Source organism: Aquarana catesbeiana, linkage group LG09 (assembly GCF_042186555.1).
Source record: "Aquarana catesbeiana isolate 2022-GZ linkage group LG09, ASM4218655v1, whole genome shotgun sequence".
Taxonomy (NCBI): Eukaryota; Metazoa; Chordata; class Amphibia; order Anura; family Ranidae; genus Aquarana; species Aquarana catesbeiana.
In genome coordinates this window covers 89,018,910-89,306,809 of record NC_133332.1, presented here as the reverse complement: position 1 = coordinate 89,306,809, position 287,900 = coordinate 89,018,910, and the positions used below count along the sequence as shown (strand labels likewise).

At 42.5% G+C, this 287,900-nt stretch overlaps 2 protein-coding genes across 6 annotated transcripts; both read right to left on the bottom strand.

Moving 5' to 3' along the window:
* Positions 1-58,352: 58,352 nt before the first annotated feature.
* On the bottom strand, positions 58,353-179,510 carry VWA7 (von Willebrand factor A domain containing 7). 4 transcript variants are annotated; one of them, XM_073598941.1, is made up of 17 exons: positions 179,256-179,510; positions 149,658-149,905; positions 136,540-136,821; positions 135,240-135,336; positions 128,969-129,088; positions 117,350-117,545; positions 112,868-113,037; positions 109,295-109,407; positions 105,836-105,952; positions 99,191-99,382; positions 91,318-91,450; positions 89,342-89,470; positions 89,030-89,122; positions 87,974-88,230; positions 68,952-69,091; positions 66,091-66,259; positions 58,353-65,578 (listed from the first exon to the last, which is right to left on the bottom strand). In XM_073598941.1, exons 2-17 carry the CDS (start codon positions 149,883-149,885, stop codon positions 65,111-65,113), a joined length of 2,904 nt encoding a protein of 967 aa, XP_073455042.1. In that variant the 5' UTR covers positions 149,886-149,905; positions 179,256-179,510; the 3' UTR covers positions 58,353-65,110. The 4 variants fall into 4 exon arrangements, with proteins under 4 accessions (XP_073455042.1, XP_073455041.1, XP_073455040.1 ...); XM_073598940.1 differs by having other exon boundaries at positions 179,294-179,510; XM_073598939.1 differs by having other exon boundaries at positions 179,281-179,509.
* A 24,668-nt stretch (positions 179,511-204,178) lies between these two features.
* On the bottom strand, positions 204,179-261,783 carry VARS1 (valyl-tRNA synthetase 1). Of its 2 annotated transcripts, none has more exons than XM_073598937.1 (31): positions 261,669-261,783; positions 258,533-258,869; positions 256,768-256,911; positions 256,380-256,494; positions 255,359-255,525; positions 255,162-255,246; positions 249,834-249,934; positions 246,873-247,000; positions 241,084-241,248; positions 240,914-240,995; positions 240,709-240,828; positions 238,082-238,190; positions 237,884-237,972; positions 237,680-237,770; positions 236,388-236,512; positions 233,296-233,399; positions 233,019-233,177; positions 230,719-230,809; positions 230,471-230,576; positions 228,419-228,489; positions 223,676-223,801; positions 222,870-222,974; positions 222,718-222,786; positions 221,393-221,471; positions 221,118-221,245; positions 217,646-217,801; positions 213,185-213,391; positions 211,602-211,713; positions 206,464-206,639; positions 206,196-206,345; positions 204,179-204,425 (listed from the first exon to the last, which is right to left on the bottom strand). In XM_073598937.1, exons 2-31 carry the CDS (start codon positions 258,845-258,847, stop codon positions 204,357-204,359), a joined length of 3,744 nt encoding a protein of 1,247 aa, XP_073455038.1. In that variant the 5' UTR covers positions 258,848-258,869; positions 261,669-261,783; the 3' UTR covers positions 204,179-204,356. The 2 variants fall into 2 exon arrangements, with proteins under 2 accessions (XP_073455038.1, XP_073455039.1); XM_073598938.1 differs by having other exon boundaries at positions 261,656-261,674.
* Positions 261,784-287,900: the final 26,117 nt, after the last annotated feature.

Below are 287,900 nucleotides of genomic sequence, written 5' to 3'. Positions count from 1 at the left end.
TCAAATTGGTCTGCATGGCTGTCATCCCAGAAGGAAGCCTCTTCTAAAGGTGATGCACAAGAAAGCCCGCAGTTTGCTGAAGATAAGCAGACTAAAGGACATGGATTACTGGAACCATGTACTGTGGTCTAATGAGACTGAGATAAACGTATTTGGTTCAGATGGTGTCAAGCGTGTGTGGCGGCAACCAGGTGAGGAGTACAAAGACAAGTGTGTCTTGCCTACAGTCAAGCATGGTGGTGGGAGTGTCATGGTCTGGAGCTGCATGAGTGCTGCCGACACTGGGGAGCTACAGTTCATTGAGGGAACCATGAATGCCAACATGTACTGTGACCTACTGAAGCAGAGCATGATCCCCTCCCTTCGGAGACTGGGCTGCAGGGCAGTATTCCAACATGATAACGACCCCAAACACACTTCCAAGACGACCACTGCCTTGCTAAAGAAGCTGAGGGTAAAGGTGATAGACTGGCCAAGCATGTCTCCAGACCTAAACCCTATTGAGTATCTGTGGGGCATCCTCAAATGGAAAGTCTTTAAGGTCTTTAACAGCCACCAGCTCCGTGATGTCATCATGGAGGAGTTGAAGAGATCTCCAGTGGCAACCTGTGAAGCTCTGGTGAACTCCACGTCCAAGAGGGTTAAGGCAGTGCTGGAAAATAATGGTGGCCACACAAAATATTGACACTTTGGACCCAATTTGGACATTTTCATTGGGGGTGCACTCACTTTTTTTGCCAGTGGTTTAGACATTAGTGGCTGTGTTGAGTTATTTCTTCAGTGTTGTCACATGAAAAGATATAATAAAATATTTACAAAAATGTGAAGGGTGTACTCACTTTATATATATATATATATATATATATATATATATATATATATATATTAAGAAAAAAGAAAAAAAAGGGGGGAATTACTAAAAATAAAATATAAATAAAACTACCAGAAATAGCTACTCAAACCAAAATCGCCTCGCTCAACCCAACTCTGAACCAGCTTCACGTCCTACCACCAACCCATATATAGATTCCGCATTTCAAAGGATTCCCTTAGCACCTTTCAAGGGAGACAACTTGGCAACATTGTTCAGAGTGTCCAATTCCTGTGACAGAAGAATCTCCATCCTCTCGATATGGTCCATCTCTGAAACCCACTCAATCAACGATGGAGCATATGCCGACAGTCGCAGTAGATCTGAGGGGGACATCAGACATTCAGATCTACAGCGACTGCAATTCCAAGTGGATCTTCCATTCTATTACTAGGGTAGGACCCACTAATTCGGGATACTTTGTTGCAGTGGAACAATCCCTGCACACGATTTTGGGTTTTTTTTTGGATTGCCGCTGTGACCCTTCTGGTGTGATCAAAAGCTTTTGAGCCTTACATGAGAGTGTGGGCACTTGGAGTCGGTGAGTGGATTTCTATAGGGAGAGGGATCACTGAACACTTGGGTGTGGTGAAAGTTTAAGAAGACATCACTGTTTAAAGGACTTTTTTTAGGATTTCATATATGCATTCACTGTTTGATGCATTATGTGTTGTACATGTGTTCTAATCACCTGTCACTTGGGGGTCACCTACTGTATTTGAACATATTTTTATAGTATCCCCTTAAGGGAAATTTATTCATTTTGTAATATAGCGCCACTGTGTTTTTTTCACTTTTATTATTATTTTTAGTTTGGGTACGCTTTATAAAAACACTATATACACTATTTTAGCATTTAAAGTGGCAGCTTGAAATTAAATTTCATTTGGTGTTTTCCTAGGCGCAGTGGTGGTAAGCGAAGTAGAAGGGGGCGGTATTACTTTCACTACCAACGTTTGGCACTACACTTACCTACCTGATTCCTACACTGACCACTACACTAACTTACTTGATTCCTACACTGACCTACTTGACCAGTACACTGACCCACCTGATTCCTATACTGACCACTACACTACCTAATTTATACACTGTCCACTACACTGACCTACCTGATTCCTACATTGGCCTACCTGACCACTACATTGGCCTACCTGATCCCTACACTGACCTACCTGACCACTACACTGACCTACCTGACTCCTACTTCTTGCACTACTCACACTCCCCCTCCCCACACACATGTACAGTGTAGATCAGTTGATTTTCCTCACCTCTCTATGGCCTCCATGATCATCCATCGGAGCAGGGATCTCCCCAGCACCGGGTAGTCTTCTGGAGTCCAGCCACCCAGCCGCTCCTCAGTATTCCCTGCCAAGAGCTCCTCCAACAGCCGCCGTACCACCCCTCCGCCGTTCTCACACACACATGGGCCGCCCACACCAGAGGTATCATGTGGGACAGGCTGGACCACAGGAGTCCATGGGCGGGGGGGTGCTGCAGAGCAATTCCTGGGGGTCGGGACATGCCTCATCAGAGGTGTAGGGGGCTGAGGGAGGCATGCTTCACATGGCCGCAACACGGCACATTTAGGGGGGCACACTAATAATTTTGCGCCATACCAAATGCTGTGCTCGGGGCGAGAGTAATGGCTGCCCCACACACACACACACACACACACACACACACACACACACACACACTACAATCCAGGGACAAAACCGGGGACAGACTTGGTCCGGGGACAGTGTCCTCAGTCTGGGAACTGTCCCTGGTAACCAGGGACGTCTGGTCACCCTAGTTTATATAGCTCATTGGCTCTAATGAATGAGTTATTCTGATTATGATATTCATTTTGTTGACCTCCAGCCCTGATAATGAGGATACACACCCTTTAAATGCAGTTGCATCTTGGTTCTTACTCCCAATAAATGTTTTATCCCATTTTCAGTCAATTGTTAGTCACAGCAACACTTGGCTGTGTGTACTGTTCAGTTTGTACCCCCCTGAGAGATTGGGATTTTAAATTGGCAAAGACACTATGTATCTCATATAAAAATGTAACACCATTGCACATAACATATGTACAGATAATAATATTTTGTTATGAAAATACATATAAAAAGTAGTTTCACTCCAATGTCCGGTAGCACTCTCCGGTGTCCAACATCCGGGATAAGTCCTATTGGTACCCAATGCATTTCAGGCTCAAAGTCCTTTCATCAGGGGTAATTATAAAGGAGGATTTATATTCTAGATCAGATGAGTGACATCATAGTCAAGAACACAGAGTGGTGATATTGCAGCAAAAGCATGTAGAGTATATCTTTGTGTCAATAAGTGGCAGATATAAAGGTTTTCTGAAACTCAAACCCTTTTGAAAAGATATTGACCCAGTAGGATGTGATCAGATAAACTGGTCCTTCCACTAGAAGTTTTGGTACATCATAGACCTATATAGCTTATGCTTTTTTAGCGACACGTATCACAAGCAACTGAGGGATTTAAATAAAATCCTGCATTAAATAATGCTGTTGCAGGATAATGGCCACTGGCAACTGTTCAAACTGTATTTCAGAGGTCCATAAGGTTAATCCACACTGGCAGGCAAACCCTACCGGTTCAGTATCTGTATGTACAGGGACATAGGTGTGTGCAGCCTATTGCATTAGGGTGTGCACCCCGAAGCTCAAACACATACTACCGATCACTCACAATGAAAGGGAAGGGGCTGGTAAGTTACATATTTACAGGGCCCTTCCCCTACTCATCCTAAAACATCCCCACAGCAACAGCCGGAGGGAGAGGAGAGTTGGGAAGCTGGCAGCACTGCGAGAGGAAGGAGGGGGGAGCCAGGGCAGTAGGGGGATCTGTGCTGCACATTGTGATTAGGGTGTGCCTGGGCACACCTGGCACACCCTGTGCGCACGCCTATGTACAGGGATGTGGCAAACTCACTTTAATATCTGATATGGTGAGAACCTTTATTTATCCTGTGTACTGTTCAGTGTCATTCTTTGTCAATGGCACCCCAACACACTGTACAGTCAAGGCCAGCACACCGCAACACACATACTGTGTTTTATGTTGTGCCACATTGTGGTGCATCAAAAAAAGGGCCATGTTCATTAATTGTTCTGTTGAGGTGAGTTAGCAACCAAATTATGAGTGGGCTACCCTAAATCCTCATACACACGATACGATTGTTGGCAGAGGATTGTCTGTTGACAGACTGTTGTCCTAAAATATTACCGTTAGTCTACTCCTTTTGACAATTGTTACCCAAATTTCTGCCAACAAATGTTGGATGGCAGGCTAGTAAATTTTCGGCGGACAACGGTTTGACGTCTGATTTTCGTATGGTCAGTACACAAATCCGTCACACAAAAGTCGAAAGTACAAACACGCATGATCGGAGTCAATGCTCACCAAACATGAAATTAGCAGAAGAGGCCCAAAGGGTGGTGCTCAAGAGCTGAAATTCCTCGTAGTACGTCACTACATTCGTGTTTGTGGCACGACAATTGTGTACCGTTAGTATGCAAGACAAGATCCTGGCACACACCCTTTTGACAAAAAGCAGACGCTCGGTTGGCCATCAATTGTACCGTGTGTACGAGGCCTAACACAACCCCGCTTGCCTTAATGCACTGCAACAGACTGTATTGATGTAAATGGGTCTTAAGGGATTAACTGCTTGTTCTGCTTATGTTCTACAATAATTAAAAAAAATATGTTTGGGCTGAAATTGGACATTAAATTGAGTACCAATAAAATTGCTGAAATAATATACTATATTTGCAGCAGTTTACTTTTGTACTACAGTAGAATAATGTGACAAGTCTTGTGAAGTCCATGAATAACATTAATTAGGGATTGGGCAGTTTTATCTGCAGTGTTGATAGCTTCCAACTCCACATCCTTCAGCACGATGGTTGGAGAATTTATTTAAAAATGCACCAAAATTGGGGGCATGGCCTGACACTGAATGGAGTAGGACGTGTGGACCCAGAGCTCCGTCCATTACTCCTTTAAAGCAATTAATCCTGGGCATACTGACCGGCTGACTGGCTGGACTGCCTCTCTGGGATACCTGGGGCGGCTGGACCTGACTCCTGGAGGAGGGAGACGCACGGCGGCCCGAACGGAGCGGCGATCTCCCACTCGGCGGGTAAAAAAACTACTCGAGACTGCGGCTTCGGCCTACAACCGGAGGCCGTGGCCATCTTGGTACACCTCAATCTCGGCCCTGCCTGGATCCAGCCCCACAGAACAGGTACCTGGCTACTAAATAGCCCCCTGAAGGAGCTGTACTGTGCTCACTCCTCCTCCCCCTGGCCTGCTCACCCACCTGGGATCCGGAGAGATTGTCACCCACAAACGGCCTGACTGGCGGCCTGGGCCTACCTCTGCTGACCGGCGGCCATTTTGGCACACCTGCCCCCTTTGCCTGTGCTGTACACACAGACTGCGGCCCTACTATCCCCCTGTAGAGGCGGTTTATCCTGGAGAAGTGGCCTGGCAGTAGAATAGGACACATTCCTGAGAAGATCTGTACATTAATCCTGATTTTACTCCATCCTGTACCCGCAGACCCCTCTAAACAAGCTTAGTAGCTCTCCTCTTGTGACCGCTGAAGAATCCAGTCAAGATGTCTCCCACAAAGGCTCAGAAAGCAGCGATGGCGGCAAAACTAGCTCAATACCGTCGACACGAGGGAGAGGAGATGGAGGAAGATGGTGTCGCGGAGAAGCCTGAGGAGGAACGTCCGGCGGGAGATACGGATCGGCTTCTAGAGGCAATCACATTCTGCAGAACTTCACTAACAGCACAGATAGAGGAGATAAAGGTAGATACATCTCTCATCCGCCAAGATTTACATAAACTCCAGGACCGGGTTAAAACTGCAGAAAACTGAATCAGCAATGTGGAAGATGCCATCCCGCCCCTGCAAGAGGGGACAGAACGTATACAGCGCCAAATCCAGCAACTGTTCTCCAAGCAGGACGAAATGGAAAACAGACTGAGGAGATGCAACCTGCGATTAATCGGCCTCCCTGAAGGCGCGGAGGGAAAAGACCCCACCACATTCCTCGAGCAGCTACTCATCACACACTATGGCAGAGAGGCATTCTCCCCAATGCTAGCTGTGGAAAGGGCCCACCGAATGCCTACCAGACCGCCTCCGCAGGGAGCACCCCCACGCACCTTTATAGCCAAGCTCCTCAATTACAAGGATCGGGATGCGGCCCTGAGAATGGCGCGAGAAAAAGGCAACATTCAACTAGGGAACAGTAAAATCACCTTATTCCCTGACTTCTCAACAGAAGTACAACGCCGCAGACAGGGGTTCACAGAGGCCAAACGCAGGCTGAGATCAAAGCAAATTAAATATGCTATGCTATTTCCAGCTCAACTCCGAGTGGAGCAAGATGGCAGAGTTCACTTTTTCGAGGACCCCGAGGAGGTGATAACCTGGCTGGAATGCCGGGGGACACCGGAGAGAGCAGACTGATACCGCTGTAAGTACACCTTTTGCAACCACTCACCACAACCAACATGGCATACAACTCCTGACACTTACTGCAGACCTGATTAGAAATTAACAGATATGCGCTGTACATTCAAGCGGACATATGCAGATCAAACTGTTAGATTTAAATATTCCTCGCATCTGCCCATTTATTCGCTCAGTGAGCCAGTTGGAAAACCCGCCAGGGAACTGTGAGTTATATCCTTACTACGAGAGTCAAGTTTAGCCTAACAGTCAACAAGCTGATTTTTCCCTTACCCACATTTTTACTTTAATTTGTTTTCCCCTGACATATTATGTGGCCCAATATATGTTTTTTGAGAAGACGGAGCCCCAGAGAGGGCACAGTCCTACCCCTTTACTGAAAAGTGCAGCGAGACTTTACCCCACTCAACATCAGAAAATGTGACGGTGGGATTGGGAGCCACTGCAATGAACACTTATATACCGCTCCTCCAACACGGAGTGTAACCCGTCAGCACTATCTAGTGCGGTGGCCCCAATTACCCACGTGTTTATTGCTTTATCATGCAAAGTTATGTACTACATTGTTGGGGATCTTCAGCCGGTTTTGGGATGATGCCTGCAACAGTTGGGGAGGTTGCAAGGCGGGGTGGGGGGTGGGAGTGGGGACAGTTCAACCGTTGAACAGATTTGCATGTGTTATAACCAGATGGTACACCAACCAAAGTTGGACATTGTTGTTGCAGACACTAAATGTTAAGATATACCTAGTAAAATGCACACTAAATACACAGTACAGACATCTGAGAAGGCTAACCAAAAAACTAGATGTATATAAGATGACTGGAATACGTAGCTGTATAGAAGAGAACACATGGGGACTCTGAAGTTTCTTACCTGGAATGTGCGGGGCTTGCGCGAGAAGATAAAACGCTCGGCGGCCCTCACATTCCTTAAAAAACAACACGCTGACATCCTAGTCTTAGTGGAAACTCATGTTGAAGGGAGACTGCAAATGGCTCTTCGCCGACCTTGGGTCGGATGGGCATTTCATTCAACCTACACATCACACGCACGTGGAGTATCAGTTTTGGTGGCCAAATCAGTACAATTCGAACTTATAGAGGTATCCACGGACCCACAGGGAAGGTATGTCTTTTTATCTGTCAAACTGTATGGGGAACCTTTTCTTATTTTGGCTTTCTATATACCTCCCCCATTCTCCATACCCATAATCTTAGAGGGCTTCACATTCATGACCAAACACCCCACAGTCCAGGCGGTCTGGCTGGGGGATTTTAACACCACACTAAACCCATCGGTAGATAGACTTCAACCCTCAAATCCACATCCAATAACCAATAGAGAAACCAAATTTGCCAAGCTAATTTCCTCCTTTCACCTTGTGGATTCTTGGAGATACAAATACCCACACAAACAATTCTTCTCTTGTTTCTCTTCCTCCCACGGCTCTATGTCTAGAATCGACATGATATTGCTATCACAAAGCCTCACACCCCGACTACTAGAGACGACCTTTTCTCCCAGACTGTTGTCTGACCATAGCCCATACTGGATTACACTAAATGTGCCCACTGACAAACCAAAGCGGAATTGGCGATTAAACCCGTTCTGGCTCTCACTACTCCCTGAGGATGATGAACTTATGAATGAGTGGAAGTTGTTCTTCAGGAACAACGATCGCTCAGCTTCCCTGGCAGCAGTCTGGGAGTCTTTTAAATCTCGTGTTCGTATGATACTCTCAACCCGCATTAACAGAATTAAAACAGATTCCTCTGGAGAGCTGGATAGAGCGATAATGGTACTATCCCAATCTGAACAAAATTATATAGATGATCCCTCTCCCACAAATGCAGACCTACTTAAACTTCAGACCAGAGTAGTAGCCCAACTCCAATATGGGAAAGAACGACACAAAATGTTCTTTGCTAGACAGAGGCTGTTTGAGCACGGGGAGAAGGCTGGCAGGCTCCTGGCGTATCTAGTACACAATGAAGATAGACCCCCTGTGGTAATATCTTTACACGGTCCTGGCGGTGAATCCATTACTAATCCCCACATAGTGACATCTATGTTTAGGGGTTTTTTTATTGACCTCTACACCTCCAAAAAGTCCTGAGGATAAGGGCCCAATGAACTCCTTTTTGGAGGAGACGGCATTCCCCCAATTAACAGAAGACCAGGTTAATCTCCTTGAGGCACCACTCACCGAGGAAGAAATAGCGTTGGCTATTGCTGGATTTGCCAGGTCCAAATCCCCGGGCTCGGACGGCCTACCAATAGAATTTTACTCCCAATTTAGCGATTTTCTGATCCCAAAACTCCTAACTTTATATAACCACCTATTTGAGACATTTACACTCCCCGCTTCCATGAGAGAGGCAACAATAGTCCTCATACCCAAACCGGGAAAAGATCCAGGATACCCCGAATCCTACCGCCCAATCTCCCTATTACAAGTAGATATCAAGATACTAGCCAAGGTACTATCCCTCCGACTCAAACAAGTCATTCTCTCTCTGATACATACGGATCAGGCGGGGTTCATGCCTGGTCGTAACACCTCGTTCAACCTACGAAAATTGTTTATAAATTTACAGGCTACACATGAAAATGTAGGATCATGGGTGATTGTGACGCTTGATGCGGCCAAGGCATTCGACTCTGTAGAGTGGGGATACTTATGGCAATGCTTGGGAAAATATGGCTTTGGCCCCAGATTCCTTAAGTGGATCAAACTACTTTACCAAGGTCCCACAGCTAGAGTGGTGGCGAACGGGTGGCCGTCTCAAGAGTTTGACCTCAGTCGAGGCACGAGACAGGGCTGCCCTCTTTCCCCACTTCTCTATGCCTTAGCTGCAGAGCCTTTGGCTGTGTCGATCCATGCAAACCCTGAGATCGTGGGTCTACAAATGGGAACTCTAACTGAAAAAATTAGTTTATATGCGGACGATACTCTATTATATCTCGCTGACTCAGGCCCATCCCTTCAAAAAGCATTACAATTGATAGAACACTTCGGAACGTTTTCCGGTTTAAAGATGAACTGGGAAAAGTCTCAGATACTACCTATAGACAGCTTCCCACCATCTGAATCATGGACAGACACCCCATTAAAAAGAGCAGACACAATCAAATATCTGGGAATCCATATATCCAGAGACCCGGCTGATTATATTCCCCTCAACATTGAACCCCTCTTTTCACTAGTCAAAACCAAAATACGTACCTGGGCCCGTCTACCACTAGGAGTATGGGGTCGCATAAATCTGATAAAAATGGTTCTTCTCCCAAAAATACTTTACATATTGTGGCATACCCCACTCTATCTCCCATTAAAACACTTTAAGTCTCTCGAAGCTTTACTTAAACCCTTTGTGTGGGGGACTAGCAGACATAAAATCGCATGGTCAGCGCTTAAAAACCCGACAGACATGGGGGGAATGGCTCTACCGGACCTGAACCTTTATTACATCGCATCACAATTATCACAACTATTCCATATAGACAAGACAGACAATGTACGCTTCCTGACCCTTCTTTGCTCCAAAAGTGTGCAACTCACAGGCGATTCTCTTTACGCAATTTCGGCGGGATCCAGGAATACTGAAGTGGGGGGAGACAAGAAGTCCTTGTTACACCATTATAGACGCATTTGGGACCTTGCTTCTACCAAATGAGAAATACCAAGACTACACGATCACACACCGATATGGCACAATAGAGACATGTCAGAATTCGTTAACATACCGGACGTGGAGTTGTGGGAGTCTAGGGGAATTTACTATATACATCATCTGCTGTTCAATGGAACTCTCAAAGCTTACGATACACTCAAAGAGGAGTTTTCTCTTCCAAACTTCATGTTCTTCAAATACCTGCAAGTAAGACATGCAACCCAAACACAATTCTTGCAGGTTGAGGCTCCGCCTACTCTTCATCCCGTTATGGCTATTATTAAAAATATAGACCCACGTGGACTAATATCCACATTTTATAAGATGCTTCTAACTCCTACCTCGTCAAAAATTGCGTTTGATTTGAAGCCTCGATGGGAGAGAGAGGTAGGCCTGATGGAAAATGAGGAGTGGGAGGAAGCCCTCGAGACATGCAAAGCAGTATCACCAAAACTATCGGACAGACTCTCTCAGATTTACATAACACATAGATCATACCTCACCCCAATTCGAGTAGCCAGATATAAGCCTAATCAGTCTACTCTATGCCCGATGTGCGGCCAAGAAACAGGTACGTTCTTTCATTTAATATGGACATGCCCCAAGATCCAACAATTATGGAAACAGGTCATAACATTTCTACACGATACCATGGGCTCCCCAATAACGCTAGAACCAAAACAATGTCTCCTAGGGATATTTCCAGACACAGTTGATAAATTTACCAAGGTATTCCTACACGAGACTCTATTCTCCGTCAGGAAAATTATTGCAAGAAAGTGGATGAGACCATCCCCTCCCAGTGTGACAGAGTGGAAAATAGAAGTTAACACTACCTTGCCATACAAAAAAAATATTTACATTAATAGAGGATGCCCGACCAAATATAACAAAATTTGGGATCGATGGTTGCAAGAACCTGAAACTTGTACTTAATCATAAATTCGCTCAGTAATATAACACGTGGATCTCTGTAGCTAAAACTCTATTCCAGATATATACAGAGAAAGTGTAAAACAAAAGACACTATGGTTCATGTTGTCCTCCCAAAATGGTCATGTCTGTACTGAATACAATATATCCCATATAGACTTAAAGGTATATAACACATAAGAGAGCGCCACATTATGCATATACATATCATGTGTACTATAATAAAATACAATTTAAACCAAATATGTTCAACGGGGGGGGGGGAGGGAGAGAGATAAAACTACACATTATGATGATAGTAGTTCATAGTGGTATACATTTATTTCTGCATTAACATATATTACCCCTAATGTTGACTATATTAACAATGTATACTTTCCTTGTTTAATACGCACTTTTATGTATAAATATATACTAGTAATACTATGTATTTATATGCATCATCTTTGCTTAATAAAATCTTGTTTTGATAAAAAATGCACCAAAATTGTTTCCCACTAATAGTAATTCTACAACCTCAGCATGAATTTAGGGAAAACCATTATGCAAGATTTAGATTAACCCCTTCATGCCTAAGCCCCTGGCCACACCGGTGCGACTAGTCATGCAATTTGATAGTTTCAAATCGCATGACAGGTCACACCCTATTGTCTGGAATGGAAGGAGTCAAATCGGTGTGACTCTGATTGAAAGTAGTTCTTATGCTACTTTTTGCAAGTTCAGGTGTGACTTGCATAGACATTTGTGCATGAAGTCACACAGATGTCTTCATGCACGCGAAGTAGTACTACTTTGAAAAACAAATCTTAATGCCCAAGCATAATTTTCAACTTTAATATGTGTTAGTAAAACTATACATATCATCACAATTACTTTTTTTTTTTTTATCGAAGGTAAACTGGCCCAAAATAGTAGAAAAAAATCTTTTTTTTTATTTGTTTATTTAGCTGTATATTTATTGTTACTACCATAATCTACCACCAATAACAACCCAAAATAAAATCTCCTACTCCTGGTAATCACAGTGATACCATATATGGGTATGTTATTTGTTGTTTGTACCCGTAGTACAGCCCAGAATCAATAGTGCAAAAAAAAAATCCTGCCCAAAATATGCTGACCCTGACCTTTGACTCTGACCTTGACTTTTGACCCTTACTTGACCCAAACACTAACCCTGGCACTGACCTAGATCAAACCTTGGTCTAGGTATTTTTTTCCATATTTTTTTATTTTATTTTTTTAATACCTAATTTTATTAAGCTTATTAAATTAAACTTATATTTTATTTTTCACACATGTTTTTTTCCCTCTGCAAATAGAGACAAAGATACAATATATCTTCTCTCTCCATTCACAGAGAGAGAAACACAGGGGCAAGCTTTACAGCGACTGATCACTGTAGTAGCCAGTTAGAGGCTACCACAGCGATCAGGTGACCCGTAATCAGGAGTTTCGGGTCCCGATCGTTAGTACAAAGTTAGCACAAAGAGAGATATGCTAATATGCGGCCCCATGGCAAAAAGCCCTGTGCAGTAGGGCCGCATATTTGTATTATGTCGGCGTCAAGGGGTTAAAGCAATTTTTGACATCACATTGCTATTTTTTATTTTAATTCTATTTATTATTTTGATATTACACAGGCTTGTAAAAGCTCACTAAGCATACAGTCCCTGCTTCCTGCTTTGCAGTACAACTAGATGGTTGGGCTTTACTGCTTCTTATCACAATGAGGTTGATTTACTGAAGGCAAATAGACTTTTCAAGTGCAGTTGTACTATGCAAGGGTATTTATTCCAGAGCTTAGGAAAGAGGGAAAACTCTGCTGACTTCCATCACCCAATCATGTGCACACAAACATGCTGTTTTTTTTTATTTCCATGCATGTGATTGGGTATTCTTTGCAAAGTGAAGCTCTGCTTCATTTACTAAGCTCTGGCGTAAGTGCACTTGCAAAGTGCACAGTCTATTTGCCTTTAGTAAATCAACCCACTGTAGGTCTATAAGCCACCCAACTCCATGCGAACAGTGCCCTCCCTGTGTTTCTGATATTTAACCACTTCAGCTCCAGAAGGTTTACCCCCCTTCATGACCAGGCCATCTTCTGCAATACAGCACTGCATTACTTTAACTGACAATTGCACGGGCGTGTGTTGTAGTTCGAGTTATTACTATATTAATAACTATATTTCAATTATTCATATTGATGAGGAAAGTTCCAAGAAAATCCGTTTAGTTCTCGTGTAAAAACTCCAAAATTGATTTAATAATAAAATAGCAAAATGTTACAAGAACAATATCAATTAGAATATAAAAAATAGATTATTCTTAAAATGAAGATTAAATCAGATGTGTGTGTAGATGTAACAGCAGTTCTCATGCTGTATGTGTGTCTCGTGTCTGCTGGAGTGAATGTCTGCCTTAAAAATTTCCGTGTCTAACTCTTACACCACAACTCAAAACCATGAAAACAGCCCCCACCTTTCTAAAAAGGGTTGGTTTGTCTTATAGTTCCACAGAACTTCGGTGGACTTTCAATGAGCAGTTTTCCCTCCCACCTTTCTAAAAAGGTGGGTGTCGCTCAGTCGAACACATTCCTGAGGTGTAGGCTAAGAGGAGTTTATATGTAAAACCATTTTAACTTATACAATGTACAGTATCCTATCTTCTAAACCAAATACTACATATATTGTAGATATATTATATACATTTAAAATGCAATGTTCTTATTAATATCCTAATCAAGAAATATTGTAGTATAAAGAAGTTATGTTCTTTAACTAAAACTGAAACTGTCTTTGAAATAGGATGTAACCTTCTCCTCCATTTGCAAGGGGGGAAGGTGAGACTAATTGCCACCATATGTCAGCTCTCCAGAGAATAGCTTATTATGCCCTTCACTACATGTGACTGAGGTGTATTTGGGCACACTGTAACTCCTCTCATACCAATGCATTCCGGTAGGTGCAGAATCCTTTTGAACTTTTATTGATACAATAAAACTGTAACAGATACAAACAAAATGCAATTAATAAAAGATCATACAATTAGTGCCTCCCTATCTAGCTGAAGACACAAATAGTAAACATACCGAAGATGGATCCGGATGGCTAGCATAGAGCTTAGCGGCCAATGTGCTTGCTTCCAGGGTGAAAGGGAAAAGGGCAGCTGAGGAAGCTGACGCAAGGCCTGATGGGATTGAAAGTACGGAGGCTTGCATGTACCAAATCTAACCAGCTATTCTAAATGACTACATTGAAATATAGCGCAGTTATACAAAATGGCCACTAAATGGCAGCATAGATTAATCTAATTAAACCAAAAAGTCAATAGGAAGATTACAAGCCTTATTAACGAAGGCATGACACTCCCCGTCTGATTTCCCACGGATACCACGTATCATGGCACTCCGGAGGAGAGTAACAAAATAAGTTCAGAAACCGGTCTGAGGAAAAGTTTAGGCTGGCCTTGCCTAATGACTTTGAGCTTAACTTTCCTAACAATTCCATCTTCACTGGTAAACACTTGGCTTATCAGACCCAAAGGCCACTCGTTTCTCCTCGATTGAGAGTCTTTCATGAGAATGATGTCACCAGGCTCTAAGTTGGGTTTGCTGTCTTGCCACTTGTTCCTGGTCTGTAGATTAGACCAGTATTGTTTCTTCCACTTGTTCCAAAAGGTGTCAGCTAACACTTGTACTCTTTTCCATTGACATCTGTATAAGTCCTTTGGGTCTAGATTGACTGGAGGAGCTGTGATCACCTCAACTTTCTGAGTGAGCAAAGTGGAAGGTGTAAGCAAGAAAGGATCTTCAAGATCATTAGGTATAGATGTCAAGGGTCTGGCATTCATTACAGCTGATACTTCAGCCATGAAGTTTGTCAGTCTCATCTGTGAGTTTTGAAGTTCCCAAATGTAGAAACATTGAATCTAGGATTCTTGGAGCCATACCAATCATACGCTCCCAGGCACCTCCCATGTGAGAAGAGTGTGGGGGGGTTAAATGTCCATGTACAACCCTGTTCTGAAAGGTATCTCGCTACACGTTCTGTGTCAAGGTTTGAAGTGATATTCAATTATTTGCAAGCTCCAACAAAGTTGGTTCCTCTATCAGTGCGTATGTGTTTGACAGGACCTCTAATAGAGATGAAACGTCTCAGGGCATTGAAAAAGCTGGATGTGTCTAAGGACTCGGTTACTTCTATGTGTATGGCTCTGATACACATACAAGTAAACATGACAGCCCAACGTTTGCTGTTGGCACTACCTCCTCTGATTTGTCGTGTAATGACAGCCCAAGGTCCAAACACATCAAGGCCGACGTTTGTGAAAGGGGGTTCTGTACTGAGTCAGTCTGCAGGAAGGCTGGCCGTTTTCTGGGTTTGAAACATACTGTCAGGAAAGTAGTTACCGAGGCCGAAATGCAGAGAGCGGTTCACCCTTGCGACTAAGCGCAGTCCGCCCCCTGGAGATGAGACAGGGAGTGGATGCACGAAGAGGCACAGGCTACCTTAGGGAGCAGAAGGCTGCTAGCATGGAGTCCTTGGTAGAGGGAGGTAGCTGTGCAGAGACTGGCAGGTGGATGATTAGCTGGAGCGGGTACAAGAGAAAGTCCAGAACCAGGCTGAGGGTCAAACACACACAGGATCGATATATTCACAATAGGCTGAGGTAATGTAGCCGAGAGAAACAAGGAAAGTCCAGGATACAGGCAGAGGTTCAAGGGCAAGGAGACAGCAGGCAAATCCGGGTCACAGGCAGAGGGTCAAACACCGGAGAAGAGCGGAAATCCGTATAATAAGCCAAGGGTCGGGTTCAGGAGACAAGCAGAGTAGTCAAGGTCAATCCGGGTCAAAAACAGGTAATCAGGTAACAATAACAGGAAGCAGATATCACAGGAAGCTGAAGACAAACCAACAATTGATCTGTGTGCCAGAGTCCCTTTTATAGGCCAGCCCAAGGATCACGTAGGGCGTGCACTATTGCACATGCGCATGCTCCGGATTGCCGGCTTGCAAAGGCGCATGCGCTGGAGCGCCATTCTGCTGCACATGCGTGCAGAGACACGATTTTGATGTCTGAACGGCATATTATCCTGACACATACCACGAAGCTTACGATTATACCTTTGAAAATGATTTTACTCACAAGTCTCTTGGCTCCCACTATCCAGAATCCAGCTGCACGCAAGGCTCCTTCGGTGAACAAACGTCCTTGGTGTTTTGTCTGTGTGTGGTAGAGTTCCACAAGTAAAGATGCAACATGGTTTTTTGGTATTATGATAGGATTGCTTTCACCACTATCAAGTCCTGCATTTGAAATATGTCTTCCAACTCTTAACAGTCCTTTATTGTCTATAAAGCGGTTGTGTTTCCTTAGAGGACAGTTCTTTGGAATGTTCTTGCGATTTTGAAAACATTCTAGTGTTACTGCATAAGTCTCTTGTTGGACACAGCGGATGATTACATTTTTTGCTTCTGCGAGCTCATTTACTGTATATGGCTTGTGGCAGTAATGCCAACCTTTGCAACAACTTGATCTTGTAGGGGTACCTCTAAAGGATCTGGCTATGTGAACCAAGCAAGCAGTAGCTCTTTGTAAGGACTTCCAAGTGGAGAATTTGTAGAAGCACTTGGATCCCAATAGTTGGTTAGAAATTGTTGTATGTAGTGTGGAAACCTGAGTAGTGTAGTGTGGATATCTGAGTCAGATTCAGGTTCTAACAGTACATATGTCTCCCTTCCCGGAGTGGTAGGCACTGGCTTGTACAGGAAGGGTGGTCCTGTGAGCCATGTAGTGTCTTTGAGACGGGATGTTGGCACAGACCTTGTAGCATGATCTGCTGGGTTATGATCAGTTGAGACATAACGCCACTGGGTGGGCTGTGTCGACTTCCTGATTCTTAGGACTCTGTTGTTAGCAAGACAGGGTCTCTGCGTTTTGAAAGGCAGGGGTGCCACCCAGCTGTTTTCATATGTTTTGTAGAAACCCTGTCTCATTATCTCCAAGAAGATATGATTTTCAATAGATGGGCCAATTTTGTGATCTTCTTTAGTCCTTTGGAAAACTAAGCACCCTAAATGATCTCTGTCTTCATGACAAAGAAGATTAGCGGTGTAAGGGTTGGAATGAATTACACTGGCAGGCTTCTCTCTTACGAAGAATCTGTTGGTGCAAGGCTGAAATAGGGATGGACGCCCGCCTTCTAGTGTCTTTGTAAAGAGAGAGTTCATGCTCGTTGGTTTGTGAACACTGCCTAGGCATACGTTGCCTATGATGACCCATCCTAGATCTAGCTTCTGGGCATAGGGGGAGTTGTGGGGACCATTGATTTGTTTTCTCACCTTGTGAACTCTGATGTCCCTCCCAAGGAGAAGCGCTATCTCAGCCTGAGGATCCAGTTCAGGGATGAGATGTGCTATGCCCTTCAGATGTCCTTGATGAAGTGCCACCTCTGCTGTAGGGATCTCCTCTCTGTCCGTCGGGAACTGATTGCACTCGATTAGAGTTGGCAGAGGCAGGGTTGTCTGACCATCAAAGGATTCGATTTGGTAACCAATGGCTCTTCTCCCAGTTTCTTCACTTACCCCTGTACAAGTCTTGAGTAAGTATGAAGAGCCGGCTTCCTTGATTTTGAAAGTGTCAAAGAAGGCTGAGCTGGAGAGTGATCTGTTGCTTTGATCGTCCAGGATCACATATAGCTTCACTGCTTTTTCTCTGCGACTCGTGGGGTAAACTGTAGCAAGACTAATCTTAGAGCAGGATTTGTTAGACAGACCTTCTCCACAGACTTGGGGTCACTGGGGTGTAACTACAGGAGGTACTGTGTCTTGTTGCTCCCTGCTGTGCCCTTCCACCAGGGGTGAGGGGGTAAGAGTCCATGGCGCTGGCCCTGGATGTAGAGCTGTGTTGTGCTCTGTGCTGTTGCTCACCTTACAGTCTTTCCCAAGGTGAGGAGTTGATGCGCAGCACCTGTAACAAAGTCTGTTTTCCTTGAGGAAGGTTCTGCGATCTTGGAGAGTCTTTTCTCTAAAACCTCTGCACTTTAACAACGAATGAGGCTTCTTGTGAAGAGGACACTCTCTGCTTGGATTCTGAGTTGGAGATACACTTGTTTTGTGTACTGCAACAGGTGCGTCTTTTAAGTTGCGGGTTAGAGCAGGCTTACTTGACCTAGGGAAAGCAGAGCCAGATAATGAGATTGTCAGAGAACCATCGCAACAAATGCTCGTTCCCGTGCACCAGCCAGCAGTCTTCGCTCTTCTAATTCCAATATACGGCAAGAACGAGCAAGCCCCGGACCAGGCACGCACGTTGGCGCACCCATACGAACGAGTGCACGTCAGTGCGGGCACGCCAATGAATCACGGCGCAAGGCGCCCTATTTAAATGATCAGCGTACTAGTGTCAGTGCTGGATTGTCTCAGCTTGTTCCTGTATCCTTGCTGCTGTCTTGTTTGAGTTACCTTGATCCTGAACTTCTGGCTTCCTCGAATATATTCTTTCGGATTACCCCTGTATCTCTGTCTGCCTCTGCTTCCTGTACCGACTCCGGCTTGGACTTTTGACTACGGCTCTGTCTCCTGATCTTGTACATTCCTGCCAGCCTGTTGCCAACCACCGCCAGCCCCCAACTACGAGCCTGCCTGCCGATTGTGTACCTTACTGCAAGCACGTTGCCAACTCCTGCCTGCCCCTGACTCTGCAAGTATTCCTGTTGGGCTTTTCCTAAACCAATCCTGTGATCAGCATCCCACCTCCTCCATGAATGTTTCGGTGTTCCTGATCCTGCCAGCAGGCACCTGCACCCTTCCGCCGCCCTAGCAGCCCTGTCTCAACCTCCAGGGGTGCTAGGACCGGGACCGTGCAAGAGGCCACCCTCGTCATTTCGGACTCCGCTGAAAGGTACGTGACAGCGATGTCAAAACTAGGATCATTTTTAACCTTTGCTTGGTGACAAATAAAGTCCACAAAATAAGAGAATGGTGGGAAGGGGACGTTGTGCCTTTGCTTGTAGTTGGAGCCTCGTGTAACCCAGGTTTCTTGAAGGCTGTAAGGTAGCTTTTGCACTATAGAGTTAACACCACGGGCTGTGTCCAGAAAGGCAAGGCCTAGCAAGTCTCCTTCTGCTTTGGCTATTTGAAGTTCTGTCACTAGGTCACTCAATTCTCTCAGCTTCTGGTAGTCTTTGTTAGGAATCCTGGGAAAGTCCTCTATTCTTTTAAAAAGAGAGTTTACTATAACTTCTGGAGAACCGTAACATTCATCAACCCTCTCCCATATCATGCTCAGTCTTTTGGTTGGGTAATTAATGTTAATGTCTCTGATTCTCCTTGCATGCTCTGATGACTCATTCCCCAGCCAATTGACTAAGAGATCAGCTTCTTCACTTGCCTTTAAATCAAGATCCCTCGTTGCATTTCTGAAGGATGAACGCCATGCTCTATAACTTTCAGGGCGATCGTTAAACTTTGCAAGTCCCTTTGCTAACAGTTCACATCGTGCTAAGAACTTGAAGAAATCTGACATACCTTGATCGTTGTGGGAGTAGCCAGGGGGCGCTCTGTTGTGCCAGGAACTTGGTGGGTATTTGCGGTTATCAGAGATACTGTGGCTGTGTCTTTTAACCCGTCGTTCTTCATTTTCGATTTGGTCAACTGTGACGTAGTGTTTTGATAGCCTGGATGCAGAATGTGCTGAAAACTGACTGAATGCGGGTTTACTTTCTTGTTTGATGTAAGGCGTGTGAATGGCGGAGGTTGATTCCGCTCTCAGCGCTGTAAGCGGGCAGTTGTCTGGTTCGGCGCGTCGCCGCACATGTTCTGAGGTACGCTCTGTACTGTCATCAGGAACGGACATTTCAAGTACATTGCTGACCTGCTCACTGGTGGGCTTTGCAAGTTCTTCTAAGATGTCTGCCTCGGCTGCAGCAGCCGCTGACTCCTTCTCTGCAGCTAGTTCCTCTAGTGCAGTTTTCATGCGTAACTTTTCTAATTTAAGTTGCATTTGCCTCTTTTTTTCGGCGAACGCAGCTTTTATTTTGGCCTCCTTTGCCGCAAAGTCAGCTTTTACTTTTGCAGATTCCGCTTTTGCGCGGGCAATGGCAATTGTTTCGCTTTTCACTGACTTCCTTGTGCTCGTGGAGTAAACTTCCGACCTTATCACGAAGTGCTCTGACTTTGTCTGTAAAATGGTGTCCGGCTATATGGAAGCTGATAACACTGCTGTTTTACTGGCATTCTGTATGCTAGCCGTGCTTAAAAGCCTTCGTTTTACTGTTATGCCGCTCACTACACGTGACTGAGGTGTATTTGGGCACCCTGTTAACTCCTCTCTTACCAATGCATTCTGGTAGGCGCAGAATCCTTTTGAACTTTTATTGATACAAGATAGAGTAAAACTGTAACAGATACAAACAAAATGCAATTAATAAAAGATCATACAATTAGTGCCTTTCTATCTATCTAGCTGAAGACCATAGGCATGCGCAGGGGGTGTGCCTGGGCACACCCTAATCACCTCGTGTGGCGCAGATTTCCCCTGCTGATAGTTCACCAAAGCCCCTAAACAGGGCTCCTAAAAAGAATTGTAAAAATAAAAATAAAAAAATAAAAACCTACTGAAACCATCCACTGCCCTACTGAAATAACCTCTGCCCTACTGACAAGTCCCCTGCTCTACTAACACTGTCCATGTTTTATTACATTTGAGGTGCACACCCTAATGCAATAGGCTGCGCACACCTATGCTGAAGACAAAAATAGTAAACCTACCAAAGATGGATCCGGATGGCTAGCGTGGAGCTTAGCAGCCGATGTGCTTGCTTCCAGGGTGAAAGGGAAAAGGGAAGCTGACGCAAGGCCTGATGGGATTGAAAGTACAGAGGCTTGCATGTACCAAATTTAACCAGCTATTCTAAATGACTACATTGAAATATAGCGCAGTTATACAAAATGGCCACTAGATGGCAGCATAGATTAATCTAATTAAACCAAAAAGTCAATAGGAAGACTACAAGCCTTATTAACCACTTTAGCCCTGGACCATTATGTTGCCTAAGGACCAGAGGTCTTTTTCCAATTTGGCACTGCGTCGCTTAAACTGCTAATTGCGTGGTCATGCAATGCTGTACCCAAACGAAATTTGCGTCCTTTTCTTCCCACAAATAGAGCTTTCTTTTGATGGTATTTGATCACCTCTGCGTTTTTTATTTTTTGCGCTATAAATGGAAAAAGACTGAAAATTTTGAAAAAAAATGATATTTTCTACTTTTTTGTTATAAAAAAAATCCAATAAACTCAATTTTAGTCATACATTTAGGCCAAAATGTATTCGGCCACATGTCTTTGGTAAAAAAAATGTCAATAAGCGTATATTTATTGGTTTGCGCAAAAGTTATAGCGTCTACAAACCTAGGGTACATTTTCTGGAATTTACACAGCTTTTAGTTTATGACTGCCTATGTCATTTCTTGAGGTGCTAAAACGGCAGGGCAGTACAAACCCCCCCCCCCAAATGACCCCATTTTGGAAAGTAGACACCCCAAGGAAATTGCTGAGAGGCATGTTGAACCCATTGAATATTTATTTTTTTTTGTCCCAAGTGATTGAATAATGACAAAAAAAAAATATTTACAAAAAGATGTCACTAAATGATATATTGCTCACACAGGCCATGGGCCTATGTGGAATTGCACCCCAAAATACATTCTGCTGCTTCTCCTGAGTACGGGGATACCACATGTGTGGGACTTTTTGGGAGCCTAGCCACGTACGGGGCCCCGAAAACCAATCACTGCCTTCAGGATTTCTAAGGGCATAAATATTTGATTTCACTCCTCACTACCTATCACAGTTTTGAAGGCCATAAAATGCCAAGATGGCACAAAACCCCCCCAAATGACCCCATTTTGGAAAGTAGACACCCCAAGCTATTTGCTGAGAGGCATGTTGAGTCCATGGAATATTTTATTTTTTGACACAAGTTGCGGGAAAGTGACAATTTTTTTTTTTTTTTTGCACAAAGTTGTCACTAAATGATATATTTCTCACACAGGCCATGGGCATATGTGGAATTGCACCCCAAAATACATTTAGCTGCTTCTCCTGAGTATGGGGATACCACATGTGTGGGACTTTTTGGGAGCCTAGCTTCATACGGGGCCCCGAAATCCAATCACCGCCTTCAGGATTTCTAAGGGCGTAAATTTTTGATTTCACTCCTCACTACCTATCACAGTTTCGAAGGCCATAAAATGCCAAGACAGCACAAAACCCCCCAAAATGACCCCATTTTGGAAAGTAGACACCCCAAGCTATTTTCTGAGAGGCATGGTGAGTATTTTGCAGCTCTCATTTGTTTTTGAAAATGAAGAAAGTCAAGAAAAATGTATTTTTTTTTTTTCTTTTTTCAATTTTCAAAAGTTTGTAACAAAAGTGAGGTCTGCAAAATACTCACTATACCTCTCAGCAAATAGCTTGGGGTGTCTATTTTCCAAAATGGGGTCAGTGGGGGGGGGGGTTGTGCCATCTGGGCATTCCATGGCCTCCGAAACTGTGATAGGCAGTGAAGAGTGAAATCAAAAATTTATGCCCTTAGAAAGCCTGAAGGCGGTGCTTGGTTTTTGGGGTCATGTACGCGGCTAGGCTCCCAAAAAGTCTCACACATGTGGTATCCCCGTACTCGGGATAAGCAACAGAATTTATTTTGGGGTGTAATTTCACATATCCCCATGGCATGTTTGAGCAATATATCATTTAGTGACAACTTTGTGCATAAAAAAAAAAATTGTCTTTTTCCCGCAACTTGTGTCACAATATAAAATATTCCATGGACTCGACATGCCTCTCAGCAAATAGTTTGGGGTGTCTACTTTCCAAAATGGGGTCATTTGGGGGGGTTTTGAACTGTCCTGGCATTTTATGCACAACATCTAGAAGCTTATGTCACACATCACCCACTCTTCTAACCACTTGAAGACAAAGCCCTATCTGACACTTTTTGTTTACATGAAAAAATTATTTTTTTTTGCAAGAAAATTACTTTGAACCCCCAAACATTATATATTTTTTTAAAGCAAATGCCCTACAGATTAAAATGGTGGGTGTTTCATTTTGTTTTTTCACACAGTAATTGCGCAGCGATTTTTCAAACGCTTTTTTTGGGGAAAAAACACACTTTTTTAAATTTTAATGCACTAAAACATACTATATTGCCCAAATGTTTGATGAAATAAAAAGGATGATCTTAGGCTGAGTACATGGATACCAAACATGACATGCTTTAAAATTGCGCACAAACGTGCAGTGGCGACAAACTAAATACGTTTTTAAAAGCCTTTACAGGTTACCACTTTAGATTTACAGAGGAGGTCTACTGCTAAAATTACTGCCCTCGATCTGACCTTTGCGGTGATACCTCACATGCATGGTGCAATTGCTGTTTACATTTGACGCCAGACCGACGCTTGCGCCTTTGCGCGAGAGCAGGGGGGGACAGGGGTGCTTTTTTTTTTTTTTTTTTTTTTTTCTTTCTTTTTTTTTGATTTTTTTTATCTTATTTTTAAACTGTTCCTTTCATTTTTATGTTTTTTAATCATTTTTATGATAGCAATAGGTAGTGACCGGTACTCTTTTTAAAAAAAAAATGGGGTCTATTAGACCCTAGATCTCTCCTCTGCCCTCAAAGCATCTGACCACACCAAGATCGGTGTGATAAAATGCTTTCCCAATTTCCCAATGGCGCTGTTTACATCCGGCGAAATCTAAGTCATGAAATGCTCGTAGCTTCCGGTTTCTTAGGCCATAGAGATGTTTGGAGCCATTCTGGTTTCTGATCAGCTCTATGGTCAGCTGGCTGAATCACCGGCTGCATTTTCAGGTTCCCTGTTGGGACAGGAGAGCCAGAGAAAAACATGGAAGACGGTGTGGGGGGCATTCCCTCCCACTGCTTGCAAAAGCAGTCTAGAGGCTAATTAGCTGCTAGGATTGCTTTTACATGAAAGCCGACTGCTGGCTGAAAAGAATGATACCAAGATGATACCTAAACCCGCAGGCATCATTCTGGTATAACCACTCAAAGTCCAGCAACATACCAGTACGTTGCTGGTCCTTGTTGGGCATATATTGTAAACTTTTTTTTCATGCAGCCTGTGGGCTGAACGAAAAAAAGATATTGATCGGTGGGTATGCCCACCATTAGAATACCTCCCTTTATCCACCCACTTCTAATGATGGGCATACATGCACCATTTATATATGCCGAAGCATGGGGGCATCCTCCTGCAAAAGGCAGGAGCAAATCGCTCCTCCACCCACTGCTGCCCCCACGCTTCGGCATATATGCTGAAGTATGTAACTGTGGTGGTGAAATCACCTCCGACAGCGCTGGAGTCACGGCTTTATGTATCGTGGGAGCAAACGCTGTTTCTGTCAAGATAAATAAATCCGCTCTGCAGCTGAATGGCGTACCTGAAAACAATAAAATGGTTACCAACAAAACACAGTAAACAGTAAAGTATAATAAAATTGCATATCTGAAAAGCAAACATGGTAAAACAATAAAACATTGCAGAATAGAATACAGTAAAAAAGAGCAGAACAATAGAGAGAGAATAGAGAGAGAGAGAACAATAAAACAACTATTTTTTTTTTTTTTGTGTTTTTATTTTTTTTATTTTATTTATTTATTTATTTTTTACACTTTTTTTAGTAACTTTTAACTTTTGTAACTGGTACCAGGTTTGGGTCTCTCAAAATGCAATGGCATCTTGGGAGACCCTGTGAAAGTGTGTCCTAGTCTGTGCAGTGCTGTACCCTACGCTAATACTCAACTAGTGTATGGTAGCGTTCAAAACATTCACCCATGCAAAGACCAGGATTGCAGGACAGGAGGGACAATAACACCGGGTGTCACGCCTAAATCCGCGCTTGCTGGAGACACAACATCTTTTTTGGGGGGCTTTTTGGGTAGGGGTACTCGGGAGGGCATAAGGAAAATGCCTCTCATGCAGTGCTCTGACGATCTCTTCCTGGAATGTAAGGAAGGATCCAGTCCGTCCTGAAGCCCTGTATAGCACATGAGCGTCCAGCAAAGCCAATTGAAATAAATAAACAGACACTTTTTGTACCAGCGTCTGGCCTTACGGGCAACTAGGTACGGCGCCAACAACTGGTCATTGAGGTCCACCCCTCCCATATTAAGGTTATATTCGTGGACACAGAGGGGTTTCTCCACAACACCAGTCGCCGTAGTAATTTGGGTCGTTGTGTCTGCATGAAGGGAGGTGAGAACGAAAACATTCTTCTTATCCCTCCACTTCATAGCGAGCAAGTTATTACACTTCAAGCAGGCTCTCTCCCCCAGCCTAAGACGGGAATCTACAAGCCGCTGGGGAAAGCCCCGGCAATTAGGTCGCACGGTGCAACATGCTCCAATCTGCTGATCAAACAAGTGACTAAAAAGTGGCACGCTCGTGTAATAATTGTCCACGTACAAGTGGTACTCCTTTCCGAATAAGGGTGACACTGAAATAAATGGCTTAATATTGTATAAAAAGCCTTCAATAATGATGATTTCTCGTGAGACGAATTTTGGAATTATATCTGCTTGAGTCAGCTTAAATCAAACCGTGTGTTTTATTGTACACACATAAACTTGGAAAATACTTACAAAAATAGTACATTCATATTCAGAATTAGTGTTGTTTCATATATGCAAAAAATGTTCAAATATAGTTCATTTGTTTCAAAGATCTGAAAAGAGTTCTTAAAGTCATTAGAATATATGCTTTCCCTTTGTCATGGCCTATTAAAGATGGCCGTTTAACTTCTTGTGTCCTGGAAGAAATGCTGTATGCATATAAGAGCTGTGTCTTGAATAGGTGTATGTAGCTTGAAGCAGAAGGTAGCAAGAGAGACAGAAGACTGGTTTCCTTCTGATTATAGGAACTTCAGTCTTTCAAATTCGCGCCCAAACACAAATCCCTCCCATACACTCCCCTTTCTCCTCCTTCCTAAGAGTGGGGGCTAACAGAGAGCAACATCTGGTCTACTTTCTAAACATGAAACAAGATATATGTGTGAGAGAGACGTTCAGACCATTTAAAACATAAACGCATATATCAAACAGAGTATCGGTTACATATGAAGATTTTCAACCCATACATATATTATTTACAAAATCCATCAAATTCTGACAGGGTCTTGACCTGCAGTCTGAGTCAATGAGTTGCCATCTGAATATCATTAGCTCAAAGTCTTATCATTCACACAAATATGGAGAATGCATATTCTTTTTAATAAAGCCAATTAAAATTTAGATATTAAGAATATAACATTCCCCTCTGAAATATGAATAACAATCATATTTTATCCATACATAGCATACATGTCCCATTCATTCTGACTTTGATCCAATAACTCCAAATGTATTTCCATCACCAACCGAGTTTGCAATACCAAAACCCATCTTTCTCTTAAGCTTATTTTGCAATAAATTATCTCCTTTCTCGATTTCATTTCTAATTCGATAATATATTTTTTTCATTCTAAACATCAAACATAACTGGAATATAATGAATAACATAATAATAATAAAAAGAATAACTATAGGATGTGATAAAATATTTCCTGCTGCTGAGATAATTGAAGTTTTTCCCCAAATTGATACACTATTACTGAATTTTTTCCACCAATTACTTCCTGAAAATTCTGACCATTGATGAGATATCTCTTGCAAATTACCTTGTTCATGTTTAAACAATATTTCTGCATTCTGAAGTTCCTTAGCCAAAGCTATCAATAAACCTTTATCCTTATGAATTACATTTGCCCATTCTTCCCAAGGAAATTCATCTATCTGAGATATATTATATTGTGTGGGAAGAGCACTTATATTTTTCATAAGCATATTTGTTAAATTTGTTCTAAACCCATTAATACTTATTGCTATAATGTCTCCTTCTATACAATACAAGCCTTGATTTAGGTTTTCTGTATTTGTACAAGAAGAGAAAAAAGTTTTAACCCTTTCTGTATCTGACATGATCTGGACGCAAACCTTCTTTTTATCTACACGAGTAATTAATTCAGAAATTGTTTCAACTTTTTCTATTCTTGCTGAACATAATGTATGATTATGATAACAAGAATGAAAAATACTTTTATCCTGATTGGGTAAACAGATAACTTTAGACTGAAATTGTAAACATGATGACAGATCTAATTGTTCTAATTCAGAATTTTCATTGTTAAATGCAAAATCTGTATACTGTAATTTATAATACAATAATTGTGTATTGCTGATGAGTAATCCCAAGACAGTGATTGGAACCAAAATTTGTTCTTGTCCTGCTATTGGAATCATAGAAGAACTATAACAAACATCCTGTTTGCATCCTATCCATTTATTTACCCATAAATCTGTATGATTTATAACATATACATATTCTCTGGGTAAATTCTGTAAAATGCCAAGAGGTGTTATTCCACTCTGAAATGCTTGTGCAATTATTTTAAAATTAGTGGAATATTCAGTCTGGATCTCTAAACATGCTCTGACAATATGAGAATGTTGTTCACTTAACATTTAATCAAGAGTAATATTTTGAAGATGTAAAATAGATGGACCCATTATATTAGCTGTTTTAATAACCTTATTTTCTAAAATTTCATTTAAATTCCTCTGTATTTTAATCCCATTATTACCCACTAAACCAGCTGTCTCAAGATCAGACTTTAAAGTATTAATGTCCATACTATTAGTAATACTCCCAATTGTGCCAATCCCTCCTAAAATACCTTCAACAATACCACGCTTATTTCTGTTATGATTTCTACTATTAATTCCAAACCATCTTTCAATACCCAATTCCATATTAACCAAATGTCCTTGACATTGTGGAAACCTTGTAGAAGTTTTCCATTCTGAAACATTAAAGTTCCACAATATAATAACAAACTTTCCCTCTCTCAAAAGAGTTCTGGATGGGAAATGGTTAATCTGAAATGGATTTGCTGAGACACTTTTCTTACCAACACATGGAGTTTTCCTAGGAGACCTTACAACAACACTTCCCTTCGCACATTTCATTGGATAATTTACTATTGATATGCAACATTCATATATACCAGTATCATTCAAAGATACTCTCATTTGTTGATAAACAAATGTATTATTGATCCAATTCACACTACCATAAATTCCTTTATGAATTATCATAGTAGAACTGTGAAGAAAACTTCCCAAAAATTCATCGTTCCTTTTCCAAGTTACCAATGAATCTTGAGGTACATATATTTTTGTTTTACATATCAAATGCAAACTCTCATTATCTTCCAAAATATTTAAAGATTGTTACCTTTTACAAATACTGACCAAAAACTCCTTCCCAATATATTACATTCAAAAGTTCTGGTTCTGTTGTTTAACCTATAAGATCCCAGCATTTTAACAAAATTTGTTTTGGATTCTATTTTAACGTTGACTTCGATATTATTGCTATGAATTAAATATAATTCCATACAGCAATCATATCCCTGTCCTACAAATACATATCCATACAATTCTTCAGCTGTATTGTTATCAACGTATCTAGAATTATATTCTGTCATTTGTATTAAGATCAATATCTTTATCACTCTTGTCCTCTGTATTAATATCAATGTCTTTATCACTTTTATCATCTATATTGATATCAGTGTCTAGATCTCTTTTGTCTCTGAATAATGTAATGTCTTTGTTGTGTAATTCTTTAATCCTGTTAACCTCTGCATAGCTGGAACAGTTTGTGATATATTTTACCACAGATAAAATTGTCACTAGGGAAAAGATGAATCCTGTGATGATGATAAATCTTCTCTCTTTAACACTTTCTTTTATTGAACTGACATCTTTCTTCTTTTTTTGGAATCCATGATTCCTCCAGGTTAATGAAATATAATTAATTCCTAGGAAAAATAAAAGCAGCATCATTTATCTCAGAATATTACATTTGTTATACCCACATTTTTATTTATACATGCTTTTTCACTAAATTAAGAAATCCTTGAACTAGTACCATTGTCCCTTGAACATCCAAGATGTCAAATGGACCTTCCCAATTACTTTGCCATGGTCCACTTCTCCTAAAACTTTAGTTCCGCCTGTGACGTGTATCTCACTTTCTCTGGGTGTGACCTTACACATGGCAACTCTTTGATCACCATATTTCTTTCTGTATAAACTTATGCTAACAACATCTAATTTTTGATTTAAATAAATCTTTCCATTCTTAATTATCAATCTTGATAAACCGTTTATCTTGAATAAAAGATAATTTTGGTTTTAATAATAAAATAACAAAATGTTACAAGAATCAGATATGTGTATGTGGATGTAACAGCAATTCTCATGCTGTGTATGTGTCTTGTGTATGCTGGAGTGAATGTCTATTGCAGCATCTGCTGGAATGCAGGTCTGCTAAAAAACTGTTACAGGCATTCTACTCCTAAAAAAAACAAACCCCCTCCTTTCTTATTCAGAAAGGTTCTTTTTTGTCTTGTTGTCCCACAGATGCAATGAGTATTCCCCCCCTCCTTTTTAAAAAGGTGGGTGTCACTTCACTCTCAAATTCCTAAGGGTGGGGCTATGAGTTATGTGAGTAACCATTTAACTTATACAATACAAGTTTCTTTAAACTTCTAAAACAAATACTACATATCAGTATATATACAAATTGTCTTTTAATAATCTCCTAAACTAGGAATATTGTAAAATAAAGAAATTATGATCTTTTAACCCAAACTTAAAAATATGTGGAGGGACCATTTTTTCATACAAGTAACTGCATGTAACACAATTCTGTTCAAATTGTCCTGTATCATCTATAACCAATACACTCTTATGCAAAAGGAGCACAAAATACCAAAAAGAAATATCATTTTCTGAATGACATTCAATACCTTTAAATAACATCCTAATATCCCTTCTCAAATCACAAGCATTGCAGTACAATACACTTCAGAGGGACACTAACAATCCTTGCTGTGTATTGCCAACCAAACATTCATTGTGAAACACAAGTGACAAAGTAAATTCTTCCTGTCATTAATTCAAATGAAGAAAACTTTGTAACTGAAAAAACTATACCTGCAAACTGTGAATGATATGATACATGAAATCTCTGTCCTATTCCCAAGATTTTACACATTACCTACATGATTTTACCTATAAAATGGAATCCTCTGTCACTACTGAGGTTTGCTGGTATACCCCAAACTAGAAAAACACGATTAATCAACATCCTAGCAATAATTAAAATATCTTTGTATACAGATTAGACAAGATCTAATTACTCTGTTTATTGTCTCTTCCAATTTTGTCCCAATAGAATTTCTCTTTAAGAATTTCATGCAATTTTTGCTTACCAATGTGATCTAAACTGTCATAATTACATTTAGTGAATTCCACCTGTAGGTGTTGTGGTACATTAAAATTAGAAAATCCATCTAAGTCATGATATTAGATCCAGTTATCATTAACCAAAATATAGATCTTATATCACCCGATGAGGACTCAAAAGATTGATTCACCTTTTAATTCTCTGAAAACGAAGGAAAATCTTATATTTGTTTTTCCACAACATTATTTTGACCATATTCAGGTTAAAATCACTAATTCTCCATACAAATCTGCATCCTTTGCTAATTGAGTACAAAGCTGTTAATTACCCCCTTTTCAGGTGAACTAAACCTCTCAATGTTCCATCTGAACAAAAAATAAAAAATTAAAATCATAATAATCATAACTGGGAAAAATTATTAAAAAATTAATAATCCAAAGGATTATCCTTGAAAATACTAAAAATAGATCAAATAAAAACCAAATCTCTGAACCTCAAATCATAACCTTATTATCCATAGCAAAGAATCAATAACCAGAAAATCCTTACCATCCATGCAGTTCATTTAAGGACTGCTAACATTGTTTTTCACAGTGTTATATGATACATAGTGATACCTTTCCTGTCTTAATGGACTATTTGCAGTTTGCAATCTTTGCATTTGGGTCTTAAAAGGAAAATTAGTTTGTTTATTATGGCCTCTATACCTCAAATTACTACACCAGTGCACAGAATACACTTCATAGCGCCTTGGCATCGTTTTCGGATAATACAACCTCTTTTGTATATCGTTATTATTAGCCATCACACAAAACCTAGCTATGTGACCCGCTCTTTTGCAAACTAAACATTTAAGAGTTGTTTTTTTTGCATATACCTTTCTTTGAGTATATTGGGATGAAAATTTACATTTCTGTTGAATATTACTATTATTCAAATCAAGAGACTTCACGCTTTCATTGTCTGAGGAAATATTAACCTCCTCAAATGTCTCCACTGAGTCAACTCCAAAATCAGCATCATTATCCCTCGCCTCTGACTTTGTCATGTGTTCATAAGCTAAACACTGAGCATGTGCAGAAGACTGAGCTTGCAATAATTGCGTTTTAAGCAAACTTATAACATTGTCTTGTTCAATTTCTTTCTGAGTTAAAAAAGCAATACAACTTTCTTTTTCTTTAAACGATTCCAATAATGCATTAATTTTATGTTCTAATGCATCTTTCTCAATCAGTAGCTGTTCAATATGTAAATTCTCCTGTGTTTGTGCAATTTCTGTTACACTTTGCCTTTGTTTTCCTGGTATATCAAAAACCATTGCATTGAAAACTGTAACTAATTTCATCACATTACTTAATTTTCTCTTAGATTTAGCTAATGAAAATCTATTCTTCTCAATTTCTTTATTTGCCTGTAGGCATTGATTATACATTGATTGCCATAACTTAGTGTCTGAAATATAACTGGCTAAACCTTCAAATTCTAAATTACTTTCTTCAGCTATAACATTTATAAATTCCATATTTTGGTACTCACCGAATATAAAACTTTTCCGTTTTCCGCTGGACTCTAATTAAACCGTCTGTCAAGACTTCTGATCCAAAATTTCTCTGGTCTTCACGCAATCAAACATCAAAAACATCAATCGGGCGATTCTAGGTTCTTTCAATAATTGCGAAATTAATTCTGTTCGTCACGTTTCCCCTCTGATCAACGGAAGAAGAACGTGGCAAAAACTTCTGACGATTGAAACTGGCTGCGTTCGCCAATGAAATAAATGGCTTAATATTGTATAAAAAGCCTTCAATAATGATGATTTCTCGTGAGACGAATTTTGGAATTATATCTGCTTGAGTCAGCTTAAATCAAACCGTGTGTTTTATTGTACACACATAAACTTGGAAAATACTTACAAAAATAGTACATTCATATTCAGAATTAGTGTTGTTTCATATATGCAAAAAATGTTCAAATATAGTTCATTTGTTTCAAAGATCTGAAAAGAGTTCTTAAAGTCATTAGAATATATGCTTTCCCTTTGTCATGGCCTATTAAAGATGGCCGTTTAACTTCTTGTGTCCTGGAAGAAATGCTGTATGCATATAAGAGCTGTGTCTTGAATAGGTGTATGTAGCTTGAAGCAGAAGGTAGCAAGAGAGACAGAAGACTGGTTTCCTTCTGATTATATGAACTTCAGTCTTTCAAATTCGCGCCCAAACACAAATCCCTCCCATACACTCCCCTTTCTCCTCCTTCCTAAGAGTGGGGGCTAACAGAGAGCAACATCTGGTCTACTTTCTAAACATGAAACAAGATATATGTGTGAGAGAGACGTTCAGACCATTTAAAACATAAACGCATATATCAAACAGAGTATCGGTTACATAGGAAGATTTTCAACCCATACATATATTATTTACAAAATCCATCAAATTCTGACAGGGTCTTGACCTGCAGTCTGAGTCAATGAGTCGCCATCTGAATATCATTAGCTCAAAGTCTTATCATTCACACAAATATGGAGAATACATATTCTTTTTAATAAAGCCAATTAAAATTTAGATATTAAGAATATAACAGACACCAAGTCCCACACTATCTTGCCAGCGCTTCCTATGTAGTCAGGGCAGTTTGTCGGCTCTACGTGACTATCTTTGCCCTCATAAACCATAAAACTACATGTATAGCCTGTGGCCCTGTCACAGAGCTTATACATCTTGACCCCGTATCTGGCACGCTTGCTGGGAAGGTACTATTTGAATAACAAGCGGCCAGAAAATGTAATCAGGGACTCATCAACGCAGACAACTTGATGGGGAGTAAACAAGTCTGCAAAACGTTGGTTGAAGTGGTTTATGAGGGGCCGAATTTTGTAGAGCCGATCGTATCCAGGGTCTCCACGAGGACGACAGAGTTCATTGTCGTTGAAGTGCATGAACCGCAAAATCTGCTGTTATCGTGCCCTGGCCATGGAGGCAGAGAACACGGGCGCATGGTAATTCAAGCCCATGTTGAGGGAAAGGCCCAGAAAGAGGTTAAATTCGGAGACCGTAATTGGTCTCCAATCTCTGGCAAGGGAGGACTGGGGATTAGCGCGATAAGTTGACCAGCGTATAAATTGCTTTGGTCCACAATAGATCTATAGAGATCTTCGTTGAAAAACAGCGAATAAAAATCCAGTGGCGTAAAATCAACTGTTTCCACCTGAATTCCTGGTTGGCCAGTGAATGGGGGAAGTATGGGTGCTGCAGAAGTGGTGGATTCCCAATTCGGATTGGCGAATGCAGCAGGAAGGGCACTATGGGCACGACGGCCTGTCTTTGTCTTCTTGGTGGCAGCGGGACACTACTTATGCTTGCCACCTCGCTAGCTTGAACTGCACTTATGGGACTCGCCACGTCACCACGTGATACTGCAGTGCTGGATGTACGACCAGGGTGTACTAGGCCGCTGGTGCTTGCCAGTTCACCAGAAGGAATAGCGGCGCTAGTACTTCTCTGCTCCATATGAGAGCCCTGCGGTTCTTGCACTTCAAGGACAGAAGAAGAAGATTGGGGTGTGGTACACCTGACCTTGGCAGGGACCACAACTCCGTCGTCAGAGCTATCTGTCATGGAGCCGCTGTCCTCTACAGGATTGTATTCTGAGCCTGAATCTGACAGATGAGTGACTTCCTCTTCACTATCTGTCATGCTCAGAAACGTGTAGGCCTCTTCACTAGTGTACCTTTGATTTGCCATTTTGGGCTCTAAATTTAGGGGTACACTAGTGAGACTCACAGGCAAAAAAGCTCCTGACTGTCAGCGACTGTATCAAAACGCTACCAAAAAACTGTTAGCGATCGCAGGGATCAGGCCTGACTCTACGAACGCTGCAGTTATGTGTGCTTGGTGTTTTGTAAGTGTCAGTTATCGATCGATACTGCATTGGGTGGGCTGGGCAGGGCTGGTCCGAGGGGCAAAACGCAGGTGCTAGCAGGTATCTGGGCTGATCCCGCTAACACTGTGTTTATGGGAGCCCTAAACTGCTGGGGAGTATAGATCTGATCGGATCAGATATCGATCCGCTCAGATACTATAGCACTAAGGGAGGTGTATGCTGCGTGCGTGGGTTTTTAGCGGTACTGGCGCTAACCTGACGCTGCCTGGGGCGACGCAGACCTTTTCTGACCCTAAAAACATAACTTATATCACCGCCGGGCAATTAGGGGGTTAAACCTTTATAAGGTAATAAACGGCGGGTGCCCTAAAACTATATAATAAACTACAAAAAAAAAACTACTTAACCAGCGTCACCCGTAACACTCGCTGGTGAAAGGGTTAACTAGGGGGCAATCAGGGGGTTAAAACCTTTATTAGGTAGTATATGGGGGTCCCTGTCGCTATAAAACACTGACAGCGAACCTATATACTTACCTCCCTAACTAGTGTCACCTGTGTCACTAATACAGCGATCAGAAAAACGATCGCTTAGCGACACTGGCGATGGGGGGTGATCAAGGGGTTAACCTTTATTAGGGGGGGTTAGGGGGGTACCCTGGACCTAAAGGGGGGTACCCTAGACCTAAAGGGGGCTAACCTAACTGTCCTAACACTTATAACTGTCACAAACTGACACCAATGCAAAAAAAAAAAAACTGCTATTGGTGTCAGTGTGACAGGGGGTACAGGGGGGTGATCGGGGGGTGACAAGTGTGCCTGGTGTGTTCTACTGTTAGTGTAGTGTTGTGCAGACTTACTTGATGTCTTCTCTCCTTGGCGCCAGGTCGAAAAGACCGTCTCGAGGAGGGATGACATCACTTCCTCTCCCTCTGTTTACATTACAGAGGGAAAGGAAGCGTTTTCATTCGCCGGGAGCGATCGGGAGGGGGTGGCCACGAATGGATGGCCTCCCCCTGACATCTCATCGCCCGGGAAGACATGGCGACCACCTCGGGCACCTCAGGCACCCGCGGAAGGCAGATCACGTATATCTACGTGATTTTGCCTGTCCGTGCCACCTTGCCAACGTATATCGGCGTGAGGCGGTCGTCAAGTGGTTAACCAAGGCATGACATAGCTTACGAAACTTCAAACAAATCTTTACATAAATATATGTAAAAATCTATATATATATTTCACTTTATCCATATCTAGAATATTTAATGATTTACATAAGCAAGTCAATTATTCTCAAAGACCCAATCCATTCATAAATTCTGATATGCTAACAGCTTTCGACGCTGTTCCCAAAAAAAAGGTATGTCCTTTTTTTTTCTGACAAATAGAGCTTTCTTTTAGTGGTATTTGATCACCTCTGGGGTTTTTATTTTTTGTGCTATATACAAAAATTCAGACAATTTTGAAAAAAAAAAAAAAAATAGTTTTTTACTTTCTGCTATAAAACTTTCCCAATAAAAAAATGTAAAAAATCAAAGTTCTTCAGCAATTTAGGCCAATATGTATTCTGCTACATACTTTTGGTTAAAAAAAAGTCCCAATATGTGTATTTTGATTGGCTTGTGCAAAAGTTACAGTGTCTACAATCTATGGTGTATTTTTATTTATTACTAGTAATGGCAGCGATCAGCGACTTATAGAGATATTGCGGCAGACAAATCGGACACCTAACTGACACTTTTGAGGACCAGTGACACTAATACAGTGATCAGTGCTAAATAATATGCATTGTTACTGTACTAATGACACTGGTAGGGAAGGGGTTAACATCAGGGACGATTAAAGGGTTAAATGTGTTCCCTAGGAGTGATTGCTAACTGTGGGGGGGGGGGTGCTTTGACTGGGGGAATGTATAGATCCGTGTAACTGCTTATTAGGAACACAGCATCAGCACATTCCCTAGTCACAGAACGACGATCTGCCTTGTTTACATAGGCAGACTGCCATCCTGCCTTTCTCCTGAACGATCGGCGGGTCCTGGCAGACATCGCGTCCGTCGGACCTGCTGATTGTCTCCCGCTGTGTCCAATAACAGTGGGAGTGGAACACCGCCCGCAGCGCACGCGCCCCAGACATGGAACTGTCAGATCACCTACCAGGTACGTGATCTGGCGCAGAGTGCCCCCCCACCCCTGCAGTGGGTGGTTGCTAATCAGTAAACAAGTGGTTGGGAAGAATTTGATATTTTGGTGAAAATTTGGAGATTTGGAAAATTTTCTGGTAAAATGAATTGGAGTCAATGCTGAAGGAGAAATTAAAGTGGCTTGTGCTGTTTTTAAGGGCTTTAAATAGTTGCCCCTATTTTTTTTTCACAGAAAAGAAAATACACAGAAAAGGGATAGCAAACGCATAGTAAAAGAAAAATACTAAGAACATTAATAAAATAAAAAAACATAAATACACATCCCACCAATCTCCCTAAATTTTTTTTAATATGTCCTCACTGAAACAATTCTATTTTAATTAGCTTTTTGAAATCTTGTAAACTGATACATTCATTTTTATTATATCTCTCTTTTCAGAATCAATGGCCAGAATGTGTGCAAAATCTCTTCTGGTATTTGGGTTTCTCCTGGGACTCTCCCATCTGTCCTTGTCTCAGAACTGGGCAAAATTTAAGGAGAAGCACATTACAAGCACATCGAGCATCGATTGTAACACTATCATGGACAAAGCCATATATATCGTAGGAGGAAAATGCAAGGAACGGAACACTTTCATCATTTCTTCTGAAGACAACGTGAAGGCCATCTGTAGCGGGGTGTCACCCGATAGGAAGGAATTAAGTACCACAAGTTTCAAACTCAACACTTGCATTCGTGATTCCATTACACCCCGCCCTTGTCCATATCACCCCAGCCCGGATAATAATAAGATATGTGTAAAATGTGAGAAACAACTTCCCGTACATTTTGTTGGAATAGGAAAATGTTAACCACCTCAGTGCCAGAATGTTACACCCCTTTCCTTTCCTCAGTTTTCAGTGCTGTCTAGTTTGACTGGCAATTACTTGGTCAAGCAACGCTTTACCCAAGTTCATTTTATATCTTTTTTTAACAGATAGAGCTTTCTTTAATCACCTTTGCTTTTTTTTATCATTTACTATATAAAGAAAAATTACTACTAAAATGTTTCTCTTACTTTCTGGTAAAAAAAAAATACCCAATAAAAAATCTTGCATCATGAAATCATGCCCAAATGTATTCTGCTACATTTATTTGGTAAAAATAAATACATAAATAAGTATAGATTGTTTACACTGTAATGCCCCGTACACACGGTCGGACATTGATCGGACATTCCGACAACAAAATCCATGGATTTTTTCCGACGGATGTTGGCTCAAACTTGTCTTGCATACACACGGTCGCACAAAGTTGTCGGAAAATCCGATCGTTCTGAACGCGGTGACGTAAAACACGTACGTCGGGACTATAAATAGGGCAGTAGCCAATAGCTTTCGTCTCTTAATTTATTCTGAGCATGCGTGGCACTTTGTGCGTTGGATTTGTATACACACGATCGGAATTTCCGACAACGGATTTTGTTGTCGACAAATTTTATAGCCTGCTCTCAAACTTTGTGTGTCGGAAATTCCAATGGAAAATGTGTGATGGAGCCCACACACAGTCAGAATTTCCGACAACAAGGTCCTATCACACATTTTCCGTCGGAAAATCTGACCGTGTGTACAGGGCATTAGAGTTTAAAAACTGGTACATACATTTGAGGTAGGTCTATTGTTGCTGGTGGACAGGCAATTGATGCTGGGAGGGATCTACTGTTGAGGGAGAGGTCTATTGTTGCTGGCTGCTGGAGGGTCTATTGATGCTGGATGCTAGGGTGGTATTTTGTTGCTGGGGGAGAAGTCTGTTGTTGCATAGGGGTATCTATTGTTGTTGAGGGAGGTCAATTGTTTCTGGGGGGTCTACTGTTGCAGGGGTGGGGTCTATTGTTTTCCACAGGGGATCTATTTTACTGTCTTTCTTGCTATCATTAACAAATTCCATGCAAATCACTTAGCAGCACAAAATGATACTTGGTTCTGTATTATCTAAAATGAGTTGTACTGTGAGGTAGGTAGGAGGTGGAACCAAGGGACAGTGCTCAGAGGTGGGTAGAGGACAGAAATGAAGGCTGACTCAGAAGGCGGGAGTTCCTTCACCTAATCAACTAAGAAAAAAAAGCCCCACACAGGAGTAAAGAGAGGTCACCTTATATACGTTCCATGTTATGGTCAGATACTGAGAATTATATTTAGCAGAGCAGAGGCGGCTCTCTAATTAGGCGAAATAGGCGGTGGCCTCAGGCCTCGCAGTCATAGGGGCCTCGCACAGCTGGCTAGTTTACCTAATTAGAGAGCCGCCCCTTCCAGCAGCAAAGATCTCCACCATCTCACAGTCCCGAGTCTCCTCGCTCTGCTATAGGGAGAGATAACAGGCTGCGAGTGAGACGTGTGATCGGAGCTCACATACATCTCCGGATCACAGGGAGGGAGGGAGAGCCGCTCAGTGTACAGCCTGCTCTGACAGATCTCTCCCCTCCCCCTGCTGCCCGCACAGCCAGACAGAAGAGGAGAGAGAGCTTCTGCTCCTCCTCCTCCCGCCCTCTCCTCCTGTGTCTGCCTCGGCAGTGTTCTCTGCTCTGCCTCACAGAAGGGGATGTGTGGGCGGGAAGATTCATTCTGAAGCCCAGGAAAGAGAAAAGGAAAAGGGGAGTCTGATCCATCCATCCATCCAGTCCCTCCTGCCTCCCAGTGAGTACACTGATGCTCTTCCTTCCCTTCCGTCTCCACCCCCTTCTCTTTCTTTCTTTCCTTCTATCTATCTATCTATCTATCTATCTATCTATCTATCTATCTATCTATCTATCTATCTATCTATCTCTTTCTTACTTTCCATCTTTCTTTCCTTCTATCTATCTATCTATCTATCTATCTATCTATCTTTCTTTCTTTCTTTCTTTCTTTCTTTCTTTCTTTCTTTCTTTCTTTCTTTCTATCTATCTATCTATCTATCTATCTATCTATCTATCTATCTATCTATCTATCTATCTATCTATCTATCTATCTTTCTTTCTTTCTTTCCATCTTTCTTTCTTTCTTTCTTTCTTTCTTTCCATCTTTCTTTCTTTCTTTCCATCTTTCTTTCTTTCCATCTTTCTTTCTTTCCATCTTTCTTTCTTTCTTTCCATCTTTCTTTCTTTCCATCTTTCTTTCTTTCTTTCTTTCTTTCTTTCCATCTTTCTTTCTTTCTTTCTTTCTTTCTTTCTTTCCTTCTATCTATCTATCTATCTATCTATCTATCTATCTATCTATCTATCTTTCTTTCTTTCTTTCCATCTTTCTTTCCATCTTTCTTTCTTTCTTTCTTTCTTTCTTTCTTTCCATCTTTCTTTCTTTCTTTCCATCTTTCTTTCTTTCCATCTTTCTTTCTTTCCATCTTTCTTTCTTTCTTTCCATCTTTCTTTCTTTCCATCTTTCTTTCTTTCTTTCCATCTTTCTTTCTTTCTTTCTTTCTTTCTTTCCATCTTTCTTTCTTTCTTTCTTTCTTTCTATCTATCTATCTATCTATCTATCTATCTATCTATCTATCTATCTATCTATCTATCTATCTATCTATCTTTCTTTCTTTCTTTCCATCTTTCTTTCCATCTTTCTTTCTTTCTTTCTTTCTTTCTTTCCATCTTTCTTTCTTTCTTTCCATCTTTCTTTCTTTCCATCTTTCTTTCTTTCCATCTTTCTTTCTTTCTTTCCATCTTTCTTTCTTTCCATCTTTCTTTCTTTCTTTCCATCTTTCTTTCTTTCTTTCTTTCTTTCTTTCTTTCCATCTTTCTTTCTTTCTTTCTTTCTTTCTTTCTTTCCTTCTATCTATCTATCTATCTATCTATCTATCTATCTATCTATCTATCTATCTATCTATCTATCTTTCTTTCTTTCTTTCCATCTTTCTTTCCATCTTTCTTTCTTTCTTTCTTTCTTTCTTTCCATCTTTCTTTCTTTCTTTCCATCTTTCTTTCTTTCCATCTTTCTTTCTTTCCATCTTTCTTTCTTTCTTTCCATCTTTCTTTCTTTCCATCTTTCTTTCTTTCTTTCCATCTTTCTTTCTTTCTTTCTTTCTTTCTTTCTTTCCATCTTTCTTTCTTTCTTTCTTTCTTTCTTTCTTTCTTTCTTTCCTTCTATCTATCTATCTATCTATCTATCTATCTATCTATCTATCTATCTATCTATCTATCTTTCTTTCCATCTTTCTTTCTTTCTTTCTTTCTTTCTTTCTTTCTTTCTTTCTTTCTTTCTTTCTTTCTTTCCTTCCATCTATCTATCTATCTATCTATCTATCTATCTATCTATCTATCTATCTATCTATCTATCTATCTATCTATCTTTCTTTCTTTCTTTCTTTCTTTCTTTCTTTCTTTCCATCTTTCTTTCTTTCTTTCTTTCTTTTTCTTTCCTTTCATTTCCTATTTATCTATCTCTTTCCTTCCATCTTTCTTTCCTTCCATCTATCTTTTCTTTTCTTTTCTTTTCTTTTTCTTTCTTTCTTCCTTCCTTCTCCACCCATTCCCCTTTATTTCTCTCTTTGTGACAGCCTACCAGAATAGGTAGGATCTGTGAGAGCACCTTCCCTGTGCAGCTCTGCTTGAGGAAAATATATCTTTATTATGCCCACTTACCTACCCCCTGTACTGTCCACTCCCCTATATTGTACACTCCTAATACAGTTCATTTTCATCCCTTGAATTTTTTTTTTCCCATTATGGGAGTGAGTGGGGCCTCATGTCTAAGTTTTGCCTAAGGCCTCACAAAGTCTAGAGCCGCCTCTGTAGCAGAGTACACTGTGTAGTTTGTAGCATTCATTCATATAGAATAAGAATGGACTGAGAATTACACCCAGCACACAGAACAAGAGAAATACTATTGTACAGAGTTCTTATATACAGAACAAGAACAAATACTGACACTTACACCCAACATACAGAATTAGAGCTCACACACTTGGCAACGAGATTCAGCGTAAAAAGTGCTCTATAGGCATGTAACATTGGAGCAACATTTATACAATATTACAATGTACATTGTCCTGTTGCTAGGACGCTGGCAGGTTTTTATTGAAGTTTTATTGAAGCTGCTTAGTGTCTTTCTGTTGCTATGGTGTAGGCAGATTCTCTATGAAGCCACCTAGTTTCCCTTTTACTGCCAGGACCCAGGTGGCTTCCCAATGAAGCTGCATAGTGTCCTTCTGTAACTAGGATGCAGAAGGCTCCAATAGAGAGCATCTGTACTGCACACACATGTAAATTACTGACCACAGACCCAGATTTTTCCTGATTTTTGTTTTACAAATCGGTAAGCACCGTACGTTCATTGATCTTTACATAGCTGTGTGTTTTCCATCTGTCTATACAAAACTATACAGTTGTTTTCAGTTCTGTAAAAAGATTACTGATAATAAGGCTGCATATTTTGTAGATATGTGCATAGAGAAGTGCTATTGTGCAACTTCCTTACATATAGTATAAGAATAGATGCTGAGAATTACACCCAGTATACAGGACTATGCCCAGCACACAATCTACATATTACTGTGCAGTATTCATACATGCTTAAATTATATGTGAACCCTCACCTTGTAAAACAACAAGGTATTACATGGTCCAGTAGTATGAATGAACAAACAATATTCATGGGATGTTCTCAGATTAACCCGCTGGGCAAAAAAAACCCAGTAGGTAATATCACAACTGCGTTACTTTAACTGACAATTGCGCGGTCATGCAACGCTTTACCCAAATAAAATGTCTTTTTTTCCCACAAATAGATCTGTCTTTTGGTGGTATTTGATCACCTCTGCGTTTTTTTGGGGGATATTTTGTTACTTTCTGCTATAAAACATACCCAATAAGAAAATGTAAAAATCAAATTTCTTCATCAGTTTAGGCCATTATGTATTCTGCTACATGTTTTTGGTATAAAAAAAATCCCAATAAGCGTATATTGATTGGTTTGCGCAAAAGTTATAGCGTCTACAAACTATGGGATATTTTTGTGGAATTTTCCTTTATTTTTTTATTTTTTTTTTTTTTAACTAGTAATGACAGCAATCAGCGACTTATAGCGGGACTGCAACATTGCGGCAGACAAATTGGACACTAAATGACACTTTTTGAGGACCAGTGACACTAATACAGTGACCAGTGCTAAAAAAATGCACTGTCACTGTACTGATGACACTGGCAGGGAAGGGGTTAACATCAGGGACAATTAAAGGGTGTTCCCTGGGAATGCTTGTAAACTGTGCAGGGGATGTGCTTTGACAGGGGGAAGACAGAGATCCATGCTCCTGCTTAGCAGAAACACAGGATCTCCATCTTTCCCTCTCACAGAATGGCGATCTGCCTTGTTTACATAGGCAGACCGCCGTTCTGCCTCTCTCGGAAACGTTTGCCGGGTGCCAGCGATCATTGGGGTCTGCCTGACCCGCTGATTGGCTCCCACTGCGTCCAATCACAGCGGGAGAGGGTTGCCAGCCACGCCGCAAACCTGGAAAAGAAAATGACATACAAGTACGTGATTTCGCGCTGAAGGGCCGCCCTGCCGCAGTACATGTATGTGGGGCAGTCCAGAAGTGGTGAAAATAGAAATGAAAGTTAACATTTGTGTATACATATAAAAAGCATAATAAATACCCTTTTTTTCCCCCTTTTTTTTTTTTCAAAGTGATCACATACCTTCTGTTCTCAGCTGCATAAGAAGCTCAGCGAGGAGAAACATCAGCACACTGATCTTCCCAGTGAATGGCTGGGTGAGGGGGGGTGTCAGTACAAGTCTGATCATTGGATTAGCTTCCAAAAAAGCCAAAAACTGACCACTCTGTGCTTGTATGCCTAGTGTGGTCAGCTTTTAATAGGAAAGCAGAGGGACTGGCAGGAACACCAGGGATTTCACACAAATGAAGCGATACAAAGAGAACAGGATACTTTCTCGACGAGTCCCGTCGGATATCCGGTGACGTCACGAACATCGACGTTGCGTTGGGTTCCACCGTCATCATTTCCTGCCGATGCATTACCACGGAGGTTTGTCCTTCCGTGATTGGCGTCATTTGCTATCTAGCCATTATGAAGTGTTAGGCGATGAGGCGCAGGCGTTGTGCGTGTTGCGCTCCACCGACCTCGCTTCCTGTTGACACACAACCCAGGGGGTTCGGTCTTCCTGGACTGCTGAGACCTGGGGAGTTAAAACAGCGGTGTACCAATAGAGGAGTATTCAGTCATAAAAACTGCATTATTCATCAGGTTCAATGAATTACAAATACTGCAGGAAAATGATTGAAATTTAAAATAAGTTCTCCTTCAGATGGACAATATGAGCAAATACATCCTATTCTCATTCTATGCCATACTGGACAAAACCCATTTTTTACAAAGATTTATCCAGGATCTGTATGTGGGTTACAATTGATCGAAATTAGTCGATTAAAAAAAAAAAAAAAAGATTAATCGAACACGAAAATTTTAATCAGTACCAGCCCTAATAAATATATATATATATATATATATATACATACACACAGTATCTCACAAAAGTGAGTACACCCCTCACATTTTTGTAAATATTTTATATCTTTTCATGTGACAACACTGAAGAAATGACATTTTGCTACAATGTAAAGTAGTGAGTGTACAGCTTGTATAGCAGTGTAAATTTGCTGTCCCCTCAAAATAACTCAACACACAGCCATTAATGTCTAAACCGCTGGCAACACCCCTAAGTGAAAATGTCCAAATTGGGCCCAAAGTGTCAATACTTTTCCAGCACTGCCTTAACCCTCTTGGGCATGGAGTTCACCAGAGTTTCTGCCGCTGGAGTCCTCTTCCACTCCTCAATGATGACATCACAAGGGTGGTGGATGTTGGAGACCTTGCGCTCCTCCACCCTCCGTTTGAGGATGCCCCACAGATGCTCAATAGAGTTTAGGTCTGGAGACATGCTTGGCCAGTCCATCACCTTTACCCTCAGGTTCTTTAGCAAGGCAGTGGTCGTCTTGGAGGTGTGTTTGGGGTCGTTATGTTGGAATACTGCCCTGCGGCCCAGTCTCTGAAGGGAGGGGATCATGCTCTGCTTCAGTATGTCACAGTACATGTTGGCATTCATGGTTTCCTGTACTGTAGCTCCCCAGTGCCGGCAACACTCATGCAGCCCCAGACCATGACACTCCCACCACCATGCTTCACTGTAGGCAAGACACCCTTTTCTTTGTACGCCTCACCTGGTTGTCGCCACACATGCTTGACACCATCCGAACCAAATAAGTTTATCTTAGTCTCATCAGACTACAGGACATGGTTCCAGTAATCCATGTCCTTAGTCTGCTTGTCTTCAGCAAACTGTTTGCAGGCTTTCTTGTGCATCATCTTCCTTCTGGGATGACAGCTATGCAGACTAATTTGATGCAGTGTGCGGCGTATGGTCTGAGCACTGACAGGCTGACTCCCCCACCCCTTCAATGTCTGCAGCAATGCTGGCAGCACTCATACGTCTATTTCCCAAAGGCAACCTCTGAATATGATGCTGAGCACTTGCACTCAACTCAAGCGAGCCCGGTTCTGAGTGGAATCTGTCCTTTTAAACCGCAGTATGGTCTTGGCCACCATGGCCTTGGCTTAGTTTCAGGGTCTTGGCAATCTTCTAATAGCCTAGGCCATCTTTATTTAGAACAACAATCCTTTTTTTCAGATCCTCAGAGAGTTCTTTGCCATGAGGTGCCATGTTGAACTTCCAGTGACCAGTATGAGAGAGTGTTGAGTTGAGTTGAGTTGAGAGGAATCTTAATATAGCGCGGTCTTACCCCGAAGGGTCCTGACGCACATAGCAAAGATCCTGGAAAGAGAGGGCCCAGGCACCAGAAGCAGCACAGAGCGGCAGAAGGGTAGAAGAGAGAGAGACTATGCAGGAAACGCCTGCGTGAAAAGCCAAGTCTTCAGTAACCCACGGAAGACCAGAATAGTGGGGGCCTTCTGGAGCTCGACAGGGAGGCTATTCAATAGTATGGCACCCTGGTGGGAGAAGGCCCGACCACCACGCCGGATCTTCTTGGGCACCGAGATGTAGAGGAGATCTCTGCCGGTAGATATGAGTGATCTGACAAGAGCTTGTTTATGAAAACGAGAGCAGGCCTCTCATAATCTTAAACATAATACATCCTACCTTAAATAAGATGCGATAGTGGACCGGCAGCCAATGCAAGGCACGGAGGACAGGGTTGATATGATCCCTCAATGGGACATCCATGAGCAGCCTAGCTGGAGCATTTTGAATAAGTTGAAGCTTCTGCACTAGCATCTTTGGCAATCCCAAATAAAGAGAGTTGCAGAAGTCTAGGTTTTTTTTGTCCGAGATCTCCAGATATTTAAACAACCCCCTCATGAGTTTTAGCTGCCAGTGACATGCACTGACGACCTTTTTTACCTGAGGAGCCAGAGTTAAACCTGAATCTAGGATGAATCCCAGATCACGGACCTGGGGGGCTGCCTCCAGAGCAGGACCAAATAAGGGAGGCCAAGGTGGAATAACTGGGGGGGGTGGCCAGATCGCTGAAGATGATCACCTCAGTTTTGCCCCCATTAAGTTTCAGGAAGTTGGCAGACATCCATGTATTGATGGCCTCCAAACAACTGGCAAGGGTGGCATCAGCCGTCTGGTTCCTAGGAATCTTCAGGTAAACCTGGGTGTCATCCGCGTAAACATGGCACCGGACGGTATGGGACTTTAGCAGGTCGGCAAGGGGCCTCATATAGATATTAAACAGCAGGGGTGACAAGGCAGAGCCCTGTGGCACTCCGCGATCCAGGGTGGTGAACTTAGAGTAGAAGGGGCCAGTCTTGACTCCCTGAACTCTGCCCTCTAAAAAAGAGGCCACCCATGCCAAAGCCGACCCGCTCATATCCAAAACATATCCAAAACATATCTCATCTGTTCCAGTAGAATTCCATGATTTATAGTATCAAACGCGGCCGACAGATCCAAGAGAACCAGAACTACTGAGTCACCCCTGTCCAAGCCGTGAAGGACATCATCATAAACACGGATGAGGCTTGTCTCTGTTTCATGCCCTGGACGAAATCCAGACTGGAATTCGTCCAAAAGATGGAAAGACTCAAGGTAAGCCTGTAGCTGGATAACCACCAGGTGCTCCATCACCTTTGCTACAAAGGGCAAAATGGAAAAGAAGTGGGCTGTTACCTAATTTCACCAGTACCGGGTCTAGGGTCCCGTTGAGCTTATCATCAAACAATGTAGGCACCAGTCACTTGAGTATTTTTTCCAATGCTTTAATGGGAGATAACTGGAAGAAGTAGCAGGAAAGAGGTAGAAGAAGAGTTGCAGGGAAGTTCAAATACCTTTTCTTGGTATAGCACTGAGTAATCGGAATCTTAAGGATGAATATACTTTCCTTTAAGGAGTAAATCTTTGCCCGCCCGGATAGGTCTCTCTCACTAACCTAGCAGCCGGTACGCAGCACGAACAAAAAGTCTCTGCCACAGACTTGAGTGAAATAAAACCCGTACGATCCTCTGCCACATGATGTAGTGGTTTTCGATGAACAGCAAACACAGTACCAGAACCTTTAAGCTGACCCGGCAGTACTTGTGCGGTAGGGTAGTCTAGGACAGTGTTTCTCAACTCCAGTCCTCAAGGCGCACCAACAGGTCATGTTTTCAGGATTTCCACTATTTTGCACAGGTGATTTGATCAGTTTCACTGCCTTAGTAATTACCACAGCCGTTTCATCTGAGTGAAATCCTGAAAACATGACTTGTTGGTGTGCCTTGAGGACTGGAGTTGAGAAACACTGGTCTAGGATACATCCTCCGATCGAGTCACCAGGCCCTTCTTAAGACCAGCCTTGCATGGTCCCTTCCAAGATGGGTCCTCCCCTGGATCTTCCAGATTGTCCGGCTTCTTCCCGCAGGACAGACAGCACAGGACCATCCCAACGATACCAGATCCCAGACAGGCCTCTGGGTCTACCTGCCCGGCTGCAGCAACACAACCCTCCAGGCCGGAGGGCTACGAGGTAGAACTCACTGATGTATACCTCTAGGCCAGGAGGGCCACGAGGCGGAAAAAAAAAAAACACTAAAACCTGGCGTCTGTCCCATAAATACCCTCTCCCAGAATGCAACTCGTGTCTATGTATATACATATATACATACACGCACACAGTATATATACTGTATAATACGTACTGCAACATTTATTTTAAAGAGCCAGTTTACGAGGACACCTCCAAAATTCACATGCATTAAACAAATAAATATATGTAGCACCCTCTACCAGAAGGTAGGTGCTAGTAAGGGTTGTTTTACTAGGTTTATGCAGCACAGGCAAATTTAGGCAGGCTTATGCTGCAAGCTAGGCCTGTCTGTTTTGATTCTGGGGCTGGGAGTGGTTAGAGCAGCAGTGGGTGTGACCACCTGGGCTCCAGTTCTGAGGCGCCTCCCCTGCTTGCAGGGAGAATGTTCTGGAAGAGGAGGCTGGGCCTAGAGCTGGAGTGGCAGGCAGCACATGTGGGAGCTCTGACCAATCATTAACTGGCATTGGCAGGGGGCGGGCCTCCTATATATGCTGAGGTCACATGCTGCTGGGGAGGAGTACTCGACTGGGAGACGTGAGGAATGGAGTGCTAGACAGCCGCAGGATCACACCCTCATCTGGGGGGGTGTGGGATCGCAGGAGGGGGCCCGGGGAGAACTGTGAGGGAACATTGCCTTTACACGGTCATTGTCAATATCTCTGTCGCCACAGTCTGTGGCAGGGAGCTCCTCGAGCAGAAGGGGCAGGAGAAGCTGCCGGAACGCATGGTCCTGGAAAGTTCCTCGTCAAGGACTCAGGGCTGGAAGGTTGGAAAGTCAGTGAGTGTTACCACAGTGGATGGCTCAAGGATGTGCCAGGGAGTCTGTAAGGGAAATCTGCTTCTACACGGTCACTAGCAGAGTCTTCATCATGCACATGGTGGATGGTGAGGAGTCCTGGACCAGAAAAGAGACTGTGGGGATGTGTGCTTGTCAAATCAGTGTGGCTGGGGAACACATGATTTGCAAGTTGGACTGGCTGGGAGCAGTAGTCCATTTCCTAGAAGATAGACTTTAACCTACTAGGCCTCCAGGGAGAGGTTCTGCAGGCCTCAGGCCTAGTAGCAGCGAGTCACCAGAGCCAGTAAAGGGGCTTATTCAGAATGAGTTCTTCATACCCAATAGAAGAGGATGTGTTATACCCTAATGTAACTACAAGTTGTGCAGGAGGAAACCAAGTGTGCAAGGAGAAGCAAGTGTGGGCAGGTGGTGAAGAGAACTAAGACCACTATTTTTACACGGTCAAAAGTGATGTTTCTGTCCCTCACACGGTGATGGATGGAGAACTCTTAGTAACAGCAGTCTGCATGGAGATGCAGGGAGCAATAGTCTGCATAGGAAATGCAGAGGGAGTAACAATCTGCAATGAGCTGCAGGAGAAGATTTCTACTTAGTCAAGTGTGCACATTCTATCTTCAGACTCTAAACAGATCAAAGTATATTGAAACCTGTAAATATGTTGGCAATGATTAATTCTATGGGCATCCCATATCCCAATCCCTATCCAAGTTGTACCCCCCAATAAAACAAAAACAAAGCTTGCAAATGGCTGTTCATTGTCTCTGGAAGGGATGCATGAAGTCTGGCAGTGGGGTGATTTGGCGGATTGTTTGTCAGTAGTGCTAACACCATGGCTACATATAGATCAGATGTAACAACAAAATTATTTAACCTGTATGCTATACTAACAAAAAACACCACAATGTGTAATAATGGGAATTTCTAAAACAAAATGCAATGCCTGGGGGCCCCTTCTGCACCATGTCTCTATGCACGGTCTTTCTGAAGTCTGGGGGCCCTTCCAGCATTATGTTTCTATGCAGGCTCTGATATGTTGGGCCCCTCCTGCCCCCAGGTGTATGCACATGTGTTGGTCTGTACAGAGGAGTGAGGCCGGGAGTGCTGAGTGTGCCGGCCCGGGGCCCCTATCCTCAGGCTGCCTGTATTGATTGTGCAAAGTGGGGCCCAGGCCCCGGGCCGCTCACTCCTCAGTAGGGATGAGCCCGATGTTCGAGTCGAACAAGTAACTGTTGCGGTCCGTAGGTTTAAAATATACTTTGGTGTTGAGCAGATTCAAATTCTTTTCGATAGTCACATCAAGAAAATTGACCGTTTTCTCACTGATTTGATAGTCCAATCTGATGCTGTTGGTGTTTTTATTTAGATCCTCCAGAAATTCCACCTCAGATTCCCTCAAACCCTCCCAAATGAACAGGAGGTCGTCAATGAACCTGCGGTAAAAGTTTAACTGAGGTCTATGACTATTAAATATACCCCTATCTTCCCATTCAGCCATAAACAAGTTGGCTAGGCATATTTAGCGCCCATAGCCACACCAACCTGTTGAGAAAAGAATTGTCCATTGAACCAAAAGTAATTATGCGGCATGCAGAAATCAAGTACTTGGCCTAAAAAACATTTTTGCGTATGTGGAATATCATTCCTTCTACTTAGCGCCCAACTGAGGGCTAAGGCTGCGTCCTCATGCTGAATGATGATATACAGTGAGGTGACATCAGCCGTCACCAGGTGCGTTTCAGAAGATATACCTAATGCACCTTGTTCTAATAGTTGTAACAACTCAGATGTATCCTTCAAATAAGCTCTTGTTACTTTAACACTGGGTTGCAGAAACTTATCCAAGTATTCACCTAGCCTCGCGGCCACTGGCCCAATCCCATTCACAATTGGTCGTGCTGGCGGAGTCTGTGTATCCTTATGGATTTTAGGTAGTGTGAAGATGACTGGGATTCTGCACGCACTGGGGACCAAGTATCTTTTTCCTTTCAGGCTGAGGGCATTGATTACATAGCCCCATTCGACCAAGGAGTTTAAATAAATAAAATATATAAAAAGATTTATCCATAACCACACCCCTTCCCCCCCCCTTGTCTGCAGGCTGTATAATTATATTTTTCTTATCTTCCAAGGATTTGATGCCCTCTCTAATATATTCAGGATTAACCCTTTTTATTGGGGTCAAATCTTCAATATCCCTTAATACCAAATTTTTGAATACCTCAATGAAGTGGTTGCTTGGATTCTAGGGATTAAAAATTGACTTATTTTTTAAGCCACTATCTACTTTATCCATTGAACTGGCCATTCTCTTTGCAGGGTTTTTGGAAACAAGGGGAGGTAAAGCTCAAATTTATAAATGGCCTATAACCTCGGCTTGGTCTAAAACCAGATACATGTATACACAAGTGATGTGATAATAACTCTAAAGTATTAACAGAGTACAATACTCTATAAAAAAGTGCAAATGTGCAAAAGAAATGTGCAAATGTGCATAAAAATATATGGAGTAGGAGAATAAACAAAAAAACTCAAAAGTCTATATTTTGCTGGAAATAAAATGTAACGAAACTGTCCAACATATTAATAAGGAAGTGTTAATCCCATATAGGTAATGAAGATTCAAATCATACAGTCCATATGTTGCCTGATGTAGTTGACATAAAAGGGCCCAAGGCAAAATATCCTTCTAATAAAGCTACTCCGACTCAGAGGAGATCTAGGCAGGTATCCTTACAACATAAAGACTCAAGGGAATGTGAGGTAGAATACTCTTACCAACTTCGGTGGACTCACAAGCTGTGGGCGGTGAGTCATACGAGCTTGCACTGTCCAGTGATAGGTGACAGTAGGGAAGTGGATGGTACACCTGGAGACGTCCTCCTTGGATGGAAAGCCTGGAGCTTGTCCTGTAGGTCTATACGATCGTTGTTTTCATCAGCATACATCAGCATACATGGACCATAAAGGAAACAACGTCAGAGAACCTCCACATAGTGTAAATCCGGAAAAATTGGTTTCTCAATGGGCATTTATTAGATCAATCACGATCAACAAAACAATCCGTAAAAAATCTTAATTAAAAATTGGAATCGATTCAAATAAAAAGGTAACAAGGTAAGCGTGGTGAAGATGGCTGGGTACAGCAAAAAGACCCGACGCGTTTCGTCTGAAGAGACTTCTGCTGGGGTATGTGCCAACCTGCCAACACCACGCTTTTATACATATAGTTGATTGATTACTCCTAAACAGCTGTTACATACTGACTTCCTGGGTTAATGGCGTGCGTTCCATTCAGGAACACGTGTTCAGTGAGTTAGCCAATGGGGTGCTAGGAGGAAGTCAGTATGCAACAGCTGTTTAGGAGTAATCAATCAACTATATGTATAAAAGCGTGGTGTTGGCAGGTTGGCACATACCCCAGCAGAAGTCTCTTCAGATGAAACGCGTCGGGTCTTTTTGCTGTACCCAGCCATCTTCACCACGCTTACCTTGTTACCTTTTTATTTGAATCGATTCCAATTTTTAATTAAGATTTTTTACGGATTGTTTTGTTGATCGTGATTGATCTAATAAATGCCCATTGAGAAACCAATTTTTCCGGATTTACACTATGTGGAGGTTCTCTGTCGTTGTTTCCTTTATGGTCCATGTATGCTGATGTATGCTGATGAAAACAACGATCGTATAGACCTACAGGACAAGCTCCAGGCTTTCCATCCAAGGAGGACGTCTCCAGGTGTACCATCCACTTCCCTACTGTCACCTATCACTGGACAGTGCAAGCTCGTATGACTCACCGCCCACGGCTTGTGAGTCCACCGAAGTTGGTAAGAGTATTCTACCTCACATTCCCTTGAGTCTTTATGTTGTAAGGATACCTGCCTAGATCTCCTCTGAGTCGGAGTAGCTTTATTAGAAGGATATTTTGCCTTGGGCCCTTTTATGTCAACTACATCAGGCAACATATGGACTGTATGATTTGAATCTTCATTACCTATATGGGATTAACACTTCCTTATTAATATGTTGGACAGTTTCGTTACATTTTATTTCCAGCAAAATATAGACTTTTGAGTTTTTTTGTTTATTCTCCTACTCCATATATTTTTATGCACATTTGCACATTTCTTTTGCACATTTGCACTTTTTTATAGAGTATTGTACTCTGTTAATACTTTAGAGTTATTATCACATCACTTGTGTATACATGTATCTGGTTTTAGACCAAGCCGAGGTTATAGGCCATTTATAAATTTGAGCTTTACCTCCCCTTGTTTCCAAAAACCCTTTATTCATTTAGTCACTTTAGCGCTACACTTTTTTCTTATATTGTTTATATGGCTTCAGTCGTTTGTTAGTGTTGGCAGCTGTTTTTACACACCAGTTAGGCGCGGTATTTTATTTATTTAATTCTCTTTGCAGGGTTCGCCGGATGGCTTAAAAAGTATTTTTTCATATTTAAGGTTCTTATAAACTTGTGTGTGTCAATATAGACCTCAAATTTGTTCATAACCCTCTTTGGTGCACATTCCAAGCCCAAATTGAGTATATTGAGTCCGTTCTGGTTCAATTCAACCTTGCTTAATTTGAATATGCCGGTGTTTATGTGTCCCTCATTCGTTTTTTCGGATTGCTTGCGCTTCCCTTTCTCCACCTCTGTGGCTGACTGGATGAGTGTTCCTCTTTGGTGTCCCTCCTCCCCTCCCCCGTTGCCCTAAAAAAGGTGAATTTTGTTGGGGACCCCCGTAATAATCTTCATCCGCCAACTGCTGGTATTTATTATACACAGGGATTTCATTTCTCGGATCAGGAAAATGATTGGGTGGGGGAGGGTAATTGGTGCCAGGATTGGTAATTTGGTTGAGTATGGTAATTCTGTGAAACATTTCCCCTATAAATGCGGGGGGGATTGGTAACCATAGCCATAATTTTATCTTAGTGTCCCCCTCTCTCTTGTTGCGATGATCTTGGTGAATAGTTATTATCACTATAATGTCCACCTCTAGTCGTTTGGACATTACCATTCCGTGAGTGTCCACCAGAGCTCTGTTCATTCTTACTAATGCCACCCTTGCGTGCCTAGGGGGTTAAATATAGAATTAGACTTGAAAGCAGTTCAAGTCTAATTCTATATTTAATTAGTATTTTTTAGGGCATTGCTTTTATTTTTATTTTCATTTTACATTTATTTTTATTTTTATTATATTTTATTTATTTATTTTTATTATATATTTTTTTTAATATAATTTTTTACATTATTTGAGTATTCATGTATCTAGCACTTAGGTTTTCTCTCTCCCAGTTTCTGAGATTATTGAGGTCGAATTGGGGGGGTATAGAATTTATTTGAGTCATTGATTGCACCCTGTTCTACTATATTAGATATACAGTATGAGTAGCTGCATGGAGTGTTAGCTAATTCCCATTGAGGATCCTCTATGGGTACCTGGTACACCATGTTCTAAAGTGGTGGGGGGAGAGGGGATTTGAAACTTTAATGTTCCGGCACTTACCAGTGGTTGTCTTTGGAATAATGAAATATTCCCCTGACTTAACCACCACTGAGGGACATTATTATTACTACTATATTTGTGCCCACACGCTACGATGGTAGCATATATCTTTTATCTACTCCATGTGGGCTGCCTCAGACTTTGGTTGTTTGGTACAAGTGTCAGCCCCTAAGGTATTAGTTTGACTTAGCTTTGGCTCTTAAATTAAGACATCATTAGAGTGTTCCAGCTTATTCTTGTATATATAATATTCTTTATTTTATATATTTTTTTCATTTTATATTTCTTCATCATATACATTTCTTTCATTTTTATTCCTAACGTGAGATTTGATAATGTTCAGTAGTTTAATTTTAATTAATTGGAACTATGATCTTACTAATTATGCTGCTTGCACATCGCATGACCGTCTAATGTGCTGCTGTACATGCTCACAAGAAAGATGCTAGTGATCATCTCATTATATAGGCTCTGGATAGGTTAATTCATGTCAGGGGTTTAGTTGATCAATTATATATATACTACATAACTATTTGCCTCTCTCCTACTTTCTCCTGATGTAAAGGTCTGAATATTGCTGCTGCTGGGACACGACGTGTGCGCATGCGCAGTAGAGAGAGCGGCGGTCCATTATTGACAAGGGGATATAAGGAATGATTGTCGTGCCGTTCAGTCAATCCCATAATTAACCACCTCAATACAGGGCACTTTCACCCCCTTCCTGCCCAAGCTGTTTTTCAGCTTTCAGCGCTGTAGCAATTTGAATGACAATTGCGCGGTCATGTAGCACTGTACCCAGATGAAATTTTTTTCATTTTTTCCCCACAAATAGAGCTTTCTTTTGGTGGTGTTTGATCACCTCTGCGGTTTTTATTTATTGCGCTATAAACAAAAGAATAGGGACAAGTTTGAAAAAACACAATATTTTTTACTTTTTGCTATAATAAATATCCAATTTTTTTTTTTTTAAACAAATTTTTTCATCAGTTTAGGCCGATGTGTTTGCTTCTACATATTTTTGGTAAAAACAAAAATCGCAATAAGCGTATATTGATTGGTTTGCGCAAAAGTTATAGCGTCTACAAAATAGGGGACAAATTTACAGCATTTTTATTATTTTTTTTTTTCTTACTAGTCATGGCGGCGATCTGCGATTTTTATTGTGACTGCGATATTGAGGCGGACATATCGGACACTTCTGACACATTTTTGGGACCATTCACATTTATACAGCGATCCGTGCTATAAAAATGCACTGATTACTGTGTAAATGTGACTGGCAGGGAAGGGATTAACACTAGGGGGTGATCGAGGGGTTAACTGTGTGTCCTAGGGAGGTGATTCTAACTGTGGGGGGAGGGGACTGAATGGGGGAGGTGACCGATCAGTGTCCCTATGTACAAGGGACACACCATCGGTCTCCTCTCCTCTGATAGGACGTGGATCTGTGTGTTTACATACACAGATCCACGGTCCTGCTCAGTTACTGGGCAATAGGGGGTGACCGGCGGACATCGCGGCCGCCGGGCACACGCATAGGGTCCCCAGTGACGCGGCGGGCGCGCGTGCGCCCCCTAGTGGCTCGGGAAGGTGATCATGTCATATGACATCCGCCCAGAACGAGAGCTGCCTCGTCCCACCGTCATATGACAGTGGACGGGCGGCTAGTGGTTAAGTCCGTGTGAGGAAACATGTCGGGGGCGTGGCTGTACGACAATCATCATCACTGACGTAGGACGCTGCACGTCGGACTAGGAAGTGGAGGAGCGAGTTGAGATCTAGGACCAAGGAAGGGGTGAGAGTTGTTTACACGCCAGTACACCTCGGACCCGCCGTGACCGCAAGATCTACTGCTGTATAGATGCTTTGAATTCTGTTGTGATCACTTTTGCTGGTTTTTAAGTTCTACAATGTGAGTGCAAAGGTTGAAGATTTGAAGTGTATTTTAATAAACTGTTTTGTTTACGTTATTACACTATTAGTGCACCTTTATTATCATTTACATGTGGAGAATTATGTGATACACACGGTTGGATTCTGGATTCTTGTTTAAAACCCTGTCCATGTGGTTTAAAAGCTTCTTAGCCTGACATGAGAGTGCAGGCATTGGAATTCGGTGAGTGCGTTTCTTTAGGGGAGTGGAATCACTGACACACTGGTGTGGTGGATGGAACAGGAAGATTTCACATTGATTTTGGATTCACCTGAACACTTTATGGACTATTTTTTGTGCTAATTATTTTTTGAAAATATTACTAATATTTTTTGAAAATATTTTATATCATTATTATTTGTATTTTATTCTAATCATTTCACTTGTCACGGGGTGGTAACTATTATTTACATATTCATATGTTTATTTAGTGATTTCTAGTTATATGTCACCTTCGAGTGAACAAACACTTTTTTCAGCACGTATTTAGCTCCACTATTTTTGCCTATTGTCACATTCTTTTTGATAAGGGGTTAAAATACAGCTTAAATTTGAAGTGGCAGCTTCTAGTTAGGTCTCCTGTCCTGTGGCGCCGTGGTGGTAATTTGAGTGGTGGCGATGTTATCTTTTATTACCAACAGGAATTGCTATACCTATTTTTGGTTGTCATTATTGGGCATATACCATCATGCATCAATACAATATCTATTTATGTGCTTTTTATGTCAGCTGGTTTTTATTACTTTTTTTGTGATTCATTACCATGTCGTGTTTTTTTTTTTTTGCGATTATATCGATTTATTCTTGGATTGTAATAAACTTTCTATACCATTTACTTCATGTTATTTTGACATAGTGACATGCCTCATTTAAAGTGCCATGACCACTGTTTCCTTTTTACATACAAAGTAATTTAGGGATGGAGGCATGTCACGTGGCGATAATAGGTCATATCTCTTGCTATTTGCCAAAGTTTCATGCAGCTTCTCCAGAAGACCGAGCGCCTTTTTGATTGCCACCCGAGTACAGCAGTTCCAGGAGGAAATTTAAAGTTGTGAGTTTCAGCTAGACTCACTGTTGTTAGAGTCTTTTATACAATAGAGAGTATACTATGCAGCCACATTACCCTGATTGAGCCACAGAAACATTGCTGTGAAGAGCTTTCATTGTGTATATCTGAAAAAAAGGGTTACAGTTACATCCTCCGATAATTCAGCTGATTACCTGATTACGCCATTACTGGTAAAAAAAAATAATAATAAAAATGCCATAAATCTATCCCCTATTTTGTAGACGCTATAACTTTTGCGCAAACCAAGCAATATAAATTTTTTGCGATAATTTTTTCTTTTTTTTTTATATTACCAAAAATATGTAGAAGAATACAGATCGGCCTAAACTCAGGAAAAAATATTGTGGGTTTTTTTTTTCAAAATTTTCCCTTTTTTTTGTTTGTTTATAGCGCAAAAAATAAAAACCGCAGAGATGATCAAATACCATCAAAAGAAAGCTCTATTTGTGGGGAAAAAAAGGATGTCAATTTTGTTTGGGTACAACATCACACGGCCACACAATTGTCAAAGCGATGCAGTGCCGTATCGCAAAACATGGCTTGGTCATAGATCAGCCAAATCTTCCGGGGCTGAAGTGGTTAAATGAGCTAAATACATTCCAGGTGTATCAAAGCAAAGGGTGTTAAACACCCCTACAGTTTCTTTAGAAAGCAGCTACAACCTGAGTAACAAAGCTGTATCCTGCCAGAATGCTGTAAAGAAGAACCCTTGCACTCTGTGTGGAAGCGTTGGTCTCTCTGCAGAGGTCCGACACACCCCCTGCTGAGGTAGACTTGTAACTGCAATCGGCAAAACTCATACCCTCTATTAACTGAGAAGCTTTAGCTCATACTCAGCAGGTGGTAAGTGACTCTGCAGAGAGACTAAAGGGTCCTTCTCTGCACCATGCTGGCACTGGAACAGGCTTTTTTTTTTTTAAGAACTGTATAACTTTGAATGCTGTTTTTAATTTTTTTTATGCACCTGTAATGGATTTAGCTAATTTAAACGGAGTGTTCAGTTGGTCTTTAAACCAATCAATTACAAAGAAGGCATAAAATGAATTCACAAGTGACTCATTATGTATTGTTATCAGCAGTCTCAATCACTTAGTATGGCTATTCTGTAAGGTGTGGGAGGGATGTCGTAATGATCTGCGCTTCTCAAATTTTATGTTGGACAGTTTCATATTTGATCTGCCAGATCAACAAAATATATTAACAAATTTTTCATGTAAGAGGAGGGCCTGGCAAAACACTCTGTTCAACATACAGTATATCCAAGGAGGTAGGTACTCATATTTTCCAGCTCTTTTGTAAATTTGGTTGATCTGGTAGATTAAATCTGATTGCATGCGACCAGTGCATAAGGAAATTCAGATAAACGCAATGGATCATTTTTACAAATAGCTCCAACAGTAGTGACACTCCTCAAAAAGGGACAACAATAAGTCAGAAATTCCTTTTCTGCAGTCTAAGTTAATGATATGCACTGCTCTCTACTGTACTCTACTGAAAATAGTCTAACTGGAACAAAGTACAGATGTGCAACTGGAACAGTAAATCAGTAATGTTCATAGTCAATGAAACAACACACTGTCCAGCATATTACATTTTAATTCTTAGCTGTAATTGATTTAATATTAATAAAAGCCAGAAAACAGTCTTTCAACTGCAATAACCTATCTCAGCAAATCATATTTCACTTTTTATCAGTCAAGCAGAACACAAACAGAGAAAATAACTAAGCTTCCAGTGCCATTATAATGGGGAAGAATACTGACATTCGAGATATGTGCCACACTAATGGGCCATACACACAATCAAAAAATCATGCGAAAAATACTGCTTTCAAAGCAATCGTATGATTATCTGATCATTAGTACACAGCTTTCGGAAGCCGATCACGACAATTTATGCAAAATTATCAGATGGGACAAGCACGAAATTTTTTTTTCTTATACGATACCAGATCATACGATTAGTTGTCAGCTGAAAATACAATACATGACATCACTTTTTTTTATTCTGTCGTACAATAATTTTCGTAACTTTAGTAAACTCTTCGTTTTCTATATGAGACTAGCACGACAAAAAAAAAAAAACAGACGATCATTCATCTGATAATCTTATTGTGTTAAACATGCATAGCTAAGCTGATAGATCTGTCTCAGGTCTACCTGCCCCTAATTAATAAATAGAATGCAGCAGTTTTCAGTATAGAAAACGGTCACAGATCCCTGCCAGGTCAGATGTCTCATACAGAATGTGAGCTGTCAGTATACAGCTCACAAGCCCCTTGGTTACACTGCATGAGTGAGCCAAGGTGCACCGTTAAAAACCCTCCTCCTCCTTCCTGAACACAGCTGAGTAGGGAGGGGGAGAGAAGGGGGGTTGGAGAATGCAAATCAAGCTGAATTGGTCTGTGCTGTGTCTGTCATAGGACATAGAACAGATCGCTCCAAATTGAGAACAGCATCTGCTTGTTCTCTAAGTATAGAAGAGCGGTGCAGGCTTTTTTGCCTTTGCCACTCTTTGATAATTCTCCCCTTAGGGTCCATGTATACTGTGATTCTATCTGAGGTCATATAATGTCTCCCTCATGTAGTCTCCTGCAAGTAGTTGTAAGCATCCCCATTCGCAAGTGCTAATGGAACCCCCTTTTAAAGGAATGCAGACGCTGAAGCTTTTCAACCCTTAGATTGCTCAGCAGGCTATAATAAGAGGTTGAGCCTCTCATTCAGAAATCTGTTTGAGCAATTTCTTAGAACAGAGAAAGAAAAGCCATTGTTACAATGTACATGGTCTACTCATAAGGTATTTTTTTCCCTCAATAAAACTGGCAGAGGAATTTATTAACTGAATTTAGGCAAAACTTTGAGAGTCTTTAGTAACAACACAGTGACATGCTGCAGTGTATAGAAAGGTGTCACCAAGGAATTCTTCCTCTTCGGATTCATTTTTTGGACTTGTATGCTGGGTTAAACGGAAAGAAAACAGTAATCCATTTATGACAGCAATACGTATATATGCAACAGCAGGGCCTTAATGCCAAGCTGACCCATAAGTGCACTGTTGTCTTTCTCTGGGGCATGGGGAGTTGGTAGTAGGATAGATCGGGGGTCTCTGCTACCGGCCTTAGGTGTCATGGCCCATTTAAAGCAATGGCTCCACCTGACATAAAGCAGCTGAAGCAAATTTAAGTCCAAAAACAAAAATGTAATTCATTGCAACTTACCAGTCCTTTTTTTTTTTCAATCAACAATATTTTTCATTTTTTTCCCAGTAAACAAACATTTCTATACATAGAAAATTTTTCATACATACATTAGTAGCATATCTTTCCAATTGGTTGCTCATCCCTCCCCCACCTTCCTCCCATCTCATTTAAAATTGGGTCAAGTTTAAAAAATGTAAGAGAAAGGAGAAACTTTCTTAAGGTTTGCTCTCTCGGCCATCAAACTGGGGGTTTCTATCCATTTATTCCATATCTTTTCGAGTCTACCTCTATCTCCCCTTCTCCTATAAATCAGGCTCTCTCTTATTATTGTGTTAATCCTTCTCTGCCACTCCATTCTAGATGGTAGGTTGGGGTCCATCCACTTCCAGGTAATCGCCTTTCTGGTTTGATACAGACATCTCAAAATCGCTAATCTCACAGCCCTGGGTCCCATACTCTGCTCCAGGTATCCCAATATGCATATCATCGGGTCCAAGCCTAAGCCTGTTCCAAAAACTAGGTTTATTTTATATATCACCTTCTTCAATACCTATGTAGCTTGGGGCACCTCCAGAGCATGTGTATTAGATCTCCCGTCGCACTTCCACATCTAGGACAGGATAACTTACCAGTCTTTAGATGGGTGATTGCATTAATTTTCTGTTCTGGCTTCTTTTTCTTTTATTTGTTCTTTGTGATCCTGCAAATAACAACTTCCGCTCTTAGGGTAACAATTCTCCCATTTACTTCATTGTATCTATGGAGAGAACCATGGCTACTCTCTGGATTTGGACAACAACACCTACTCCTCCCTTCATCTCCATTGCAGGGACTTGTTTACAAAAGATAGCTTAGTAGGAAGATAAGATTATTTGTGCTTTCAGTTCAGATCACAGGAAGTGAGAAGGACGCTACATTTCTGGCTAGATCACTTTTTTGTTTTAGCCTGAAAAATTAAAACTAAAGCAGCCTCCACATCTAAGGAGGACAAACTTAATTTTTGTTCTTTGGTTTATATACACTTAAAAGTAACAGTCTGGAATTTAGATCCTCTTTAAAAGGAACAGAATGGATAAAAATATTTTAAAAATGCCCTAAATTGAAATGTGACAAAGCAGATCTTCTTCAGGTGATATCATTGTCCTTCCATACAAAAAATTAGAAAACAGAAATATGATTTAAAGGTAATCAGTCAACAGAGATAAATCACCCATATTCTGCCTTGTTTCTGGTTACAGAACAATATGGGAAGGGAAAACATAATCTACCAAGATTTGAATATGTTTCCATTTTAGCAGCCAAGAAATGTATCCTGAGTAACTGGACACACGCAACTATCCTATCCTGATCCAATGCAAGTCATGGACTCAAACTAGAGGCAAGAAAATAAAGCAGAAAAAAACTAGAAGACCATTCTTATTCCAAATCAAGTTACTAATACAATTTAGGATATAAACTTTAAAATCGGAGTGTACAATCTCCTTTAGATTTACCAACAATGACATGAAAGGGTTTGCCTGATTGGATACAAATTGAATGGAGTGTTTAGCTATACCAGGGTTGTCCAATTGGCAGCTCTGACTGCTGCTTTTCCTGTCAAATCCCAGCTGTCAAAATTATACAAATTTTCTGAACAGTTCACATTCTTTATTCAGAAATACAACATAACAACATTGTTACATGCTATTTATTCTGTTTCGTTCATCCACAAACAATGGTTGACTTTTGATCCCTATATGATGTCAGTTGATGTAACCCTGGCAGTAAAAATAAAAAGTCCTATTTAAACTATTTTTAATCATTTGTTAACAGGAATAAGTCACAATTAAGCCTTCAAGAAGCAGAATAGTTACAATCACCAGTTCACTGATAATACTTGTTGGTCACGGTTGATCTTTAAATTGTATAAAGGGGAATGAATAAATGTAAAGGTAAAATGAGAAATGCCTTTTAGATTTAAACCTTTCAACCAACATTCGTTTCAGAATCTATTTTATTATCACAAATGAAGAATAAACGTACCACAGTATAGTACATAAATTACCTTGTTAGAACAACAGTAGCCTATCACACATCCTATGACGTCAAGAAAAAACATTCATTGGCCAAACACGTGAAAACGACAATCTTCAACTTTTCACAGCTTACAACAATGTCAGTGCCTCCAAAATTGATATTCCAGGTTTGTGCAAGTGTTGGCAGGAGCTGAAAGGCTCATTGGCTTGGCTTATTATAATCCTCTGGTACTCCGACACTGGGAACTTTGCCCCTCAGTTCCCAGCTCCTCCCACCTGCTTCAGACAATCCAATGACAAGGGCTCTTCAGGGAAGGACGGGAATATGGTAATGATGATGTACCCGCATGTGTCAATATCTGCACCTTCTTTTCCTCTCCTCTAGCCATCCCTTATCCATCTAACTAGTTACAACGTAGGTTAATATATACTGTATGTTGTATTGTTACTCCCTCTATTTAAAACACAAAAAAATCTTTCAATAAATAATACATGAATAATACAGATGCATACTTACATGAATCCTGTGGCTGCCCACATTGTTCACATACATCCCACACAATCACCCACACAATGGGCCCTCTCTGGAGATCAGAGTGTCTTTGGCCTCCAGAGGTGGCCCCATAGAAGGCACAATGACATGTGAAATGAAAAAAAAAAAAAGTACCTGGGTCCTGCTGCTCCAAGAACACCTGCTGCAACACCCTACAGCATATCTATGCAGTTACTGTTGGATGGAGTGATCTCCAGCCCGGTAACAGCTGCATAGTTCTGACAGTGAACTCAGGAGGAGGTAGAGCCATTTTGTGGTGTTGGAAAAAACTATATGTAAGGCAAGTATGCACCCATGTTAGAAGGGATTGTACACTGCCTCTGACCACCAATGATTGGGGGGGGGGGGGGGTTTGTTCACTGCAATGTCCACTAATGATTAGGGAAGTTGGGCGGAGGGTGATAATGACTTTGAATACCAATGGGAAGGGGCTATTGTTTACTGCCACTAACCAGCATGTATTGGGAAAAGGGGAATTGTTTATTACCACTGTGCACCAATGATTGGGAGGTTGTATAAAGTCACTGACCCCCAATAAAAAGGGGGAATTGTTTAATGTCGCTGACCAACAATGGTTGGGGGAGTATTTGCTTACTGGCACTGGTAGCTAATGATATGGGGGGAGAGATTGTTTGCTTTCACTAAACAGCATAGACTAGAGCAGGAGAATTGTTTACTGCAACTGAGCAAGAATTTTATGGGAAGGGATTGTTCGCTTCCATCGAACACCAAGGGGGGGGGGGGGGTTGTATATTTCCACTAGCAAAAAATAACTTAGGGAGAGTAATTGTTTATTGCTACTGTCTACTAATGATTGTGGTGGTGGTGGTGGGAGCAGCAACTTACTAACAATGATTAGGAGGTTGCACCGCAGATCTTCTCCATCAACGTGTCTGTCTTTCTCAGGTTCTAAAGTTGGGAGATATTCAGTGGTTATTTCCCCCTAACAAATGTTAACTAGATGGGGGCTGCAGCTGTTAGATCCAGATAAGTATGAATCTAGGGAGAATGGATTACTTTTTGACGGGGCAGCACAACAGGATGAAAGGATTGAAATTGCACTTATCCTTTAAACAACTCTTAAAATGTGTGGTACATTTGTCCATTACAACTGTCTCCCCAAATTTTCATCAAACTCCAAATCCATTTTAACCTGGACACACCTCACCAATTGCAGTAAATACAATAAAGTTGCCCCTTCACTGCATGGACCAGCAATATATTGCTCGTTCTCTGCCCCCTCACTTATTACTGAGCTTCAGAAACAGAGCAACTTCCACAGGAAGTTGAATTCTGCAAGCCCAGAAACAATCACCTTTGTTCGCAGGACCCATAGCCAAACAAGAATAAAGCAGTATAATACAAATACTCCAAAATAAACATACATTTTGCTCACCATAACATTTTACAAAAGTTAGAAAAAGACTGGCAAGAGAGGCAGGGGGCAAAAGCTTAGAGGGTGTTTGCTTTTATAATTGAGGGTCCAGACTAATGGCCTTCCTTTAGTCAATACAACAATGCAATTTAAATTCTATGTCACTGGCCCCTCTAAACTACAATAACATTCTCTCCTTTCTTCCCAGACATCGGTTGTAACACCTACACCTAGACCAACTCTTATGCCCCGTACACACAAGCGGAAATTTCGCCAGCAAAAGTCCGATGAGAGCTTTTGGTCCGAAAATACGACCATGTGTATGCTCCATTGGACTTTTGCTAGTGGAATTCCAGCCAGCAAAAGATTGAGAACATGTTCTCAATTTTTCGGTCGGAAAAAGTTCCGATCGGAAATTCCGATCATCTGTACCAATTCCGACACACAAAATTCCTACGCATGCTCGGAAACAATTCGACGCATGCTCGGAAGCATTGAACTTCATTTTCTCGGCTCATCGTAGTGTTGTACGTCACCGTGTTCTTGACGGTCGAAAGTTCAATGAACTTTTGTGTGACCGTGTGTATGCAAGACAAGCTTGAGCGGAATTCCGTCTGAAAAATCATCCAAGATTTTCCGATGGAAATTCCGCTCGTGTGTACGTGGCATAACATCAGTTTTTCTACAATAGAAAATATCTTGCATTTATTAGTCATAGCATGTCATAATGACCATTATTTTGTGCTACATGATAAGTGCTATCAGGTCATCCTATAGGAGTCATCAAAAAAGCTGTATTCCTTAGTGAATGTGCTTTTCTTTAGATTATTTGTGCTTTTTTTTTTTTTTTTTTCAACAAGTCCTTCATAATGATTAGAAACCATGGATAAAGACCAGATTGTAAACCCATCTAGCCCAGTTTTATGGTGCTGTCTGTTCACTCTTGGAACCTCGTGGACACAATTCCATGCCTCAGATACAGAAAATGCATGCTACACAAGTAAGAAAATTTAATTTCCTTAGTATCTCTATCCTTGAGAACGTAAATTAGAAAGACAGCAAAAAATGATGAAACATTTAAGATCATCCCGAAAATGACAGTACCTCAGGCCCTGGTCTGTTTTCTTTTCTACACATACAGCCCTGATCAGGTAGCCATTGAAGAAAACAGTTGGCATTCCAAAATAATCATGGTTATGCTAGAGAGATACCCTCTGCTTGGTTTTGGGGTCTTTCTTCTACGTTATGGTTATTTTTAATACATGTAAAATACACACCTAGTACAAGTACAAGTACAAATATAAATGGTAGTAATTTTCGGAATAAATAGTATAGGCGTCCTGAGTCTGTCTGAATGCCAGGAGGGGGCACCCGGAAGAAGCAATGCCAAACCACGTCTCTGTAGTTTGTTAGGAGAAGTTCAGCTTGAGGTGTGCAGCAATTGGATGTGAAATGAACATATTCATATTTGCCATCTGGTCCATGGGAGGTGACACCAGAGCCATTGAGGATCTCAATGAACTTAATTCCATCAGCATCTAACACTAGCAGATTGGCACTCCACTGATGGTCCTTGCACAGGCTGGGTAATAGAGATTCAGGACAAGAGCCAAAGTAAGATTCAGGTTCAGGGCACACAGGTGGGGTATGTACAGGAGACACCTAAGAGAAAATAAATATCTAGTTAAAAGGATAAAAAGGAAACTAAGAAAAATATATTTTGAATTTAAAGGGTCAATCAAACCAGTTTTGTTATTCTGGTTATAAAAAATATGCTGCAAATGGGTTACAGACTGCATGGATTCTCAGATCTCTTCATGGCTCAATTGAGGAGATTTCTTATTTGGAAAATCCTAATCCTACCCTCAACTACATAATCTTGCTCTTCTGATTTCATTCAAAAGAGTTTGGACCTATCAGATACAATTTCCTTTATGTGTATTAAAACCTTAAAAATAAACTTTTCTAATATGCTTTGTTTTAGTTTGTAAGTATTATAAAACAAATGTTAATCTGTTAGAAATTATCACTAGAACAGGAGTGAGGGCAAATTCCCCCATGTGGCATTAGAGAGTAGTAAAAACTGTCAGATTTTTAACCCTTCCTGACTCTATCCAAATGCTGTCAGTCTACCATATAATTATCAACCAAGAATAGTAGCAAACTGCACCTACCTTAACCTTTTCAGCCACCACTAGAGAGAGGTGAGCAAAGCAAGCTGGTATATTGCTATCACACTCTTCAGCCGCCACCATCAATGTCATCACTGCACCAGGTTCCACACTATTAGGCACACTAATATTTATATTCAGCACTTGTGAATCACTGGAGTTCATCTGTACCCTGCAAGCGGAAATCAAAGTGATAAAAATCTTGGGGCAGAAATGACAAAAACTTGCATTGGCAGGCACTGGATTATTCCTTCTTACAAATGGCAAAGCTTTTTAAGTGCATACTTTACATATACACCAATCCATCGGTCATAACTTTATGACCACCCACTATAACCCATCAAGGCATGGACTCTACTAGACCTCTGAAGGTATGCTGTGTTATCTGACACCAAGCCATCAGTAGCAGATCACTTAAATTCTGTAAATTGTGAGGTGGGGCCTCCATGGATTAGAATTGTTTTTGCAGCACATCCCACAGTCAACATCTCAAACTCGTTGTTGTGTTCCTCAAACCATTCTTAAATTCATCAGACCAGGCCATCTTATTCCATTACTCCGTGATCCAGTTCTGATGCTCATGTGCCCACAGTAGGTGTTTTGGCTGTGGATATGGATATGGTGTTTTGGCTGTGGCACGCTGACCAGCTTGCGGCTTTGCAGCCTCATACACTACAAACTGTGATGCACTGCGTTTTCTGACACCTTTCTATCAAAAACAGCATTACCTTTTTCAGCAATCTGAGCTACAGTAGCTCTTCTATTGGATCAGACTACTTGGGCCATCCTTCGCCCCCCACATCAATGAGCCTTGGGTGAACATGATAGTGTCGCCGGTTCACTTGTTTTCTTCCTTGGATCACTTCTGGTAGGTCCTGACCACAGCAGACCGGGAACCGCTGCCGGTCTGTGGCCTGCTGGGAGCTGGACTGCACAGCGGGGGTTGGCAGTGGGCAGAGCGAGCCAGAACATCTTGAAGTGCCACCCTTTGCCCGCTTTTAACAGTTATTCTCAGCAGTGCTACAAGAGGGAAGTCTGTACCGGCTCCGGTGATCTTTAGGCTGGCTCCAGTTTGGGAATCCCACCTGCAGCAGTTCACCATCCCATCCATCCCACACTCCAGACCTTGGATCCTGCACATCTTCTCTACAGTGATATGCCTTTGTTCACAGAGTGCTTGTGAGTGTATTTTACCTGTTTATTTCACAGTAAAACTACTACACTATACTGCTGCCTGGCTCCTATCTTTCTCCTCTCTCTTTTGGAGGCACTGGGTTCCCAGCTTGGACAAGGAGCTAGCCTTTAGCAGTCAGTCATTAATATTTCATATATCTACTACTACTACTACTACAGGCTGTGACCCCCCCCCACACACACACACACACACACACACACACACACACCGCCAAACCATCTCCAACCCCCGAACCATGAGGAGGTTGCCTTTCGCGTGGCTGGTCCCTGGTGACGGGGAGGTTAAGGGCCCATACAATTTGGCCTAAGCCTGGTTTCACACCCTGTGCGGTACGAATTGAAGCTCAGGTTTCACTGGGGAGATAAAAATCTCCTGTTTAAAGGTTCATCTGCGTTTTAGCTCAGGATCAGTGAGCAGGGAGAGGGGGAGGGAGGGGGGGAGGTGTAGTGAGGAGAAGGAGAAAATCCATGTTCAGAATGCAATGCATCTGCGAAGCAGATGCGTTCCCATAGAAGATAAGGGGCTCATAATTTGCACCGCAATGACCAGAAAACGCACACGTTTTTTGTGCAATGCGCAGTGCGAATGCTACGTACATATGTGAACAAGCCTCATTTAAATTAACCTAGTTTAAAATGTCCTGCGAATTGGATGCGTTGTAAGCCGCATCTAATTCGCATAGGTGTGAACGGGGGCTTAGTCAAAGTTGCTCAAGTCCTTATGTCCTGTCTATTTTTTTTGCTTGCAACATATAAACTTCAGGCACAACATGCTCACTTGCTGCCTAATATATCCCACTTTCGGGTACCATTGTAACCAGATAATCACCACTTTCAGGTACCATTGTAACAAGAAAATTAATGTTACCCACTTTACCTGTCAGTGGTCATAACATTATGGGTGATCGATTTGATGTACAGTATATATAAATCTATAAAATGTGAATCCAAGGAGCAGGAAATATGAGTAATGATGAGTAATCTGTGAAATTTGTGCTATTTGAACCTCAGCCATAATTTTTACTATGTAGCAGAATTATCTAAGAGTCAGAACTGTATTTTGGGCAAGGGCTAGGGGCAAGGCCATCTCATCACCTGGTATTTTCGTTTTTTATTTAAGGTTAGACAAGCAATAATTCACCGGTCTTTGGGCACTGTTGTCCAGGACGTGCCAGGCTCAGTATTTTAGATCTGCATTGAGGACAGGTCCTGGTGCCCAATCTGTGATCTTTTGGTGTCTGTTGACTCCAACATTCATTTGTGGAAGCATTGCTTTGTCTAGAAGCTGTGATGATCTCTAGCAGCCTCAAGGAACATGACCCCAGTATCTACAGTAAATATCTCCTGTAGCATGTTTGTAGCCTCTAACCAGACCTGCAACATGTCCACAGTCTCTGATAGATTTCTGTAGTGTTATATATTCTGAATATTATGTGTGGCCCATTGGTAATGTCAGGGGCAGCGGTTGTATACTTCACAAGTTGGCCATCAGTGTCTTTAGGATTGTTACCTGCTGGAACAGAACGTTTTCTTACAGATGGATCATCCAGTAAAATCAGCATTTAAAAACATACACATCATGATTGTTATGAATAATTTTGCTTTACTTTCAGAAGCCATTATGTTTATAACCTGACTATTTCCTAAGGCTAAGCTTCTACCCTGCTCACCTAGTTGTGGTGAAGTGATTAAAGATGTTGTATGGAGATCCATTCGTGGTCACACAGTAGTAATGAGAGGATCCATGGTTAGTGATCTTCACTGACATTATCTGTGAATTCTCCGGTGTCAGAGGAACAGGACAGGACATCTGCAAAACAGATCTTGTTATTTGCCAAGTAAAACATTTTCAACAAACTGTCAGATTTCATTCAAATGTTTAACACAAAATGATTATTCTCAAGTGCTTACAAATTAAATGTTTTCTTAAAAGAATTATTTAGGAGTCTATTTTTCAATGTCTTAACACATTTTTCTAGTGGAATCCTAGGCGGAAACTTTGTGAATCTTAAAGTGGTGTTCCGGCCGAAATTATACTTTTTAAATAAAAATACCCCTATAATACACAAGCTTAATGTATTCTAGTAAAGTTAGTCTGTAAACTAAGGTCTGTTTTGTCAGTTTATAGTAGTAGTTTGTTGTTTTATAAACTTACAGCAGGCTGTGGCCATCTTAAGTCTGGGCATCTGAAGCCAGACTGTATTTCTTCCTGGATCTCATCCTTTCATATCTTGCACATGCTCAGTGCAGCACAAGCAGTGTAATAGGTTTCAGGTCAGGTTTCCATAGCAACGGCAGTGTCAGAGGAAGTTGCCGCCCCTTCCCAGAAGGCATTGCAAACAGGAAATGATGCGATGGGCCGCGGCCAGGGAGGAGGAAGTGAAAAATGAATACAGCCGCTATACAGTAAGCGCTGAGAAAAAAAATAAAAAAACATCCAATTCGTTTACAGTGCACAGTTTAGTGAGGGATGCTGAAGAGTTGTAAAAGTGGGTGGAACTCCACTTTAAAGCGGACGTAAACCCATCGATTTAACAGCTTCAAAAAACATGTGCCGAGAATGTAACTGTCACATTGGTTGTGCCCCCAACCAAATTGTAAAATTATCCAATGGATGGTGTCATAACTGATCACATGTGCAGCATCATGTCAGTTGAAGATTAAAGCAAGGCAAAGATGGCAGCTTCCTTGGCTGAAAAGATAGGATACTTTACTTCCACTTTAATGAGAAGAAAGTGAAGTAGATGTGGCGCTGTTCTATTGTGTTTGTGCACCTAATCCCCGATGAGCATAAATATATCAATCAGATATTATGGATACGTATTAGTGCATTTAGATTGAAAGTGTGAAAAGATAAAATAAAATAAAATTATATTGATCTAAATCTCAGAAAAAAAGGTGACAATTAGGTCCCATGTAACCTGCATATATATAATCCCATATATATGATTATAAAGTGCTTGTGTGCTGGTGAAAAGATTACTATAATGGATAAACACAAACTCAAAAAACTTAAATCTCAAAAAAGGGACTAGTACGGTCCCATAAACATGCATTTAAAATTATATAGTCCCACTTAGTGAATATTCAAAAAGGTGCTTCTGTGCTGGTGAACAATTAGTGTTGATAATTTCCACTTTCCAGGGGTGATCACAGTGTACGTGTCTTATCCGTGCTGTTATTGTGGCTGCACTCACCAAAATCCCCCCCCCCCCTTGGGGTATGGAGCAGTGCCGGGACAATGTCATCTGGTGCCCAGGGCGAAGATGAAAAACTGCGCCCCCCCCCCTGTGAAAAGCTACAGCGCCTACAGACGATGGGATCTATACTAATGCATCAGTGACAGTGCATTAACCCCCTTCCTGCTGCATATTACCAATACCATTGCGAATTAAGCAAACTCCCCTCAGAGACTGCAGACATGACACAAGAGATCAATGCAGTCTCACCAGTGCCCATCAAATGCAGCCTACCACTGTGCCCATCAATGCAGCCTCACTATGCCCATAATTGCAGCCTCACTGTGCCCATAATCGCAGCCTCTGTGACCATAATCGTAGCCTCTCTGTGCCCATAGTTTCAGCCTCTCTCTTTGTGCCCATAATCACAGCCTCTGACCATAATCGCAGCCTCTCTGTGCCCATAGTTTCAGCCTCTCTCTTTATGCCCATAATCGCAGCCTCTGTGCCCATAATCGCAGCCTCTCTGTGCCCATAGTTTCAGCCTCTCTCTCTGTGCCCATAATCGCAGCCTCTGTGCCCATAATTGCAGCCTCTCTGTGACCATAATCAAAGCCTCTGTGCCCATAATCGCAGCCTCTGTGCCCATAATTGCAGCCTCTCTGTGACCATAATCGCAGCCTCTGTGACCATAATTGCAGCCTTCTGTGACCATAATCGCAGCCTCTGTGACCATAATCGCAGCCTGTGTGACCATAATCGCAGCCTCTCTCTCTGTGACCATAATCGCAGCCTCTGTGACCATAATCACAGCCTCTGTGCCCATAATTGCAGCGCCTCTGTGACCATAATCGCAGCCTATGTGACCATAATCGCAGCCTATGTGACCATAATCGCAGCCTCTCTCTCTGTGACCATAATCGCAGCCTCTGTGACCATAATCGCAGCCTGTGTGACCATAATTGCAGCCTCTCTGTGACCATAATCACAGCCTGTGTGACCATAATCGCAGCCTCTGTGACCATAATCGCAGCCTCTCTGTGACCATAATCGCAGCCTCTCTGTGACCACAATCGCAGCCTGTGTGACCATAATCACAGCCTCTCTCTCTGTGACCATAATCGCAGCCTCTGTGCCCATAATCGCAGCCTCTGTGCCCATAATCGCAGCCTGTGTGACCATAAGGCAGCCTCTCTGTGACCATAATCGCAGCCTCTGTGACCATAATCGCAGCCTCTTTGACCATAATCGCAGCCTCTGTGACCATAATTGCAGCCTCTCTGTGCCCATAGTTTCAGCCTCTCTCTCTGTGCCCATAATCGCAGCCTCTGTGCCCATAATTGCAGCCTCTCTGTGACCATAATCAAAGCCTCTGTGCCCATAGTCGCAGCCTCTGTGACCATAATTGCAGCCTCTGTGACCATAATCGCAGCCTCTGTGACCATAATTGCAGTCTTCTGTGACCATAATCGCAGCCTCTGTGACCATAATCGCAGCCTCTGTGACCATAATCGCAGCCTCTCTCTCTGTGACCATAATCGCAGCCTCTGTGACCATAATCGCAGCCTCTGTGCCCATAATTGCAGCCTCTCTGTGCCCATAATTGCAGCCTCTCTGTGACCATAATCGCAGCCTCTGTGACCATAATCGCAGCCTATGTGACCATAATCGCAGCCTGTGTGACCATAATCGCAGCCTCTCTGTGACCATAATCGCAGCCTCTCTGTGACCATAATCGCAGCCTCTGTGACCATAATCGCAGCCTCTGTGACCATAATCGCAGCCTTTGTGACCATAATCGCAGCCTGTGTGACCATAATTGCAGCCTCTCTCTCTGTGCCCATAATCGCAGCCTCTGTGCCCATAATCGCAGCCTCTGTGACCATAATCACAGCCTGTGTGACCATAAGGCAGCCTCTCTCTCTGTGACCATAATCGCAGCCTCTGTGACCATAATCGCAGCCTGTGTGACCATAATCGCAGCCTCTCTGTGACCATAATCGCAGCCTCTGTGACCATAATCGCAGCCTCTCTGTGCCCATAGTTTCAACCTCTCTCTCTGTGCCCATAATCGCAGCCTCTGTGCCCATAATTGCAGCCTCTCTGTGACCATAATCAATGCCTCTGTGCCCATAATCGCAGCCTCTGTGCCCATAATTGCAGCCTCTCTGTGACCATAATCGCAGCCTCTGTGACCATAATCGCAGCCTGTGTGACCATAATCGCAGCCTCTCTCTCTGTGACCATAATCGCAGCCTCTGTGCCCATAATTGCAGCCTCTCTGTGACCATAATCGCAGCCTCTCTGTGACCATAATCGCAGCCTGTGTGACCATAATCGCAGCCTCTCTCTCTCTCTCTGTGACCATAATCGCAGCCTGTGTGACCATAATCGCAGCCTGTATGACCATAATCGCAGCCTCTCTGTGACCATAATCGCAGCCTCTGTGACCATAATCGCAGCCTCTCTCTCTGTGCCCATAATCGCAGCCTCTGTGACCATAATCACAGCCTGTGTGACCATAATGCAGCCTCTCTCTCTGTGACCATAATCGCAGCCTCTGTGACCATAATCGCAGCCTGTGTGACCATAATTGCAGCCTCTCTGTGACCATAATTGCAGCCTCTCTGTGACCATAATTGCAGCCTCTCTGTGACCATAATCGCAGCCTCTCTGTGACCATAATCGCAGCCTATGTGACCATAATCGCAGCCTGTGTGACCATAATTGCAGCCTCTCTGTGACCATAATCGCAGCCTGTGTGACCATAATCGCAGCCTGTGTGACCATAATCGCAGCCTCTCTCTCTGTGACCATAATCGCAGCCTCTGTGACCATAATCACAGCCTCTGTGCCCATAATTGCAGCGCCTCTATGACCATAATCGCAGCCTATGTGACCATAATCGCAGCCTATGTGACCATAATCGCAGCCTCTCTCTCTGTGACCATAATCGCAGCCTCTGTGACCATAATCGCAGCCTGTGTGACCATAATTGCAGCCTCTCTGTGACCATAATCACAGCCTGTGTGACCATAATCGCAGCCTCTGTGACCATAATCGCAGCCTCTCTGTGACCATAATCGCAGCCTCTCTGTGACCACAATCGCAGCCTGTGTGACCATAATCACAGCCTCTCTCTCTGTGACCATAATCGCAGCCTCTGTGCCCATAATCGCAGCCTCTGTGCCCATAATCGCAGCCTGTGTGACCATAAGGCAGCCTCTCTGTGACCATAATCGCAGCCTCTGTGACCATAATCGCAGCCTCTTTGACCATAATCGCAGCCTCTGTGACCATAATCGCAGCCTCTCTGTGCCCATAGTTTCAGCCTCTCTCTCTGTGCCCATAATCGCAGCCTCTGTGCCCATAATTGCAGCCTCTCTGTGACCATAATCAAAGCCTCTGTGCCCATAGTCGCAGCCTCTGTGACCATAATTGCAGCCTCTGTGACCATAATCGCAGCCTCTGTGACCATAATTGCAGTCTTCTGTGACCATAATCGCAGCCTCTGTGACCATAATCGCAGCCTCTGTGACCATAATCGCAGCCTCTCTCTCTGTGACCATAATCGCAGCCTCTGTGACCATAATCGCAGCCTCTGTGCCCATAATTGCAGCCTCTCTGTGCCCATAATTGCAGCCTCTCTGTGACCATAATCGCAGCCTCTGTGACCATAATCGCAGCCTATGTGACCATAATCGCAGCCTGTGTGACCATAATCGCAGCCTCTCTGTGACCATAATCGCAGCCTCTCTGTGACCATAATCGCAGCCTCTGTGACCATAATCGCAGCCTCTGTGACCATAATCGCAGCCTTTGTGACCATAATCGCAGCCTGTGTGACCATAATTGCAGGCTCTCTCTCTGTGCCCATAATCGCAGCCTCTGTGCCCATAATCGCAGCCTCTGTGACCATAATCACAGCCTGTGTGACCATAAGGCAGCCTCTCTCTCTGTGACCATAATCGCAGCCTCTGTGACCATAATCGCAGCCTGTGTGACCATAATCGCAGCCTCTCTGTGACCATAATCGCAGCCTCTGTGACCATAATCGCAGCCTCTCTGTGCCCATAGTTTCAACCTCTCTCTCTGTGCCCATAATCGCAGCCTCTGTGCCCATAATTGCAGCCTCTCTGTGACCATAATCAATGCCTCTGTGCCCATAATCGCAGCCTCTGTGCCCATAATTGCAGCCTCTCTGTGACCATAATCGCAGCCTCTGTGACCATAATCGCAGCCTGTGTGACCATAATCGCAGCCTCTCTCTCTGTGACCATAATCGCAGCCTCTGTGCCCATAATTGCAGCCTCTCTGTGACCATAATCGCAGCCTCTCTGTGACCATAATCGCAGCCTGTGTGACCATAATCGCAGCCTCTCTCTCTCTCTCTGTGACCATAATCGCAGCCTGTGTGACCATAATCGCAGCCTGTATGACCATAATCGCAGCCTCTCTGTGACCATAATCGCAGCCTCTGTGACCATAATCGCAGCCTCTCTCTCTGTGCCCATAATCGCAGCCTCTGTGACCATAATCACAGCCTGTGTGACCATAATGCAGCCTCTCTCTCTGTGACCATAATCGCAGCCTGTGTGACCATAATTGCAGCCTCTCTGTGACCATAATTGCAGCCTCTCTGTGACCATAATCGCAGCCTCTCTGTGACCATAATCGCAGCCTATGTGACCATAATCGCAGCCTGTGTGACCATAATTGCAGCCTCTCTGTGACCATAATCGCAGCCTGTGTGACCATAATCGCAGCCTGTGTGACCATAATCGCAGCCTCTGTGACCATAATCGCAGCCTCTCTGTGACCATAATCGCAGCCTGTGTGACCATAATTGCAGCCTCTCTGTGACCATAATCGCAGCCTGTGTGACCATAATCGCAGCCTGTGTGACCATAATCGCAGCCTCTCTCTCTGTGCCCATAATCGCAGCCTCTGTGCCCATAATCGCAGCCTCTGTGACCATAATCACAGCATGTGTGACCATATGGCAGCCTCTCTCTCTGTGACCATAATCGCAGCCTGTGTGACCATAATCGCAGCCTGTGTGACCATAATTGCAGCCTCTCTGTGACCATAATCGCAGCCTCTGTGACCATAATCGCAGCCTCTGTGACCATAATCGCAGCCTCTGTGACCATAATTGCAGCCTTTCTGTGACCATAATTGCAGCCTCTGTGACCATAATCGCAGCCTCTCTGTGACCATAATCAAAGCCTCTGTGCCCATAATCAAAGCCTCTGTGCCCATAATTGCAGCCTCTCTGTGACCATAATCGCAGCCTCTCTGTGACCATAATCGCAGCCTTCGGTGACCATAATCGCAGCCTCTGTGACCATAATCGCAGCCTGTGTGACCATAATCGCAGCCTGTGTGACCATAATCGCAGCCTCTCTCTCTCTGTGACCATAATCGCAGCCTCTGTGACCATAATCGCAGCCTCTGTGACCATAATCGCAGCCTCTGTGCCCATAATTGCAGCCTCTCTGTGACCATAATCGCAGCCTCTGTGACCATAATCGCAGCCTGTGTGACCATAATCGTAGCCTCTCTCTCTGTGACCATAATCGCAGCCTCTGTGACCATAATCGCAGCCTGTGTGACCATAATTGCAGCCTTCTGTGACCATAATCGCAGCCTCTGTGACCATAATCGCAGCCTGTGTGACCATAATTGCAGCCTCTCTCTCTGTGACCATAATCGCAGCCTCTGTGACCATAATCGCAGCCTCTGTGCCCATAATTGCAGCGCCTCTGTGACCATAATCGCAGCCTATGTGACCATAATCGCAGCCTGTGTGACCATAATCGCAGCCTCTCTCTCTGTGACCATAATCGCAGCCTCTGTGCCCATAATCGCAGCCTCTGTGCCCATAATCGCAGCCTCTGTGACCATAATCACAGCCTGTGTGACCATAAGGCAGCCTCTCTCTCTGTGACCATAATCGCAGCCTCTGTGACCATAATCGCTGCCTGTGTGACCATAATTGCAGCCTCTCTGTGACCATAATCGCAGCCTCTGTGATCATAATCGCAGCCTCTTTGACCATAATTGCAGCCTCTCTGTGACCATAATCGCAGCCTCTCTGTGCCCATAGTTTCAGCCTCTCTCTCTGTGCCCATAATCGCAGCCTCTGTGCCCATAATTGCAGCCTCTCTGTGACCATAATTGCAGCCTCTGTGACCATAATCGCAGCCTCTGTGACCATAATTGCAGTCTTCTGTGACCATAATCGCAGCCTCTGTGACCATAATCGCAGCCTCTGTGACCATAATCGCAGCCTCTCTCTCTGTGACCATAATCGCAGCCTCTGTGACCATAATCGCAGCCTCTGTGACCATAATTGCAGCCTCTCTGTGCCCATAATTGCAGCCTCTCTGTGACCATAATCGCAGCCTCTGTGACCATAATCGCAGCCTATGTGACCATAATCGCAGCCTCTGTGCCCATAATTGCAGCCTCTCTGTGCCCATAATTGCAGCCTCTCTGTGACCATAATCGCAGCCTCTGTGTGACCATAATCGCAGCCTCTGTGACCATAATCGCAGCCTATGTGACCATAATCGCAGCCTCTGTGACCATAATCGCAGTGTCTCTGTGACCATAATCGCAGCCTCTGTGCCCATAATCGCAGCCTCTGTGCCCATACTCGCAGCCTCTGTGACCATAATCACAGCCTGTGTGACCATAAGGCAGCCTCTCTCTCTGTGACCATAATCGCAGCCTCTGTGACCATAATCGCAGCCTCTGTGCCCATAATCGCAGCCTCTGTGACCATAATCACAGCCTGTGTGACCATAAGGCAGCCTCTCTCTCTGTGACCATAATCGCAGCCTCTGTGACCATAATCGCTGCCTGTGTGACCATAATTGCAGCCTCTCTGTGACCATAATCGCAGCCTCTGTGATCATAATCGCAGCCTCTTTGACCATAATTGCAGCCTCTCTGTGACCATAATCGCAGCCTCTCTGTGCCCATAGTTTCAGCCTCTCTCTCTGTGCCCATAATCGCAGCCTCTGTGCCCATAATTGCAGCCTCTCTGTGACCATAATTGCAGCCTCTGTGACCATAATCGCAGCCTCTGTGACCATAATTGCAGTCTTCTGTGACCATAATCGCAGCCTCTGTGACCATAATCGCAGCCTCTGTGACCATAATCGCAGCCTCTCTCTCTGTGACCATAATCGCAGCCTCTGTGACCATAATCGCAGCCTCTGTGACCATAATTGCAGCCTCTCTGTGCCCATAATTGCAGCCTCTCTGTGACCATAATCGCAGCCTCTGTGACCATAATCGCAGCCTATGTGACCATAATCGCAGCCTCTGTGCCCATAATTGCAGCCTCTCTGTGCCCATAATTGCAGCCTCTCTGTGACCATAATCGCAGCCACTGTGTGACCATAATCGCAGCCTCTGTGACCATAATCGCAGCCTCTGTGACCATAATCGCAGCGTCTCTGTGACCATAATCGCAGCCTCTGTGCCCATAATCGCAGCCTCTGTGCCCATACTCGCAGCCTCTGTGACCATAATCACAGCCTGTGTGACCATAAGGCAGCCTCTCTCTCTGTGACCATAATCGCAGCCTCTGTGACCATAATCGCAGCCTGTGTGACCATAATCGCAGCCTCTCTGTGACCATAATCGCAGCCTCTGTGACCATAATCGCAGCCTCTGTGACCATAATCGCAGCCTCTCTGTGCCCATAGTTTCAACCTCTCTCTCTGTGCCCATAATCGCAGCCTCTGTGCCCATAATTGCAGCCTCTCTGTGACCATAATCAAAGCCTCTGTGCCCATAATCGCAGCCTCTGTGCCCATAATTGCAGCCTCTCTGTGACCATAATCGCAGCCTCTGTGACCATAATCGCAGCCTCTGTGACCATAATCGCAGCCTCTGTGACCATAATTGCAGCCTCTCTCTCTGTGACCATAATCGCAGCCTCTGTGACCATAATCGCAGCCTCTGTGCCCATAATTGCAGCCTCTCTGTGCCCATAATCGCAGCCTGTGTGACCATAATCGCAGCCTCTCTCTCTGTGACCATAATCGCAGCCTGTGTGACCATAATCGCAGCCTCTGTGACCATAATCGCAGCCTCTCTCTCTGTGCCCATAATCGCAGCCTCTGTGACCATAATCACAGCCTGTGTGACCATAATGCAGCCTCTCTCTCTGTGACCATAATCGCAGCCTCTGTGACCATAATCGCAGCCTGTGTGACCATAATTGCAGCCTCTCTGTGACCATAATTGCAGCCTCTCTGTGACCATGATTGCAGCCTCTCTGTGACCATAATCGCAGCCTCTGTGACCATAATCGCAGCCTATGTGACCATAATCGCAGCCTATGTGACCATAATCGCAGCCTGTGTGACCATAATTGCAGCCTCTCTGTGACCATAATCGCAGCCTCTGTGACCATAATCGCAGCCTCTCTGTGACCATAATCGCAGCCTGTGTGACCATAATTGCAGCCTCTCTGTGACCATAATCGCAGCCTGTGTGACCATAATCGCAGCCTGTGTGACCATAATCGCAGCCTCTCTCTCTGTGCCCATAATCGCAGCCTCTGTGCCCATAATCGCAGCCTCTGTGACCATAATCACAGCCTGTGTGACCATATGGCAGCCTCTCTCTCTGTGACCATAATCGCAGCCTCTGTGACCATAATCGCAGCCTGTGTGACCATAATTGCAGCCTCTCTGTGACCATAATCGCAGCCTCTTTGACCATAATTGCAGCCTTTCTGTGACCATAATTGCAGCCTCTGTGACCATAATCGCAGCCTCTGTGACCATAATCGCAGCCTCTCTGTGCCCATAGTTTCAGCCTCTCTCTCTGTGCCCATAATCGCAGCCTCTGTGCCCATAATTGCAGCCTCTCTGTGACCATAATCAAAGCCTCTGTGCCCATAATCAAAGCCTCTGTGCCCATAATTGCAGCCTCTCTGAGACCATAATCGCAGCCTCTGTGACCATAATCGCAGCCTCTGTGACCATAATTGCAGCCTTCGGTGACCATAATCGCAGCCTCTGTGACCATAATCGCAGCCTCTGTGACCATAATCGCAGCCTCTCTCTCTGTGACCATAATTGCAGCCTCTGTGACCATAATCACAGCCTCTGTGACCATAATCGCAGCCTCTGTGCCCATAATTGCAGCCTCTCCGTGACCATAATCGCAGCCTCTGTGACCATAATCGCAGCCTGTGTGACCATAATCGCAGCCTGTGTGACCATAATCGCAGCCTCTCTCTCTGACCATAATCGCAGCCTCTGTGATCATAATCGCAGCCTGTGTGACCATAATTGCAGCCTGTGTGACCATAATTGCAGCCTCTCTGTGACCATAATCGCAGCCTGTGTGACCATAATCGCAGCCTGTGTGACCATAATCACAGCCTCTGTGACCATAATTGCAGCCTCTCTGTGACCATAATCGCAGCCTCTGTGACCATAATCGCAGCCTGTGTGACCATAATCGCAGCCTCTCTCTCTGTGCCCATAATCGCAGCCTCTGTGACCATAATCACAGCCTGTGTGACCATAATGCAGCCTCTCTCTCTTTGACCATAATTGCAGCCTCTCTGTGACCATAATCGCAGCCTCTGTGACCATAATCGCAGCCTCTGTGCCCATAATTGCAGCCTCTCTGTGACCATAATCGCAGCCTCTGTGACCATAATCGCAGCCTCTGTGACCATAATCACAGCCTCTGTGACCATAATCGCAGCCTGTGTGACCATAATCGCAGCCTCTCTCTCTCTCTATGACCATAATCGCAGCCTCTGTGACCATAATCGCAGCCTCTGTGACCATAATTGCAGCCTCTCTGTGACCATAATCACAGCCTCTGTGACCATAATCGCAGCCTGTGGGACCATAATCGCAGCCTCTCTCTCTGTGACCATAATCGCAGCCTGTGTGACCATAATCGCAGCCTCTCTGTGACCATAATCGCAGCCTGTGTGACCATAATCGCAGCCTGTGTGACCATAATCGCAGCCTTTGTGACCATAATCGCAGCCTCTGTGACCATAATTGCAGCCTCTCTGTGATCATAATCGCAGCCTCTGTGACCATAATCGCAGCCTGTGTGACCATAATCGCAGCCTCTCTCTCTGTGCCCATAATCGCAGCCTCTGTGACCATAATCACAGCCTGTGTGACCATAATGCAGCCTCTCTCTCTGTGACCATAATCGCAGCCTCTGTGACCATAATCGCAGCCTGTGTGACCATAATTGCAGCCTCTCTGTGACCATAATCGCAGCCTCTGTGACCATAATCGCAGCCTCTTTGACCATAATTGCAGCCTCTCTGTGACCATAATCGCAGCCTCTGTGACCATAATCGCAGCCTCTCTCTCTGTGACCATAATCGCAGCATCTGTGACCATAATCACAGCCTGTGTGACCATAATCGCAGCCTCTCTCTCTGTGACCATAATCGCAGCCTCTGTAACCATAATCGCAGCCTGTGTGACCATAATTGCAGCCTCTCTGTGACCATAATTGCAGCCTCTGTGACCATAATTGCAGCCTCTGTGACCATAATTGCAGCCTCTCTGTGACCATAATTGCAGCCTCTCTGTGACCATAATCGCAGCCTCTGTGACCATAATCGCAGCCTCTGTGAGCATAATCGCAGCCTCTGTGAGCATAATCGCAGCCTCTGTGACCATAATCGCAGCCTCTCTCTCTGTGACCATAATCGCAGCCTCTGTAACCATAATCGCAGCCTGTGTGACCATAATTGCAGCCTCGCTGTGACCATAATCGCAGCCTCTGTGACCATAATTGCAGCCTCTGTGACCATAATTGCAGCCTCTCTGTGACCATAATTGCAGCCTCTGTGACCATAATTGCAGCCTCTCTGTGACCATAATCGCAGCCTCTGTGACCATAATCGCAGCCTCTCTGTGACCATAATCGCAGCCTCTCTGTGACCATAATCGCAGCCTCTCTGTGACCATAATCGCAGCCTCTCTGTGACCATAATCGCAGCCTCTGTGATCATAATCGCAGCCTGTGTGACAATAATCGCAGCCTCTCTCTCTGTGACCATATTTTCAGCCTCACTTTGCGTATGAATGCAGACTCACCATAGCCTGCCCTGGATGGATCACACATCCGACATCTCCTGCAGCGCTGTGTGTCACACAGCTGGGTCTGTGTGTGTGTTGGGCAGCGTAAATGGTTCAATCTGCTACCACATGAGCCAGTCTAGGGGGGCGGGTCCTTTTTACGGCGCCGCCGAACACACACAGACCCAGCTGTGTGACACACAGTGCTCCCGAGGCTGTGTGTCAAACAAGAGGAGGAGGTGGCGCTGCAGCCACAGATCTAAGCGGTCTGTAGCGTGGTCTCTACTGCGCCCCCCTTCCTCCAGTAAATGGTCCCGCCCAGGGCATCCGACTCTTCTGCCCACCCCTTGTACCGGCCCTGGTATGGAGCATTCACAGTATCTGCCATTGTGTAGCACTTTAAAGGCTGAATGATCCCCGCTGTAATGGCAGTCCTCCAATCTTGTACCATATATCATACAGAACATAGGGGAGAAAGGAATCCCAATAGTGTAGTACTGTTTTAACTGTTTATTACTTAAAAAACAATGAAAAGGTACTCACATTCAGTAAAAAACATTAAGGCATTTGTTGCTGACACTAGCGCCGGTGACCGGAAGTGATGCAAGGACATGTGCTGACCCCGCCCCACACGCCCCATGCTCATCAGGGATTAGGTGCACAAACACAATAGAACAGCGCCACATCTACTTCACTTTCTTCTCATTTCTGTACTCCACCTAGTGGTAGTAATTGGTAGAGGCAGCAGTTCTCTTAAAGGGGAGTTCCACCCACTTTTACAACTCTTTAGCATCCCTCACTAAACTGTGCACTGTAAACAAATTGGATATTTTTTAAAAAATTTTCTCAGCACCTACTGTATATCTGCTGTATTCATTTTTCACTTCCTCCTCCCTGGCCGTGGCCCATCGCATCATTTCCTGTTTGCAATGCCTTCTGGGAAGGGGTGGTGACTTCCTCTGACACTGCCATTGCTATGGAAACCTGACCTGAAACCTATTACACTGCTTGTGCTGCACTGAGCATGTGCGAGATCTGCAAGGATGAGATACAGGAAGAAATACAGTCTGGCTTCAGATGCCCACACTTAAGATGGCCACGGCCTGCTGTAAGTTTATAACATAATAAACTACTGCTATAAACTAAGAAAACAGACCTTAGTTTACAGACTAACTTTACTAGAATACATTAAGCTTCTGTATTATAGGGGTATTTTTATTTAAAAAGTATAATTTCGGCTGGAACACCACTTTAAATTAGATATCTTTCTGCTAGTACTTATTCCTTTGCGCGGAAACATTCATCTTTACTTCCACTTTAACCACTTGCCGACCAGCCGACACAGTTTTACTGTGGCAGAATGGCACAGCTGGGCGAAACGACGTTATGTTACATTGCTTCACCCTGTGGCCACTAGGGGTGCCTGCTGCTCGCCCCCCGAAGCCGATGCAAGTGCCTGGTGGGCGCGATGACCGCCAGGCTCCTGCGATCGCTCATGACATAGCGAGAACTGGAAACTGTGTGTGTAATCAAATGATGATCAAATACCACCAAAAGAAAGCTCTATTAGTGGGAAAAAAAGGACATCAATTTTGTTTGGGTGCAGCGTTGCACGACCGCGCAATTGTCAGTTAAAGCGACGCAGTGCCAGATCGCAAAAAATGGCCTGGTCATTCAGCAGCTAAATCTTCCGGTGCTGAATTGGTTAAGTGACAGTTCTGTGAATCTTGGGCGAAAAATCTTGGGCGAAAACATTGATAAATGTTTTCACCCAAGCACAAAAAATTGTTTTTTTAACAGCCTAATACCGTGTACACACGGGCGGACTTTTCGACCGGACTGGTCCGACGGAACAAATCCATCGGGCAATCCGACCATGTGTGGGCTTCATCAGACCTTCAGAGGACTTTTTCTGTCGAAAATCAGATGGACTTTAGATTTGGAACATGTTTCAAATCTTTCCGCCGGAACTCCGCCGGACCCAGTTCCTATCGAGAAATCCGTTCGTCTGTATGCTAGTCCGACGGATGAAAACCAACACTAGGGCAGCTATTGGCTACTGGCTATGAACTTCCTTATTTTAGTCCGGTCGTACGTCATCACGTACGAATCCATCGGACTTTGGTGTGATCGTGTGTAGGCAAGTCCATTCGTTAGAAAGTCCGTCGAAAGTCTGTCATAACTCCGTCGAAAGTCCGTCGGAAAGACCGTCAGACCTTTGATGCCGAAAAGTCCGACCATGTGTACATGGCATAATATGAACTGCTTTGCTGAAAAATGCCTGTTGTTTTTAGAGCTTATGTGCAAGCCTAACACACAGTTGTATTAAGAGAAGTGAATCCCCTTCTTCCTTTCCCGCTTCTACTGAACTCAGGGGAAATTCCAAGCTACCCTTGCAGTGCCCCCAACCGCCAACTCTGTGTGCTGATATGAAATCATCTTACATTCATTGGTTAAACAAACATTTTTTTATTTTATTTAAGATGACTGTTTTTCTCCACTCCTGAAAGTATTAATATCTACTGTGCTGGCTCACTTCAAAATGTTATGCCACATTATTGTTTACAGGTAAATATACTTCCTCTGTCACCTTCCTTCCCCCCTCCCAGTCCCTTCTTAGTGTTCAACTTTTGGTTTTCTTTTATGTTCATAATTGTAAACCAGACCTACTAAACTCTGAGTTATATACTTGCTTCTATGCAGTGGTGTATTTAGGTTTTGTGCTGCCCTAGGCCTGACTAAACGCATGCACCCCCCTAATTTAAATACGACCCACCCCATCCTGTCGAGGCCACACCCCTTCCTGTTTAAGACCCACCCTATCATCTGTAAACCAAGCCCCTTCCTCTTTAGGCTTATTTGGCACCTTTCAGGGGGGAACGGGTACCTGTTTCTGACAGGTACCCTTCCCCACTTCCGGGAGCCTGCGCTGTCCCCTCTGAAGTTTGCCCCCCCTCCTCCTTCCTCCACTGGGCCATTCAGAAAGTGCAACGCGCTTCGCACATGTGCAGTAGGGAACCGGTCGGTTTCCCTTACCATGAATGATAGTGGTAAAACCCGAGAGCCAATCCGAAAATCGGCTGAGGTGTCGACATCGCTGGACCCTGGGACAGGTAAGTGTCCTAATATTAAAAGTCAGCAGCTACAGTATTTGTAGCTGCTGAGTTTTATTGCTATCATGGGGGGGGGGGTCTCACTGTGCCCATCAATTGCAGCCTCGCTGTGCCCCATCAAATGCAGCCACTGTGCCATCAAATGCAGCCACTGTGCCATCAAATGCAGCCACTGTGCCCCATCAAATGCAACCACTGTGCCCATCAAACGCAGCCACTGTGCCCATCAAACGCAGCCACTGTGCCCATCAAACGCAGCCACTGTGCCCTCAAACGCAGCCACTGTACCCATCAAATGCTGCCACTGTGCTATCAAACGCAGCCACTGTGCCAAATGCAGCCACTGTGCCCATCAATTGCAGCCACTGTGCCCATCAATTGCAGCCACTGTGCCCATCAATTGCAGCCACTGTGCCCCATCAAACGCAGCCACTGTGCCCAAACGCATCCACTGTGCCCATCAAACGCATCCACTGTGCCCATCAAACGCATCCACTGTGCCATCAAACGCAGCCATTGTGCCATCAAACGCAGCCACTGTGCCCATCAAACGTAGCCACTGTGCCCATGAAACGTAGCCACTGTGCCCATCAAATGCTAACACTGTGCCCATCAAATGCTAACACTGTGCCCATCAAATGCTAACACTGTTCCCATCAAATGCTAACACTGTGCCCATCAATTGCAGCCACTGTGCCCATCAAACGCAGCCACTGTGCCCATCAAACGCATCCACTGTGCCCATCAAACGCATCCACTGTGCCATCAAATGTAGCCATTGTGTCATCAAACGCAGCCATTGTGCCCATCAAACATAGCCACTGTGCCCATCAAATGCTAACACTGTGCCCATCAAATGCTAACACTGTGCCCATCAAATGCCACTGTGCCCATCAAACGTAGCCACTGTGCCCATCAAACGTAGCCACTGTGCCCATCAAATGCTAACACTGTGCCCATCAAATGCTAACACTGTGCCCATCAAACGTAGCCACTGTGCCCATCAAATGCTAACACTGTGCCCATCAAACGTAGCCACTGTGCCCATCAAATGCTAACACTGTGCCCATCAAATGCTGCCACTGCCAGTGCCCATAACACTGATATAATTTATTTAATCATTATACCTGCTGTCCTGGGGGTTTCCCTCGTGCTCCTCTCTCTCCTCTATCTGACGTCACAGCCAGATCCCGCCCCAGGGCCGAGGAGAAGATTCACTGCAGGGGAGGGTAGGCGGAGCTTAAGGCTCCACCTGTCACCTGCTGATTATAGAGGAGCGAGTGACACACGCCGCCCCCCCCGCATGAGAAACACCCCCCCCCCCCACCTGTCTTGCCGATTCCCGGATGCCGCCTCCCGCACACATGCAGCCCACGGCGGCCGGCTTTCTGTAGCGGCGCCGCGGTGTATGGGCGTGCTTGGCAGAGAGTGGGGGGGCGTGAGGTACACGCCCCCACCCTCTGCCAAGCACGCCCATACACCGCGGCGCCGCTACAGAAAGCCAGCTGCCTTGGGCTGCATGTGTGCGGGAGGCGACAGCGAGAGCCGGGAATCGGCAAGACGGGTGGGGGGGCTTCCTCTCATGCGGGGGGGCGGCCCTTTTCGCCGCCCCCCGCAAAGTGCCGCCCTAGGCCTAGGCCTTGTTGGCCTAGGCCAAAACACAGCCCTGCTTCTATGCATGTAATGTGAAAATTTCAATAAACATTAAAAAAAAAAAAAATACTGTTTTTCCACCTTCTTGTTGAGGGAGGCACTGGTGATGTCACTCAATGCATTCTGGGAAGGATACATCGCAATGGATAGTAATTGCAAACGCTTAAGATTAGGCTATGGGAAAAAAGGAGTTCATGAGCAGTTCATAAGAAGTCCATGATATACAAGAGGGTAAAAGTCTGTGTCCTGGCCAGAAAAGCAGATGGACAAATGCTCAATCGGGGGACAGAACACTTTAGGGCAAAAAGCTCTTCAGAGTAGAGATGCCAACTCTGTATATCAAAACAAAAGAATGAGAGAAGAGCGCCTCTAAGTGCAGTATTTAATGAAACTGTAATCACACAGACAAGGGGTCACTCATATGGGGCAAGAAGGTACAGGCTCATCTGATAAATTCACCAGCTTCCCGGTAAAACAGCTGCAATGGCACTGCCAAAAAAGGTCCGCACTGGAGGAGCTGCGATGTGTCGGTAGAATGTCGGCGTTCTTCCATGTCGCTCTGGGCAGTCCTCTCGATGGAGCCCAGCGTGGACCGTGGTGTTGGCATCGGAGTGTGATGTCAGTGGAAAGGGGGAAAGAACAACGTGTTTCAGAGCATGCACAAAGTGACTAACGGTCATGTGTGCTCCTTTCTCAAGGCTCCTCCAGTGCGGACCTTCTTTGGCAGTGGCATTGCATGCAGCTGTTCTACCAGGAATCTGATGAATTTATCAGAGCCTGTACCTTCTTCCCCCAAGTGAACAACCTCTTGTCTGTGTGATTACTGTTTCATTAAATACTGCACTTAGAGGCACTCTTTTCTCCTCCTTTTGGGAAGGCTACATCATCAGTACCTTCCCATTCAGATGATGTGTACTGTCACATGCTCCAGGAAGGAGACCCAAAGTAGTAAAGGGGGATGGATTTATCTTCCCTTAGTGAAAATGACCACCATGAAAAAATAAGGTATGCCATGAATAAAAGTTTTAAATAGCTACAGTATTGAATATAATTGTATTACATTTTAAATCTTTTTATTTTATTTTTATATTATTAATTATTTTAATTATGTATTCATTTGTTTGTATTTAAAATTTTTATTTCATAAAGTTTTAAACAGCTATTTAAAAGTTATTACATTTTCTTTTTTGCCATCTGTGTCCTATCGGGGAGACATCCTGTTACTTCCTGATGTGTAAACACAACAGAAAATCAATCTCTAAAGTGCAGCAAATCTCTAGGTACACAGTTATCACCGGAACAGGTATTCTGCCTCTATTCCTGTCCTGGTGATACATCATAATTTTGGTGCTCCCATATTTTTAGTGCCAGTGACAGTAGTCGCCGAGACAGCTAGAAAGATACCAGATTGGCCTTCTTCCTGTTGCCCTTCCATAGTATAAACATGCATGCAACCAGGTAAGCCCGTGCTTCAGGCCTTAAGTCACACACAGAAGCTGCTATACTCTTTCTCTGCTGGTTTCATACATTTCCACACTTGTCTGCCAGACTTCCCTGAATCCATTCCATAAGGAAGGATATTGAAAGCTATGATAAAATGAAGTTATACAAACAAGTTGGTGGCCTTTTCTAACAACAACAGGACACTTACCTCCAGCATACATTTTGCTGATCTTAGGCTCTGTGGAGCCTCACGTTTCACTTTATGTCCTTTGCCATCTGTACCACTGACCCCAAGGCTAAATTCCCCAATGGGGATCTCCCCAACCTGTGCCACCAGGAGCCCCTTATTTGTCGATTCCAATTCCAGCATTCTTGTCCTGCCATGGACTGGGGTTAGGGTAACATGGCTCAAGTTGGCAGATTCTGGGAGGCCAATAACATCAACTACCAGGACTGCAGGGACACCTGTGGGTGGCACAGAGAAGATGCAGTATACTTTAATGGTGTTTGCCTATATGAGCAGTTGCAGCAACATTTTAAACAAATTAAAAGCCCAAATACAACCAAATTTTCTTTTTCAGGTCTATCCTCACTTCCTGTCTAGAGAGAAGGTGATGGCATATCGCATAGTAGAGAGACAGACTGCATCAAAACACTTTTCAGTAATATTTGAAGGTTTAGAAGCTTTATCAGGTTATTGTTGCTTTTTGTGTCTTCCTGTCCCAGTGACAACCATAACCCTTGTTTCCTTTTTTACAATGGGGCCACAGACAGCAATAAAAACCTGACATAAGCTCTTGCCAAGTATATCCCTCAAAGAAAAAAAAAATGGGCTGTTGTTGGGTTTTATACCATGATAATTGGTGACTGTTACTCAAATAACTAGAGTGACTGCATATAAGTACCCCCGGTCATTTTACACAGTTTGTCCCACAGCCTTTGTCACTGTCGCTCTTGCTGGAAAGCTTGGTCTGCTTGTAAATGTGGAAATAATTTTAAATCAATGCATGCAAAATAGAAATAGGAATTATTTTACTGATTATTAATATTACAAGTATTCATTTCATATAGTTATCAGAGTTCATTTTGTATGAGAGTTTCCCTTTAACTCTTTCTGAAGTATATTGACATTATTGCTTGCAATATTTTAAGGACTGGACTCTGTTTGTACAAAGAAACGTGATTTCCAGTTTAAAATAGAACATTCGCAGCATCTTTAACTGGCAATGCCATAATTCATATAGGTCCATGTAACATCGCCTACCTGTCAGCGGCTGGTTGTTGAGTTGGTAGAGTCCAGGGTGAGACCCGTTTACAGGGGTGCCAAAATAATAGAGAAAATCTAAGGAGCTGCGACCTTATGGCCGGAGAGGAAAAAGAAATGTTTAACTGTCAGCAAAGTCCAAAGTACAACATTAACAAGTCTCTATACATTTTATAATTATTTTTTTTTTCAATACTGAATATTTTAAAGTTAAACGGAAAAACTAAAATGCAGTGCACTGGCCGCACCTCAGCCCAACACAATGTTTTCATCCACTCTTTTGTTAGTTTTTAATAAATGATGGCTCTTCACCTTGTATACGTATGCTATGAGGCCCGGTAGTTTCCATATAAATGCTCCAGTTGCCCACTTTCAAAGGATCTTGGAGAAACACTCGAGTAAATTTGCCATGAGATGCTTGGCGGCCATTTTGTTTGTGGCCTAGTAGGAACAAGAGAAGCCTGGCTGTAAAATTGATGAAAACATATCTACCAACTGCCCCACATTTTAGAGACTGTCCCTCATTTTAAACCAAATCTATCTGTCCCTCTTTCCTCCTCAGTGCCCCCCCATATTTGGTCTGATGTATAGATCTTTATAAAAGTTGTACTATTTTTTTTTTTTTACAGTATTATTGTTTAACTGCGAAATGTGTTATACTGCATATAAAAGTAGTGAATTAATGTTTCATGGTCCACGTAATTGGCAGTGTGGCATGGATGTGCTCTTTACCTACATACTATGTGCTAGAAAGTGTCCATCTTTCTCATCTTGAAAAGTTGAGAAGTATGTGAAAAGACAACGGCCTAATCCCTCTGGTTGGCTATGTGATGCTGCAGTGGTTTTAATTTTTATTTTCCAGAATTTAATTTTTAACTGGTGATCCTGCCAGTAATACCTTCCCTTTATCTATGGTGGGACAGTCTAAAAATAAAAAAATGGACAGCGCTGACCCTTTTACGTATCTCAATCAGTGTTTTATAAGTGCAATGTGAGCTAAGTCATATTAGCTGCTGTAAAACATTCAGAAATAATCTATATAAAGTGCCCTGTGCAATCTACCCCAATACAAATCATTAATAAAAAAATCACTAACCTATACAAAATTCATCAAATACAATATGTGCAAAAAATATCTTTATAACATATAATTATAATTATATGTTTATAATTTTAACAGCAATAAGTTCTGGTGAGTTCATCTAGTACTTGTTGTGGTGGGTTACACTGGGTGTTTTTTGAGCACACCTGAAGGTCCAGATTGAAGAAATCACTTGAAACTATTTCCTTCCCTTCCGGCGACATTTGGAACTTTTCAAATTTATTGATCAAATTATTATTGTGAAATTTGGCACATATGAATTGCTTTTGCATTGATGTTTACTGATTTTATTTTGTATGTTTTATATATATATATATATTATATATATTGCACAGGGCACTTTAATGTATATTGATTTGAGATCTTTAATACTTTTCATTATTTTTATTAATATTCTTTGCAGATATTGTATTTTTTTATTAATTATTTAGATTAGGGTAGATTGCAAAGGGCACTTTATATAGATTATTTCTGAAAAAGCTAATATGACATTGCACACATTACAGTTGTGAGCACTGATTAAGACGCATAGAAGGGTCAGCGCTGTCTATTCTTTTATTCTTAGACATTTTTTGATTTTATATCAAATTAGAATAGCAGCTTTCCCCCCCCCGACTTACATTTTTCATATAGTTACTAACTCCTTGGCGCAGTTTTATACAAAATTTCCCTGATATGGTGGGACAGTAGTGTTGTTACTCTAGGGCAGAACGTGTGTTAGTCTAGATTTTCTTTTGTCTATTGAAATAACTGGGAACTAGGAATGGGCTCGGGCGTGTTCAGGATCCCACCTGCGTGATCCCGCCAGGAAGCCGACACTGCTCACCGCTAATCACAAGTAGTGAGACATTTCTCGGTCCCCAGCTGCACAGATTAGCAAATGTCTCACTGCCTGTGATTAGTGGTGAGCAGTGTCGGCTTCCTGGCGGGATCAAGCAGGTGAGATCCCGAACACGCCCGAGCCCATCTCTACTGGGAACAATGCCGATAAGTCAGCAGAGACACAGAACATAGAAAGTCATCAGCTCACAAGTCTTCTGGCAGGATCAATGCACTTTGAACATATATGAATGCTTTCAGTGGTATATTTAACAAACTGAAAGGGAGCAAATAAGAAAACTACATTATTAGTGTTTACATACACATTAAGGCTTTCCCAAAACAGATATGCAGCCGTTTTTTTTACCTTTAGGGTCAAAAATCTGAAATCTTTTGACATTTCCATTTATAAATAGGGTGACATTGTACATGAATTCATCCACCAGAAATGTGTTTCTATGTGCACCTTTTTCAGAGCTTTGCTTATATAAGAGTGTGATCTACAGGATTGAAAAGATACCAATATGATTAAACAACAATCAAAAAAAGACAAGAATAAAATATTTTTTGCAAAACATTGCAAAAATTTCCAAAAGAGATTGTAGTTTGTCCCCAAATATCAATGTGTGTGATACATATGTTATCTTAAAGCAGTTGTAAGCCCAATAAAAAAAAAGAATAAACAAAAATAAAAAAAAAAAAAACTGTAAGACAACGGCATAATGAGCCAGTATGCATCGCACACCAGCTCATTATGAAATACCTTAGAATGAAGCTGTTGCAGCGGCGCCCGAACACTGCTGAGACGGCTGACATCTTTCCCGGAGTTTCTTCCGGGTTCGCGGGCTCCGGTGCTGTGATTGGCCGGTGTTCTGACAAGAACTGTCCTCCTATCGCATAGTGTCCGCCCCGTACTGCGCAGGCGCAGCACGGAGCAGAAGGAGATGCCGAAAGTGTCCGAAGTTGATCAGCTGACCATCAGCTGTACACGGCGCTTGGGCACTTCTTAGCGATGGCTTTGTAAGAGGGCCCCTCGCGGGCTCGCTTCGCTCGCCACGCTTCGGGCACAGCCTCGCTGCGCTCGGCAATTATTTATTCTAGCTCTATGTCCAATGGATAGTAGGGAATGAACCTGGACATAGGGTGAGAATAAAAGCGCAGGCGCCGTGTACAGCTGATGATCAGCTGTTAAACTTCGGAGACTTTCGGCATCTCATTTGTCCTCCGTACTGCACCTGCGCAGTACAGGGCGGACACTATATGATAAGGGACTGTATTCGACAAGACACCGGCCCTGTTATGACGTCACTCCCGCGCATGCCGTTGATGGCACGGGGCTCAGAAGGATCAGCACCCGTGACCGTTCCTTCAGAGCGCATGTGCCAGTGATGTCACTGGCTGCATGTAATGTAAATACTTTCTAAACAGTGGCGTCACTAATGTGGGGCTAGAGGTGGCCCTGACCCCTCAACATTATGCTGTGCCCCCTCATGTGCCCCCCCAATTAAAATGCCTTTTATTGCAACGGATGCCCCATGGCCCGCATCTTCCTCGGGCCGCCGTCAGAATAACACAGGCTCTCCTGAGAAGGAGAGCGTCCTGTCACTCCTGCGGGAGATCCCCGCCTTACTTCACTCTCTCCCTCTCCATCCACACTGACACTCTGCAATCTGAGAGAGAGAGCCACCCAGGTGTTCAGAGCGCAGCGTGGGGATTACAGCGATAACAGCTTTCATTTCAATTGCCGTGTTCCCCACGTACGCTGTCAGATACAGCCCCTCCTCCTGGTCTCGGGACTTTGATAGACAGATCACCCGTCCAATCACAGTGACGGGTGATCTGTCAATCAAAGTTCCCTGGACAGGGGGCGGGGCTGTATATGACATTGCGCGGTGGGAACTAGGCAATTGAAATGAAAGCTGTTATCGCTGTGTTCCCCGCGCTGCGCTCTGAACACCTGGGCGGCTCTCCTGTTCCTCTCCTCCCCTGCACAGGTAGGCTGCATAGTGGACACAGGCTGCATGGTGGGCACAAGACTGCATGGTGGGCACAAAGCTGCATGGTGGGCGTAAAGCTGCAATGGTGGGCACTGGACACAAGGCTGCATGGTGGACACAAAGCTGCATTGGTGGGCACAATGCGGCATTGGTGGGCACAAGGCTGCATTAGTGGGCTCAAGGCTGCATTGGTGGGCACTGGGCACAAGGCTGCATTGGTGGGCACTGGGCACAAGGCTGCATGGTGGGCGCTGGGCACAAGGCTGCATTGGTGGGCACAAGGCTGCATGGTGGAAACAAGGCTGCATTGGTGGGCACAAGGTGGGCACTGGGCACAAGGCTGCATTGGTGGACACTAGGCACAAGGCTACATTGGTGGGCACAAGGCTGCATTGGTGGACAAAAGGCTTCAATGGTGGGCACTGGGCACAAGGCTGCATGGTGGACACAAAGCCGCAGAGGAAGACAGACAGGACAAGAGGGGCAGGTGAGCTTACCCTTTAATGGCCACTGGAGCGATACTGAAAAAACATCCATTTATTTAAATAGGCAGAAGGATTTGGGATAGTGCGCAGGTAACTTCCTCCTTCGTTTTTTAATGTATGTATTGGGGCATTGTTGCAGGAGTATAATATAGCTTAATATTGTATATTTGTATGCATTTTATACCCATTGTCAGAATATATAAAGTGATTATATATATATATATATATATATATATATATATATATATATATATATATATATATAATTACGTTTTATAGTTGGCCCCCCTAATTTTGTCCCTGTCCCCCCAAGTGCCCCACCTAAATATGAAAGCTGGAAACGCCACTGTTCCTAAACAGTACACGTTTATGGGATATTTTCACTACCTATAGATCAGCCTTATAATAGGCTTACCTATAGGTAAAGGTCAGCAGAGGAAGTTTACTTCCTCTTTAACCAATTAAGGACCGGACCATTATGCTGCTTAAGGACCAGAGGACTTTTTCCAATTTGGCACTGCGTAGCTTTAACTGCTAATTGCGCGGTCATGCAATGCTGTACCCAAACGAGTAATGCGTCCTTTTCTTCCCACAAATAGAGCTTTCTTTTGATGGTATTTGATCACCTCTGCCATTTTTATTTTTTGCGCTATAAACGGAAAAAGACCGAAAATTTTGAAAAACAATGATATTTTCTACTGTTTGTTATAAAAAAAATCCAATAAGCTCAATTTTAGTCATACATTTAGGCCAAAATGTATTCGGCCACATGTCTTTGGTAAAAAAAATGTCAAGCGTATATTTATTGGTTTGCGCAAAAGTTATAGCGTGTACAAACTAGGGTACATTTTCTGGAATTTACACAGCTTTTTTTGTCATTTCTTGAGGTGCTAAAATGGCAGGGCAGTACAAAACCCCCCCAAATGACCCCATTTTGGAAAGTAGACACCCCAAGGAAATTGCTGAGAGGCATGTTGAACCCATTGAATATTTATTTTTTTTTTGTCCCAAGTGATTGAATAATGACAAAAAAAAAAAAAAATATTTACAAAAAGTTGTCACTAAATGATATTTTGCTCACACAGGCCATGGGCCTATGTGGAATTACAACCCAAAATACATTCAGCTGCTTCTCCTGAGTATGGGGATACCACATGTGTGGGACTTTTTGGGAGCCTAGCCGCGTACGGGGCCCCGAAAACCAATCACCGCCTTCAGGATTTCTAAGGGCGTAAATTTTTGATTTCACTCTTCACTACCTATCACAGTTTTGAAGGCCATAAAATGCCCACATGGCACAAACCCCCCCCCCCCCCCCCAAATGACCCCATTTTGGAAAGTAGACACCCCAAGCTATTTGCTGAGAGGCATGTTGAGTCCATGGAATATTTTATATTTTGACACAAGTTGCGGGAAAGTGACAATTTTTTTTTTTTTTTTGCACAAAGTTGTCACTAAATGATATATTGCTCACACAGGCTATGGGCATATGTGGAATTGCACCCCAAAATACATTTAGCTGCTTCTCCTGAGTGTGGGGAAATACTCACTATACCTCTCAGCAAATAGCTTGGGGTGTCTACTTTCCAAAATGGGGTCATTTGGGGGGGTTTTGTGCCACCTGGGCATTCCATGGCCTCCGAAACTGTGATAGGCAGTGAAGAGTGAAATCAAAAATTTACGCCCTTTGAAAGCCTGAAGGCAGTGATTGGTTTTCGGGGTCCCGTACGTGGCTAGGCTCCCAAAAAGTCTCACACATGTGGTATCCCCATACTCAGGAGAAGCAACAGAATGTATTTGGGGGTGTAATTTCACATATTCCCATGGCATGTTTGAGCAATATATCATTTAGTGACAACTTTGTGCAAAAAAAAAAAATTTTGTCCCGCAACTTGTGTCACAATATAAAATATTCCATGGACTCGACATGACTCTCAGCAAATAGCTTGGGGTGTCTACTTTCCAAAATGGGGTCATTTGGGGGGTTTTGAACTGTCCTGGCATTTTATGCACAACATTTAGAAGCTTATGTCACACATCACCCACTCTTCTAACCACTTGAAGACAAAGCCCTTTCTGACACTTTTTGTTTACATGAAAAAATTATTTGAACCACCAAACATTATATATTTTTTTAAAGCAAATGCCCTACAGCAGATTAAAATGGTGGGTGTTTCATTTTTTTTTTTCACACAGTATTTGCGCAGCGATTTTTCAAACGCATTTTTTGGGGAAAAAACACACTTTTTTAAATTTTAATGCATTAAAACACACTATATTGCCCAAATGTTTGATGAAATAAAAAAGATGATCTTAGGCCGAGTACATGGATACCAAACATGACATGCTTTAAAATTGCGCACAAACGTGCAGTGGCGACAAACTAAATACATTTTTAAAAGCCTTTAAAAGCCTTTACAGGTTACCACTTTAGTTTTACAGAAGAGGTCTACTGCTAAAATTACTGCCCTCGATCTGACGTTCGCGGTGACACCTCACATGCATGGTGCAATTGCTGTTTACATTTGACGCCAGACCGACGCTTGCGTTCGCCTTTGCACGAGAGCAGGGGAGGACATGGGTGCTTTTTTTTTTTTTTTTTTTCTTTATTTTTTTTTGCTTTCTTATCTTATTTTTAAACTGTTCCTTTCATTTTTTTTTTTTTTATCATTTTTATTGTTATCTCAGGGAATGTAAATATCCCCTATGATAGCAATAGGTAGTGACAGATACTCTTTTTTGAAAAAATGAGACCCTAGATCTCTCCTCTGCCCTCAAAGCATCTGACCACACCAAGATCGGTCTGATAAAATGCTTTCCCAATTTCCCAATGGCGCTGTTTACATCCGGCGAAATCTAAGTCATGAAATGCTCATAGCTTCCGGTTTCTTAGACCATAGAGATGTTTGAAACCACTCTGGTCTCTGATCAGCTCTATGGTCAGCTGGCTGAATCACCGGCTGCATTCTCAGGTTCCCTGTTGAGACAGGAGAGCCAGAGAAAAACACGGAAGACGGTGGGGGGGGGGGCATTCCCTCCCTCCCACTGCTTGTAAAAGCAGTCTAGAGGCTAATTAGCCACTAGGATTGCTTTTACATGAAAGCTGACCGCTGGCTGAAAAGAATAATACCAAGATGATACCTAAACCTGCAGGCATCATTCTGGTATAACCACTCAAATCGTGAATGGCGTACCTGAAGACAAAAAATGGTTAACAATAAAACACAGTAAACGGTAAAGTATAAAAAAATTGCATACCTGAAAAGCAAACATGATAAAACATAATAACAATAAAACATTGCAGAATAGAATACAGTAAAAAAGAGCAGAACAATAGAGAGAGAATAGAGAGTGAGCGAGAACAATAAAACGACAACTACTTTTTTTATATATATATTTTTGTGTTTTTTTGGCTTTTTTTTTTACACTTTTTTTGTAACTAACTTTTATAACTGTAACCGTTTCCAGGTTCGAGTCTCTCAAAATGCGATGGCATCTTGGGAGACCCTGTGAAAGTGTGCCTAGTCTATGCAATGCTGTACCCTACGCTAATACTCAACTAGTGAATGGTTGCGTTCAAAACATTCACCAATGCAAAGACCAGGATTGTCAGTACAGGAGGGACAATAATAGCGGGTGTCACGCCTATATCCGCGCTTGCTGCAGACACAACATCCTTTTTGGGGGGGTTCGTTGGGTAGGGGTACTCGGGAGGACATAAAGAAAATGCCTCTCATGCAGCCGACTGCATTTGGTTGGGGATGTGAATGGGGGAAGTACGGGCGCTGCAGAAGTGGTGGGTTCCCAATTAGGATTGGCGAATGCAGCAGGAAGGGCACTATGGGCACGACAGGCCTGTTTGTCTTCTTCTTGGTGGCAGCGGGACACTACTTGTGCTTGCCACCTCCCCAGCTTGAACTGCACTTATGGGACTCGCCACGTCACCAAGTGTTACTGCAGTGCTGGTTTGACTACGACCGGGGTGTACTAGGCCACTGGTGCTTGCCAGTTCACCAAAACGCTACCAAAAATACTGTTAGCGATCGCAGGGATCAGGCCTGACTCTGCGAACGCTGCAGTTATGCGTTTAGTGTTTTGTAAGTGACAGTGATCGATCGATACTGCACTTGGGTGGGCTGGGCTGGGCGGAGGGGCAAAACGCAGGTTCTAGCAGGTATCTGGGCTGATCCCGCTAACACTGCGTTTTTGGGAACCCTAAACTGCTGGGGACGCTAGTATAGATCTGATCGGATCAGATATTGATCCGTTCAGATACTATACCACAAAGGGAGGTGTACGGTGCGTGCGTGGGTGTAAGCGCTACTGGCGCTAACCTGACGCTGCTTGGGGCTGGTGCTTACCAGTTCACCAAAATGCTACCAACAAAACTGTTAGCGATCGCAGGGATCAGGCCTGACTCTGCGAACGGTGCAGTTATGCGTTTAGTGTTTTGTAAGTGACAGTGATCGATCGATACTGCACTTGAGTGGGCTGGGCTGGGCGGAGGGGGCAAAACGCAGGTGCTAGCAGGTATCTGGGCTGATCCCGCTAACACTGCGTTTTTGGGAACCCTAAACTGCTGGGGACGCTAGTATAGATCTGATCGGATCAGATATTGATGCGTTCAGATACTATACCACTAAGGGAGGCGTATGCTGCGTGCGCGGGTGTCAGCGGTACTGGCGCTAATCTGGCGATGCATATCACCGCCGGGCGATCAGGGGGCTAAACCTTTATTAGGTAATAAACGGCGGGTGCCCTGACACTATAAAAAATAAACGAACTAACCAGCGTCACCCGTAACGGTTATACGGTGATCAGTGGTGAAAGGGTTAACTAGGGGCAATCAAGGGGTTAAAACATTTATAAGATACTATATGGGGGTCCCTGTCGCTATAAAACGCTGACGGCGACCCTAAATATTTACGTCCCTAACTAGCGTCACCAGTGACACTAATATAGCGATCAGAAAAATGATCGCTTAGCGACACTGGCGACAGGGGGTGATCAAGGGGTTAGAACTTTATTAGGGGGAGTTAGGGGGGTACCCTAGACCTACAGGGGGCTAATACTAACTGCCCTACCACAGTAACTGTCACAAACTGACACCATGCAGTAATCAGAAAAAAAAAAACTGCTTGGTGTCAGTGTGACGGGGGCGGGGGGGGTGATTAGGGGGTGATCGGGGGGTAAAGGGGGGTGTTATGTGTGCCTGGCATGTTCTACTGTGATGTGTGTGTGTGCACTCACATTTCAGTCTTCTCTCCTCGGCGCCGGAACGGAAACTGCCGAGCCGAGGAGAGATGACATCACATCCCCTGCCTCTGTGTACTACACAGAGGCAGGGGAAGAATCTCACTGGCTGGGAGCGATCGCGAGGGGGGGGGCCACGAATGGATGGCCTCCCCCTCATCTCTGATCACTGCCAGACCAAAGGCGACCGCCTCAGGCACCGGGGGGGTCCGATCGGACCCCTCGCCCGCAGGAAGGCAATCACGTACCAGGTACGTGATTTTGCCTGCCCGTGCCATTCTGCTGACGTACATCAGCGTGAGGCGGTCGTCAAGTGGTTAAGTAATGACAAAGTTATTGCGGAATCAACAGGCCTATAGTGGAAATGTAAAAACTGCCCTGGAGTATAAAGTACGATAGATGAAGTGGTTAATTAGGTTATACGTGACTTCAAACTAAGCTGAAGAATAATGACTTCAAAATGCATAAGCCACCCCCTTACTAACCCACAAAAACCTTCCCTCACCACATCAAAGTGGGATGAATCTGTGATGATCTCAGAAGCCTCTCCGATGTCGTTGTTTGTTGTGAAGACAACCTGGCCCCCAGAAGTGGAAGCAAGGTCAGTATAGAGGTCAAATCTATGTGGGCTCAACACTTCCCTCTTGCTTCTCTTCAGAGTAGTCCGAGCTGGGTCTTCTGTGATCAGGAAAGATACCTACAAAGACATGAAGAATATTCAAGCTTTGTCTACTTACAAATGTTACATAGTTACATAGTTACATAGTAGGTGAGGTTGAAAAAAGACACACGTCCATCAAGTCCAACCTATGTGTGTGATTATGTGTCAGTATTACCTTACATATCCCTGTATGTTGCGGTCATTCAGGTGATTATCTAATAGTTTCTTGAAGCTATCAATGCTCCCCGCTGAGACCACTGCCTGTGGAAGGGAATTCCACATCCTTACCGCTCTTACAGTAAAGAACCCTCTACGTAGTTTAAGGTTAAACCTCTTTTCTTCTAATTGTAATGAGTGGCCCCGAGTCTTATTAAACTCTCTTCTGCTAAAAAGTTTTATCCCTATTGTGGGGTCACCAGTACAGTATTTGTAAACTGAAATCATATCCCCTCTCAATCGTCTCTTCTCCAGAGAGAATAAGTTCAACGCTCGCAACCTTTCCTCATAACTAAGATCCTCCAGACCCTTTATTAGCTTTGTTGCCCTTCTTTGTACTCGCTCCATTTCCAGTACATCCTTCCTGAGGACTGGTGCCCAGAACTGGACAGCATACTCCAGGTGCGGCCGGACCAGAGTCTTGTAGAGCGGGAGAATTATTGTTTTATCTCTGGAGTTGATCCCCCTTTTAATACATGCCAATATTCTGTTTGCCTTATTAGCAGCAGCTTGGCATTGTATGCCATTGCTGAGCCTATCATCTACTAGGACCCCCAGGTCCTTTTCCATCCTAGATTCCCCCAGAGGTTCTCCCCCCAGTGTATAGATTGCATTCATATTTTTGCCACCCAAATGCATTATTTTACATTTTTCTACATTGAACCTCATTTGCCATGTAGTCGCCCACCCCATTAATTTGTTCAGGTCTTTTTGCAAGGTTTCCACATCCTGCGGAGAAGTTATTGCCCTGCTTAGCTTAGTATCGTCTGCAAATACAGAGATTGAACTGTTTATCCCATCCTCCAGATCGTTTATAAACAAATTAAATAGGATTGGTTCCAGCACAGAACCCTGGGGAACCCCACTACCCACCCCTGACCATTCTGAGTACTCCCCATTTATCACCACCCTCTGAACATGCCCTTGTAGCCAGTTTTCAATCCAGGTACTCACCCTATGGTCCATGCCAACGGACCCTATTTTGTACAGTAAACGTTTATGGGGAACTGTGTCAAATGCTTTTGCAAAATCCAGATACACCACGTCTACGGGCCTTCCTTTATCTAGATGGCAACTCACCTCCTCATAGAAGGTTAATAGATTGGTTTGGCAAGAACGATTCTTCATGAATCCATGCTGATTACTGCTAATGATATCGTTCTTATTACTAAAATCTTGTATATAGTCCCTTATCATCCCCTCCAAGATTTTACATACTATTGATGTTAGGCTAACTGGTCTGTAATTCCCAGGGATGTTTTTTGGGCCCTTTTTAAATATTGGTGCTACATTGGCTTTTCTCCAATCAGCTGGTACCATTCCAGTCAATAGACTGTCTGTAAAAATTAGGAACAACGGTCTGGCAATCACCTGACTGAGTTCCCCAAGTACCCTCGGATGCAAGCCATCTGGTCCCGGTGATTTATTAATGTTAAGTTTCTCAAGTCTAATTTTAATTCCGTCCTCTGTTAACCATGGAGGTGCTTCCTGTGTTGTGTCATGAGGATAAACACTGCAGTTTTGGTTACTGAAGCCCCCCGATTCACTCGTGAAGACTGAGGAGAAGAATAAATTCAATACCTTTGCCATCTCCCCATCCTTTGTAACCAGATGTCCTTCCTCATTCTTTATGGGGCCAATATGGTCTGTCCTCCTTTTTTTACTGTTTACATACTTAAAGAATTTCTTGGGATTTTTTTTGCTCTCCTCCGCTATGTGTCTTTCATGTTCTATCTTAGCCGTCCTAATTGCACCCTTACATTTCTTATTGCATTCTTTATAAAGTCTGAATGCTGAGGATGATCCCTCAACCTTGTATTTTTTGAAGGCCTTCTCCTTTGCTTTTATATGCATTTTTACATTGGAGTTAAGCCATCCAGGATTTTTGTTCGCTCTTTTAAATTTATTACCCAATGGGATACATTGGCTAATGCCCTTATTTAATATGCTCTTAAAGCAAACCCATCTCTCCTCTGTATTCTTTGTTCCTAATATTTTATCCCAATTTATGCCTTTTAGCAAGGTTTGTAGTTTAGGGAAGTTGGCTCTTTTGAAATTCAGTGTCTTTGTATTCCCTTCATGTTTCCTATTTGTGTGATTTATACTGAAACTAATTGTCCTGTGATCGCTGTTACCTAAATTGCCCCGTATTTCCACATCTGTGATCAGGTCTGTATTGTTGGTAATCAGTAGATCCAGTAATGTTTTATTTCTAGTTGGTGCATCCACCATCTGACCCATAAAATTGTCCTGCAAGACATTAAGGAACTGGCGAGCCTTAAATGAATGCGCGGTTCCCTCCGCCCAGTCTATGTCTGGATAATTAAAATCCCCCATTATGATAACACTTCCCCTCCTTGCTGCTAATCCAATTTGTGATAGGAGATTCGTCTCCACTTCCTCCTTCAGGTTAGAGGGCCTATAGCATACTCCCAGTATTATTTTCCCCTTAGCTTCATCCCTTTGGAGCTCTACCCATAAGGATTCCACCTCCTCTCTAGCTCCCTCAGTGATGTCATCTCTCACATTCGCTTGTACATTATTCTTGATATATAGGCATACCCCTCCCCCTTTTTTACCCTCTCTATCTTTGCGGTATAGGGTATACCCTTGAATGTTTGCCAGCCAATCATGAGAGCTGTTGAACCAGGTCTCTGAAATTCCCACAAAATCCAAATCCTCCTTGTACAACAGTATCTCTAGTTCACCCATCTTGTCTGCCATGCTCCTGGCATTGGTGAACATGCCACATAGTTTAGACCGGTCGCATATTGTCCTCGTATTGGGTGTTTCAAAATTGCAACTAGGACTTGCTACTATACTCACCTTGTGTTTTTGTGCTTTGGTTAACCTACCACTAATGCCCCCAACACTACCCTCTGGAATATCATCCGCGCTGGCTATCACTGTCTCTGGACCCTCCCCCCCATCGCCTAGTTTAAAAACCCCTCAAACTTTTTGGCCATCTTCATTCCCAGCAGATCTGCACCCTCCTCATTTAGGTGCAGTCCGTCCCTTCTATAGTACCGGTTACCGACTGAGGAGTCGGCCCAGTCCTCCAGAAACCCAAACCCCTCCTTACTACACCAGCTCTTCAGCCACTTGTTTACTTCCCTAATCTCCCTCTGCCTTTCTGGTGTGGCTCGATGTACCGGTAGTATTCCTGAGAATACTACCTTGGAGGTCCTTTTCCTCAATTTAGCACCTAAATCCCTAAAATCGTTCTTTAGGACACTCCATCTGCCTCTGACTTTGTCATTGGTGCCAACGTGCACCATGACAGCCGGGTCTTCCCCAGCCCCTCCCAGTAATCTGTCCACAAGATCCGTGATGTGCCGAACCCGAGCGCCCGGTAGACAACATACTGTTCGGCGCTTCAGGTCTTGGTTACAGATTGCCCTCTCTGTCCTTCTAAGAATTGAGTCCCCTACCACCAGAATCTGTCTTCCCTTTCCCTTTGCTGCCCCCCCACTCTCACTGGAGGAGTTTTTCCCCTGGCAGCTAGGAGAGTCCCTCATCTCCAGCAGTGCTGGTCCCTGACTGGTTTCACCAATGACACTCAATGGAGCGTACTTATTGGGATGCTCCAGTCCTGGATCGGCCTCTCTGGCACTTCCCCCTCTACCCCTCCTGACTGTCACCCATCTACTCTTTGCTAGTGCCTGCGCCTCTTTGTCTCCACCCGCCTCTGTGCTGGCCCCTGCCAGCACCTGCCGTGTACATTCCTGGCTCACCTTTAGTATGGAGGGACTTCTCAGTGCTGACAGTTGCTTCCCTAGATTCAGAACCTGGGCTTCCAGGGAAACAATGTGCTTACATTTTGCACAGCAGTATTCACCCTCGATCGGATGATCAAGGAACGCATACATGCGGCAAGATGTACAAAGAGTCGCCTCTCCACACCCGCCGGGCATCGTACCTATTAAATTTAGTGAGGATTTGGGGATTTTACCCTGTCCAAATTACCTAACAGCTAGCTTCCTGGCACTAATACTCAAGACAATACACAGGTACACAACAAGACAATACACAGGTACTCACAGACCTACGTGCAATCGCAGAACAGTCGCAGACCTATGTGCACTCGCAATACTCAAGTATACAGTACACAATACACAAGTACTAACGATCCACACACACTACTCAGACAACACTCAGATACTCACACTACACAGGTACTATGACCCCTGTTATAACCTCCTGTTTTAAACTCTAGTTTTTAACTCCCACTTACACAAAGTTCCACAGCCAAAGACTGAGCACGCTCAGACTGAGTTCTACACCCAGTTAAATAGGCACCTGTGAGCAATTAACCACCCCCCTTAATTGATAGGCTGAAGGAACCAGAGGAAAAAAAAAGAAAAAAAAGCTATCTAAAAAGTGACAGAAAAAGGCAAATGAAAAACTAAAAGGAAAAGCCCCAAAAATGCACCCCAGCAAACCCAGCAATCAACAAGCAAGACTTATTCACTCTATAACTCTAGTTTTTTAACTCCCACTTATACTAAGTTCCACTTACACAAAGTTCCACAGCCAAAGACTGAGCACGCTCAGACTGAGTTCTACACCCAGTTAAATAGGCACCTGTGAGCAATTAACCACCCCCCTTAATTGATAGGCTGAAGGAACCAGAGGAAAAAAAAAAGAAAAAAAAGCTATTTAAAAAGTGACAGAAAAAGGCAAATGAAAAACTAAAAGGAAAAGCCCCAAAAATGCACCCCAGCAAACCCAGCAATCAACAAGCAAGACTTATTCACTCTATAACTCTAGTTTTTTAACTTCCACTTACACAAAGTTCCACAGCCAAAGACTGAGCACGCTCAGACTGAGTTCTACACCCAGTTAAATAGGCACCTGTGAGCAACTAACCACCCCCCTTAATTGATAGGCTGAAGGAACCAGAGGAAAAAAAAAGAAAAAAAAGCTATTTAAAAAGTGACAGAAAAAGGCAAATGAAAAACTAAAAGGAAAAGCCCCAAAAATGCACCCCAGCAAACCCAGTAATCAACAAGCAAGACTTATTCACTCTATAACTAGTTTTTTAACTCCCACTTATACTAAGTTCCACTTACACAAAGTTCCACAGCCAAAGACTGAGCATGTTCACCTCTGAATTACAAGTTCACAAATTGTATCTTTAAAAAGGTTGACAAAAAGCCAACTGCAAGAGGCTGAAACCAACATCAATCAGAATTCTTCTGTTGTGGTTCTGACTGCTCCAAATGGGTAAAAGTTTAAAAAGGTGATGGATTGCTATGAACTACTGGAATTTGAACACAATCACTGAAGCTTTGCACTGCTTAATTACAATATTCTATGTCTATTGGACTGAGGCTACATTGGAGCTATACCTGACAGATATTTGGCACCAGATACTTTTTCTCCTTAGCAGTATATAGCAGTCTTGTGACTTCTATCAGTGTGTGGTTAAAGCTTGTAGGAGGCGTTTTCATTCTCCCTGATTGTCCTATGAGGCTGCAGGACCCCTAATCCTCTGTCTGGACAGTGCTGATTGGCCCTGTGTTGATCACATGCACTTTCCTAAGAAAAGATAACTCTCTAGCAATACACACCAAACTGAGCATGTGCAGCTTGCCCACAAGGCTCTGTACTATCAGGAGATGGATTGCAGAATGTGGAAGAAGGGGAGGATCAGAGTAGATAGGATCAAACAGCCTTTTTACACAATGCAGAGGATTAACCCCTTAGGTTCCTCAGTGAGTATAACAAGCATGATTTACTGCATATACAGACTGATTATATACAGATTTTGCTGTTGTGGGTTTAGTAACACTTTGTTTACATGGTGACAATTTTGTCACTTTTGTAGATGAAAAAAAAAACTATAAGTATTAGACTGACCTACTATATGTTTTACTCCTGAAGAAGCAGAAGAAGAATCCATAAAACGCATACAATCTATTGGGCACTCATTAATATTTGTAGTTGTATAAGGTCAACCGATCGTCTTACATGTGTTTTATGGTCATAAGCTCTCTTTTATGAGTTTTTTTATTGCATTTTATTAATAAAATAATTGTTTATTTATACTTTGGGTTCATATAGTGTTTCTTATGTTTTCCTGGCAGCACATTTAAAGTCCTTTGTTTTTTACATAGGTCTGGTTGTATACTTTGCATTGATTGTGCTCGCAGGAAAAGACAATTCGTGATTTTTAGACACACTGCTGAAAAAAAATATGTTCTAAGTAAAACTGAAAGCAATTTACAACATTGCATTCAAGTTTAAAACACTTAATCCCCTTCAACTCACCTTGATCTTCTTCTCTTGTATTAAAGCCTCCACTGAACTTCTGAGATGAGCGTCCTTAGAGGAGGCGTCCGTGAAGACAAAGATCTCAGAGTGGGGAGGAGTGTTAATCAGGGCTAGCTTAGAAGAATAAAGGAAATATAGTATATATTAGACATGTGCAATTCGTTTTGCTCTGAATTTGTTTTTTAACAAATTTTGACAAATTCGTTAATTCCGAAATTTTTTTCCGAAATTTCTAATTTTCGGAAATTTGAATATTCGAAATTTCATAAATTTGGAAATTCAAACATTTGGAAATTTGAAAATCCAAGAATAAGAATGAAAATTCAAAAGAATGAAAATCTGAAAATTCGAAAACCTGAAAATCTGAAATATTAACTAACTATTAATAAATATTAAATTATAGGTATTGGAATTTCCTTTCAAATTTGGCTGTTCGTGAACGTAACGAGTACAAATTTATCCAAAGTTACGAATTATCTGAAATAACGAATGCCGTATCTAAACGAATCAGTAGATTTTCTTTCTTTTTTCAGATTTTTGAGTTTTCGAATTTTCGAATTTTTAAAATTCGGAATTCGAACATTCTAAATTGGGAAATTTGAAAATTCGAAAATTTGAACATTCGAAATTCGGAAATTTGAAAATCCGAATTCTCGGATTCCGAATTTTCTAATTTGCGAATTTTCTAATTTCCGAAAAAAGCAAAAAAAACTAATAAAACGAAAACAAAACACATTTTTTTGTCAGTGCACGTCTAGTATATATAAGCAGGTATATATTTTTCATTTATTTTCAAAACCATTTTTAACGTCACAGTACAAATCTCATAGTGTACAGTAAGGGAAGATTTAATCCAGAATATACAGGACATTTAACCACTTGCTTACTGGGCACTTAAACCCCCCTCCTGCCCAGACCAATTTTCAGCTTTCAGCGCTGTCGCACTTTGAATGACAATTGCGTGGTCATACAACACTGTACCCAAATGAAATTTTTATCATTTTTTCCCAAAAATAGAGCTTTCTTTTGGTGGTATTTGATCACAGCTGGGATTTTTATTTTTTGCTAAACAAACTAAAAAAGATGGAAAATTTTGAAAAAAAAAAAAACATGTTTCATAGTTTGTTATAAAATTTTGCAAACAGGTAATTTTTCTCTTTCATTGATATGCGCTGATGAGGCGGCACTGGTGGGCGCTGATAGACTGCACTGATGGGCACAGATAGGCACAGTTAAGGTGGCACTGATAGGCACAGTTAAGGTGGCACTAATAGGCACAGTTAAGGCAGCACTAATAGGCACAGTTAAGGCAGCACTAATAGGCACAGTTAAGGCGGCACTGATGGGGACAGATAAGGCGGTACTGATGGGCACAGATAAGGCGGCACTGATGGCCACTGATGGGCGCTGATGGGTGGCACTGATGGGTGGCATGGATAGGTGGCGCTGATGGGCACTGATAGGTACCACTTATGGGGGGCACTGATGTGGGGCATTGATGGGTGGCACTGATGGGCAGTGATGGGCGGCACTGATGGGCACTGATAGGTGACACTGATGGGCACTGATAGGTGGCACTGATGTGCAGCACTGTTGTGGCACTGATGTGGGCGCTGATGGGTGGCACTGTGGGTAGCACTGTGGGCACTGATGGATGGCACTGTGGGCATTGATGGATGGCACTGTGGGCACTGATGGTTGACGCTGGTGTGCACTGGTAGGCGGCACTGTTCCCTTTTCCTAGGTGTCACTGGCAGGGGGCAGATGATCGCCGTGATCGGGACTGATGTCCCTCTCACGGCCACCAGTGATCGGCTGTTTTTTTCCTCCTCACGCTGTCAGCGTGAGGAGGAAAAATAGCCGATTACCGGCTCTGTTTACATCATATGATCAGCTGTCATTGGCTGACAGCTGATCATGTGGTAAGGGGTCGGGACCGACCCCTTACTCTGATCTGTGATCAGGTGAGTCTCATAGACTCGTTGATCACCGAGCGCGCCGCGCGCCCGGCAGGGGGTGCGCAGGCCGCTCGTGCATGGGACGACGTCAATAGACGTAGTCCCGGCAATGTAAATGCGCGCTGTTGCCGTCATTTGGCAATAGCGCGGATCTGAAGCAGTTAAACAATACAGATGTTGAGGAAAGGCCAAATGTTTGGTTTGTGTGCTTGTACAGTAAGGAGTCATTTGCCAGTGTATGGATCTTATTGCATATGGATAAGGCAGGGTTAGATCTCATTACCAGACAGGAATCTGTGTGTCTGGTGTGAGCGAACAGAAGGAAAGGTTGCTACCTGTGTACTGATTGGGGAACTGTGGGGTTCTTGTAATAATTAGCCACTGTGCTGGCCAATTTCTCCGAGGGCCTGTGCTGCACAGCAATACATTGCGCATTGTCCAGCCTCCCTCAACCCTATTCCCTTGGGACCTCGTCTCTGACATATACTGTATATACAGTATACAGTGTTTTATTGCCGTCAAGACTAATAAACAAAAACTATATAAATATTTTTCTTGCTTTCTTTTTAATCAGGTAAATTGGAAGTATTGAATACTATATAATGTACTATAAACATTGTGCATTTTTATATGCAGAAAACAGGTAAAACTTTAGTCTTCTTTTCAACGTATCCAATTTTTCGGTGACTCCTTTGTGGTAGAAAGCCCATTGTGTACAGAGCTCTTTAGCTCAAGCTGAAATGTACAAGTAAGAGTCAAAGCCGTGACATCTTCTCCTCTGTTCCCACGCCTAGAAAAAATACAACTTTTGCTGCTCTCTATACCCATAGTACTCTGGGCTTCCTTTGTCATGAATAAAATGCTTTTCAAAAGTATAAGTATAGAAAAAATAAAAATTACAGTCAACCATTATAGTTTCCTTTTAAGCCGAATATATTTTAAGTAACATTTTCATGAAGACAATAAAACAATTGGATCTACAGCACAGGAATGTGTAGGTATGTGAACACAAATAAGTATTTAGTAACAACAGTATGACAATACAGTACATCTTGATAGGTAGAGGAATATACTTGTAAGGGTACGCAATGGGGGAGATTTACTAAAACTGGAGCACTCAGAATCTGGTGCAGTTGTGCATGGTAGCCAATTAGCTTCTAACTTCAGCTTGTTCAATTAAGCTTTGGCAACAAAACCTGGAAGCCGGTTCTGTGCAGAACTGCACCAGATTTTGCACTCTCCAGCTTTAGTAAATAACCCCCAGTATCAGGATGTGATCATTTGGCAAAAAGGGGCTGCAATGAGAAACTCAAACATTTAACACATCATAAAGAAGAGCAGAGAACAGGGAGAGAGAGAAAGGAAGGAAAAAAGGGGAAAGAGAGGAGAGGGAAGGGGGAATGGAGTTGGGTATAGCTTCCTTTTAAACAGTGATGGACCCTGCTATGATGCAAGAGCTGAACAAAGTGGAGATGGGTTAAAAAGAAGAATTACATACCTGCAGAGCTGATAAACACATCTCTGGCTCATCTCCCCCTCCCAAAGCCTGTAGACTGTCCAGAATTTTTAAGAACTCATTCGGGTCACTTGTCTTGTGCACTGGGCCAAAGCCTAAACATAGAAGAGCCTGATTTCACCTTTCAACAAGTCTTCAGGAATAATTGCTGAATGATCAAAAATTAGTTATGTCATTAATACCTATCTTATTTTATATTTATCCCCAATGTTTTGCTGATATCAGCCCAGGAAAGGCCATAAGAGAAGGTAGGGAAATTATGTACCAACTACCTTTCATTAGGGGCAGAAAGAAGGTGGTCGCCCTCCCTGGTGGGCTGGTTTAAGGCACCGCTTGTACTCCTAACTAGTTTTTCTATGAGTAAATAAAAAGACTGACACCGGCTTGAACACTGATGGAGTTCCTGCCAATAGCACAGTTTTAAATGCCCATAGAACTTTGGTGAAGGATTTCCCTGTGAAATCACTGACCATACCCAGATAGCAAGCAATTCTGCTGAAAGATTGAAAATGACTTGCTAAGCTATTGCTAGACTTGCCAGGCTTCACAAGTTTGTTGCACAGTTGCAGCAAGTCCGCATTGCATGACTTCAGATCAACTTTCTTTGCAAACGTTCTGCAAGTCTGCTGCAAGTTCTGGTTCAGTTTTGTTGTGCAATAGTCATCCCACCACAGACTTGCAGAGTTCTTGCTGTACTGCTAGACACTTGCAATGCAAATTTGATACAAATTGGAAAAGTATCAACTAGAACTTGTGTTTCAAGTGCTCTGCAAGTGTACAACTTGCCAGTGAAAATGTGCAGCAGGTCAACAGACTTAAAATTCAACACTGCCACAAATTTGTGGAAAGTTATCTTTGTTATCTGGGTATTTGGTATTGGTTAAAATTGGCGACAAGTAGGGTATACATAATCCCCCTCCATAGGCAAGTGCACAGGGTGTGCCGGGTGTGTCTGGGCACACCCTAATGACTCTGTGCGAAGCAGATTCCTCCTGCTGAACGCCCCTACCCCCGTGGCAGCTGAGGCTACAGAGAAAGGAACTGGGGAATCTCTGTCCTCACTCCCTTTCTCTGCTATTTCACCAAAGCCCCTTACTGGGGCTCCTAACAAATTGTAAAAAACAAATAATAAAAAAAAATATTATAAAAAAATAATAAAAAAACTAAAATTGTAAAAAATGTAATCACAATATAAAGTAATAAAAACAAAAAACTATTGACACCAATTTTTACCCCTACTGACACCATCCACTGGTCTACTGACACCCTTCACTGCTCTACCGACCCTGTCCACTGCTCTACCGACACCGTCCACTGCTCTACCGACACCGTCCACTGCTCTACCGACACCGTCCACTGCTCTTCCACCACCGTCCACTGCTCTTCCGCCACCGTCCACTGCTCTTCCGCCACCGTCCACTGCTCTTCCGCCACCGTCCACTGCTCTTCCGCCACCGTCCACTGCTCTTCCGCCACCGTCCACTGCTCTACCGCCACCGTCCACTGCTCTACCGCCACCGTCCACTGCTCTACCGCCACCGTCCACTGCTCTACCGACACCATCCACTGCTCTACTGCCATGTTCACTGCTCTACTGACACCATCCACTGCTCTACTGCACATGTGTGTTTGAGCTTTGGGGTGCACACCCTAATGCAGTTGGCTGCGTACACCTATGTCCCCCTCCTTTGCTGGCACCACCTCTTAGGCACAGAGGGTGCCACTTACAGTGCCTTGCAAAAGTATTCACCCCCTTGGCATTTTTCGTGTTTGGTTGCCTCACAACCTGGAATTAACATGGAATGTTTGAGGATTTGCATCATTTAATTTACAGAACATGCCCACAACTTTGAAGATTTTTTTTTTTATTGTGAAGCAAACAACAAATAGGACAAAATAAAAGAAAAAGTCAATGTGCATAACTATTCACCCCCCTAAAGTCAATACTTTGTAGAGCCACTTTTTTGCAGCTATCACAGCTCCAAGTCTCTTTGGATAGGTCTCTATGAGCTTGCCACATCTTACCACTGGGATTTTTGCCCATTCCTCCTTGCAAAACTGCTCCAGCTCCTTCAAGTTGGATGGTTTGCGCTTGGGAACAGCAATCTTTAAGTCTGACTACAGATTTTCTATTGGATTGAGGTCTAAGCTTTGACTAGGCCATTCCAACACATTTACATGTTTCCCTTTAAACCACTCAAGTGTTGCTTTAGCAGTGTGTTTGGGGTCATTGTTCTGCTGGAAGATGAACCTCTGTCCTAGCCTCAAATCATACACAGTGGTACAAGTTTTGCTCAAGAATATCCCTGTATTTAGCACCATCCATCTTTCCCTCAACACTGACCAGTTTCCCAGTCCTGACTGCTGAAAAACATCCCCACAGCATGATGCTGCCACCACCATGTTTCACAGTGGAGATGGTGTTCTTTGGATGATGTGATGTGTTGGGTTTGCGCCAGACATAGCGTTTTCTTTGATGGCCAAAAAATTCAATTTTAGTCTCATCAGACCAGAGCACCTTCCTCCATACATTGTGGGAGTCTCCCACATGCCTTTTCGCAAACTCAAAACGTGCCATTTTGTTTTTCGCTCAAAGTAATGGCTTTCTTATGGCCATTCTGCCATAAAGCCCAACTCTATGGCGCGTACGGCTTATTGTTGTCCTATGTACAGATACTTCAGTCTCTGCAGTTCCTCCAGGGTTACCTTAGGTCTCTGTGCTGCCTTTCTGATTAATGCCCTCCTTGCCCCGTCCGTGTGTTTTGGTGTGCGGCCGTCTCTTGGCAGGTTTGCTGTTGTGCCATGTTCTTTCCATTTGGTTATGATAGATTTGATGGTGCTCGTAGGGATCATCAAAGATTTGGATAATTTTTTATAACCTAACTCTGACTTGTACTTCTCGACAACATTGTCCCTTACTTGTTTGGAGAGTTCCTTGGTCTTCATGGCAGTGTTTGGTTAGTGGTGCCTCTTTGTTAGGTGTTGCAGCCTCTGGGGCCTTTCAGAAAGGTGTGTATATGTAATGACAGATCATGTGACGCTTAGATTGCACACAGGTGGACATCATTTCACTAATTATGTGACTTCTGAAGGTAATTGGTTGCATCGGAGCTTTTTATGGGCTTCATAACAAAGGGGGTGAATACATACGCACATGCCAATTATCAGTTTTTTATTTCTGAAAAATAGCTTTATGTATATATTTTCTAATTTTACTTCACCAATGTAGACTATTGTGTTCTGATCCATCACATATAATTCAGATTAAAAAAACATTGAACTAAAGGCTGTAATGTAACTAAATAGGTAAAAAGCCAAGGGAGGTGAATATTTTTGCAAGGCACTATAGCCTGCTGCAATTGAGATTCCATAGCTGTTTACCTGCTGCACATTGATCCTATTATAAATAGGATCAATGTGACTGTAAAATACAGGACAAATGTTGACAAATCTCACTTGCATGAATGTCAAGAATTTGCTACGCAAATAATCATTTTGGAAACTTTTTAAAAAATGATTGCTTGGATTGATGGATGGATGGAAGGATGGATGTACCTGGGTCATGGAAGGGTACCAGGATGTAGTAGTCGGGCTGTAGCAGTGTGTCATTTTGGCGCTGGATGATAAGACGGGATTGTAGACGAGCTGACGTGATTTCCTCCCCCATACTGCCAGTGGTGTCCAGGACAAAGCTCAGAGCAGGAAAAGCAGAAACACCCAGCAGTCTGTAAGAACAAAAAGATTGCAATTATATTTAAAGGGTCACACCACCTAAAGCTGTAATTTCAGAGTTTTCTTTTTAGAGATGCTGGGGTGAACACGCTAACAGACTCTTTTTTCTATTGGATACTCTACTGACGATATCTGCAAACATTTAGGTCCCGCACCTTTACACCTACCACAGCCATTGTGATGGACTCCCGTTCCTCCTATTTTTGAATTTATGTTTTATTTTGTAGAATGCAACAGCAGAGGTGGAAAAATTCTTATGTAGATGGGAACATCCAAAACTTCAAGTGGGCAAGAAGAGTTTTAGGGAACTATGACAGAGAGATTTTGCCAATGGAGTCTCAAAGATATATAAGAAATTAACACATCTTAGCCCATATAAGTTCATCTTTAACTAAGACTTGGGTAGGCCAATCCTTAAAATTTATAAAAACATATGAAATACGCACAAACAGCAGTAACCTCACAAATGTTATTGTATTTGGATTCTATTATAGCGCTCACCCAGCAGGGGCCACTAGCTTGTGTCCCAGGTTCTATTCCAGCAGCCAGGCAAACAGCAGCTTCCACTCTTCAGGCTCAAAAACAGACTAGGGTTGCCTTTTTTTAAAAGTTTATTGCAGATTAACTTGGATGGGGTTTAGGGAGGTGTGAAAATGCTCCGCTACCCGAAACGAAACAATAACTTTGCGGTGTGATTTGAACCCATACTAAATGAATGGGCTCAAATCACACTGCAAAGAATCCCATTCAATTTGAACAGAAATGCGGTGCAATTTCTCTTCAAATCGCATGCAGTTTCACAGTTATTTTAGCCTGGGTTCACACAGCAGCAGTGTGGAAAACTGCATGAGATTCGGACACGAATCGCACCACATTCCTGCTCAAATCACATGCGATTCTTTGCAGTGCGATTTGAGCACATTCATTTTGTATGGGCTCAAATCGCACCGCAAAGGTATCTGTACTCATAGTCGCCGGTAAAAATAGGGTATCGGTGTAACCCTTAAAGCAATAATGCAATGCGTGCATGTATGTTTATCTGTGTAAATATACAGGCCAGATTCCAAAAAAAGGACGTTGTGTAAAATCTGCAAAAAAACAAAATGCAATGATTTTCAGATCTTTGAAACCCATATTTTATTCACAAAAAAATATAGAAAACATATCAAATATTTAAATTGAGAATATGTACCATTTTATGAAAAGAAAAAGGTAATTTTTAAATTATTGGCAGCAACACGTCTCAAAAAATGTTGGGACAGGGCAACATAAAGCTAGCAAAGTAAATGGTGTAACAAGGAAGCACATTTTGCAAATAATTATGTTTATTGGCAACAGGTCAGTAACATGATTGTATGTGAAAAGAACATCTTAAGGCCCATACACACGATGGGACTTTTTGACAACAAGCATGCAAATTAGCTGTTTTAAGGCAACATCCTACCGTGTGTACGCTCCATCAGACAAACTTTTTCGGTTTTCAGCGGACAAATGTTGGCTGTGCAAACAAACTAAAGCCCCATACACACTATCAGATTTTCTGCTGAGTTTTTCCTTCAGATTTACCAAAACCATGTAGTACAAGGGCCTGCCTGATTGCATACAAATTGAAACTCCTAAGGTTTGAACTCATATTATATGGTTTTGGTAAATCTGAAGGAAAAACTCAGCAGAAAATCTGATAGTATGTATGGGGCTAAACTTTCCAGCAACAAAAGTCTTATGGTGCAAAATCCTATCGTGTGTACACAAGTCCATAGGACTTTAGTCCAAAGTACAAAGACGCATGCTCAGAACCAATGCAAAAGAGCAGACAACAATACAGAAGTTCACCAAAGGGTGGTGGTAAAGAGCTGAAAAAACACGTGATTTGGTGAAAGTTGGCTGAAAAAGTCCTGCAGTGTGTATGCTTAATTAGTTTACGGCCGACGGCTCTTTGTACAAAAATCCACAGGAAAGTTTGTACAAAGTCCTATAGTGTGTATGGGCCTTTAGAGAGTTATGCCCTGTACACACGATCGCACATTCCGACAAAAAAATCCATGTTTTTTTTCCGACGGATGTTGGCTCAAACTTGTCTTGCATACACACGGTCACACAAAGTTGGTCGGAAATTCTGAACGTCAAGAACACGGTAACGTACAACACGTACAACGAGCCGAGAAAAATGAAATTCAAAACCCAGTGCGGCTCTTCTGCTTGATTCCGAGCATGCGTGGAACTTTGTGTGTCGGAATTGTGTACACACGATCAGAATTTCCGACAACAGATTTTGCTGTCGGAAAATTTGAGATCCAGATCTCAAATTTTGTGTGACGGAAATTCCTATGGAAAATGTGTGATGGAGCCTACACACGGTCGGAAATTCCGACAACAAGCTCCCACCGAACATTTTCCGTAGGAAAATCCGACCGTGTGTACGGGACATTAGGGTGGGTTCACATATGTGCAGCTGCGGTTTCCAGCCTGTGGTCCAGTGCGTTCCTGTTCACCGGTTCAGGTGCAATTCAGGTCCGAATTTTGGCCTGAATTAGCACCTGAACCGGACCCAAAAATGCACAGGACCCTTTTGGAATTTGCACCGCGGCCGCCCTGGACATGTGTGAACCGGCTCCATAGAGAGCCGGTCACACTCGCATGTCATGCAAATTCGCACATACAGTATGTGAACCCGGCCTCAGAGTGTCTCAGAAGCAAACATAGGCAGAGGTTCAACAACCTGTGAAAAGCTGTAGACATGTGCACAGCCAAAAAATTTGTTCATTTGCGTTTTCGTTTCATTAGTTTATTACTTTTTTCGTTTTTCGGGTCATTCGTTATGATCGCGATTCGTAAATGCGTTTATTCGTAAATGCGTTCATTCGTACATTCGTAAATTCAAACATTCGTTCATTCGTACATTCGTTCATTCGTACATTTTTACATTTGTACATTCGTAAATTCGTACATTCGTAAATTCGTAAAATCGTACATTTGTAAATTAGAAAATTCGTAAATTTGTAAATTCAAAGTTTGAAAATCCAAAAACCCGAAAATTCAAAAATCTGAAATAGTAACTAACTATTAAATTATAGGTATTGTAATTTCCTTTCAAATTTGACTGTCAGTGAACGTAACAAATACGAATTTATCCAAAGTTACGAATTATCCAAAACGAATGCTGCATCTAAACAAATGGAACGGAACAAATTAATAATAAATAATAATATTAAAATGTTGTTATTATTATTATTATTGTTATTTATTATTATTAATTCATTACGTTCCATTCCGTTTTTTCGGATCATTCATAACTTCGGATAAATTTGTATGTGTTACGTTCACTAACAGCCAAATTTGAAAGGAAATTACAATACCTATAATTTAAAAGTTACTTGTAATTACTAGTAGTTAAGTTATTATTAGTTAACTATTGTTTCAGATTTCCGAATTTTCGAATTTACAAATTTACGAATTCACTAATTTACTAATGTATGAATGTACGAATGTACAAATGTACATTCGTAAATTGCGAATGTACGAATGCCCGAATTTACGAATGTCCAATTTTATCGAATTTACGAATATTCGGGAAAAATTCGTTAAACGTGTTTTCGTTAATTCGGATATTCCCGAATTAACGCATTTGTCGAAATTCGTTAAAAAACAAATTCGGAACAAAACGAATTGCACATGCCTAAAAAGCTGCATCTAAAAATTGTTGAACATTTTCAGAATAATGTTCCTCAATGTAAAATTGCAACAGTACATAATATCAAAAGATTCCAAGAATCTGGAGAAATCTCTGCGTGTGAATAAAATATGTGTTTATGAGAACATAAAGCTGTAAAGCTATACAGAAAGCTGTAAAGGCAGTCTGTACAATGTTATACATAAAATGTATTCATGTATTTGACTTGGCTATTCACCTATAGATAAACTTAATTCAATCCTCTTGTCTTAATAGTTAAGGCCCTAAATCCGGGGAGGAGATTTTCCCATATTTTCCATCCTTGTGATGCCCATCCAAGAAGTGGGGTGCGGTTGTCACAGGACAGCAAAGCATAAACATGTATAACATTGTCAGCAGGTTTAACTCTTGTTAAGAGTTTGTTCTTGATCATAAACTCCCCCTTTCCTTCTTTGCAATACAAGTGTAAGGACATTTGTGCTTGAGAGGTGTGGCTATCACTCAGCTCTGACAACACAGAGCATTGGAGTGGGAGGGCAGGAAGTTACATTTTCACTAAGAGAAAGTATTGGGTTTTAACCTCTTTGGAAATAAAATGTTTGCTTAGAGGTGTCATAACGGTCACCTCCACTCACCTGAGCATAATGTTGTCAGTCACCTCTCTTCTCAGCTCGCTCAGAAACTTAACAGAGGCTTTCAGGGCAAGCTGGGCTGCCTGTTTGTGCAGGAAGTGGTGGGGGGAGAATAAAGGCATGGCTGTGTCCTTGTTGATCCCTCCTTTTGCACTGAGCTCTTTGCTGTAGTCAAAGGGACCACCGTGACTGCATTTTCCTGTTGCAGATGGAAGAAAGATTAAAATGTGAAGACACACAAAACCTAAAGCTCATCCAAAACTCTATCGCCCAAAAAAAAAAAAAAAACAATGTCCAGTTTAGGGTGGATACTTTTCCAAAGTATAAAGCTCCTCCAAGCTGTAATGAAAGACAACGGCATTCCAGCTAGGGCTTCTGTTAAAGTATATGAAGTTATATATAGTTGTGCAGGGTGGGGGGGGGGTGTCTGGACAAGTCTGATCATATCATTGGAGGAGAGCAGGCCACTGTGCAGAGACAGACCTGTCAAAGCCCTGCTCTCCTCTATGGAGATAGGAAATAGACAGACCGCCTGTCCATCTTCATCTGATCAGATTTTCCAGATGAATGACCATCCATCTGGATTTTACGGACAGGATTGGATAGTGGCGGGTGTCAGCGGACATGTCACCGCTGACATCCGCCGCTCCATAGGGGTGAATGGAGGATCCAATCAGGTCCGCCTGAAAAACTGACAGCCGGACCTGATCGGAACGCCCGTGTGAAAGGGCCTTAGGATGGATATTGGTGGGTAAAATCACCAACAACTTTCTTATTCTTCTCAAGAAAACTGAAAGAAAAATTCCTGCACCTGGTTCCCTGCCACTAAAGGTCTCCTGCTCTTGGATATTCATTTTTTTACAATATAAAGAATGCAGCAGAAAGTGTGAGACTCCTTTTCCAGGCCTTGACTATGAATGGAGAAGTACACAAAGCAGAAAACTTCAACAAGAGGCTCTCATTGTTGGAGCCTCCAAGACAGCACAATAGCCTCCATCCAAAATGGAAATATGTATGGCCTTGGCATATAGGGCAAATTACTCTAAAATTGAGAGTTCCCTTTTACAAAAACCATAGTAAAATGTAAATGGAGTGTACTGTTTAACCAGACTTGTGATTTACCTATCTCTGTCCCACAACATATCCAGATAGGTGACACCTTTCCCGGTTCAGTTTTGCCACTTCCTATGTTTCATATCAATTTCCAAGCTGCAGATTTACTAATAAAGCAAAACCATCGCCTCTCTCCGATGACAAGGGACAAACCCCCCAGTAAAAGCATGTTAGCCCAGTTGGCTAACATAATGCCCATTTATAATATTAGGGCCCCAAAGTACTTCAGTATAACCCTGTGAACGCTTATATGTCCCATTGCTCAGCGTAATTCTACCTTGGATGTGCCTAAGTGCCCTTCCCCAGTGCAAGCCACTTTCATGTCAATAGTCCAAGGAACATTTCCCAAGAGCTCAAAGACACTACTGCAAGAGTAGCTAAAATGGTAATCTATAACAGATTTAAAAAAAAATGTATGGCATTTAAAGCTATGCCTACCAAGGATAGTAGGGAAATTTTTCATGATGGACACTAGGGATAAGTAAAACTGAGAGTTTAAATTTTCCCCAAATTTTGGCTACAATTGTAAAATTCATTGGAGACTATGATAACGGCAAATTTTTTGGGTGGTTTCCAAGGGTGTAATAGGGCTATAAATGTCCCAGAGTATTAGAAAACCTCTTATCTAAGACCTGTAAATATGCCAACAATTGGACCTTCTTTACAAAACGAAAAAACAACAGAAAAAAAATGTAAAATAAAATGTACACAAATCCTGATTACATAACAAAAGCACAAATATAAATAACACTAAATCGAATAAATAAAACTACACTAAATACCCACCCCTTAAAAAAAAAATCACAAACTTTAGGTAACACAAACTTTAAGTAAAAAAAAAAAGTTTGGGTTTTTTGCTCAAGCTAATTTAACCTAAGCAGCACAATGAGTAAAACGAGGAGTTCCCACTGTGGACAAAATTTTGCAGATGGAAACTGCAGCAATATCAAATTTGCCCAAGTCGTTCCCTTTATTCCTCCATTGCCAAGTACTACTCTTTCTATTGGAGCAAGACATCCCAATGTCCAGCATAAGTATTTTGGAAACCCACCAAGTATGAAAAAGTAAATTATATTGCTCTGGGAACTCTAATGCCGTGTACACATGATCGGACTTTCCGCCAACAAAACCGTGGATTTTTGTTCGAAGGATGTTGGCTCAAACTTGTCTTGCATACACAGGGTCACACAAATGTTGGCCCAAAATTCCGAACGTGAGAATGAGAACGTGGTAACGTACAAGACGTACAACAAGCCGATAAAAAGGAAGTTCAATAGCCAGTGCGGCTCCTTCTGCTTGATTCCAATCATGCATGAACTTTTGTGCGACGGACTTGTGTACACATGATCGGACTTTCCGACAACAAAGTTAAGTTGGCTGAAAATTTGAGAACCTGCTCTCAAACATTTTTTGGTGGAAATTCCGACAGCAAATGTTCGATGGGGCATACACACGGTCGGACTTTCCAACAACAAGCTCACATCGAACATTTCCCATCGGAAAATCCGACCGTGTGTACGCGGCATTAGCCAAAAACTACCAGTGCTTATCTCCTGATGCTAAATTCATGGGTGTTTTTTCTGATTATCAGGATTTTGGTTACAATTTTTTGTGATTTGATTAGCATAGTATTGTTATAATTACCCTTGTATCAGTTTTGCAGCCTTGAAAAAGGGGGAGATCGTTGAGCTCCTAAAACGTGTTAGATATTTTATGTCTTTTTTTTTATGAACTAACACCAGCATTAAATATTTTTGGACTCCTAATTCATTGAACCAGTGCTCTCATTAGACTTTTCTATACCTGGATTCCAATCTAGGGGGTACCCTTTTTTGTGCTACAGGCTGCCTCACTGGAGCCACACACCCAGTATAAATGCAAGTGACCTTCTTTAACCATGAATCAAATCCAGAGCCTCAGCCATACATGTCGCCAGTGGTAAAGTGATTGTAGACCCTTATATACAGTGCCTTAAAGTATTTATACCCCTTGAAATTTTCCACATTTTGTCATGTACCAAAAATGTAAATGTATTTTATTGGGATTTTATGTGATAGACCAACACAAAGTGGCACATAATTGTTAAGTGGAAGGAAAATCATAAATGGTTCTCCAAATTTTTTACAAATAAATATGTGAAAAGTGTAGCGTGCATTTGAATTCACCCTCTTTACTCTGATACCCCTAACTAAAATCTAGGGGAACCAATTGCCTTCAGAAGTCACCTAATTAGTAAATAGAGAACACCTGTGTTTAATTTAATCTTAGTATAAATACAGCTTTTTTAAAGAAACTTAGTGAATAAACAGCATCATGAAGGCCAAGGAACACATCAGACAGGTCAGGGATAAAGTTGTGGAGAAATTTAAAGCAAGGTTAGGTTATAAAAAATATCCCAAGCTTTGAATTTGCTTGAATTCATTATCCAAAAATGGAAAGAGTATGGCACAACTGTACATCTTCCAAGACATGGTTGTCCACCTAAACTGACAGGTCGGGCAAGGAGAGCATTAATCAGAGAAGTAGCCAAGAGGCCCATGGTAACACGGGACAACTATCAGTTGTTCACTCTACAAATCTGATTTTTGTGGAAGAGTGGCAAGAAGAAATCCATTGTTGAAAGAAAGCCATAAGAAGTCCTGTTTGCAGTTTGCAAGAAGCCATGTGGGGACACAGCAAACATGTGGAAGAAGGTGCTCTGGTCAGATGAGACTAAAATTTAACTTTTTGGCCTAAAAGCAAAATGCTATGTGTGGCAGAAAACTAACACTGCACATTACCTTGAACACACCATCCCCACCGTGAAACATGGTGGTGGCAGCATCATGTTGTGGGTATGCTTTTCTTCAGCAGGGAGAGGGAAGCTGGTCAGAGTTTTTTTTTTTTGCCACTTCAGCGAAATTTATCTTAAGAGAAGTCGTATCAACTTTGGAAATCAAGATTTCTCCCATCTCTCTTTTTTTTTCACATCATTGTGGCTAATATTCTACTTATCTTTATTAATCCTGAACATTATAATTAAAAGTAAAGGTAAAGCACAGTTTTCCTCCAAGCGAACAGATACAATTTTTGCCCTCCATTTTTTCCCTCATACCCCCCCCCCCATCACCCCATTCACCTCCACCCTCCTCTCACCCCATACACACACCACCCACTCCACCTAATACTCTTATACCTATCCAGCCCATTTATACTCCAGCCATAACTTCCATATGTTCTTATATTCCTTTAAACTGCCTGTCCTTCTATACCAGAATTCCTCTTTCATGATCATATCCTTAACCTCTTTTCTCCATTCTCCTACTGTTGGGGGTTCTTTCGCCTGCCACTTCCGTGCTATGATTTTCCTTCCCTGGAACAGGCATCTCATAATTGCGGTCTGGGTGTCTTTCAGCATATCGTTTTCCTCCAGCAAACTCAAAAGACAAGTTCTGGCCTCCATTTCTAATGAGGACCCAAATATTGCGTTGATTTCCTCCACTAATTTTTCCCAGTACCTAAATAACATGGGACATCGCCAAAACATATGCACTAGGTCACCTCTCCTATCTCCACAACGCTGACATTTCGCATCCTGCCTCTTACCAAACCTAAATAATTTCTCTGGTGTGTAATAAAGTCTATAAATCAAATACAAATAAGAGACCCCCTGTGACGGTGATAGAGATATCCTTGGCCCTAATGCCAGAATAAACTTCCATTGTTCCTCCGTTATTGTACCAACCTCTTCCTCCCATTTAATTCTCTTCCTGGACTCCACCTCCCCTTCTTGCCCCACCTTATTTATACTCCTGTACATTTCTGAAATCAGCCCTTTAGACCCCTTAGTGTTTACCAATTTCCTTAACAAGGGCATTTCGCTCCACTCTATCACCTTACCTCTGAATTGTGCCTCCAGGGCATGCCTCACTTACAAGTAGCTAAAAAACAATCTATTGGGCACTTCAAACTCCTCTCTTATCTCTTGAAACATTTTCAACCTCCCTGCCCTATACAGTTGCACCAAGCAGTGAATACCCCTCCTGTCCCATTCTTCTATTTTCCCCATCATATTAAGTTCGTTCAGCTTTTTGTTATTCCAAATCGGGGAAAACCCGGAGAACCCCCTGTATCCCAATACAGCCTTTACCGTCTTCCAGCATCTAATCATTAGCTGAGTTGTTGGGCAGCTATATCCAAAAAATTCAGCCTCCACTGCTTCCACCTCCGTATCATGACTGATGTTATACATCCATACACTGTTTCTTCCTACCCTTTCTTCCACTAGATTACTGCCTCTCATAAACTGTATTTGGGCTGCCAAAAAGTAACTCCAGGGGTCCGGTAGCGCCAGGCCTCCCTCCTCTCTCGGCCGTCGCAGCGCTTTCAGGCTAATTCTTGCCACTCCGTTTTTCCAGATTAATTCCCTAAACAAACTATCCAGCTTCCTAAACCAATGCTTCAGAATCCAGACAGGAGAATTGTGTAACACAAATAAAATTTGGGGCATCCATATCATTTTAATAAGATTGCACCTGCCGGCGACCGAGAGAGGAAGACCGCCCCACACCCGGCTCTTCTGTTTTAACTTTACCATTAGTGGTACTACATTGCCAGTTATATACTGCCCTGGGTCTTTGGTTATGTTTACCCCCAAGTACCTCATTTGATTTACAATTTTTATGGAATTCACCTGTCTTGGGAGCGGGTTTACCAGGGGGTCTATTGGTAAAAGAGCCGATTTTTCCCAATTAATTCTCAAACCCGAAAAGCGCCCAAATTCTTTATTCAGTTTCATAGCTGCTAGCAAGGAGGCTTGTGTGTCTTCCAGGAACAACAGGATATCATCCGCATACATTGCGACTTTCTCCTCTGCACCCCTTCTTTTAAAACCCTGAAATTCTTGCGACATTCTTAGAGCGACCGCCAGTGGCTCTAATGCAAGGGCGAAGAGCAGGGGTGACAATGGGCACCCCTGTCTCGTCCCCCTCCCCAGCTGGAACCACTCAGAGCACTCACCATTGACCCTGACTCTGGCTCTTGGTTTGTCATATAAAAGACTCAACCACTTCACAAAATTAGGGCCAAATTTGAACTCTGCCAGTACTTTCCACAGATAATGCCACTCAAGGATATCAAATGCCTTGACCGCATCTAGTGATAGGATAGCTCTATTCCCTTCTTTCTCCGTCGGTACTTGTATATTGCTGTACATTCTTCTGATATTCATGCTCACCGATCTATCCGGTATGAAACCGGTTTGGTCTGAGTGGATTACTTTAGGAATTATCTTTTTTAACCTGTTTGCTAGGGCTTTTGCCAGAATCTTAATATCTGTAAATAGAAGTGAGATTGGTCTGTATGAGGCTACATCTAACGGGTTCTTCCCTTCTTTTAACAAAATTATAATGGTGGCTTCTGTCATGGACATGGGCAATCTACCTTCCCAAACAGCTCCATTCAAGACTTCCAGTAGTTTTGGAAGCAAAACATCCCCATATCTTTTATAAGTTTCTATGGGCAGGCCGTCAGGTCCTGGCACTTTTTGATTCGCCATTTCCTTTACCACTCCTTGCAACTCCACCAGTGTCAACAGGGTTTCCAGGGCATCTCTCTCCTCACTGGATAACGGGGCTATTTTCAGTTTTTCAAAGAACTCCCACATTTCCCCTTCTACATCCAACTGTGGGGCCCTGTACAGACCTTCATAGTAGTCTTTAAACACTTCCACTATACCAGGGGTAGTTCTAATAGTGTTCCCGTCCTTTTCCCATATTGCTGATATAGTTGATGAGGGGCCATTTGCCCTAGCTATCAATGCCAAGGTTCTACCCACTAATTCCCCTTCACAAAAAAAATTCTGTTTCTGAAACATTCTACTCTTTTCTTCTTTCTCCAGTACTAGTTTCCTGTATTCTTCCTGGCCTTCTACCCAAGCCTCATATCCAGCTATAGTTGGCTCCTCCAAGTACCTCCCTTCTGCCACCCTCACCTTTTCTCTTATTCTATATTCCCTGATCTGAGTTTTTTTTTTGACATAGGAGATTTTCTGAATGAAGACCCCTCTAAGGAACGCCTTCAGGGCGTCCCAGGTTATACCTAGCGGGGCAGATCCTAAATTCATATTTATGAATTCTTTCAAATTACCAGCGATCCCCTCATCATCCTCGATTACTTCAAGCCAAAAGGGGTTCAGTCTCCACTCCCCCCCTCCAACATTCAGCCCCGTTCTGACTGAAAAAAACCACTGGAGAGTGATCTGAGAGCCCCCTTGGCTCACAGTCTATCCCTCCCACTATCCTCAGGGCTTCCTCATTACAGAGCACTAAATCAATCCTGGATAAAGTAGCATGCGTCCTCGAGTGGCATGAATATTGCTTCTCACTCGGATGCCACTTCCTCCAGATATCCACCCATCCTACTTCCTCACAGAATTGGAGGAGCGGGCCCTTAGATGGCCCTCCAGGAGTCCCCTTTGTCGGAAATCTATCTACGCAGTTGTCCATGGCCGTATTAAAGTCCCCTGTCACCACAACCGGTACCCCAGGTTTGTCCGCTATAAAACCTATCAATTCACTGAGTATGTCTGTTTTGAATGGTGGAGGAATATACACACTTGCAAGAATACAGTCCCGCCCCTCAATATTACAGTAGAGAAAAACATATCGATCATAGTTATCCAGTTTACTCTGTCTGCAGGAGAAAACCAATCCAGTGTTTATCAGCACACTCACACCCCTTGAGTACGAAGTATGGGTTGAGTGATACTGCTCTTGATAGTTCCTATTCCTCAGGGTGTTCACTGTACCCTTATCTAGGTGGGTCTCCTGGAGGCAGAGTATCCTGACATCCCTTGTTCTGGCCATAGAGAAAATTGCTTGTTTCTTACATACATCTTTTACCCCCCTCACATTCCATGAACATATCTTCATACATTTAAATTTTCCTGAGGTTGCCCTCTTATCTATTTTTGTGCCTACCATTCACCTATTCCTATATCTTGACTCAAAATAATTCTCAATTCCCAAAACTTTTGTGGCTAATATTTGAAATTTTAGTGCTTTTACTTTTTGTCTTTCTTCAATACTTCCTACTTCACTCCACTCTGCCCTCTTACCCCCCCCCCCCCATACAACCATTTACACAACCCCTTTCCCAATCTTTCCCAATAATTCTCCATTCCCAAAACTATTGTGATTAATATTTGAAATTTTCGTGCTTTTACTTTATGTGTTTCTTCAATACTTCCTACTTCACTCCACTCTGCCCTCTTACCCCCCCCCCATACAACCATACACACATCCCTCTCCCCAATCCCTCCCAACCCCCCTCTCTCCCCCATCCCATCCCCCCTCCCCCCTCCCCCACCGACCCAACCTTGGGCCCATCTCACCGAGCTTCTAAAGTGACCGTGTTAACCCACAAACCGTGGATACACCTCCTTCCTTTTGCATTGCAACCCGAACCTTTATAAAAGGGGGGATTACCCCCAACATAACCAATGTGTAAAGGATTCATATCTACTACCCCCTTAAACCCACACCTCTACAAATATATCTGGGAACAAAGGGAGGGGAGGAAGGCCGGGGAAAAAGAGAAAACTGAAAAAAAAATTTAAAAAAAGACAAATCATGTCCCAAAATATGCATCTGCTCGTTGGGCAAAAAGCCCCAAATTCTGTCCTCCCCCTCCCCCCCGCTCTTCTTCTAAGGCCTTTCTCCCAGCCGAAACCTTCCCTCATTCTTCTCCAGCCATAAGAACACTTCCGCGGGAGCATTAAAAAAATGTACCTACCCATTTACTGTTACCCGTAGACGAGGTGGGTATAACAGTGCATAGCCTATTTTATGTTGCTGTAGACTCCGTTTGCACTCTGTAAACTTTGCCCTCTGTCTCTGCAGCTCAGGGGAAAAATCTGGATACAGGGATATTCTTGCGCCATTATACAGAATATTTTTCATCTCCCTTGCTTTCTGGAGGATAGTGACTTTGTCTCTGAAAAACAAAAGTTTAACTATAAGGGGCCTTGGCTGACCCCCTAAAGATGGAATCCTGGGGGCCACTCTATGTGCTCCTTCAAAAGCGAACAAGTTAGAGAATGCGTCCTTGCCAAACATATCCCTGAACCATCCCTCCACGAATTCTGCCGGGTTGTTGCCCTCGCTTCTTTCGGGGAGACCCAGGACCCTCACGTTCTTCCTACGTGCCCAGTTTTCGTATTCATCCATTTTCGTTTAGGCATGTGTCCAATTGTTCCTTCATCCTTTTAATCTCCTGTCTTAGTGGATTCACATTGTCTTCCACCTGGCTAAGTCTCTCCTCGAGGGCGGTGGTCCGAGCGCATACCTCCTGCATATCCCTTTTCAGCATAGCTAAATCGTCTAATACCTCTGAGCTGGTCCGATAAATCCGACAGCGCGGTCTTGCAGGCATTAGTTGCTAGGAAAATGTCCTTTAAAGATGGTTCCTGCTCTGGTATCCCCTTATCCTCTATCGTTTCATTGCCCAGACCGCTCTCCCTACCCAAATGTGTCTGCGACACTGGTTCGGTGACTGTGGGTACACAAGCTTGGGCTGGGCCTTGACTTTTCCTCCCCCCAGGGTAATTGGCCTGGGCCCCTTGATGTTGCGCACCCCCCATCTGGCTACCTTTTTTAGGTGTACAGTTTGGTGTATGGGCAAAGCGTTCCAATTTTGCTGCCGCACCTTGAACTGCTTTATCCTTGGGGCCCCGCAGATTGTGCACCCCAGCTCCTTCTTGTGCTACGGTCTCCTCTGACCCTTTTTTTTTTGGTCATCCTGTCCTCCCTCACCCCTTGGGATTTCAAGAACAAAAAATTATACAATCCTGCTATATCTTTCTCCCCAAGTGGTTTGAGATTCTATTGATAGCCCCACAGGAGCGCCGCCTTCAGAAAGCAAAATATAGCATACAGTGAAACGTTAGCCAGTGTATTCACTCCCCTCCTCACAGCCACTTCTCCAGCCTCCAATGTCCTCCTCCCCACTCTTCAAAAGTAGGAACTCACCAGGGGGTACCCCCAAGGGGAAGCTTCCAAAAGTCTCGTCCAGGGAGATTACAATCAGGCTTTCCTAGGGCATGCAGCACATATCATACAGCGTACCTGTGCAGTCTTCCTTACCCCACCAACCAGTCGGCTGTTCTACTCAGCAGCGTCCTCCTGCTTGTATCCAGCCAGCACAAGCGCTCTGAAGAGGGATCCTGTGGGTCATGCACTCCTGTCTCCAGAGAGGCAAATGCAGCGGCGCCGGTCCGGTCCTCGAGTGAGCTGCTCGTTAGGATGTCTCCCCTATCACCCTGGAATCCGGCCGTCACAGGCATGGAGATTACCGCTCCGGCGTTCAGGCTTCCAGCGTGGGCATCAGAGGAAGCAGCTGGGACCGGGTCTGCAACGCCCTCCCCTTCCCCTCAACCTTCGGTCACGCCCACCAGCCACATCATCCCGGATGTTGCTCCTTGCTTCAAGCTGGTCAGAGTTAATGGGAAGATAGATGCAAAGATGCATAGATGCCAAATACAGGGAAATATTAGAAGAAAACATGTTCACCTTCCAGCAGGACAACGACCCTAAACATACAGCCAGAGCTACAATGTAATGGTTTAGATCAAAGCAAATTCATGTGTTAAAATGGCACAATCAAAATCCAGACCTAAATCTAATTGAGAATCTGTGGCAAGACTTGTAAATTGCTGTTCCCAGATGCTCTCCATCCAATCTGACAGAGCTTGAACTATTTTGCAAATAAGAATGAGCAAAAATGTCCCTCTCTAGATGTGCAAAGCTGGTAGAGACATCCCCAAAAAGACTTCCAGCTGTAATTACAGCGAAAGGTGGTTCTACAAAGTATTGACTCAGGGGGGCTGAATATAAATGCACGCCACACTTTTCACATATTTATTTATAAAAAGTTTTGAAAACCATTTTCCTTCCACTTCATAATTATGTGCCACTTTGTGTTGGTCTTTCACATAAAATTGCAATAAAATACATTTACGTTTCTGGTTGTGACATGACAAAATGTGATATATTTCAAGGGGTAAGAATACTTTTTCAAGGCACTGTATACCCAGTAAAGTAACTAGCCTTAGGTGATACACAGAGATTAAACAAATCTTCCCACATAAGTTGTACCTGTTTATCTGCAGGCCTCTGTTCTCCAGAACCATTCAAAGTGTACAGTTTACACAGGATTTCTGAGCTTCCAGAGGCAGGGGGCAGGGATCTGCCATCATACACAGCACAGCTTAAAAAAGAGCAATGAGTATAATCTGAGACCTTTGTGGAGGGAATGTGCACACACAATTCAGAGCTGAGACTGTCAATCACAGTCTGTGTGCTGGAGCTCCCCTCCCCATCCCTATGGACACATGCAGAAATCACATTAGAAGCTTTGGATTATGGCAGATACACACTATAGAAGGACTTGATTTGTTCATTTTTCATTTCAGAGGTTTGTAACCACTTTAGGGCATAGCATGTTTTAAAAATGTAACAACATAAAACCTACCTTGTGGCTTCTCTGGTGTCTCTCCATAGTATCCAGATGTCAGAAGATGTCTCTTTTGGATGGCTGCTACAATGTTATTCTGGCAAGAGTCAGTGCAATCTGTACACGTCTGATCAGAGGCTGAGCATCGAAGAAGAGAAAGAAAGAGGTCGCAGAGGGAAACATGGAGGTTAGTAAGAGTGAGGAGAGACATGGGAGCATAAATGGCATAAATGGCTTAAGGGACACTCAATAAAAGGAGTAGAAGAGAATAGTTTAACTTTAAGAAATGTGTTTTTTATTTGGATGATTGTGATCAATCTATATAGGATTTTTTTTCCACAATTATACTTACTTACAGATGCTGCATCTGTCCCATATCAGCTTTAACACTGAGAACCGAACGATCAAGCCCCGCTGATTGCTCGGTTCTCAGGGCTCCATGAGCAGAGAGCAGGTGACTGTCAGTCACCGCTCTCTGCTCTGCCCCCCCCCCCCTGCTCACTGGAGCGCTGGGCTTTGGAAGAGGTGGAAGCGGCTGGCTCAGCCTCTCAGCGGCTCGCTGAGAGGCTGAGCCAGATGCCGGTCCAGGAATGTGGGCAGATCTAGACTCCATTGTTGCGATCTTGCCCAAGCCTGGACCGGCTCTGTGAAGTCAGCAGACAGCGGACTTCAGCCCGCTGTCTGCTGAACACGGTTTACAGGAGTGCAGAACAAACTGCACTCCTGTGATATATAGGAGTGTACATCCTAACGAGCTTTGGTTGTACTTCTCCTTTAATGTTCTCCTTTAATGTTTTAAAAGCCCCTTTTCTCCTAGATATAGTTTGTAATTATATATGTGCATGGAAGCAGCCATATTAGCTCATTCTATACACAGGTTCTTTTCCTGCGATACAGTACTACACAATGGCTTTAATTTACTGCTTCTTCTAACAATGCAAGTCTATGTATAGGCTGGCTCAATAAAAAAAAAATGCCCTCTCTGCATGGTTTATATCTTATTTAAACAATGGTAAACTGAGACAGAGAATAATTAAATAAGATAATGTGGGCTCCCTCTGATGTCTAATCTACAAATCTCTATATTTATTACAAAAGCAAAAAAATGAACGAGGTACCTTGTAAAAATGTGTAGTTCAGAGCTTTAAAGCTGGACACCGAGTTGTGTGAAAAAATTACTCATGCTCGGTTTGTATAGTTGTAGAGGAACAGGCAACAAAACGTACGTTATTCCTTGCTCCCCCAGTAACTGGCATTCTCCACCATGTAAGATGGATCCTCGCCCACCTTACATACAATGCCGCACTGCTGGTCTGATTTCGGAAGCGGCTTTAGGAAACCGATCATACAGCGTAGGAAAATCCGGTGTGAGAGAGGAATAAGGTGAGCACAGCTACTTATCCCTCCACCCCTAGACAAAACAGGCATTGAACCTTTGCAATATTGGGGAAGAGAGGTGCCCACTGCAAGGGGCCCAAGGTCTGCGTTCAGGAACCAGCAACCGCATGCACCCACATGGCTGTCAAATTGGGAGCAGAAGCTGCGTCCCAATGCACATGCATGAGACTGTCTACACAGGAATGCATAGAACACCTGTGCATCCAAACAATGCCCTTGCACCAGCGTATGCTTAAGCATGCCATTGTGAACAAAGCCTTATAAAGAAAGTGATGCCATCCTCCTGACTTTGTCAATCTCTGGACTGGATGGACAGAAACACAAATACTTTGCCAGGCATGAAATGCTTCTTAATATGTCCAGAGTTCCGTTTTAATAGAATATTTTTTGAAATACAGTAGTAAATTAAGTTTATATGTTTAGATATTAACAGGTCGGAAAGGCTAGAAAGTGCAAGTGCAAAAGGGTGGGGCTACAGAGAAAATACAAAAAATAACTGGCGAAGAGAGATATAGCTAAAATTATAATTACGTTTTATCAAAGCATCAGGAGCATCACTACAGTTATTAAAATAATTACCTTCATGGTGTCTATCCCAACTATAAATTCTCTGTTCTCAATGAAAACAGCAGCAATGTACTGTACAGTAATCTACAATGATCAGTTTCATCAGCTTTGAACAGTCAGGGCATTAAAAGATTATTTCTAATAAAGGAAATGTATTTTGTCATTTAGCTTTGTGCAAGTTCAAGTATCACACTGACTTAAAAATTAATTTAAAGGGTCAGTCCAACCAAATGTTTTGTTTTAGATATGATTCTAGTTTGGTGGGCTGAGTTAGCACCTGGTTTCTTATAAATCTTAGGTTCTCCAGCTGCAGAATCCCCCTGCCATAATTCCTGATTTGGGTGTTTCAGCTCCTCCTGTTATATTCTCCATAATTAAAAAAAAAAACAAAAAAAAAACAACAACAGGCATAACAGGTCCCTCATAATGGCCACAGCAGGTGAAGAGATAACCCAGGAACCCAGACAGAAGATACAGCAGGTAAAATAAGTATTGCACTTACCCCTCACATTTTTGTAAATATTTTATTATATCTTTTCATGTGACAACACTGAAGAATTGACACTTTGATACAATGTAAATTAGTGAGTGTACAGCTTGTATAATAGTGTAAATTTGCTGTCCCCTCAAAATAACTCAACACACAGCCATTAATGTCTAAATCACTGACAACAAAAGTGAGTACACCCTATATTAAAATGTCCAAATTGGGCCCAAAGTGCCCAATATTTTGTGTGGCCACCATTATTTTCCAGCCCTGCCTTAACGCTCTTGGGCATGGAGTTCACCAGAGCTTCACAGGTTTCCACTGGAGTCCTATTCCACTCCTCCATGACGACATCACGGTGCTGGTGGATGTTAGAGACCTTGTGCTCCTCCACCTTCCATTTGAGGATGCCCCACAGATGCTCAATAGGTTTTAGGTCTAGAGACATGCTTGGCCAGTCCATCACCTTTACCTTCAGCTTCTTTAGCAAGGCAGTGGTCGTCTTGGAGGTGTATTTGGGGTTGTTATGTTGGAATACTGCCCTGCGGCCCAGTCTCTGAAGGGAGGGAATCATGCTCTGCTTCATTATGTCACAGTACATGTTGGCAATCATGGTTCCCTCAATGAACTGTAGCTCCCCAGTGCTGGCAGCACTCATGCAGCCCCAGACCATGAGACTCCCACCACCATGCTTAACTGTAGGCCAGACACACTTGTCTTTGTACTCCTCACCTGGTTGCCACCACACACGCTTTACACCATCTGAACCAAATAAGTTTATCTTGGTCTCATCAGACCACAGGACATGGTTCCAGTAATCCATGTCCTTAGTCTGCTTGTCTTCAGCAAACTGTTTGCGGGCATTCTTGTGCATCATCTTTAGAAGAGGCTTCCTTCTGGGATGACAGCCATGCAGGCCAATTTGATGCAGTGTGCGGCATATGGTCTGAGCACTGACCTCCCATCCCTTATAACCTCTGCAGCAATACTGGCAGCACTCATACGTTTATTTCCCAAAGACAACATCTGGATATGACGCTGAGCACGTGCACTCAACTTCTTTGGTCGACCATGGGAGGGCCTGTTCTGAGTGGAACCTGTTCTGTTAAACCACTGTATGGTCTTGGCCACAGTGCTGCAGCTCAGTTTCAGGGTCTTGGCAATCTTCTTATAGCCTAGGCCATCTTTATGTAGAGCAACAATTCTTTTTTTCAGATTCTCAGAGAGTTCTTTGCCATGAGGTGCCATGTTGAACTTCCAGTGACCAGTATGAGAGAGTGAGAGCGATAACACCAAATTTAACACACCTGCTCCCCATTTACACCCGAGACCTTGTAACACTAACGAGTCACATGACACGGGGGGGGGGGAGGCTAATTGGTCCCAATTTGGACATTTTCACTTAGGGGTGTACTCACTTGTTGCTAGCGGTTTAGACATTAATGGCTGTGTGTTGAGTTATTTTGAGGGGACAGCAAATTTACACTGTTATACAAGCTGTACACTCACTACTTTACATTGTAGCAAAGTGTCATTTCTTCAGTGTTGTCACATGAAAAGATATAATAAAATATTTACAAAAATGTGAGGAGTGTACTCACTTTTGTGAGATACTGTATTTATAAAGGTGCTATTGACATTAAATTTTCACCACATGTCGGTAACAACCTATGCAATCCAAACATAAAGAAATCAAAACAAATATGTTTAGAAATTAAGTAATGTGTAATAAAATGGAATGACACAGGGAAAAAGTATTGAACACATGAAGAAAGGGAGGTGCAAAAAGGCATGGAAAGCCAAGACACCAGCTGAAATCTATCAGTAATTAGAAAGCAATCCTGCCCTTTGTCAGCGCAAATTAATATCAGCTGGTTCAGTCTCAACTGATGGCCTCTAAAAAGGTGTTTTACTGATGGCCTATAAAAAGGTGCATTACCAGGGTGTCACACAAGAAACATCTCATGATGGGTAAAAACAAAGAGATCTCTCAAGACCTTCGCAACCTTCTTGTTGCAAAACATACTGATGGCATTGGTTACAGAAGGATTTCTAAACTTCTGAATGTTCCAGTGAGCACTGTTGGGGCCATAATCTGGAAGTGGAAAGAACATCATTTCATCATAAACTGGCCACAACCAGGTGCTCCTCGCAAGATTTTTGACAGAGGAGTGAAAATAATTATCAGAAGAGTTATACAAGAGCCAAGGACCACTTGTGGAGAGCTTCAGAAAGACCTGGAATTAACAGGTACAATTGTTTCAAAGAAAACAACAAGTAATGCACTCAACTGCCATGTCCTGTAAGCACGCTCACCAGGCAAGACTCCACTGCTGAAGAAAAAGCATGTTGAAGTTCGTTACTGCACAACATTTAGACAAACATGTGAAATACTGAGAGAATATAGTCTGGTCAGATGAGACCAATAATGAACTCTTTGGATGCCATAATACATGCACTCCATGTTTGGAGGTCAAATGGCATGGCACATCACCCCAAAAACACTCCCATACCAACAGTGAAGTTTGGAGGTGAGAACATCATGGTTTGGGGCTGTTTTTCAGCATACGGTACTGGCAAACTTCATATCACTGAAGGAAGGATGAATGGAAAACGGACATTCTTGATTAAAATTTGCTGCCATCTACCAGAATGATGAAGATGAAATGAGGGTGGACATTTCAGCAAGACAATGATTCCAAACAGAAATCCAAGGAAACTCTTTATTGTTTTCAAATAAAGAAAATACAGCTGCTAGAATGGCCCAGCCAATCACCTGACTTGAATCCAATAGAGAATCTATGGAAAGAACTAAAGATCAGAGTTCATAGACGAGGTCCATAGAACCTTCAAGATTTGAAGACTGTTTGAGTGGAAGAATGGGCCAAAATCATACCTGAGCAATGCATGTGACTAGTTTCTCCATACAGGAGGCATCTTGAAGCTGTCATTACCAACAAAGGATTTTGTACGAAGTATTAAATAAATTTCAGTTCAATACTTTTTCCTTACGTCATTCCATTTTTATTACACATAACTTAATTTATGAATGTATTTGTTTTGGTTTCTTTGTATGTATGGATTGTTACCAACATGTGGTGAAAATGTCATATCAATAGCACTTTTAGAAGTGAAAAAAAAAAAAAAAATGGTGACGCGTCCAATACTTATTTTACCCGCTGTATATACTGTAAAGCTGCGTACACACGAGTGGACTGTCCGACAAAAAAAGTCCAACGGAAGCTTTTCATCGTATATACCGATCGTGTGTAGGCCTCATCGGACTTTTTTTTCCGAAAAATCTGACGGACCTAGAAATTGAACATGTTCTAAATCTTTCTGATGGACCCAATTCCTATTGGGGAAACCGATCGTCTGTATGCTGTTCCGACGGACCAAAAAAGACGCATGCTCTGAAGCAAGTACGAGACGGAAGCTATTGGCTACTGGCTATTGAACTTCGTTTTTCTAGTCCCGTCGTACGTGTTGTACGTCACCATGTTCTGGACGGCCGGACTTTGGTCAGACTTAGGGTTGACCGTGTGTAGGCAAGAAGGCTTGAATGGAATTCCGTCAGAGAAACCGTTGGAGTTTATTACGAAGGCTAAACCGGACGTGTGTACACGGCATAAGATAGAAGAAACCGTCAGATGGTTTAACAATGCAGCACCTACCAAAAACTCAAATATTATTTGAGGGTAGATTGAAAATTTCAGAGAATGGATTTTGGCATTATAGACGTCCAGAGAGTTGATACTTATTGACACTCTAATCAATTAGATATAGGGATATAGAGTGAAGTCACAGGGTGATGCAATGTAAGATGATGTCTTATACCTCCAGCAAGAGAAGAGATGTCTCTCCCCGGGGTGGCCAGGTCAGGATGGATGTCTGTGTTTCCTAGTTCCACCCAGTTAGTATGACTGTAGAAATCCTGGAAGAACAGTACAGAGAAATGACATGTAAGATAACCTAAAGAATAACTTGAAAGTCAAGTGAAATATTCACTTAAAGTAGAACTAAAAGAAAAAACTTTTTTTTTTCATTATGGATAGAGTAAGGGAGGGTTATAACACCTTTCAGTTTAATTTTTGCCATCTGTGTGCCTTCGGGGAGATTTCCTTTCACTTCCTGTCCCATAGCTAAAACAAGAGTTGTGAGGAAATCTCTCCAAAGTGAGGGAATACCTTGTTGTCACCAGGTCACCATAACTAGTGCCTCCATTGGAAGATTTCCCCTCTATTACTGTTCTGAGGACAACCCAAAATTTGTGTTTTTCTTTTACTTTCACTTTTGGTGATAATGATAAATAAGACAAATAGAGAGGATGAATCTCACTATCGGGAGTACAGACAGCAATAAAAACTTATTTTAAAACAAAAAACTGCGCTTAGTGCAAAATGTGAATATATAAAATTGTGTATAACTGTACAGCAGCATATGAGTATCTGACTACAAGATAACCACAAAAATATATATATACAAAACTGCTGTGCTCCTTCCATAAAAACCTGACAGGTGTTCTAATCCCTCTCCACTCTATCCAAAACTTTAAAAAAAATGTTGTTATTACTGTTGCATCTGTTTTTGTTTTGTTTCTGTTTTTTAGACACTTTTTTTTAGATATTTAACTGGAGCAAAGCTATTTCTGTTCACTGGGGGGGGCAAAGCCTTCAGAGAAGTGGTTGTAAACCCAAGATATAAAATTTGATCAAAGAATATCCCTCTATAGTGTGAACTTGTCTCAATTAAAAGCGCTAAGTATAATTTCTGTCTGCTGAGTTTCCCTCTTATCAGCATGAGTCACTTCTGGCAAGTATTCCTGACAACAAGAGAAAAATGGTGACAGGTGAAAGAGCTCCAGATGATTGACAGCTTTAGCTCTGTTCCTGTGTGCTGTGTGAAGGAGGTGTGTCCTTTCCTTCCAATCAGCTCTCAGAGCTCTCCTCACTGAACTATGCAGTATAATTTCAGCTCTCCGCCTCCTTTTTTCAGCAGATAAAACAGGTACAACGTATGTAGGAGGATTTGTTCTATCTCTCTGTGTATCACCTGAGAATAGTCCCTTCACTGGGTATATATAAGGGTTTACAAACCACTTTAATTATTTTTATTGTCCATAGGTAGAATAAAGTACCTGCAGTGCATGCAGTATCTGTCCCAGTATCTCCCTTGCACCTTCATATTCCTTGGCGCTCAAGTAGCTCAACAGCTCCTCCCTGGCCCGCAGCAAGAGGCTGTTGCCCTGTCTGACCCTCTCAGAGTCAAAGTGACGTAAAGGATCATTGCGTGTCAGATTAAGGAAATCCATGTTGGCGTTGGCACTGATGATCTGACGCATGGAGACACGGTATTGGCGCAAGGATACTTCATCTCCATAATATGCCGTAAGTATCTCATCTGGGGTCAGGATCTTGCCCTGCAAAAGCCGAAAAAAAAAAGATTAACAGGAATTGATAAGAAGCATAGAGAAATAAAATCTAAAAAACAGGCTGGACAAGCTTACCTGATTTTTTAACTTATTAAAGGACAAGTACAGCCAAAGCTTGTTTGGCTGCATTTCTACTGTGGATCATAGGAGTGCAGTAGGTTCTACACTCCTGTGCCCCATTTTCAGCAGATGGCAGGCTGAACCCGCTGTCAGCTGACATCACAGAGCCGGTCCAGGCTCAGGAAGGATCGTGACCATATAGTCAGGATCCTCCCACAAGCCTAGACTGGGACCTGGCTCAGCCTCTCAGTGAGCTGCTGAGAGCCTAAGCCGGACGCTCTCGTCCCTTCCACAGTCCCAGCTCTCCAGTGAGTGGGGGGGGGGGGGCAGAGCAGACAGCGGTGACTGACAGTCACCAGCTCTCCGCTCAGAGAGCTTCGAAAACCAAGTGATCGGCGGTGTTTGATCAATCGGTTATCAGCCTTAGAGCAGACAGGGGACAGATGCTGCATCCTCCTGGGTAAGTATGATTCTAAAATAAAAAACATTTCCATACTTCTCTTTTAATTAGATCTAAACCTAATCACCAAAATCTTATATAAGCTTTAACACATTAATGCAATTCTAAGCCATTTTTAATATTTTTCTCATTCATAAATAACATTACAATACAGCACATTTTGAAAAAAAAAGTTAAATTACAACATACATATGGCAATAGGGTCTGTACACATAGACATGATGGTTACTATACATTGATACAAATACAAGCATCTTATCATATAAGCATGCCAGGAGAAAAGGAGATCACTGGTGTGGAGATTTAACTTGTTGTGTCTCAAGAAGGACCTGAGACTATTGAAAGGACAAGATCTGGGAAGGGAGAGGGAAGACTAGAGTAGACATGATAGAGAAGGGTAAGACCCCATACACATTATTAGATTTTCTGCAGATTTTTGTCTTCAGATTTACCAAAACCATATGCCGTGTACACACAATTGGAATTTCCGACAACAAAACCGTGGATTCTTTTTCGAAGGATGTTGGCTCAAACTTGTCCTGCATACACACGGTCATACAAATATTGTCAGAAATTCCAAACGTAAGAATGCGATGATGTACAAGACATACGACGAGCCAAGAAAAAGGAAGTTCAATGGCCAGTGCAGCACCTTTTGCTTGATTCCGAGCATGCGTGAGCTTTTGTGCGACGGACTTGTGTACACACGATCAGACTTTCCGACAACAAGTGAAGTTGTCGGGAAAATTTGAGAACCTGCTCTCAAACTTTGTGTGCGGAAATTCCGACAGCAAATGTTCGATAGAGCATACACACTGCTGGACTTTCCGACAACAAGCTCACATCGAACATTTCCCGTCAGAAATTCCGATCGTGTGTATGCGGCATAAGAGTTTCAATTTGTATGCAATCAGGCAGGCCCTTGCACTACATGGTTTTGGTAAATCTGAAGACTACAATCAAATAGTGTGTACGGGGCCTAAGGGAGAAAGGGGGAAAACAGAGGTGGGGAATAGGATAGGAGTACCCTGTGGATGCACAGCTACCCTGTTTCCCCAAAAATAAGACCTAGCGTGATTGTCGGTGATGGCTACAATATAAGCCCTACCCCCCTAATAAGCCCTAGCTAAAGTCCCTGTGGGTCTTATTTTCAGGGTAGGGCTTATTTTCGGGGAAACAGAGTAGAGCTTATTTGGGGGGTAGGGCTTATACTACAGCCATCACTGAAAATCACGTTAGGTCTTATTTTCGGGGAAACAGGGTATTTTGAGGCCCAGATCTAACTCGAATCATGCAGAAAGATAGCACAAGGCTCAGGGATACCAGAGTCAAATATTTACCCACTCTATCAATTAGTCTGACCATAAGTCAGACCAATTAATCAATTTTTTTTATGAAGAAATTAAGTTATTTTCAATATTTTTTACAGTACCTGGAAAATAAATTTTCCACATTTTGTCATGTTACAACCAAAAACGTAAATGTATTTTATTTGGATTTTATGTGATAGACCAACACAAAGTGGCACATAATTGTGAAGTGGAAGGAAAATGATAAATGGTTTTCACATTTTTCTACAAATAAGTCTGTGAAAAGTGTTTCGTGCATTTGTATTCAGCCCTCTTTACTGTGATACCACTAACTAAAATCTAGTGGAACCAATTGCCTTTAAAAGTTGCCTAATTAGTAAATAGAGTCCACCTGTGTGTAATTTAATCTCAGTATAAATACAGCTGTTCTATGAAGCCCTCATAGGTTTGTTAGAGAACTTTAGCGAACAAACAGCATCATGAAGGCCAAGGAACATACCAGACAGGTAGGGATAAAGTTAGAGAAGTTTAAAGCAGGGTTTTAAAAAAATATCCCAAGCTTTGAACATTTCACAGAGCACTGTTCAATCCATCAACCGAAAATGGAAAGAATATTGCACAACTGCAAACCTAACAAGACATGGCCGTCCACCTAAACTGACAGGTAAGGGGAGCATTAATCAGAGAAGCAGCCAAGAGGCCCATGGTAAACCTGGAGGAGCTGCAGAGATCCACAGCTCAGGTGGGAGAATCTGTCCACAGGACAACTAATAGTCGTGCACTCCACAAATCTGACCTTTATAGAAGAGTGGCAAGAAAAAAGCCAATGTTGACAGAAAGCCATAAGAAGTCCAATTTGCAGTTTGCGAGAAGCCATGTGGGGAACACAGCAAACATGTGGAAGAAGTTGCTCTGGTCAGATGAGACCAAAATTGAACTTTTTGGCCTAAAAGCAAAACGCTATGTGTGGCAGAAAACTAACACTACACATCACCCTGAACACACCATCCCCACTGTAAAACATGGTGGTGGCAGCTTTTCTTCAGCAGGGACAGGGAAGCTGGTCAGAGTTGATGGGAAGATGGATGGAGCCAAATACAGGGCAATCTTAGAAGAAAACCTGTTACAGTCTGCAAAAGACTTGACTGGGGTGGAGGTTCACCTTGCAGCAGGACAACGACCCTAAACATACAACCAGAGCTACAATGGAATGGTTTATATCAAAGCATATTCATGTGTTAGAATGACCCAGTCAAATTCCAGACCTAAATCCAATTGAGAATCTGTGACTTGAAACTTGAAAATTGCTGAGATCAGCAGAACAGAGATGCAACAAAGGACGAAAAAAAGGGAAAACAACAATTTAATTTAAAAAATGACAATGTTTATCATACATTCAATGCTTTAGAAAGCTAAAGGGCATTCAGCCTGGGTTAAAATCTACTTTAAAGGAGTTTTTTTTGGCCATAGTGTACATCTCTTCTGGGTCAGAGACGTGCACTTTTTTCTGCTCTCCTGTGACCCAGATTCAGCTTCAAATGACGTCGCAGAGTCGGTCCAGACTTTAATGTCGGGCTCCACCCACATGCCTGACTGGCAGCTGGTCCAGGCTCTCAGTGCACCACTGAGAGCCTGAGCCAGCCGCTCCCACCCCCTCCACAGCCGGCACTCCAGTGAGGGCTGCAGGAGCAGAGCAGAGAGCCAGTGACTGAGGACCACCACGCTCTGCTCAGAGCATACTGAGACCTGAGTGATCAGTGATCATGTGATCAATCAGTAATCAGTGTAGAGCCAGCAGGGGACAGCTGCAGCATCAAACTGATGCAGCAGCCCTATACAGTAGGTGAGTATGTTTTTTTATTATCCATATTTTCCTTTAAAGTGAGACTCCGGGCAGAGTGCCATGTGCACAATTACAATGCACACATGTGAACTGATTTATTTGCCACAATATTTGTAATTCAGCAATTATTCAGTAGGGATGTGCAGTCTCAGATGTCACTGATATGCAGATAGTAATCCCAAGCCTCTGCTCTTCATGTCCATCCACACATGGAGCGCGGCTCGGTCTTGCCCTTGCACTCTTCTTACTGACTCACTGGTTGTGATTGACAGTAGTGAGCGCCAATGGCTCCCGCTGTTGTCTCATTAAAGGAGGAAGAGATCCAGGAGAGCCGCTGCACTCATGCACATCGCTGGATCAAGATTGGGCTCAGGTAGGTATTCGGGGGGTTGGGGGAGCTGCTGCACACAGGTTTTTTTACCTTTGAATGCATTTAGAATGCATGAAGGTAAAAATCTTGAGCCTTTATAACCACTTTAAATAACATACATTGCAGTTTATTTTTAAAGGCCTGGCAATTTGTCAAGGACCTCCTAGTTGGGGCAGTTAAAAAAAAGTACAATTAAAGTGACACTACTGGTTTTAAAAAAAAAAAAAACGAATTACAAAAATGTACCTATTGTTCTCAGCCGCCTCCAAATCTCCAAATTCCCTTTTTATTTGCTGCTGTGATCTGATTTCCTGTTAGAGTGGCTACGTTCGTTCTCAATAGTCCCACTGTATGTAGGATTGTAACCACCCTCTCTTGCTTGCTCCCAAGATGGACAATGGACTATGAGACTTGTAGTGTGCATAGAGCAGTGCATATGATCACAACTACCATACACTGACTGCTCATTCCAAACAAACAAAAGTGAGGATGAAAAGGAAAGGTTTTAGGTGCTCACAGAGGACGTTAGAAGGAGGCAGAAAAACACAGTAATGCCGCGTACACACGAAGAAGCATTACAAGGAGCTCACTCCATTCATGTACTAACAAGAAGCATGCTGAGAGGAGGAGACAGTGCTGCTTATCCTTTCACTGTCCAGTCACAAACTGGGGAGGGACCAGGACAACTTAGGCTTAGAGCAGTGGTTCTCAACTCCTGTCCTCAGGACAGGAGTAACAGGCCAGAATTTAAGCATTACCTTGGGGAGATGCAGACTAGAATACTGCAATCACTGAGCAGCAAATGATATCACCTGTGATGTATTTCAGTTATCCTGCAAACCTGGCCTGCTAGTGGGTCCTGAGGACAGGAGTTGAGAACCACTGGCTTAGAGGAAGTGGGTTGCATGTAAATCTCAGGATTAAAGGTAAATATTGCAGCAAAAGTTGGTTTTGTTACCTGCCGATCGCCTAACTGTAAATATACATCATTACTTTTATGTTAAATACTGCTGCCATAACCCATAATCTTTATTTGCAGTAAGCGGCTGGCTTTCCAATAAAAGTGGTCCCAATGGCGGATTCACAGCAGGATCACTTTTATAGGCAGCGGGAGAGGTGCCGATCGTGCGCAATTTTAAAGCATGACATGTTAGGTATCTATTTACTTGGCATAACATAATCTTTCACATTATACAAACAAATTGGGCTAACTTTACGTTTTTGTTTGTTTTTTTATTCATTAAAGTGTATTTTTTCTCAAACAATTGCGTTTGAAAGGCCGCTGCGCAAAAATAGTGTGACACAAAATATTGTAATGTCTGCCATTTTATTCTCTAGGCTAGGGTCTCTGCTAAAATGTATAATGTTTGGGGGTTCTAAGTAATTTTCTAGCAAAAAATACAGATTTTTACTTGTAAACAACAAATGTCATAAAAAGGCCTGGTTTGGTTAATCTTTTATGTTCTAGTCATTTTTATCTTGTAACCTTTGGCTGGAGTTCTGCTTTAAAGGCATTTAGCTGAAATGACTAAATGAAAGCACACAGATAAAAACAATAAAACAATTGTTCAGACTGTACCTATTCCTGATTGTATACTTGTATGATTTGCCAAGTAGATTAGAACACGATGACAGACAATGTCTGTCTGACTATAGAAGGGAAACCCCTTTGTGTGATTGCAGTACCATGGATAGCAGCCTCTGGGCCATTTATACAGCTGTGTCTCTTGGCTGTGGACCAGCTCTATTGATTCATATGGTGAGTCAGCACCAACCAGACTGCTCTGATAATAGATGTCCCCTGAAGGATCCTACATCACCGGCTAGCTCAGCGGGGGGGGGGAATTCACAATACTAGAATATAATTGCCCCCGCCACCTCCCCTCATTATTTTTTAATGCACCTGCTCCCTTCTCCACCTCCCAACCCCCATCTCTTATATCCTTTACAAGTCTATAACTCATGGAACACAGGGGTGGGTAATAAGAGTCAGAGTTTGGGAGGCCCTCCGAGAAGAATATCTACAATTAGAAACCTAGATAAGAAAACATAGACAGCAGTTTAGTTCTATGCTTGATCCCGTGACTGAGCTATATGTTTTAGCTCACACAGAGAAAATACAGAAAAATTCCAAATAAAATAATGTATCACAATCAACCTAAGGGAAAAACACACACACACAAAACAATGAAACCCAACTGAATAGGAAAAAGAGGAAAACAAAAATAAAGAGAGAAAGGCATAAAAGGATATTTATTATATCACACTGACCTCAATATGATAAATACATCTAAAAATTATAGGATAACTTCCTTTTTAAATGCAGTAAGTTCTTTCTCTTTTTAATTTTGATCAATAATATACATGTGAAGTAATCGTAATTAACTTGTGGAACTGATACTCTGTTGCAAAGAGGGAACCTTTCATGTTCTGATTACTGGCTGTGACCCTGTTGGGGACAGGTTCCCTCAATTTGAGTTTAAGTGACATCAGGATAAATCATAAGAGGATTGGGGGTCACTTGGACAGCAAGACACAGAGAGCAATAATAACCTTGAAGGGGTTTTAACTCCCCCCCCACACACACACCACACACACACTATGAAAAAAGTATTTTTGACTTACTAAAATAGTGCAAATTTTTCTTTTTTTTTTGTCAAAGCTTAACTGAACAAGCTGAAGTTAGAAGCTGATTGGCTACCATGCACAGCTGCACCAGATTTGATACCAGTTTTAGTAAATCAACCCCACAGTCACTATTCAAGCGACCTTCTATCACTTCCTTCTCTATTAACTCCTTTCACTAATACAGAGCCAAAGAGTTTCAGGGATCTGTGTCCCCTTCATCAGGACTAATAATAGACATATTAGTATTAGGAGTACAAACACACTATAGTATTATGTATTCAAATAAAAATGATATCATTACAAAGTATATAAAAATAAGAATTCCTAAAAAATACACACACACATAGGTATATACAGTATATATTTAATTTTTTTAATAATGCTTTTTTTTATACATTTTTAATGAAGTCATATATTTACATTTTATTAATTATTATTAAAGGTGTTTATTATTATCCCAGGGGATATGCAGATCCCTGAAACACATTGGCTGTCTTGAAATATTCAATGAACATTCCAACTGTATAAATATTGCCATGGTATAGAGCATTTGTTTGGACCCAGACTCTGCCCTTCTAGAGTGGGCGAAGCACTCCCATTCCTTTTGTTTAATCTTAGTGATAAAAACCCGACAGAGGTTCTAACCCTTTCCACCGCTAACCAGGCATATGATGAATCAGCTGGATTGCCTACAATTGTCTCATGTACATAGCTGCCCTCGGGCTGGGTTCACACTGATGCGGTCTGCCGCATCGCATGCCATTTGTACAGGAATCGCACTGGATTCCAGTACAAATGACATGCAAATTCAGTGTAGTGCGAATTGAGCCATACATTATGTATTTTGATAGTGTGAACCGAGCCTTAATGCGTGCCTAGTGATTAGCAGCATAGCTTTGAAGCATTGTTGTCTGGAGCAGATCTAAACCTAATCACTAAACTGTAATATAAGCTGTAACATGTTAATGTTTTTAAAAGTATTTTTTAATCTTTAAAATGTGCAGCTTTCGAATTAATATCAGGCGATCTTTTCATGAAGGTCCTCGTTCAGGCTCTTCCTGTTATGGGGTGACAACGGTCTCTCAGTTGTGCCTCCCCCCCATACCCCACCAAGGTTACCGTAAACAGTATGAAAGGATCAGTTTACTCAAAATAGCTCTCTTGGGCCGGCCATACACGGAGCTCATTTCTTTCCTGCAACCACGGGTTGCAGGAAAGAAATTTGCTTGATTCCCCCATCAACTCAGTTTTGATGCAGGAATCCCTCCTGCTGGGCCATTGTCTTCTCCCATCAATCCATCAACCCATCAACCATCACCCAAAGTTAGAGGTAATTTATTCTTCCAAAGCAAATACACTTTTGCACATTGGTACTGACTAGTATTCCAATGTTTCTCTTCTCCCTCAATTTCTCTCCATCAGTCACTTAATGTCACCCCAGTGCTGAGGAAGAGGGGCAGAGATGGTAAAACAAGGATGCTGTGGAGGCAACAGACATCCTCCTTATTAACTGATGACGTCATTGGTTGTGATGATGCCAATGTCTAGAAAGTCGTAATAGTGCATGCTGAAAACTCGTAGCTTTATGTAACTAAAAGGCAGGCTTCGTCCACCTACTGGCTTGTATACAATTTTTAAAACATTTTTGCCATTTTGCCAAGGCACACCTAAGGAAACCTCAAGGCACCCCGATTAAAAAAGGCTGCTCTATCGAGATCATCCCTTTACCTTTTCTTTTCAATAATTTTTATTACAATTTTAAGCACAATACAAAAAACATATACCTGAACATTATCAGGTAATCGCCAAACCGAGGATGCATTAACCAAAGTGATCAGAGGCCCTGACCGACTGTACAGAAGAGCTACCTCCAAGAAGTTTCAGGCCTAGCAATCTGGGTCTACTTGTTAGCGTATCTATGCTTCTAAGAGTGCTTTCACGCTGAAAGCGTCTGGGCGTCGCCGGTAAATTTTTAGTGCTGCTTTAACGTCGTTTTAGCAGCGATGTTCGGCCGCTAGCGGGGTGGTTTTAACCCCCGCTGGTGGCCGAAAAAGGGTTAAATCTGTCCACAAAACGCCGCTGCAGCGGCGGCGCTTCGCCGGCGGTATAGCAGCGCTGCCCCATTGTTTTCAATGGGCAGGAGCGGTGGAGGAGCGGTGTATTCACCGCTCCTACGCTGATGTAAAGAAACTTCTGGCAGGACTTTTTGTGATGCCCTGCCAGTGCAGGGCCCCAGTGTAAAAGCACTCGGCTTTCACAATGGGTTTGCAGCTGAGGCTTTTTTCAGGCACTATGCAGGCGCTATTTTTAGCGCTGTAGTGCCTGAAGAACGCCTCCAGTGTGAAAGGGGTCTAAGGCTATATGCCCATAGGTATCAACCACTAGGCACCCAAATATTCAACAAATAGGAGTAGTTATCAAGTGACATTACAGCAAGCTGTCGGTCGTGCATATTTCTAGAACAAGGTGAAATATAACATTAGCATCTACAATGGATCTTGATACCTCAATCCAAGGGGTTCCGATCCCGAGACAATAGATCAATTGGGTAAGCTGTATGGTCCCCCCTCAGCATCCTACCAAAACATTTATCAATATGGTACAACAGAACCAGGCCTCCCCTCACCAGTGTCTAAGGAGCTTGGAGATATGCAATCCAGGGGTTTCACACTTTCTCAAACCTAGCTTGTTTATCTCTGCGAATGCTGGTCAATTTTTCATTGATCATAATCCAGGATATTTTATGTTTCACCAGTGTGACATCAATGACGGATGATTTCCACACTCGCGCTATGGTTATTTTAGCTGCTAGAAAGATAAAAAATATACGTATTCAAAGATGTCTGGGGATCTCTTCCGACAGGTCAGCAAACAGCGCTGTTTTGGCGCCTCTGGGGATGTTCTGCCCCATCACTGAGTAGATCAAACTAAATATCCTGATCCAGAAGCGTCAGGCCTTCGGACAGGACCACCAGACATGAAACATATAACCTTCTTGTCCACAACCCTGAAAACATAGGGGCGAGGTACCAGAATATATTTTTGCCAGCCTTGTTGGGACCAGGTACCAGTGCGACAGCACTTTGTAATTGGCCTCCACCAGGGAAGTGTTAAGTAGGCCCTTGTGCACCATGGTCGCCCATGTCCACACCTCCTCCTCAATTGTCTCCCCTAGATCTGATTCCCATTTAGTTTACCCTTCACCTTTTCACCCTTCCCTTTACCACTAAACATTGTAAAAAATGTAAAAACTGCAGTTCCCTTTTCTGTTTCACACATCACAACAGTGAGACATATACGTGATAGGCAGTCATAAGGTTTCAAAACCTCATGGACCACATAGTCACGAAACTGTGTAGATGACAGGAAGTCTACACAACAAAAGTGGTAGCGTTATGTAACGTGTCGGTTTACTCTATGGGGAGTAAACGGGAAGAGTAGACGGGAAGACAACATAGTAGATATTCACATATTGCTACACTCTACCACAGGGGAGAGCACAAATTCCAGATACCACATGTCTCACTTGGCTTAATAGGGACAAAATGTGCTTAATGAGTTAAAGAGGAATTCCAGCCCAAGCTTTTTTTTTTCTTTGTAAAGGTAAGTGTTTGAGCCTCTGTCAAGTTTCTATTGCTGTGCGGTCACCAGGACGGGTAGTAGTATTAAATATCCTCAACAAGGATACATGTGGCAAGAAAACAAAGGTCGTAACTTTTCACTACACTATATTATAGTAAAAAAAAAAAAAAAAATTGCTAGAATGGTAATGATATAGAGCCTGGCTGATAGGGCCACAAAACGTAGTGTGGGACCAGGCATCCAGCACATCTTGAAGTGTGTTATGCCGCTAACACACGACCGGTTTAGCTGTCGGAATAAACTCCGAAGGTTTCTCCGACGGAACTCCGACAGAATTCCATTCAAGCGGTCATGCCTACACACGGTCAACCCAAAGTCCGACCAAAGTCTGACCGTCCAGAACGCGGTGATGTACAACACTTACGACGGGACTAGAAAATGGAAGTTCAATAGCCAGTAGCCAATAGCTTCCTCGTACTTGCTTCAGAGCATGCGTTGGTTTTGGTCCGTTGGAACAGCATAGGAATTGGGTCCGTCGGAAATATTTAGAACATGTTCCATTTCTAGGTCCGTCAGAATTTTCGAAAAAAGAAGTCCGATGAGGCATACACATGATCGGAATAGATGATGAAAAGCTTCCGTCTGACTTTTTTTGTTGGACATTCCGCTCGTGTGTACGCGGCTTTAGATGTAGAAGATACTTTGATAGCTGTAGCTCCTCAAAACAGCAAGAATGGTGGTGCTGGTGGCACAACAGGTAAGTCTTCTTTTAGGGCTCTTTAGGGCAGTATCTACCACCCTCTGAAAAGTGATCTGCAGTGGATAATTTTTTGGGAGCGGTAGAGCAGCAGCTGCCAGGCTTTCAGGAGGCAACCCTGGCACCTCCTCAATGTCTGCTTTTTTATGTCAAGGGGGATTTTATGTTAAACTACTGCACCACAACCAGGAGACAAGCATTTGGCTCTCAGTGGAGGTGCACACCCTTTGACCTTATTGGGCACATTTGACAGGCGGTGCCACCTGCAAGCTGTCTGGCTGGAATGGTAGGATTTAGCTGGGCGGTCAGGGAGCTCTAAAACCGCAGCTCAACTACCTGTTTTTACTGCTCTATGGCCCCCGGGTGAAAGAGCCCTTACAGCTACACTCTTTATTAGTTGTTTCTGGGTGACAGAAGCATCATTTTTTGTAGATTTATCTACCCAGTTGAGCTGGTCTCTATCCAGCAAAACTTGTACTATTGTGTCTTTCTTTGTCAGAAAATCCATTTTATGGACTTTTTATTAAATTTCGAATCATTTTTTGTTACATTTCTGCTGTGTGGAATAATAACTCTACCCCATAATTCTGTGTTGTGTGATGAACTACAGAAGGCAGAGCTGAGAACCAGGTAACACATTGGCTTTAGTAGATTAATATTAAACAAATGTTTTAAATTGTTATACAAACATATACTGTATTTTAACTCAAATCTTTATTATTTGTGCAAAAACTTGGTGTGGGCTGTCTAGGGGAAGGTTCTACCAATCACAGACTGTCTCATGCCCCTTCTGCCAGTGTCTATTGTTTTGCATGTGCTTAGAATTACAGGAATATTAAGCCTCCAGCAACAAACGTGTAATATCCCACCACTATTGTGTTTAGCTGTTTAGTGGTCATTCAGGAGGAGGGAGGGAGTGCGCTGTCTTTTATCCAGAATGTATGCACCCACATGTGTGACTCTATAGCCATGTGGGCTGCACAGATAAGTTAAAGGAGGAAATTAACAGCTTAGAAAGGAACTGAAACTGGAGCATGCTCTGTAGATTTGGCAACGGCTGGTCTACGCAATCTCAGGCTGCAGCAGGGACACGGGCAATGAGGGCACAACTACAGTTGTGTTGCAATATAAAACCTTTCTGCTGGCTTGAGTTTACCTTTAAGGTTGGGCCCCAGGGAGGAAACATTCGGAGGAGTCCTGACGTGGTATAAGTACCAGGTGTCCATGACTGCTGCTAAAACCACCTCATAGACACACAAATGAACCTGTCTTGTACAAAAGTTTGTGGGCTAACATTATGTCCTAAAAGTAGGAAACACAAGAAGCCTGGAGTTCCTAGACAGTTTTTCTGTGAGGACCAGATGTTCTACAAACCAAACTCCTTACATCAGTCTTTACTATAGCTTGAACTTGTTCCCCCATGCTGCAGCCCCACTGCTTAGCAAATGTCCCTGTACTGGTATCTAGGGGCTTCCTTTTTGGACAGTAGGATGGCAGAAAGGGGTTAGAGCCAGAGAAACTAAGGGCCAAGCAATATGAAATATAAGCAATATGATCGGGTTAGGGAACTTCCAAGGCATATACAAAATGACCGCAGGTACCTCATAGTGCCATCTTTTGACGAAAAATGTAAGGTTAGTAACCTTTCAGTTCAACAAGCATTCCAGCAAAAGGTGTCTTCTAACAGAAAGTAATACACCCCAAAGGAGACATTTTTTAACATTGTGGTCAGTTAATGTATAATTGGAATAAATACAAACTAAAGGACAAATTATTCTAAATTGTGCTTTTCTTTGTGCACTTTACACACATACCTCAAAGTCCTCCCACCGCAGTGGGGGTCGGGTGGGATGCTTGTTGTCCAATAAGATTTGCAAGGTGACGTTCAGTACTGCCTCTTCCGTTAGGTCCTGATGGGTGTAGGAGCCCCAGGTGAAGGATAGAAACTTAGACCAGAAGTTGGGAAAGAAGGTGTGGCCCCCTCGTGGTGCCAGGCACCATAGGAGCAGAAAGGGGAGGAGCATGTGGTGGAACGAACTCATGGACACTACATTGAGATGGCCTGCAAGGTAAAAGAATATATATTTATTTAGGTAGGTACAGACATATATCCAAGGAGCAAAGACTGTACATAAAGGCCAAGAACATGGTTTGTAAAAAAAAAAACAAAAAACAAAAAAACACATATGGTTGCCCATTATGCCAAAAAATGTAAATAGTCTCAAAGTTGATTCTGTTGGCTTTGGTTTTGAATGCTCTACATGAACAAAGCACCAGTGTTCTTTAACTGTGTGCACTGCGCTAGCTAAATTAATATTTTCCTTTCATTTATATCTAATGAAAATTTTAGATATGTTTAAGGGCTGGTGTAAACACCCAACTTCCATGTGTTTCCCATGTTTTTAGTTGCATTTAGCATGTTTTCACTTGAACTTGTATGGAGGAATAACAGCAAAATGCAAACTGATTTCAACATGAACAACAAGCCTCTTACAATACATTTTTGGATAAGTTGGGCTGATTTTGATTCACTTCATGAACTGACGCCCATCACCTCAAAAGGGTATGAGGGTAAATCTTCCCAATGGGGGCACAAAAATAAAGAGTCCAAAACTAAAAGAAAGGTTTTGGCTGGTTTTGTGCCTTAAAGTGTATGTAAATCAAATCTCTAAAACCTCATATAAGCTTTAACGTGTAAATGTAATTTCAAAAGTTTTTCCATTTTTAATATTTATTAATCTGCAACCTCCATTAAATAATACCTGGTGATCCTACAATTTAGGTAAGTATTCAGGCACTTCTTGTTATTGGTGACAATGCTCTGTTCCTGTCTCCCAACATTGTTCCTGCGTTGTCACCTTGTCAAAAAGTCATGGTCCACTGTTGTTACTATAATTAACCCCCCTCCCCTGAGAAATGCCAGGCAACCATCACTGAAATGAGATAGAAAGGAAGTGGCTATGTAAGTATAAATAAAAGGTGAAACTACTACTTTACAGTTAGGGCTTACATCTAATTTAATTGATGTCAAATATTTAACACAATGGAAAAGTATAGATGTACTTATCCAAATATGGTCAAAAGGGTACCAACATCCCTGATAATTGCAACAAAGAGGATTAAATACATAAGGTACTTTACAGGTACCAATAAGATCATTAGAGCATAGTCACTGTTAAAACTTAATTTCAATTTTATTACGATTCCATATAAAAAAACAGACATTCTGATGATGTGCTTTAAAAATTGCATTTAATTGTGCCTCCACGTTTAAAATTATATGCTTAACATGTTACATTGTTGACATAATGTGCAGTGATAATAAATGATGGAAAAACAATATGCTGTCTATTGTACACGTTTCTCAGACCAACAGTCTACTTCATTCAGAGAACAATGGAGGTGAGTATTTACCATAAATATAGATTATAATTATTAATATTATTCAGTATTTATATAGTGCCAACAGTTTGCACAGAACTTTATAATCTAAAGGAAGACTGCACAGTCACGATACAAAAAAAACTGAGGGCCCTGGTCATAAGGGCTTACAATCTAATATGATGTTGTTATAATACACAAATAACTACTATTCATATGTAAATACATATCAGTCTTGCACGCTTACATGTGCAGCACCAAATCAAAAAAGAATCATGAATTAAAATCATGTGTCAGTACTCATACATGCAATACCATCAATATGTGCAAGGGGGGATGTATAGGACAAGAAGAAGCTGGGAAATGGAGGTCTCATGTTATTTTAAAAGGTACCCCAGGGGAAGATATAAATCCCCAAAATTCGACCTAACCTAGGTGTTTTCTGTAGGTTAGTGTGGCATAATAGAAGCCCCAAAGCATCAGAAAGATTGACAGTCCTATAAGGAAACTCTTAATAATCAACTGGCCCACTGTAATCCAACTCCTCAATTGTCTATAGATAAATATCAAAAATCCTCATCAGATTCTGATCAATCGTCATACATATGTCTCATAGGGGTGTAACTACTGTCTTACCATTGTGAAAAGATCATGGTACAATAAAACCCCTGCCCAGGATTCCTTTGTGCATGTCCCATAGGGCCCCCCTTAGCAGACAATGAAGATATTGCGGGCATGAACGCTGGTTCAAGATTTTAATTATTATTCTCTATCAATCTGATGCTTCACATGTAAGTGTTGAAAACAGATGAGTATTTCATTCTGAATAGTAGTAGAATGGTAGTATTGCGTCATGTGTGAGTTAGTGCCCCTCATGGCCGGAGACCATATTTCCACATCAGGCAACACACCGGAAGGACAACGGCCTTTCACTTACCAGGGATACCCCTGTCCCGGGACTGACTACAGAGATATTGTGAGAGATACTGTGTGGAGCTCTTTTACATACTATATATACGTTACTTTCTTCAGCCTGGAGGCATGGAGGTCTCCTGCTGTATACTTTGTGAGGCCTCGCACACTGTGGTTCAGACCAGGTCCCTAGGAGGGTTCTGTTATGCAGCGGGTCCTAATATAGGCAGCCTGCCACTAAGGAGGCCAAAATATACAGCCACCAGTCCACAACTCTTATGGAACCTCCATCTCCTGTCCACCACCACTACTTCCTCTCCCAAGCTGGCTGCTCCCCTTTCCCTTTACTTCTCACTCTTCACTACCCAGAAGGTGGACAAGAATGTTTACACTCTGTTCCCTGTTCATTGTAGGAGCACACGCTCACTCTCTTCATCGGTAAATCAGATAAGTCATTGTTACTACATCAGAACTTTTTTGCTTGATTAAAAGGCATTTGGATCAATAGTTCCATTGACTCATCACTATACAGTCAGGGCCGTTTTTAAGGCAGGGCAAAAGGGGCAGCTGCCCTGGGCCCTGTCATTGTTGTGGGGCCCAAAGCAGCTGCCTCATACTTGCCAACTATCATGGTTTAAAGTCCCTTGTCCCTTGAGGTTTTAGTCCTGTGTTGTGTCCCAATATCTCAGTGTGAAGTGCTGCTACTAATGCTGCCCAGCTCTGCCCTATTGTTGTGTACAGATGACTCACCTGCAGACCCTGTATTTTCATGTAAATTACCCGTATTCATATGTAAATAGCGGTGGCCGACAGCATTGATATGTATACCATGCCCCCCTGAGGTCATATCCACAGTGATCTCTAGCAACCAATCAACAACCAGAAATCATGTGCTGTAACCTCTAGCAACTAATCAGTGAGACGTAATGTATGCTGTAACCTCTAGCAACCAGTCAGTGAGTGGTAATGATACACTGTAACCTCTGACAACCAAACGCAATAGCTGTCTGATCTGATTTGGTAAACTGATTTTGAGTCTAGCTGCTATTTATTGTATGTCTCAAAGCAGGTGGAGTGCAAAACTGCATGGGGGGGCCCCCAAGAAAAGTTTTGCCCAGGGTCCAATCAATATTAAAGATGGCCCTGTATACAGTTCTTTAGTTGTTAGATGAGAGAGGCAATGTATGAGTAATAATGGCAGTACTCACTCTCCTGTACTGTGGTGCTTATACCTTTAGATTGTGTTAGTTCCCAGCAAGTAGTGGAATGCTTTCAACTAAGTCCCGCTATGGGGCAGCCCCATTCTCAGTACAACATCTACATCTCCAAGTGTATGGTCCCTCTCCAACTCCCATGAACAACAACAACCCAGCCTATATATTTCCCCTCTACGGGAAGTGCCACGGACCTATAAGGGCATACACACTACAGCACATTAACCCCTGAACTTACAAACTCCCCCTAATCCTCATATATTGAATTGTATGGTAACTGTTAGCGCTATGTATATCTTGCATTATATTATATTATTATTATTATTATTATTATTAATAATAATAGTTTTGTAATGATCTTTATTGGTACTTGTAAAGTTCCATATCTATGTTTTCCTTCTTTGCTTAATTGATATCAAAAGCCTGTGTACAATAGCCTAATAGGTCAGTTTGAGAACAGTCAGTGCTTTGCTTAGCTTTTCTTTCCATCAATTGCAGCCACTGTGCCATCACATGCGGCAACTGTGCCCATCAAATGCCGCCACTGTGCCCATCAAATATTGGAGAATGATGTCACCTCTATATGGAGCTATAAAGTCAGTGAACCCACATCCCTGGTACAATGGAAAAAAACACTCAAGGAACAGTGTGTGTCCTCTAATGGGACTTTCAATTTGGGTCACTGACAGGTGGGTACTAATATATAAAGTGAGAAAGTAGTAATTAAAACAGTATATTTATTATAGAAAAAAGATAAAACATGATACTTATGACATAACAAAATAAACATCTAAAATAGATGCACATTCATGGATGTAAAGATTGAATATATAACATTGACCAACTCTATTGTGTAATGGTAAACATTAGACAAAACCCAATGTTTCGAGGTATTTGAGGGTCAACCTCTTCTTCAGGGGTAATAGGTTTAGTCACGACAAGATTTACATCTATGGTAAGGAAAGAGAGAGAACAAAATTTGTAAACATATACAATGCATTAAACAATTCACTGTACTTTCAACATCAGCACCTTAAAGATCATGTATGTAATAGTCAAATTATACAAAAAATATATATAAGAAAATTGTATAGGTACTGACCATGTATGTTAATATAGAGGTTTTCAAGAACATCCACAGCATCCAGTGGGAGATCGGTCAGCCGCAGCTCCACAGAGACCAAGGAAGGGGCAGTAAAGAAAGGTTGGACGGGAAGAACAAGGGAAAACGGGGGAGAAAAAAAAAAGAGGACCAGAGTCTCAAGAAGAAGCTCCAAAGGGTGGACAAGTGTCCCTCAAGTGGACAGGAGTCCCCAACTGTCACATCAGTTCCACAAAGGGCACCTCCAATGGTACACGTCCCCACTCCGTAGAGGGGTAAGACAGAACCAATTCAAAATAAATGGTCCACCACCGCTCCCAGTCACTAGAAAAGAATATACAGAGGTAAATGTGATGTGTACAATGGCGGCATTTGATGTGCCCATCAAATACCGCCATTGTACACATCAAATGTCGCCACTGTGCCCATCAAATGCTTCCCTTGTGCCCACAAAATGTCGACATTGTGTCCATCAAATGGCGCCATTGTGCCCATAAAATGCCACCACTGTGCCCATAAAATGCTGCTATTGTGCCCCATCAAATGCAGACACTGTGACCCCCGCCAGCCCGCTGTCCCCCCATCTTGGTGGCGGGTCAGGCAGCGGTGACCTGGGTCCTCCATGTGTCTCTTCTTGCTTCCTGCTAGGTGTCCAATAGCAGCGTCTGTCCTTCCAGCCAATCAGGTGATGGGTATCAGACTGGTTGACAGAGAGGCAGTTCAGTGTTAGAAAAGCAAATATTAATTTGCTTTTCTAGCACACCTGGGTGGGCTCCGAGCGCAATGCTCTGCACTCCGAGTCCACCTTTTTTGAAGCCTATTAGAGCCTATGGCTCTAACGATCGGACTTTCCGCCAACAAGCTCACATCCAACATTTGTTGTCGGAAAATCCGATCGTGTGTACGCGGCATTAGGGTGTTGAGGTCACTAGCTAATGGTTGCAGCTTTTTCATGCATTTTTAGGGTGTTATTATCACTTTTGTTTAGTAGTTTTGGTTGTTTTTAAAGTCTCTAGCAGCGCACAAGTACCTTTTATTCATAGTGTATACACATAACAAATACACATAACAAAAACACAGTACGTAAAGCATCCTCAATTGTCACATTCACGTAGACAAGTGCCAAATCAATATTGCATGTAATATTGCATAATCTAACCACTATGCTTCCTTTGTGAAGCCAACATCAGTCATTTATATAGCCATTAATAGATCCTCTGAGACTCATGACACACTATGTAAATGACATTTTCACCTCTTCTCTCACCACAACCCTACCAATAATATATGACTGTAAATTTCATTAAGGCTATTTTATTCCCTTTTTTAAATAGGGAATTTAAAAAAATAGTATAAAAGCTACAAACAATAAAAAGGATATGTAAATTTAATCAACACAGAAAAAAATTATTTTATAATGCAGTTGGATGAAACTGTAAAAAAGAATGCAGAGAGGAATAAACAGGGCAGTCCTTTTACATATAAAATGATATTATTTTAAAGGACCATAACTGCAAAAAATATCATATTTTGGTAACTGTATGTAGATAACACCTGTAATGATCATATTCTGTAAAATTTTAGTTTCATCGTTTCTGTAAAATGTTATAGTTTCATAGTTGGTAAGGATGAATAATGACACTAGTCCATCCATCCAGTTTATATTTTATTCCATATTTACATGCAGTTGTCCAATGAATGTGACAGTTACAGGGGTTGGGGAAAACTATAACACTGCTTACCACAATGGAAAGGTGGGCTTTAATTTATACTTAAAGTGATTGTAAAGGCAGAAGGTTTTTCGCCTAAGATAAAAGGCCTTTTGTGTGCAGCAGCCCCCCTTAACCCCCCTATTACCTACCTGAGCCCATCTAGATCCAGCGATGTTGTAGGAGTGTCTCAGCTGCCCGGGACTCCCCTCCTCATTGGCTGAGACAGCAGAGCAGCGCCATTGGCTCCTGCTGCTGTCAATCAGTCAGCCAAGGAGGAAGGGGCCAGTAGCACCAAAGAGGAACCTGAGAAGAGGAGGATCCAGGCTGCTCTGTGCAAATCCACTGCACAGGGCAGGTAAGTATAACATGTTTGTTATTTTTAACAAAAAAAAAAAAAACTAACTAAACTTTAGTATCACTTTAAAGGCCAAGTTAACCTTCTGAACATGTCACAAGTTACAGCTGTAATCAGGGTGTAACATGTTCAGCAACCTCTCTGTACACCCCCAGATACCCCCTATGACAGTGGGCAGGGGATTCTCTCCCCACACTGCTGTCACATTTTGAAAACAGCATGGCTGTGTAGGACTCTGCCCACAGAGCCGCATCACTAATTCACAGGAATCTGTGAATGAGAAAGCTGTCACCACAAGAAATTGACTTGTAGTTTGAATGGGAGGCAAGCATACTGATTAACATGCTCATAGTCCATTCACAGTCCCTCCAGCTTGCAAGCTGACAGTCCCTATAGAGGTACAGACTGAAAGCTGGAGGGAGACTGTGCAGTCTGAATTTGCCCCCACGATCTGCTGATCATGGGTGCAATACTTTGCAGGCTCCTGTAAAAAAAAAAAAAAAAAAGAATAAATTCATTTTTTTGACCTGCAAAAATATATCCATTTATTGTTTTTAGTAAAAAGCAAGCTTATCCTTTAAAGTCCATCTAAAACTATAGGATGACAAGACTGTTGTGCAATTTCACTGCAACATTAAGCTAAAAAAAAAATGTACATGATTATCTGTGCACAAGTGTGTGAATAATTATAGCTGCAAGCATGAAGTGAAAAAATGTATGTATATAAATTCAATAATTTATCTGTGAATAATAACCAATGTATGTAATCTGGTGTGTTTTCAACAATCCTCAATTAATCTGAAAAAAATACCATCCAATCATAAACAAAAAAACAGCAAAGTCCATATAAAGTGAATGTAGTAGTCCCATACAACCTGTAATATATATCACTCCCAGGTAAGTGCTGCAAAAACATGCAAGTTAAAAATACCTCCATCACGGAGAATCCCTTATGGGCAAACTCTCACCTCTCTGTAATGGCCCCCACAACAAGGGCCACTATGTGCTCCAAAACCAGATGGACTCCTTTCCTTAATCAGCAAAGACTCTGACTCTTGGAGAACATCAGCAGCTCAGGTGGGTGGATGGATGATTCAGTGAGTAGTTACATGTTAAAAGACAATGAGAACCTATATAGTACTCACTGTTATTTTTTTTTTTTTTAAGTATAAAAATAGAAAGCCACTCACATGTAGTAAGACCAAACAAAAGCATGTATAGCTATTAAAAGTTTCCATCTGCAACCATCAGCGTTTATGGCAATGGATTGAATCCTTCAATGTAATCTCGTATTGTCAGCTTACTCTATCTCCCAGTCCTGTGAAACCACAACTCTTACTACATGTGAGTGGCTTTCTATTTTTATGCTTTTTTAAATAAATAAAGAGTGAGCACTATATAGGTTCTGATCATAGGTGTGTGCAGCCTACTGCATTAGGGTGTGCACCCCAAGGCTCAAACACACATGCATATGTGTGTGTATCAGTAAATGGCCCTGGCATATTTATCTCCCTGCCGCCACAGTGAAAGAGAAGCGTGTAAGCACTTCTCTTATGGCAGAGCCAATAAGAGGGAGATCATTCCCATCTCCCCGCCTGCACACAGAGCGATAATGCTAATGCGCAAGAGGTAATTAGGGTGTGCCCAGGCACACCCTTCACACCCTGTGCGCATGCATATGGTTCTAATTGTCTTTTAACATGTAACTACACACTGAATCATCCATCCACTCACCTGAGCGGCTGAGTTTCTCCAAGAGTCCTTACTGATAAAGGAAAGAAGTACATCTAGTGTACTGATCTGCTGTGGGGGTCATAACAGAGAGGTGAGAGTTCGCCCATAAGGTTTTCACCATGGTAGAGGTGTTTTCTATTTGCACATTCTCACTGCTCACTGTTTAAAGCAAAGGGATAATGAATTGGCATTATCAACAGGTAATACAATTGTGTTATAGGTAATTATGTTACAGAGTGGATTAAGAAAAACAAAAATCACTTTGTTAACCACTTAAGGACCAGAAGGATTTACCCACTTAATGACCACGCCATTTTTTGCAATATGGCACTGCGTCGCTTTAACTGACAATTGCGCAGTCGTGCGACGTTGTACCTAAACAAAATGTATGTCCTTTTTTCCCACAAATAGAGCTTTCTTTTGGTAGTATTTGATCCCCTCTGCAGTTTTTGAATAAATATATATAAATAAAATTTTGAAAAAACCCTATATTTTTTACTTTTTGCTATAATAAATATAAAAAAAATGTAAAAATGTCTTCATCAGTTTAGGCCAATATGTATTCTTCTACATATTTTTGGTAAAAAAAAAAAATCGCAATAAGCGTATATTGATTGGTTTGCACAAAAGTTATAGCGTCTACAAAATAGGGGATAGATTTATGGCATTTTTATTTTATTTTTTATTTTTTTACTAGTAATTGAGGTGATCAGCAATTATTAGCGGGACTGCAACATTGCGGCAGGCAGATCGGACACTTTTGACACTTTTTTGGGACCAGTGACATTCTTACAGTGATCCGAGCTAACAATATACACTGATCATTGTATAAATGACACTGGCAGGGAAGTGGTTAACATCGGGGGGATCAAGGGGTTAAATGTGTCCTAGGGAGGTGTTTCTAACTGTGGGGGGAGTGGACTGACTGAGAGTACAGAGAGGTCACTGTTCCTAATCACTAGGAACAGATGATCTCTCAGTACTCCCCTGACAGAACGGGGATCTGTTTGTTTACATTGGCAGATCCCCGTTCTGCCTGTCTGACCTGTGATCGCGGGTGGCCGGCGGACATCGCGGCTGCCAGACCCACAATTCGGCTTCCCCACTGTGCAGCGGGCACGCGCGCGCCTCCAGCGGCGTGCACGCACCCGCAGTCTCACATGCACGAAACAACGTACAGGTATGTAATTTCACACAGGAGGGCCGACCTGCCACAGTATATATGTGGTGAGCGGTCCTTAAGTGGTTAAAGCTACACTCCTGCCTTCCCTTCTGTCTTGCACAGTTGTACAGGCTCCTCTCCTCTATTGAAATTGCTTACTCTGATTTCACTGCACACAGTGAGCTTCTCAAAATGTGTATTAGAAAGTGCAGTAGTCAGATACAACCTACCTCATTTTCTGGCTGGAGGTTTAAAAATCCTATGGGAAATCCACAATTTTACAGTTTTCAGCACAATTTTAGGTGAGTCTATATCTTTTATCTTCAAATGGGGACACCTGTTCCATTGACAACTGTCAAAGTCTGGATTTCCTCTTGCTATGGAAGATTTCCACTACTTTTCAAATCTCTTGGATATGAAGTGGAGGGAAACCTCCCCGATAGAAACAGAAATAAAAACCTGACAGGAGTTCTAATCTTTCCACAATCTTTGGAAAATTGAAAAAAATATATATCTGGAGTTCTCCATTGAAGTGGCAGCTCAGAAAGTTGGAAGGCATGCATTATAAACGTGGAGCCACTTAAAACATTTAACCTCCCTGGAGGTATGATTATTTCAGATTTTAGGTGCTGAAAGCGGTACCATTATTTTGCATGGAAATTTGGTGTTTTATATTGTAGGCCTGTAATTCTTTGGAATAACTCACTTAAATCTGTCCAAACAAGAGTCTAGTAGACATCTCAGGAATGATATAGTTTGAAACACAAAATCATAAATTATAATATAATAAATAACTATAAATAATAACAAATAATAATATAATAATAATAATTTTATTCAATAAATTTTAGTAAATAATATAATCAAAAACACTGACATTTTTTTTGGCCAAACAAGGGTGCAATTTTAATAGTCATATTGCTTCAGTAAATGTCCCGAGTATGGAAAATTTTAAAACATGGTACAGCACAAAGTCTGACGTCACAGTCAGGACAGTAGAACCTGGTTTCTTTTCTGATTTTCCTTCCAGTTTCGTCACGCTTAGAGCAGCAAACCACACACATCCTTGTGGGTGCTGACTTCTTTTCCGTTGGTGGAATGTGGTCCATAAAATGACGACCAGTCAGGCGTTCCGGGTTCACAATGCCAGCAGCACGACATCCAGATCTATTTACAGTCGTTGGTGTTTTTTGCTTGAGAATTATAGGTTTGGCAACTTTACAAACAAAGTCTGCATGAACCACAGGCTTGTCACTCTTTTTTTTAGAAGAATGAAGGCATTCCACAGGCACTGTTCAAGAAGATGCCTGAAGATTTTTTTGTAATTTTTTTGTTGTTGCTTTCTCATCGCTGGATAAAAAGTCATGGCCTGGTCAGCTGTCAACACCTCCCATAGTGTTGTTGTAGTCCATCACTACTTGTGGTTTCATTACGTCTTTTCCACCTTTTGTGTGTACCATGACAGTAGAGGTGTTGTGAACAGTACTCATTAGGCACACATCTTTTTTGTCGCGCCATCTCAGTGCCATCATATTGCCTTTCTGCCAGGCAACTATTTCTCCTGCCTTGAGCTTTTTATTGCCAAAGGTTGGTAGCATGTCACGCCGGTTAGCTCTAACGGTCCCATATGCATCCGTCTTGTGCTGTAGAAGGAACTCATAGAGTTCTGGAGAAGTGTAAAAATTATCTGTGGTTACACAGTAGCCCTGATTCAGCAATGGCTCAATCAAAGTAAGAACGGAAGCGGTTGCCATTCCATAATTACTGAATCTTTCGTTGAATTTGGTTCTTTTCCCGGTGTAAAGGGCAGGATTCCATATGTAACCAGTGCTGGATTCACAGAGCATGAATGATTTTATGCCAAATCATGCTCTCTTAGATGCGATATACTGTATCCAGCTGAGTCTTCCTTTGTAGGCCATTAGACTTTCGTCGATACTGATGTCTCTATCTTGTACATAGGTCTGCTGGAAATTTTTCAGAATAATTTGATATACCTCCCAAATCTTTTTCAGTTTTAGTGCTAGATGAGAAGTCTCATCAAATTCTTCATTATTTTGAAAGTGCAAATATTTCATTATCAGAGAAAATTTGTACTCAGACATGACCGTGCCAAGAAAAGGAGTGGCTAGTAATTTGTTGGTTGTCCAGTACCACTTCTGCAGGGGTTTCCCCACCACTCCCTGAAGAATGATGAGGCCCAGAAACTTCCAGATGTCCTCTTTGGTCACTGGTTCCAACTTTCTGCTCCTTGCAATCCTCTGATGCGTAGCAGCTTGTTGCTCCTGGTACCGATTTGTCTCCGTTTTTTTCTATAACCTCATCGGTCAAAAAGAGTTGGAGGTATGCCAATGGGTTGTCATCTTCCAAATCCACTTTGATACCAGGTGCTCCAGTAAATGGGAATCTTGGGGGCACTGCGTGCTCCGTACTGCAGTCAATCGAGTACCAAGTCCGCACATCACTGGGCACAGTCGCAGGATCATGGCTGAAATCGCTTTCTGTGCCTGATGGAGAACTTCCCCACTTATCACTATCACTCAATTCTGCAAGCGATTCTGTACCACTGTCGCTGTTTTCCAGCAGGTCATATGCCGCTTTTGAGGTAGAGGCGCGCTTTTTTGATGCCATGGTCACTTTGCAGTTTCCAGACAGAAATTACAGTAAAACTGCAGGCAAGGGCACTGGATAAAGCACTGGAGGGCAAACTAAGGTCAATTTTATCTTATTTAGTAATGTAATCCAATAGGATTACAATGTATCAGTGTGTGTTGTGCTTTATACTATTTGAATTTGCTGCTGGTTCCACCCCCCTGCGTCCCGACGCTCGCAGGGAACGAAAGCCAGGGCACACAGTGCATCGGGTGGAAGATCCGGCTGCTGTACACAGCAGGAGTACATCGCAGGATCCTGGGGACAAGGTAAGTAACCTCTTCCAGGATCCAGCGATGTGATCCCGAGTGTGGCTCGGGGTTACCGCTAATGGTACTGAAGTCTCACCCCGAGCCACACTCAGGAATACCGCCAGGGGGATTAAAAAAGACTCGGCCAAATATGAAGACAAGCCGCAATATATCAATTCTGCACTTACTGTATATCAAAGAAACCAATGGGCCCAACTCTACATGATATAAGGTTAGAATTGATATGTTGCAGCTTGTCTTCATATGTGTCCGAGTCTATTTTAAATGTTTTAAATTGACTGCACATTTATAATACATGCCTTCTGAGCTGGTTTAGATGGGTGACACTAATATAATTTTGGTATTTTTTGAAATACATGATGGAACATCGCTTTGATTTTTTACTTTTTTCTTTTTGTAAATTGTTGATACAATAAGCTTTCTCATTTTTACACCCCTTTATATAGTAGGTTTTGCAGGTATGGTTCAGAAAAATGTGATCTACTTATGCCCCAAACACGATCAGACATTGATCGGACATTCCGACAACAAAATCCATGGATTTTTTCCGACGGATGTTGGCTCAAACTTGTCTTGCATACACATGGTCACACAAAGTTGTCGGAATTTCCAAACGTCAAGAACGCGGTGACGTACAACACGTACGACGGGACTAGAAAAGGGAAGTTCAATATCAAGTGCGCCACCCTTTGGGCTCTTTCTGCTAATCTCGTGTTTATCTCGTGTTAGTAGAAGTTTGCTGAGAGACGATTCGCGCTTTTCAGACTCGTGTTTTTCAGTCCGTTACTGCTCTTCAGTTTGTGCTTGTGGATTCGTATTTCTTTTACGTATTTGATTTTCAGTGCGTTCTTGTCCGCTCCTATCTGATTTTCAGCTCTGGCCTTTCTGTTTTTCAGTGCTTTCTGTTAGTTCGTTCTGACCAGGCGACCATTTTGAAGCCATGAGGACCCTCACCCCGGACCAGAGGGTTTATAACTACCATCTGGCCAGAGCCAGAAGAGTGGTAGAGAACGTTTTCAGGATAATGGCCAGCTGGTTCCGCCTATTCCTTATGCCAATCAACATGGCGGAATATAAACGTAACCATATAATCCTTGCATGCTGCATTCTACACAACTATTTAAGGAGAAATTCAATAAACTATGTGGCCTCAGTTAGGCCTGAGACTGGACTTCAAGAAGAAACCCTGAGGGCGCTTGAACCTGGCCATCCTTGCTTGCCCCCCTCCCAAAGCCCCTGCGAAGTAAGACAGAAGTATGTTGAGTACTTTGAGGGTAGGGGGGCCATTGATATGCCAGAAACGGTTTAAGAAACATTTTATCAACAATTTTTGAACTTAAACTGAAAGAAGTTTTCCTTTGATTTACTGCCTGGGTTTCTTTTAGCTGTCTCCTAGGTTTTCCAATGGCCTTTTCTTTTTGGACATTTTCTTCAATAGTGCAAATGTAATTTATTTGATACATGAGGTGACAATCTCTTCTTCAGCGAACTATTATTATGTTTTGGGTCTGCTACACACACACACCTTGTTTTTGTTGTTAATGTATGTAATGCATTACTGACAAAAATATTCATCATTTTCAGCACCATGAATGAATTTTGCGGAGTCATGAAAATGGCGTGATTGTAGCAAATTCTAAAGCACTGTGGGGAGTTATTTACTAAAGGCAAATCCACTTTGCACTCCAAGTGCACTTAAAACTGCACTGAAACTGCACTTGTAGTGCAAACTGGGCTTCAAAATTTTGAAGATGCACACAAATTGGGCTTCAAAATGTGGATTTCCCTCCTGATCCCATGCCTAATGTCAGCATGTGCTAACTCCCATAATGGGGGATCAATGGACGTGTTTTGGGGGTGCAACCCCTTCCTCTCAGCTACTTTAGTTGGGAGGAAGGGGTTGCACCCACAAAACGCGTACCCTGATATCCCTTGATGGCAGATAGCACATGTTGACACACTGTGTGCATCTTCAAAATTAGGCTTTTAAAATACTTAAATCAAACTTTTTTTTAAAACCTAAAATACACGAAAACAAAGGGTTAAATTTTTGTGTGTTTTAGATTCTCCATAAAACATCAATGATGTTCTTCATTTTTTTTTGAACATCATTGATGTTTTGCTTTAGATTTTCGAAATCGTGATTGCACCCCATTATCTCGCCGATGAGGATCTGGGCACTTTCACTGGTGAAATGAGATTCTTCTTCCACAACATCCACATAACCTAAAAAAAAACAAAATAACACACCATGTATTATAAATATGCAGGAACAGATCTATTACCTGAAGCTGTGGTCTCAGACACTCACCTGTTGTGGTGACTATTTTGCCCACTTCCAAAACCTCTCCCTCCTCATCCTCTGCTTGGGTTTTGGTGACTTCCCCTTCTTTCGGAGGTGGGGGGTCCCTGGTGTCCTCAGATGTCCTGAGTCTTTTCTCCCCTATGTGAATAAAAAAAAAGGTATACTTAGCACACAGATATTTGATGCCGGAAATAGTAATATGAAACATTGCTTGGAAGTGTCGTACAATTGTCTGTTTTGGCAGAGTTCCAAGCTGAAGACATTTTTATTTCCTTTCCAATGCTGGAATACTTCCCTTTTTTGTTCAATTTTCACACATGGTGACACCCCTATAGTACCCACTGGAGCACCTGTGTGGGACACCCTAAAAAGTTTGTCCTAGTGTCCCACAGTAGTGGTCCTGGGTCCAGATGTGTAAACAGCTGGTGAGTGTCCTCTCCTTACACTGAATCAAGTTTCCATTTCATTCCAGTTACAAACCCATCTAGACAACAAACTTATTTTAATACAAATAGGCCTGAACAAATGTAGTTAACCTGCATCTGCTTAAAACATCTTATAAGTGGGCGAACGAACGATGTTTCTTACGACCGATTACTGTGCCCATGAACATGAAAGTTGCCATTTTAAAATGTACAACAGTAAAGAAAAGCACATGGAGCAGCACAAACGTTAAGAAGAAGAATAGGAACACACGACAAACTACTTACTTTTTTGCAGCACTCTCTTGATTCTTCTGTACTGATCGTGTTCCCTCAATTTCAGGTCTGACCAGCGTTTCCTCAATTTCTCCTTGGATCGCCGTACCTCAAAATTCCTGTGCAGACTCTTCACAACTTTAGACATGATCTTGGCCTTTCTCACATTTGGGTTTGGGTAAGGTCCATGCTTCTCATTATAGTCGGCTCTTTTCAAGATGTCCACCATCTCCAACATCTCTATAAAGGCCATATTTGAGGCCTTCAATCTCCTCCGGGATCGTGAAGTTTGGGGCTCCGGCCTTTCGTCATTGCTGCTCTCCTCTACATGCACATGTTGTCTCTCTGCCATGTTCTCTCCCACTGCGTCAAAAGACAAGGTGCGGGGAATAGACTAGAAAGAACGTTAGGGGCAGCCGGAGTTTCACACATGCGCAGTGTATATAAAGCGGAACACTCATGCATCGTACATACGATCTGTGAGTGGGGGATGAAGTAACGGAAGCAATGATCGTTATAACAAAGGTACAATTTTAACTTGGTTCATCAGTGGCCTATATTGCTTATAGATTGAGGCCTATATTGGGTCAAGATTAGGAGAGTTTCGCCTGACATTAGGGTTTGTCTTGTGTTGTGTCTTGCAAAGAAAATGGATCTATTGAATGATCAGGACTTTATCCCCATATTCATTGATATGTACAGGGAGCCACCCTGACTGTGGCAGGTAAACCACGCTTTTATAACAATCAAACAAAGAGGAAGGCAGCGCTGGATTAATTACTGGAATTTGTGAAGCCGGTGATCCCCACGGCAGACATCCCCTATTTGAAGGCCCTAATTGGTGGCATGAGGAGAACTTCTATTAGGGAGCGCAAGAAGGTCCAGGATTCTCTGAGATCAGGAGCTGCAGCAGATGACATTTATGTACCCAGGCTGTGGTACTATGACAGACTGCATTTTCTGGCAGGCTAGACTGAACCCAGGCCAGCACTCTCCAGTCTTCCTTTAAGGCTTCCTTTCCCCCCAGCTGAGGCTTCCGATGACCAACCTGGGCCTTCCAGGCAGCAACATGTGGATGAGCCCAGTTTGAGTCAGGTATAGCATTCTTCTAAATATTACTGTTTGTCAAATTAATGATGTTAAATATATGTTAGTTTTGATAACTAATTTCTGATTTCATAAAGTGTTTTACATATCAATAGACAGTAGTGGCCACAAATGATTGGGACAAGAATGAAAAATTCTGGGGTCAGAATGATAGTCTTTTCTATTTATTAACATTCAATTTGCAACAGTCATGAGCTGAAAATTGTGCGTGATTGATGAACAAAAAACTAAAACTATGTCCCTTTTTCATACACAGGAAAGTTTCAGCCAGAAGGCCGTGGAAAGTGGCAGCCAGGAGGTGGCGGGGGTAAGTGGCAGCCAGGAGGTGGCCGGGCCCAGTAGCCTGCCAGAATCTCAGGTCCCTCCCTTCGGCCTTCCACAAAAAAGTGCCAGGAAGAGGAGTAACCTGCGTCCTTCAGAACCCCCCAGTGTTCAAGAGGACTATGCCTACATGACAGCCTGCAAAATGCTGGAAATGGAGGAGGGCCAACACCTCTTATGTGAGGAAGTGATCTTGCAAGCCCTAAATAAGGGGTTGAGGGGCGAACATACAAGCCAAAGCCACGTTTGTGAGTTCAAACATGGTCCTCCTCCTCCTCCAGGTCCTCCTCCACCTCCTGCCACACCTCCAACACCAGAGCCACAGCCTGGAAGGAAGTGTCTAAGGAAGACCAGAGAGTGATGGCCTGGGTTCAGTCTGGACTGGCAAAAGATGCAGGCTGTGGTCTGACCACAGCCTGGGAAAATGGAAGGGAAAGAGATGAAAACCAACCAGGAATAGGGGAACCCCACACTCTGTGTCACGTCCCAAAAATATAAATAGAGAAGGAATAGGCCCCAAGGATAGTACGGACACAGAGGGAATGCAAATTAGGGTACACCCAAATTGTATATTAGGCATGTGCAATTCGTTTAGTTCCGAATTCGGTTTTTAACGAATTTCGTCAAATTCGTTAATTCGGGAATATCCGAATTAACGAAAACCCGTTTAACAAATTTTTTCCGAATATTCGTAAATTCGATAAAGTTGGACATTCGTAAATTCGGGCATTCGTACATTCGTACATTCGCAATTTACGAATATACTTTCGTACATTCGTACATTAGTAAATTAGTGAATTCCTAATTTGGAAATTCGAAAATTCGGAAATCTGAAATAATAGTTAACTAATAATAACTTAACTATTAGTAATTACTAGTAACTTTTAAATTATAGGTATTGTAATTTCCTTTCAAATTTGGCTGTTAGTGAACGTAACACATACAAATTTATCCAAAGTTATGAATGATCCGAAAAAACGGAATGGAACGTAATGAATTAATAATAAATAACGATAATAATAATAACGTTTCATTATTATTATTTATTATTAATTTGTGCCGTTCCATTTGTTTAGATGCAGCATTTGTTTTGGATAATTTGTAACTTCGGATAAATTCGTATTTGTTACGTTCACTGACAGTCAAATTTGAAAGGAAATTACAATACCTATAATTTAATAGTTAGTTACTATTTCAGATTTTTGAATTTTCGGGTTTTTGGATTTTCAAACTGAGAATTTACAAATTTCCGAATTTTCTAATTTACAAATGTACAATTTTACAAATGTATGAATTTACGAATGTACAAATGTAAAATGTACGAATGAACGAATTTACGAATGCACGAATGAACGCATTTACGAATTTACGAATGAACGAATTTACGAATCGCGATCATAACGAATGACCCGAAAAACGGAAAAAATAATAAACTAATAAAACGAAAACTAAAATGAACGAATTTTTTTGGCTGTGCACATGTCTATTGTATATAAAATTATATTCACTTTATTAATACAAAGTAGAAAAATATGTCAATGAAAGTATACAAAAGATAAAAGTAATAATACATCTCAATTGGAGATAGAAGAAGCTGCTAGACTTAAATTACTGACATGTTTCGGAAGCCAAAAATAAATATTTTTTGACATATGTATATCCTTCTTCAAGGTTAATAGAAAAGCAGACCATTCCATATTCTATCAAGAAAAAAGGGGGGAAAGGGAGGGAGTATTATGTCAATATTGTAATTAAGTAATTTACAAACAATTGTTTGAAGCATGGTAATATTATGGCACATGTGAAGTTTAAACAAAAAAATTTCTTATTCCTACTTACAGATGTATGTTCAAGTCTGAGAAACATGCACACCAGTAGATGGAACGTCAGGCCAAGGGTATTCATTCAGCTGTGCCTCAAAGCTCAATTCATATGATTTGAAATGAACTAAGAGATAGATCCCATGTATAGTGAGTAGATCCCATATGTGAGATACAAGCTTAGATAGACTATGGCTGAGCTCAATGGGGGCAGGTATAATGCTTGTCCTGAAGCAGTCCACCAATGCTCACGAGGATACCCCAAAAAGGAGGGGGAGACGGGTATCTAAAAGTGTAATAGGATGTAGGTATAAGAACAACAAACATAATAGTATATAGAGGGGCAAAGAAATTGCCAAAAAACATGGCAGAAGTTAAACATTTGTACCATGTTTGTATTACTTGGGATGCAGTGATCCAAGCTTGTTTACAGGAGTCTCTGGCGTTTCCTGGCTGTGCAGCAATAGGTGCTGTTCTCAGCCGGAATATATATGCCCAGAGACCAGGTGAATACAATAGAAGCAATTGGTAGTGTGTATTGTTCAGTGGGAAAGGGGAGGAGGGGGCAGAGACAGGTGCTGTGGAGCGTCAGCTGACCGCTCCCTCGAACACCCGTCACATCGTCCCGGTCTCTGCATCCATCTCCCATAGACTTCCCCCGACCGATGCGGCGTCTGGCGTCACCGTGTCTAGCGCGGTGACGTCAGACGTCGACACGGCCGCCAAGGTGGGTGGATATACTGGGCGATAGAGGTGCCCAGTGCGCATGTGCGGGAGAATACTGTCCGCACAGAGGTGTCCGCCAATGCAACCCTGAATAGGGAGCTGCCCCAATGGTGGTGGAAGTTGCCACCAAAGGTGCCCCACGTGTCGGGGAGCCTCGGTGGACCACCAAAGACAGTCAAGCCTGCCTAAATTACCTAAGAAGTAACAAAAGTATGGGCACAGCTTGGATGTTGACCCAGGCTATCGGTTGCCATCCGTACAAATAGGTTTGTTGTTAGTACAGTATCTGTAACAGAAAAGAAATATGATGATATGCAATTAGTAAAATATGACATTTACTCATAGCAATAATAGGTAAAAAAAACCTTTTTTAACAGTAAAGAACAAAAAAAGTTTATGTGCTCATTAATCAACAAACGCATACTGTCAACATTAACAGAGAAGGGGGGAAAAAACAAAAAAGAAAAAAAACAAAGAAAAAAGGAACCAAAAATAGGGTTACATATCTTTATCAAACGAGTCTGAAGTAAAGCTTGGTAAGAAAGACCTAAAGCTAAAGGCCTCGTTGAGGCCGGGGGCGAGGTGGCATTAAGATGGAATATCCATCTGAGCTCCCTTTGGAGGAGGAGTTTGTCAAGGTCTCCTCCACGGGTGCCCGGGTGTACTCGATCCAATACCAATACTCTGATGGTGGGGTAAATGTCATTGTGAATTTGTGACACGTGTCTTCCTAGAGGTACATTAGGGTTGCTGGTTTGCATAGCCCTGATGTGACGATATATTCTTTGCCACAACTTCTGTATAGTCTTGCCCACGTAGACACAATTGCAACTGCACATCAAAAGATACACAACTGCGCTTGTTTGGCAGTTGGAAAGGTGTCTGGGCATATAGCGCATTCCATTAGGTAAGTATATATTCCTTCTAGAGTCCATATATTTACAATATGCACATGAGCCACAAGGAAAAATTCCCCGCGTCTTACAAGGGTCTCCTCTCCCCAAACCCTGAAACTCACTTTTAATTAAATTGTTTATTTATTTAGTGAAAAAGGTCCACACGGACCGCAAATGAACATTGTTACATACAAACAAGAAAAAGAAATCAACACGTATCAACAGGTACATATCTTGTCACATAAGAACATACGATCATTGTAACTAGCATTTGTGTCGAGTGTAGGTGGTAAGTTCTTTGTTTCCTGTTGAAACACGTATAACATCCTTGTGCAAAGTTATTCTTGTGGTTACTGTTTCTGGCTTTATGGAAGCAGGGCTCTTATATCCCTGCTGAGCATAATTGTGATGTCAAGCAGTCCCCCTGGACCAATTCCGCTTCTTTTTGTTATTTTGGATAGTTGGAAGATATAAAGAGTATTAAGGTGTTAGAAGAAACGAAAGAGGAAATAAGACGAAGAGGGGGTAGGAATGGGAGGGGGGGGTGGGGGTTGGGGGTGGGGGGGCAAAAGGTCCCCACTTGTATGGAGTGATATCAGTTACCGTCTAGATTGTGTTTGACTAACATGTGGGCAATTTGTTAAGTCAGATTGTGGTTGTATTTGGTTGAGGTGAGGGAGTAATGCCTCTCAGTAATTGGCCTTCTGCTGAGTAAAAGAACATGTTCCACAGTTGCCATGTGTTAGAAAATGTCTCCTGTCTGTTTTGGGCTGTGAGGATGAGATCCTCCATGTTTCTGATTTCCTCAACCTTTGTGAGCCAAAGTTCAATCGAGGGAGGGTGTGAGGATTTCCAGTTTAGTGGAATGCAGGCTTTAGCTGCATCCAATAAGTGTCTGATCACAGATTTTTTGTATGTTCTTTCTGGTATATTCGACGCGTGTAGAAGGAAAAATGCTGGGTCGTCTGTTATTGTACGTTCAGTGAATCTTTGGACTGTCTCTCTAATTGTTTGCCAGAAATGTGTTAGTTTGGGACATGTCCAAAAAATGTGTAGAAGGGTTCCCTTATTGGATTGACATCTCCAACATTGGTCTGATGTTGTCGGGTATAGCGTGTGTAGAACTACCGGGGTTCTATACCATTGAGATATGATTTTGTAATTAGTTTCTTGGGTTTTTGCGCATATGGAGGACTTATGTGTGAATCTAAGTATTCGGTTTCTTGTGGAATTGTCAAACTGTCGGTCCAGTTCCCTTTCCCATTTGAGAAGTCCCGGGGGGGTTGAGACTACCGGGGGTGTAATCAGGAGTTGGTATGTCAATGAGAGAGTATGTGGTAGTACTCCGTTATCAGTGCACATTTCCTCTAGTGTCGTGAGTGGTTGGTCGTTTGCAGGCGGGGGTTCCATAGTATGGAGAAAGTGTTTCAATTGATGTGATCTCAGGAAGTCCAAGAGGAACGGCCCCGCCGGGTCAATAAGTTCCGCAATCGACTTCCATTTTCCTCCGGAGCTGAAATGCGACGCCTGATATAGGCCCGCCCCGCTTAAACCACGAAAGACCCCATCATTGAGGCCTGGGGTAAATTGAGGGTTGCCCAGTATAGGGCGTAGTGGGGAGTTTTGGGTTGAAAGAGAAGCCTGAGACAGGAGGCGAGTGCTGATTCTGGCAGTGGTGCCAATCAGAGGATGCTGTTTAATCTGTGCTGGTAATGCGGCATAACACCATGGGGCTCTACCTAGGGGCACCTTGCTTTGCGCTTGTTCAATTTGTGTCCACAGTTTAGTCTTGTGATGTCGGCTCCAGTCCACTAAACTACTTAATTGGATTGCGTGGTAATAAGTGCGGATATCTGGCAATGCCAGACCTCCGTGAGGTTTAGGGAGGATAAGTATTTTTTTTGCGAGTCTAGGTCTCTTCCTGGCCCAAATGAATTCTGTAAAGATCGATTGCACTTGCTTAAAATAAAACGCAGGTATCTGGATAGGTAGAGCCTGCAGGAGATACAGAAATTTGGGAAGTATGGTCATTTTTAGGATGTTGCCGCGACCCAACCACGAGTGGAGTCCAGTGTGCCATTGACTTAGTAGTGTTTTGACCTTTTTTAGGAGGGGTGGGAAATTAAGTTCGTATATTTTTAAAAAGTTTTGTGGGATTAATGTACCTAAATATTTCAGTGCTGTATTGGTCCATTTTAGGTTAAAACTTGATTGGAGGTATTTAAGTTGTGGTTGGGGTATCTCGACACTCATCGCTTCCGATTTAGAGAGGTTAATTTTTAGGTTTGAAAGTTCTCCATATTTTGCAAATTCCCGTAGTAGGTTTGGTATGGATATGGTAGGGTTTGTGAGTGAGAACATCATATCGTCAGCGTATGCCGAAATCTTGTGAGGGGTCCCGTCTACCTCAATGCCGGTGATGTCTGGATTCAGTCTAATATGGCATAAGAAGGGTTCAAGGGATATGGCAAAGAGTAATGGTGAAAGTGGGCAGCCTTGTCTTGTCCCGTTTCTAATCTGGAACGAGTCTGATAGTACACCGTTGGCTCTGACCCTCGCAGTAGGGTTTGAGTACACCGCTTTAATCCAGTTTGTCATGTTGTTTCCCAATCCTATATGTCTCAGTGTAGCAAGCATAAGATCCCAGTTAACCCGGTCGAACGCTTTTTCCGCGTCTGTGCCTATGAAGACACTAGGGAGTTTTTTAAGATTGGCCGAGTATAATAGATTTAGAACCTTAGTGGTGTTGTCTCGTGCTTCCCTGGTAGGCACAAAGCCTACCTGGTCTAGGTGTACCAGTTGGGTCAAGTGTTGTTGTTGAAACTCACTTTTAACTAGAAGGTCGCCCAAAGAGGTGGCACGTCTATATGTTAAGTTGGGAGCGGGAAGTACATAAGGTCCCACAGTGGGATGAGGATGGGGTGAGTGGGATGTGAGGAGATGCCAGTATTTGCTGCAAATTTGTCTGATAGATGAGTGGTCATTGGAATAAGTAGTAATGATGTGGCTATGGGTTTCAGGTGTTTTGTTTTTGGCACTTAATAGCTCGTGTCTGTTGATGTTCTCTGCCCGCTTAAATGCCTTCTTAAGGTTTTTATGGCTGTATCCTCTGTCTAAGAGGCGCCTTTTAAGGTTGTTGGCTTCTCGTTTAAAATCTGAGTAATTGGAGCAGTTGCCCTTGATCCTTAAGTATTGTCCATAAGGAATGGATTGGATAAGAGGTTTGGGATGGAAACTGAACGAATGAAGAATGGTGTTGCCTGCGGTGGTTTTCCTGTATAGTTTCCATGATAACATGTTTGTATCACTCTTGAATATTTCTACATCTAAGAAAGTGATCCTTGAGGGATCAGCAATCATGGTGAACTTGAGATTGAATTCATTTTGGTTTAATGCTAGCAGGCAATCATCCAGTAATTTAATTGGTCCATCCCAGACCACGAAGATGTCATCTATGTACCTGTGCCACATAACATTGTGGCACAGGTACATAGAGAGATCCTCGTCGCAGAAGATGGTTCGCTCCCACTCCCCCAGGTACAGATTGGCGTAGCCAGGGGCACAACAGGTGCCCATGGCTACGCCCTACACCTGGAGGAAGAGTCGGCCATCGAAAGAAAAAACATTGTGTTTGAGAATAAAATCTAGAGATAGCAGAATTAAGTCATTAAAGGAACTTTCGTGATGGCTAGTCTGTGAGGGAACCTTTTGCATACAAGCAAGCCCCTTGGAGTGAGGTATCGAGCTATAGAGAGCTTCCACATCGATACTGGCCAAAATACATCCTTCTGATATCTGTACACCCTCAATAATTTGTAGCAAATGAATGGTGTCACGTATGTAGGAAGGTATGGAGAGAACAAAGGGTCTAATGTGCTCATCCACAAGGCATGACAAGTTTTCCATAATGGCACCATTGCCGAGATTATGGGTCTCCCTGGAGTGTCACTAGTGTGTTTGTGGATCTTAGGGAGGGAATAAAAGGTTGGCAAACTAGGCTGTCAATTATTTAGGGGAGAGCCTATTTCCCCCCCCCTCTCCCCTCTTTCTTTTTCGACATGGCAAAATTGTACAGTCAATCATGGGATGACTTTACATCATAGGCCGGGGGATGCCTATGGGAGATGGATGCAGAGACCGGGACGATGTGACGGGTGTTCGAGGGAGCTGAAGCTCCACAGCACCTCATCTGTCTCTGCCCCCTCCTCCCCTTTCCCACTGAACAATACACACTACCAATTGCTTCTATTGTATTCACCTGGTCTCTGGGCGTATATATTCCGGCTGAGAACAGCACCTATTGCTGCACAGCCAGGAAACGCCAGAGACTCCTGTGAACAAGCTTGGATCACTGCATCCCAGGTAATACAAACATGGTACAAATGTTTAACTTCTGCCATGTTTTTTGGCAATTTCTTTGCCCCTCTATATACTATTATGTTTGTTGTTCTTATACCTACATCCTATTACACTTTTAGATACCCGTCTCCCCCTCCTTTTTGGGGTATCCTCGTGAGCATTGGTGGACTGCTTCAGGACAAGCATTATACCTGCCCCCATTGAGCTCAACCATAGTCTATCTAAGCTTGTATCTCACATATGGGATCTACTCACTATACATGGGATCTATCTCTTAGTTCATTTGAAATCATATGAATTGAGCTTTGAGGCACAGCTGAATGACTACCCTTGGCCTGATGTTCCATCTACTGGTGTGCATGTTTCTAAGACTTGAACACACATCTGTAAGTAAGAATAAGACTTTTTTTGTTTAAACTTCACATGTGCCATAATATTACCATGCTTCAAACAATTGTTTGTAAAGTACTTAATTACAATACTGATATAATACTCCCTCCCCTTTCCCCCTTTTTTCTTGATAGAATATGGAATAGTCTGCTTTTCTATTAACCTTGAAGAAGGATATACATATGTCAAAAAATATTTATTTTTGGCTTCCAAAACATGTCGGTGATTTAAGTCTAGCAGCTTCTTCTATCTCCAATTGAGATGTATTATTGCTTTTATCTTTTGTATACTTTCATTGACATATTTTTCTACTTTGTATTAATAAAGTGAATATAATTTTATATACAATTTGGGTGTACCCTAATTTGCATTCCCTCTGTGTCCGTACTATCCTTGGGGCCTATTTCCTTCTCTATGACCGCAGCCTGGGGACATATATGTCATCTGCTGCTGTTCCTGATCTCTTGTAGTCCTGGACCGGATTGTGCTCACTATTATATGGACCCCTCAGGTCACCAATTTTGACTGTAAAATTATTGATGTGTGCCCTGGGGTACAAAGGCTTTGCAAATATCAGCAGTTTCTCCAGCGTTGCCTTCTTCTTCTTTATTTTGTTATGACCCAGAATAAATGGATATTTTTTTTTTCAGAAATACTTGCCTATGTGTTTTACTTCAAAAAGGACAGTTTTTTTGTGAGTAGGCAGGTACATTTCAAAAATACAATGTCAAATTAACAAGGGACACCAACCAACCTCCTTGAGGTAAACAAACATAAGATAATAATGGTGTTGTGGTAACTTGACACACAAAACGAGAAATAATATTATGGAGAGCACTAGAAAAATCAAAAAAGGCACATCTTGATTAAAAATACAAATTAAAAAAAAAAAAATACAAAATTATTATGGAGATCTGACGAAAAAAATTAATATTATTCATGAGATCACGAGAAATTATAAAAAAATTAGTTTGTGAGAACTCTGTGTGAATATGAGCAGCAAAACCATTTCATTATTCTAGCATTCTAAAGAAGAAGAGAATGCACTGCATTAAAAGATTTCACAATTTGCAGTGTGACGAATGTGCTATGTCCATTACAAACGCTAGTTTTACCAGACCGAGCGCTTCCGTCTCGTAATTTATTCTGAGCATGCGTGGCACTTTGTGCGTCGGAATTGTGTACACACAATCGGAATTTACGCAAACGGATTTTGTTGTCTGGAAATTTGAGAGCCAGATCTCAAATTTTGTGCGACGGAAATTCTGATGGAAACTGTTCGATGGAGCCTACACACAGTCGGAATTTCCGACAACAAGCTCCGGTCGCACATTTTACGTCGGAAAGTCTGACCGCGTGTACGGGGCATTAGTCTTTTTTCTTTTGAATAATACAATATTGGGGTCTGGTTTTACAAGGGAATTCAATTTGCTTCCCATTCTAATTAGGTATTATTCCTTTTCTATAGCACAGGAAAATGCAGCCAAGCAGCATGAACGCATTACGCAAGTATACATGTAACAATAATTATTTTGTGTGAAAAAATTCCATGCCTCTAAATGTCACATACATAAGGATCTCCGGCTGACTCATAACAGTGTTATAACATGACCAGCAGAGACCACAAAATATTCTGGCTGTCTGGTTTAAGAGATTAATTGGTTTTCATTTCAATGTAGACACAATTTGGAATATACACTGTAAGTTATATTCTCATTATTACTGGGAGCTGTTAGGGAATAAGCAGTAAAGTTTGTTGTAGAAATACACTTTTTGGCACTGCAGGGAAGCTGCTAACATCGTCCTTCTGGGGAGCATTGTTAGAGGGAACAGTCTATGAAAGAAAATCATCTCAGGGTGCACTGCTAAGACATGGTCACTTCCAGCATTCTTTGTGGTTCCGATTTCCGGGGCTGAAAGGTGACTTTACAGGATGTTAGTAGCTCCCCCCACAAGACCACAAAGCTAAGTTCTACAAATAAAGACAGTTTTTAAAACCTAATTTAACTTTAAGTTTAAATCAGCCAAATGCACTTCAGGCACATCAAAATAAAAGATGTGCAAAGCCTTGCAATTAATTTTCTTTAAAAAGCAGCTACATCCCAAGTAAAAAAGCCTATCCTCTGCCAGCACGCTGTACCCTTGCCATCTGTGTGGAAGTAGTGGTCTCTCCTTAACACTTGCTTTATCTCTTGAAGTCCCACATTATTGCAACCACGTGCATTACACAACATGCACATGCAGAGCAGTTGTAGCATTGCCCCATTCACTTGAATTGGTCATGTTTGACTGTGGTAATGCCCACTGATAGTAACCTGTGATATAATGGTTGTTGCTATAAGGAACCACATTTTCTACTGTAAGTATAACACACTCTGAAAGTTCAGTTTTACTCAAATTCAAATGAAAAATCGGTTCATATGGGATTTTAAGTCCAAATAAATTGCTGCACATACAATATACTTCTGACAGTAGTCTCTCCACTGCACATGATGTATGAAAGAGTAAGATGTTATTATTCCACTCAGTTCTAATGTGAAAAGGAAATTCACTATCCTTGAATGATGCCTGTTCATATGGATGGATTATCTAACGGTCTCAGTTCTTCTAGATGCATCATCCAATTGTCTCATATGACCCACTCCTGGGTACCTGTAAACATCCTCCTAGCTCAATTATCAAACAGTCATAGCTCTCGTGGCTGGATCATCGGATGGTCTCAGCTTTCCTGGTGGGATCATCCGACGGTCTGCGCTCTCCTCCTCTATCATCCAATAGTCTCAGCTGTCCTTCTGGATCACGCAATAGTCTCAGCTCTACTGGAGGGATCATTTGATGGTCTTAGGCCCCACATGACCCAATTACAGAGCACCTGGGCACATCCTCCTGGTTAGACCATTCAACAGATCTCCTGGCTGGATAAACTGCCAGTCTCAGCTCTGCTGGCTGGTTCATCCAACGTTCTTAGATCTCCTGGCCAGATCATCCAATGTTCTCAGCTCTCTTTGCCAGATCAGCTGATGGGCTCCACTCTCCTGGCCAGATCATCTGATGGTCTCAGCTCTCTTCTCTGGATCATCTGATGGTCTCAGCTAATGTAATCAGCAGCTCAGCCTAAATTTTGACCAGCCCGTGCATTGTAGACCACCTGGCCAATGCCTAGGCATCTGGTTACCTGGCTAGATGTTAAAGGAGCCCAGCACAACTTTTTTTTTTGCAAGTGTTTTGGGGCTTCTTTTAGCATCTACAAAATTAGGGAGTATGGTGGGCTGAGAATATGTTATCTTAATATAGGTCCATACTAAGATATCCAAAGATATTTAAGAAATGTTAGATTCTACAGCTATCAATTGTCTTGTGGAATGCTTATGACGTGCAAGCGACTTTAACAGCTCCTAGCACCTATTGCTGCTAGCAGGAAAGTTAATATTTGTAGAGGTTTCATATTTTCATTTGGAAGTGTGACATGTGTCACCTGATTAGGGAATGATCTTCCTGGAAATGGTGTATGCACAGAGAGATAAAAGAAAAACCTTCAGAAAGTTAAAAGTGTTGGGTAGAATTAGGGGGTAGATGCTGGAGGAATAGCGATGATGCCCAGGAACATATATATAGCTTTTTCTTGCAAAGTTGCGAATGGCAACAAAGAATACTGTCCTTTGGGGTAGAATGAGGGGGTAGATGCTGAAGAAATAGTGATGGTGTCCAAGAACATATGTATAGCTGTTTCTTGCAAAGATGCAAATGGCAACAAAGAATACTGCCCTTTGGGGTAGAATGAGGGGGTAGATGCTGAAGAAATAGTGATGGTGTCTAAGAACATATGTATAGCTGTTTCTTGCAAGGCTAAAAATAGCACCTATAAAAATGAATACTTGCCCATGTGACTTTGACCTATAAGTCATAATGATATTCTTAGAAAAATTCCTTTGTTATCAGCCCTTATGTCACAGGTATAGCTCCAGGTTGTGTTCCTAGCTTCTTTGACTAAATCAACATTTGCTGATTGATAGGTACCTGCCGAGGGTATTTAACCCATCAATTAATTGTTTAACAGCTAGTTTTGCCTTGTCCTTGAACTATACTGATTGGCTCCTGCATTTTGCATGGAATTGCCCACCCCTGACCCACTGAAGTCACACATTTATGGCATGCAATTATCAGACTGATCATTTAAAGTCACACTATGATGGTATTCCAAATCTATGTTAGAAGCAGATCTGCCAGAGCCCTCTAAGCAGATATCCCTATCAACCCTAAAATGCATAAAGATAATGAATAAAAAAATTATTACAGCACTGTAAGCTGAGTAGACTCACTTGCCCTTCGCACCTGCACTTCTCTGTCTCTCCCTCTTTCCAGCGTCCTCACTTCTTACTCTAATCTCTCAGTTTACACTTGCCACTTCTACTGTTTATCAGCCCAGTTCAATGACAGGTCCCGCCCTCTCCTTAAAGGAGACGAATGTCAACCTGCCACAAAAGGGTGCATGTGCAGAGGCATTGGCTGAGTGTATTTTTTTTTTCTTTTGCGTGTTCTCTAAGTAACAATGACACAACATCAACAGACCTGAGGGGAAAAAAGGAAGCAATCAGTCGAAAAAAATGCAACCACAAAAAGACTATGAACAGATCTCAAACACTGAGTCAGTCCGTCAAAGGGAAAATTGTGACCATTTTTGTAGACAGTGATTCTGCAGATATGACCTGAGGATAAGAAAATAAGTAGAAACAGTCAGGTTAAACTAATTGGGAATAAAGGGAATGCAGAGTGTAAATGCAGTTTGTGTCCCCTTTAATCCATGGCTTTGTATACCCCGGTCTTTTGTGTGTGTAAGACACAGTTCACCAGTCCTTTGTGCTCCCACAAAAACCATGGTGGGGGCGAGCGTGAGAAAGCAAAAGCTTAGCGGCTCGAACACCCCCCCCCCCCCCCCCCCCCCCCCACGTGTTCAGCTTTACACCAGGAGATCAGAACGATACAATAATACAGCAAGACCAACAGTGTTATTCAGTGTTATTTACTATTATTATTATATTATTAATATTATATATTATGATCATGATTATTATGCAGTTTTTTTCAGTTTTATTTTTTATCAGTATTATTATTATATTTTTGTTTTCTTTCTCTATTATTTTTATTATTATTATTATTAATAATAATAATAATATTCCGTTTTATTTATTATTATTATTCAGTGCTATTTAGGCTAGGCATTATTCTCAAAAAACACACTCTAACCTCCCAAAATGTAAGGACTACCAAAGAACTATAAATGATGAGCATACTGTATGTCTGAAAAAAACTTGGTCCAGCTTGGCTCGATGTACAGTAAGTATTCATATCTGATATCCAGTAGTCCACACTACATACAGTATAATGTGAGCCATGAACTTCTGGGTGCTGCTCCAGCAGCTTGCACTCTGCACGCTGAACACAGGGCGTTGCTTGCTCCCATACCTCCGCTATTCAGAAAACACATTGTGGTTCATTTACTAAAGGCAAATAGACTGTGCATTTTGCAAACTGCAGTTGCTACAGAGCTTAGTAAATGAGTTAAAACTTCTCTTTACAAAAAATACCCAATCGCGTGCAAGGAAAATAAAAAAAAAAACAGCATTTTTCCTTGCACTTGATTAGATGATGCAAATCAGAAGAACTCATTTACTAAGCTCTGGTGCAACTGCACTTTGCAAAGTGCCATTGTCTTTTTTTCAATGAATACAAGGTGTTCTCTGATTGGATGAGGTGTAGATCATGACTTTATCAGCCCCTCCTTTCCACCTTGTGCAATCAGATGGCACCTTGTATTTATTGAAGAAAATAAAAGGCATGCTCTAGATGGCGTCAGTGTGCAGAGGAGAAGCCTCTGGAGCAGGGCCCATAAGATCACGGCTATAACCGCATGTAGCCTGGACTACTACAGTGATTTTCAGCATCCCCAGTCGCCCTCCATGATATCAGATATGGATACTTGCATCAAGCCAAGCTGGACCACAGTAGGTTTGCAAAAAAAGAGAATTCCTAGAGATCAGCTTTAAAAACTTGCACTGTCTTTGCTGAATACGAATCTTGAGCTTAAGCAGAAAGTGGTGATACACTAAAGCTTTGTATGTAGCAGTGCAACCAATTTCCAACCTGCTCATAAATATATTCCAATGTGTCGTAAAATGTGCTCTAGTTTGTGGACTTCCACAATTTTAGCTACTATGCTTTTCTGTGGCTACATATATCAGTATGCTATATTTTGCTCTTTATTGCATTTGTTATACATTTGTACACCTGCAAAATGAATTATGAAAAAAGTACTGATCACACCCAAAAATTCAATAGTCACTTACTAGCTTGTAACCATAATGTAACCCCTGTACGTGATCTAAACATTTAATCCTTAACCTAACCCATAAACTTTATCCTTAAAAGAGAAGTTTAGGCAATTTGAGTGTGCTTGTTTAAATGAAAAGTCTAAAGCCTCGTACACACGATCGGATTGTTGGCCAACAAAAACCGTGGACTTTTGTCCGTAGGGCGTTGGCCCAAACTTGTCTTGCATACACACGGCTACACAATTGTTGGCCAACAATTATGAACGTAGTGATGTACTACATGGTTTTTCAGCTCTTTAGCGCCACCCTTTGGGCTCCTTCTGCTAATTTCATGATAGTAGAAGTTTGGTGAGTGTTGATTCGTGTTTTTCTTTTCGTGCTTTTCATTTTGCGCTTTTCAGTTCACACTTTTCATTTCGGGCTTTTCAGTTCGTTTCTGAATAGCCGTTCTTCAACCAGACATGTTGCGGAATCAAAGGAGATAACGTGTTATTTATTATTGGCATTGGAGTTATTGCTTTGACATTAGTTTTTTGGTTGAATAATGATTTGATTTGATATATTTTCTTTATTTTTTGGATGCATAGAATGCACTTTTTGGTTAAGTTTTATTGGCAGATAGCATGTCTAATTTTATTTGTTTTCTTTTTTTAATGCACAATAAAAAAAATGTGGAGACTAATACTTGGCTATGTGTTTTACTTCAAATGACAGTTTGGGAGTAGGCAGTTACATTTAAAAAAATATAATGTAAAATTGACAAGGGACACCAGCATAGTTGTGTCTTTGATCTTAACAACTATAGGATAATGGTGTTGTGGTAACTTGCCCAAATAATACAAAAAAGTATAATAATATTATTCTTGATATCATTAGAAAAAAAAGCCTTTGAAAATTTCTTTGCAATAACTCCATCAGTATCACCAGCAAAGTAGCTTCATTATTATCCCATTAAAGAAGAAGAGAATTGTGCGCTGCATTTCGCAATTTCATAATTTGCCACGTCTCGAATGTTAATTCTCCATTACGAGCGCTAGTTTACAAGACTGACCGCTTCTGGCTCGTCCTTGCTTCCAAGCATGTGTGTTTGTACTTTGGACTTTTGTCCGACAGACTTGTGTACACACGCTCGGAAAATCCGACAACTCACATTTGTCCGCAGAAAATGTAAAACCTGCTATCCAACATTTGTCCATGGAAAGTTGGCCAACAATTGGACTCCGATGGAGCATACACACGGTCGGATTTACCGCCAGCAGCCTGTCAACACATATTTCCCCTGTGAAAATCCGATCGTGTGTATGCGGCTTAATACACAATGATCCTATATGCATAAACATGTGTGTTCAGGCAATCAATGTGTGCTTTCTTTAAGTTGAAGGCTGTGCAAGTGATTTTTTTTAAATACTGGAAACCTTTTCACACATACAAACTCCAACACAACCGGAACAATTCTGACAATAGTTGTCAGTCGTTTTTTGGACTAAAAACAAACTGGTTCCACACAGGTGTTCTCCGTAATGCGCATCTGCCTGCTCAACAGGGGGTCCCCCGCTGAACAGGTGGATGACAGGTCCCCGTCTGCTCCGCTATGGAACAAACTGCTTGTCCATTTCCATACGACTGTCATCTAATCCACTGTTTTTGGCAGACAGGATCGGATCAGATGCTGGCGGGTATCAGCAGACACTTGTCCACGACATCCGCCACTCCATAGAGAGAAATGGATGGTCTGATCAGGTCCACCTGAAAATATGATTTTTATAACAGCTTACCTGTAAAATCCTTTTCTTGGAGTACATCACGGGACACAGAACCATAGTAATTACTATGTGGGAAGATGGTAACAATGACCTAGCTCATAAACATTCTAGAAATCCGGGCAGCGCGCTTGGCTCTGAGGGCCTGGACGTTCAGGTTACGGAATTGTCCTGTCAGGATCCAATCCGACAATGTCACAGCAGTGGCCTATATCAATCACCAAGGGGGGCATGAGAAGTTGTGCGGCCCAGAGAGAGGTGAATCATATCTTAACTTGGGCAGAAAACAATGTATCTTGCCTATCGGCAGTCTTCATTCCGGGAATAGGCATTTGGCAGGCGGACTACTTGAGTTGCCAGCAGTTGTTCCCAGGAGAATGTTCCCTTCATCCCGATATCTTCCTGGCAATGCGCCGAAGATGGGGGATCCCTGATGTAGATCTGTTTGCGTCCAGGTTCAACAAGAGAATCGACAACTTTGTGTCAAGAACAAGGGCTCCGCTAGCATGCGGAACAGATGCCTTAGTATTCCCGGGGAATAAGTTCTCACTGATTTATGCATTTCCTTCTATTCTGCTGTTTCCACGACTGCTTCACAGGATCAAGCAGGAAGGAAAATCGGTGATTATGATCTCTGCATACCAAGATCTTCTGGCCCACGCCAGGGCCACAAGAATCACCGATTTCCCTTCCTGCTTGATCCTGCGAAGCAGTCGTGGAAGCAGCAGAAAAAGAGGAAATGCATAAATCAATGAGAACTGATTCCCCGGGAATACTAAGGCATCTGTTCCGCATGCCTTGTTCTTAAAACAAAGTTGTCGATTTGTTGAACCTGGACGCAAACAGATCTACGTCTGGGATCCCTGATCTTCGGCACATTGCCAGGAAGATATCGGGGTGAATGGAACATTCGCCCAGGAACAACTGCTGGTGACTCAAGTAGTCCGCCTGCCAATTTTCGGAATGAAGACTGCCGATGGGCAAGGTACATTGTTTTCTGCCTGAGTTAAGATATGATTCACCTCTCTCTGGGCTGCATGACTTCTCGTGCCACCCTTGGTGATTGATATAGGCCACTGCTGTGGCATTGTCGGATTGGATCCTGACAGGACAATTCCATAACCCGATTGTCTAGGCCCTCAGGGCCAAGCGCGCTGCCCGGATCTCTAGAATGTTGATGGGCAAAGTCATTGTTACCATCTTCCCACATAGTAATTACTATGGCTCTGTGTCCCGTGATGTACGATAATGAAAAACTGGCAGGCTTGATTAGGCTTTAATAGCCTTGAGAAAAAAGCTGGTGGCTTCAAAACACGTTGCTACACTTCCTTCACTGCCCATGACGTGTGATGTCATTACTGTTTCCCATCTTTTGCACACCGGTCTCCTGGCGGTAGCTTCTTCCACACACTGACAGCCGGATCTGGGGACTTGGAAGACTACATGCCTGTACAATTTACATGCCCACTTACATCAGATTCATGTGAGTGACCATTTGTCTGCTTGTTTACAATAAAGGAGTTTAAAGCGTAACTCCACTTTTGTTGGGAAAAAAATCATTCCCCTCTGGGTGACCTATGTACATTGAAATATGTGTGAAAAATCTCGCTCTAATTATAAGTGTAGACTGCTGCACTTTTATCACTCCTTGGATACAAGGAGACAATGGAAAAAAATGAAAATGGAAAAGGTTACGATGTCCCATAAACCAAAAAAAAAACCCTTTAAAAAAAAAAAAATATGGCAAACAAATATGCAAAAAAAGTGCACTTACAACAGAGATAGAAATATTAGGCAGTAGTGAGAGGGTTCTCTCTACTGCCTAATATTTCTATCTCTGTTGTAAGTGCATTTTTTAGAATAAATAAACCCCCTGTTTTTACATACTATGCGATGAGCTCTCTTTCTGTCTTCCCTTATCCTGCACACACACCAGAGTGGAGCACAGTGATCATCCTGAGTGAGACAAGCTGTGCTGGGACATATTTCAGTGTGGAGTCCAGAGTGCGAGGTGTTCGGACGATGATCCGAGAGCAGTCAGATCCATCCATCTTGGAGGTCGGGAGACACACAGAGGATGTGGCCAGGCATCGGCATTTTCTTACTTCATGCGTTAGATGATCGCTTATAATTTAGAGATCATCTGAAGTTGGTAAGAGGCCAATTTTAATTTTAATTTGGATTGTTATACTTTATTATCACTGGGAACGGTGGATAGCACATCCAGTTGGTGGAATACTAATGGCATAATTTTTGATACACATGGACACTTGTTTATTGAACTCTTTATTTATCTATGTACATTGCATGGATTTTCACAAACTTTGTTGCAGATTCCTACCTTTTGTTATTCTAAAGAAATCCCTGTGTGTTTCTCTGTGCTAAGTGAGTCTAATGCGAGTGGTTTCATAATTATCAACCAGCTGCTGCAGCTGTAGGGCTCTAATGAGGAAAACTGCTGGGTCTGCATCCATTTATACGTGATTTTCTATTGGGCGTATCTTACCAAAAATTACATTTTTGTTGCAGGGGATGCCTGAAATCTGACTTGTATCTTTGTGCAGACTTCTGGGAAAATCAGTGAGCCAATCATACAAGCAGGAAATGATGTTTCTGTGTGGAATTCTGTACCTACAGAACAACTCAAGCTAGCCATATTGCATTTTACAGAAAATTACAGTGCTGAGGATTGAAAAGGAAAGGTAATTTTTAATAACATTCAATTACAATATGACTTGTGTTGCAATTGTATACGCTATATTATTTTTTTTATTTGCTATTTTTTTTCCCATGAAAGTGGACTTACCCTTTAATGCTGCACTTAGATTGCACCCTCTGGTGTTTTCTTATCAGCTTGTATTAGCTTGTATTTCTGCTTAGGCTTTAGGTCACATGAAGATACTTTTTGGATCAAGATTTTTATCCATGGCAAGCAATAGTTTAGTTTTTATTTTTGGTAACGTTGACATTTGCCTTGTTGATTTTTGTGCACGTAAACTTTTATTGAGGTGACTGCACATTGCCATTTCTTGCTGTGTTAAGCCTTGTACACACAATCGGATTTTTCATCCGGGAATTGTGTGATGACCGACCGCCTAAAATCTGATCATTAGTACGCTCCATCAAACAATTGTTGGCCAATGTTCCGCCAACAAATGTTGGATGGCAGGCTAGTAAATTTTCGGTGGACAATGTCTGTTGTAAGATTTTCCTATCGTCTGTACACAAGTCCGTCACACAAAAGTCCAAAGTACAAACACGCATGCTGAGAATCAATGCTCACCAAACACGACATTAGTAGAGGCTGCCCAAAGGGTGGCACTCAAGAGCTGAAATTCCATGTAGTACATTACTACGTTCGTGTTTGTTGGCCAACAATTGTGTACCATTTGTGTGCAAAAGAAAAAAAGATTACAGTGCGCACATACAAAAATGACATTTAAACTCCTGCAAGGCTATTTAAAAACACCTGAGCATATTCAGAAAATATGGGGATTTAGTTACACCATATGGCCATATAGTGCTAAGCCCACTACTACGTCAAAGTACCCCAATATCAGTGGGTCCTACACTATCCATAGAATGGAAGATCCTGCTTCTCTGAACCATGGGAGACATACACTCCTCTAAATGGGAGAATTAAAAGGACTCCTCCTATAACACAGGTGGACACTAATAAGAGGCAATGATGGGGGAGTGGGGTGCTCCAGCCCAAAGGGATTTGGTCAGAATCCATATACTAGACAAACAAAGATTTGGGGGGCACACCCTAAAAAATGCATAAAAGATGGTGCGGCCATAAGACCATACAGACAGAAAAAAAGATTACAGCGCACACATACAAAAGTGACATTTTAACTCCTGCAAGGCTATTTAACCACTTCAGCCCCGGACCATTTGGCTGGCCAAAGACCAGAGCGTTTTTTGTGATTTGGCACTGCGTCGCTTTAACTGACAATTGCGCGGTTGTGCGACATGGCTTCCAAACAAAATTGACGTCCTTTTTTTCCCCACAAATAGAGCTTTCTTTTGGTGGTATTTGATCACCTCTGCAGTTTTTATTTTTTGCGCTATAAACAAAAAAAGAGGGACAATTTTGAAAAAAACACAATATTTTTTACTTTTTGCTATAATAAATATCCCCAAAAAAATATATAAAAAATTTTTTTTTCCCCTCAGTTTAGGCCGATACGTATTCTTCTACATATTTTTGGTAAAAGAAAATCCGAAGAAAATTTACCGATTGGTTTGCGCAAAAGTTATAGCGTCTACAAAATAGGGGATAGTTTTATGGCATTTTTTATTATTTTTTTTTTTTTACTAGCAATGTCGGCGATCTGCGATTTCTATCATGATTGCGACATTATGGTGGACAGATCGGACACCTTTGGCACTATTTTGGGACCATTCACATTTATACAGCGATCAGTGCGATTAAAAATGCACTGATTGCTGTGTAAATGTGACTAACTGTTCTAACTGTGGGGGGGATGGGCCGCGTGTGTCACGACACTGATCACCGCTCCCAATCACAGGGAGCGGCGATCAGTGTCCTGTAACTCTCCGTGAGACGATCGCGGGTATCCCCGCGGACATCGAGTCCACGGGACCCGCGATCACACTCACGGAGCTTGCGGCAGGTGCGTCCACAATGTCGCATTTTAAAGGGCAATGTACAGGTATGTTAATATGCCTGTACGTGCCCTTCTGCCGACGTATATCGGCGTGAGACGGTCGGCAAGGGGTTAAATAAGAAGTGTATGTTTCCCATGGTTCAGAGAAGCTGGATCTTCCATACTATGGATAGCGTAGGACCCATTGATATTGGGGTACTTTGATGTAGTAGTGGGCTTAGCACTATATGGCCATATGTTGTAACTAAATCCCCATATTTTCTGAATACGCTCAGGTGTTTTTAAATAGCCTTGCAGGAGTTAAATATCATTTTTGTATGTGTGCGCTCTAATCTTTTCTTCTGTTTGGTCTTATGGCTGCACCATCTTTTATGCATTTTTTAGGGTGTGCCCCCCAAATCTTTGTTTGCTGTTTGTATGCAAGACAAGTTCCTGGCACACGCCCTTCGGACAAAAGTCTTGACGCTTTGTCTGCGGAAAAAATCTGATGGTGTGTACGAGGCTTTAGAGGATAAGCTGGCTTGTGTGTGGTTACCTTTACCCTGCACACCACCAACAATCTGCCTTTGTCCTTTGATTGCTCTCCCCCCCCCTCTACACATTCTCAGTGTAACGTGTTGTTTGCAGATATTGCAGTGCTGTGAATAGGATTAGCCTCCCCGCCTGTCTGAAGACATCTTTCCCGTTGAGAATTCTTCCCACTAATTAACTCCTATGTGCTTATTTTACAGGGACGTGAGGAATATCATTAACACACAGCTGTCACCGACACATAGAAGAGACATCCAGAGTGTGAGCAAGGAAAAGCAGCCAATCACCTTTCAACAAATGAAGTCCATGAGGCACTGAGTACCATAACTTCTGGGAAAATAGAGAAGATAAATATTGCTACAGGCCACCTACTGTATATAGCAAGTTAGGCCATGCACATTTAAAGCTTTTTGTTGCCTGTGTGCATTATAGCATGAGTTATGTGCATTTTGTTAAGGCAGTCCTGTCCTTATGACATGTTAGGATGCTTTTTGAACAATGCACCATAAGGCATTATATATATATATTTTTATATATATGTGTTGTGGTCAGGGACAGACTGTGGTACACTGCAGTGTGTTGGGCCTACTTTACAATGCATTGGGGTGCCATATACAGTGAATGAGACCACAACACACCTAAGCCTCCTGTACATTTGCGGTAGAGTTAAACCCCCCTCCCCCCCGCTAAGGTAATCACTTTTGGAGGCAGTGAATAGGCGATTTTGAGGCAGTATGTCACCTCCCAAACACTGGTTTTAACCACTGAAAGCCCTCCACAAACTCATGCATTTAACGAAACTGTAACTGTAGCAATGCATAATAAAATGGCTGCCGGCCAAGTTAACTTATATCTTGGTGACCACGCCTGCGCAGTACAGCTCCATAGACTTGAGAGGCGGACTTACAGAAGTGTATGGAGCTGTACATGCATTCTTCAATCCCCTCTGTGACTAATGAAGCCTGAAACGAGGATGATTTTGTCACTTCTGGTTTCAGAATTGTAATTTCTTTTATAGTCAGGGAAGCAGCTAATCAAAAAGGATCTTTGCTTGTTGCTGCTTTGGAGGGCCCCCGATGCCTCCATAAAGAGTACCTATCACCTGCCCAAAGCTATTACATGGGTGTTTGTTAGAGTTGCCACTTTTTCTTCAAGCCAAACCCAGGTTAGCGGCACATAGCAAAACATTTTTTTTAGTATACACTATAGGATTGTAACAGACTTAGGAGACCTTTGGGTGCTCCAAAAAAGAAAATAGTAATGGGTTTCACATAGTGCCTCCTCACCCTCCTGTCAGGTCCTGTTCTGAGCCACATTCCTGTCTGAATAATGTGTCCGGGTTTCAGTCTGCCTGAAACCCAGACACATTATTCAGACAGGACTGTGGCTCAGAACAGGACCTGACAGGAGGGTGATGGATGGGGGAATATAATAAAGGCAAGGTCCATAAAAGACAAGGATGAGCAAGTTTGAGGTGGAGGAACTTGACTGGCCTGCACAGAGTTCTGACCTCAACCCAATAGTATACCTTTGGGATGAATTTGAGCGGAGAGTGCAAGCCAGGCCTTCTTGTCCACATCAGTGCCTGACCTCACAAATGCGCTTCTGGAAGAATGGTCAAACATTCCCGTAGACACACTCCTGAACCTTGTGGACAGCCTTCCCAGAAGAGTTGAAGCTATTATAGCTGCAAAGGGTGGGCCAACTCAATATTGAACCCTATGGACTAAGACGCCATTAAAGTTCATGTGCGTGTAAAGGCAGGTGTCCCAATACTTTTGGTAATATAGTGTGTATTGAAGGGGTGCTGGGATTCTAACCACTTTCCGTTCCTAGGCTGTTTATAAACAGCCTAAAGTTGAAGTGGTTAAACCAGGATCATGGTTAAGGCTACGACCATAATTCTGGCCCCGTTTTTTTTTTCAGCGGACGATTCCTTACAATGTAAAAGTAATCCTAGCTGCTATAGAGCCGCTGGATCACTTTTTTTACAGTCATCGGAAAGGGGTTTTCTGCCCCCCTTGCCTTTGCCAGGCTCGCCTGTCTAATTGGGGAGACTAGTAAGGATGTGACCAATGGCATCTGATTACTAGGACACAGTGAGAGGAGCTGATGTTGTCCCTCCCACTGTGTGATGTCAGAAAAGCAATTAGGATTTTGTCACTTCTGGTTTTGGTCTCATGTTAAGCCGTTACTGGTTTGTGAGAGCATCTAATCAAACCATTCTTAGTTGGATCAAGTGCTTTGGGGGCCAGGAGAGATATGTTTTGTTTTTTACCTTAATGCAGGGAATACATTAACGTTTTAAAAAAAAAACTTTTGGGTTTATAACCACTTTCAGGATGATACATTTAGATTTTTTAATTGGTTTTCATGTATTTGGCACTGTAAACCAATTTGTATGTGTTGCAGACAGGGCTGCATTTTTATCTTATTTTTATTTTTTCTGTTTTTGTTGGGCAGTTTTTCAGTCAGGTGCAATGTCTTATCAACTGCACAAATGCAGCAGCTTCAGGGACAATAGAGACACATTTGTATTGTAACTCCAGCTTGTTCAAATAAGCGCTGACAAAAAAAACCTGGAAGTGGATTGGCTTCTATGCAGAGCTGCACCAGATTTTGTACTCTCCAGTTTCAGGTAATCAAGCCCATTATGTTGCTCATTATTTATTAAGACAGTCCATTCAAAATGCCAACACACCTTAGCATGCCTAAGATCACATGACCCTATTTTTTTGGTAAGGCAATGAATGCAAATACATTAACATGCATTGTTGGCTAGATCAAAAATGGTGCCGAAATGCACCGTGTATTGCTGTAGTGTGAACCTAAATAAAAATGTTCATCTTGGGATATCCCTCGATTTATATTACCTTGGTGTTAGCTAGTTATTATTTACTGTCCTGGTATTAGTTCCTCCCTCCTTACTCAGCTCCTACAACATTGTGGTGTAAGATTTTCACTTCCTCTGCCCCCCAGACTGCCTCCACACCAACATCATAGTTTATCCATATGCTTATGAGGAAGTAGCTATTTTTAAAGTAAAGTGTCAGCTTTGTTGAAGAAACCAAAAACTTGCTTTGGTCAGCTGTATACATTGCAGTTATTCTACAAAACACTGTAGGACAACTTCTGTAGCTAACCATGTAGGAAAATATGGGTCTGGTTAATTCTGTAAATGCTAGTTGACTGACTGCCACACTCATCCAGTGGCTTCAATAATTCTTGATAGCATGGGGTGTGTAATTAGGGGGAAGAACCCAAATGGGTTTCCAAACGTACACATTTCTAAAAATGGCTGTAAAGTAGGTGCAGCAACCACCAGCTGAAAACCAGGAAACGCACAGGGCAGGCAACAGGTCACCAGCATTCTAGGGATCTCCAAAAAAAAGTGTCCAAAAGTTTTATTAAAAGAGAAGTATGGGAATTGGGGTGTTTTACAGAATCCTATTTATAGAATACTTACCTAGATAGATGCTGCATCGATCCCCTGGTGGTTCGAAGACTGAGAACCGAGAGGTCAAACACCGCCGATCGCTCAGTTCCCTGAGCAGAGAGCTGGTGATTGTCAGTCACTGGCATTCTGCTCTGCCCCCCACCCCCCGGAGAGGCTGGCTCAGGCTCTCAGCAGCTCACTGAGAGGCTGAACCGGATGCCGGTCCAGGCATGTGGGCAGATCCCGACCATATAGTCACGATCTTTCCTGATTCCTGGACCGGCTCTGTGACGTCAGCCAACAGGCGGCTTTAGCCAGATATCTGCTGAAAACAGGTCACAGGAGTGCAGAATGAACTGCACTTCTGTAAACCACACGAGAAGTAAAACCAAAGAGCTTTGGCTGTACTTCTACTTTAAATGATCACATCACAGTGTAAAAACAGCAACGTCTTAGGGGCCCCTTCTTCAGGCATGTGGCCTCTGTAAATCTGTTTCCAGATACAACTTCTCATCAATTATCGGTTTTAACGTGTTTCACAACGTGGCACCCATTCTCTTTCAAGACACTGACAACATATGTTGTTGAGAAGACAAAGCAGAAGAAGCTAGCTCCACCAACCAAGCACTGCAGCTGAACTACACATAGTATACACAAAGAGATACGACGTCTCCAAAGGTGGGCAATATCATATCTTTATGTCCATCTCCTTGCAGTCTACATATTCTACATGTGCCTTCCTATTTTCTACTTACAAATCTTGAAAGCAAATCTTGTCAGTAAGAGCAGCTTTTTATTTTTTCCAAAACATTTTATTAATTTTTCAGAACATTTTACACATAAAAAGGGGGGGGGGGTCCAATATTTAATAATATCAATTACTCAGATCCTTTTCTAATGCCTTCTCTCTGTTACTCATCACCTGACCAACTCTGACCCCCAAGTTCCTATATACTTCATTGACTGTTAATTTCTCACCTCCACCACTCTCTCTTAGTATATAAACATTTTTCACCAATAGATCGAAATATGACATATAAAAATTGTAACAGATAAAAAAAAAAAAAAAAAAGGGCAGCTCTTTACACTACAACTCTTATCCAAGTCTACCCACATGAATTGATATACTTAACAGTAAAACTTGTTCTAGGCTGTTTTTATATGCAGGCGGCCATCTTAGTAGAGGCAGGGTTTTGCTTCATGTCAGAGCTGTCGACCTGATAACATGGGGTAATTTTCAAAAATTAGGAGGATAGGTGCAAGAAGCACAGACGTATAGAGATCCTTGCATTTCAGGGCCTCAGATACAGCTACCTCTTCAGGAAGTAGAACAGTGAACAGCACAGTTGTGACATGTTGTACCAATTGACCTCTCTCCAAATCTGGTGAATCTAGTAGTCATAGGCAGCGGTGCCTTAGAATCTCACACTGCACATATACAGCAACGAGATTGAAGGCATGGGACGTGCATAATATTTCAGGAAGAATTCAAGACAAAAAGTAAATCCTTTAGGGAACTACTTAGGCACAATTAACACTTCTAGTTGTTTCCTATAAGATTGCAAGAACTTCTTTTTTTAATAAAAGTGAACTTCTACATAAACCACATGTGTTAATATGTAGTAGCACTTTTGATGTACATTGTTTTCTAATTAACTGATCACAATTATAAATGGCTCGGGAAAAATTGCTTCTTTTCTAAAGACATTTTTGTTCTTCTTGGTCATCCTCTGCATTGCTGAATCATCACGTCAGCTGGAATAAAGCTTTTGTTGCAGTGAGTGGTCATCTATTGGCATCTCATTAGGTTCACTGCTTAGTATAAAGAGTGTCACAACCTTGGAAGAATCAATAGAGACCGCTACAAAGAAAAAAAAACACTTGGAACGCCAAGTATGCAAGGGATTTTTCTTTTTTCTACGAGGACCAGTTTTTTAAGGGTCAGACCATATTCTGTTAACAGTGAAAACTTTATTTTTGGCAGGCGTTGGGAAGTTAAAGCTGAACTGAATCCATATTGTGCTCCCGGAGAAGTTGCTATAATGTGCAAACATGCACAGCATACATGCACATTTTGGAAACTTTCTGTTCTCTTTTAGGAATGTGAGCTTTGCACTCCCTCTGGTCACTGCCACCTTCCCCTGACCTTTCTTCTGCCACTGTCACACAACTCCCACATGTATTTTCTAGCACCCAGCTTTTACATATGTCAAGTGTGTACACTTCACTGTGTGCACTGTATACTACTTAAAATAAATTGTTAGCAGGAGAGAAAAGGTTTTTTTTTTTTTGGCAGAAGAGACTATACCTACTGTACATGTACACCTGCATTAAAAGAGGAATTTTGATGTACCTGTAACTTCCATATCTTGGAGTACAGTACAGGACAGAGGAATCGATTCATAGAGCATGGGACATTCTCAAGCATAATAATCAAGGGGTGGGTAACAAAGCAGCTAAACAGCTGCAACAGGTCCACAGTAATAAAAAAAAACAACCCCCCCCCCCCCCCAGGGTAAATAGATTCAAGCAAACTCGTTATAATAGAAGCACCTCGCTGCTGGAGAAGGGACAGTGGTGATTCAACAGTTGCCTAACCAACAATTTGAGAGAAACTTGAAATAGAATTCATGTGGTGGCTCCACTCAACATATAGATGCTTGGTTGTGTGTAGGACCAAGAACCCGTCCTCAACAGGGGCTCAGGCAGGGAAGGAGAGATCCAGAGGGTAGAAGCCCAGTCAAAAAATGGGGTCAAAATGACTCAGATGGGTGGAAGCGGAGGGAAGAAAACCCAGGGGGGCCTTCCAGTGAGAAATGTAAGAGAAAAGGTGCAGGTTCTAAGGGAGCCATAGAAGTCACATCATACCCCTTAAAGTGATTGTAAAGTCTAATAAAAAAAAAAAATATATAATATATATATATATATATATATATATGTATATATATATATATAACAAACCTGTCATACTTACCTCCTCTGTGCAGTAGATTTTCACAGAGCAGCCCAGATCCTCCTCTTCTCGGGTCCCTCTTCTGTGCTCCTGGTCCATCCCTCCTGTCGAGTGTCCCCACAGCAAGCAGCATGCTATGGGGGCAACAGAGCCGGGCTGCTACTCCGTGTGTCCATTCAGACATGGAGCTGCCTTTTTCGGCCCCGCCCCCTCTGTCTCCTGATTGGCTGATTTTGATTGATGGCGGGAGCCAATGGCGCTGCTGCTGTGTCTCAGCCAATCAGGAGGGAGGGTCTCGGACAGCCTAGGGACTCGTGGACATCGCTGGACAAGGATGGCGCTCAGGTAAGTATTAACCACTTAAGGACCGCCTCACGCCGATTTACGTCGGCAAGGCGGCACGGGCAGGCAAAATCACGTACATGTACATGATTTGCCTCCCGCGGGTGGGGGGTCCGATCGGACCCCCCCCCCGGTGCCCGAGGCGGTCCCGTTTTGTCCCCCGGCGATCGGAGGTGAGGAGGAGGCCATCCGTTCGTGGCCCCCCCCTCGCGATCGCCGCCGGCCAATCAGATTACTTCCTTTGCTGCTGTATGCTAAACAGCAGCAAAGGAAATGATGTCATCTCTCCTCGGCTCGGTATTCCGTTGCAGCGCCGAGGAGAAAAGACTGGTATGTGAGTGCACCAACACTACACAACACAGTAGAACATGCCAGGCACACAAAACACCCCGATCCCCCCCCCCATCACCCCCCAATCACCCCCCCCTTCCCTGTCACAAACTGACACCAGCAGTTTTTTGTTTTTTTTTTCTGATTACTGCATTGGTGTCAGTTTGTGACAGTTACAGTGTTGGGACAGTGAGTATTACCCCCCTTTAGGTCTAGGATACCCCCCTAACCCCCCCTAATAAAGTTTTAACCCCTTGATCACCCCCCGTCACCAGTGTCGCTAAGCGATCATTTTTCTGATCGCTGTATTAGTCTCGCTGGTGACGCTAGTTAGTGAGGTAAATATTTAGGTTCGCCGTCAGCGTTTTATAGCGACAGGGACCCCCATATACTACCTAATAAATGTTTTAACCCCTTGATTGCCCCCTAGTTAACCCTTTCACCACTGATCACCGTATAACTGTTACGGGTGACGCTGGTTAGTTTGTTTATTTTTTATAGTGTCAGGGCACCCGCCGTTTATTACCGAATAAAGGTTTAGCCCCCCGGTCGCCCGGCGGTGATATGCGTCGCCCCAGGCAGCGTCAGATTAGCGCCAGTACCGCTAACACCCACGCACGCAGCATACGCCTCCCTTAGTGGTATAGTATCTGTACGGATCAATATCTGATCCGATCAGATCTATACTAGCGTCCCCAGCAGTTTAGGGTTCCCAAAAACGCAGTGTTAGCGGGATCAGCCCAGATACCTGCTAGCACCTGCGTTTTGTCCCTCCGCCCGGCCCACCCAAGTGCAGTATCGATTGATCACTGTCACTTACAAAACACTAAACGCATAACTGCAGCGTTCGCAGAGTCAGGCCTGATCCCTGCGATCGCTAATAGTTTTTTTGGTAGCATTTTGGTGAGCTGGCAAGCACCAGCCCCAGGCAGCGTCAGGTTAGCGCCAGTACCACTGACACCCACGCACGTACCATACACCTCCCTTAGTGGTATAGTATCTGAACGGATCAATATCTGGTCCGATCAGATCTATACTAGCGTCCCCAGCAGTTTAGGGTTCCCAAAAACGCAGTGTTAGCGGGATCAGCCCAGATACCTGCTAGCACCTGCGTTTTGCCCCTCCGCCCGGCCCAGCCCAGCCCACCCAAGTGAAGTATCGATCGATCACTGTCACTTACAAAACACTAAACGCATAACTGCAGCGTTTGCAGAGTCAGGCCTGATCCCTGCGATCGCTAACAGTTTTTTTGGAAGCTTTTTATTGAACTGGCAAGCACCAGCGGCCTAGTATACCCCGGTCGTAGTCAAACCAGCGCTGCAGTAACACTTGGTGACGTGGCGAGTCCCATAAGTGCAGTTCAAGCTGGTGAGGTGGCAAGCACAAATAGTGTCCCGCTGCCACCAAGAAGATAAACACAGGCCTGTCGTGCCCATAGTGCCCTTCCTGCTGCATTCGCCTATCCTAATTGGGAACCCACCACTTCTGCAGCAACCGTACTTCCCCCATTCACATCCCCAACCAAATGCAGTCGGCTGCATGAGAGGCATTTTCTTTATGTCCTCCCGAGTACCCCTACCCAACGAACCCCCAAAAAAGATGTCGTGTCTGCAGCAAACGCGGATATAGGCGTGACACCCGCTATTATTGTCCCTCCTGTCCTGACAATGCTGGTCTTTGCATTGGTGAATGTTTTGAACGCTACCATGCACTAGTTGAGTATTAGCGTAGGGTACAGCATTCCACAGACTAGGCACACTTTCACAGGGTCTCCCAAGATGCCATCGCATTTTGAGAGACCCGAACCTGGAACCGGTTACAGTTATAAAAGTTAGTTACAAAGAAAGTGTAAAAAAAAAAATATATATATAAAATAAAAAAAAATAGTTGTCATTTTATTGTTCTCTCTCTCTATTGTTCTGCTCTTTTTTTACTGTATTCTATTCTGCAATGTTTTATTGTTATTATGTTTTATCATGTTTGTTTTTCAGGTATGTAATTATTTATACTTTACTGTTTACTGTGCTTTATTGTTAACCATTGTTAACCATTTTTTTGTCTTCAGGTACGCCATTCACAACTTTGAGTGGTTATACCAGAATGATGCCTGCAGGTTTAGGTATCATCTTGGTATCATTCTTTTCAGCCAGTGGTCGGCTTTCATGTAAAAGCAATCCTAGCGGCTAATTAGCCTCTAGACTGCCTTTACAAGCCGTGGGAGGGAATGCCCCCCCCCCCCACCGTCTTCCGTGTTTTTCTCTGGCTCTCCTGTCTCAACAGGGAACCTGAGAATGCAGCCGGTGATTCAGCCAGCTGACCATAGAGCTGATCAGAGACAAGAGTGGCTCCAAACATCTCTATGGCCTAAGAAACCAGAAGCTACGAGCATTTTATGACTTAGATTTCGCCGGATGTAAATAGCGCCATTGGGAAATTGGGGAAGCATTTTATCACACCGATCTTGGTGTCGTCAGATGCTTTGAGGGCAGAGGAGAGATCTAGGGTCTAATAGACCCCAATTTTTTCAAAAAAGAGTACCTGTCACTACTTATTGCTATCATAGGGGATATTTACATTCCCCGAGATAACAATAAAAATGATTTAAAAAAAAAAAAAATGAAAGGAACAGTTTAAAAATAAGATAAAAAAGCAAAAAAATAATAAAGAAAAAAAAAAAAAAAAAAAAAAAAGCACCCCTGTCGCCCCCTGCTCTTGCGCTAAGGCGAACGCAAGCGGCGGTCTGTCGTCAAACGTAAACAGCAATTGCACCATGCATGTGAGGTATCACCGCGAAGGTCAGATCGAGGGCAGTAATTTTAGCAGTAGACCGCCTCTGCAAATCTAAAGTGGTAACCTGTAAAGGCTTTTAAAGGCTTTTAAAGGCTTTTAAAAATGTATTTATTTTGTTGCCACTGCACGTTTGTGCGCAATTGTAAAGCATGTCATGTTTGGTATCCATGTACTCGGCCTAAGATCATCTTTTTTATTTCATCAAACATTTGGGCAATATAGTGTGTTTTAGTGCATTAAAATTTAAAAAAGTGTGTTTTTTCCCCAAAAAATACGTTTGAAAAATCGCTGCGCAAATACTGTGTGAAAAAAAAAAATGAAACACCCACCATTTTAATCTGTAGGGCATTTGCTTTAAAAAAATATATAATGTTTGGGGGTTCAAAGTAATTTTCTTGCAAAAAAAAAAAAAACTTTTTCATGTAAACAATAAGTGTCAGAAAGGGCTTTGTCTTCAAGTGGTTAGAAGAGTGGGTAATGTGTGACATAAGCTTCTAAATGTTGTGCATAAAATGCCAGGACAGTTCAAAACCCCCCCAAATGACCCCATTTTGGAAAGTAGACACCCCAAGCTATTTGCTGAGAGGCATGTCGAGTCCATGTTCTGCTCTTTTTTTACTGTATTCTATTCTGCAATGTTTTATTGTTATTATGTTTTATCATGTTTGTTTTTCAGGTATGTAATTATTTATACTTTACTGTTTACTGTGCTTTATTGTTAACCATTGTTAACCATTTTTTTGTCTTCAGGTACGCCATTCACAACTTTGAGTGGTTATACCAGAATGATGCCTGCAGGTTTAGGTATCATCTTGGTATCATTCTTTTCAGCCAGTGGTCGGCTTTCATGTAAAAGCAATCCTAGCAGCTAATTAGCCTCTAGACTGCCTTTACAAGCCGTGGGAGGGAATGCCCCCCCCCCCCCCACCGTCTTCCGTGTTTTTCTCTGGCTCTCCTGTCTCAACAGGGAACCTGAGAATGCAGCCGGTGATTCAGCCAGCTGACCATAGAGCTGATCAGAGACAAGAGTGGCTCCAAACATCTCTATGGCCTAAGAAACCGGAAGCTACGAGCATTTTATGACTTAGATTTCGCCGGATGTAAATAGCGCCATTGGGAAATTGGGGAAGCATTTTATCACACCGATCTTGGTGTCGTCAGATGCTTTGAGGGCAGAGGAGAGATCTAGGGTCTAATAGACCCCAATTTTTTCAAAAAAGAGTACCTGTCACTACTTATTGCTATCATAGGGGATATTTACATTCCCCGAGATAACAATAAAAATGATTTAAAAAAAAAAAAAATGAAAGGAACAGTTTAAAAATAAGATAAAAAAGTAAAAAAATAATAAAGAAAAAAAAAAAAAAAAAAAAAAAAAAAGCACCCCTGTCGCCCCCTGCTCTTGCGCTAAGGCGAACGCAAGCGGCGGTCTGTCGTCAAACGTAAACAGCAATTGCACCATGCATGTGAGGTATCACCGCGAAGGTCAGATCGAGGGCAGTAATTTTAGCAGTAGACCGCCTCTGCAAATCTAAAGTGGTAACCTGTAAAGGCTTTTAAAGGCTTTTAAAGGCTTTTAAAAATGTATTTATTTTGTTGCCACTGCACGTTTGTGCGCAATTGTAAAGCATGTCATGTTTGGTATCCATGTACTCGGCCTAAGATCATCTTTTTTATTTCATCAAACATTTGGGCAATATAGTGTGTTTTAGTGCATTAAAATTTAAAAAAGTGTGTTTTTTCCCCAAAAAATACGCTTGAAAAATCGCTGCGCAAATACTGTGTGAAAAAAAAAAATGAAACACCCACCATTTTAATCTGCAGGGCATTTGCTTTAAAAAAATATATAATGTTTGGGGGTTCAAAGTAATTTTCTTGCAAAAAAAAAAAAACTTTTTCATGTAAACAATAAGTGTCAGAAAGGGCTTTGTCTTCAAGTGGTTAGAAGAGTGGGTAATGTGTGACATAAGCTTCTAAATGTTGTGCATAAAATGCCAGGACAGTTCAAAACCCCCCCAAATGACCCCATTTTGGAAAGTAGACACCCCAAGCTATTTGCTGAGAGGCATGTCGAGTCCATGGAATATTTTATATTGCGACACAAGTTGCGGGAAAGAGACAATTTTTTTTTTTTTTTTTGCACAAAGTTGTCACTAAATGATATATTGCTCAAACATGCCATGGGAATATGTGAAATTACACCCCAAAATACATTCTGCTGCTTCTCCTGAGTACGGGGATACCACATGTGTGAGACTTTTTGGGAGCCTAGCCGCGTACGGGACCCCGAAAACCAAGCACCGCCTTCAGGCTTTCTAAGGGCGTGAATTTTTGATTTCACTCTTCACTGCCTATCACAGTTTCGGAGGCCATGGAATGCCCAGGTGGCACAAAACCCCCCCAAATGACCCCATTTTGGAAAGTAGACACCCCAAGCTATTTGCTGAGAGGTATAGTGAGTATTTTGCAGACCTCACTTTTTGTCACAAAGTTTTGAAATTTGATAAAAGAAAAAAAAAAAAAAGTTTTTTCTTGTCTTTCTTCATTTTCAAAAACAAATGAGAGTTGCAAAATACTCACCATGCCTCTCAGCAAATAGCTTGGGGTGTCTACTTTCCAAAATGGGGTCATTTGGGGGGGTTTTGTGCCACCTGGGCATTCCATGGCCTCCGAAACGGTGATAGGCAGTGAAGAGTAAAATCAAAAATTCACGCCCTTAAAAACGCTGAAGGCGGTGATTGGTTTTCGGGGCCCCGTACGCGGCTAGGCTCCCAAAAAGTCCCACACATGTGGTATCCCCATACTCAGGAGAAGCAGCTAAATGTATTTTGGGGTGCAATTCCACATAGGCCCATGGCCTGTGTGAGCAATATATCATTTAGTGACAACTTTGTGCAAAAAAAAAAAAAAAAAAAAAGTGTCACTTTCCCGCAACTTTTGTCAAAATATAAAATATTCCATGGACTCAATATGCCTCTCAGCAAATAGCTTGGGGTGTCTACTTTCCAAAATGGGGTCATTTGGGGGGGGGGTTGTGCCACCTGGGCATTCCATGGCCTCCGAAACTGTGATAGGCAGTGAAGAGTGAAATCAAAAATTTACACCCTTAGAAATCCTGAAGGCGGTGATTGGTTTTCGGGGTCCCGTACGCGGCTAGGCTCCCAAAAAGTCCCACACATGTGGTATCCCCGTACTCAGGAGAAGTAGCTGAATGTATTTTGGGGTGCAATTCCACATAGGCCCATGGCCTGTGTGAGCAATATATCATTTAGTGACAACTTTTTGTAAATATTTTTTTTTTTTTTGTCATTATTCAATCACTTGGGACAAAAAAAATAAATATTCAATGGGTTCAACATGCCTAGCAATTTCCTTGGGGTGTCTACTTTCCAAAATGGGGTCATTTGGGGGGGTTTTGTACTGCCCTGCCATTTTAGCACCTCAAGAAATGACATAGGCAGTCATAAACTAAAAGCTGTGTAAATTCCAGAAAATGTACCCAAGTTTGTAGACGCTATAACTTTTGCGCAAACCAATAAATATACGCTTATTGACATTTTTTTTACCAAAGACATGTGGCCGAATACATTTTGGCCTAAATGTATGACTAAAATTGAGTTTCTTGGATTTTTTTGTAACAAAAAGTAGAAAATATCATTTTTTTTCAAAATTTTCGGTCTTTTTCCGTTTATAGCGCAAAAAATAAAAACTGCAGAGGTGATCAAATACCATCAAAAGAAAGCTCTATTTGTGGGAAGAAAAGGACGCAAATTTCGTTTGGGTACAGCATTGCATAACCGCGCAATTAGCAGTTAAAGCGACGCAGTGCCAAATTGGAAAAAGACCTCTGGTCCTTAGGCAACATAATGGTCCGGGGCTCAAGTGGTTAAAGGGTGCTGGGGAGGCTGCTGCACACAGAAGGCTTTTTATCTTAATGCATAGAATGCATTAAGATAAAAAACCTTCTGCCTTTACAACTCCTTTAATCCCAAAAGGGAGAAAATAAACTAAACAAGACATCATATCATCTGGCAGGACATGGTGGGGAAATGATAGAAGTACTTAAAGAACAATAACAATCATGCTGGATGCAAGCTTCTAGGCTACCCTGTCCCCAAGTGGAACAAAAAGGAAAAATTCTAAATAAATCTGGTAAAAATCGCAAGAAAATTCTTCCAGAGGAAAAGGTGTCCTTCACCTAAGGACACTAGCCTCATGGAGTGGGTGGGGCTATGTGGGGATACCATGGGGAGGACCTAGCAAAGCCTATACAAAGGATATATAACACATGGTCTAGGAATCGATTCTTACTGGATGTACTGTAGGATAAATGTTATTTTTACATGCACTTTTATCTGTTTGGTCTCTGTCCTTTGGGCTACAGGGCACCGTTCTTTTGGGCTATAGAGATGAGAATAGAGTAGGGTGCCCTGCAGTCAAGAGGAGACAAACAAGAAGGGCTCACAACGCTGCTTTGGATTTCAGTGCAGCAAGGGTTAGAATGTCACCCATTTTTTTTTAACTGCTTTTGGTGTCCTTGTTGGGTGACCAGGGACAGGATATCTTTCTGACAGGGATAGAGACAGGAACAGAAGCACATAATTTAGTAGAGTGGAAACGGGATAAAAAATCTGCCGGGAATGTATTACACTCTTGCACTAATCTAATCCTACCTTAATGACACCTGCATTTATAACTGAGCGAACAGAAAAATCTAAATCAAATCAATATCGGGTGTGACTACCCTTTGGCTTCAAAGCAGCATCAATACTTGCACAAAGTCAGGGATTTTATAGGATTAGAGCCAGGTGTATGATTAACCAATTATACCGAGCAAGTGCTAATGATCATCAATGTCATATGTAGGTTAAAACACACTCATTAACTGAAACAGAAACAGCTGTGTAGGAGGCTTAAAACTGGGTGAGAACAGCCAAACTCTGCTAAAGTGAGGTTGTAGAAGACAGCTTCATGCCACAGGTCATACACCATGTCAAGACTGAGCACAACAACAAGACCCAAGGCAATTATACTGCATCATCAAGGTCTCTCCCAGGCAAAGGTTTCAAAGCAGACTGGAATTTCAAGCTGTGCTTTTCAACCTCTTTTGAATAAGCACAAAGAAAGGGGCAACGTTGAGGCTCGTAGATGCACTGGTCAGTCAAGGAAACAATGCAACAGATGAAAGACACATCAAGCTTACTTCCCTTTGGCATCCGAAGATATCCAGCAGTGTCATCAGCACAGAACTGGTGGAAACCAGTGGGACCTGGGTACATGTCCATTCTGGCCAGAAGTGGTCTTCATAGAAGAATTATGGCCAAAAAGCCATACCTCCGACGTGGTAACAAGGGTATGTGAATCAACCATGGACGAAAGCATAGGAACTGGGGTGCAGAAAAATGGCAGCAGATGCTCTGGACTGATGAGTCAAAATTTGGCTGTAGCAGGAGGCAGTTTGCTGAAGGGCAGGAGAGCAGTACAATAATGAGTGTCTGTAGGCAACAGTGAAGCATGGTGCAGGTTCCTTGCAAGTTTGGGGCTGCATTTCTGGAAATGGAGTTTGAGATTTGGTCAGGATCAATGATGTCCTCAATGCTGAGAAATACAGGTAGATAATTATCCATCATGCCATAAAATCAGGGAGGCGTGTAAATGGCCCCAAATTTATTCTGTAACAGGACAATGACCCCAAACATACAGCCAATGTTATAAAGAACTATCTTCAGCATAAAGAACAAGTCCTGCCATTGATGGCTTGGCCCCTCACAGAGCCCTGATCAACATCGAGAGATTCCATGAAGAGACAGAAGGATTTGAGGCAGTCTACATCCACAGATCTCTGGTTAGTTCTCCAAGATATTTGGAACAACCTACCTGCCAAGTTCCTTCAAAAACTGTGTGCAAGTGTACCTAGAAGAATTGATGCTGCTTAGAAGGCAAAGGTCATCAAATATTGATTTGGATTTCTCTTCTGGTAATTTACTTTCCATCTTCTTAATTGGAAAATATAAACTATTAACACTTCTATTTCCGAAAGAATTCTTAATTTACAGTATTTTTGTCACAGCTGCCTAAGACCTTTGCACAGAACACAAAACACCACAATTCCTTTTAAGAGGATTCTAGAGCTTTTATTACATCCTATGTTTTTTGTATGATACAGCATTCACATACATGATGTTTTTCTAGACTTTTTTTTTCTTGTTTTTGTTAAAAAAAAAGGAGGAGTTTGGGAGCAGCATATGGGCTGTTGTCGCAATCCTGAGCAAATGGAAAACAAATAAATACTACATCATCGTCTGAAAACTACTCAGCGCTTCCACCACCTTCTGGTTCTCCGTCTCCAACTGTTTCATCTAGGGGGAGATAGGGGGTTAAATGGTAATAACATATAATCATGGACAGTAAAACACATTTTTGGCTGTGATTTTTTTCATAACTGTGACCAAAACATGTTTTCCACAGCAAACATCCTCATATTGTTACTTTTAAAATATTTCACGGATGTAACATATCTTTACTGAAAATATGGCCATGCAGATGAGACAGCAACCTTGTGAAGATTAAAGTGAACCTGTCATGACAGAAATGTACAGGCTGCCGATCCTGTACTGTTCCTGAAAATTCTGATTGCCTGGCTGTCAGAATGATTTTTTAGCTACAATATTTTCTGAGTTACTGATCTCCAACAAGTAGATCAGGAAAATCAGGTAAAAGTACTTATCGGTATAGGTAGTACTGAAACAAGAGAGGGTCTTCGTGACAGTGGGGCAACTAGCACTCTCAGAAGAAGCTGTCAGATCAATAGGAGGAGCCGATGCAGGGCTAGGTGAAAGTGGAGAGAAGGCAAAGAGGATGGAAAACAGAGAGGGAGCAAAAGGAGAAGAGTAAGAAGAAGAGAGGCAAAGAAAGAGTGAAAAGAGTTGGTGGGTGAATGAAAAGAGGGGAGGCAGTGAAAAAAAAAAAAGAGATGGATAGAAAGGAAGAAGAGTTGAGGTCATTAAAACATCATAATACAATGGTAAGCCCATTATTAGAGTCCATAGAGTTATGTCATGAATAGCAGCACCAGCGGCAGCTCCCTTAGAGTGAAGCAGGCAACTCTATGATATGGAAGAGTAGAACAGAGGGGCGCCAGACTAAGTGCAGCGTTAAAAATACCAGTTTATTAAAGCGAAGACAAGGGTCAACTCACATATGGGTGGATGATGACTGTAGGAAGCGGTAGATTGCTGCTGTTGTTAGGCTAGATAATTATCCTATAGAAACGTATACTGATGTATTGTGCTTATTTTTTATTGTACCATGTTTGTAAGGGACCGCATATGTGTGCCGGAGTCCCGCTTTATTATATCAGACTGTCAAATAACTCTCCAGCCCTGCCCCATCCGTTTCCATATATTAGACTGACATGTCTGTCAGCCATTTAGGTCTGAGGAAGAAGCGGAAGCTTCGAAATGCTGTACTGCCCACTTTACATCAGCATGGCCTCCGTAGTGACGTCACGTCCAGTCTGGTGCCATCTTGCGTTCCATGCTGGTTACGGTGGCAAATCGGCCGCTTCCTACAGTCATCTGTTTACACAGCCACTGCCTGATGCTGCAAATTCACCGGGACGATCCAGGGAGGTCCAGAGACTGACTGCTACCATTACATATGTGCTTGAATCATCCACCCATGTGTGAGTTGCCCCTTGTCTTACCTTTAATTAACTAGTATTTGGTGCCCCTCTGTTCTTCTCTTCCATATCACAGAGGTGAGAAAAGGAAAGTGAGATGGGTGAAGAGGGAAGAGGAAAGACACAAAAATGTGTGGGTGAGAAGAAAAGAAAGACATTGAGGGGGAGTGAGAAGAGGATAGGGACAAAGAGGGAGCATAAGAGGAGAGGAAGGCAGAAAGAGCAGGATAGGGATAAGGAGAGAGAGAGGAAGGAGAAAAGAGGAAGAGCAAAGGAAGTGAGGGAGGAATAGAGGAAAGAGGAAGTGAAGAAGAAAGAAAGGGGAGGCTACATTATTGGTGGAAGGCTGACAAGGACCCAACAGCTTTAGAACTGGAAACCAGCTCTTATCTACAGTATCATATATATCGATTTCTTCTAACAGACCCTACCATGAGCTGTAACTCACCTTGTCAGCGTCTTGTTGCTGTACTGCAGTGGGAACTTTGTTGCGGTAATCTGCTCCAGACACCCGCTCCTGCAGTTTCTCTAGCTGACGGCTCAGCTCGGTTTTCTTCACTTGCAGCTTAGCCACTTCTTTTTCTACATCAATAAGACCCTGCCAGGAGACACAGGAATCAATGTCACCTTCTGTACCTGAGTGCTGCAAATAAGCAGGGCTGCATCACCAGCGGCAGTCATTCCGTTCTGTCACTATATTGTCCTGCAGTGCTCACCTTGAGAATAAGGTAGACGGTGGCTTTATCAGATGCAGTGTTCACAGCACTGCCCACTGGAGCGGGGTCTGCAGGCTGCAGGATCATCAAAGAGCGAGAAGAGGAGAGGACGGTGATGTATGAGGTATAAGCAGCAACCACAGCCCTGGTATCAGCATCCTCACACCTAACGTAACCTAGGAGGACAAAGTGAGAGAGAAAGTTAATGGCTTGTGGCAGTACCAAACTGTTCCCAGTAAGAAACTACTATGCAGCCATAGTGGCTCACTGGATTTCTTTGCACATTAAAATGTATTTCTCTGTATGTGCAGCATTGCTAACCTCATCTCCCCGGAAGATTTTACCCCCTTCCTGACCAGAGCACTTTTCGCGATTCAGCACTGCGTCGCTTTAACTGACAATTGGGCGGTCGTGCGACGTTGCACCCAAACAAAATTGACATACTTTTTTCCCCCACAAATAGAGCTTTCTTTTGGTGGTATTTGATCACCTCTGCGGTTTTTATTTTTTGCGCTATAAACAAAAAAAAGCGACAATTTTGAAAAAACGCATTATTTTTTACTTTATGCTATAATAAATATCCCCCAAAAATATATAAAAAACAATTTTTTTCCTCAGTTTAGGCCGATATGTATTCTTCTACATATTTTTTGTAAAAAAAAAAAAAAAATCGCAATAAGCGTATATTGATTGGTTTGCATAAAAGTTATAGAGTCTACAAAATAGGGAATCGTTTTATGGCATTTTACATTTTTTTTATTAGTAATGCGACTGCGACTTTATGACGGACACTTTTGACACTATTTTGGGACCATTGTTATTTATAAAAATGCACTGATTACTGTGTAAATGACACTGCCAGGGAAGGGGTTAACCACTAGGGGGCGATGAAGGTGTTAAGTGTATCCTAGGGAGTGATTCTAAATGTGGGGGGGGTGGGCTTCAAGTCACATGACAGCGATCACTGCTCCCGATGACAGGGAGCAGTGATCTGTCATGACAAAAGGCAGAACGGGAAAATGCCTTGTTTACATAGGCACTTCCCCATTCTGCGGCTCTGTGACATGATCGCTGGTAGACCGGCGGACATCAAGTCCACCGGTCCCGCGGGTACGATCACGCTGTAGGCAGCGGGCGTGCGTGACTGCTATCCCTGCCTCTTAAAGGTGACGTACAGGTACGCCCATTTGCCCACCGCTGCCATTGTGCCGACGTATATCAGCGTGCAGCGGTTGGCAAATGGTTAAAGAGACAAAACATAAGTGAATCTGATATGTTATGATATGTTTTTTTTTTTTTGTGCAGACATACACTTTAAAGTGGTAGTAAACCGTGGTTTAAAAAAACAAACAACAAACAAACCTGCAAGGCAATTGCATAATGTGCAAGTATGCATCGCATACTTGCACATTATCAAATACGCGCTGTCACCGATGAGAGGGCCTACATCTTCCCCTGGTCTTCCTTCTGGGTTTGCGGGACCCGGCAGCGTGATTGGCCTGGAGCCGCAATGACGTCACTAACGCACATGTGCGCAGGAGCCCTCTGTTTCGGTACGAAGCGCTAAAGGTTTAGCGCGGTATGCCGGACCTTCAGAGTGAATGGGCCTGTGACGTCACTGGCTGCATCCATTGTGAATATTTCCTAAACGGTGCAGCCAGTAGTATATCACCAGGGGCTCACTCAGTTTATAAGATACAGTACAAAAAAACACTGTAGCCTCGTAGCACCGGGGTCCTAGCCTAATGTCCACCAGAGCTATTGTCTGCATCAAATCTAAATACTTTTAAAAAGTTTTTGTCCAGTTTCCTTTTGAGCCCAAACATATCATGATAGGTTAAACTGGACTTTCTGTGTGCCAAGGACTTTGGTTGTGACATTAAAGCATAACCTTCTCTCAGTCGGGGACTAATAGGAATTAGTCTATGCACTCTGAATAGCAATACTGTTAAATATGATCAATAAAAGACCAGTTCACTTCAGGATAACCAAAAGAACAGCAGCTGATGATACCAAATTATCCTTGCATATTATTGTTTATGGCCTGTTTAAATACAATTACAGTGCCAATAACTATTGTACAAATACATTGATTCCAAAGTCTGAGTATCATAAAAACTGTCTTGGCCGCTCCTCAACAGAAAGACTGTCCTATATAATAAAACATGGAACAACCGTGTTCAAAGTCCTGGGAAAAAGAGGAAGGAGAGCCCTAACTACTAAAGGAAATGCAATAAACATTTTAAACAAATAACATTGCTTTTATCAAGCGATAGTAACCTGCCCTGGTATGGTTCAGACAGGGATAGTAGTGGCATGGAAGATACAAGGGAGTCATAAATTACAACTTTTAGCTAGTCAGCAAAAAAAAAAAAAAATAATAATAAAAAAAAAAAATGGTATTTTAGTTTTTCTAGAATTAAAGACACTCATAAAGATACTTATTTTTGGCTTTATTTATAATCCACGTATGACATCTCTGTACTTATGTCCCCCAAATCTTCACACCCTCTCTAGAAATTACAGAGAATTTTATTGTATAGTATGGAAAATGCAACAGAATGCATAGGGATACTTAAAGAATATGTAAACCCAACATTTCATTTTCCTGATATGACGCTGTACCATGTACTTGTATGAAAACTATCATGTTCTCTTTGTATTACTTTGTGTGAAATCCCTGGTGTTCCTGCCAGTCCCTCTGCTTTCCTATAAAACAAAAAACTGACCACACAAAGCAGGAGAGAACATAGTTACACAGTTAGTAAGGTTGAATAAAGACACCAGTCCATCCAGTTCAACCTGAGTGACTGTGGGTGCATGCAGGAGACTCCACCCACCACGGTCCAACTTAAATATCTTAGATATCACTTTTGATAGGAATGACTGTTTAAAGCTGTCAGCTAGCAAATCCAGGCAGATATACAAAATACAAATTAAGGCAGTTCTGCAGTCCTTAATAAATCATTATATGTACCGTATTTATCGGCGTATAACACGCACTTTTTTCCCCTTAAAATCAGGGGAAAATTGTGGGTGCGTGTTATATGCCGATCCCCGCTGATTGTGAGTGGAGCGAGCGCCGCCGACAAAAACAAAGCCGAGCGTACTCGGCTAGACTCGGCTCCGCTCACAGTCAAGCCCAGTCCCGTCATTGGACCTGTGTTATGTCCATCATAGGGGCGGGACTGCGAGAGGAGCCGGGACTAGCCAAGTACACTCGGCTTTGTGTATGCCGGCGCCAGCTCACGATCAGCTGTTGATGTTCGGAGATTTTCAGAGTCTCCTCAGCGCCTGCGCACTACAGGGCGGACACAGCCAATGGTCTCCTCAGCGCCTGCGCACTACAGGGGGGACACTATCCGATAGGGGACTATTTTCGATAGGACACCAGCGGCACTTGCTCCTCTCGCAATCAGCGGAGATCGGCGCTAATTTTAAATACCTGTAGCTGCAATGACATAAGGCTGCAATGACACAGGGCTGCAATGACACAGGGCTGCAAAGGCTGCAATGACACAGGGCTGCAAAGACACTGGGCAAGGCTGCATTGATGGGCATTTAAATGTAAGTTTTTTCCTTAAAATTCCCTCCTAAACTTGGGGTGCGTGTTAAACGCCGGCGCGTGTTATATGCCGATAAATAGTATTTCCTGTTAATACAACTGAAATCCCCAATATACCGGCAGTCAAACTGAGATTTGGAAGACAGGACTGGAAGGAAATAAGGTGTGCTGCACACAAAATGTGATGGCAGGGAACAAGCATAGAAATTGCTTAATCAGTCCTATAGCTTGTTTACTGTTCAATTAACAGGATCAGGGTAGATAGAGGACACTATTGTGTTCTTTCTACTATCCTAAAAAAGGCTGGTTAATGCCAGCCCTGTGCATTCCTGCCCTTGTGTTGAACCTGCTTTGCTCAATGCAGATCAACACAGCTCAATGTACCTGGTGTGAACAAACCCTTAACCACATGCCGACCGTAACAGGTTTATACACGTTGCGATTTGCCGAGGTTTATGGCTGAGGATATCAGCCATAACCCCAGTATCGTTTTTGTCAGTCTGCGACTGGCTTTCTTATGAAACCGTTACGTGATGCTCAGGAGCCGATGGAGCACTTTCTGAAGCAGTGGCGTTTCTCAGGCTTACCACTTCTGCCGGTTCACCCGAGAAACGATTTTACTGTGCGGCCGGCTGTTCCCATAGGCGATTTTTTTTTATAATCTTTTGCGTTTGAAGGTAAAGGAGAGATATGGGGTCTTTTTGACCCCAGATCTCTCCATAAACAGGACCTGTCATCCTTATTTCTATTACAAGGGATGTTTACATTCCTTGTTATAGGAATAAAAGTAATAAAAAAAAAGAAAAAATGTACGTATGCGCGCAGAAGCAAACGCTTACACAAGCTGCGCACCCCATATGTAAATGGTATTCGCACCACACATGTGAGGTATCGCCACAAACATTAGAACGAGAGCAATAATTCTAGCACTAGACCTCCTCTGCAACTCTAAACAGATAACCTGTAAAAGCATTTAAAGTGTCGCCTATGGAGATTTTTTGGAACCGTAGTTTGTCATCATTCCATGAGTGTGCGCAATTTTAAAGCATGACATGTTAGGTGTCCATTTACTTGGCGTAACATCATCTTTCACATTATACAAAAAATTGGGGTAAAAAATTGTGTTTTTTTAAAATTCATTAAAGTGTATTTTTTCCACAAAAATTGCGCTTGCAAAACCATTGTGAAAATACCGTGCGACTTAAAAAATTGCAAAAAATCGCCATTTTATTCCCTAGGGTTTCTGCTAAAAAATGTATAATGTTTGAGGGTTGTAAGTAATTTTCTAGCAAAAATATTGATTTAAACTTTGAAACAAAAAGTGCCAACAAAATCCTGGTCCTAAAGTGGTTAAAAGTAAATCTAGCATCGCAATCACTTGCAGAGCAAGTCCACAATGCATGGCAGCGCATATGTGTTATCTGTGTACCAGACAATAACATATCAATAATCACACCATCTAGTGGTCTCCTCCTCAAAGAATGCAACTTTTGGACCCGAAATCTATTCCAGGTGACATTTCTGTATTTATTTACCTTGTACAGTTCTCTTTATTATGTCACTGAGTACTTACAGTCTGCTTTTGTCTTGGTGAGATTATAGTCAGCCCGCAGAGACCGGATGGATTTCACTATAAGCAGCGCAAGATCCATCTTCCTCTCAGTCTCTTCGTGTCGCCAGCGGAACTGCAAGCAGAAAATACACAAAACAAAAAGGAATGATTACAGGTAAAGGTGATTCCGGACATCATGTGTTGCTGTATAATAACTGTCTTTGTGGGACCTCAAACAACCAATCGCTTTTTTTTTCCTGACCTGCTCCAGACAAATGACAGCTAGGTGTTTGTTACCCACGTTTGTCATGGGTAACAGATACATGCCTGTCCCACAAACCCCACTCTTTACCCTGATATTTTAGAGACATAACTTATTATATGTATGTACTTATAATGCTTCCTCACTCAACAGGCCTTGTGAAAGTGGAACTAAACTGTATCTGAGCAACACAATTTTATTCATTTTTAACATTTAAAAGAAACTCACTTTTGCATTAATTGCTCTATGCTTTATTTTGTGAGAAAACACCCCCTAGCAGTTCTAGCCATCTTGAGTAAGGGCAGACGATTCATGTAGCATATACTTCCTGGAATCCATCTGCTCTTACCACAGGCATAAGGATGTGGTTAGCTAAGAATGCCTCTCCTCCCATACTCCAGATGAAAGAAAAAAAAATGCCCTTGAAGACTCCTGGGATATACAACATAATTCTGGTCTAGGCCAAAAAAAAAAAAAAAAAATTAAAAGAAGAAATTATAATAAACCTTCCTACCTACTTAATAATGCTAGCAGCAGAAGAATTAAAAAGAGTTAATGTTGATTGAGAGAGCTCAGTTCCACTTTAACTTGCGTGCAGACTTTGCAGAGAAGATTACATGAAATTTTATTTACAAAGCCTTAGGCCATTTGTTTTCTTTTTACCTGTGCGGATATTCAGCAGTTCTGTGGATTCCTCTCTATCGGATGTTGTATAGGTAGGATAGAAATAAGGGGACACTTTCAATAGAACCCATCCAGCAAGCGTATAGAAAAAAAAAAATGCGTGCCTACACTTAATGGATAGTTTTATTGTGACCACCCAGCTGCCACTCAAACAGCTCCCCCTATTGTACTAACACTATCATACTGTATATGTGAAAGAGCGCCGCTATTCGGATTGTACCAAATATCTATAGCCAATATTCAATAATGTATAAGACTAGTGCTCTTGTGAATGTGCAAGTATGACCACTCCTTAGAACCATTGTTGACTCAGAGATCAAGCCAGCAACACACAGTGACTTGGTGCTCTAAGTAAAAACAGTGCATGTAATCCATTCAAGTGCTGAACACATTTCTGTGCCAAAGTGCAATTCCCATATATTACCCATTGCCCCTAGGGTTGCTGGGTGTGCTTCAGATCTGCCCAACTGCAGCTCACCAGAAAACTCAGAATGCCCGTTATGTTAGTACTGTATGTGGGCAGCTTACAGAGAACCTATGAAGAATGGGCAGAGTGAGCTCTGTCCGTGTCAGCTCTGTCATCTGCCCGCTCTACTCTGATCAGCAGGAGATCAGCGGACAGATCCCCTGACTAATGATGGTACTTAGTAGTGCCTACCTCAGTGGTCTCAGGATAAGGAGCTACAGAGATACTTGGGAACTGCTCAGAGGATCTTCGAGGGAGGCGCTGGTAAAGCTCTTCTGTAAGGAAAGGCATGATGGGGGAAAGGAGACGGAGACCGGCATCCAAACAAGTGTACAGCGTATTCTGTGCTACAGCGATGGCGATTTCATCTGAGCCAGCAAACACAGGCTTCAAACACTCCTAAAAAGAAAAAAAAAAAAAAAAAGAAAGTAGAAGTCAATGCAAAGCAAGAAAAATAAATTGAGAACTTGGTTGATGAATGAAAGTCACAAAACATACTAAACCAGACACACAGAAAGAGAGATCTTTTTAAATCACTAGGAGCCACGCTGCCTGTATGCCAACCCCAAACATTACCAGCTTTGCCATGCCATAGCAAGCCGTTTTATACAGATCTTAATATTTTAAATTGTTTCACATTCCCTTATAACTGATGCCTCTGGACTCCATAATTGTGTTCTGTTGCACTAAACAGGTTTTAATGTAGAAGAAGAACGAAAGAAAATTGTCATGGATGAGACAGATGAATAAAGGGAATGAATAGTATTTTCAAATTGTTTTTGGATGCGTGAGTTTACACTTGATTACTGTTTTGTTTTTTTTATATGTTGCCTCCATATATAGTTCACAATTTTATATACAAATGGGTGCATCCATAATTGTTCAATACATACTCAGGCTCTTCTTCCTGCTGTGCAGTGCACACAATGGCTGTGTTTTACTGCTCCTTTTCACAATGCAAGTCCAAAGCCGTCCACAAATAGATCGAATTGGACCACTTCAATAGGGACCGTCTGAATTTCGATCCATTGATGGGCACTGTGGTTGACCAGAAGTCGAACTATTGATCAATGTCTGTTCAACCACCCTGTTAGAAATCAATCTGCTTCATCAGAACTGCAGGCTATAGACATTTCCCCTTGTATGCGTGCAGCTGCAGGATGGAGAATGTGTCCGCCGCTAATGATTGGCTTTGATAAGTTCCTGGCGGCACAGGTAAGTTTTGGACATAGGACCACAAAAGTATCAGTGTGACATCTAATATTACTTTAAGGGAAACACTGCAACAACAACTCATATGTTAAAACTAGGGTTGTCCCGATACCGATACTAGTATCGGTATCGGCACCGATACTGAGCATTTGCCAAAGTACTTGTACTCGGGCAAATGCTCCCGATGCTTCCCCCGATACCTGGAAGTCAGCAGTGATCGGCGCGTGGGGGAGTTACAAGCTTCTCCCCCAGCGGCTTTCAGCTGCTTTAGTGACATACAGCGGTGATCGCTCACCGCTGACTGTCACTGCATCCTCCTCCATGCCCCCTCCGTTCCTCTGTCCCCCTCCGCTGTCCCTCTCTCCTTCCCTGTGTCTCTCCGCTGTCCCCCTCCGTTCCTCTCTCCTTTTCTGTACCCCTCCGCTGTCCCCCTCCATTCTGCTGTGTGTCTCCGCTGTCCCCTCCGTTCCTCTTTCCTTCCCTGTGTCTCTCCGCTGTCCCCCTCCGTTCTGCTGTGTCTCTCCGCTGTCCCCCTCCATTCTGCTGTGTCTCTCCGCTGTCCCCCTCCATTCTGCTGTGTCTCTCCGCTGTCCCCCTCCGTTCTGCTGTGTCTCCCTGCTGTCCCCCTCCGTTCCTCTTTCCTTCCCTGTGTCTCTCCGCTGTCCCCCTCCGCTGTCCCCCTCCGTTCTGCTGTGTCTCTCCGCTGTCCCCCTCCGTTCTGCTGTGTCTCTCCGCTGTCCCCCTCCGTTCCTCTTTCCTTCCCTGTGTCTCTCCGCTGTCCCCCTCCGCTGTCCCCCTCCGTTCTGCTGTGTCTCTCCGCTGTCCCCCTCCGTTCTGCTGTGTCTCTCCGCTGTCCCCCTCCGTTCCTCTCTCCTTCCCTGTGTCTCTCCGCTGTCCCCCTCCGTTCCTCTCTCCTTCCCTGTGTCTCTCCGCTGTCCCCCTCCGTTCCCCTCTCCTTCTCTGTCCCCTCCGTTCTGCTGTCTCTCTCCGCTGTGTGAATGGACAGAGTCAGCTGACTCTGTCCATTCACATAACTGATACATTGTAATCTCCTGTGATTACGATGTGTCAGTTTATGAATGGAGAGGAGCCGCTGTCTTCTCTCCATTCATTCTCAGTGCAGCTGAGGCTGCAGAGAAAGGGACTGGGGAATCTCTATCCTCCGTCTCTTTCTCTGTCTCAAGGGGGAGATATCAGAGGTCTGTTAAGACCCCTGATATCTCACCAAAGCCCCCCAACAGGGCTGATTAAAAAAAATATATATATATATAAAGAATAAAAAAAAAATAAAAATTGTAAAAAAAAAAAACAAAAAAAAAAAACACACACACACACACACACACACACACACACACACACATACACCGTTCACCCCCCCCCCCCCCAAAAAAAAAAAAGAAAACACTGTCACGTGACATTAAAAAAAAAAGTATCGGTAATCGGTATCGGCGAGTACTTGAAAAAAAAGTATCGGTACTTGTACTCGGTCCTAAAAAAGTGGTAACAGGACAACCCTAGTTAAAACAATATAAACTAAAAAAAAACTGTGCTTAGTGCACTTGGTGAATATTCCAAAAAATCATGCACAGCTGCACTCAAAACACCAAAAATGCACAAAGTATGTCTCCATATTGTTGCGCTGTACTTTAAACAACTCCTATGTGCTATACTTTTCCTTTAGCCCTTTCGTTGCCAGGTCCATCTGTCATACAGAACTAAAAGCGCGGGGGGGGGGGTTTACACACACTACCAGTGGCCGCAGCCACCAAAAGTGTAGTGTGTGTAAATCTGACATGCCAGCTAATAGGTGAAAGTGATCCAGTGGCTGAGTAGCCTTCCAAACCCTCCCCATTAATGGCCGTAACCCCACATGTGTTCGCTCTCCTTCCCTTCTTCTTGCTCACCTGGAAGCAACATCACTTCTGGGTCCCCATATTAGTTTCCCTTGCCTTTATGGCTGGGGAAGAAGCTAATGCAGTGCAATCTGCACTGTATTATATTCACTGGAGGACAGGTGAGACATCTGAGGTCTTTTAGATCCTGGATGTCTCATTAAAGAGAACCTGTCACCAAAAAATCACCACATGGGGGTTGTCATGCTCCTGCACACACTGCTGGCACCTCTCTACCCATACCTCTGTACGGGCAGACAGTTGCTGAGCTGGAGGTAGTGTGAATGAAGTAACAGCATGCTGATCAGCACGTTCACAATCCATTGAAACAAGTCTGTGATCCACTGAAACAGATCTCTGTGAATGAATGATGCAGCTGCGCGGGCGGAGCCCCGCACAGCCGTGCTGACTTTAAAATGTGACAGTGGGTACAGCCGCTGTCACAATGGGGGTAAGGGGGGGGGGGGAATGTGCTGCATAGTAACATGTTACACTCTAAATACAGGTGTAACATGTTACCAAAGGTGAACCTTTGATAAAAAAAAAAGTGAACCTAGCCTTTAATTTGCATAGCTTGTCCCTATTTGCTAAAGGTACAAGCAACTTTTTGTTCAGGTCACAATCCATGCCTCACCATCACAAACATGGGAGTGCTATTGTGATGAAACTGCATGCTGAGCTCTATGTTAATTGCTCCACCTGCTTGTGTCTGATCTAATTAGCTCTCACCTGAACAGTACTAACTTCAGAGGCCCAGGGATTGTGGGATATGCAGTTTCTTCACATGAAGTGCCAGTTCTTAAACTACAGATCAAGATCATGCATTAATCTGTGCAGAGCGATCATCAAGAAAAAGAAGCAGCTGGCAACTCCAGCCAAAATCATAAAGCGTATTTATTGTAAAGCCTTCATAGTGAGCACAGTCAGCGGCAGGCGCGTTTCGGTGATAAGCCTTGATGTGCTGTAATCAAGGCTTATTGACTGTACTCATTATGAAGGCTTTACAGTAAATACGCTTAATGTTATGGAGTTGCGGGGTGCTTCTTTTTCTTGATGATCGCTTGTCTATTGGTGTGTGGGAGGACACCTCAGCTTGGACACCCTGACAACAACTTCCAAAAGTAAGACTTTGTTTCCCACTGCTCTGAGCCATACAACCTCTTTTGACTGAATTAACCTGTGCAGAGTCTTGCCACATGCCTCATGTTTGAACACAAATGGAAATTTCAGATGCCAGAATGTAAAGATTTACTATAGGATGAGTGCACAGGCCAACAAACTACACAATGAAACTACAGCATGTCTTATGCAGGTGAAAAACACAAGGTGCAGGTCGGAAGGTTTATAATGCCTTTTAAGCCCTGGTGCACATTGCAGCGATTTGACATGTCAAATTGCATGCCAAATCTGCGGCTGAACTCGCACAATTTCATTCCAGCTGTCAGTGTGAACCTGGAAAAGATTACAAAATAATTGATAGAGGAGATACTGCTGCAAAGAAGACCTCAAATATTCTCAAAAGCAGAAAAAAAGAAATTAAATTTCTTACCAGGTACACGTCACAGAGCTCATACAGCCAGAAGTTGTATATTGCTGTGGTAATTCCTGGGAAGTCGTAATTCTGGAAACCTGTGCTACACAGATCAACCGCCAGACTGAGACGACTTAGGATCCAGAGATCAGCCAAACTTTCTTGTCCAGTGGGCTAAAAACATATAAATTCAATATAATTCCCTATATGCATCGCACAAAGACACTTAATTTAAAAGAGAACATTCTAAAAATGCATTAACTCAGGGTTTTACAATGCTCAGTCACACATTACCATCAAGCCTTGTCCACAATCAGGAGCTTCACAGATACATGAACAGTTTACACTGTGACAGCTGTAAATGCACCACAGGAATCTATGCAAAGTCTCTCCTTCCTTTCTCTAAGACTTCTGGGCATATTTCCTTCATGGCCATTCACATCCCACTCTCAAATGTGTCACTAATATTTCTAATCACTGGGACTTAAAAAAAATAAAAAAATGAAGCACACTCTAGGGATTGTGGAAAATATCTGGGAATAATCTCCAGTTAGAATATGCTCACATTAGTGGCAAAAGCACAGATCTAGGGGTGGCAGTGATTTAAACTGCAGCACAGAAGTGTCTTTATGTAGTAGCTACATCTAGTCACATCTTTTTAAAGAGGAATTGGCAGCACCCCTCTCTCAGCTTCCTGACTGGCTGTCATCTAAGGAGGTCCAACTCCAAAACACTAAAGAGTTCTGTCATCTGCACCACAGTGGCCAGAGGCATGCAACTGTCTCAAGAAACAGTCAAGCTAGAAGTAAAGGAGGACCCTAAAGCAGAATTTTAAAATATTCCAAGCCTGGCACAGCTCTGCTCTATCAGCTGATAGCAGGTAATAGCCTGATATCAGCTGACTCTGTCACATGAGTACAATAGTAAATGTAAAAAAAAGGTTTAGCCATACTTTATTTTTAAATAATGCCAGTATGATTACCAAAAATCTATACAGGTGTATTTCAAAAAATTAGAATATCAAAAAAGTTAATTTATTTTAGTAATTCAATTCAAAAAGTGAAACTCATATTATATAGATTTGTTATTACACACAGGGTGATATATTTGAAGCATTTCTTTCTATTAATTATGATGATTATGGCTTACAGCTAGTGAAAACCCCAAATTCAGTATCTCAGAAAATTTGATTACATAAGACCAATAAAAAAGGGGTTTTTAATACAGAAATTGTCAGTGTGGGCAGGTGCCAAGTCTTGCTGGAAAATGAATCAGCATCTCCATAAAGTTGGTCAGCAGAGGGAAGCATGAAGTGCTCTAGAATCTCCTGGTAGAGGGCTGGGCTGACTTTGGACTTGAAAAAACACAGTGGACCAACACCAGAAGATGACATTGTTCACCACATCATCACTGACTGTGGAAACTTCACACTGGACCTCATGCAACTTGGATTCTGTGTCTCTCCACTCTTCCTCCAGACTCTGGGACCTTAGTTTCCAAATGAAATGCAAAATTAACTTTCATCCGAAAAGAGAACTTTGAACCACTGTGTAACAGTCCAATCCTTTTCCTCCTTAGTCCAGGTAAGACGCTTCTAACGTTGTCTCTGGCTCAGGAGTGGCTTGACACAAGGAACGTGACAGTTGTAGCCCATGTTCTGAATACGTCTGTGTGTGGTGGCTCTGACATCAGCCATAGTCCACTCCTTGTGAATCTCTCCCAAATGCTTGAATAGCCTTTGCTTCACAATCCTCTCAAGGCTGCGGTTATCCCTGTTGCTTGTGCACCTTTTTCTACCATACTTTTTCCTTCCACTGAACTTTCCATTTATATGCTTAGATACAGCACTCTGTGAACAGCTAGCTTCTTTAGCAATGACCTTTTGTGACTTACCCTCCTTGTGGAGGGTGTCGATGACTGTCTTATGGACAACTGTCAAATCAGCAGTCTTCCCCGTGGTTGTGTAACTTACTGAACCAGACTGAGAGACCATTTAAAGGCTCAGGAAACCTTTACAAGTGTTTTGAGTTAATTAGCTGATTAGGGTGTGACACTATGGGGTTGATTTACTAAAGGCAAATCCACTCTGCACTTGGAAGTGCAGTCGCTGTAAATCTGAGGGGAAGATCTGAAATGAGGGAAAGCTCTTCTGATTTTATCATCCAATCATGTACAAGCAAAAATGCTGTTTTTTATTTTCCTTGCATGTCCCCCTCAGATCTACAGTGACTGCACTTGCAGTGCACTTGTAGTGCAAAGCCCCCCATGAGTCTACAATATTGAACTTTTTTACAATAGTCAAATTCTCTGAGATACTGAATTCTGGGTTTTCACTAGCTGTAAGCCATAATCATCAAAATTAAAAGAAAGAAATGCTTGAAATATATCAGTCTGTGTGTAATCAATCTATATAAGATACGGGTTTCACTTTTTGAATTGAATTACTGAAATAAATTATTTTTTATGATATTCAAATTTTTTGAGATCCACCTGTATCTGTATTAATTATACTGGCATAATAGCCTCTATAAACATACTTGCTCAAGGGCAGTAAATCCATACGAGAAAGACACAATGGGACTTGTACATTAAAAAAAAAACAATCATAGATGGCTATCTACATATTTTTCCTTCCGGACAGCTTCCATACAAAGGAGTGGAGAGCAGTGGCGACCCGTGCATTGTGGGCGTCGCCCTATCCATGCGGCGGGTTCCTTTCAGGATGCCGGGTACATGAATCACTATAGTGGGGATAGGCGGGGCGGGGGTGTATTTTGAAGCACCTGATTAGAACCAGAGGCTCTAATAGGCTTCAAAATAGGGTGGGCTCGAGGCGCAGAGTACTGCGCCCCAATCCCACCCGGTTGTGTGACGATAGTGAATGAATTTTCGCTATGGTCACACTACAGTCCCTCCCCACCAATTAGGAGGCAGGTCGTGAGACCTGTTTCCCGATTGGCTAAAGCGCCAGGTGATCCTATTGGATGCCTAGTGCTTTGGAAGAGGAGACATGCTGAAGCCGAAGCCGAGACTGCACACCACACCACAGCAGCCCGCACAGAACCTGTAAATGCCGGTGACGCCACTGCCAGCATGGAGGAAGAGGAGAGGAGAGCACACCACCGCTGCCTGCATGGAGGCAGAGGAGAGGGGGGGTGTGTGTGTTAGCAGCGGTCAGTGCCGTGAGCCCCTGATGCGAGAGGGTGTGCATCAGGAAGCACCTCCATTCTATGCTCATTTATATCTCTACATGATCTAACAAGTAGGCTAAAAGCAGGAAAAAAGTGGTGACTTAGGAAGCTGAAATCTGAACGCTCTGACTATATAGTGTATATAGTGTGTTGGGGGTACTGACGCTATTGAACACAACTAGATACATTAGCAGGTATAAGAGCTCATCACAGGTATACATTTTGAAAATTTAGGTAGCCATTGGTTGAGATTGCAATAAAAAGGATAAGAAGTCCTCATTACAGAAACCATCTCTCACCAGTGAGGAGTCTAGAGGTGTGAATTTATCTCCCAAGCCTCTCATGGCAAACTTTGTTGCATTCCAGAGTTTGTTGCAGAAATGACGGTAACCCAAGATCCTGTTCACATCCAAGTTAATATCACGTCCTGGGAAGGAAAGATTTGTCAATGTTTTTTCATTATATTGCATTATATAGTGGAAATACTGAGATAGAGCTAACTGAGATTTTTTTTTTTGTTTTCCCTGAAATTCATCTTTAAGGAACATACAGCATTGTACAGGAGACTACATACCCTGACTAGTGTAGGCGCACAAGGCAAATCTCAGGGCGTCTGTACCACATTCAGGGATCCCGCTGGGGTAGTCAGATTTCTGAGGAGTAAGGAAAAGCATTGGCTTAGTGTAAAATAAACACCTAGCAAATATATTATGTAATTAAAGATGTAATTTTAATTAAAATTTCACAAAACTACACCCCAAAGCTAAACTGTTTTTAGGGTCGAACATGTAACATGTTCCTGATCCTACAAACTCTCTCCCTGATCCCTGACAGCAGGCCAGGGATCTTCTCACCGCACCTGCTGTCACAATATGAAAAGAGGATGGCTGTGCGGGGCTCCACCCACACAGCCGTGTCATTCATTCACAGAGTTCTGTAAATGAATGCCTACAAGTACCATCAGCCTTGAGCTGAAGGCTTGTAGTCCTCAATGAACTGTAAGGGTGCTGGTCAGCGCTCTCATACAATGAACTGAAAGGGCACTGGGGAGCACTTTCATAGTCCATTGAGCCTCCTGGACTGAAGTAATGGCTTGCCCTTATCAGAAGTACAGGCAGACAGCTACACTGACAGTCTGCAAAAACCTAACATTACACACATGATCTGCTGATTGCAGGTATAATGCTTTACAGGCTCTTAAAAAAAAAAAAGTAAATGCACATTTTTTTTACCTGCAAAAAAAATATATTTCATTTTTTGAAAAGGTGACCTTATCCTTGAAAAGGAGCTGTATATAGACACTAAATATCTTTGGTCTATGGCTCCACTCATGTCAAAATGAAGGCACAGCCATCCCCTTCAGCAGCATTATAGAAGTTAAAGTGGAACTGCACTCTCTCAATCAACATTAACTATTGTTAATCCTTATGCCCTTATGCTGCTAGCATTAGTAAATAGATAGGAAGGTGTATTATTTTTACTTTTGTTTTTTTTTTGTTTTTTCAGTTTTCTTGGAAAATTATGTCATACATGCCAGACGCCTTCAGGAGGGGGAGGAGGGGCTAAGCACATCCTGTCTGCATGCCTGAGCTAAGGGTAGATGGATTCCAGGATATAAATGCTGCATTAATCATCTGCCCTTACTCAAGATGACTATGGCTAGAAATGCTGGGGGGGGGGGGGGGGGGTTGGGAATGTTTTTCAAAATGATCTCTCAGCAAAATAAAGCATGGATGAATTTGCTTTGAATAATAAAAAATAATTAAATAGTGTTTTTGGTTTGTGCAGTTCAGATTCAGTGTAGTTCCATTTTAAGGAAGCAGATGGGATAGAGGGGTAGTTTAGTGGAATTTTAGTTATTAGTACAATTTTCATGTAGGCCTTGTGAAAAGCACCTACCTGTCCTTCCTTGGCTCTTTCCAACTCAGCAGCATCCAAGTTACTCTCCAGCAGCTGAGCATGCAGGCCCTGTTAGAAAGATAAAAAGATTCTGAAGAGTAGTAGGACAATCGTCATGTTTTACTCTACCTTTTTTCATGTTCATCCTTTACCTCCAGTGTTATCCCTTTGATCACATCCAAGGGATCAATTACATTTCCAAGGGATTTGCTCATTTTACGGCCGTGAGCATCACGTACTATAGCATGTAGGTACACCTGAAAAATAACAGTAAGAGAATAGTGACACAAAATACTTCTAGCTGTCTAAAGGATGACATAGATTTAAACCTAATTTCCAGGCTCACTCACTAAGTCATCCCTTCATCCCATGGAGGATCCCCTGACCATAGGTTTTTGCTTTCTTTTATTTTGTAATTATCTTTTCAGATGTCTTTTGGCTGGTCACTGGTGTGCAAGGTCCTCTTCAGATCTTCTCTAGCCTTGGACAGGACTCACTGGTGCAGAGAGCAGCTCTGATTGCAATTTAGCATCACTGTATGTGAGTACAGGGCTCCATAGATATGCCCTTTAATGATGCCCTGAACTAAAGGATTTCCCTAGTGTTCTTACAATTCAGCCCAGACAAGTAAAGGCATCTAATGGCACAGAAAGAATAATGAGACCAGATTATGCCCCAATACCTGGTAATCCCCTTCAATGCCCTCTCATGCCAGTTTGCGCTGACTGGTCCAAAGTTCTGCCTGAACTACGACATGTCAATAAAAGGGCAAGTCTCATGAATGTAGTAAAATTTCATTTTTTTTTAATTTATTTATTCTGTTCCTGCTCTACTGACAGGTTCACATAAAAATTAATAAACTGATGAAAAAAAGCTATTTTTCTGAACACACATATAGCATACATTTTCCATCTCACCATTTTGATAGTGTTATGACATATAAAGCAAAATAGTGTACCTCTTTAAAGGGCAGCTTCTCAGTCAGTGTGAGGCCAAGCATCACCATTCGAGCCACCCAGAAGAACAAGATATCATGGCCGGTCTCCAGGAGAGTGCCAGGGTAGAAAACGTTCAGATCCTCATTCTAAGAAGAGAGAAGTGTGTAGTGAAGTGAGGCATTGCAACAACTTCATCCAGCTTCCTTGGCAGCTTAAGGGGAGAGGTTAAAACGTGGCTCAAGCGCCTATTTTTACCTCCCTGATGACTGCGAATGTAAACAAGCCCTTACATTCCCATTACATGGCAAGTCCCACCTCCACACATTTTGTATTTTTCCTGAAGATGTCAAAGATGAAATGAGTAGAGGCAGGACTTCCGGCCGTCACTTCCGGTTCTGGTTCAGTTCCAGTGACATAGTCTCCGGAAATTGGAGTGTACCCCAACTCCAGGTGGGAGCGGAGCAGAGTGGAGCGGAGGTCCTTCCTGAATTATTAATGGACTGTTTGTTCTGGTGCTGATTAGGGCGCAAATATATGTGAGTGGCTGCTTATTGTTTTTAATGTGGGTACGCTGAATAACAAACACTGCGCAGTGAGAATTTTTCAATTGTTTTGTGAATCCCTTAGTTGTATGGTAAGGAGATGGCGATTCAAGTCTTAGTAGATCTGGCATGCTGGAAGCAGAGTGGGGTGGTCTTTTCCCCATCAAGTAAAACGTATATTGACCTGCTTATTTATAGGGGTCTTCGCCATTTGGAGAGTGAGCACTTCTTATTGGATTATGACTTGGCACAGTGGTGGAGGAGTGTGAAAAATACCCAGTTTGTGGACTTTTTTGTAACACAGTGTGAATTCTGAAAGATTTATGTGGAACTTTCTGACGGCAAAGAGTGTACAGAGCCTATTTTTCTTTATCGTTTTGTTTCTTTATTGCTTTAAATCTATAGTTTTGTAATCAGGGGGTGTGGGGCTGTGACATAAGTAAATCTTGTGTTTCAGTCCAATGTTCGCCTTAACGCCCTCATGATGAAGGCAAAACAAATCAAACACTTGAACCCAGTTTTGCAATTTTGGCATGTGTCAGTACTGTACATATCATCGCAACGACTTTGGCCTCATGTACACTGCTGCTGGTAAACAGACGTTTAGGAGCAGTTGGGTGTTTTTTTCAGCTACCCCTGAACTCTCCTCTAAGTTATCTCATCAGTACATGTACACAGGTTGTTAATAGTTGTTTCTAGGCAGTCGAGTCTAAAAGCATTTTTTTGGAAAGCAAAAAAATGCGTTCAGGATGGATGTTCAGAGGCATTTGAAACGCCAAATGCCTGTAACAGCTTGTAAACGCATGTAAATGTGGTAACTCGCGTTTAGGCATGTTTTGTTTACAGGCGTTTTTAATGGAGAAACATTTTTGACTATTTTCAATGTAAAAATTGCTTCTAAATGCAAACGCGGCATGTAAACGTGGCAAAACGGATGTTTTTAACCACTTGCAGACCAGCCGCCGTCATTGTACGGCGGCAGGTCGGCACGATCCCGTGAACCGTCGTAGCTATATGTAGGTCCCCTTAAGCGGGATAGCAGGCGCGCGCATGCACGGCTGCTGCACAACTGGGGTGCGATGCTCGTGACTGGTGGTCGCAATGATCGCCGGCCACGAGTGATCATGGGCACGAGAGGCAGAACAGGGACGTGTGTGTGTGGGTGTAAACACACACATCTCAGCTCTGTGAGGAGAGGAGCAAGAGATCGTGAGTTCCTACGAGCTGGGAACTACGATCTCTCATCTCCTATAGTCAGTCCCCTCCCCCACAGTTAGAACATACACATAGGGAACACAGTTAACCCCTTAATCGCCCCCTAGTTAACCCCTTCCCTGCCAGTGACATTTATACAGTAATCAGTGCATTTTATAGCACTGATCGCTGTATAATTGTCAATCGACCCAAAAATGTGTCAAAAGCGTCCGATGTGTCCGCCATAATGTCACAGTCTCGATAAAAATCGCAGATCGCCGCCATTACTAGTAAAAAATAAATAAATAATAAAAATGCCATAAATCTATCCCCTATTTTGTAGCTGCTATAACTTTTGCGCAAACCAATCAATATACGCTTTTTGGGCTTTTTATTACCAAAAATATGTAGAAGAATACATATCGGCCTAAACTGAGGAAAAAATTTGCTTTTTTAAAAAAAAAATTGGGGCTATTTATTACAGCAAAAAAATGTTTTTTTCAAAATTGTCGCTCTTTTTTTGTTTATAGCGCAAAAAATAAAAACCGCAGAAATGATCAAATACCACCAAAAGAAAGCTCTATTTGTGGGAAAAAAGGACATCAATTTTGTTTGGGTACAACGTCGCATGACCGCGCAATTGTCAGTTAAAGCAATGCAGTGCTGTATCGCAAAAAATGGCCTGGTCATTGAGCAGCCAAATCTTCCGGGGCTGAAGTGGTTAAACACCGGTTACTCACCTGTCAATTTAAATAGTTCAGGAGAGGTTTTAAAATGCCCGTGTACATGAAGCCTTAGTGTATCCAGGTGAATAATAGCTGTATATTGGGAGGGGTTTTCGGGACAAGTGGGCCTTCAATTGGCGGTAAATGATAAAGGATATCGCATGATTTTTGTTTTATTTTTGTTTTACGTTTTTTTTTTTTTTTAATTATTTAAAGGAAAACTGGCGCAAAGTAGTAAAAGTAAAATGTGCACTGTTAATTCTGGGCCCTACTAAAGGTACAAACAACCAGTGTTAATTTAGTCAACTAAAACGTTTGGTCATAATTTTCATCAGCGGCATTTTTACAGAGATGAAAACAAAGCCAAAAGTACACCACATTTTTGTCTTCTGACGAAAACTATGACGAAAATCAATTCAGTTTTCGTTAACGAACGAAAATCTGAAGGAGGGAGGTTTACCCTCAGAACTTCCGGTTTCCACGGAGCTCCTGCTGTCTGTTATCTGCAGCCAGAATGGGGATGTTCTATTAGGATGGCGGGGGGCTTGGCTGTGTAGTTAACCCTCCCACACTATACTGATATATAGAGGCCCCCTGAAGGAGACCTGTTCCTTGTCAATAGACTTCACAGCTTGTCCACTATGGGAGAGCAGCGCACTGTCATATCTGTGTAGGATTAACCCTTTTGCTGCCAGAGCTGTTTTTGCACCCATGCTTAAAAAAAAAAAAAAAAATCAATTTAGGCCTGAAGATTACATAAACATCCCCCCCCAAACATTATATCTTTTCTTAAAGCAGACAAGTTCATGTCTGGCAGACATGCAGACAAGTTCAAGTAAATGTGCACTGCATGGTGGTATCATCACGCAGAGTTTTTATTTTTATTTTAATGTTACACTTCTGTCAAAGGAGCATTATTCTTGTAACAAAACTTGGTTTACTTTAAAGACGTTATATAATGACTAAATCTTTGTCACGTTCAAACCTTAATACCATAAATAATAACCTATTTGTTTTGTTCACTCCAGAAGTATATAAGGAGTTTGGAAATTGTAGAGAAGTGCTTAAATAATGCATTACAACGTACAACTAAACCCATTAGATTTTAATCGTCTAAATACGACTAAAACACTTGCAGAAGTCTAAAATGGGACTAAAACTAAAATGCCATTTTAGTCCTAAGACTAAGACTAAAACTAAATCAAAATTTGCTGCCAAAATTAACAATGCAAACAACAAAACACACACAGTACTGATGCAATTGTCAGGAGCAAGAGAATTTGCTTTGGGTTGTATACAACTATATACATACAAATAGTTTTTTTATCCTACCTATAACACGCTGACAAAAAACTAAAAAAAAATGCAGTTTTTTTAACCTACCAAAAACAAACTGGCCCTGACTTTTAACCCTAAACCCTGGTACACACTAATGTTTTTTTTTTTTTGCTGTTTAACCCAGTGGACTGAACGAAAACAAACTGACAACTTCAATCTGAGCCACTGTACTAACAGTCTGACATTAGTACAGCGATCTCCCACTCCGGCCAGCGGTCTCTGCCATTGGCTGAGAGTGCTGTTTTGGAGGAGGTCGCCTGCTGGCTGACACACATGGGCCAAACTTCGGACGGTTTTATTGAACTGGCTGATGTCTCCTGACATTCGGCCCGCATGTACTAGGCATAAGCCTAACCCTGACAATGACCTAGGTCAAACAATGATCTAGCTATTTCAACCTAATTTATTTTTTTTACACTTCTTTTTTTTTGTGGTTTAACATTTTCTTCACTAGCAAGGAGAACACTGTATCTCCTTTTAATAGAAGAAAGAACACAGGGGTGGGCTATACAGTGACTGATCATTGTGATTACCAATTTCAGTCTATCATAGCAATCCCGTGATCGAGAGCCGATCCTCCCAGCTCCTGATTGTTAGTAAGGCACTCGGAGCTGTCAGTGACAGCTTGGTCTCTGTGCTAAAAGTGTGCTGAACAGAGCGCTCTCAGCACAAAACACATGTACGCACATGTGGCCCCACAGAAGAGGACCCACTTCTGTGAGGCCACATATATGCGTACACTCAGTGGGAAGGTGTTAAATACCTTATGGCGCTACACACAGCAATAGAACACCATTATATTTATTTACCAAAACATTGCAATAAGCAATGGTGGACATCAGGAACCAATAACATTTCAACCTAAGGTCATATCTGATTGGCTTATGAGAGATGAAACTCATTTCCCTTTTCAGGTCATCACTGACATTTCATATTTCCAACAATTTTCTGCAGAACTTCTCACCTCATTGGGCCAACCGAAGATGGAGAATGGGAAGAGACCAGAGGAAAACCATGTGTCAAGCACATCCCCATCTACAAAACAAAACAAAAAAGTTACCCCAACAACATCAAGCTACATGGTGCCAATACTTTTAGACCCCTTTCACACCGGGGCGGTTTTCAGACGTTTTAGCGCTAGCAATAGCCTCTGAAAACCGTCTCCCATTCATTGCAGAGTGTCTTTTTACACTGTGGCAGTGCGCTTGTGGGACGTTCTGAAAAGTCCTGCAAGCAGCATCTTTGGAGCGGGTTGGGAGAGCCGTTTTCAGCACTCCTAAAACGCCTTGCCCATTGGAATAAATAGGCAGTGTTTTGAGAGCGCCTTAAAAGCGATTTGAAAGCGCCGCAAAACGGGACTTAAACAGTGCTAAAGTGCCGCTAAAATGGCTGGTGCTTTCTGTGTGAAAGTAGCCTTAGAGGTATATTTGAGGTAAATCTGATGTTTCTCAGTTTCAGTTCTCCAGTACTCTAAATGCAGGTCATGTTTACAGGATTTGCCTTCTCTCCCAGCCGACACACTGAAAGCTATAGCAACCTTAAAAGGGTTAACACCCCTCACAATTTTAACCAAAACTAAAAGAAAGTTGGTTTTAGGCAGGCCATAGATGGTGCAAATTTCCGTGGTTGCAGGAAAGAAATTTCCACAATTCCCCCATCAACACAGTGTTGACAGGGGAATCCCTCGTGCCAAGAAAACTGTGTGCTCCCGGGATGGGGGGGCGTGGTGGGTGGTCAGGGGAAGCAGTGATTATTGCTAGCAGCTATACTAGCTGCTAGCGATAATCGCAAGAGAATCTGTCAGGCTGGTTGTACCCAAGTTGATCGATCGATCAAATTGGTACATTCAGCTTGCCCATATACGGTTCAAATCTCAAATGGTTCCTGCTCAACCAGCCGAGATTTGAACGGTCTATGGCAGGCTTTAGATATCTGAATGTTGTTTTCAGCAAGGAAATGAAAAGCTTCTCTACTTTTAAGCTTGGGAATGACTGCTGTTTAGTGAAAGAAAAAGGAGGAAAAGAAAAGCCTGAATTAAACACAAACCAATGCAGCCACCATATACAAGTACTGATAGGCTGCAATATAGTATATCATTTTGGCTTTTGGGTATAGAAATGCTTTAAAAAAAAGTAGAAGAACCTCCTCTGCAGAGGTGACAGAAATTATTTTCTCAGCATGGGAACATTCAAAATTCAGTTTGAACACTCACTGAAGGGTGTTTTTAATGCCGCGTACACATGAGCGGACTTTACGGCAGACTTGGTCCGGACTCCGTCGGATAATTCGATCGTGTGTGGGCTCCAGCGGACTTTTTTTCCCCAAAAGTTCGACAGACCTAGAAATGAAACATGTTTCAAATCTTTCCGAAAGACTCGAGTCCGGTCGAAAAGTCCGCTCGTCTGTATGCTAGTCCGACGGACAAAAACCGACTATTGGCTACTGGCTGTGAACTTCCTTATGTTAGTCTGGTCGTACGTCATCACGTACGAATCCGTCGGACTTTGGCTGATCGTGTGTAGGCAAGTCCGTTCATTCGAAAGTCCGTTGGAAAGTCCATCGTAAAGTCCACCGGACCTAGTCCATCGAAAAGTCCGCCCGTGTGTACGTGGCATAAGCAGATCAATAAAACATTTCCTCTTCTAAGGTGACAACACTCACTAACTGTTCTGTATCTATGGAGTAGCAGTGTTGTCACTCAAGGACAGACAGTATGTTAGCACTACAGAACATTCCTCTTCCTCATCACCATTACAAAAGCAGGTGGTTTTCTGTAGCTCACAGAAGATAAAGGAGAAAGCTCATAAAAAGTTTAGAGATTTTGTTTCATCATGAAGTTACAAGCCTACATGATTTCTGACAAAAGGTATTTTTCGATACCTGTAAAAAAATGTTTGTAGACTGAAAAACTAAAATAAATGCAGCCAACTTTAAATGTAAAAAAAAAATAATAAATAAGAAAAGACAAACTCCCTTTAATAAGTGAAGTCTAGTGATGTCCATTTTAAGGACTTACCCTGTTTAAGTGTTACTTTTGCGGGAGCCACATTAAACTGTTTAGCGGCCTTTTGTCTTGCCTCCTCCTCTGAACGACCACTGATCCAGTACTTGCCATCTGTGTCCTGTGTACACAATATCCAAACTGTGTAAGATCTTTATTTTTCACATACAAACTACATTTTCACTTACAAACATATTTACAGCTAGTTACTCACAAAGCTCTCTCCTATCTATAGCATGGTTCTTACACTCCAAGCAGCTCACCTCTCCCGGCGGTACTGAAGGATCATTGATAGTGACAAAGTAGGCTGGAATTCGGTGACCCCACCACAGCTGTCGTGATATACACCAATCCCTGTGAAGAGAGCACAACATGAACAAGTCAGAAGTTAACAGAGGTCTAAAGACAAATGGGAGGAAAAAAAATACAGTTCAAAGCCAATTTGTGGGCATGTTGCACCACAGTCTTTTTTTAACCGGTTCCCAACCGGCTCACGTACTTTTACTGCGGCACAATGGCATCGCTGCGCAAAACCCCATACGGGTACAGGGTTCCCTTTAAAGAACCGCCAGAGGGAGCGCATGCCCGCTACCACGGCGTGGAACCCAATGAGCGTGGCCAGTGATCGCCGCCGGCCACGCACGATCTCGTGCATGAGAGCCAGCGCGGGGGTTTATGTGTGTAAACACACAAGTCCCTGTTCTGTCAGGGGAGAGGAGACATTGTTTGTTTCTACTAAGTAGGAACAACGATACGTCTCCTCCCCTAGTCAGTCCTATAGTCCCCCGCATACAGTTAGAACACACCTAGGGAATACACGTTTAACCCCTTGATCGCCCCCTGTTAACCCCTTCCCTACCAGTGACATTTACACAGTAATCAGTGCAGATTTATAGCACTGATCGCTGTATAAATGTCAATGGTCCCAAAAATGTGTCAAGTTTGTCTGATCTGTCTGTCGCAATACCGCTAAAAATCGCAGATCACCTCCATTACTAGTAAAAGAAAAAAAAAAAAATTTATTGCGATTTTTCTTACCAAACATATGTAGAAGAATATATATTGGCCTAAACTGATGAAGAAATTTGCTTTTTAAAAACATTTTTGGGGATATTTATAATAGCAAAAAATCTTTTTTTTTTTTTTCAAAATCGTCCCTTTTTTTTGTTTATAGTGCAAAAAATTTAAAACTGCAGAGGTGATCAAATACCACCAAAAGAAAGCTCTATTTGTGGGGAAAAAAAGGAAGCACATTTCGTTTGGGTACAGCATTGCATGACCGCGCAACTGTCAGTTAAAGCGGCGCAGTGCCAAATTGTAAAAAGTGCTCTGGTCTGGAAGGGGGTAAAATCTTCTGGGGCTGAAGTGGTGAAAGATAGTTAGGCTGCTTTCACACTGAGCAGTTTTTGAAGCACTTTTGCGTTAAAAAAATGCACAAAAAAAATGCATCCGTTTAAATTCTATGTATGTCTTCACACTGGTCCGTTGCGATGCACCTACCCATTGAAATGTTTTTAAAATGCTGCAAAAACACATCAAAATCGCACCTGTGTTGCGTTTTTGAGTCCCATGTCCTGTGAAAAACGCACTGCAAACATGATAAAATCGTGTCAAAAACGCATGTGTGTTTTTACCATGTTTTTGCTATGGATCAGTGTGAAAGTGCCCTTAGAGATTTTCCCTGGGAAGATTTGCATTGTTAAATGCTTTACAGCTTTGAGATAAAGAAAACCTTGAACTGAGTTAAAAATGGGGGCAGTCAGTGCTGACCATTACTTCTAAAAATGCTTGTCGTCTGGCTGTCAAGCTGAACTGATGGCTTCAATAGTGTTTTAGTCACTGACCATTCCAAGTTTATAGATCAGAAGTTCTGGCTTCATTTGCTACATGCTTGGGTTGGGTGAGTGATGCAGAAAATATTGAAGGCAGACAACCAGGCCATAAGCATTTGAAGAAGATCAGCAATGGCAGCATACATATTTATATATTTCTATCAGCATCTATGGATCATAGAAATAAAGCCAAAGTTGAATGAATCCCAAGCTCTTTTCTTAAATCACCCATCCTGGCAGCTTGGAAAGGAAGTCACAGGTACGGATGGAACTGAACAGGCATCTATGGCAGTACTTTTCTCAGTAATCAGTCTATATGTACATAGCCAATCTCAGATAAGTGCATGAGCTTAATTAATGTAGCCTGGCTGGTTGTTGGAGGGTGCTGCTATCAATATCAACTCTGTGGATACCAATGATAGCCTCTCCCTTGTCTTGGCACATATGATCTCAGATAAAGGGCTCAGTCCCAACATAACATTAGCTTTTTGTGTCAGTGAGTTGTGGGTTATAAGTTAATGAACTTCTTGTGAGTGAAAGAATATGAATTATGATACCCACCCATCATGACACCATCAAAGATGCTTCATGATAGAGGCAGGCATACCAATTTCTCTGCCCTTATGGTGCAATTTAGGAATAAGGTCTCTAGGAAGCAGCACAGCCTGTTCAGGGCCTGTGTGCATGAACTTTTTTTAGGCTATTAGTACCGCAATCACATTACTGGTCACCTGATGTTGTCCATCCAGCTGAACCAGGTCTTGGTGTGAAATTCAGGTTTGATTGACAGGTGTCCATTCCGCACCACATCTGCTGCCTTCTTCCCCATCTCATCGCAGCGTACATACCACTGAGGCTTTAAGAGGGGTTCCACAATATCCTTGGATCGACTAAGAGAGAGAAATAAATACAGAAAACAAAAAGTAAACAATCCTGAGGAAGGCAACACCACTTTGATCTTGCATCCATAATTTTTAAAAATAGCTAAGAACAGTATAAACATGTTACCTGCATACAGGGACCACCATAGGATTGTCCTTTATCTCCTTAAATAGTCCTTTTTCTTTCAGAGCCTCGAAGACCGCTCTTCTAGCATCAAAGCGCTTCATACCCTGAAATGTGAAGCTAAATTTAAACTTTTGAGTCTGAGAAGCACAGCAAAAGGAGAGCAGTAAGGAAACATAATAAATCTAAAGTTTAATCTGGTTATATTTTGCCTACTCTGGCTTCTGCTTTCCATGCCAATTATGACATATTTCAATAAAGCCTTTCAGTGTATATTACATACATTATTTTAGACCCAGTGATATCATTACTGGTCCTCTGTGTTTATCTATATGCAATGCAGCAAGTTCATAGCTGGTGGATGGGGCCAGCAGGGTGCTGTACATAGCTTCCTGAAAACATTACAGCAGTGGTCATCAACCCTCCCCTCAGGGCCCACTAACAGGCCAGGTTTGCAAGATAACTGAAATACATCACAGGTGAGATCATTTGCTGCTCAGTGATTGCAGTATTCTAGTCTGCATCTCCCCAAGGTAATACATAAAACCTGGCCTGTTAGTGGGCCCTGAGGACAGGGTTGATAACCACTGCATTACAGGATCAGTACTCCTCTCAAGAGCCCTCAGCCTCGATGCAAGCAGTGGGTTGGTTCTTGGGAAGAGTTGTGCAAACATCAAAATGCCTTTATGGGTTGATGTCAGTATGGAGAAGTGGGCATTTCTATCTGCATAAAAAACGGCCTAGGTAAAGGCGACGTGATGCTGAGCCCCCATGATTGTAGAAATTGAAATCCAATGAAAGGGGTGACCCGGAGAGAGCAAGGCTGGGAAGGCAAGGGCAAGACAATGATGGATGTCCTTCCTGAAAGGAAATTAGGTGGGCTCTATCTGTTTTGTTGCAGAAGCCTGTACAAATGTGCAAGACCGAAGGTAATGTCATACGTTTTTGGTAATGTTGAAGTTCAGCCTTTACTAAAGAAAATGGTACTGACATCACCAAATGATGGCAACACGTACTATATTATTTTAGCTGCATTCTCCTACAGTCTGGGTTTTGAGAAATCCAGGCTGCTGTAAGCAAAAACGTATGACATTTTGCAGTAGCACTGACTACTAACCCCACCCCCTTCACTTCCTGGCCATTCCTAAAGGAAAATCACAATGACGGGCAGCCTTACCAGCCAACAGGATCACACAGGAGGGAGTGGGTCAGCACTGAACACTACCACAAAGTGTTCAAATTTGCTGGTAACAGAAGCCTGGGATTTGGGGAACCAAGACTGAGAATGCATCAATAAGCATTTGCAAGCACCACTGTAATGGTAAAATAACATATCTGAACTTCAAATCACCTACTTACCAAGTATTGCAATAAAACAAATGAAATAATAAAATAAAAAGTAGATACGGTGCAAACAAAAAAGTTCATATTTCATCCAAAGAAAGGAAAAAACAGTGAATCTTGTGTTCCAAACAGCGTGCATATATAGTGCAAATGCTGCAAATTAAAGTGCTTCACCAGAAGTGATAAGTCAAAGCACTCACCAGATAATATCGGCCACAGAGTGACCCCCAGGCATATAAAGGACCAAATGGATATCTCTCATTCGAAGTTCCCTTTAGGATGTTGCAGCATAGGACTGCTGTGCGTAGACACCCAAATCTAAAGCCAATACAGGAATGGATCTATGTATAGATTGCCTCACATTCAATTCCTCCACAACATCTGTAAATGGTGGCTCCTCATAAAAAGCCACAGAAAGGCACGGATAGTGTAACAACGTCTTTTTAATATTAAAAGCACACTTACAAATCCAAGTGGTAGGATGTAAGGTACAGATGAAAACGGGCTGCAGCTATGACGCGCGCACGAGCGTGAAATATATTGAAAGGCAGGCTTGACACGCAGATACGAGTCCTCTGTTCCTGTACACAGCTGGGACGCATGCCGAGATGCACATCGAGTGTTACATACACTCGCTAGATGCCGGACCGGCCTCTGCTTCCCTCCATAGCTGCAGCCCGGAACACCTTTAAGAAGATTCACTGTTTTTTCCTTTCTACAGCAATGTTGGATGAAATATGAACTTTTTTATTTGCACCTTATCTACTTTTTATTTATTTATTTTTTTTTTATTATTTAATTTGTTTTATTTCAGTACTGTTGTGCCCTTCACTGTTTTTACAATTTGCTTATTAGTTTATTACTAATTTTAGGAGCAGCATCAGATTGTGTTAGTGCTTGCATAGCATTTGGCGCCGTATCCATTTTGTATTTTTCATGTGTTTACTTACCAAGTATGCCATGGTCGCGGAACATCACATAAAGCGGAAGTAAACCCTTCCATAAAACCATTTCATTTCCAACATGTGCCGGAAATGTAACACTCCCATTGGTTGTGCTCTCAACCAAACCATCCAATGGCTGGTGTCTAAACTATTCACATGTGTAGCATCATGGCAGTTGTAGATTAAACAGAGGAAAAGATGGCAGCTTCCTTGGCTGAAAACGATAGGGGGGTTTACTTACACTTTGAAGGAAGGTTTCCCCTACAAACTATTTGCATCTTAACTGCCCAGAGTTAAACTTACCCTTTACAGTATCCCCCTGCCTCTACCAGCCACAAGATGTAGAAGAAATAAAAGTGCTAGGGGCTGCGTGTTAACACACCTATGTAGCATGTCATAACTGTAGTGCTAGTTTGACACATTTTGAGATTCTGTAACACGAGGTATGCTGCCCCGCACTAAAGCAGCCCATTCATTATGAACAACACCTCACAACAAATCAAAAAAATGTACCTGTATTGTGATGCGTTATACTCCACTGTACGATGCATTTGGGTGGCATTCACAATAAATGATCTAACACACCACACATAGAATAGGTGCCCTGCCATGTATGCTGTTCTGCGAATCACAAGTGTGAATGGACCTACCCAGACAAGGGCAGTGATAAACACAGCATATCTCCTAGTGACCTCCAATTTACTAAAGCATGACACTGAATTTTTATATTAAAAGCATTACATTATTGTTGCATATCTCCATATCAACAAATAAGGCTAGAAACAATCACCCCCTAAGTTTTCTTACCAAAAATTGTTTAGGCACATTGACCAGCAGACCATTGTCATCCATGATGTTTATAAAATCCAATGAGTGTCGCAGCCCCACCTCATAATCAGTTTGATCATGTGCCGGAGTGATCTTCACCGCTCCTGTGATTGGTTACAAAAAAAAGACACACATAAGAGAATCTATGAGAAGAACTAAAGGAAAACCCCAAAATAAAATAAACTGGTGGAGATAGGGAGTAAATCTTATGCCACGTACACACAGCCGGACTTGCAAACGGTCTAAACTCTGTCGGCATTTCCGACGGAGAGACTTAGAACATGTTCTATATCTGAGTCCGTCAGAAATGCCGACAGAAAAAGTCCGATGGGGCATACACACAGTCAGAATGTCCGACCGAAAGCTCCCATCAGACTTTTTCTGTCGGGAAGTCCAGCCGTGTGTACACGGCATTAGGCTCTGTTCATAGTTGTGTGATGCGTGTTCTGTGGGTAGGGACACATTCATTTCAGTGTGTTGCCCTACTCACAGAAACACGTGGAAAAAGTCCCAGGCCCTTTTTTTCTTTTTTAAATGCGTCACACGGAACTGCAAGGTGCTGCGGCACCATGTGGTTTCACATGTTCGAAAACGAGGGGTGTTTTGCTGATGAGTAGGGCTGCCACCAAGAATTAATGGCACCCCCACTCTTTATTAAAAGAGAATGTGTTCAGTCTGCAGGTTGGGGTCTCATGCGATTTTGTGAGCATTTCCACACAATTACCCACAACAATGTGAACCTAGCCTTAAAGCCCTCAGATAGATAAATAGAAACTTCAGGTAAACTTATATCGGTAGATGTGTTACTAATCTTTGATATTATTTTCACTGCAACAGTAGCATAAAAACTGCTGGACCTGGCGGCAGGCTGAAGGTAGGACCCTTGCGTTCCTTGTGTGAGCAGCAGTGTGACACCCCCACCCCCCCCCCAAAAAAAACAAAGCTAGATATGTGCAAACTGAAAAACCTCCAGCTCCCTGTTGATTGTCCCTGCAAGGAACATAAACAGTTCCTAAATGAAGTTCTACATCTTCCTGGATATTAGATCACCTCCATGGCTCCTCATTGGACAGTGAATAAGCATCATCACCTGTGTCCGGTGAGTTGGCCAAAGTTACAAATCCTCTGGCATGCAAAAAAGTTTCCATACATGTATTTCAACCTTCTGGGTGGAGCTTCACTTTAACACTCATTCCCTTTTATTCACTTATGTGGACTGACATTCTCTTGTTCTTAATGAACTGTTGTCTGTATAGTGAATTTTAACTAACCTGTCCCAAAGCTCATATCCACAAACTCATCAAAGACAATGGGAAGTAGGCGGTTTGCAAACGGATGAATAACGCTCTTTCCTTTCAGATGCTGCAACAATCAGAGACAAGAGAAGGGATGTCATTTCTGGATAGAATACTAATGAGCTTTTGTAAATCTTGCAGATCTCTGGAGCATACACTGTTAGTAACAATTTTTCTCACCTGATAGCGTTGATCCTGTGGATGGACGGCCACCGCTGTGTCTCCCAGCATGGTCTCCACTCGAGTTGTGGCCACCACAACCTCTTCACCTAGAATGAAGACAACAAGTCTCAGCAGGTGAAAAACATCCAAGCAAACAGAAATAGAAGTGCCTGGAACAAGTTTGGTATCAACTATCACCATTAATGTTATTCTTACCTGTATCTTGTACTTTGTAAGCAAAAGAAACCAGCACCCCAAACTCCACACCCTCTTTGTACCCAGGCACCGGCAGCACTGTACGACCAGTAAGTTCTTTCTTATCCACCTAAGAAAAAAAAACAAAAAAAAACACACAATCACAGCTTTTCCCTAAGCAGTCCTCAGATACATTATCACAAATGCCTCTCTGTTCTCCTCCTCTGGGTTTTCCCTATGTGAAGGAGCACAACTGTGAAACATTATGATATTGGGCAGCTAACAATGTGCCCAAGGATGCAGGAAGTTATTATTATTATTATTATTATTATACAGGATTTATATAGTGCCAACTGTTTACGTAGCGCTTTACAACTTGAGGGTAGACAGTACAAATACAATACACTTTAATACAGTAGGAATCAGAGGGCCCTGCTCCTTAGAGCTTACAATCTAAGAGGGAAGGTCAAGAGATACAAGAGGTAATAACTGTGGGTGATGTGCTGATTGAGAAGATAAATGTACAGTTGTTAGGTGGGGGCCAGATAGGCTTCTCTGAAGAGATGCGTTTTCAGGGATCGTCTGAATGTGGATAAAGTAGGAGAAAATCGGACGGATTGGGGTAGAGCATTCCAGAGGATGGGGGAGGCTCTGGAGAAGTCCTGAAGGCGAGCATGGGATGAGGTGACAAGGGAGTTTGAGAGCAGGAGGTCTTGGGAGGAGCAAAGAGAACGATTAGGTTGGTATTTTGAGACTAGGTTAGAGATGTAGCTGGGGGCCAGGTTATGGATGGCTTTGTAAGTTATAGTTAGTATCTTGTATTTAATTCAGTGACTGAGTGGCAGCCAATGGAGGGATTGGCAGAGGGGTGTAGCAGACGCTGAGCGGTTTGTGTGGTGGATGAGCCTGGCAGCAGCGTTCATGATGGACTGAAGTGGGGATAGCCTATTTAGAGGTAAGCCAATGAGGTGGGAGTTGCAGTAGTCGAGGCGGGAGATGACCAGGGAGTGGATTAGAAGCTTTGTGGTGACATAGGTTAGGAAGGGGCGTATCTTGGAGATGTTGCGGAGATTAAGGCGGCAAGTTTTGGATAGTAATAGAATGTGGGGTCGAAAGGTTAGTTCAGAGTCCAGGATTACACCTAGGACCTTGGCGTGGGGAGATGGGTTGATAGTTGAGCCGTTGATATTGACAGGGAAATCAGGGGAAGTGGCACCTGAGGGAGGAAATATCATGAGCTTGGTTCTGGATAGGTTGAGTTTGAGGAAGTGATGTGACATCCAGGCTGATATGTCTGCTAGTAAGTTGGTAATGCGTGAGGAGACAGATGGAGAGAGCTGGGGGGTGGAGAGATAGATTTGGGTGTCATCAGCGTAGAGATGATATTTAAACGGTGGGAGGCAATCAACTGACCCAAGGAGGTGGTGTAGATTGAGAAAAGGAGAGGTCCAAGAACAGAACCTTGGGGGACCCCAATGGAGAAAGGAAGAGGAGAGGAGGAAGTAGAGTTGTAAGTGACACTGAAGGAGCGGTGTGATAGGTAGGATGAGAACCAGCGAAGAGTAGAGTCACGGAGACCAAAGGAGTGGAGTTTTTTGAGGAGGAGGGGGTGGTCCACTGTGTCAAAGGCAGCAGAGAGATCCAGGAGAAGTAGTACAGAATAGTGTCCACTGGTTTTAGCCATTAGTAGGTCATTTGAGAGTTTAAGGAGAGCAGTTTCCGAGGAAGTACAGAGAAAAAACAAAAACTGACAAACATCAATGCAAAATAATTTTGTCAAATGTGCATTTTTTTCAGATGTATGTGGAGTTCCAGAGAGTTTAACCAACCCAACTGTCACAAACCACTGGCTTGGCGATTTCCTATCCAGTGATGTGGTCTGCCATTACCATTAATGTGATATTAACCACCTCAATACAGGGCACCTTCACCCCCTTCCTGCCCAGGCCATTTCTCACCGCTGTCGCACTTTGAATGACAATTGCGCAATCATGCAACACTGTACCCAAATTTATTTTTTTTATTTTTTTCATCACACAAATAGAGCTTTCTTTTGGTGGTATTTAATCACTGCAGGGATTTTTATTTTTTATTACAAAAAAGACCGAATATTTTGAAAAAAAAAAAAAAAAAAAAAAAAGTTTTTTTAGTTTTTGTCAGTAAATTTTGTAAATAAGTAATTTTTCTCCTTCACTGATATGCGCTGATGAGGCTGCACCAATATGCCGCACTGATAGGCGGCACGCATAGGCAGCACTGATGGGTGGCGCTGATGGGCAGACACTGAAAGGCTGCACTGACTGGCATCACTCATAGACAGATTGGTGGCACTGATGGGGCTTTCCTGTAATCAGGGCACTGATAATCAGTGCCCTGATTACCTGCCCAGGTCTCCCCTGCGAGGAGAGCCGATTTACATCACTTCCGTATTTATATGTGACCGGCTGTGATTGGACAGGCACTATCACTGAGCATGCGCAATCCAGGCATCCTCACTGCGCAGCCATGATTCCACTCCAATGTGACCCGCAGCCATTATCTGCCCTTTTTTTTTATCTTTCGGCAAATGCCGATGACACAATTTTTGCCCAATATGTGTGGGCCACCGAAATTTCGGTGCATCTCTACCTCTTGTCACCATTTCTCACCTCTATATCTGATATGGCTGAGTTCAGTGTACATGACCAGTTGACAAGCCTCTTGCTGCGATAGATCACACCGGCCTCATGAAGGCGAATGAAAGCTTCCTGTACAGCATTAGATAATTTCTAAAGGAAGAACAATAGTTATACAGTAAGTAGTAGGAACAGTGTAATCTTAGTAGACCAATTCAGAGAAGAGACATTTTCTCACTGGCTCCATGGTAAAACAGGCTCTATCCCAATCCAAGGAACTACCCAGAATTCTCAGTTGGTGATATATTCTGTCACCTTTCCTGAAAGAACAGCAGAATAAGGTAACTATGAGGTTTAAAATACCTTCAACACGATATAAACTACTTTCCACAAACAGATGCGACTTACTCATTCTTCCACTTCCACACCTCATCTATGAATGCTTCTCTGCCCAGATCATGCCGGGTCTTTCCACGCTCTCTCCAAAGCTTCTTCTCCACAACTACCTGGGTGGCAATCCCAGCGTGGTCACAACCTGGGTTCCACAAGGTCAGCTCACCACGCATGCGATGCCTAGAAGTACACAAATACGTTTTTTTTTCCTTTTATACAACGCCTTTTTAGTGTGATAAAGATATAAGGTGAGCCTGGACAAATCCTAGAGCAGGGGTAGGCAACCTAGGCCCTCCAGTTGTTTTGAAACTACAAGTCCCATGAGACCTTGCAAGACCCTGACAAACACAGGCATGACTCCTAGAGGCAGAGGTAGAGCTGGGCGATTTTCTCCCAAAAAAAAAAAAACTCGATTCACGATTCGAATCAAGTTTTTTTTTTTTTTTTTTATGGACACCGCGCCAGTCCTGAGGAGCTGCGGGCACGAGTTTTTAGGCGAGGCCACGGCTTCGGCCTAGTCCGCGGCACCTGGCCTCGCAGACTAGGCCGAAGCCATGGCCTCGCCTAAAAACTCTTACCAGCAGCTCCTCAGGACCGGCGCCGGTCCTGGTGAAAAAAAAATCTAAAAAAGTCGATTTGCTGAAAATTTGAATTGATTTGACCTGTCAACTCGATTCAATCGATTTTTTCCCCAGCCCTAGGCAGAGGCATGATGGGATTTTTAGTTTCACCACAGCTGGAGGGCCGAGGTTGCCTACCCCTGTCCTAGAGGATCCCCTAAAAATTATAAGTAAATATTAAAGATTTTTTTCTTTCAATTAAGAGTAGGGCAGTGGTTCTCAACCTGGGGGTCGGGACTCCCTCGGGGGTCAAATGACGATTTGCCCGGGGTCACCGAATCCTGGGCTGTTCCTGAAGCCCGCACCGCTCTCCCAGCCTTTTTGCAGCCGCCCAGCAGGGCTGTTCCTGGAGCCTGCGGCCGCCCACTCAGCCTCTTTGCAGCCACCCATTCAGTTCATGGCATGGCTGGGGGGGCAGAGACTAGAGGTCAGCTGACTGGTGAGGAATGTGAAGTGGGAGGGGCTGGAGGAGACCCTATCGCCTGATTTCGGCATAGGCGTCACTGCTACATGACACCACAAGGTCGAAGACACAGTGAGTGAGTAACACTACCTGTGATTGTAGTTGCCATTAAAAGTCCCCACTACAGTGCTCAGATCAGCAGATGATCTTGATCAAGAGCACCTAAGTTGGCTGATCAGAACTCCCCCAGCATTGCCACTGATCTCATTCCCCCCACCAGCACTGCCACTCATCCCAACCCCCCGCCAGCACTGCCAATGATTCTATTCCCCCCACCAGCTCTGCCACTCATGCCAAATCCCCGCCAGCACTGCCACTTATCCCACCCCTCACCAGCACTGCCACTCATCCCAACTCTCCGCCACCTCCCCACCAAGGAGTAAGAGAAGGAATAAATATAGAGAATACATGGAAGGGAGAGGAAAAGAGGGTGAGGAACAAAGAAAAAGGGAGAGAGAGAATAAGAGAAAAAACAAGAAAGACAGCTAGAGAGAGGGATTGGGGAAAAAAAAAACCAAGAAATTAGGATTGAGGGAGATAAAAGGGAAAGAAAGGAGAACAAAGAGAAAGAGTGGTACATCCTAAAATGTACCATAAGGGGTTTTAATACTGTACAAGTGGAAGGGACTCAGGGAACATTAAATGTCTGTGGGTTAGGGGCACAAATTATTTGTCTTGCCTTGGGTGCTGACAACCCACGCTACCAAAATAATTTTACTGTTAGGGGTCCCCACAACTTGGGAAATGTTATCAAGGGGTCACGGCACTAGGAAGGTTGAGAACCACTGGAGTAGGGGAAAGGTTGGAACCTAGGGGTTTCCTTTGCACCAGTTTACTATTTGTCCCAGTGACCACCGTCAAAGAAAGTGAGGGGAAATTTTAAATTTTGGGAGATATCTTCCAATAGGGTCACCTGTTCCAGTGACAACTGTGAATTCCTGACATTAAAGCTGAACTCTATGCACTAAAAAAAAAAAAAAAAAAAAAGGCAGCACTTTATTCATTAATACACCATTAAACTACATGTACACCTTTTAATCAAAATTGCCAGAAGGCAAAAATCTACTGTTAGGAATATCCCATTCAAATCAATGGAACTTTATTGCACACGGATAATGCCACTAGATTTTACCATCCAGGCTGCAGACAGTGTGGGAGGCAACAGCCATATAGAACTGCAAGGGGGGCAGGTCTATCTGTATTGAGGGGGGCTGAGCTATGTTTTAATTAAAGGTGTACATGTATTATAAATGTGTTTTGTTTTTTTAATGCAAGCAGTGCACCTATTTGAATTTGACATGGCAAAGAACCAATCAGCTATGTGCTGATGTAAAGGCAAGGAACATGCTGAAAGAAGAAGAAAGCAGAGTGACAGAAAGATAAGCTCATCAGTGTGCCATTTCTTTTTTCACTGTCGAGTCACAGGCTGGGGGAGGGACAAAACCTGTAAATATTACCTAAAGGAGTTGTAAAGGTAAGTGTTTTTTCACCTTAAAAGCGGTGTTCCAGCTGTTTTTTTTATTAAGTCAGCATCTACAAACACTGTAGCTGACCTTTAATAAGGCCACTTACCTGTCCAGCGAGCCCCTGATGTCGCCCCCCCCCCGAGGCCGATCCGTCCTTTGGATTGTGTGCCGGTGCCGCCATCCTAACTAAGGGAAACAGGCAGTGGAGCCTTGCGCCCATTTCCTACTGCGCATGCCTGAGTTTCGCGGCGCTTTGTGAATGGCCCTGTCGTCTTCTGGGACACACACAGGTCCCAGAAGGGGCAGTTCGCCGAAGAGGTGGAAGTAACCGAACAGCTCAGCGGAATAGGAAGAGGTAGATTAGGAAGACTGCCTAGCAACAGGCGTTTCTGGTAAGTAAAACAATTTTTTTTTCAAATTTTTTTAATAGATTTTTTAGAGAATGTTAATGTAATTTTTTATTGTATTGTGGACCTCCGCTTTAATGCATCCTATGCATTAAGATGAAAAAACACCTGGCAGTGTCCGGCCCCCAGCCACCCCCCCCTTTTACTTACCTGAACCCTCAAACTTGTCCCACGGGGGCGCGCCGTCTCTCGGCTAGGGGGTTCTCGGCTGTTGATTGGATAGATCGATAGCAGCGCAGCCATTGGCTCCCGCTGCTGTCAATCAAATCCAATGATGCGGGCGTCGGGGCTGAGTCCTGCATTCGGTGTCTATGGACGCCGAATGCTGGACTTGGGAGCGTACCTGCAAGGTAACCCCCCACCCCGTGAGAGCGCTTCTCCCAGGGGGTTTTCGAATGCAGGGAGGAGCCGAGAGAGCCATCGAGGGACCCCAGAAGACGAGGATCAGGGCCCGTGAAGGCAAGTATGACAAGTTTGTTATTTATTTTTTTTTTAAAAAGGAACCTTTAGTATCACTTTAAATGCAGCTGAAAACATTAGATCTCCTACCCTGTTGGACAGGACTTTGCTGTGTTGAAGACCTGAGTAAATCTCTTAAACTTGATGGAAAAAAATACAAAACTCTCAAGAGGTAAAACTGCTCCAGTATTTATGCATTTCATTTGTTTTTAGCGGATTGCCTTCAAATTTAAAGTGGAACTTTAGTCAGAAAATTAAGTCCTGTTAGATCACCCCAGGTTGGCCCTTTTCGCAGGTATAGCAAACATTAAAAATAAGTGCCTATACGGCTTTAAATACAGTAATACACTGTCTCACCCTGCTCTGCACATACTCTCTTGCTCTCTTTTTTTTCCGCACTGTGCCTAAAATCGGAGGCCACTAGAGGCTGATCTGCTGACAGCCTAAAGATAATCTGCTGCTCAGGGGTTCTGGGCTTCAGCAAGAAGAAACAGGAGCAATGCTGGAGGCAATTTAAAGCACACACTAATTTTGGTAGCATAATTTTTAATGAAGAATGTAAGTTCCTTGCTAAAGAACATTATTTTTTATCAAGTTATTATGGGTAAAGATCGGCTTTAGTTACTGTGCCTTGAAACAGTATTCATACCCCTTGAAATTTTCTACATTTTGTCATGTCACAACCAAAAACATAAATGTATTTTATTGGGATTTTATGTGACAGACCAACACAAAGTTGCACATAATTGTGAAGTGGAAGGAAAATGATTAATGGTTTTTCACATTTTTTACTAATAAATATGTGAAAAGTGTGGCGTGCATTTCTATTCAGCCCCCTTTACTCTGATACCCCTAACTAAAATCTAGTGGAACCAATTGCCTTCAGAAGTCAATTAATTAGTAAAAAGGGTCCACCTGTGTGTAATTTGATCTCAGTATAAATACAGCTTTTCTGTGAAGCCCCCAGAGGTTTGTTAAAAAACCTTAGTAAACAAAGAGCATCATGAAGGCCAAGGAACACATCAGACAGGTCAGGGATAAAGTTGTGGGGAAGTTTAAAGCAGGGTTAGATTATAAAAAGCTATCCCAAGCTTTGAACATCTCACGGAGCACTGTTCAATCCATCATCCGAAAATGGAAAGATTATGGCACAACTGCAAACCTAGCAAGACATGGCCGTCCACCTAAACTGACAGGACGGACAAGGAGAACATTAATCAGAGAAGCAGCCAAGAGGCCCATGGTAACTCTGGAGGAGCTGCAGAGATCCAGAGCTCAGGTGGGAGAATCTGGCCACAGGACAACTATTAGTCGTGCTCTCCACAAATCTGGCCTTTATGGAAGAGTGGCAAGAAGAAAGCCATAAGAAGTCCCATTTGCAGTTTGCGAGAAGCCATGTGGGGAACACAGCAAACATGTGGAAGAAGATGCTCTGGTCAGATGAGACCAAAATTTTACTTTTTGGCCTAAAAGCAAAACGCTATAAGTGGCGGAAAACTAAAACTGCACATCACCCTGAACACACCATCCTCACCGTGAAACATGGTGATGGCAGTATCATGTTTTGGGGATGCTTTTCTTCAGCAGGGACAGGGAAGCTGGTCAGAGTTGATGGATGGAGCCAAGTACAGGGCAATCTTAGAAGAAAACCTGTTAGAGTCTGCAAAAGATTTGAGACTGGGGTGGAGGTTCACCTTCCAGCAGGACAACCCTAAACATACAGCCATAGCTACAATGGAATGGTTTCAATCAGAGCAAATTCATGTGTTAGAATGGCCCATTCAAAGCTCAGACCTAAATCAAATTGAGAATCTGTGGCAAGACTTGAAATTGCTGTTAACAGACGCTCTCCATCCAATCTGACAGAGCTTGAGCTATTTTGTAAAGAAGAATGGGCAAAAAATGTCACTCTTTAGATGTTCAAAGCTGGTAGAGACATCCCCAAAAAGACTTGCAGCTGAAATTGCAGTGAAAGGTGGTTCTATAAAGTATTGACTCAGGGGGGCTGAATACAAATGCACGCCACACTTTTCACATATTTATTTGTAAAAAAAAAATTAAAAACAATTTATAAATTTTCCTTCCACTTTGTGTTGGTCTATCACATAAAATCCCAATAAAATACATTTATGTTTTTGGTTGTAACATTACAAAATTTGGAAAATTTCAAGGGGTATGAATACTTTTTTAAGGCACTGTAAGTTAAGTTAGCAAAGCATGCTCATCTTTAATAAAGAAAACCTGTTAAATAAAAAAGCCTAGAGCTGCCTTCAGCCTTTTTGCCTCCCTAGCCAATCAATAGTACCAATATTGTTTCTAAAAAAGTTCACATTATTATCATTTATGGATTTTGTTTTTTCTGGCTATGCTGCCTGCATCATGTGCTCACCAGCGAGTCAGACTGTCTTGAATGGCATTCGTCAAAGCATGACCTAGATGAAGAGATCCAGTCACATTTGGTGGAGGGATGCACATCATAAATGTGCCTTTAGGATTGGGCTCTGAGATGCTGGTTCTCTGAAAGACATAATATTGTGATCACTTTCACAAACCTGTGTAGTTTAACATATGAATGAGAAAAAAGGCAAAAGAAGAGAACACATTTATGGAAACTTGTATATAGCTTCATGAATTAAAGCAGAACTATAGACAATTTTTTTTTTTTCATTTTGGATAGAGTAAGGCAGGGTTATAAACCCTGTCCGTTTTTTTTTTTTTTTTTGGCCATCTGTGTCCCATTGGGGAGATTTCCCTTCACTTCCGGTCCCATAGCCAATACAGGAAAGGAGAGGAAATCCCTACAAATTAAGAAAAACCATTGAGGACCCCCAGGTCTCCAGAACTAGTGCCCCCATTGGAAGATTCCTCCTTTATTAATTATTCATTTTCTGGGGACAATCCAAAATGTGGGATTTTCTTTTACTTTCATTGATAATGTAAACAGGACAAATAGAGAGGGTGATCCCCCTAATGGGGGCACAGATAGCAATAAAAACTGACAGATGTTCTAATCCCTCTCCACTCTATCCAAAACTAAAAAAAAGTTTTGTCTTTAGTTGTACTTTAATGATTGTTTTGACAAATCATCCTCAATGAACCTAAAGTGTTACTAAACCCAGGACCCTGCATTCACTATATCTGGTCTCCCACAGAACATGGAAATGCAATTATTTAAGTAAATATAAACTGCTAAATATCTTTTCTCATCAGCAGTATATAGCAGTCTTATGACTTCTACCAGTGTCTGATTAAAGCTTGTAGGAGGAGGAGTTTTCACTCTACTCTGACTGTCCTATGAGGCTGCAGGACCCCTGACCCCCTGTCTGGACAGTGCTGATCACATGCACCCTCCCAAGAAAAAAAACTCTCTAGCAATACACATCAAACTGAGCATGTACAGAGTGCCTCCAAGGCTCTGTACTATTAGCAGATAGATTGGGGATAGTAAAAGAAGGGGAGGATCAGAAAAGACAGGCTCAAACAGCCTTTTTACACAATGCAGAGGATTAACCCCTCAGGTTCCACAGTGAGTATAACAAGCATGCTTATACAGACTGATTTTACTGTTGTGGGTTTAGTCACACTTTAAACTTCCTTATACAGTATTTTGCTGCATGCATGGAGTTTTTGTTATCTACAAAGATTACACAAGTATAGTGAAGTAAAGAAATCTTTCATTTAAAGGCCTTGGAAATGTAAACATCAAATTAAACAGGTAAAAAGGGCCAGATGCCTTTTTTTTTCTTAGAATCAAAAGACTGAATGTAAAAAAAATGCAATCATTACATTGATCCAGTCCAATGATGATCGTTCTTAAAGCACAGGAAAGAACAGCAGCAGTAAGAGGTAATGAAAAACATAAAAAAAGGTTGTGTGTGCAAATGTATAAGACACACATATTGGGCATATGTTTAAAGAGGATTTGTGACAAAATGGTTCGGATATTAGTCGTAGACCTGTGCCTGGTCTGACTCCCTATGATAAGAATTGTACAGATGCTTGCCAGAGGGAGGAATGAGTTGGGAGAAGCTGCCATCTCCCTCCCTCTGCTGAGCGGAGCAATGAACGCATATGTACCTCGCGCCCACACATATACCACACATGTGAGGTATCGCTGCAATCATTGGACCTCCTCTGTAACTCTCAACAGGTAACCTGAAATTTTTTTTAAAGCCTCTCCTATGGGGATTTTTCAGCACCGTAGTTTGTCACCATGCCACGAGCAGACGCAATTTTAAAGCATGACATGTAAGGTATCTATTTACTCGGCGTAACATCATCTTTCACATTCTACAAAAATATTGGGCTAACTTTAGGGTGTTTTTTTTTTTTTATTCATTAAAGTGTATTTCTTTTTACAAAAAAAATCGTATTTGAAAGACCGCTGAGCAAATACAGTGTGACATAACATATTGCAACAATCGCCATTTTATTCTCCAGGGTCTCTGCTAAAACAAAACAAAAAAAAAAAATATTATATATATATATATATATATATATATATATATATATATATATATATATATAATGTTTGGGGATCTAAGTAATTTTCTAGAAAAAAATGCTAATTTAAACTTGTAAACAAAAAGTTTGAGAACAAGTCTGGTCAGCAAGTTGGTATCAGGGGCACTGTGCACACACAAATATACAGTTTATCAGGCCCAATGTGTCTTAACTCTACAGCAATTCTTATTGGAAGGGAAGCAACATAATGGAATGTCAACAGTGCTGTAAATTCTGTTCTGCCAACAAATAAGACTTGTAAGAAATTTGGCCCAATCCAAGTTTATTGTTATCCATTGATCCTAGTGGGTGTTGTAGGTTTACTAGGTTGGCACAGGTTCCCCTTTTCACTGGTCACAGACCAGTTCTTTCTGAAGGAATCCAAAGTGTTCTTGAGCAGACAGAGTTGTAATATCACCAGGATATTTTTGGCCTGCCTTTCTAGCAGGACACAGTCAGATAAGCTCTAAATGGCCTCTTCTACCAGTGTCTTCACATACAAGAAATTTAGACTATTTACACTATTTTACCATGTAACTGCAAAAGCATAGTAACGTGTGAAGTGTGTTGCAATTCATTTTCAATGCAATCCCAGTGTACTGACACAAAGCACTCTAAAGCACCTCAATGCACAGATGTGAATGAATTGTTAATTTTGTTCAATTGTGGAAAATAAAAAAAAGTGGCACACATGATTTTAGGTACGCTGCGGTCCACTTAAAATAAACAGGCTTCTTCCTAAAAAAAAAAAAAAAAAAAAAACATACCATGCATGTTCAACATGCCTGCATTAAGGCAACACACTGATGTTACCAGGCCCACAATTTCATGTTACATAAGGACTCACCCCATATTCTGGTTTAAAGAACCCTTCCTTCTCCCACCATGGATACCAGGCTGCCTCCACATACTGAGGACTGTATGAATCTGGCATAGTGCCAGATACATCTAAAAGCAAAAAAAAAAAAAAAAGAAAAAAAAAAGGAAAAAGGAAAACCATTTAAGAAAAACTCCAAAAAGCACAATACAATGAAATGACAGTACACAGAATACTATAGTATATGACACTCCGTGCAGCAGCGCTCACTGATTCAAAACATCAAAAAGTCCATAGTCCTTCACCCTTGGTGTTGAAACAATGCAGCAGAGAGTCAGTGCAGAAATTTCTTTGAAAGGAGACAGCTGTAGGTTTCAATCCTCCACCATTAAGAATAACACACCCTTTGTGCTCACTGGGTTACAACCCCTAGCCTGTCACGTTTATGATAGGGAGAAGTCGTAATGACGAAACATTAGGGGTTTGGCTGAACAGCATGAACTTGACTGGCCTGTAGAGTCCTGACCTAAACCCGACAGAACAGATTGGGATGAATTAGAACAGAAACTGCGAGCCAGGCATTCTTGTCCACATCAGTGCCTGACCTCAAAAAGGTGCTTCTGGAAGAAGGTCAAACATTCCCATAGACACACTCCTAAACCTTGTGGACAACCTTCCCAGAAGAGTTAAAGCTGCAAAGGGTGGGCCAACTCAATATTGAACCCTACGGACTAAGACTGGCATGCCATTAAAGTTCATGTGCGTGTAAAGGCAGGCATCCCAATACTTTTGGCAATATAGTTTATTTTAAACTATTGAGGAGCACTGCTACGATTGCTTTATGTGACAATTTTGATTGCTTTAAGTAGCTGTCTCCTAAGGAGTAATTTTTCTGTAATACATAAGCGCTGGGTAGTGTGCATGAAATTGTTTCATGTTTTTAGAAAAGTGTGTCAAACATAAATCAATATAAAAATGTATCCGTCAGGAATACACAGACAAGTTTGTATGTCCAAGTCTCTCACGCAGTCTTCTGCTGCTTTGTCTAATATTCGTTAACAAATAACGTATCCATAAATACCTAGGCACCAACATCACTTCTGACCCATCTAAATCATATGAAACCAATCTTGAGCCACTTCTTATCAAACTGAAAGACTTGCTGAACTGGCATTCTTTAACCCTGACATGGTTCAGCCATCGCAATGCTCTCAAAATTATAGTGCTCCCTTGGACCTTCTTTCTACTGCAAAACCTTCCCATTCGGCTTCCGCCTCTTTTCTTTCGCACTATTGGCTCACAGTTCCAGAAATTTGTGGTCACATCAGAAACCACATCAGACTTTGCACAGACTAACTACCGAAGGTCTCTGGGGGCCCCGCTCTTCCAGATATTCGGCTTATTATAGGGCCGCACATCTCACCAAAATTGTTGATTGGCATTGCCATGGGGAGGCCAAGCTCTGGGTCTTCATGGAATTGGAAGACACTCAGGATACTGCTTTGAGTTGGCCTTGGACATCCCCTATACCTAGAGAGCTGTGCATGCATCCTACCTTAGGCAGTACATTACAGGTCGCAAGGGAAACACTTCAATTTCTCCGCTTCCCTCGACTATGATTCCCATCTCAGGTAATCTCAAATTCATTCTAGGTCTTCATGGTGGTTTTGTCATTTTAATGCTCAGGGCTATACTCACCTGATGGACTTCCTCACGTCAACAGGGACATTAATTTCCTCCGACCCAGCCCATCTTAGTGACCCTCCTCTGGACTTTTGGGGTGGCTTTCAACTACGGTATTTTCTCCGACGTTGCTCACGTACCCCAGGTATCTTTTGCCCGCTCACATGTTTTGAATCACTATGTCACAGAGGGAAACTAATACGTCATTCCCTCTCCTTGCTATATTCCTCCCCGATTCAGCCTGGAGAAGAACATGTTCCTCCACTGCTCACTAAATGGGAAAACAATTTGACTCTGAGCCATATTCCTGTCCAAAGACTAAAGATTCTCCATTTTGCTCAAAAGTCATCCATTGCCACACGGGTCCAGGAGACTAGTTATAAGATCCTTACCCGATGGTACAGGGTCCCCACCCAACTTCACCGTATGTTCCCCCAGGTCCCAGACTCCTGTTGGTGTTGTGGTGCGCTGGGTGGGACTATGATCCACATTTTATGGGAATGTCCTAAAATTCAACAGTTTTGGCAAGATGTAACCGCTATCATTAAACAACTTACGGCTGTCAACCTGCATGCTAACCCTGGAGCCTGGTTATTGTATTTGATGGAACAACCTGTTAAAAAACACAAATCTTCTCTCACAATGAGACTCCTAAATGCCGCTAAGGCCTGCATTCTGCTTCGGTGGAGAGATGCTGACCCCCCTACGAAAGCTCTGTGGTTCGCTAACACCATACGATACATGGAAGAAATCACAGCTACACGTAACACGGAATAGATGTGTGCTGAAACATGGAGACCGTGGAATTATTTTGTGTATACTGATGCCTACCTCAACAAGCTTTCCATCGCCCAGTGAACTCCTGCATGCCTCGCTCTACCCAGGGTGGGGGATGACCGGGTGACGCTTCAGCCTTTACCCCTCCCCTTTATTTTTTCTTTTTCCCTTCTCGTTTCTTTTTCTTTTGTGTTTTTTCCCTGGTTCGCCCTCCCTCAGCTCCGATTTCTTTTTCTTTCCTCCCTGTTCCTCCTAATTTCAGATTACTAGATAAGTGCAACTCTCTTAATCACTCAAGGTATTCCACCTGTAGGCACACATGACCCTGCCATATGTGTCTTTTCCTGTTTCAATGCCATTTTATGTTTACTCCCCTACAATATAAGTAAGCAGTACTATATATGCTTCAGTCGTGGCATTGGCTTGTCCTATTAAATACTACCTCTGGGATCGTTGGCTTAATGCTCTTTGTTAGCCGTTCAAATGTTGGAGTTTCTATTGATGATTTCTAAGGTCTGTATTTTCTATGACTCTTTATACAAATAAAGGAATTACAAAAGAAAAAAATAACGTATCCAGACTTCGAGATGTGTACTTATGCATCAAAGAGACGGGAATTCTTGCGCATTCATTTCTAAAGATAGACCACAGCAGAAATGCTTTACTTTCTCATTGGAGGGGGGCTGCCATTAATGAGCTACTTGGCTTTGTCTGACATCAATACCTTTTCACAGGTCACAAGTCCAAAAAAAAAAAAAGCAGGCTGTAAGTTGAGTTTCAGAACTCCTTATCTCTATACTTGTTCTAGATTAGGAACTTAGGCAGTATTGCAGCCAGAACATTTGCATGACAGCCATGCAACCAATATTCACGAAGAAGAGGTCAGCAATGGCAGCCTCCATAATTCTCCAATGGCTTGTGGTGTACATTAAGACTATACTAAACAATTTAATCAAAGAAGCAGGGAGGAGGATGGGGCCATACACCAGTGTGTGTAAATTTCAGCTTGAGCTACTGTGCTATGTAACCATCTTTTTTTGTTTTTTAACTAACAGGTAAGGGAGACCAGGGAGCCACCTTTTGACTGTATATGTAAATCTGAAACGGTTATATGCAGTATTTCATTTTTACTCATCTAAACAAGAGTAAAAATATTTTAAATGCGTTTACACATGACTATATTAAAAATAAAAAAAAGATAAACATAAAAAGTACACAACCACTTCCCCCCCAGCCACTGCATATGTACGGACGGGTGGGCGCTCTCTCCTTCTGAGGGACGTTCAGGAACCTCCTTTAGAAGGAGGGGGATGCGCTCGTGTCACCCACTCGTGTCACCCGCTTGTGTCACCCACAACTTGCGCTCGTGTCCAATCACAACCGTCATGTGATGTAAACAGAGAGCTGGTTGCTAGGCGATCGGCTCTCCTCTCCTCACACATTAGTTGTCATGAGGAGAGGAGAGCGGATCGCTGCAGCCAGCTGGTGATCAGTGTGTATGAGCTGTTTTTTACAGCTTTTTACACACTGATCACCAGCATAGTAATACACAGTGTAAAACACAATGTCCCAAAACACATGTACCCCACAGGGTAAAAACACCTGTCCCAATGATTATCTGCACACATATGTCCGTGATCACCTGCGCACATCTGTACATGATCATTTGAGTACATCCGTCCGTGATCACAGGAACCAATTATTATACACTTAATGGGATTTTTTTTTTACCAAAGACATGTAGCAGAATACATTTTGGCTTAAATTTATGACAAAATTCGATTTTATTGGATTTCTTTTAAAATAGAATAAAGAAAATATTGTTTTTTTTCCAAATTTCCGCTTTTTTTTGCTTATATTGCAAAAAATAAAAAACGGAGTCGTGAATAAATACCACCAAAAGAAAGCTCTATTTGTGCAAACAAAATGATAAAAATTTCATTTGGGTACAGCGTAGCATGACTGCGCAATTGTCACTGAAAATGCGAGAGCGCTGAAAGCTGAAAATTGGCCTGGGAAGGAAAGGGACGAAAGTGCCCAGTATTGATGTGGTTAATGCAAAAAAAAATCTACTTCAATCACCTATTCAGGATTCCTTCTCACCTGTGTGTTGTGTTAAGGGCTGCACCAGAAAAGGACAAAAAAGTCCACATGCTGCATTTATTCTGATGGCACAACACACAGTAACATTATCATGCATTGCAAACCATGTGCTTTAGAGATGTGTTGCCTTAATGTTTTGGTGTGCCATTCAAAATACTGCAACACAGTGCAAAAATGTAATTCTGCCCTGACTGTCCTACATTTTTGGTAGTTCAGGCTTTAGCAAATATTAGCATGTTATAAGTTAAAAGGATGTTGGTGAAGCCAAATTTCACAAATATTGAGCTTCCCCATTGTTCTCGGTTGTGTTATGCTAAACTGCTCTCAGTCATTTTTTAACCCCTTCTTGCCCACCCCTTTAAATAGTTCTGAATTGCAAGGAGGTGGGAAGCATTGGCAATCATATGGCCACTGTCACAGTGGTCACATGATAGGAAGTCTGCCGGCTACCGATCTTTAGGCCAGACTGAGAGCAGTCTTTGACAGCTTGGTCTTTGTGCTGGGCGCACACAGCAAACGTGCTCTCAGCACATACACATCGGCCGCCCAGCAATGGATATGTGCGGAGTGTGGGTATTAGAGCCCTCATTTTGTCTATGCACATAGGTGTTGGGTGGTTGTAAGGGGGTTAAATGTGTAAAAAGTGTCATTTAACGTTTCCAGAGCTAGAAAACCAATTCATGTTGACTTTTGTTAGGGAAGACAGGTCCCAGAGCCAAAAGCAAATGGGAGAGAAAAACAATTCTTCACAACAAATTACAGAGATATGGATTATCCATTTCCCTCTAGGCTAACCTTTCTTCTGTCCTGCAGGAGTCGGAATATCATAGGTTATCACACCAAGTTCCTTCTTCTCTTTCTTTTCTACCTTTGGTTTCTTCTGATGTACATTAAAGAAAAAAAAAAAAGGAAGAGAGAGAGAGAACAAATGTGATCAGAACAAAAACAGAGGACCAGAGAACCTGAAGATACTAACAAGAAAGCCCGCTCACCTCTGTTTGCTGTACTTTTATCTTATCTTGCTTCTGCTGGAACTTCTCCAACTTCTCTTTTTTCTTGGACTCTTTCTTCAACTGAGCAGCTGTTTTCGGAGGACCATTGACAACAGCAGCTGTGCTGGTTGGTGCAGATGGGGTATGGAGGTTTGAGCTCTTGAGGTCTAGGTAGAAATACAAGACTGGTCATGTCTGGACCATATTCTTGGGTTTCCCTTGTTCTTCAAGTGGAACTAAACCCACCAATTTAACGGTTTCCCAAAACAGTTACATTCAAGGCATGCAATGAATAACGGTCAGAGCTGTTTGTGCTCTCAACAAAACTGTCAAGCCATCAAATGCCTGGGGTCATAGCTGATCACAAGTGCAGCACCATGACAACTGTAGATCTAACAGAGGTGAAGATGGCAGCTTCCTTGGATGTAAAGGATAGCAGGATTTATTTCCACTTTAAGGTGCAATCAAATGGATACACTGACATTCTAGAAGTGCAAGTAATCTAGTTTCAGTAATCTACCTAATGAATGACCCTCTTAGCTCCACCTCTGCAGTCTGTATGTTGAGGACCTATGTACCCTTAGCAAAAATGTACAAGTCAAGATGTATTGAAAGATAAGAATCCCCTTTTGGGTTCCTACTGCAAGGTGGTGCTCGTTAGAAATCATTTTCCTTAGTTTCTGTCCTGTTTACTGTACAGGAACAAAGGGAAAATCTGCAACAGGAAGCAGCCAAAAATATAAATCTTGCAGCAGTTATAGCCTTCTCTTACTCATATTAATAAAAACAGTGTAATTATTTCTGTCTGTGTTGGTGCTGGATTGTTCCCCCTATAATGTCTAGTAAAACATTATCAGCAGGACAGGAAATCTTACTAGAGGAGTCCCAGATAGCAGTAATAACACAGCTGTTGGGACCCTTCTGCACTTTATTCTAAACAAAGAAGAAAAGTTTTGACTTGATGATCACTTTAAGTGTGGTTACAATAAACTTAAAATTTTCCAATCATGTGTTATTATACCTCCATTAAATAGTGCCACCACTCCTATAATCTCCTTAAACTGTGGTTGGTTGACACAGGTCAGGAACCAGCGGGTAATGTTGGCAAAGTTCTGCCTGGTGGAGGGAGAGATGACCTGCAATAAACACAAGAGATGTCATATAAAGGTGGCCAAGATTAGGAGGAAATGGGGGAAGTGAAAATATACAGCAAACACATAACCCAGATTAGTTACAGAGCAGAAAGACTGTATTTGAAAAGAAGCAATGACCCAGCAAACTCTGGCGATAGTTTCAAATCATAGATTTTAAATCAGCTTCCCAATCACTGGAATTAGCGGGTTACCTATGAGCGATGCATACTATGGCAGCAAATATCACTAGGATAAGCTGTTGTATACAGACAATACCTTACTAAATGGATAGATAAGACAGCAGGACACAGCAATGTCGGCAAGGCTCAGTCGCTCTCCTACTAGGTATGTGCGCACTTTCAAGTGACTGTCCAACACCTCCAGGATTCTATGCAGCTCCACCCGAGCACGGTCTCTAGTCTGGGAAAAGGGTCAAAAATCAGACAAAAATATTACAGACCAGCAACAGCTAAACACACAGAATGGCAAAAAATGGGACACTTTCAGCAGCAGGAACATTTCTAAAAGTATTGTAGTTACTGTGGTTGAAGGGCAGTATTCGAACCCTCCAATCCTGCAGATTCCCTGCCACTGCTCCAACTCCTTCATAGGCCATTGGCAAATCTCACTATACAGATGACAAGTACCACTCCCACCTATCAACATACACAGCATCCCCTACAACTCCAAGCCTGATTTCATCTCACAGCTGCCATGTGGCAAATCAAAAATAAAAATAAAATATTTTTGTAACCTTTGAATAAATATCAACAAGGAGGAAAGAGGTCCTTGGCCTGGAATTTGTTAATTGCTTGAAGTGAAACGTATTCCCTCTACCCATTGCTCTACCCTGCTGCTCTTGTCTCAATCAGAGTTAGCACCATAATACTAAGTTTTGAAGCTTAGACAAAGAGACTGTTTCCTCCTCCATCATATGGCACTGCTCAAACCCAATTACTGGCCACTGCATCAAGGGAGGAAGTCACATGCTCCCCCTCACCGGAAGAACTGGGTATTTTTTGCCGGCTGCAATGGAGGCAGAGATAGCGACGAAACACTGAAAAAGTGAAAATCAGTGGCTTGAGGGAAACTCTTTACACAGACACAGTCACTTTGGCCTGAATAAACAAAGTCACAGTGTCACTTTAAAGACCCTGGACTTGCCCTACAGTTCTTTCTCACAAGGGCCATATCCACAGGTGTAAATGTTAGGGCCTGCTGTCAGGTCATTAACTGCTGTTACATCATTTTAGAGTGGCCCTGCAGAAAATTAAATCAAATGCATAATAAAAAAAAATGTTAAGACCCTACTGCTGGATAGCAAAAGGAAAGTGTCCACCTAAACCAGGCAGCGATGTTGACACCTAAAGAAGCACCCTCCTACTCTGCAGTCCAAAAAACAGAATCTGGAGCAGCACGTGACCACATATAAAGTATCTGGGGTCTTTATTGTAGGTTTTTCCCCCAAAATTATTGGAGTATATCCCTGGGTGGACATTAGCTTTAGGGCTGGACTCCAGGGATGACATGTTTTGCATAGTTACACTGGGCCAGCTTGGTACCATGTAAGTATGCATATGTGATACCTAATTGGCCTCTGTGGAAGCTGTAACTGACTGTAATAGCCCGAGCTACTACAGTGATAACTGCAGTCTTCTGCGTGCTGTCCTGAAAGGCTGCCCTTCTGCATAGTAACTACTCGATCATTCACCTGAATGATATCTATGTCAAGTTAGTGACCCCCTCTGGTTACTATGCACATGTGCAGCAACTCTGCACAGTGCCCAGAAGACTGTGGCCAGATCAAGGAGGAATTCATAATTAAAAAAAAAAAAAACAGCCGCGCTAAGTCCGAATGTACTGTAAAGGTAATGTTACTGTGAATGAGAAATTGGGGTGTCTGCAGTGGCTAAATACTTGTAATTAACAAACCAAAGTTTCACACATTTGCGCATCGTATGTATAATTGTCTTGGGGGTTACAAATCAGCTTTAAAAGGGATTGGCTGCTATGTGTAAGTTCACTTTTAAAGAATTCTTACCGGTTTGTGGTCGATGCCATAGGCAGCTGGCAGCACATCGGTTTCTGCATAGTTTACCCACTGTTTGATGAGAGAGAAGCTTCGCTGGTCCCCATCCCCTGACAGAGACTCAGGGGCCAGCATGTAGGAGACAGCCCAAGCCCCCCATACAGATCCAGTGGAAGGAGACAGAAGGCACGGTAGGGGAAGACCCCGGGGTCCTGAAGAGACTTCTTTCACCTCGGGGCGAGGGTGAGGCGAGAACTGGCCACATACACGCACCCAGGTGCATTTCGGATCAGAGGTAGAAGATAATGGAAGGTAGAGAGTCGACATTGTAGGACGGGGAAGTAAAGAACTGCAGATGAAGAGAGAAAGCGTCAAGAGTCCTGTTCAAATCACAATTCCTTTGCAGTGATTCACAGCATGCTTCATCCAGACATTAAATAGCTGTCCGCTGATACACCCATCTGTATTATAGTTAAAGACACACTAGCTGCCTTACTGTCCATATTACACCACTTTCTTTCAGCATTTCATCATGTGAGGGGTGATATCATCCCCACACAACATTTTACAAGCTGCATAAAGATCAGTAATGAGGTTTGTTAGACTTGTAAATTAGAACATTAGAGATAAGACAGGTGAATATTTTTTACATAAAATACATCAATAATATTGCGCTTGTGTAAATAGTGCTCAAACATAAGCTAAAACAGCTACAACATAAAATTGTGAGAAAGAACAAATATGTTGTGCTACTTAAATATAAACAAAAAACAAAAGTCATCATATAAATTCTCTAAAGTCCAAAAGACACAATGGAGTAGATTTACTAAACGTGAAGCACTCAGAATCTGGTGCAGTTGCGTATGGAAGCCAATCAGCTTTTAACTTCAGCTTGTTCAATTCAAGTATAACTACAAGGCAAAACTTATTTTTTTTGGATAAGAGGGGAGAGGGATTAGAACACCTGTCAGTTTTTATTGCTGTCTGTGCCCCCGTTACATAGATTCACCCTCTCTATTTGTCCTATTTACCATTATCATTGAAAGTAAAAGAAATTGCCCACATTTTGGGTTGTCCCCACAAAAGTAATGGAGGGGAAATCTTCCAATGGGGACACTAGTTCTGGTGACTTGGGGGTAAGCTAAAACCAAAGCAAAGGAGTGCAGGGAGGGGGTCATTTTTGTGAAATTCCTGGAGTTCAGCTTTAAACACTTTCTGCACGCTTATGCGGATAAACAGCTGCAGTATGGGCGCTCTGCGCTGGATCACACATCTGATACATCATCAGCTCTGCTGGGCAGAGTGCGCACACGCCTGCCGCCCTGGTTGTGCTGTGATTTGTCACAGCATAAGCCGATCAGCGAGTGACGGCCAATGATTGACGGTGACAAGCTACATCTGGGTGGCAGGTGACAGTGACAAGTGACATGCTGCATCTGGGTGGCAGGTGATGTGGCAGGTGACAGTGACATGCTGCATCTTGGTGGCAGGTGATGATGACAAGTGACATGCTGCATGTGGGTGGCAGGTGGCAGTGACACATGAAAACTACACTTGGGTGGCAGGTGACAATGACAAGTGACATGCTGCATGTGGGTGGCACGTGAAAACTACATCTGGGTGGCAGGTGACAAGCGACATGCTGCATGTGGGTGGCAGGTGACGGTGACAAACTACATCTGGTTATCAGGTGACAAGTGACATGCTGCATCTGGGTGGCAGGTGATGGTGACAAGTGACATGCTGCATCTGGGTGGCAGGTGATGTGGCAGGTGACAGTGACATGCTGCATGTGGGTGGCAGGTGACGATGACAAGTGACATGCTGCATGTGGGTGGCAGGTGGCGGTGACACGTGAAAACTACATCTGGGTGGCAGGTGACGATGACAAGTGACATGCTGCATGTGGGTGGCAGGTGGCGGTGACACGTGAAAACTACATCTGGGTGGCAGGTGACGATGACAAGTGACATGCTGCATGTGGGTGGCAGGTGGCGGTGACACGTGAAAACTACATCTGGGTGGCAGGTGACGATGACAAGTGACATGCTGCATGTGGGTGGCATGTGAAAACTACATCTGGGTGGCAGGTGACAAGCGACATGCTGCATGTGGGTGGCAGGTGACGGTGACAAACTACATCTGGTTATCAGGTGACAAGTGACAGGCTACATCTGGGTGGCAGGTGACGGTGACAGGCTACATCTGGGTGGCAGGTGACGGTGACAGGCTACATCTGGGTGGCACGTTGCGGTGACAGGCTACATCTGGGTGGCACGTTGCGGTGACAGGCTACATCTGGGTGGCAGATGACGGTGACAAGTGACAAGCTACATCTGGGTGGCAGATGACGGTGACAAGTGACATGCTGCATCTGGGTGGCACATGACGGTGACAGGCTACATCTGGGTGGCACGTGACGGTGACAAGTGACAGGCTACGTCTGGGTGGCAGGTAACAAGTGACATGCTGCATGTGGGTGATGTACAGAATATCGGCACCTGATATCGGCCTGAAATGTGTATCAGGCCTGAATAAACAATATCGGTGAACCCCTAATTGCAACATCTGCCACCCTCCTGTCCAGTGACTCCTCAGGACCAGCGATGGGCACAGGCGTGTTTGGATCCTGGTCTGACCCCACCTGAACAACCATCCAGGGGCCCCAGTACTGGACCAATGACCTGTGACCACTGCCACTCATCATTGGCCCACTACAGGTGACAACTTCCTGGCAGGTGGGGGACAGACTTGGATCCAAGCACGTCAGCTCATCTCTACACTCTGATTGGATAAGACGATAACAGTGGGTGGAGCTTAGCCATAAAGTCAAGGAAAGTCAGGCCCTCATACCAAAGTGAAACTACATCAGAGAGGGGCACAGAAGTGATGGGGTTTGAGTTAAAAAAAAGTCAACTAGCAGAGCCTTCCAGGAGATGTATTTTTATACATTTAGGGGATCCTATGAACATCTGGAAACCATGAGCAGTCCTCAGCTCTGTGCAGAACACGTGCTCCTCCAGGGGAAGGATACAGATTGTCATGTGTAGCTCCTCAGCACATGGAGACTTCTGATCCCCAACCATGTCCCCCCAAAACCCCACTCCGTCCACACATTCTCCCCCATCCTCTCACTTTTCTCACTCACTTCTCCTCGGTTCCGCTCCGGTAACGTCACACTCCGCCCCACGTGTATTCACTTCCCTCTGCTCTCTTCCTACTTCCGCCCTCACTGCGCACTCGCTTAGGACCCCAGTTTGCCCACACTTAGCTGTCCTCTTCAACTGATTAGAACTTCTCAAGAAATCATTGCTGTGACTTGTCCTTCTTGCTCTTTTTACCATTATGATAAATCATTTCCGAGCTACTGAACACTATACAAGTAAGCATTGTTTATAACTAGAGCTCCTATTTATCAAACCCATTTGTAATTTTAATATAATTTGGGACTTTGGAGCTCATTGATATCTCCAATATAACTCTATTGTGTTCTTTATGCTTCTATGGCACTATCAGGGAATCAGGAGCAGCTAGGGCACCTTAAATGGCTGTGTACTGGTGACATCTAGTGGAGGAATTGGTAACTGCAGCCTGATGCAATATATGGACATACTACTCTAAAAAGAGAATGATTCATCATTGGATATTGTATGCATAGCTCCCGACTGTCCCTGATTTGGAGCAATGTCCCTCTGTCCCTCATTCCTCCTCATTTGTCCCTCATTTTGGTCTGATTTATATACATCTGTATATAAAATGTACTTTTTATCTATCAAAAAGCGTTTTCCAACGCTAAACCTTTCATCCAAATTCTAAATTGCTGCATTTGTAAATTTTAAAAGCCAACATAAAGGAAAAGTAGTGGTAAAAAAAGCACTTGTAGATTTGATTAACTTTTTTGGGGGGTTAATTCTTCTTTAAGGGGGTGTGGCAGGGGGCGTGTCCTATGCTTACATACATTTGCTAGTAGGTGTCCCTCATTCCCATCTCAAAATGTTGGGAGGTATAATTGTATGCATAGCTCCCAACTGTCCCTGATTTCGAAGGACTGTCCCTGTCCCTCATTCCTCCATATTTGCCCCTCATTTTGGTCTGATCTTTATATATCTGTATATAAAATGCACTTTTCATCTATCAAAAAGTGTTTTCCAGTGCTAAACCTTTCATCTGATTTCTAAATGGCTGCATTTGTAAATTCCAAAAGCCAATATAAAGGAATAATAGTGGTAAAAAAAAGCACTCGTGGATTTAACCAATCTTGTTTTTTTGTACAATTCTTTAAGGGGGCGTGCCAGGGGGTGTGTCCTATGCCTGCATACTTTTGCTGATAGGTGTCCCTCATTCCCATCTCAAAAGGTTGGGAGGGTATGTGTATGTATAGACAGATGTATAAGGGAAGCTTTGTAATTAAGATACCTGTGGTAGGGCCAGTTCACACCATAAGGTTGGGTTCACACTGTTGTGCGGACACGCTCATGGTCCCAAGATGCGTGGGAACGCCATTATGAATTGGGGTCCGTTCACACCACTTGCACTGCATGGAAACATGCGGCCCTCTTTAGATGCGCATATGTGTCAATCGGTAATGGCCCCTCAAATGCTTCTAACAAACACGCGTATTTATGGTAACCATCACAGTACCATGCAGTTTGGTGCGGCTCAATTTTAAAAGTTGCACCTGGTGTACTTTTTGCACATTCCTGCATTTGGCTCCCCCTTGGAATGAATGGTCTGTCAAAAATGCGCTGAGCAGGATCGTGCACACTTTATGGTGTAAATCAGCTCTTAATGGCACCCATGCATATCTGCAGCTGATACTTTGAAACTGATCATGTGAAATAGCTAGTATTGTTTTTATTTCAGCCTTTATCTAGCGCCGATAATTTATGTAGTACTGTACATATACATCAGTCCCTGCCCTGAAGACAATGCTGGTAAAAGGTCATCTAAAACCCAGGAAGAACGTGCCAAATTGCGCCACCCCAAGATGTATGAGAATTACATGTCAGCAAAAATCCCCTCTCTCCAAAAAAAAAAAAAAAAGAGCACTAATCTGCATGCTTACCCCCTAAGCATAAATCCCCCCTCCTCCCAGCACAAATCGCCCCTGCTGAAATCCCCCCTTCAGCACAAATCTCCCCTCCCCCCAGCTCATATCTTCTCATTCGGCATATGCTCCCAGCACAACTCTCCCCCCTCAAAAAAAGTTTCCCCTTCCTAGATAAGGATGAGCTCAGGTGTGTTCGCAAACAGCATGTGCAGAGCCTGCCAGGAAGTAGGCATTGCTTAGCGCTAATCACAGGCAGCGAGACATTGTCCCGATGCACAGCTACAGAGATCGGGAAATGTCTCACTGCCTGTGATTAGCGCTGTGCAGTGCCGACCTCCTGGCGGGCTCTGCACGTGCTGTTTGCAAACACACCTGAGCTCATCCTTACTTTCTAGCACAGATCCTCTCCCCCCACTCAAAACCCCCCCCCCCAGCACAAACACCCATCCCCCAATCCTTCATCCTAGCACAACCCACCACCACCACCACCACCAGAAAGTTTCTCCTCCTAGCACTAATAATGTTTCCAAACATCCCTCTAGCACAACTTTCCCTCCCCAAAAAACGCCCCCTCTAGCATGAACACCCCCCCTTCCCCCCCGTATTACATATTCTAGCCCATATCCCCCCTCCTAGCAAAAACCCTCATCCCTCATTCATTCCCTCAACACAAATCCCCCCCCCCCATTAAATCACCGCTCCTAGCACACCTCCCCAAGTTTCCTGTCCTAGAACAATTCTTACCCCCTGCCGCCCCCCATATCCCCTCTCTCAACACAAATCCCCTCCCTCTAATCTCCTTGTGGTGCCCCCACACTGCACATGATACCACAGTGCCCTCCTGCCCACCCCTTGTCCCGGCCTTGCCACAAGATGTTTACACTCTGAGGTCCTAAACTCACAAATAGACATACTAGGGCCAATTCTAAAAGGAGCCAATTACCCAAACACATGGGTGCTCAACCTGTGGCCCTCCAGCTGTTGCGGAACTACATGTCCAATGAGACATTGCAAGGCTGACAGTTACAAGCATGACACCCAATGTCAGAGGCAGCCTAACAGTATGTCTTCGGAGTGTGGGAGGAAACAGGAGTATAGGGAGGAAACCCAGCAAGCACAATGAGAACATGAATATTCCATGCAGATATGGATTCATACTGAGGACCCTAGTACTGCAAGACAGAAGTGTTCATCACTAACCCTCTGTACCAGTTGGTCACATTTACATGTTCCGTAATGTTGAAAATTGTTCATAGATTATCCAAGCTACTTCAGTTCTAAGGAGTGTCAGAAAGATACCCCAGCATTTACATAGCCTCCAACTGTCCCTGATTTTGAGGGACTGTCCCTGCTTTGGAGCAATGTCCCTCTGTCCCTCTTTCTTCCTCATTTGTCCCTCATTTTGGTCTGATCTGTATAGATGTATATAAAATGCATGTTTTATCTTTCAAAAAGTGTTTCCCAGTGCTAAACCTTTCATCAAAATTCTAAATGGCTGCATTTGTAAATCTTAAAAGCCAATATAAAGGAATAGTAGTGGTAAAAAAAAAGCCCTTGTAGATTTAATTAACCTTTTTTCAGTTAAGTCTCCTTTAAGGGGGTGTGGCAGGAGGTGTGTCCTATGCCTATATACGTTTGCTAGTAGGTGTCCCTCATTCCCATCTCAAAATGTTGGGAGGTATGCATTTATATCTACACATGTAATACACATGTCTTAATCCAATCACCAGGGAATGTGTAGATATTAATTGTCCCAAGAACAGATAGGGTCCATTGACCTAAGTCCTAAAGGAAGGTATGGAACGGGCTACTAGGTGTTGCTGGTTAGGCCAGGCTGGGGGCCTCCCAGGAGGATTCTTCTGTCACGACGCTCAGGAGATCCAGCACTCATAGCACTTCAGCGAGCCTAGGGGACAAAACTATGGCAGGCAGGAATGGGTTAAAGAGTGCATGTGCTCCCCCACCACTAAAGCCCGGTGCGTTTCAGGAATCGCATTAATTCCCACACCCAAATCGCACTGCTCTTGCGAGACGTGTGGGGCTGCCATTCATTCTGAATGGCAGCCCACCCATCTTATCGAAAAGACCATGCGGTTTCCCTGAGGCCGCGTTTTTAAAAAGGTGCATGCAGTCCATTCAAATGAATAGGCTGCCATGCCCGAGCAAACACAGGATGCACAGTCCATACTAGTGTGAACCAAGCCTAAGATTGTGTATATGGAGGACGTGCAGCCAACACATCAACCACCCTGATGTAATTATATAATCCCATCTTTCATGTCAGGAAGTCAGAAAAAGTGTTATTTCCTCCATTTACATGGCTAAAGGTGCAAATTGTCAAAACTGTCAAATCATTGGGTTAGAGATGCTAAAACAGCATAAGGCTCCATGCACACTGGATGTTAAAATAATGCCAGTAGCTTTGCAGTGAGTCTTTCAAAGATCAAAGTTTTTGCTATAGCGTTTATTAACATTTTTCCGCGTTAGCTTATTTTAGCATTTTTTTTTTAAGAATTTTTTTTTCAATGGATCAAAAAAGTTAAAAAATGCTAGTGAGCCACGTTTTTTCAGTGTTTATCAGCGTTTAATGTTTCTAAGCATTTTTGTGGTCAGAAAAACAGCTCCTGAATGCGATTTTAGGGTGTTCAGACAACAGCCCAAAAACTCCACTGCTGATAAACGTCCAAAAACGTCCATCTGTGCATGGACACATAGGATAATGTAGAGGGGAGTTCATGGGCTGTTAAAAAAAAAACGCCCAAACTCCCAAAAACGGCCGTTTATGAGCTTCAGTGTGCATGGAGCCTTATATGTGTGTCAAAGGCCGCCACTCCTATTTAGGGTTGGTTGTTCCAGTTTGACATGGATGGCTTTTTACATGCCCCTTATGTACCTCTCTGTCCAAAATGTGCTCCTCGTTCTTAAAAAATGTCCCAAATCCAAAAATATAATATATTGCTCACCATGATGATGGCTGCATCAGTTTTTTTTTTTTTAGGTTTTTTCCTTCTATTTTTAACTGGTGATCTGGCCAGTAACACACACACTGTATTAGTGAGGAGCATAGGGGAAGTTTTGGACAGCAGCATTGTCAGTCTCAGGGAAGGGGAGTGTTAGATGTACTAGCAGATTTAAATACACTAACAAATTGAAGCTGAACTGCAGCTTACACTTTATAATCCGTTACAGCAAATGTTTTTTTTCCCCTTTAGGATAAGGGTTTTATATGAATTAATAAAAATTGATCATTGTAATCAACCCCACCAGTGTTAAAGCAGAACTTTACCCATAACAACTTGATAAAAAATACTGTTCTTTCACAAGGAACATACATTCCACATTAATAATACATCCTACATTAATAATTATGCTACCAAAATTAGCATGTGCTGTAAATTGTCTCCAGCATTGTTCCTGTTTCTTCTTGTAGGAGGCTGCCATTTTGTTGAAGCCCAGAGCCCCTGGATAGCAGTAAATCATAAAGCGTAAATAAACCCATTGATTCAACGGTTTCAAAAAAGAGTTACATTCCTAAAATGCCTGGATTGCTAACTTTCACGTTTGCTTGTTTCCTAAACCAAACTGTCAAACCATCAAATGATTTACGTCATAAATGATTGCATGTGCAGCGCTATGACAGTTGCAGATCAAACAGAAGCAGCTTCCTTGGCTGTAAAGGATAGGAGGATTTATTTCCATGTTAAGGCTATCAGCAGATTGGCCCTCTACAAACTCGGCAGTGCCTAAAAATAAAGAGCAACTGAGCATGTGCAGAGCAGGGTGAGACAGTGTATTACTGGATTTTGAACAGTATAGACACTTATTTTTAATCTTTTACATAGTCATACCAGCAGAAGGGGCCAGCCTGAAGTAATCTAGCAGCACTTTATTTTCTGACCAAAGTTCCACTTTAAATGGTTTGTCTCATTCCTGTAAACTGATACAATTGGAAGAGAGGTTGCTCTTTTGAAAAACAGACTTACTGGCTAGCTCACCAGATGAAAATGGAAGAAGAAAGAAAGCCTAAAAAAGTAAAACCAATGCAGCCATCACATCTAAGGATTGGATTGGTAAGCTGCAATATAATAAATGTTTGCTTTTGGGTTTAATACTGCTTTAACTAAACCCAGACATAACGGGGGTGGTGATCGGGGATACCCAGCAGAAGGTCTCCGCACATGCGGATGACATGCTGTTCTCGCTCACAAACCCTTCGATCTCGCTTCCACATATTTTTCACGTATTTCAAAAATACGGAACCTTGTCGAACTTGAAGATTAACTTCAACAAATCCGAAGTGATGGGGGTATAACACAGCCCCTTCTTAAATATCTCATGGGGGGCTACAGTTCAGTGGACTTGGTCTCCACAGGAGAGAATACTGTCCATCAATATCTTGGAATTTTTGGCCAATACGCCTTGCTCTGGATTATGGGACAAACCAGTTGTAGGTTCAATATGGAAATGCCTATGCTGGCATATATAACAACCACCAGGGCGGCTCCAGAAGTCATGCGACTCAGGAAGGTGAACCACATTCTGTCTAGGACAGTACAAGTGCTGTCTCTATCACCAATACATATTCCAGGAATACAATAGTGGCAGGGGGAACTATGCAGTTGAATCTACTAGATTCCAAGTTCTACAACAAGTTGGGACAGGTGTATCCAGGACGAGAGTCCCACTGGCAATAGGGGTAGATGTACTGGTAACACCTTAGGGACCAGTTCTCCCTTATTTGATGCTTTTCCTCTGTTTCTACCTCTGCCACATCTTTTGCGAAGAATCTGTGAGGTGGTAACACTGATATTAGTGTTGGCTGAATTAGCCCAGGGGGGCTTGGTACACAGGCATAGCGAGTCTTGTGGGGTTTGCTCCTTGGACACTCCCAGTCCAGCAGGACCTAATGGTCTTGAGTGCTGTATCTCAGCATTGTTGAGCCCCTGGAAGCCAGCTTCGGGGAGCTTCAGTTACAGGACTTGGAAATATTTTTTTGCCTGGGGTGAAGCCAGGAAGTGGCACCCTCAGAAATATGTGAGTGAGAGATTTTCTTTTTTCTTTCTCCAATCGGTAGGGGAAAAGATTGTCCCTAAGTACCATTAAGGGTCAGAGTTTGTCCCTTTCCATTTTTTTCCAGAGGCCGTTGTTTCTCACTCCTTGATTCATACAGCGTGTCACTTGGACAGTCCCGCCTGTCAGGCCACTATTGTGTCCTTGGGGCCTGAATTTCATTTGGACTGTCCTTGCAGAGGCCACTTTTTGAACCAATTGGGAGATTCTGTTAGTCCTTTTATCTCGGAAAGTGGCTTCTTTGGTTGCTATCACTTCACTAATTGGAGTGTCAGAGTTGGCGGCTCATTCATGTAAGGAGCCGTTCTTGGTCTTGATAAGGTGATGTTGCGTCCTTATCTATTTTTATTGCCTAAAGTGGTTTCTACTTTTGGCCTCAGCATATTAAAAATAACAGAGTAGGTCCTTCTCTGGTGGCAGTTTCTGTGATGGTGTCTCCCTCCCCTCAAGGATATTGTTTTGGGACTCCCGAGTAGTTATTATAATAACCAGCTCTATGTCCTGTGATGTACAATAAAGAAAATAGAATTTTTTCATCATACTTACTTGTAAAATCCCTTTCTTTGAGTACATCACAGGACACAGAGGTCCCTACCCTCTTTTGGGGCTCTGTGTCCTGTGATGTACTATAAAAAAAAGGATTTTACGGGTAAGTATGATGAAAAAATCCTATTTTTTCTTTTTTTTTCAAAATTTTTTGGTCTTTTTTTGTTTGTTTGTTTGTTTAGCAAAAAATAAAAAAAAACTAGTGGTGAGTAAATACCACCAAAAGAAAACTCTATCTGTCTAAAAAAATTATACAAATTTCATTTGGGTACAGTGTTGCATGACTGCGCAATTGTCATTCAAAGTGCGACAACACTTAAAGCTGAAAATTGGCCTGGGAAGGAAGGGGGTTAAAGTACCCAGTACTGAAGTGCTTAAAATTCTGGAGAACTGATGTGTCTCAACCTGTATAATTTGCCCTCCTATGATGAGCCATTCATTTGTTGAGATTTTGTTTTGTCTTCTCAATGTACAGGTCTTTGTATTCCTCAATAAACTGCACTGCATATACCAAGTTACTTTGCTTCTGTCTGGATGTTGGGTCTTTTGGATGTACAAGTTGTCTCAGAGTATTGCAGGCCTTGAAGGACACGTGTATGCCATATTTGTTAAATGTTCTAGCATTATAGTAGCATAAGAAGACACTGCGGCGGCGGGGGGGGGGGGGGGGGGGGGGGTGGTTATTGGCATTGTCACTGCTACAGGCCTGAAGCTTGTCAATCAGCACCTGACCACACCTAGTCCTACCCACTACTTTCTGGTTTGACATCACTGCTTCTACTGCTAAAACCTGCTCGCTGTAAGCTGCAGGGTCTGGAAGAGGGAGCGTGTGAGACATAAATAAAGGAGAATTTGGCCCAATCAGGGAAGGAAATTTATGTTTTTGTTTAGTTTATGGGCTTGTGCAATACATAAACTGGATTTAGGACTGCCATACAGGAGCATTTACTTGTACTTTAAAGGAGAAGTCCAGCCAAAGCTTGTTTGGCTGTACTTCTCTTATTGATCACAGGAGTGCAGTTAATGTTGCTCCTGTGACCCGTTGTCACAAGGGGCGGGCTCTCCGGGTGATGTTATTGGATGGCCACACTCCATGGATATATAAGAGTCGGCAGAGAGCAACAACAAAACAGATGAAGACATCAACAGAACAAGAGCTGCTGTTTAAAAAAAATGTTAGCGGGTAACCAGTGGCTCGGTAAGGAAGAAGACAGAGAAGAGACGGTGGCGGCGAAAACCAGCTCTTGTGTTTTTATTACATTTAACTGCTTTTTTAGTGAATGGGTAGGGGTACGATGTACGCAATACTCATTCACATAGGGAGGGGGGTACAGATCTGGGGACCCCCTTCTTAAAGGGGGGCTTCCAGATTCTGATAAGCCCCCGCCCGCAGACCCCGGCAACCACCGGTTAGGGTTTACAGGAACAGGCCCTTATCCTCATCAACATGGGGAAAGGTGATTTGGGTTGGGGGGGTGCAGAGCCCCCCTGCCCCAAAGCACCGACCCCAGCCCATTTAGAGGGCATGCGGCCTGGTATGGTTCAGGAGGGGAGAGGGCGCTCACTCGTCCACCTCCCTTTCCTGACCTGCCAGGCAGCATTCTCAGATAAGGGTCTGGCAAATGTATTTTTATATTTTACATTCAGCTTTCACTGTGGAACCCCGCTGACAGCTGATGACTCATTGGTTGATAAGGACGCGGTGGCCGGCTTCCTGGCCCCCTGCGACACTTGCGTTTCTGGTGCGGTTCCAATGAAATCTATTAGCCACAAATCGTGGGGAAAGAGTCCACGACCCTTTCCAAAAACGCACTGGCCGCAAAACGCATAGATGTGAACTAGTACCATAGGAAACCATGTTAAATGGAATGTAAACTGCAAAATGCACTACGCACTAAAACGCACTAAAAAGCACATAGGTGTAAACCTAGGGTATAGTCAGCGGTGGGAGAAGCAATTTACTAAAACAACTTCCTAAAAATAGAGACCATCAGAACTTTTAGGTGCATACTTTGCTATTTTTTGTGGTAACCACACAATGCTATCAAGGTATCTCTTCACATTGCAGTCCTGCTTTTTTTTTTATGGAAGTACCAACATTAGGTTATACCAGCCTTTTTTAACTAGGATGCTTCTGGGTTCTTCGGGGGTGCTTTGACAAAATGCCTAAAAAGTGCCCCAAATTGTCCAAAAACTGTCAACAAGTGGGTAGATCAGGTCTCCCTTTTTGTTAAACAAAGCTACAGGTTTTTATTGTGCAGCGCTAGAACCTTGGGCACTATGTGGGTCAGATGCCAGCGTCTAAAAACCAATGACATTATAGGTTGATTAGGTGGATGTCAGGTGCCTGAGGACACCCTAGTTTGCCCCTCCTCTGCTCCTCTCTTTCAGCATTGGGGTCAAGTCCGCTTAGTGAGGGAGAGAAACAGAGAGAAGAGACACACTAAATACTAGTCAGTACCAGCGGGCGGGTGTATTTGATTTGTAAGAATAAATTACCTCTAATGTTGGGTGTGCTACATGAGTGTAAGAATATTAGTTTTGTTTTTTAAATTTTTAAAATGGGGTGCCTCGAGACTGTGTGCATCATTTTAAAGGGTACCTTGACTGAAAAAAGGTTGAGAAACACTGGGTTATACTGTACATAGAAAGGGAGCAAAGCTTACCTGGAGATCCGTGCAGGATATCTTGGCCATACGCCATGCATGGTTTCAGTGTGTAGTGATTGCAGATCCCACAGATATTTTAACACATTATTAAAGGCACGCAGAGGCTACTTTTACACGTTCCTGCACTTACTCATAGAGTCCCCTGTCTGTGAGTATGAAACAGGTCAGGAGTCAGAACTCTTTTTATGTGTAATGATCCTTTAATATCTTCTTCTGAAGTTCAGAGGAAAATTCCTTTTATTCCCGGACAGGTCTGACTGTGGTTGTTAGAGTTCTAGACACCTGAACACACACCCTCCATCGCACACCAACACTCCTCCTATCCAACTTAAAAATGTACAGTATACAGTATGGTAACCTCCACTTCAATATAGCATTGTCATACTGACCTAATGACGATTATCATTTGAAAATTATTTTTTTATGGACAGAAGCTGACTTATACATTGTCAACAATTTGTGTACTATTCAAAGTTGCAAGTACACAAAGCATGTAAAAAACAAGGATTTTACACTATTTATGGCATGTAAAACTCTGCACAGATGTAAGAAAAAGAAACTGTAATACTGTGTCTAAAACACCAGTTTTAGGGAACCGCCCTTACAAACATCTAAATACAAGAAAGTAAAAAATTGCTTAAATAAACATGTTGTTTTACCCTTTACAGTAAATAAATGTGCAGTCAAACAATTCTGCTAGGAAAAGTAGTGAAAAAAAACACAATTTAGTGTGTTTGTATTTACAAACTGCATAAATACCAATAATAGTACATAAAAAGTGATATCCTTAAAAAGTAAAATCAAAAGCACAAAGAATGAAAAGCTAATGAAGAGATAGGCCTCTTACCAGAGACACATGACCCATTTGCCCTTATGAACTCAGTGGTCAACCGTTGGTGGTGGATCGCTGAAGATGGGTTGTGTGGATTACTCTTTACACAGAACACTTGTGGACTTGTTATTCGTGCAATATATTTTACAATATCTGGTGAAAGACTAACCAGACAGGTTATGGGGAGGTGGACATGAACCATAAAACTTCCACTAAACCAGTGCAAAGCACAGCAGAGTCTTCTTAGAACAGAAGGTATTAACCACTTGCCAACACGCCGATATACGTCGGCACAATGGCAGTGGTGGGCAAATGGGCGTACCTGTACATCCCCTTTAATTGGCGAGACTAGCACACAGCGTGACAGTGCCCGTGGGTCCCGCGGACTCTGTGTCCGCCGGTGTCCCATGATCGTGTCACTGAGCCGCAGAACGGGGAGATGCCTATGTAAACAAGGCATTTCCCTGTTCTGCCTAGTGACAAGACAGGGATCTACTGCTCCCTCTCATCGGGAGCAGTGATCGCTGTCATGTCAGTAGTAGCCCCCCCCCAGTTAGAATCATTCCCTAGGACACACTTAACCACTTGATTGCCCCTAGTGTTTAACCCCTTCCATACCAGTGTAATTTACACAGTAATCAGTGCATTTTTATAGCACTGATCGCTGTATAAATGACAATGGTCCCAAAATAGTGTCAAAAGTGTCGGATGTGTCCTCCATAATGTCGCAGTCTCGATAAAAATCATCGATCGCCGCCATTACTATTAAAAAAAAATAATAATAAAAAAAATGCCATAAAACCATCCCCTATTTTGTAGACGCTATAACTTTTGCGCAAACCAATGAATATACGCTTATTGTGATATTTTTTTTTTTGTAGAAGAATACATACCTAAACTGAGGAAAAAAATAGTTTTTTTATATATTTTTGGGGGATATTTATTATAGCAAAAAGTAAAAAATATTGCTTTTTTTCCCAAATTGTCGCTCTTTTTTGTTTATAGCGCAAAAAATAAAAACCGCAGAGGTGATCAAATACCATCAAAAGAAAGCTCTATTTGTGGGAAAAAAAGGACGTCAAATTTGTTTGGGTGGAACGCCGCATGACCACGCAAATGTCAGTTAAAGCTACGCAGTGTCGAATCGCAAAAAGCAGGGCTGAAGTGGTTATATATTTATTTATTACACTAAAAGACATGGGTTCAACCCAGGTAATCAATTGCGGCTCCCCGTGCACACATTTTTAGTGCAGAACTACCCCTGCTTTCTACATGATTGTTTCTAGAAACCTGCAACCTAACATCATGAATGGACACCATTACAAGCAGCAGGTTTACAATGATAATCCAATGCTAGCCTCCTTCCGACCTGACACCAAAGACTTTGCCTCTCAACTCTGGTCCTCTTCCCCTCTCCCATTCACAGGGCTGCAACAGCCACAGCATGGTAAATACAACCCTGGTCATGAAAAGTAACACGTTTGCTTTCATTGTTCTGCCATTATTTTAAGTTTCTATTTTTTTACAGTACACAAAATATATACCGTGTTTCCCAGACTCCTTAATTTGAGACTTTTCCCAGAAGCAAGGACCAATGGGTTGCATTGCTACCTGTGGTAAATCCAATTGCCAGGCAAAGCTTTTAAAACATTTTTTGGATAGAGTGGGAAAGGGTTGGACCCTCTGTCAAGCTTTGTTAAGTCTGTTTCCCCGCCGTGGCGATTCACCCCTTTATTTGTCCTGGTGACCAAACAAAAAGTCAGGGGAAATCCAACATTTTAGGATTGTCAATAGAACAGGAGGTGACGGTAAGTTTTCTAATAGGGGCACCTTTTTCCGGAGACAACTATATAAGAGGAAAATTTGCCATGCTTGGGGGAAATTTCTTTTCACTTCCTGTTTCATCTCATGCACAGGAAGTAAAGCCAAATCCCCCCTACAGGACACAGATAGGAAAAAAAAATAAACCGATAGTGTTTTAAATCCTCCCCCATTCTATCCAAAACTAAAAAAAAAATAGGTTTGGCTATACATACATTTGAACTTTAAAAGGAAAAGATCTATTTAATTCCTATAGTCATATAGTAAATGTTGTGAATCCATTATCTAGATTTATCACCTCTCAACACTAATATTAACCTGACAGGCACATTTTAATAATTCATTCCCACACACTAGTGGCAGATAACTACCACTTAACCAAGGCCTTCTATACACGAATCCCTGAGTTATTGTATAGTTATGCCCTTAATGCCTGCTCTTGTAAAATGCTCAAAATAGAATAATCCCATATATATTATCTCTAAGTAGAGCCATGAGTGTATGCACAGGGCTATCCTGACACCGGCCATGTTGGAACATTTTAGTTCTCCCAGACCAGTCAGAGTTACGAGTGTGTCATCTGTAAAGTAGGAAGAGATGACTCCTTCCAACCTCTTAATAAGGTCCTAATTGATGTACTGCTCAATGATAATTCACTCTTTACAGGTCATAAATATTTAGTCAGATCTTTCATAAAGACCCCCTATAAATACACCCTTATATTTATTAGCATTGTTAAGCTGACATGTTCATTGTTATGGGAAGCTGCTACTAAGAGCCCATAAACAAGTCATCTCCTAAATATACATGGAGTAATACCTTTTCATTTTACATACATAAACGTTATCCTGAAAACCAAATATATCTTTATGCAAACTCCAAAGCAAATGCAAAATTTGTCACTCGCGTGATTTAATGAGATTTTTTTTTTATGAGATAACTGACTTAAAGGGTTTTATAAACTTTTGGTTTGACAAATTTGAAATTGTGAAGCTCACCATATACAGTAAGATTTTGCCTTTTGGTTCAAAAATATGTATGTAGGGCCAATCTTAAACAGTGGCTAAATCCAAAAGGAGGACCCTTATGGGTTGTAAGTACAATTTGCTGAATTAGTCAGTCAAACTCTTGTTAACATGGCTAACAATAAAAGTCTGACAGGTCTTAATGTGTATGTAAACCCTAACAATAAATATTGGTCTCTTTAATATACTGTTTAAAAGGTTTTGCAATATCTTTTTAACAATTGCAAAGGGGTGACAACATTCCTCCTCGACTGATACAATACAGTGACAGACAGAAAGTGGCAGGAGGACCAGGTAAAAAAAAGGAGATAAAAACCCTGAAAAAGAAAACGAATGCAGTTACTAGGCTATGTTACATTTTTGTTCTTGGATTTAGATGTGCTTAACCACTTCAGCCCCAGAAGGATTTGCCCCCTTCCTGACCAGAGCACTTTTTGCGATTCGGCACTGCGTTGCTTTAACTGACAATTGCGCGGTCGTGCGACGTTGTACCCAAATAAAATTGACGTCCTTTTTTTTCCCACAAATAGAGCTTTCTTTTGGTGGTATTTGATCGCCTCTGCAGTTTTTATTTTTTGCGCTATAAACAAAAAAAGAGCGACAATTTTGAAAAAAAGAGCGATTTTTTAAAAACTTTTTGCTAAAAATAAATATCCCCCAAAAATATATAAAAAAAAACATTTTTTTTCCTCAGTTTAGGCCGATATGTATTCTTCTACATATTTTTGGTAAAAAAAAAAATCGCAATAAGCGTATATTGATTGGTTTGCCCAAAATGTATAGCGTCCACAAAATGGGGGATAGATTTATGGGATTTTTATTATTAAATTTTTTTTTATTAGTAATGGCGACGATCTGCGATTTTTATCATGACTGCGACATTATGGCGGACACATCGGACACTTTTGACACTATTTTGGGACCATTGTCATTTATACAGCGATCAGTGATATAAAAATGCACTGATTACTGTGTAAATGACACTGGCAGTGAAGGGGTTAACCACTAGGGGGGGGGGGCAATGAAGGGGTTAAGTGTGTCCTAGGGAGTGATTCTAACTGTGGGGGGGATGGGCTTCAACACACATGACAGAGATCACTGCTCCTGATGACAGAGAGCAGTGATTTCTGTCATGACACTAGGCAGAACGGGGTAATGCCTTGTTTACAAAAGCATCTCCCCGTTCTACCCCTCCGTGACACGATCGCGGGCACGCGGCAGGCGCGCACGCGCCCACAGTGCCACTTCTTAAAGGGGACGTACCTGTACACCCCTTTGCCCACCCGTGCCATTCTGCCAACGTATATCGTCGTGCAGCGTTCGGGAAGCGGTTAAAAATAAACCTGTCTTTACCCAGGGCAATGTAACAGGTTCACTTAATAGTAAGCCTCCACCCACTGCTGATACTTAAGTTCCCAGCAATCCCGCACCACTCTGTTTGCCTGCTGGAATTAGTGAAATACCCAGTACTTCCAGATTTGGGGAATCATGTGATTCTCCCCATAATACAGATCTGGGCGATGGAGTTGTCGTGTTGAAGAAAAGGAGGCCTGAGACCCGTTTAAAGCTCCACCAGGCAATCCTACACAGAGCTCCTTTATTTGGCTTTGCCAAACAAATTGGGAAATGGAGGGATGGGGGGATATCAACAGTATGGAAGGGGGGCAGGCTATTCTGTTAACCTGGCAAAATCAAAGATAGGACGGTAAAATTATCCATTGGTCTTGACGAGTCAACCATGAGTGGTCATATTTTCCTTATTGTCTTGTAAGAACTGTAGTTTTGTGTCTGTCTAACCATTTCATAGACAGATGTGTATTACAAAAATTGGGTGTCTATCAGTCTGTCATTGCAACTAACAAAATATGAGAAATTTCCATTTCATGTACTGGATGATTTGAAGACTAAACACTTATGCCCTGTACACACGGTCGGATTTTCCGACGGAAAATGTGTGATAGGACCTTGTTGTCGGAAATTCCGACCGTGTGTAGGCTCCATCACACATTTTCCATTGGAATTTCCGACACACAAAGTTTGAGAGCTTGCTATAAAATTTTCCGACAACAAAATCCGTTGTCGGAAATTCCGATCGTGTGTACACAAATCCGACGCACAAAGTGCCACGCATGCTCAGAATAAATTAAGAGACGAAAGATATTGGCTACTGCCTCGTTTATAGTCCCGACGTACGTGTTTTACGTCACCGCGTTCAGGATGATTGGATTTTCCGACAACTTTGTGTGACCGTGTGTATGCAAGACAAGTTTGAGCCAACATCCGTCGGAAAAAATCCATGGATTTTGTTGCCGGAATGTCCGATCAATGTCCGATCGTGTGTACAGGGCATTATAAGGAACCGGGATTAGCAACAGATACTATTTACTAACTCATTTAAAGTACATCTGTAGCCACATTTTTTTTTCCAATTTGGACAGAGTAGATTTTTTTTTTTTTTTTTACTGTATGTGTCCCATTTGGGAGATTTTCCTTTACTTCCAGTCCTTGAGACACAACAGGAAGTGAGGGGAAAACTCTCCAAAGAGCAAGTTTCCTCAATAAAACACCCCCCCCCCCACCTTCTGTTGCGGTGACAGCTGTAAATTATTGCTATCCCATCACTTTCTACCCTAGATAGGGACAAATTTCCCCAAGAAGAAACAAGAATACAGAATCTCACAGGGGTTCTAATTCTTACTTTCTCCTACTCTATCCAAAACTAATCAAAATGTTCTGTCTATAGGTATACTTTAATTCTTCTATTCTACAATTTCCAGTTCGTCAGAAAGGTAGAGTAGGTATATGTTTAGATATTTTGGTTTTGATGTCACATAAGTCAATGCTTCCCAAACCCATCACCATGATGCATTCATAGATGTTTTGCAGGAGACCACACATGTGCACAATGCACATTAGTGAGTAGTGTCTCAGCAATTGATTTAGCTACCTGCATGGCTATCCACAAAACATTAATTGTTGGTGGGACAAATTCCTATCGGGGAAACCGCTCGTCTGTATGCTGTTCCAACGGGCCAAAAACGACGCATGCTCTGAAGCAAGTACGAGATGGAAGCTATTGGCTACTGGTTATTGAACTTCCTTTTTCTAGTCACATCGTATGTGCTGTACGTCACCGCGTTCTTGACGATTGGACTTTGGTGTGATCGTGTGTACGCAAGACAGTTTCATCGGAATTCCGTTGGAACTCCGTCGGAAAAACCTTCAGAGTTTATTCCGAAGGGAAAAGCGGTCGTGTGTACAGGGCATTACATATACTCATAGCTCCCAACTGTCCTTGATTTGGAACAAAGTCACTCTGTCCCTCCTCATTTGTCCCTCATTTTGGTCTGATCTATATAGTTGCATATAGAATGCACTATTTATTTTTGAAAAAGTGTTTCCCAGTGCTAAACCTTTTCTCCAATTTCTAAATTGCTGCATTTGTAAATTTCAAAAGCAAGTATAATGTAATAGTGATAGTAAAAAAAAAGCACTCGTGGATTTCTTATCTTTTTTCTGTTGAATTCTCCTTTAAGTGGGCATGACAGGGTGTGTGTCTTATGCCCATATACTTTTGCTAATAGATGTCCCTTGTTCCCATATCAAAAAGTTGGGAGGTATGTGTGAAGTGTCTAGCCTCAAGTGATACACAGAGATGAACCAAAACCTACATAACAGAGTTATCTGTAACCTTCTCTTCTCTACAGCTGTTCAAAGTCCAGAATTTATACAGCTTGTCTAAGCTTTCAGAAAGCAGGGGGTGGGGTGCTGAAGTTACACTCTCAGGAACTGAGCTGAGGCTGTGTGCTGGAGCTCCTTCCCCTGTCACCTTTTTATATCTGGTGTCAGGAAATCTTATTAGATTTAGAAGTACAGTACAGGAACGAGGCAGCAGACAGAAATGACACTTAGTGCTCTGGACTTTTCCTGTAATGGAAGGCAGAAATGATCTTTCCTGCTGCCCACTCTGATGTAGTGAAAATGTCTCCCTAAGTTGGCTAGTGTCAATTCCCTGGGTCTTCCAAAGCCCTCACCGGTTCTCCTCTCAGACCTCCACTTATTACAGGATGCAGTAGTGAGATGTAGGTCAGCAGATGCTCATAAAGACCACCTGCAGTGTATATTGTGCTTTGTCAGCCTGTGCAGTAAGGCTGCATTCACACGTGTAGGGTCAGATTTGGCAGTAATGGAAACATTGCCTGTATTCCTATAACATCCAATTCCATCCACCCCCATTTAGAACCAACACTATCATCTCCTTTCTCCTTGTAGTAAAATAAATCTTTCCACTTGCTTCAAGGTTACTAAGAAATTAAATAATATAATAGAACAAGTATAAATCTGCACACTCGGCACTGCCAGATCATTCATTGTAATGCTCAGGTTCTCTATGTCTCTATGGCAGCCATTCTCCGCCAGGCTTCCTTGGAACCATAGGGTTCCTGTAGAGGTTGCTGGGGGTTTCTTGAGCTGTGGCTAATTGACCCCCCATTTTATGGTGTCTGCATAGTTGTAGGGCCATTGCCACTTGGCAGAGTTAATGGCATAACACTAATGATCAGTTTAGCAATTTGTAAGGGGTGGCAATCTTCCCACTGACCATCAATGTAAGAGGAATTTCTCCATTGACCCCCAATTAATTGGTTTTAGCAGCGTTCTCAAGCATTTCAAAGGTTCCTCTAAGGCAGTGTTCTCCAAATTGTGGCCTGAGGGCTGGTTGTGGACCTTTGTTTGCCTATGTCTGGTCCTTGAGCCCCTATTCTTCCCACTGACACCAACAGCGGGGCTTTATTCCTCCTACTGACACCAACAATAAGTCACCATTCCTTTCACTGACACCAACAGTGTGGCATATTCCTGCCACTTACACCAATGATGGTGCACTATCATTCCCACCAATACCAATGATGGGGTATTATTCCTCCCACTGATATACATAATGGGGCACTATCATTCCCACCAATACCAATGATGGGGCAGTATTCCTCCTCCTACTGACCACAGGCGCTATTTATTTATTTTTATTCCCACTGACCACCAAGTCTGAGGTATTGCATACTCCCACTAATGCTAAGGTATTTTACTCCCCCACTGGCCACAATTTGATCCCCTAAAGCAGTGATGGGAAATGTAGTTCCAAAACATCTGGGGTGCCAAGGTTTGCCATCACTGCCCTAAAGTCTGTAAGGCAGTTGTTTAGAATGCTTGGAGACCCCTGCTCTAAAGTAAAGTGTTTGAGAAAGGCTGTTCTACAAAATTATCATAATAGGAAGATTTCTCTAACCAGTGGCTCAGGAGACACATGTGGTTCTCATCTACTCCTGTTATTGCTCTCAGAACCCTGATCTGCAGATGTTCACATCTGTTTTAACCTTGGCTGCTTTATATACTACCTGAAGCCATATAACATTTTTTAAAGCTCATTTTAGATTTTGCAAATGATTTTTCTGTGACTTCAGTAATTACAACTCTAAAAAAAAACATGGGGGTAAAGTGGGGAAACCCTAGAACCTCAGTCAGCTTTTATTGCTGCACATAAATTTGATTTAACCCCTCACTCCTTGCCCTAGTGACAGGCAGGTCCAAGGGAAAGTGACCAGAAATTTCTCCAATAGGGGACAGTGAAAGCAGCAAAAATGTAGCGGGGAAAGGTGAGAACCTCTGTGATGTTTTTATTGCTGTCTGTGCCTTACTGTCTCGGTGCCACCCTCCTCCTGTCACTGCTTCGATGTCTAATAGCCTAAAAGAGGTTATAACCTTTCCCCTCTCTTTTCAAAACAAAAAAAAAATGTTGGCTGGAGTTGTGCTTTATTCTCAATATCATGATCCAGATCCATCAAGAAGGTATAGCACTGCAGTATGTATACAGTCACACACACACAATTTTCAGACGGAAATTGCAGACTGCTCTTTAACAAAATGATCATGTACTAAGTACAGAGATATTACATCAAATGTACTATAAAGTTTTTAAATATTACATTATTATTAAATATAGTTCAGAGGAGGATCCTGATCACCAGGAATCTGACCTGCGTTTATCTTAGTAAACTATTAGTTAATAGTTACTTTACATACCTTTCCCATGTTTTAATATACTTCATTCTCCTGTCTGTTTGAAGGTGACACAAAAATTTGATGAAAAGCTTCCAGAATAGAAACAATTTAAAGTGGATGAGCCGTCTGTATATTCTGCAGTTCTCTCATGATGAGCACATGAAGACATAAGTTCTTCTAAAAAGGAAAATGTGTGCAGATCCTTCCTTAAATCTGTCACCTCCTTCCCCTATTAAACATCTCATTAAATGTTCCACCATGGCAATAAAGCTGCTAATGTATATACAAATCCACCCAGTGCACATTACGTAATATTTCTCACGATATCTGCCTATGTCATACCATCGAGTGACTATCTGTGATGACAATGGGGGTTAAAAGCTTAAGGAATTGGGTAAGGGAATTTGACCTGCTTTTCTTCCCATACAAGTCGATGCGCATACAAAAACAAACCAGAGGCAAGTCGAAGCAAAACAAAAGCAAGCCACGTTCTCCTAAAAGCGTACTGGATTTGAATTGCTTGTGATTCTGGTGCCCAAGTACATGGAGCCAAGAGGGTACCTTATCTGTAAGGCTAGGCTCACAGTAGCCAATGCTCTGAAAAGGGTTGCACAGTGAATTGCTTTTCTGTTGCTGTCAGGCATTCAAGAGACTGTTCTACTGCCTCCTGAATGGCCTATTTTTTTTTTTTTTTGGGAATTCATAATGGGGCTAATGCACCACAACTGTGAGCCAAACACACGGCTCATGGTTGCAGCATGGCCCAATTGACTTTAATGGCTGAGTTTGACAGGTGATGCCGGCTGTCATCCCATCAGGTCCTTTTAAATGTTCCACAGCATTGACGCAAAGCATCATAACCACAGCATATGAACAGCCTGCTCTGGCTGTATTTTACACTTTAGGTTGGCAGCCATGGTTGGGGGGAAGGCAGGGGGGTAAAATCTAGCTGCCTACCCTTTATCAGGATAGTTATCCTCCTCTTTTTAGGGATATTGATCGCCTCCTATGCCAATCGGATAACTACCATCTCCTTCTTTTGGGACAGATCAATGTCCTTAAGATGTCTATTTTGCCGAAGCTTCTGTATCTATTAGAAACATTACCAGTCCCCATCCCGATGAAACAGCTCAAAGCTATGCAGTGGCTATTTCTCTATTTTATTTGACATAACAAAGCCCACCGCATAGCTAGCCCAGTGGTATTTGCTCCCCGTTCTAGAGGTTGTCCGGGCGCCCCACATCTTATTAAATAATACCATGCAACTCACCTCAAGGCGACTATTTCATGGTCAAAAAGATTGGCATCCAGCAGATGGTCGGAGATTGAAATGAGTGTCACTTGTCCGGTACACCCTTGTGCCATGTTGTGGTCAACCCTGGATACATCTATCACCCAACTAAGACGCTTGTGTTATCACCACATGTTGGTTACTCTCTGTATATGGAAAAAATGCTCACAACGGTTCTCTCTCTCTTCTCCATGTCCACCCTTGCTAAATGAGCTTTTTAACCCAGATATCTCCGACAGCCTATCCTATAGCCGAATGTACCCTTGGTCACAAGCTGGCATCTTCCAATTTCGTAATATGGTACAACCGCTTACCTGTAGACTTAATTCCTTTGCGGAGATTCAACACAAATACCAGATCCCTAAGAAACTTTTTTACTACTACCTACAGTTTAAACAATACTTCTTTTCCAAATCATTGGCCTTGACCTCAGATAAAGCCACTCCATTTGAATTCTTATATGCCCAAGGTCCCTATAAACCTCAACTTATATCGTCTATTTACCAATTGCTCCATGATGCTTCTCCGCTTAATGAATCCTTCCATTTATATATGCAAAGATCTTCCCGAATCATCCGACGACCAAACTCTCTCCTACAATGCCAGAAAATATGGGACTCAGTTTCTAAAGCTTCGAGATGCGTGGAGCAGAGAGAGACGGCCTATAAGATATTGCTTTTCTGGTATAGAACCCCAGAGGTTCTTCACAGATATGACCCTAAAGTTTCTCGGGTGTACTGGAGATGCCATGGTGACCTGGGTTCCCATTACCTCATCTTTTGGGAATGTCCCATCATCCAACCATTTTGGTCCTCAATTCAAACCCTCCTAAAAAACCTTCTTGCGATAACTATGCGATAAGCCAATTCATTAATTCCTGGGACTGCCTATCCCTGGCTTTCTCCAAACATGCCCAAAAGCTGGTTGCATTTATCCTCTTAGCAGCTAAAGGGGCAATTCCCTTAGGGTGGCTATCTACCTCTCCACCCACATTAACCCAACTATTGTAGGTCCTAGCTCACATAAGTAGAACGGAACACCTTACTGCTGTGGTACACGATTCCCTACCCAAACTTTCCAAAATGTGGGAGTTGTGGGATACCTTTGAGCTTGTCAGGATCCAGGGAGCGTCTCCGCTCGCCGGGCTCCGGTGCGCATGCGCGGGGGACTGGCGCTTCGCCGCACACCCGTCCGCGGCCTGATGGTGCGGCGCGCGTGGGTGCACGGCGGACCCCGTGTGCGCGCCGTCACCCGTGCGGGTGCCCCCGCCGGGCAGGGAGACTATTTCTGACGACTCCAGCGCCCAGTCGGGTTGCTGGTTTGTCGTCAGCTCTCCCTGTTTCCTGTGCCTGTTATCTCCTGTTATCTGCCTGCCTGGGTACTGAACCTTGGCTTTTTCAAATCACTACTCTTCCGGATTGTCCTAATTACCTGCCTGCTCTGTGTACTGAACCCTGGCCTGTTTAACCACTACTCTGCTGGATTGTCCCATTACCTGCTTGCTCTGTGTACTGAACCCTGGCCTGTTTAACCACTACTCTGCTGGATTGTCCCATTACCTGCTTGCTCTGTGTACTGAACCCTGGCCTGTTTAACCACTACTCTGCTGGATTGTCCCATTACCTGCTTGCTCTGTGTACTGAACCCTGGCCTGTTTAACCACTACTCTGCTGGATTGTCCCATTACCTGCTTGCTCTGTGTACTGAACCCTGGCTTGTTAAAACACTACTCTTCTGGACTGACCAATACCCTGCCTGCTCTGTGTACTGAACTTTGGCCTGTTTAACCACTACTTTACTGGACAGCCTGATACCCTGATAACTGCCTGCTACACATCTGACCTCTGCTTATTATTACAGTCTTGCCTCTGCCTTACTCCGCCCTGATCTCTGGTTTCTCCTGCAGACCCCAGAGCACCCGCTTCCTATCTTGGGACCTCCTATCTACTGGAAGCCCGTGCCTCCGCGTGCCCCCAGCTCCCTGTACCCATTTCGGGGGTCTGGGTGCGCGTGGTCGTAAGGGCGAGCCGCTCTCGGCATCTCGGCCTCGGTGAGTATTAGTCCGTGACAGAGCTTAACCCTGACTCATTGCCTCTAATATCTGAGTAACTGTTTTTCTTCCCCCTCTATGTATTTAATTGAATTGACTTTTGTCTCTCTGTTCCCATCTCCCATGGTGTATCTCTCCCACTTTCCCCCCTCAGGTTACATACCCCTCTGGGTAATTCCCTCCTTTGTCCAAACCTATACAAGGAAGTTTTCTAAGAGGTTAATCCATAGAGCTGTAATTAATGTTACGAGTTGGTTTCCCCCTGCCTTCAAAGCCTGCTCTAATGGTTTGCCATTAATTTAATGTCCAAGGCTTTGCCTTGTTTCTTTGTTTTCTTTTTTTTGTATATATATTTCCTTCATTTTGCAGTTTGTCAAAACCTTGTTTCCCTGTGCCACTTATCTGATTTATATTTAGATATATTATCATATTTTTCAATGACTCTTCTTCTGTATATGTATTTCTTTGGAAAATTTCAATAAATATACAATTTAAAAAAAAGAAAATCTAGCTGTCTGCTATAGATGTCCATTCAGCAGGGAGCATTAGCTTAGCTAATTGCAGAGCATTGGGTCTGACTCTGACGTATGGGGTGCGTCAGACCTCTTCATAGAGACCACTGCTTCCACAAAGAGAGCATGGGTCATTCTCTACAATATGATGGCAGTGCACAGGTTTTTCTACTCAGTCTGTGGGTAATTTCTAAAGAAAAAGTCTTCATTTACACTTGCAGTTGGGTTTGCATTTTTACCACCACCCAACTGCTCCCCCTTAAACTGCAAAGGCAGCAGATGGACACATGCTCCAGGTGCAATGTTTTGTATTGCAATGTGGCAAAAATTAGCGCCCCCCCCCCCCCCCCCCCCATCTCACTCAGTGGGCAGTACCGCCCACCGAATACAACCCATTCAACTGAATGCAACATGCAATGCCAATGGTTGCAAAGCTGCGGTGCAGGTTTTTAGGGGTTAAAACAGACGGTAAGGAGGTCACATACCATCTCCTTGCCACGTGTCAAATACCCTCTGAATAGTGATCCATCCTCAGATTGCTCTTGGGATAGCAACAACAGTATAAACGAGCCATAAGACTTATTACACCTTTTGCATTATTTTCTCCTTGAAGGTATTTAGCTGATTTAAACTGAAAGTTCAATTGAGCTTTAAATTTTCCATTTAACTGGAGTGTCAGTGGATTTTTGTGCAAAGCAGGGAAATTACTACTTGCTCTGTCAGGTTTTTCTGGTCTGAGAGTTGTCACCACATCTTCTCTTTGTTCCTCTTTGGATGGCAACTATAATATTTTGGATTCACTTTCTCTCCATGTGACAATGATCAGCAGGACATACGGTGAGGTTAGATCCCACCAATGGGGTCAAAGACAGCAATAAAAATCCAACAGAAGTTCTAACTGTTTTACACTTCATCCAAAGTCAGAAAAAAAAGTGTGTATGTGTGGCCCCTTCAACTTGCTATTCAACAGATGATACTTGGCAGTGGATGGCAAAGATACAACACAGCTCAGACTACAAAATATGTTAAAACAGCATAATAAAGCTTTTCTAAACCAGGAATATATATATATATATATATATATATATACACACATATATATATATATATATATATATACATATATGGTTCAATATATATTGACCTGGTGATCCTGCGAGTTACACACTTCCTGTGTAGGCTGACAATGCTCATTCATACCACTGTATCTCTGGAGGAGCTATGGTTGTCACCCTAGGCTACTCTCCTCATCTGGGCCATAAACCACTGACACAGGGGCTTACTATGATCAGATTTTATATAAACAGGGATTAGCTGAGGGATGTTGGTGCCCTACTGTGTGATTCTGAAAAATATAAGTATTATTTTTTTATCTAAGTAAAAGCTTTATCATAAAAGAAACAAAATTGTTACTGTAACTGCAAAAAAAAAAAGTGTTAGCTGGAGTTTGGTTTCAAGTTAATGAATCTAAATCTTCTAGTCCATCTAATATTACCCCCTCCCCAGACTGACAATGCTGCCATCCAAAGGTGTCTCTGTTGCTCCTACATCCAGAGTGGGGGGCACTCTAATACAGGAGGTGTGTAAAGCCGCGTACACGCAATCGGAATGTCCGACAGAAAAAGTCCGATGGAAGCTTTTCATCATCTATTCCGATCATGTGTAGGCCTCATCAGACTTTTTTTTTTTTTTAATTCTGACGGAACTGGAAATGAAACATGTTCTAAATATTTCCGACTGAACCAATTCCTATCGAGAAAACCGCTCGTCTGTATGCTGTTCCGATGGACCGAAAACTACGCATGCTCTGAAGCAAGTACAAGACGGAAGCTATTGGCTACTGGCTATTGTACTTCCTTTTTCTAGTCCCGTCGTAAGTGTTGTACGTCACCGCGTTTTGGACGGTCGAACTTTGGGTTGACCGTGTGCAGGCAAGACCGCTTGAATGGAATTCCATCAGAGAAACCTTCGGAGTTTATTCCGACGGCAAAACCGGTCGTGTGTACGCGGCATAACTGGCCAGATCACCTGGTGAAAACAGAAGGAAAAAAGAAAAACTAATGCAGGCACCACATCTAATAAATTGTCAAGTTGGAATATAATATGATTTTGGTTTTGGGTTTATTACCACTTTAATTATTTCCAATGTACCTGCATTTAGGCACATGACGAAATACTTGCATTTCTTTTCTTTTAGGACATTTAAATCATTCCACTCTTCTCCTTAGATCTTATATTTAGTGGAAATATTAATAATTTTACTAGATATTTGTACAATGACAAGGAAAAACTAAGTCACCAAGTGCAGATTATAGGATGGAGTCACTCACTAACCTTGTTACGCAAGGACAGTCATCATCATTATCATCTTCCTCTTCCTTGTGACCTCAAAATAACTAGTAAAAATTTCTGTATGCAGAATAAGCCTGCCCAGAATCGGATATTAATCCAGAATGA

Excerpts from the sequence above, each read along its gene's own strand:
- VWA7 (XM_073598941.1), bottom strand. The coding sequence starts at position 149,885 with ATGAGTTCGTTCCACCACATGCTCCTCCCCTTTCTGCTCCTATGGTGC. Across the intron at positions 135,337-136,539 it reads AGATACTGCATGCACTGCAG|GATTTCTACAGTCATACTAA; the intron begins GTACTTTATTCT and ends CTGTTCTTCCAG. Across the intron at positions 113,038-117,349 it reads ACTGACAACATTATGCTCAG|ACTGCTGGGTGTTTCTGCTT; the intron begins GTGAGTGGAGGT and ends TTGTTCTTACAG.
- VARS1 (XM_073598937.1), bottom strand. The coding sequence starts at position 258,847 with ATGTCGACTCTCTACCTTCCATTATCTTCTACCTCTGATCCGAAATGC. Across the intron at positions 255,526-256,379 it reads GGTGGCACTATTTAATGGAG|ACCTCAAGAGCTCAAACCTC; the intron begins GTATAATAACAC and ends ATTTCTACCTAG. Across the intron at positions 211,714-213,184 it reads CTTATCCTGAGACCACTGAG|TTCCGCTGGCGACACGAAGA; the intron begins GTAGGCACTACT and ends TTCTGCTTGCAG.